Source organism: Papilio machaon, chromosome 19, assembly GCF_912999745.1.
Source record: "Papilio machaon chromosome 19, ilPapMach1.1, whole genome shotgun sequence".
Lineage (NCBI taxonomy): Eukaryota > Metazoa > Arthropoda > Insecta > Lepidoptera > Papilionidae > Papilio > Papilio machaon.
The window spans coordinates 954,599-1,216,605 of record NC_060004.1 but is presented as its reverse complement, the minus strand read 5'-3'; the positions used below and the strand labels follow the sequence as shown (position 1 = coordinate 1,216,605).

The following is a 262,007-nucleotide window of genomic DNA, read 5'->3' as shown; positions in this document are numbered from 1 at the left end:
GAAGGTTTACAGGCGATGGTAACCCTACAAGCCGCTGCATTAACACTGTCATACTGCGTGTACGCAACAAAAAATGACGTGAGCCGTCAAGTCTGGAGCGGTCTGGGGCCACAACAAGGATCAGTGGCGCGCAGCTCTGCTAAGCGGAAAGTTGTTGAATTGACTGCCGGCCACGTTACTTGAACGTAACCACCTTGATGCGTAGATCCCACCGGACAGGCCGCACCATCGACCGAGACATCCAAGCGTACTACAGCCTGCGCACTGGTTCGGAGCTGTGGGCGGTGAGCGTATGTGTCCCATATTTTGCTGTGCTCCAATGGGCCAGTAAATTCAACAATGACATATTATAATTATTATTTATGATAAGTGTTTTTTTATGTTAGGTACAATTAATGTTTCTGATAATATATACGTACTAAATCTTATGGGGTAGACAGGGATAGTAATTCAATTGTAACAATTGTAAAAAAATTTAAGTTCCTTAAGTTAAAAAATGATAACAATTCAGTAGGTACTCGTCATGCACACGGAACTGTAGATGTATTTTGTGATTTTTTTTTAAAATTAAAATTTTAGTAAACACTCAACGATAAGAAATACAAAATATGTAGACGTGACTTCTTCTATTTCTTCTATTTAGTGATGTTTATTTTACTTATATATTATAAAATCTTCTCGGCTTTGACCTTGAAAGATAGAAATTCCTAACAGTGTTTAGCTTGTCCTCTACCTATATTTCTTCCAATGCTTCTCAAGTCTCTTTCTACGTTTTGCTTAACCCTTATTTTGACTTTAATATGCTAAAACGAAATTTCTTATTGACGCCGGTCAACACAAAATACATCGTACTTTATCACTACTGTCTTACAATAACTGTTCAAAAAAAAAAACATATTTAAATATTATAATGGACGATTATTTTTAATAAATATGGTTTTTATTTATAGAATAAATATCAAACTTTCTCCCTCAATAATACATAACATATTCAAAGAATCATTCACAATAACGAGTTAAATAAATAGAGTAGGGTACTGTTTGTAGGTCCATGGATAGTTTTCTTCAAAAATTCTATTCAATTCGAGAAAAATAAGCGTGCTAGAGGTAAAATCGTTCACCGACGCTGCGCCCGCGCATCGTATGCGAAGGAGCAGCACAACATATAGCTGTACCGCTCGATCAGTGACGCCTACCGCGCGGCCCTGCCGCCCGACGATGTGAGTACCACGACTTATACTATTTGATACTTTGTCTAGCAATGTTTAATTAGTGACCCCAACTGTGATAGTTTTTTTTTTTTCATAACACCACTTTTAGATAGATAGATTGATAAGTAATATACATTTTACTAAAAAATATTTTTGCAACACTGAGGTGAAAAACGTTCAAGCACATTATAAAGTTACGACATTTTAATAAATAAATTTTTTCTCTTGATTTAAGGTTCCAAAGCCGGATTTCAAATTGAGTGTATACTTATCTGGTTAAGGTTGCGAATGTACTGGCTTCATCTTTAAGGTCCTTAAGAGACTAGCTCGTTGATACTATTTAAAACTTAATCTGTAAAATAATGAAATAAACTGTATGACAACTTTATTTCGAACAAATTGCAAACACACGAAAAAGGAATGTGTCCTTTACTCATATCCAATAGTAATTTTAATTCAGTGCGTAATCACACAAACACAATCTCATAGTCAGGTATTTATAAGAATGCCCTTGAGATTTGTATGGATGCAATTGACATTAACACAACCTCAGAACAAGCTTAAATTTAGCAGTGTTTACGATGTAATGTACGCACTTGATATTTTTATAGCATCCGTCGATGTTATTAATAAAACTCGTTCTTTTTTAAGCGAATAAAAAAATCACGTCGCTAAAAACATGTTTACTTTAGTCCATACAATTCTTATAAGAAATTATAGTATCGCAAGTTATATTAAATATGTAATACTCAACGAAAAAAAACACTGTTCAATTTGGTTACTTTTAATTATTTTTATTTAAAAAAAATCAATGTGAAAACTGCCAAAAAGCGTATAATGAACTCTACTTAAATATGATTCAACACGATCAAAATTCTATATATAACATGATGCCTTTTAAAATTGTCGAATAAACAATATTAATTGCCCATAGAGAGCTGCTTTGTTATAAACAAATTCATAAGAGAAGTAAACTAAAGAAAAAACATTGATAAGTACCAAAATCTTTATTATAACTATCATGAGTAACAAATTTCTTTTCACTATATCCTTTCGAATAAAGCTATCGAACTAAATCTAAACTAGCGCGGCGTACAGTCTAGACCTCTAATTGGCAAGCAAAAGACTTATAAATAGTTGTCCCTGAATCTGCTGTTGCCAAGCCAGCATGAATCGCATAGTTCGCCTGCGTGCCTAACTCTTTAGCGCATTGGACATTAAATCGCTGTGACACAATTCCAGTTATAGTTATGGACGTTACTTTTTATTCTTAATGTCTTATAATGTAATGAGCATGCTTTTTAATAACAAGTTTATTAATATTAACAAGCTAGATCTATAAATATTACTAATTTGCAATTTAAGGCTATTAATTAACCTGTAATTTTTTATCTACTTCATACTATTTCTCGTCCGTCGCCAGCCTTATACGCCAACGTTGGTAATTAAGTCCATATACAAGTATACGTACACGAAGCAATATTTTTTTACCTTCACAGCGCACTTTCAACGATAATTAGTGAAAGTGTGTTGCACGATGTTTTTTACTTTAATATGTGCTAATCAATTATGTTCAATGATTATTGATGTTCTTAATTGTTACACCTTTTTCATGTTGATCGCGAAGTTTTTGCTTTGGTTGAGAGCTATTGTTAACTTAATTAAAGATGATAAAAAATACGATTTTAAATCGTGACCGTACCCTTTTTACACAGCGACGAAAAGACAAAAAAAAAATTGAACAGCAAGTACCAAGATGGATCGCGTCGCAGTATATTGATCGAAATTCAAGTTCAGAACAAAAAGTGGATCGGCGGCGGCGCTCTCTGTCTAGCGCGCGCTCACACCCGCGCGTGCGAGCGGGATGGACGCCGTCGCCCGCGCCCACGGAGGAGGCCGGTACATTGAACTCGCCTAGGGTTCGAGGCTGCGCGCTCGAAATAATATCCGTCTCTTTCCGCCAGAAGCGAAACGTCGTAACGCGCGCCGAAATGGGAACGCGACGCGGCGCTCAAAAGAGCGGGCCGCTTGCGTGCGCGCGCCCGCTTTTTCGAAATGCAAAAGCGTGGCTATTTTCGAAACGGTTTTCGGTGTTCTCCGGCGAAGTGTTCGATAGACGATATAGAACGATTTTCGTTATTTAAAAAGCATGTAGTGCCGTGGATTTAGCTGTAAATGATTAGTTTTCTCCTCGGTTCTTCTGTAGTGAAAGCTCCGATGTGCCGGTGAGCGTGCAGTGCCGTGCTGTGGGCCCGTATCGGATTCTACGGATGTGCCCTGACGCCTCATTGTTTTCAGTTGGGCCTAAAGCAATGCCGGGCTATTACTTTCCCCTCGTACCTTTATCTGATAAAACCTCGATACACAGGGTGAGTTTTGCTTCGTGATTTATGAACATGTGCATTGATTTCTTATCCTAATTTAGTATCCGTATAAAATGCATACAATCTTTTGCAACTGTCTTTTAAAATTTGGTAATAAATCCCTCGACATTATTATCTTCTCCAGTTGATCTCATAATTTCAATATTAATTGGCCACTTAATTCAAACAAAAACATGAAATATAATAGTAGATCTTTAGGCACACGTGGCTGTCTATTTGTCTATCACATGAAATAAGTGCTGTTTCAACAAAAACACTTGCATTGATGAAGGGGAAAGAAAAAGAATGACCTATAAGATTTAGACAAGTGAATTCACAGACATACTGAAATAATCAGGTACCTGACTACTCATTGACCTCCCCCTTTATAACTTTGTCTACATTTTTCCACGTTGTTATAGAGACCGTCATTAAAAATACTTTTCTTTATGGACAATGTTCTTGTTGGATTATTTTCCCGGATGAAAATCTTTCCAAATATGTCTGACGACATTCCCCAAGTCAAAAGTATAATATGACTCACATTAAATTGTATAATGAAGTCAATTTAATGTCCGTTGTAAGAAAAAATAACAAAATCGTTTATCGACACACTAGGACATATAGTTGTTCTTCTCATTCTATTTGAAAAGAAGAGAGATAGCGATATGTAAGACATTCATCAGTAGTTCTAAGTTACAAAATTACGTACAAATACAGTGATGTAGAGTATGTAATATTAAGAATTAAAAAAAAACTTAAACAGAACTAAAAAAGAAAAACAAGCTGTTATTAAATTAATTAAAAAAGCTGAAAATTTAAAAAAAAGACCCTCAAGATGTTTCAAAGAAGCCCTAACTCGATGATGTGTCGTTTCGTTACGAAGCTCTATGGGCCACCTTCCAGCATCATGACCAGATCATTACCATATCATCATAATATTTAACAATCAGTAAATAGGAAGTGGCTTAAATTTAATTTGCAAGATTTGATGACAGGCATCGGGCAAAAGCTATGTAAAAATCTGATATAGTAAATTGTTGCATTAGAATTCCAATACCGTGACATTTGTGTAGTACATATAATCTATGTTTTCCCAAAGAGATTAAAAAAGTTAATTTAATACAAGGCCATCGCCAGCCAATGATCTAAGCTAGCTCAAGAGTCAGGAAGGTATAATAAAAAAATCATACTATAAAGGATATGTTTATCAACATGTGATCCAATTTTCAATGAAAAACTGACAAGTATAAAAAATATCATCATCCCAGTCATTACTTTAGACAACACAGAGATAACAGTATATTTAAAACAGAGAATTGATCTCAGAAACCTACTGTTAGTATTTCTAAGTAGTTTATATATCTATCTTGCATTTTTTTTTTATTCTCTAGGAGGTTCACTACGGACCTTACTCCCCCCCGCCCCTCCTAAATTTTCCTTGCCAAGTTCATGTATTAACAAAATTGTCACTGAAGTGGAATTGAATGATTATTGAATGTCAAGGTACGATGGATCTGTAAAATAAGTCATTTCATTAAATCCATGAATGAGCACAGATAAATTATCATACCTTTAATTTAAAGTTAGAAGAACTTGATAAAAAACTTGTAATTTTAACACAAATGGAAAAACGAAGTATTTCTCATAAGAAAACCCAATAAAGACTTGAAATAAGAATATTATCTTCATATTACGATTACTTTCGTACAGTAAATATGTATTATTATAAATTTTGAAATATCGATCGACAATATCAGTGGGTTTTCATTGTCAAATAACTTGTATATCAACAAATATAGCCATCGTTTTTATTCTGTTAAAAAAAACCGAGACATCTATGTTTTAATACAAGTAATTCCGCGTTTCGTCTGATGAGTGTGGTACCGGAGGCCTAATTTTAGTCCTCTTTCCCTTCCCTTTTCTTATTAGGAAAGAATGGGAAGGAGAAGTGGATTTGGCGGAAGAGGGGACGTATAGAAAGGAGAAATATCCTCTTTCAGTGCGTCCCTTTCTCAGTTAATTGAAGATAGGCAACGTATCTGCATTTGCGGATGTCTATTGGCAACGGTCGCCTCGCTATTTCGGCGAATACAGGTGGCCGTTTGCTCGTTTGCCACCTTATGATATAAAAAAAAGTTCACTATTCACATTGTTATCTCTGTCTACCCTGTTAATGGTGTGTCTAAGAGCTGAGTCATTTCTTCTTGTGAATACATTTATAAATTCAATCGTTCATATTTACAGCCTATGTGTTTTTCCAGACTATGTTTTACATATGTGTCAAATTTCATCAAAATCCGTTAAGCTGTTCTGTAGATACCTTCAAACAAACATCCATCCATATAAAAATTTATAATATTAGAATATGTAATGGATTTTATTCAAGTATACCTGAAATTTTATTTCCTTGGCCACTTTACTTATTATAACTTAAGTTACAAGTTTAATTGACTGCATGTTACATACTGTCAATGTTGGGTGGATATATAATTAAAAAAATTATAAAAATTTTCTATTATATAAGGAAGTTTATGAGTTTGCAAAATTGTACATAACGATGTGTTAAGTTTGATCATTTTAGTTTATTAAATCAATTTCTAAAATATGTCATTTACTTTAAAAAAGGTAACAATTTTTAATACTATTTATGACATTCGTACAGTTTTATTATTGTATCTATACATCTCTGAAGAAATCGTTACAAATATGTTCAGTGTTAAACAGCCAAATTGACTGTTAATTAGTATTTTGATTTAGCGTGAAATAATAATTTAATATAAAAAAAAAAACTATAAGTACAAGACTTTATATTTAAAAAACATAAATTTACTTTTCTCTTATGGCTTATAATTTCTAATCACTATAGATATTCGTAAGAGTGAAATTAATTTTTCCTGCATTTAACATAACCTGTTAATTCTATGTTTTTTTTTTTTCAAATTTAATTCCAAACAATTTTTTTTACTATTTGTTAATTTTTCTAAAACTGTCTACCGATTGTTATTTAATTATAATATAGGTTTTTATTACATAGGAAACCAACATTTAATTTTATTGATTTCTACATTTTGCAAAAATTCGCAAAAGATGTCGCTAATATCGACATTCTAAAAAAAGTTGCTATAACGCCATCTATCCTCTACTCTTGGAATCATTACAAGTAGAAATTGTATGAGTCATTATCATGATACCTAGGTCACGGCCGAAGCACTAACTAGAAAACAGGGAATCAAATTACTGTTATTTATTCACTTCAGTTAGTTACTCATAATTAGAACATTTACAAAAAATACTTTTTATCAAGTTTTTGAGTTTTTTAATATAAATCTGCAAACTCCCAAAAATATGGAAAAGACATGTAAATAACTGAGTTATAAGTTCTTTGTCACGACATATTCTTCGTAATGTTGATACTTTCAATATATATGTAGCTAACTTTTGCACGCGACTTCGTTCGCGTGTATTAAAAATAAAACAGGATTAAAAGTAGTACTATATGTTATATGAGGTTATGTTCTGTATATGTGTGCCAAATTTTAATAAGATATGTTGAACCATTCCAGATTTATCTAGTAAATACGTTAATCAAACGTATCCCACGGGAACCATATATGTTTTTAGGAACATAGGTAGTCTATGTGTTCTTCCAGACTGTGTTTTAAATCTATACCAAATTTTATTGAGATCCGTTGAGCCATTCTGGAGATACCTTCAAACAAACATCCATCCATCCAAATACTTTTGAAACCATAGACGTTACTCTTCACTATAGTCTAGTTAATCGTTGAGTTGTCCATTACATGAGTTTATATTTACCTAGAAACATCAATCAAAATAACTTTCAAAGAAAATTCTCTAATCTAGCCCAATTCGAATAACTAATTAACCTGAAAAAAAATTATTTTTTTCCAAAAATAATAAATTTCCTCTAGCTTTTCTTACTGTATCAAGTTTCTAGGCTGCTCAAGAAATATATACATATATGTCTAGACTTAGTCTTAGCCTTGACCGAGTGCCGAATTGAATGACGGCGAACTTGTCTCAATAAAAAAGCCAAGACTACGTACACCATGTTTAATCTTTTTCCCGGGATAATTATAGTTTTACAAATTAAACATATTCATTTTATCAAGTGCCTATTCTACTAGTGGAGGCAAGTCAGTTTGCGTTTTGGCTCAAAACAATTTATCGTCTCCTCGAATTATTTTTGTAGAGTCGATGAAGTTAAGCATTAATCATAATTAAATAAATAAATAAAAATGTATTTATTTCAAGTAAATCTTTACAATTAAGTCATGAGATACTTGTGTAGGGAATTAAATAAAGTTGAATAATCTATATATAAAAGAAAGTCGTGTTAGTTACACTATTTATAACTCAAGATCGGTCGAACTGATTTAGCTGAAAATTATTAAACTTATTTTCCTTCAGGAATTCCCATAATTTAATGAACAATCTCATTCTGAAATCTTTCAATCCAACAATCGTTTGCTCAACACACGAAGAAGCAAATCACAAACTAAAGGTACTTTATTTAAATAAATAGGAAAAAAATATAAATTCGTCTCAATCCAGTTCCCAAGCAATCAAGTTACGACAGGAAGTTACTTAAACGATGTAAAGGTTATCGATAATAACTTATTGATACTTAAACCAAGTTTACTGTTTACTTGAAAATCGTATTTTTCTACTTTTGAAAATAATATCATGTTCAAAACTAAATATTCTTAAAAGACCTTTCAATGATTTAATGCCGAACTAGAGTATGAAAAGACTTCCTTTCCCTTCAGTACACCTATGTCTCGTGTAAATGTCTCATATTCTAGATCAGTGATTGTCAAACTTATTTCTTTCACCGCCCCCTTTGAAAATCAATTATATTTCAGAGCGCCCCTAATTTTTATTCAGCCCTAAAACTTAAAAACCACAATTTCATTACTTTAATTAATTTCAATGCCCCCCATTTTTTGGGCCCCTTATCGCCCCCTCCTAGGTTTCAAACGCCACCAAGGGGGCGTTATCGCCCACTTTGGGAAACACTGTTCTAGATTGATCTCAAATACACACTATTTGTACTAACGATCGCCCGCGACTTCATCAGCGCAGGATGAAAAAAGGAAGTAGAATATAATATGCCTGCGTGCATCAGCTACTATCCCGTCAAAATCAATCCAGCCTTTCTGGAGATTACCCGGAACAAACCCGTTTTTGCGGCCGGAAAAAAATACAGACATAGAAAAATTTTAAAAATTGGTATTTCGTTATCGCAAATGTGTACGAAGTACGATTTTTTTCTCTTTAATACATACAGACACTCCTAGTTTTTTTACATATATATAGATGAGAAATATACACTTAGGTTTAAGTTACCATTACATGAATTTGTTATCTCTATTGTGTCAATTATAATGAGAGGGATGATGATATGTTTTTAACATTGATTTTGTTCTCAGAAACCAACGATGAGCTCGGTAACAAATATCTGTTTAAGTAACCATCAAATAACTGATTGCGGCAGTAAATCTTAAAATAGAGCGTACTTTATAATGATCTTCGTAGTGGTACATATTAATTTTGATGGTGTGCAGATCGCGAGTCGTTTGTGAGATGTGAGATGCGCAAAAGCAGCTGCGGGACTCAAACCCGGGACCGTCGTGTCAATGGCTCGCGGATTACATGCTTCCACTATCATGCGGAATACGTCACGATATACGAAGTTGAAAATTTTGAAACTGCGCAGATCTACTGGACGATTTAAGTAATTACACGATAATTTAAACACTATTAATATTTACCAATCAAATTATTTTTTTTAGGATGTTAGGTTCTAGGATGCACTTTTTGTGAATTATTAAAGGTGATCGAATTAGTAAAGAGGTCTCACAAAAACAAGGTCTTGGTATTCTCCGAACATATATATTTAAATTGAAATTAATCTTTTATTAATCTATACAATATATAAATTAATATACGAGTTAATAAATCAGTATATTGAGTGTGCAATGGAAACGAAGTCAATACACACACAGACGTGTCTGCGTAGCGCGGTAGCCGTCGGACCGGTCTCGCCGCACAAATTGCCAGCGCCAGCGCATCCCCCGTCCCCCGTACCGCTACCCGCTAGCCCCATACCCCGCTCACATCATTATGAACCTTCCCCGCGAACACAGCCTGCGCAACTTACGATAAATTGCCGCATCAATATTATTCTAAAATATAAATCCGAAAGTTTAGATCGATCAATGTTTGTTACCAGGTCCACAATGACTGTTTGAATCTGGATAAAGCAAAGTCGCAGGCGACAGCTAGTATCTGAAGCACTAAAGTTTTGTGAACTTTGTTTTTAAATGCCAGTTGCTTCAAGACAACGTTTTTAAAACAATAAACACAATGCCTTAACAAAATGTTAAAACAATTATTCTCAAAATTTTAGACCTCTATAGAGGTTTTTCTTGTAATTGGTTCTAATCTAGTTAAATGTGAACGATTGCATAATGTTATATTTAAATTTTTATCATTCATAACACTGTCCGTTTGAATTTAGCTAACTCATTCGAAATAATCTAGTTGAAATTATGAAAAGAAGTCCTTGTGTTTTTTTTATAATTTAGCACAGTCTAACAAATTGGAATTTATAACTAGAATAATGCTTTTACTCGTTTTACATAAAATTACTTGAAAATAAATGAAAAAGTAAATTAACGACACTCACAGTTCTGCCAACAGCAACAAAATAATTCTACTTATGTATGTACTCGTAGTAATATAATTTTAGAAACTTTTGATCTGTATTAATTGATAAGAACTGGATTTTTGCACAAATACACGAAAATATTCTAAAAGCTTAAACCACTTATTATGTATATATTTTCACAGTTTCAGTTACTCTATATCCAAATGAGTGCAATCTACAACTGATAAAGCTTTGGACAGCAAAAAGTTGGTAAACTAACGGTATTCACCAATTAGGTAAACCATTAGCACAAAAGTTACGAAAGCTTCACACAGGATGTGACAGTGTTAATATGTATACCACACTATACTTCATTTCCTACACCTCATTAACTAAATATGGTAACACAGTAAATTGGCACATATATGTAGATATGTTAACTTATATAGAATTGACTAAGGCCCTTCGTACACAAACAACTTAAATCTTCGACACCCAGCGATTTAAGTTGCTAAACGTACACAGTACAATATCGTAGAACATCATACACTGACACGCGTTGCTGACGTTTTATTCTCTCGTCGCTACAGCCTGTCGGTTATAACCTGTTTGTTAAGATCGTCGCGAAAAAGTTGCCGTGATTTTCAAGATGGCGGAGCAAATGTATACAGTTGACATGTCGCTATGCCTGTACGGACTAAATAGACGACTCGTGTCGACGATTCCGTGTTGTGTGTACGGAGCACGTGCAACGCGATACTCGCGTCGCAAGACAATTGTTCTTAAGATTTTCGTTGTCTTGTGTACGAAAGGGCTAACATTCACTTGTATTCTATTGACAATAACACACGTAAAAAAAAAAAATTCAGTCGAATTGATAACCTCCTTCTTTTTGAAGTCGGCTAAAAACCTAGCAATTTAATAGTCCATTTGCGATTCAATAAAAAATAAGTTACAAAATCCCATGTGTATCTAAGTTACATCATTAACATTACGATCGGTACTTACGTGATAAGTTATTACTTATACAAGTAACTATTTTTGAAAGACATAATAAAACTTAATAGTTACATTGAAAGTTTATCATAATCGTTTTGGATTACAGAATATTTTTATTAGTACTCTTCTTTTGTATGTTCAATCTATAAAATATTGGATAGACCACCAAAAAACTATCAAACAAAAACGTTAATTTCATGATTTCCCTCGTTCCTTTTGAGGGACGGGTACAAGTTTACATCGTTCAATTAATTTACTTAGTTTTTTTTTTCTGGGACAAATCTAGTAATTTAAATTACACCCACTTCCTGATAGTTTTATATGAAATTTGACAGACATCTAAATAAAAACAGTTTAATGTTTAAAATATTTTAAACGAATTTTTACTTTTAAATTTAACAAAATCGTTGATGTCTTTTGTAGGCTCGTTATTCAGTGATTATAACCTTGACCTTTCTCTTCCAAAATATTTGTACAAAAATTTATTTTTGTCTTCGTTTTCTTCAAAGTGACAAGGATGAAAATATACTTCTATGCAGTAGTTTTATCTTTTGAAACACATGATTATGTTGACGTCATAATAGTGACGTCATAAAACTTGATATTTTAATATTTGTATCACTAAAATTTCATCAGAATCTGTCCCGTGACTTATGAAATATTAAGGAATAAAATTTCTCACCTTGATTATTATTTACCCACAAGTATATAATAATCCACGATATAATGATACTTAGGTGTCCGCCCGTGACTCCGTACGCGCGGAATTAAAGAAAAACCTAATCTGTAGACTGTGTTCTTCCAGACTATGTCCTACATCTATGCGAAATTTCAGCAAGATCCATGCAGAGTTCTGGAGATAACTTTTTTTTACAAACATCTATACATCCGAACATTCGAATTTATAATATTAGGAATATTGTACGTGATATAGATTCTACAAAGTTTTAAAACTCGAATTTAGTGAGTAAACTTCAACGGATTCGATTTGTAATGTAATAATACGACATTAAATCATGTTCACGTTTATTAAGGCCGGACGTTCTAGTCCTAGACATCCGGTTTCCTTTGAGACTATGAACGATAAAAAACGCTCTGAACTCGCTTTTTCATTCATTTTTATTTTATAAATCCAGCAACTGCTTTTATTAACTAGCTATTAGCTAACAGCACGACTTCATCTGTAGAGTTTAATAATCTAGGGGAAAACTTGAGAAGTTTAGGGGATGAATTTTGTAAAAAGATTTCTTTATACCTCAACTAATAGAAATTTCTGTATGTATTCTTCCAGACTATGTTCTACATTCTTGCCAAATTTAAGCGAGATTCATGCAGCCGTTCTAGTTCTACCTTTCACAAACATCCATCCATTCATCCATCCAAACAATCGCATTTATATTAGTATAAGACAGCACATACTGTGCCAACCTTCCGTATGTAAAAACAGCGTGATGAAACTTTCACGGTATAAGCTAAAGGGGTAGACATAGATTACAAATTTCCGTGCGAGACGCGACGCGACCGCGAAGTCTTCGGATTAAACACTCGCCCTGAAGATGGACCCCCGATGGGTCCGAAACTAGTCGGTGCCGTCACCGGACGATCAAACGTGAGTTAAGCCGTTTCTTAATTAATTAATTATGACTTCTCACGAAAGTTTAAACAATTTAATTACAAATTTCCAATTGGTACCTGGCACACCTGTCTTGCATCTATCCATACATCTATGTATAAACTGGTCGGTTAGGGTAACCCTTACAGTTAGTTTTTGAATCCCGAACCACTCATATAGGAGAGTAGAAAAGAAGAAATATATTATCTTCTTTTTCATTGTCCTTAAAAAAATGAGACAGCAATAATTTTTGTACTTGTATCTTAGCAGTGGAAACTCACAGTTATACTAGTCTTTATTGAGATGATTAATTTTCTAAAACTTCCGTACTGAGTTCATTGCTCCCATTTTTAAAACGTTTTAACTTAACAGAAGAGCGTCGACTGTAATTTTGTCACCGTAATTTCGATTCGCTTTTATTATTAAAAGAGGAAATCAAACCGTCGAATTTCACTGTCGTGTAATTTGAATTAGTATATTAGTTTGTCATCCCTTTTATTCCTTTTTGATAAAAGCAAGACAACTAATAATACCTTAAGCGAAAACTTTGTACCGGATGAACAAAGTAATTGCAGAGAAGTGCAGTAAGCAATGTTTCTAAAAAAACCATTGATCGAATTTCAAATAACATGTCTCACGGCAGTGAAACTCTACGGTTACTTTTTGTGAACTTTTTTAATCTATAATCTAATGTTATTAAATTTAGAACGACAGAATTAGGTCCGTTCCGGCTGACGATACACTTTTTACTCATCGAATTGTCGTTGGGTCGAGCAATACTTTTTTTTCCATCTTTCGCTTAAATGTCGTGACTGGTGACGAGTTTGCAATCAAAATTTGATAAAGACAACACACACTCACTCCTGTAACCCAGAAGGGTAGGCAGAGATCACGGACTTCCATTTGGCATAGCCAAATGTACCTCCGCATTCTACTTTTCGCCATTTCTGGAGACGGAACGTGACGGGTGGCGAGTTGCGTCGCCGTCTTTTTCTCCCCGAAATTCACACATATCTTTAAAATTTTCTTTGGCTAATATGTACGGGATGCATCACGTTTTCCTTCAACGTAAGAACGTCGGATAAATGTACATATGTACATGAAGCCTATACCTAAATGTCAAATAGAATTATTATTTAAATAAAATGTCGATCAAATAACTAGTACAAATAAGAATTTAAAAATATATTGTACAATTTATAAGCAATTCTTGCTATGAAAAATACAACTCAAAGCTCAGTTTTCAGTCCTTATTTTTAATTTCTAACAAAAGTAAAAAGCAATAGTCCAACCATTAATCAACAATTCGTCAAGGACCGTCACCCGGAGTCCCCGAGCACTCACCCCCTGACCCCCCAAACCTCCGTCGCCTTGTAAATGATCATTACACCCAGGGGGTGAAAGTTGGGGACTTTCTATTGGCCCAAATCGCCCCTGTGAAAGTTAAATAGGGGTGGTTTGTTCTCTATATACATGATTGTAGATTATTTTGATAACAATACGACTGATGGCAGAGGGGGTTGCGACAAAGGTGTGGGTTCAAATAATGCCCGTATTCAAAAAAACTTTTACCTTGAAATATACCAGAAACCAGTTGAATTTACTAATAATACAGTCTAGTAATAGTTGTAGAATAAACTAGGGTCAGTAAAAAAAATAGTTGTAAGGGAAACCGTTTTAAAAATCACAATAGTCTGTTATACTTGTTAAGACTTGTTTATTCGTAACTTTGAGAAATCATACGCATTATTTAACGTTGTCAGAACATTTCTAAAGAGTTTTGTAAATAATAATAAAATAAAAACTTAATTCATTTTATTTATTTGATAAAGATTTCAGTATTTGAGGTACTTAAGTTGATAAAATCGTTGCTTTAGTCATAGTGACAATCTGAAAGCAGTGGCAAAGTATTTTATTAAGCATCCATTGGAACTAATCTTAAATGATCAAAATTTAAAATTATACTCAAGCGAAACTATTAATGGAAAATTAAATTCAGTAAAACCTAAAATGAATTACAGTAACTATGACATATTTTTTATATATATTTTTAATCATACTAATAATACTACGGATAATTTAGAAAAACTATTGAACGTTGAAAAGATCAAAGGCAAAAGGTCACGGAGACGATCACTTACTCGCTGATCCGATCAAGTACAGGCTATATTGGGAGTCAATATCTCGACTGCCCTAAAACAGAGTAGTATGGAGCCTGGTCGAGTCATGTGTAAACATTAAAATTTTATTTCTAAACAAAATATACAGATTGATATTTCAAAATATAAGTTCTAGCTTAATCCACATTTCGAGTGGGCCTAAAGTTACTTTGAAAGAAGGCTTGTTCGGTGCTATTTCGGGATGGATGGTCATTGGGTTCAGATGTTATATTCAATTCTGTTAATGTTGTGAAATAATATGTCAGTAGACCTGAGAGTTGACGACTGTGAGTGTGTTTTAATAATTAAATTTTACTCCTGTGTCTTCAGCAAAGCGTACGTAGTGTCAGTAAGTAAGCGTACTTTACGTCAAATAATAAAACTAAATGAAAAACATCGAACATGGAACACTCCGCTATCGCCTCTCACATAAAAGACTTCCTTCACATGACAATAATTGACATTTGCACAACTCACACCAAGCAATTTTAAACTTTAAACTATAAAAAAAATAGAGTTTAAAATCAAATAATTAAATCTCAAGACGAACATCTCAAGTACTTTAAATAATATTTAAGTTGTCAACTTTATTTCGTAAGGAATAAGGTTTATTTTCTTTCATTTTTTTTAATGGGACGAGATCAAATTTTGAATCTCGGTACGTTGCAAAAACCGCCACGCGTTCGGTCACCGAACTCGTTGCGTATGTGTGCGCGACTTGCTGATCTCTAGCTGTGTGTGTGCGTGCCAGACGTGTTGCGACGAGCGATTACCTTGCCTGTGTGCACTCCTACGCGATCTCTGCCCCTGTGTGCGTTTGTGTGCCGATTACTTTCGAACTCGTGTGCGAAATACACGTATAGCGTGTTCTAATATGAATCATATCGATTTTTTTTCCTTGCTTTCTCTATCTTGTGTGAATATTTTTTGTTTTTCTTTTATCTATACATATCATATTTAATTTAGTACCAAGAGTACCAATGTAAAATATACTTTTGTTAATAATTCTTATTCAATCAAATAAGAATTATAAAATTTCTACTTGGAAAATTTTAAAACTCTCCAAAATACGTGTTTAGTATATTTATTAAAATAACATGACTGATAAAAAAAAATAATTATCTGTAAAATTAAATAAAAATAAATTAACCTTAACTGAAATAAATACCATTCACTTTAGACAGGTTTTTAAGTGGCATTAATCCAAATTTAATCCATGTTTTTTCTTTTACAGTTACATCACCTACCAAACCACACAGCTTACTTCAATGGTTCTCCTCTCTTCACAAGGGTGAGTAGAAACCTAAAATTGGATTATAGTTTTAAATTCCTTTAAATGTTATCTGAAAGTAAGTAGTGAGTCCAATGCTATATTTTATAAAAACATGACGTACTTTATAAAAGAAACTATCCAACTAGGAATAAAATTCAATTAGAACTGATAAATGAATCAGCATGTATAGTATTTCTTAGTGCGCTAGTGTGCATCTGAGTTGTCTACGTGCGCGTTTGTGTGCGTCGTCTGGCTGTACATGTGTGTGTTTCAACATTCAAGTCCCGGGGAAAGACTATTATTATTGCTCTCTAAAAATTCTGACCAATTTTGAATTTTCAAAAATACTGACATACTACCGCACTCAGAGACGTTTTTAATTATTAAGGAAAGCGCTTGTATGTTAATTTCTGAACAGTGGACCAAGTAACCAATGATGACTTAAGTAACATTAAATGAGTTAAATCTCTGCATAATAATAATAATAAATTTTAATTGCTCACTGAATTCCACATCTTACTAATATTATAAATTCAAATGTTTGTTACAAAGTATCTCTGAAAAGGTTCAACGGATCTTGATGACATTTGGCATAGATGTAGAACATAGTCTGGAAGAACACATAGGCTACTAATGAAGTTTTATTTTTAATTAATTCCGCGAGGACGGAGTCGTGGGCGACAGCTAGTTTCTTATTAATATGTCATGTACATCACAAAATATGAACTACCGTGATATAAATTGATGCTTCTAAAATCAACCAAGGCATTCTGATGGGAGCCATCTTAAATTTGAAGTCCTGTGAAGTAAATCACAATTTTAAAGTAAATATTGAACTTATTTCTTAAAATAAGACAATAAATCGCCTACACAACAGGGTTGTGGGTTCGATGCCCGGGACGCACTGTCTCGACCTGAAGTAGACATGCAAAATGCCTCGTAAAAATTCAATTGTTAACAACAAAAATATCAGTCAGTCTACTGTAACTTCATAAATAATTCGTGTGAGTTATCTATATATATAAAAGAAAGTCGTGTTAGTTACACTATTTATAACTCAGGATCGGTCGAACTGATTTAGCTGAAAATTGATGGGCAGGTAGCTTAGAACCAGGAAACGGACATAGGATAATTTTTACCCCGTTTTCTATTTTTTATTCCGCGCGGACAGAGTCGCGGGTATAAGCTAGTTTGATATAATTCGTCATGACGCATATTTATTGAAGTGAATGAAATGAACGGAATGAATGGATCGATCCTTGTGAGTGACATTCCTTTGTCTTTTGCGGAGTCTTGACTCCTGAAGTAATAAAGAAGTTAAAACTACATGTCACTAAATAGTGTTATGAAAAATGTGAGATTGGGGTTGGTTCATAAATTGGTGTAGAAAAAATCGAAGCATGAATTTTAGATTTTTTTATGTATTTCTTAACATGATATTTTCCTTTCAAATAAGGTTAGGTTTTTTTCAAAGGGAACGAAAGAGATGTTAATATATCTTTATTCGAGAGTTTCAACAGTGAAAGCCCACGCTTAGTAATTCATACAGAGTTAGAATGACGTGATGAATGAAGTTAGACATATAGTTACAACTTGTCTGGATACAGACTACAAGCTATTTGTGCATCGTCTGATGAGTTAAATAACCTTTGTATATTTGCAAAGATTTGATTCTATTTGATGTATTATAAATTTTAAGCTGTTCGGTCATAGTGTAAGGTATTGTAACTCTGTCCGTCTGTATGTCTTTTTGTCTGTCTCTCTTCCACACTAAAACTACTGAACCGATATAAATAACAATTGGTACACAGTCTAGAGCCTGAGAAAGAACATAGGCTACTATTTTAATGGCTATTTTAACGCAAAAAAGGTTGTAAGGTATTGAAAGTGGGGATAGAAATTTGTATGGAAGTTTCGTCATTTTTACAGTTAGAAGCTTGAATTTTATTTTTTAGGCTGTAAATTTGATATAAATAAATATAACATTCAAAGTTTGTAAATTTTTACATTCAAGGATGCAAAATTACAATAGGGAACAGAGGATAAAAGTTTATATGGGTAAATGTAAGTTTTATGTTAATGTTTTGTAAGTTTAAAATGTAAAATGTAGTCTAAGTCATTAAAAATACCACCCTAAGACAGTATTTCAAAGTTGCGGGCACAGCTAGTTATCTATATTTTGTTTATCTAATAATTTTATAGAAATTTTCCCAGTATCGCTAATGAAATAGCACTTGACCACAATTCAATAATGTATTAAAAATTTGCACACCCTTTATTTGAGTTTGCAATATTAAGCTTTTAACCTTCTAGTTGATTAAACATCGCACTCACAGTTACTCTTAGCGATCAATTAACTGTAAATACGACTATTAATGTAATCTTTAAATATCATACTAAATCTCAAGGCGGTTACACTGAACATTTTTCTTTACGATCTGGATTAAGAAACTTTGCAGCGCGGATAAAATGTCTGCAAATACGGCTGCATCTTGCGGTCGTTAACCTTGCGGACAGGGTTGGCAACGTCTGATAAATTGTCTCAGAAATTTATTTTAATTTATTGGCATCATAACTTTAGATTTAGGGTATAAATATTATATGTTTTTAAAGTTTAAAAAGCAAATAATATAAATTGTATATTCTTTTGTACTATTCTTATAATTTAGTTGAGTTTTAAATAAATACCCCGAACTAACAATATAAGTCTCCATTCCAATCGGAATTCATTTCTTATTAGGAAAGGATGGGAAGGGAAAGTGGATTTGGAGGAAGAGGGGACGCATAGGAATGGAAAATATCCTATTTCTGTGCTTCCACTTCTCCGTTGATTAAAAGTAAGCAACGCATCTGCAATTGCAAATGTTTACGGGGGCAGTCGCTTCGCTGTATCGGCGAATTCAGGTGGCCAATTGCTTGTTTGGTACTTCTTGGTATAAAAAGTGTCATGTGTCAAAAATTATCTTAATATATCCTAATCCATCAAAAATCAAACCAACCAACCGAACCTGTCATACACAAATGGTTGGTGGTAGTACAATGAAATTCAGTTTTGCCTTTCAGTTAAGCAAGGTTGAAACCATGCAAGCCTCTGTGGCTTGCATTAGACCGTTCTAACTTTTGTTGTGGTCAAAGTTTAGTTTACTGTTGTCAACTTGCAAATATTTGGAAGTGAACCTCTGTCGGCAAAGTTTTGGTTAGTCTGTTCTTTATAATGTCACAGATTGTGACCTAAACCGTCTGTCTTTTTAATTAGTTTTACATACACGGGTTTAATAAATAAAACTCTGTCAAGAATTAACAACAAAAACATTTTTATATTACGAAATTTAGTTTAACACTAATATTTAAAATCGAGAACTTTAACAACTGAACCTAATTACTATACTTAAATGTAATCTTATAAGGGTAGATTATATTTTGAAAGAAAGAAATTGTCAATCACTAAAAACACCCTTAATACGAAGGGATAGGTGTTATATTATATTGTCGTTTGAAAAAAAAATTTCAGCAATCCAACTTCATAACTTTGAGTCAACAGTTAGCCACGAGCTATCGTGGGGTGAGGTTGTGTCTAGGGTAGTACAGTCGCGTTATTTACAAAGTTACGTATCACGTATTTGTTATTAATATAGGTGTTCTATAATTTTATAGTGTTTTAAATAAGTTAAAGTGTAGTGTACGTTATAAATAAAGATTTACTGATAAATAGAATGTGAGTATTGTTCTTATCTTACTAATATTATAAATACGAAAGTTTAGATGGATGTTTGTTTGAAGTTGCCCATAATCCTATTTTCTAAATTACATATTTATTATGATAAATTATTTTAATTATATTATTAACTAAGATTATTTATAGACTCCCACACCACTAGACAGGTCAATTATCTAACATCTTCAGCTACTCTTTTCGCAGAAAGTCTGAAAACAACGTCTGTTATTTTTGTTGAATAAATTTTGATTAAATCTTCTTAATGGATTCCAATAATATACACATAAATAAGCTTAAAGATATTTCAAGGTATACAAATTCAATGTTGTTAAAAATGTCCGTTCTCAGAGACGTCAATTATTTAGCGAAGTCTTTCTCAAACCAAATTTCCACTGAGGGTCTGTTTAATAAATCATTAATAGACTCTTCTCCACTCAGGGCCGTATAGAATCCAGGAGATTGTACTCGCGAAATTAAAAAAATCAAATAATAAATATAGCCTATGTTACTCAATGATAATGTGGCTTTCTAATGGTAAAAGAAATTTTGAAATGAGTTTAGTAGTTTTTGAGTTTATTCGTAACATACAAAAATATAAATATTTTCCCTTTATAATATTAGTAGGTATTTAAATGAGAAATGAACACTAAGGTCTCCCTTAGTGAGTAACTAATGACCATAATGGCAGTGTGGTAATCTGCCATTCTATTATATCTTACTAATATTATAAATGCGAATGTTTGGATGGATGGATGTGGATGTTTGATACAAGGTATCTCCAGAACGACTAAACGAATCTCAATAAAATTTGTTATAGATATAGAACATAGTCTGGAAGAACACATTTACATTAGTTAAGTTACATAGGCTACTTATTAAGTTATTTTAATCCACGCGGACGGAGTCGGGAGCGACTGCTAGTATCATATAAATGTGATAAAGTAGATTTTTAATTGTAAAGTTTAAATCCGTTGTATAACATAGCCAGTTTTTGTTTCAATGTTATGTTTTTTAATAATTATTTGAATTAAAATATGACAATAGTTAAAGTAAAATGTACCAAAAAAGTATACAAAAACATAAATTTTTTTTGCATCTCAAAGTCGACATTTGTCTTTAATTTTAAATAATATCATATGTTTTATTTTAAAATGGAACAGCTCATATAGTCGTATGGAATTTAATAATATAAAGAAACTTATTTTTAACAAATTATTGAAACAATTACTAGATTTAAACACTTTATTCAAAACTCAACTTGACCTAGGAACTTAAAACGTTGGCAAATGTAACAATATTAAGGAATTCACCCCTTTTTCTGTATAAATCAGGGATTCACAAAGTTGTCGATATCTTAAACTTAAAGCATTGCTAATTCTCACTCTGTCTTCTTCTATTGACCTGACTCAGAATGAAAAATAATAATACTAATAATTGATCTTAAAAGTAGGTAATTTGGCCGTGGGGTGGTCTAAGATAATAGTTTATTTTGGAAAAGGGTTACTTGTCCAAAACTCTTAGGGAGTCAATTTTATGTTTCAACATCTTAATAAAAAAGTGTCCAAATTTTTTTAAAGAATGATTTCAAAGAAATATGAGAGAAATATAAATAAATTTTCGTACCAGTGTTACGCACAAAAACAAGCGACGTAACATAACAGTTACGCACTGGGGGCCTAGCACGAAAATTTGCAAGAAAGAATTCGTAACATCATTGATATGAAATTAAACTATTTGTACAGTACCTCTATCGAGCGTAAAGTACAACGACAAATCTTTTCAATTACGTTACGAATTCTTTCTAGCTAATAATCGTGCTAGGCCCCAGGTATTAATTTTGCGTAGCAACAGCCGCTCGGATACATTGTACGAGCAAACGACGTAATTGTGGTACAGGTCGCGGACATCCTACGCGGCTGCAATCATTCAATCATACACACACACGTCGATCACGACCCTACTGTTTTATATGTAACATGTCTCCGGATATGTAAAAGTATCAAAAATACTTAATCCCAGTTTAATGGCTTGTAAGCCATAGTAATGTAAACATTTAGAACTTCTTAAAGTTTTATTTTCGAAGAAACCATTCCAAAATCTTACTCTAACTTATGAACCCTTTATTTTCCGAAATCGTACCGGAACTATCTCTCGGGTCCACGAGAGGTCTCTCAAGGAATCTGGACTAATTTGGAATACAATGACTTAGACCAAAGGTGACTGAAAATGATTACCAAATTTTTTGTATTAAACATAGTACATACAATAATGTATTCGGTCACTCTCTTAACAACAGAACATTGTTTTCTTATCGGTTAAATCTAATCTAAAGATAGAAAAAAATAAAGGAGATAAGCAAAAATGGTTCACGATCGAATTTTGATTTTGGCCATCACCCGTAAGAGAAACATTGCTCTTTGTGCATCATTTACATTAGGAGATTTTGCTTTATTTCGCGACAGATAAAAAGAGGTCATCCACCCAGCGGTCGCGGCCGTGACCCCCACTAAAGCTTCCCAAAACAGACGCCAAGACAAAGAATGTCCGGTTGCCCGTGTCGCAGACACCGTGTCCGGTTAAGTCATTCCGTAAAGCGGCCGGATTACTCAATCCGATACACTTCGTATCGGATATTGTGATTGTATATCCGTTTTATTTATAAATAAATAAAAACAGTAACAATCGAGATAAATAGGCAGATATGATTTTGTATATCATTTGAGTCAATGAATGTACTTCGACAGCGAAGATTTTTTTTTATGTTGTTCATCGAAATGTTGTAATCAGTTTACAATGTTTAAAATGTAATGTTCTACTGAAATGTTGCATATGTATATAGTCTTGTTAAAAATAGAAAAAAAACTAACAATGTTTTTTTTTATTAAGTAAACTTAATGATGGCATACCTATCTATTAGTTCTTCTTATTTTTTTTATAGCCACCAAATCTGACTAATAAGTTTACATGTTAAATATTTACTGATAATATTGTAAATTATCTAATAGTACATATTGTCTGCAACATAAAACATAATTGGCCAGGTAATGACTGAAGCCAACAAATTAATATGAGAGCGGCGTGCGTGGGGCACTTGTCAGTACGTTGGTACATTTTACATGCAAGGTTTGGATTGTCACATAACAACTTTATCTTGAGTTTTTACTACCGAAACAATTGTAATAACATATTGAATTATCAAGTTTATTAAGGAAAAATTATACTACAATATACTATTGATAATACTACTAATACTATTGATAATAGTATATTGTACTTATGTTCCATAATTATATTTTTCCTGTTCGTTTTCTTCTTCCAATTATTTATCTGTTGTCGGTTATCCTGGATGTCCTAGGTCATGGTTGCCTAAGGTTATGAATTGAGTTAAATAATGTTTTGATTAAGTTTTAGACAAAGTTGATATTAACTTATGCTAATATATGTCCTAATCTTACTTATATTATAAATGCGAATGTTTGGATGTATGGATGGATGTTTGTTTGAAGATATCTTCAGAACGGTTGCATGGATCTCGATGAAATTTGGCATGGATGTAGAACATATTCTGAAAGAACAAATCGGCTACTTATTACGTTTTTTTAATCCTGCGCAGACGAAGTCGCGGGAGACAACTTATATTGATATATAGAATAAAATTTCTGCCACAACCTCATTCATACATACACACTTATAATTTATATGTATTTAAAAGTTTGCATTAACTAATCCGTTGTCTGTGTGACACGATACGATGAAATTCCTTTAAAAATAATAATACTGTAATTCTTTTGTTAAAAAAATATATAGTGTAAAATGGGCAAATTTTAAAAAGTACGTTTTATCTAAAATTAGTTACTCTTTGTTACAAACACCCCTTCCAATCGTAACCCTAATCTGACATCGAATTCGATCCTAAATTAACAATGGTGATGAAAAAAAAATCAATAAAAATCGATAATCGCACGCCGGCGTGACACGGTGAAAATAATTGAAGGGTAGTAAAAAAATACCCCCAATTTGTATAAAAAATAAACTCGGTTTTAGTTAAAAGGATTTCGTACGCTATGAACATCTGGCAAGTCTCGTGTAACCCATACAAAACATGGTGACGAACGCTATCAACTTATAAGTCCTCACTCTCGCGTTTTAAACCTACCTATAAGTTAGGCCTATGCAAACCACGTTGACATACTGCGGGTTGAATGACTACGCATTGATTTATTTTGAATCTCTTCGCAGATTTCAAACAAATATTGTATAATATACATGGCCGGGAACTAACTATGGCCTATAGATAATATATCAATTCCTTAGTCCCTAAGCCACTGCCATTCTTCTGATCCTATTTGGCAATATAAAACAATATAATATTACTTTTAATACTAAGGACAATTTATTACAATATTGGAAAAATAATTAATACTGGCAGTTGTTTTTTTAATTTTCCACCGCTGCTACAGGAATCAGCTGCTGCGCTTACAAAAGAGGCTTTATACAACTGTACGCGAAAGGGATGGTACGCACAATAAGCTTTTTTACTAATATTTTAACAGCGCAAAATGTTGAGTTGATACGTTAGAATGTTATGGACATAACTAGCTACTCTTTCAATTATAATAGAAGCTTGTGTAATAAATCCTATGAGTTTAGTATAATTTTAAGTATAATAAAAACCCAAAGTAGATTTTTGGTTCTACTGGTGAAAGACAGTTAATTTTTAAGCTATAATGTATCAAGCAATTATTTTCAACACCATTCTGACATCTTAATATATGTGCACATCCCTAATTGGTCACCATGAATCTATATGATTCGCTTATTTTGGAACATTAGGGACCTAATTAAGTCCTTGATCGGATTGCTAACTCCATGTCCACGTAAGTTTGTTCAAAGTAAGATCCACGCAATTCTATCGTATAGTGTCAACAATAAAAAAACGTATAACCCTGTTTGACGTGCGCGACGATGCACAAAAGGCTCCGTATGTCGCACAACCGGCACTAGGGTACCACGGGTGGTACACGCGCTCTGCGGTCTAACTATGTCATTATTACGTACTATTAAATAAAAAAATCACCAACACCATAGCTTAGCAAATCAGTATATCCGGCAACAAGGCCGAAACGACTCGTAAAAATAGAAAAAAATAAATAGAAATAGTAAGAAGGTTAAAAGGAAAGTTAAGGAAGTATTACACTATTGTTTTAGATAGGAATTCAGTAAACCATGTTCCAAACTTAAGTTTGAAGTTCTTCGACTTGTTATAACTTACATTTTAAGACTTCATAATCCTAATTCGAATATAACTTTTTTATATTATAAGGCGGTACCGAGCAAACAGCCATCTGGATTCGCCGAAATAGCGAGGCGACCGCTACCCATAGACATTTAAAATCGCAGATGCGTTGCTTACCTTTAGTCAACGGAGGAGGTGACGCACAGAAAGAGGATATTTCCTCTCCATACGTCCCCTCCTCTACCAAATCTATTTCCCCTTCCCATCATTTCCTTATAAGAAAACGGTGGAAAGGAAACGTAGACTAAAATTAGAACTCCGGCACGCACGTGACTTCTGTCCTAACTCGTGACCTCCGTGACATGTCCTTCCTAATCAAATGTTTAAGCTAACCGTAGAATTCCACTGCCGTAACTCTTGTATAGATCTATAATCTCTTTTATTCTTTCTGACAAATCAGAGGCTACAGTATGAATTAATGCGAGTGTAACAGCAGTTAAATTCGACATTAATGTTTTAAGAGAAAAAGTTCCTTTTCATGGTGTCCCACTTCGGTTAAAAAAAAAACTTGAGAGGTGTCAAGGGACACCCGGATGGAACGAAGTTCCTTTCGATTAATTAGTGAAGGAACCAATGTTTATTCTATGAATAAAAAACTTAAGTCCTCACAAGAAGTACATTTTATTTCTATGAATTTTCGTTATATATTGTCACGTCGTTGCCATGGTGAAGTAGCGCTCATTCGTCGTTAACATACTTACTATAGCAAAAAGTGTCGTGACAACTTTTCGTAAGAATTTTTTCCGTCTAGCCCCCTTTCACAACGCGCGATAAGGAAATTCGTTCCAATAACAAAAAGTGCTGCTTCCACAGCACTTTTTCCACATAGGCACCTTCAAAAGCTTTAATAAAATATAAACATCTGCTGGAGTCATCTCCCACAACGACGGTTAAATACGCATAACTGATAACTTGATTGACATACTTTCATTGGAATGTCAATTGTCCAGTGTCTATATTTACGGAAGAAGTCTATATTTAGCTGTGCTTCCAGCAGGTGTACGCAAGGACGACGTGTCTGTATGTCTGTGCATTGCAATGTATGTACTTGTATGAAGCAAGTGCCGAGTGGCTGTGCAGAAGCTTCTCTGAACAGTCGACGTTCAGCGAGAGCTTGTTGCGACGCGAATCTTTACGTATGGTACAAGTTATAAGAGTCGAACGAGCTAGCTAATGGTTACAACTATCATGTTGTCAAATATTACGTAATTTCTGCACATTTTTTATCTTTAATTATCTCCAAAACATGTAATAATATGAATAACCTAGTTTCAAAAAGTTTGTCTTTTGTCATGAAATTGCAAGTTGCAAATGAATTACAAAAGATGATTTCTAAGCTCACTTAACAGAAGAACTTATACGTGTAGATATAAGCTAAAGAAAGGAAGGCGTTGCGATAGTAATTCCAAAATAGAAGAAAGAGTCCAAAAGATCCCTTTGTGTCTACAAACATAAAAGAAATTAAAAAATAAACTCGCTACCGCTTATAACAAATGCTATACGTTCACGGCGCCCGAGATCCGGTTTGGCAACAGGTCGGGGCTTTTTAAAAAAAACGTCTGGCGGCGGTCTGGTCGGCCGCGCGTCTGCACGGACCTAGCAAGGCCAAAGGCTTCCCAGAAGGGCAATTAGCTCAGCCTACAAGTAGCTCCAACCTGACAGACTCGTCCACACTTCCTTGAAGCATAGGTTACATGTTACACAAGATACACAAGATACTGAATGTTTATTTAAAATTACATACCTACGAATCAATTCTTATAAATATGATCTTTGTTTCAATTGCAAATTTTTTTTTTATTTTTCAATTTTTCTTGTTTTTAATTGAAATAACATTTTGCACTTTTAGCACTTCTGTTTCTGTACAAATACCATATTTTCTTCTGTGCATATTATAGTCATTAACTAATTCGACTTTGACACTTTAATAAACTGTTCAGAAATTATTCGTGACAATTTTTTAAATTATTCCTTCAGTATCCAATTTGCAGTCACTTTAATACATCTATAATAAACTGACATAATTTATTATATGTCGGTTATATAATATTACACGTGGGAAGATTAGATTAGTATTTACATATCGTATGTCGTAAGGTGACTGCATGCTGTGCTGTGTGACGTCACGCGATCAGTGGGGACACACCCGCTCGCCACCGGATGCCCCCCAGACATAATAACAGATAATACCGAACGTTCTCTTGTGGTCACACTGGTAGCGGATGAAAACGCGAACAACCACCGTCAAAACTAACGAAAACAATGTCGAGGGGTGAAAGGCTATTTGTTTTAAGCGACATTTTTTTGCGATATTGACTTATATATATATTCAGAATCAGGGATTTTTTCTGATTCTGAATATATATATACAAATCAATATCGCAAAAAATGACGCTTAAAACAAATAGCCTTTCACCCCTCGATGTATAAACAGGGTATACGGTCATCACAAAAATCATAGCCTAGTTTTTGTGATAACATATTGATGCTTAAATTTACTTACTTCTTTTGGGGTTCCATCGTGTTTCTAACTACTGACTAAATTACTAACGTACTTTTGTGTTTTTTCTTTAGTATTTTGTTTATTAGTTCACCACAAAATTAAGGTACAAACATTTGTATTTTTAAATTACAAAAAAAATGAAACTTATTTCTATTTCAAAATCGCTTTCCGCTATAACACGCGCCCCTCATCAACGGGCAATCGGCTATCGAGATACTGTATCTATTATCAAACGTAATTCAACCGAGAGATGTCACTGCGAATTCATTTATCTCAATGTTAGTTTATCTAAAGAGATCTCTTTTATGATGACTTTGGACCATAGAACCATGATGTGATCAAGGTTGCAGGAAACTAATAGATAACGACAGAACATTGGGCCTAGCACGAAAATTTGTGACAAATGCCATGGTATTGTCACCGACAAAATTTATATTAAAACTTTTGCAGCGCTCCGTATCGGGCGTAAAGTACTCTAAAAATTTTATACTAATTTTGACGTAATTGACGGTGACGATATGAAGGCGATTGTCACAATATTCGTGCTAGAACTACTGGTCTCTGGAGACCAGTTATGAATCTAAAGTGGGTGCTAACAGACTTAAAACAGTAGTTCTTTTGCGTGGTCCAATACAGAATTTGATTCTCACGATTGATGAGTAAAGAACGTCTACTGACTCTTATTTCAGAGAAAAATATTGATTTTTTCCTTTTAACATTTTCAGGTGCTGACAAAATCTGGTGCTACGGAGTTTTCTGCACGCGCAATAATTTCTTCTAGATTACACAGCAAAAGGTAAAACTAACATTAATATCGAATCAAAAGCTTTTTTCTTTGCATTTTTCTTTAATAAAAGTCTTTATTTGAAACACTCTACAATATACTAGCCGAGGTAAAGATTACCCTTCTTTATATCAGGCAAAATGATCAATCAAACAAAATAGTTATTGCAAAATTCCTCTGCCGAAACATTGCTATTAATAAAGCTTGTGTGTTATCAGTGTCTTTAAAAATATTAAGAATATGCTTTGAAACTAATGTTTCGTCAGTGAAAACCTACAACAAAGCTTCATTCGCCAGCCGCAACAACAAAAACAATTTATTCTATTTATAGAGAAGACAGAAGGACGACTTTATCTTTAAATGTCACTCCGTCAATTAAGATAACGACAAAGTGCAGTTCGCGTCTCCATGCAATTTAATATAATTGTTTAAACGTATAATAAACTACTGAATTATTTGTTTACGTACTTTATATCAGTTACAAACCGAATTACTCGACTCTAGAGAAAATAACAATATACAGTGTAAACTCTTTATAACGAAACTCAAGGAACTGAGCATTTTTGTCGTTATAGAGAGTTATTGTTATATGGAGTGAACAAAAAACAACCAAATTAACAAGATAACATAACATAAACAATAATACAGATAATAAATATTTACTGTCTACAAATTTGAACATATTTCTTCGTAATAGAGAATGGTGTATCGCTATAAAGAGTGTTTCAATATGTGGGTTTTAACGCAAACCAATCAAGTTGGGCTCATTTTAACGTTACAGGGATTTTATTGTTATAAAGGATAACGTTATAAAGAGTTTACACTGTATGTTAAGTCTTACTTGTCACTAGAAAAACTCTAATGTCTCAATTTTATAAATTGTAATAATCATAGAATTGATATGAATACAAAAGATAAAGATTAGAAGAAATTGCAGCTTTAATTCTAATGCCCAGACGAGTCAAGTATAGTGGCGGGCGCATAGCAACAGTCGATGTGATGCGTCTAGCCGCTTCCCCGCCGCCTGCGCCCTGAGACCCCCCGGCGTCAGGCAGGGGGCGCACCCCCCAGCTGTCTAGACACTTTCTAGACACCCCCAAAGCTCACCTGCTCGTTATTTCAACTATTCATAGAACCTTTCTTTATTAATAATTTGATTCACAGAAATTTTGCGTTCCTTTGATAAATACAAGGTCTTATAAAATTGGCTAAATATATATTTAATGGATAGGTGAAAGGTTCGATTTATAACAATAATGAGGACACTTGTTCAAATTTATGTAGGTTAATGCTCTGTGTCTTTTGAGATGATTCTTTGAACGATACTTCTTATATAATGTACATTATAAATTATATAAGTATTACCCAAAAAAGTAATGAAATTAAATGTAGATGGCTATAAAGGTAGAGGAAGACCAAATAAAGTAGGTATAGATGGATTGTGTGAAAGAGGATATACGTAAGGGGATAAATTCAGATATGACAGCTGATATAGATGTATGGAGGAGTACATACTATGCCGACCCTCCATAGGGATAAGGGCAGGTTGATGATGTCTTTATTCTACATGTTTAGGTTTTGTCTACTGAATGAAGTAGTTCATTGTCCTTTCTAATATATCCTTTTAATGTATCTCATTTTAACAAAGCACTAGTTAGTCTTTTCTTTTAGTAGTTAGTTTTAGTTATAGCTTTCAGGTAGTTTAGTATTACAAAATGCCGATTCAGTTTCGTATTCCATTAAACAAATTGATAATTCAACAAACAAACAATTTTTTTTTATAACTTTAACATCTTGTCTGTCTACATACGATCTACTAAAGAAGTTTAATTGTTATAGTGAGAAATTATTAAGAAAAGAAATCTTAAATATTTGATACAAATTGTCATTATCCTGACAACAGAATAAGATTAATTGACACAAATTATTAGATTACTTTTGAGATAAAGAGAAACGATCCTTTCAAGCAGACAATGTACCGTTACAAAGTTATCATGAAAAAAGTAAGCCCTACTAATATTTGCGAATAAAAAGCGCGTAAATAATAACGCGTCAGTTTTTTAGCAATAGCATTGTGCGCATTTTTTACGGCTTTTTCACCAGATTCCTGTAAACATGGCGGATCGAGCGCCATCTGCCGTGTTTCTCACGCACTCCACCGCCATCTTTGTTCTTTTTTTTTTAATTTTCGCGCCAAGGAAGTCGCCGTTGTACACCTGCTCTGATTTACTCCTAACTATTGTAAATACAGGTTAAAAATTGTTTTATTAATTGTAATGATTGTTAGCTGAACTTAAATAGTTGTTGCTTTGTTTATTGACTTGCAATACCTAAGATAAAATCAGTTTGAATCCAAAGGTAACATTAAGAAATGTTACATAAATAAAAATGTATTAAAAAAAATTACATAAATTTTATTTTAGGCGAAAGAATCTGACACCTCTGTCTTCATATTTTTTTGTACGAGTAACTAAATATATTTCTGGTATTCCTAAGTCACTTATTTAGATTATGAACGTCAATTTTTTAAATTTGGAATACAGATATTCTAAATTTAAACAGATCTTTGAGCTACTGGGAACATTTCTCACCCCACAATTGTTTGTTCCGGACCACTTTATCCGCGTAAAGTTTGTCAAGTCAAAGATCATGCCGAGGTGTTGAATTATAAAAAAAAAAACACAGGAAAATAATCAATAAATCTTATAACAATACACGACATATATCAATGGCTTAGTTATTTTTTGTTCGTTGTTTAGCACCCCTATGTTTTTGTCAAGTTTTGTCTCACCTAGCTGCCTTAATCTTTACGTTATTTTACTTTTTATGTTTTTAATCTGTTAACGGTCTACAATTAAGAACGTGAGAAAAAGACTGGCATGCTTTCTTTTAAAAAAAAAAAATTAAAGTCACGCTCGTTGCAGAATACTAGCAACATTGTAGAAATTAATGACGATCTCACCAGAGATCGAATGTTCTAAGTGCCTATTTCCACTTAGCTGCTAATCGCGCGCGATTTTTACAATGGCGCGGCTTAACTTGGTTATGCAAAATGAGACTTAAAGGAAATAAGCACTTAATCATTGTATAACGTGTCTAGAAAGTACATAAATAATCCTTTCAGTTTATACTTATATTTGTTAATTTGTTTTTTCCAGATAAGGCGTGACGAGTGTGTGGATTTTAACTGCGAGAAACGATTTTAAAGGGTTGATTAAGGGGTTGCTTATAAATGCAATGATGCAATATAAATATGACACCAACGGATACTGTGATCCATAATGAGTTCTGGTAAAAAACTCATTCTCAATTTATAATTAAGAATATTTGGTTGAAGTCTGAAAGTACAACAAGTAACAGATAAATTAAGAAGCAGGTTAGTATTGGAATGCGGATGGAACAAATTTAATGCCACACCTAGTGTCTTTAAGTTGTCAGTTAAGATGCCCCTTAGTGTCATACGGCCAACCTTATCGTTTAATGGTTACATAGCAGTCCTTTTGTGTGGATTTTTCATACTAAGTCTATACTTAAGGACTTTCTAACTTACCATTTAACCAAGAGTCGTAACATTTAGAAGAGTGCGGCAGTTATTGTCTCTTTAAGTAAACATAAGATGTCTCTGAGTGTGATTATTAAAAATAAATGAGTTTAGTTGCGCGAATAAAAGAAAGATTGCATGAATATTTCACAGATGAAAGGTGATTGATAGAAATTCAGGAAGGAAGGAATTTCATATCTATATCTATATATATAAAAGAAAGTCGTGTTAGTTACACTATTTATAACTCAAGAACGGCTGAATCGATTTGACTGAAAATTGGTGGGCAGTTAGCTTAGAACCAGGAAACGGACATAGGATAATTTTTACCCCGTTTTCTATTTTTTATTCCGCGCGGACGGAGTCGCGGGTACAAGCTATTTCATATAGAAGAACAGTATTATATACTTAAATATATAAGGTAATTTATTATTTCTTTCATGTTACTAGAACAGCACAATTTTTTTAATTCGCTACCGGACTAGTGTCTTTATCAGTTCGTTAACGGACTGGGCATACAATTTTTATTGACTGTACATTTTTTTTATTTGTTTATCTATGTTTTCTATTTCACAGTATGTACATACATCGTTTAAAAGCTCGACAGCTCCTAGTGTTTTTAGTTGTTTATTGTTTTGTTAACTCCTGTGTTACCTATTTTTGTTTCTTTTTCTTTGTGGCGATAGATCATACAATATTGGAGGGTTCTAATATTGTTAAATTTATCGTTTTTCTTTTAGCACCTTGCCCCCCTCAACTGGAACCCGTAGATCCGAACTTGTGCGCATTTGACGTTCCGGAGACGCCATCTTGCGATCGATCTGTCATTTTGTCAAAACAGCGTTTAAATTTTGGTTTTAATAATTTTTTTTGGTTATAGATTATATAGAATATTAAGTAAAACGTTTTTATGATAATCTGTGACGGGTCTTTCGCAGTTTGCGCGGCTTCACACAAGTTTGGTGATACGCGGGCGCAGTTTTGGCGGGAAATCGTCGCCTTCTTCGTTTTTTTTTTATTTTTCCATTTATTTGTTTGTAGTGTGCACATCTTTTTTGTTATTTTTTGTGTTATTTTTATTTTCTTTAGACTTATTTTTTTAGTTTGGGAATTCTTTCTTTTTACACTCGTTACATGATTGTTTAGTCATTTCTATAAAATAAATAAAAAACATTACATTTTTTTTATAATATAGCAAATTGAAGAAGTCACAATATTTTTTTTCTCTTTTTTATTTATATAAGTGGCTTTATATTATTCAAGAATATAAAATATGTACTACACTTTTTAATAAGGCTAGATTCCATAGTAACTAGAACTTCGTTAACAGTACATAACATTTTAAAGCTCGAAGAAACAATACTGATATCTTATTTTAAATATTTATTTGGGTCATTATCACTGTGAAGTCCATTTCACTAAATTATAACTTTTTTTTAAATTGATTAAACCAGCGCTTTATCATATCTACCTAGCTTCTATATTCTTCATAAATACCATAATCTTTTATTAATTAATAATGTATAGAACAATTTTTTCTAACAGTATTTTTTTTTAATTCCAAATTACTAGTAGAAATATCAAAAGGTAACAAATTAGCACAGTTTATTACTAAATAAAGATAAAAGGTATAAAGAGAAAGATTTAAATTTTAAATTGATAAAAATATAACAAACTAGACTGTCAAAAGATAAAAAGACATTTAAAGAGAGAGAGAATAGATTAAAAATTCACATAACCAATAACTTTTGTCATCAAACGGTTACAAAAAAGTAATAATAAAGTTCAAACAATATTATTTACAATAATAAAATTGTTACCTAGTATTTAGATGTATCAGTTATCCTGTCTATTAATACACAATATGTTGAACGTCTTAAGTAAAATAACTTTAACTTGAATTAATTCTCTATTTGTTATTTAATATAATTATTTATTAATAAATAATTGTAAATAACTTGAAGATAGAAGACAGAAGACATGAGAAGTGAAAGGTGGGGCGACAAAGCCGCCGGCGTGGTGAGGTAGTAGGTTGTATAGTACTGCATTACAACTATTAGGGGAGACTGTATAGCCTGCTAACTTTCCTGGCCGGCGGCCAAACGACTGAAAGAAAACAAAAAAGAAATACGAAGAAAGAAGACATCCAGATTATAAAAGACAAAGTTAGTTTTTAATCAAATCGGTTTCGTCTGTATTTATAAAATAAATCTCGATGTATCAATATGTATATTTCAAAATATATAGTGTCAAGGTATTATTTAAATCGTTTAGAATCAATATTGTTTTAAATATATGTTTATTTATTTTTAAATTAAAAGGTGGTTTGGTTAACGAGCATTCAGCCACTTGAATTCGCCAAATTGCGAAGTGACCGTTGCCAGAATTTCTGCAATTGCAGATACGTTGGCAACTTTTAATCAACAGATTATGGGACGCACAGAAAGAGGACATTTGCCCTCCCTATGAGTTGTCTGCAAAATCCATCTTGCGAGCTCTACCACTCTTAATTTACTACTAATTGTTTTGACGAAATAAATAATTACAAGACCAAAAACTTTTTCATTTTTTAAACCTTACACAACATACCCAATATATACTTATTAATACGTGGATATAATATACTAAGATATATACTAACATTATAAATGCGAATGTTTGGTTGTCACCAGCGATCAGATTGTGACTGACTGATCACCGGTCTGATTTATATTATGGATGATCACATATATATTAGAACACTAGCTTTTGTCTGCGACTCTGTCCACGCGGCATAAAAAAATAAAAAAATAAGTAGCCTATGTGTTCCTCCAGACTGTGTTCTACATCTGTGCCAAATTTCATTAAGATCCGTTGAGCCGTTTCGAAGATACCTTCGAACAAACATCCATCCATCTTAACATTCGCATTTATAATTAAGATATTATTAAAATTTTAATCACCAAGAGACTGACATATCTGTATCAGTAAATGTAAACAATTGAAAGCTCCACCCTACAATATAGTCGACTAGCGAATGCATTAAAAAACCGTTACAAAATATAATACTTTTTTATCCAAAAGAGTAAAACACCCTTCGTATTAACCCATACGTGAAAGAGTAAATTAAAAAAAAAGAACGACACATTTGAGTGGCCAAATACAATATCCAGTTGAGAATTAACGTAAAAAGCGTTATTTTACAACAAAAAATGTGCTTACGAACAAAAGGCGTTTGTAAGGGTGATGCTTTTGTCGCGAAATACTCCTTTTTTGTAATTTTTATCCAACCACCTGGTGTACGTCTGTTTGATTGGGGTTATCGATTTTTTAAAACATTTTTTTACGATATTTGACACCCATAGAAAGTGGGCGATATTGCTTATATAGCTGACTAGCTGCCGCCTGCAAATCCGTCCGCGCGGAAATGAAAAAAAAATACTGAAGCCTATATGTTCTTCCAGACTATGTTCTACATCTATGCCAAATTTCAGCGAGTTCCATACAGCCGTTCTACCAGTTCTGTAAGATTATAGAGTAGGGAAAGAAATCAAATTAGCCAGGAACTTACAGGGTTTATATGTGCCTTTTACTAAAAACTATTGTAAATAAAAAAAAATATTAGTTTATAAACTTAACTACACATTTAACGTAAAATTATTTCATGGTATTCTTATTGTTTATTTACGGAAGATGAAGATGGAGAGTTTACAAGAAAACAGGTAAACCATACTAATAATACAATGAGTTGCCAAACAAATGTTGAGCTGATAACACCGGTCAACACGATTTTTGGGTCTAACTTCTACATGTTAAATTTTGGTTTCTCCTACCACAAAAATAAGGAAAAAAAATTTTTTTCCGATTAAAGTTTGCTTTTGTGGAAACTAGGATAATTTATGCTGCCATCTTTTGTTGATGAAATGAATTAAATCATACTTATCGTCATAAATCAGATCAAAGCAAACTTTATGAACTAAATATGAATGTTTAAGTGTTTTTCAGTGTCTAGAATCAGAATTTAAGCAAGAGAACAGAAACCCAAAAAAAGAATTTTTTTGTTGACCTGTGTAATGTATAGTAGGATGAAATTAGAAAAGGAAATGGGGAAAACATCGCGTGACATCATTTGGACATAATACAAAACCTATGCCTACTTCACGACTGTTCAGACAAAGTTCTCCTCGGTCGAACTGAACTCGAGCTCTACTGCTAGTACTGTTCTGGTCCCAGTGTAATCTTCAGATAGTCTCGTGAGGGGACGTGTTAATGAAAGTATCTATAAAATCAAAATTAAAAATTAATCGTAGTTGGTGTTTAAAACGAAAAGGTAACTTATACTTTTGTATGAGATTTTCAATTTTTTTCTGCGCTCCAGTGCACTCAGCGCCATCTATTAAGGAAAAGATAGAATTTTACTCATTGAAAAACATGCCATCTTGTAACAAATAGAAACAATTCTTTTGTTCCAAAAAAACTAAAAAAATAATTATCAAAAATAATTGGTTTTATCATGAAATTAATTATTTTTAGCGTGTATTTCTTATTTTAATTGATTTACACTTAAATTGAAACATTACATAAACAGCTGACTAAAGATAAAACAACTATTTGCAGTGTGGCAATACTGACTGAGAGGCTCCTTCACTGTCATAGCTTGTAATATAAGCTTTAACGCAGTATAAAAAAGGATTAGAATACTCGCTATATTTGATACGGAAGTGGCATAAAAATAGGATTGCCACACCAACAATTCAAGTGACGTCACTCGAATGGATCCATGGAGCCTTAGTACATCTAAAATTACATAGGCTCAAGAAAAATATTGCACGAGGAACATCGTATATATTTTATTTAAAAAATAAACATTCATAAAGTGATATAAAAAGTATACGTGCAACAGAGGTGATTTTATATAAAGATCAAAGCGGGAAATAAAATTTTGAAGAGCGAGGGATTATTATCCAGTTGCTTTGGTTACTGAGATCCTATTATTTCGTGAGTATTCCGCATAATATTCCGTGATTATTAACAATCGATTAGTATTGCGACACGTTTCACGTGATCCGACGGCAAATTAAATTACTGTGTGTAGAATTCTGTCAAATTTTGTGTGTCATGCAAAAACGCTTTTGGATACGCTATTTTTAGCACAAGAAGCGTATTTTCGGTGTGTATATGGTGATTTTGCGGACTCCGCATCGGGTGAGTGGTGTGAAAGTGTTCAATTAAAATTGTTCGATGTCTGTATACTTCGAAATGACATGGCCTTGAATTTCCTTGTGTTGTACCATCTACTTATAATAAATATCAAATTTCAATAGTAATGTTCACGTGTGGATACATGACAAATAATCATTCTGCGGTACCTAAGCATCTGATACAAGTCTGAACTAGCATCAATTCAATAGAATTAAACCGTGACCTTGACATAGTAAAACTGTATAGCCTATGGTAAACAGCACAGAAAATTCTTTTGTGTAATGTTATGTGATTGCTCATTATTTCGAAATTATTCCAAATGTGAATGTGTTAGTTTGTTCTGTGCATGACAAATATTGTAGAAATCAAACTTGATAACCAATTTACTGTTTCAGTAACTTCGTAAACATAATATGTAATTAACATCCAAAAATTCGTAAATTTCTAACACCAAAATATGTATGTAATATGTATAAATCTGATAATTTTAAAAAAGAAGCCAGATTTTCTAAAATTAATAATAGTTAACCTATAAAAATAATGTGTACTTTGTAGTTAATCCATTAAAAACAACATGGCAAAGTTCAGAATATTTGTATTGTTGCATATCAAAAATTTGATGATTTAATTTCAAATTAAAAAAATTACATATTTAATCGGAATCAAACATAACATAGTGACAAGTTAAGTTTCCTCTACTGGAGATGTACTAAAACATATACCCATCTCAGTCATTCTATTTGAGAAAGCCGAGACAATATTATTGTTTTGTACAGATATTTGAGCATTAGAAATCCATACATTCAAGAAGTTTAGTGTGTCCAAATTTACTATGTATCTTTTAAATAGTCAAATACTCTACATATGTTTTTTTTTTAAATATGAGTTGAATGTTAACATTTTTGAAGTAAAAATAAAGGTCTATTTACACTATATCAAAATATATTTTGTTCTACTCTTACTAAAATTTTGAATGTAACACAATATAGAATGTAAGAAACAATAAAATGCCTCATCGTCAGCACTATATGTTAATATTGAGGGGCTCGGAGCCTACCCTAAGTCAGGTGTGACTATGCCTCAGTTAACCACGCTGGTCCAGTGTGGTTTGAGTACACACATATCTTTGAATTTCTTTGATAATATGTGCAGGTTTCACTGTTTCCCTTCACTGTATAATGTTAAAAAATATTTATAATTAATAATTGTGTACATCCTAAATCGGCCCCGGGTAGGGGACTGACTGCGGATATACAGAACAACTCGCACGGGAGGTGCACCGGCAATAATCAACGGTGCACCCCCAATGCGGAGCACGGGGAAATAAAACCACCTAATGCTGGTAACGGAAGAGATTTATTTGATGTGTATTTCGCCTTATATATGTTCTTAGATGCCTGACCAAGCATGAGCATTTACACGATCTTCATAGATGTGTGTGTGTTACGTGCGCCCCAATCTTTTAGACTTCCTGCTACATATCACGTATGCTCTACATATTTTTATCGTTGCTGTGGAATCTTCCGTTACTATGGGCAGGCTCTGCTCTAGCCATGGTCGTTGATACGAACATTCTGGGGAGTCTCCGGATTGCGAGGATGCGGGCTTCTTACAAGTAGACGTTGGTACAGGACAGCTCTGCTGGGTGGGTCGGGGCCCTGGTAGATTCGATATTTGATACGAACATTCTGGGGAGTCTCCGGATTGCAAGGATGCGGGCTTCTTACAAGTAGACGTTGGCACATGACCTCTGCTGGGTGGGCGCGGCGCGGGTAGATTCAATATTTGGTAGGAGCATTCTGGATAGCCAGCAGGCGGGCGACGATGCAGACAGCTTGCAGGTAGGCTGAGGCTCAGGACAGCTCTGGCGGGCGGGCGCGGCGCGGGTAGATTCAATATTTGGTAGGAGCATTCTGGATAGCCAGCAGGCGGGCGACGATGCAGACAGCTTGCAGGTAGGCTGAGGCTCAGGATAGCTCTGGCGGGCGGGCGCGGCGCTGGTAGATTCAATATTTGGTAGGAGCATTCTGGATAGCCAGCAGGTGGGCGACGATGCAGACAGCTTGCAGGTAGGCTGAGGCTCAGGACAGCTCTGGCGGGGTGCGGGGTGCGGGGATATAGCCTCAAGACGTGCGACGATAGAGACAACTTGCAGGTAGACGTCGGCTCACGACAGTTCTGGTGGGCGGAGCGGGGCGCGGGCAATTATATAGAAACTGTCTTACGACAGTCCTGCCGGCGGAGCGAAGCGCGAGGAGAAGGCGCGCGACGCAAGGCGAAAGGCGATGCTGCATATGATTCGTATATTCTCCGAAGTAGGCGTGTAGCGGCATTAATTTCTTTTTTTTTTTTTTTTCACGGGACTTCTTGTCGTGTGTTGACTTCGTGTTTGTAAAGCTTCCTTCTTCTATATGATGCTATTCTTTCTTTACTCATAACCCATATTAAATATTGTTAATTGTGAAAATCCGTGTGCCCGCTATATACAAGTATCTACATACTGTTTTGTGTTCCAACTAATAAAATCGATCTGACATTCATCAAGTATGATTGTTATTTTATTCTTGGTTTACTTTTTACTGGCGATACATTCTTTAACACTTATGTATTTTATTGCTCTCTACCGTTTAATTTCATACATCAATTCTCACATGTTTCAAGGCTTTGTTTCAGCTTTACTACTCCCAATTTCAAGTTTTCCAGTCTCGTTGATACTATTGTTTTATATCATAATGCCCGCAATGCTAACAACATCAGTTGTTTTGTTCAAAAAGTGATCTTGACTTGTTTTGGTTGTCTCATAATGTGCTCATTTCTCAACTGACTAAAGATGTCGTGTGATTTCCAGATCCGCCTCTCTTCTTTCGTTACTTCGTACAATTAACACATTCCTTATTGCTTTCCCAACTACATCTTCTCATCTTCAACTATGTATTTGTATAACACACTGTGTTTCTGCTGTGGTCACCTTGTTTGAAAACCTTACTTTTTTTTTTTTTTAATTACTTCCCATGTTGAATTAATTTATATCCTCTAACTTGACACTTAATCGGATCTATATACTCCTCGTTTCCCTTTTACGTATTACTTTTCTTGTACATAAATCTGTTGTATAATTTCTTCAATGTATAGTGTTTGTACATGTTACCTTTTGAAAACGGCCACATGTGGTCTGCTTACCAGTTTCATTTTTTTCCAAAATAATTCCTTTGTCATGGATTCACCACAAATATGTCTCTTATTTATTTAAGTAGTATAAGTATAGCTGTTTTTTTTTTTATATATATAAATTTTCATGACTTAATTACAAATTTTATTAATGCTACTGTTTTTCTTCTTCTTCATTTTCAATAACCTTCCGTTTAGTTTTTTTGTAAGTATTTCAATCTCAGCTTAGTTTGTCCAGGTGCCATTTTAAGGTTTCGTTTTATTGATCATATCAATCATACTCTTCAGTCGTACCGCAGGAGTACGCTAGATCTGGTAATATAAAACACAGCATTACAGGGTTCGTCATTTCATCCTGGAAGACGGTGATATTTCAAAAACTTAGTTCGTTATTCCTTGTGATTATTCGTGATTCATTGATTTATGGCCACATATTCAATAACATTATTCATATAGTGACACTGTCTTTTCCATAAAGTTAATCCTCTAATTGTTAGTGAAATATATGTTGTCCTATTATTTCTTTTCTTAATGTAGATCGCCATTGTAGAACTTGTGTCCTCTTCTTCTTTCTAATCTTTAACTGTGAGTATTTCAACATTCAAGCCCCATGGCTGTCTTTACATACTCCCGATGGGTAACATACATCAGTTCTCCTAGCGGCTGACCCGTCATTTTAATGTTAACTATACGCTTGGACCTTAATTTACGCTGTTATTCAATATTGTTTTACTTCTTTAACTTGAAGTATTCAATACTTTCTACTATTGACTTTGTTTCTGCTTGTGTGATAGTTTGTAAAAACTTTACTACTCTTCAGATACAAATATCTTCTCTTTTCTTCTATCCATGGTTCCACGCTGACCTTAAGCTTTTCTTATTTTTGATGATTGCATAGTCTCGTAACAAGAATTTTTGGTTCATTGTTAAGTATTACTCCACGATAATAGTTAATTTTCTTAACGTGTCTTGTAATTTAAGACTTTCCCGTTATATTTTAATTCATGACATTTCTATTGTATGACTATTTGTTTGTATTCATCATAGCATATTTCACAGTTATGATGATGATGATGATGATGTAATCCCGGCCGATATCGGCCACGGCGACTGTCTTCAGCTCCGGTTTTGACGTTGGTGTGCTCGCATGTGGCTTATGTAGCCAATTTTGTTTGCGAAAATCCTCGCACATTGCGGACATGAGAGCACAGTTATACGCTCCGAACAGCACGTCACACCATAGTTTGTTTTCTTGTCGCTTTGACAACTTCCTCAGACGGCGTCATGCCGCGTAATTTTGATTCTTTATTTTCTTTATACCCTATCTATTTATGGGTATGTTTAGGTTTAGATATTTACTCGTACTTCAAAACTTTGCTGGCTTCTTTCTTCTTTCTCACATGGACTATTCTATGTAATGAGCTTATACGTAAATGTTGAATCGTTTCTTATTTCGCCATCTCTCAAACGTTTGGTCATTGCAGTGCAAGACCTAGCAATCCCTTTTTTTTTTTTATTTGGTTTAGTATTTCTGTATCCGACTATGGCATTCGCAATTTAAAGTTCCCACATTGTTACATTTTGACTTTATATTTAGCTATATTTTCCGCCCGATTGAGTTACAAAACTTCTACCCATTTTCTTATATCGCGCTGGTTTCCAGACTTCCATTCTTCATCTCTAGCTTCTCGGTATCGCGTTCCCACGTTCAGGATAACGCAACTGATTCTGCATAATTGTTTTTTATTGACTCGATTTATCTCTTGCTCTTCTTAGATTGTGAATTTCACTATAACATTATGTTGTTATGCTTGGTCGCACCTTTTGTACCTTTTTTACACTATGTACATTTACCTATGCAACCTTTAAATTTTGTAATATTTCTCGCCGTTAACATATCTGACCCTTTGCTGCAATCTCGCCATAAGTTCTTCCTTGTAACGTCGTTATTTCCTGTACTTTGTTGACCCTGCCTTATTCTCTAGGCAGCGACCGTTCCTTGTTTGTACGACTATTTTCTTATTAATCTGTAGGACATTATAGTGTTTCTTAATATCCATTTAATGTCATATTTGTATTTCTACCTTTCTTGAATCTTTTTTACAATTATAACACGCATCCCATAGTCTATATTGTTTTTCTTTTCTTTTATTTTTAAGTTTTCACATTGTCTTTGGTTTTGATTGGTGCGATCATCGAAGAACTGTGGAGGCCGCTATAAATTGCAGGGTGAGGAAGATCTCTTCCCTGGCCTAAATTTACTGCTATTCTTTGTAATTTTCTTTGAGGGACCCGCTTCTTGGCGTTAGAATCTTGCGTTTATTTCAATTCCTGGTTCCTGCATCCTTGACTGACATATATTTATAAATATACATATATTTTTTGAATATCTTCTTGAATGTCCTCCCTTTTTATTTATTAACTTTTTATCCAACGTCTAGCTTTTTTATCTTTAACTGATTTGAACTCTAGGCTCTTGTTATATTTTTCCTCTGTAAGTCCGTGGCAATGCAGTTGCTACTTTTGTTCTTTTACGAGTCCGAAGTACGCTGCTTTTATTTTTCACATTTTTTTTACGAGTTCGTACCACTGCCATATTCACTTTTACTCCTCTGCTAGTTCTTTGCTCTTCCACAATGTTGATTTTATAATTTTATCCTTCTGCGCAGTATTGAAGCTGTATAATCTTCAATCTTATGAAGTCAGCAGTATCGCCGCTGTATAATCTTTAATCTTATGAAGTCTGTAGTATCGCCGCTGTATTATCTTCAATCTTCTGAAGTCTGCAGTATCGCCGCTGTATTATCTTCAATCTTCTGAAGTCTGCAGTATCGCCGCTGTATTATCTTCAATCTTATGAAGTCTGCAGTATCGCCGCTGTATTATCTTCAATCTTCTGAAGTCAGCAGTATCGCCGCTGTATTATCTTCAATATTCTGAAGTCTGAAGTATCGCCGCTGTATTATCTTCAATCTTCTGAAGTCAGCAGTATCGCCGCTGTATTATCTTCAATCTTCTGAAGTCTGCAGTATCGTCGCTGTATTATCTTCAATCTTCTGAAGTCAGCAGTATCGCCGCTGTATTATCTTTAATCTTATGAAGTCTGTAGTATCGCCGCTGTATTATCTTCAATATTCTGAAGTCTGCAGTATCGCCGCTGTATTATCTTCAATATTCTGAAGTCTGCAGTATCGCCGCTGTATTATCTTCAATCTTCTGAAGTCAGCAGTATCGCCGCTGTATAATCTTTAATATTCTGAAGTCCATAGTATCGCCGCTGTACAATCTTTAATATTATGTCTGTGAGAGCCTTTACAATTTCTATGGTTCAATCTTCAAATGATCTTACGCGAGTATCTAGAATCGCCGTAAGTTTAATAGTTATCAACGCTATTAGTGTGATCGCCGTTATTCAATGTTTGCTCCTGGCTCTGTCTAATAGCACTTTGTATTATATGTTTATTTGCGTGCGGGCACTCAGCTCCGCCGCTGTGAATTCACAGATCATCATTATGATTTTATTTGTGCGTACAAGCGCTAAGCTTTGTCGCTATGAGTACTAAGCTCATTATAAAAATTTATTTATAACTTTCTTTGTGCGTGCAAGCGCTAAGCTTTGCCGCTATGAGCACTAAGCTCGTTAACATTTTTATATATATTTTTCTTTGTGCATGCAAGCGCTAATTTTTTGCCCCTATGGGCTATGAGCACTAAGCTCATAATAACAATTGCTTCATAAATTTGTGCGTGCAAGCGCTAAGCTTTGCCGCTATAAGCACTAAGCTCGTAGTATCAATTTATTTAAAACTTTCAGATTTCCCGCTATTTGCCCTCAGCCACTAGACCTCTTATTTTTGCAATGTTTGTTTAATGTTCGAGCCGTAACTTCGCCGCTTTGAGCTCCAGGCCGTTTTTTTTATTTATATTTTTCTTTGTGCATGCAAGCGCTAATTTTTTGCCTCTATGGGCTATGAGCACTAAGCTCGTAATAACAATTTCTTCATAAATTTGAGCGTGCAAGCGCTAAGCTTTGCCGCAATGAGCACTAAGCTCGTAGTATCAATTTATTTAAAACTTTCAGATTTCCCGCTATTTGCCCTCAGCCATTAGACCTCTTATTTTTGCAATGTTTGTTTAATGTTCGAGCCGTAACTTCGCCGCTTTGAGCTCCAGGCCGTTTTTTTTTTTTATTTATATTTTTCTTTGTGCATGCAAGCGCTAATTTTTTGCCTCTATGGGCTATGAGCACTAAGCTCGTAATAACAATTTCTTCATAAATTTGAGCGTGCAAGCGCTAAGCTTTGCCGCAATGAGCACTAAGCTCGTAGTATCAATTTATTTAAAACTTTCAGATTTCCCGCTATTTGCCCTCAGCCATTAGACCTCTTATTTTTGCAATGTTTGTTTAATGTTCGAGCCGTAACTTCGCCGCTTTGAGCTCCAGGCCGTTTTTTTTATTTATATTTTTCTTTGTGCATGCAAGCGCTAATTTTTTGCCTCTATGGGCTATGAGCACTAAGCTCGTAATAACAATTTCTTCATAAATTTGAGCGTGCAAGCGCTAAGCTTTGCCGCAATGAGCACTAAGCTCGTAGTATCAATTTATTTAAAACTTTCAGATTTCCCGCTATTTGCCCTCAGCCATTAGACCTCTTATTTTTGCAATGTTTGTTTAATGTTCGAGCCGTAACTTCGCCGCTTTGAGCTCCAGGCCGTTTTTTTTTTTTTATTTATATTTTTCTTTGTGCATGCAAGCGCTAATTTTTTGCCTCTATGGGCTATGAGCACTAAGCTCGTAATAACAATTTCTTCATAAATTTGAGCGTGCAAGCGCTAAGCTTTGCCGCAATGAGCACTAAGCTCGTAGTATCAATTTATTTAAAACTTTCAGATTTCCCGCTATTTGCCCTCAGCCATTAGACCTCTTATTTTTTGCAATGCTTGTTTAATGTTCGAGCCGTAACTTCGCCGCTTTGAGCTCCAGGCCGTTTTTCTTTTTTTTTTTTTTTCTTCTTTTTTTTTTTTTTTGCTGACTCGTCTACAGCTCGGAATAGGTACGCCAATTTGGCTTTTGTCCGCGTCCGGACCATTTTTACTTATCAGTTGTATTTTTAAGACCACAACGCCTGCGTAGCTACGCCTGCCTACTTCGTCTTATTAGGTTTCCGTCTGTATTATTGCGCCTCGATCTGTTATCTGCGCCTTTTTTTTCATATTTACGTAACTATACACAAAAGATTATTTAACGTACCGGAATGACTATTATCGAGCGCGACACCTATATCTTAACGACATTTTTTTACTATTATAACCACATATTGTATATTGTTAATCGACCGTACTGTTTAATATGACCATGTCATGTAACGCATTTTTACGCGATGTTTTGACTGTATCGAATTTAAATCTACTATTTATACGAAAATGCGCTTTATAACTAATTAGTATGTAATATGTGCTCTGTTAACTTATTACGTTGCCTAAACTATGTTTGTATTGCTCTGTAAGCAATCGTAGTACGTTGACGTTTATCGTTGACTCCTACTTGGAGTACACACTTGTTAAAAAGGCTGCCGGTCTCCATTAAACCGATTGTTTATTTACTTTTTATCGTTTGCATTGTTATATCAGTCAGTCAGTCAGTCAGTCACTTTTTTCAGTAAGGATTACAATAAAGTTTTATTTCATAGCGTCCTCAACGCATACATAATTTTATAAACGTGTTTATACCCTTACGTGCTAAGAGCGTACTTACCAAAAGTACTTAGTAGCTAAGTGATTTTAAGTTACAAATCGCCCACTTATCTCTATATATTGAGAAAATATACTTACATGTGCTCAGGCTGTCTTCTACTTGAGGATGGATGTCTATATTGAGGATAGGTGAATTCTTATACAGGCTAGTAACGTCATACACATTATAAGTGTGATTTTCCTAAAATCCCTTGAGAAAAAAGGAAAAAAAATTACGTTTAGTTGTACATCTGCTACAATTTATAACCGTAAATCTATTCACACGAAACAGCATCAATTACTAACGATACAAACCCTACAACAATATTGAATTAGACTCATCATTATTACAAATGATTTTAACACTACAACATGTCCTTATGTCTCTGGTGGGCTCTCTTCTCTCGCTTTCTCTCTGCCTACGTCGTTACTGATGGGCTTACATATATTCAATAAACCAAAACGCCTGCAGAGCGATCCTCAATGAGAATAACGACTGCCAAAAACCTTACATCTCATACTTATAATGCATATTTTAACCCCTGGAAACACTTACTTAGCAACCAACGTTTGTTCACATTCCTGCAGTTATACAAATATTTATTAATAATATTATGAATATAACACATACAGTGACATGCATCTTACGAAGCACGTTTTAATACAGGTTAACCGAGCTAAGGAGCTAAGACAATGTTGATGCCGTAATCATTTTAAGTAAACAAAACCACTCTGTATTATTATTACTATTTTCATACTACACTTCAACTGTTGAACATTTTTAACACAATAAGCCCTTTTTCATGGTCTCCTTTGCATTATCATTTCCTCTTTTTTTTTTTTATTATTACCAAATACATATATACCAAACGAGGAGCCCTCTTTAATGAATTACATATATCGTTAAATCTAATACTCGTAGATACAATAGACCTATGTCACAAGACAAGCCAACTCAAGATAATTTGGAAATTATATTTGTAAAGGTAGACTGATATGTACTGTAACACTTCATATTAACATGTAAGCTGCGTGAGTATAAAATCCTTTATACCATACTAGTTATCGCCCGCGACAATGTCCGCGCGAACACCTTAATAGGAGTATGAAAGAATGGATAGCAGCCGATTATAAGACCTACTGAATATGCATATAACATTTACTAAATAAATCGGTCAAGCCGCTTTTGAGAAATATTGTAACTAACATTATGATTCTAGAATTTTATATATAAGATGATAAAATGATGATCATCACCGACTTTAAGGACGGCTGGTAACTAGTTTCTTTATGCATCAATTATTAATTCATACTCGGTGCATATTTAACTCAATTAACCGAGTATATTCTGAATAAACATTTCTCATTGGTTTTGAGTCATAAAATTGTCTTAATTTTTTTCCAGTTCAAAAACTAAGTGAAAACAACGGTTAAGATTGTCTTCTTCATAATCTTTTAGATGTGTGATTTCTTGTTTGCAAATTATAATTAAGTCCTTTAGTTAATGAAGTTGTAAATTGACATTAGTCAAGTGATACATAAGTGCAGGTATTAACATGAAAATTTGTTGCAGGTGTGTTCTAAAGATGCAAAGAAAACGACCACCAACAAGGATCAAAGCTATTACTTACTAAATCCAAAACTAAGCTAAGCAAACTATGTGATAACTGCATAGCCTAAGTCAAAAATACGTCCAAGATGCCTGTCGTCTCCCCATCACGGTATACATCCACCTCTTCCAACCTGACCGGCTCGTACCGGTCTACTCTGACCTCATCTTCTAGCTTAGACAAGCCATACTACAGGTCAACTAGTGGCACATATGTCACATCAACACTAAGAAGCTCTTATGGAGACAGAACTACAGAATATAAATCAAGATACTCAGATGTCGATGGAAAGACGGAAAGAAAGACCTCCTTGGTTGAGTATACTCGTAGTTCCCGAGCCCCCAGCGTCACTGATTCTGACAGCGGGATCTCGTCCAGATATAGAACGGATAGAAGCGAGTCCAGGTCAAGGGATATATCAACAACACGCAGTGAAAGCAGTAAAGTAGATACTTCTAGAAATTCAAAAAGGAATTTCATAAGTTCCGCTGCTCTGGCTATGTCAACCGCTGAGTTGTATAATAAGTACTCGCCTGCTAATTATATACCTTTAACTCAAAGGATCCAACAGCAGCAACAACAAAATCAGAGCAACTATGGAGAGATTGCGAGGTCCAAGTCTATATCCAATGATATTGGACGTCCACCCGCACCAGATTCCTACAGGGCTGCGCGAAGAGCTAGGAATTCAACTGCTGCGACTATTACTGAGGTAAATATTGTTATAATTACATATAAATGTATAGTTTTCACGTTGGCTGTCTGCGAAATTTAAACAAAAATGGTTGAGATTCATTAATTTGAACTTAATTCTAAATATTTTGTCGAAATCTTTTTATAATCTGTTACCATCAGTTGCCATTAGAACACGTATAATAAAGCTTCTCATCCGTCATATTCTATGTACGAAAAAGAGACAGCAATGTTTTTGTACAAGTCTTTCGTTAGTGGAAACTAACGGTAAACAATTTATGAAGAACACTGTATTTTATCTTGGTTGTTTGTTTTACTTTTTATTATTTGATTGTGTTTTATTTCACAACTAGCGGTCGACCGCGACTTCGTAAGCGCGGAATAATTAAAAAAGTAAAAAAAACTTTAGATACCCGGCACAGACGCGGATTTGCGGACAGACAGATAGTCGGATAATTTTTTTTTAAATTGGTTTTTCTTTCGAAATAAAGCCATCATGTTTGTGTGATTTTTTTTTTCGATATCACGTACAGACATTCTAATTTAATTAATTGTATAGATATATAGTATTTTGGAAATAGGTGATGAAAATGTAAACAATAGACTAAATCTTTTTTTTTTTCGTACATTTTTTATCTCAGCAAATAGACCGTGTAACAGCTTAATTTCTCTAATTTATTTATTTTATAATTTTATGCTGATTTTTTTTATATTATAAGGTGTCAAATGAGCAAGCGGCCAACTGAATTCGCCGAAATTGCAAAGCCACTGCTGTTCATAGACATACTCTATTACAGATGCGTTGCATTACCTTTAATTGACTGGGTAGGATACGCAAAGAAATAGTATATATCTTATATCAAATCCACCTTCCCTTCCCATCCTTTCCTTATAAGAAAAAGATGAGAAGGGAAAGAGGACTAAAATTAGACTTCCGGAACGCACACTTATCAGACGAAATACGGAATTACTTCCACTTGACGCCTGTCTTCTGTGTGGTCGTGGTATTGCACTATCGAGCCGGTCCATTAATTCAGATGTTGCTGAAGTCTACCAGTTTTATTAACAAAAAATAGTGTTTTTTTTTTCAATATACGATTAATAAGCTATAAGCAAGCTCTATCATGGTGGTAGATTTTATATCATCATCTACTACGCAGTAAACTCGATAACAGACACTTCTGAAGCCATTTACTGACATCAGTATAACAGACTATCAGTATAATAGACTATATTATGCCTACTATACCTACACTAACGTTTGAATGTACTTGATTATGTAAGAGCTAACCATCTGTTAAGTTTAAAAGTCTGTAGGAATAACGCCAAAGTCCTAATATTCGCATTTTAGGAATGATAAATAAAAAATGTTTTGAGGCATCGTAACTCTTGGTCCTAAGTACATCTCTGTGTATTCACCTACAGTATTCTTTAATCAGGCAAAAGTAAATCGTGTTGAACTAACAATAGGGTTCAAAACAATGTTAAAAAAGATTATGCTCCAACTATTTACTCTAAATAATTTTATTTCTACCTTAAAGGAGTAAACATGTAGTAAGCGTACTTAATTAAAATAATTTATATAAGCCTAAAATGATCTTACGTTCACTTTCAAAACGCACGACCGTGAAATAACTTTTAATTTTATCCGAATCCTAAACGTTCTAAATTACTGGAACAATTAAATTTGTGTATTCACTTTTAATTTTTGTTCACAATTGGACATAGTTTAACCAAAAAAATATATAGTTTACCGTGTTACGTACAGGTCAATGACTTGACAAGTTTACTGAAATAATAAGATTTCGCATAACAGAAATTGTTACTAATTAGTACGAGAAAAAATTCCATCAGAATTTAGTTGATCTAATTCAGGGATCCCCAAACTATTTTGGACAAGTGACCATTTTTCCAAAATGAACTTTTACCTCAGACCCCCATGACCAAATTACCTACTTTTAAGATCAACCCCCTTATTCATAATGGACAGCTAACTTAAAACAGCTGCTACAGAGTGTTATTTTTTATTCTGACTTAGGTCAATAGAAGAAGACAGAGTGAGAATTAGCAATGCTTTAAGTTAGCAGACTATTAATAGGGGTCGGTTTTTAAGACCTCGTCGACCCCTAAAATCAGTTTTTGTTTATGTCGACCCCTTGGGGGTCCCTGATCTAGTTGATCAGCATCGGGATGGTTTAGTCCGTCGTAATAGGTACTTAGAGTCGTTTGATGTTCACTTAGTATGCAGATTTAGTCACTGTCATATTACTAATTATGCCAGTAAGAGTTAAGTTGATTTTAATTAAAACAATGAATTTAAACAATTTTATATCAAACGAGGTCAACTGTTCCACTTTACCTCACCCAATATTCTTGGCAAGCACAAGTTATTTGCGTAGAAAGCTTTTGTAGGTGAAATATTGCACAAACAAGATTTAACGTAGGATTCCACTGTCTACATACCTTTACATTTTTTTTCTTTCTTGAAATCTCTTGTCTTTTTAAATTCTTCGTTAGAGAAAAGTTTAATGATTAATTTATAGATTATAATAAATATGATAAATCTAAATAAAATACACGCTATTACATTAAATTTTAATTAAATTTTATCATTAATTTTTTATCTTTTCATATTTTTTATTTAAAACTGATGTTATATTTGTGTAGATATATTTATCTTATCAATATTTCGCAGGCAGACAGCGTCGTGTGCGCGTGTGTGTGTGTGTGTGTCCGTTCATTAACAAGTACCGCACTAAGAAAGCCATATTTACTATCTTCAGCTTTCAATTGCCTCACTGAATACCGACTGAAAGCCTTTCCAATAACACAATGCAAACCTTATATCTGTAGTTTAAAGTTCATTTCGCAATAGCTGTTTTGTTTTGGTCTTTCCATCGGTATTGCCTAAGTAGTAACAAGTAGAGAAGGCAAGTTGGTCGCATGGTCCGAAGCCTCACCGTGGACTACGCGCCCGAGCATGTTGGAACTAACACACACAATCACATTGCGCATATACCGTGGGTTTCTGAGACCAAAATACAAGACAGGGATAAACGATATGTTTTTTACAAAAATTTTGCTCTCAGAAACCAACAGTTCGTCATTTATTTCATATATTATTATTATGGACTTTATTTTGTTGTTATCTAAATCTATCTTTAATATAAACAATCAACATAATGAAGTCCATGCGAATAAAATATTACTTTCAACAACGCCAGAAACCCGAAGGGAGAAGATCTTATAAAGAAAGCTCACCGACTCCCGGCTACAGCAAAAGGAATTCCATCTCCAATGGCGTCAGGGACAGTAACGGCAACGAGGTACCAACCGTCTCCGAGATCCGCAGGCGGTTCGACCCCAAGATGACGGTCACCAAACTACCCGCCAATGATTCAAGATTATCTGCTAAAACCTCTGTAGAACAATATCTGAGCCAACTGAAGGAATGTGAGAACGGTTCCGGTGGCTATACTAAGGCAGTGTCAAAGGAGGACCAGCCTGTACCCGTCCATTTGCCATACGTCGAAAAGAACGGAATAAGTCATAGGTGGGAAGTTGGCTCATCAAATTCTAGGTCGAATTCAAACTCTGATCTTACAATAAGCAAAACTATATCGGAGCCCGTGTCACTCGCTAAACCTAAAGCCGACAACACTAATATGTCAATTTCCTTTACGGCCAAATTGCCATCCGAAAGATTAGCTAGCATCAAAAGTCAATTAGATCCTAACAATCCTATTGGAAAGATATTAGAAAAATCAACAGTGATACAAGTAGCGAATGGTGATATAGACAACACAGAACGTAAAAAGCTACCTAGAAGTAGTCCTGAAGTAAAAGTTAAAGAATCTCTGAAGAACGATATAGAAAAACAAGTAAAAGCTCCGAAACACACTTCGAACTTTGCATCGTACATACAAATATCACAACCTGTCGCTTCGGGGACTTCTACACCGAAAATATCAAGACAATTAGATGTAAACAATATAATTAACGATGAACTAACTCAAGCTGAATTAACAATCAAACCGGAACCTAAGAAAAGTAAAGTCAATCTGAAATATATAGACTCGGAGCATGAGGACCGTTTGGCTTTAGAGGAAGTAGAATCTCCAAGTGGCACAGGTTTTGAGAACAAAACCTTTGAACACGAGAACTATTTGAAGAAACGATCCGAGAAAGAATTAGACGAGAAGGAACCAGAAGATGGTGTGAAGTCAATGGAAACGAGCACGGAGAGCACTATCAGTGAGCCGACAGAAGACTCCAGTCCGGAAACTCCGTCTTCTAGAAGACGAATCCTGGATATAAAGGACTACGAAGATATTAAAGCGGTAAGTAATCACTTTATTAATGGGAATAAAAGTATTTAGGAAATTATGTATGCAATTATCCAAAAACTCCTAAATGCACTTTTTATCCACAAAACTTTGTTATAATCTTTAAGTTATTGGCTCTTTATTAGCATCACGAAATTTTAGATTGAATCTCATAATAAATACCTCATTATCTGTTTCCTATTCTTGAATGTCTTACTATTCTAGCATTGTAAAAAAAAAGTTTTTTAATGATTCTACGAGCATTGATATGTGAATTCTGTAAATAAAAATTCGATAGAACTTTTCAAAAAAATATCGTGTTGGTCCTTCGAAGGAATCACCTAGTCGATTTCCAAACAATTTTAGACACCAAGAAAACTATATTTCAATAATTATTAGGGTTTTTAATTTATGTATGCTCCGTACCATGTCGGTGTAACAAAACTTAATTTCGTTCGCCGTCTAATAAAATATTTATCAAAGAACTAACAATTCTATTGTCAGGTTGGCGTCATACAAAGAACTTTTCGTTTAATACACGATATGTATTTTCCCTTATTCGTCATCAGTACAATTATGTCGGACTGGATAATATTTCTGAACTAGTTATAATTACCCTCCCAAACCGTACATTTTCTGGGATATAAAGTAGCTAATGCGTGAAATCCAATGTGTCTATCTATCTCTGTTCCAAATTTCATCCAGATCCTTTCAGTCGTTTTGGAGTTTTCTGGCCACAAACTTTCAAACGGTGTTTCTCAATCGGGCCAGTGGGTTTTTTTTTCCCGCTAGGCCAATCGCCCTACCAAGTAACCGATATAATTATAGTAAGAGATATTTACTATCAATTTCCTTAAATAATGCGTACGTGAATTGCAAAATAGGTTTAGGATTCAGTTTAAAAAAAGAATCTGCGGGTTCGTTGGCATTTTGCTATTGGGGTCATTTATTTGAGTGTGTACGTCCTCGTGTTTGTGTGCGGATGTTTCATTCGTATCTGTTCTCAGGTCATCTAGTTTTGATCTGTCGATCTTATTATAACTTCAATTACCGCATGGTTCTTCGATCAGCGTGCCACCCTTAACAGTATTGCCTGTTTGATGATCCAACAAATTCTATCTTTTAACGAGTTTTTTTTTTAATTAAGCTTGGACTAAACATCATAGAAATTATGTTTCTTTTGTATTATTTCAATAGTATAACTTAAATTATCAAGCGAGCTATTTATTTGTACACCGTTTCAGAAGGATCTGTTTCAATTTAGTAAAATTTTATCGATACATACCAAACAATAAGAGCATTTATACACCGATCGTCTACACCGGCGTCTCGTGTCCTCCTTCTGATAGAAAATCACAAACTATTAATATAACAGCGCGAAATGTAACGTCCAGAAATAAAACTAGGCGGGAAATTATCACAGTGCTATACCACGTTTTCTCGAAACAATATAAAAATGTCGCCATTTTGCTAAATAACGCGCGCCTTTTTTTTGACGTTTCGTTTTCCGTTTCACGTGAATATTTGAACGCATCATAGTTCAATACTTTAAGTTGTCTGCGTGTGATTTATATTCTAAAATATATATTACTTAAAAAGTCTGTTATTAGTGGCCGTTATTTTCTTTATTTACGATAATATAGTGCAATAAATTTTAATAATCTTTATTTAAAATTAAAACGTTGAAAACTTTTTTCGAATCAATACGCCGTGTGACACTGGCAGTTTGTATTAAATTTCGAAAATTTCATCCCTGTCATGTTCCGATCAGTTAAATATTTTTGATAATTTTGCAAGTTAATTTTTAAACGATTATTTATGTGGTTTTTGAATTGTTAGTTAATTTTAGGTGAGTTGGGTTTTTCAAACGTGTAAAGGAGTTGACATTATATAGTGTTACATTAGGTATATAAAACGGCGACTGAGACAAGGACCGACGGTATAAATACGCGGCCATATTTGGAAACAAACGGCTTGTTGGTCTGACTTGTTGATAGATGTGAGATCACTGTTGTTGTAACAGCCCTGACCTTACATATACCATTGACACATTATAGCATTCGGTAACGAGTCACTATGATTATCTTGATCCAGATTATCTTAAAAAACATTTATACTTCATGTTTTAGCTCTAAAAAGCTGATTGTAGTACTCATCAAGGTAAACTAGATTCTGGTTTAAAATTCAATGGCAGATTGTTTTTTTTTTTGTTGAGATTAACATTTGATATAATGTTCCTAACGTTGGTTGATAATTTTATCATATTTTGTTACCATTCCAGATTTATATCTGATAGTCTCTAGTTACTATATTGTGCAACCCTAAGAAAATAATATCTAATCAGTTGTATAGACCTGAAAGAACTAATTAGTGCTTTTTATATCATTGAGAGTTCGTATTATTGGCCAGTAGTTAAAATAAAGTTAAATTTTGTCAAGTAAGGATGTACAGAATACGTAATGCATACAAGCAGATATCGCTAGAAGCTAATGCTGAAATCATTATAGTCCGACAAACTTATCTGCATCGATGAGAGGCGCTGTAATCGCGAAAAATAAGTAAAACCTAGTCTATGTTTACTACCCAAGGTAATACAAGCACATAAGGCAAGACAAAATATTGATCAAAAGCAAATTACAATAGCTTATTAGTGCCTCGCTGTTATTGTAAAAAAGTGCCACTAGAATTACCATATCCTTTCTGTACTGTAGCTGCCTTAATGTTTTCTAACAGTATAAACAGCGATAACAGCGCCTCTCTCACCGGGCCAGATATGTCATATGTATTAATTCATTTTATAAATTTGAGCGAACTGTTAAAGTAACCTTGATGAAAGTTTGTTCTTGAAAATTTTATTCTGATAACGTATTAAAGAAGTCTCTCACTTCGCTTGTCTACCGACCATTGATAACTACGAGTACATTTTAGATAAATAATGTCTACGTGTACACGACTGCTTCAAGATAATCGTATAGTCTCGATTGTGAAATTTGGCAATAGGTTTTTGGCTAAGCACCTCCGATGGCGCCCAGTGCACATCCCGCCCTCGCGATGGCCGCCACGTGACGTCACGAGCGCGCGAAATGCTCTTCTCCGCGGGAATTACTTAACTCGGTCGCCATTTTTTTCGCAGTTTCCCGCTAATTTTTCTGTCAATAATTTTTTTTTCATCTTGCCAGCTTCTTTGCACGTATTGGTTGTATTAGAGTTTAATATTTCAAGTGGTTTTTTTTTTTTAATTTCACTAATATGACCTTGCACGCTCGAATGTAAAATATATCAGTGCGGTGACATTGCCAAGAGGTAATGGAAATTGAAAGTGAAGTCTTATTGTGATTGTAATAAGTATCAGCGTAGATTGAAGATAACGTATAAAGAAATTCAAGTTTTCCGAAGTTTTTGTGTTGTGACGTAAAATGTGATAAAGTTTGTTATATAACCTTTGATGGCCATCGTCAATGTTTAACGTCTGCTACTACAATATAAGTAATCTCTATCAGAAACATCATTAGATAATAATTGGTTTGTCTAATAAAATAAAACTTGAAAAATAATTAATAGCAAACTGTTTATACTTTATTTATTTTTTTGTAATGATCTCAACATTATTGGAAAAAAATTAAATTACAGATCGTTTTAAGAAACATAAATTACACTTTTTTTTCGAAAAATGAAATGACGTGCAAAAATTTTGTTTTACCGACATTTTGGCTACACGCGATAGCAACTTTTCCGAGGTCTTATTTGTTACTGTTATGTTAATTCTATTCAGACCGAGCCAAAACTTTAATCAATAAACGTCTCCAGTAACAAGATAGATAGATAATAACGTAAAAGTTATCATATTTCAGTATTTTATCTGAATTTGATTGTAGAATAAAATAAATAATTATCTTAGTTGACATTTTTAAATGGCCATTTTAACTACAAAGTAAAGAAAAAATAAAGAAGAAAAAACATATCAAGAAAGAGGAACAGACTATAAATTGTGCTTAGAAAATAAACATCAAATGAATACGTGTGTTATTTGAGCGGAAAAACATTTCTGATTTATCTTTGAAGAAAAAAGGAAGTTTGATTTGTTTGCATCAAAAGTTATCAGAGACATTTCAAGTGATATATTCATAGGAGCGAACACGACGTCCAACATTGCACATATCCAGCACTATAGATACGGGACTTGTTTGATCAGTTTATCGTGACCTGCCTGTAGTAAACTGATACTGTGTGGAAGAGGTCTTCGCGCGTCGGTTTATGCTGACATACTACGAGCTGGTGATCCTGGCATGCGTTACGACCAGCCTGTTGGCCGCCCTCGGCAATGAGGTGTGGCTGTCGGTACTTCGAGCCGCGCATGCCCCCGGCCGGCCGGAGCTATGCCCTCAATACCTACCAGGTCCTTGTCAAACTTATCTTATATAGGTTGTTAGTTGTGCGTCTATTGGTAGAATATTTATACAGGGGGTTTCAGTTGACTAAGTTATTTCAAATTTTTTGTTGGTATAAATTTAAACATCCTGTAGAAAATTTGTGTACATTATTGAGTCGCTAAAGATGACAAATAGTATACATTTAAATAACAAGTTATGGTAATATGAGGAATGAATGAACTTTATATATGAAGACGTTTAAACCAAATTCTATTTTAAAAATGGGATTAATCCCATGTTTTATGAACCTTAGGATGTCATAATGGATGTAAGTAACTTGTTAGTAAATAATTAATTATTACAAATTTTCAACAAAACAGTAATTATATGTTCGCGTAATTAACCCTTATGGATATTTTTTGGCATCATAAAATTGCCGCCGTATCATCACCCTGTATCGTTCAATCCATTACTGCATTATAGGTATTTTTCAATGCCCTTCACTATTTGCGGTTCTTTGAAGTCTAGATCTAGCCATAGTTAGACTTATAACAAGGTCATTGGTCTATATATGGGGTGGGGGTGTACACCCCCCTTTGATTCTAAAGCTGCCAACTTTTATTTATAAATAACGATTTTTATATTCAACCATTGCATAAATATTCCGAATCTTGTTAGTCATATAGCCACGGGCAAAAGACCTGTACGACAATGTTCTCAGCATTCATTTCGTCTCTGTTATTTTAAATTGAATGAAAAGATAAAAATACGTTTTGTTCAAGTTTTTGATAATGAAAACTTACGGTAAGCACTCTTTTAAACAACCTTTAAATAAAAAAAATAAGTAAGTTATTTTTTTAATACTGTATTGACTGAAACCCCCTCATCTCAAATAGATTAAAATTTATTTGTGTAATACATCTTTAGTAGTATCTTACACTTTAATATAATAAGTCAAGGTTTTAAGGCTAAATTATCAAGTTTTATCTCATATTATCCATGTAATTGTTTATGAAAATAATTGATTTGAAATATAATGATCGACGCACACTAGACCGCGGTGGCGTCGCTAGGCGCGCGGGCGAGCGACCGTGGCGCCCCCCACACCCACCTCTTGCCGCGGTGACGCAGAACCGAATGGTATCCCCCGCTCGAAACCTCTCACTGTTTAAGAATGAGGATTCGCACATTGTAACCAAATACTTCTAAATTCTAAACTTTTATTAAAATTTTATTGTAAGGTTCTGAAAAACAGAGATTTTTTTTACTATAGTTACATTATCGAATTGCGTAAACTTATGTTTGGATACTTTGTTATAAGTTTGTTCGACAGTGAGTGAATCGCCATTTAAACGTGACAGGAAATATTTGATGTTTATTCGTTTGGTGTGCGTTGCGCTTTATTCGGATTGATTGATCCTATTAAATTTACTATTCTCACATTTCTACGAGTCCCGATTTCAAAAGAAAAAAACCTTTTAAAACATAAAAATAAGTTAGAATTATGCATGTCTGTTACGTGGTCCTAAAGTCTAGATTTACCTAAAATTTTTTTGTTCGGTAAATATAAAATATTACAATTTTCGAGAGCCAATAACTTATAGGTTATGAATTATAAATGTTTGTATTAGTTTTGTATATGTTTTGCATGTTATATGTATTTTGTTTTGATTTAAAATCTATTTTTTTATCCTAACATAATAACAAGTTTTAGTTTTTATAGTTATTATTTGACAATCGATTTTTTTTTTCATTTTTTTTTATTTAACTTGTAACTATGGCACACTTAGTTTAAATAAATTAATTTGTCTGTTGTGTTGTGCTCTATGGGTTGTAGTTTATTTATGTGATGCCGGGTATTATTATATAGCGAATTGAGGGAGATCCATTATGATTGTTTTTAAAAATGTTTAAACATTATTGTGCAGTTACTGAAATTTCAAATATGTCTTCATTTGTTCGTTAGTACAATATTTTGTAATGTCGTGCACTGGCTTTGGATCTACTTCGTATTGTTTACTAATTGGTTTAGTAGTGGTATATAAATTTGTTTTAACATTTACAACTCTATAAGTATATCCTATAGAGTTGATAATTTTTTAACGGTCAATGCTACGGTGCCGAAACACATGAAAAATGTTATTCAAATGAGTTGCATCCGACTTTACTAGAAAAATATGTAGTTTTCAATGTGTTGACGATGATTAAATAAAACCATCGTGATATACCAATTTGACACGTTGCCATGGCAACTGATATATGTTTTCGTTGATGACGATTTGGAGAAACTAAACGGATAGCAAGGTAAAAATTTCTTAATATAAAAGGTTAAGGCATATTGTTGCTATATAGAAAGCTGGGGCAATAGTATCTATGCAAATACGGTGAGTGGTAGTTTTGAAAAGCCCGAAAAGACTATGAGCTTGAATTTGTTTCTTATTACAAAAGATTGTGTGTAGATTTATAGATGAGAGGTAGGACATGGCAAACATATTGTCATCTCAGTTGTTTTCAAGGAAAATGAGAGGGATTAACATATATTTTTTTTACAAAATTTTCACAGTTTTGAATATCGGAATCTGAATTGTTAACATTAGGATGTGCAGCATACTTGTTAGGTTAATGAGTCTTGAGTGATCTGAGCGTTGCTCAATGTGAGTGTTGCTTAGTTGCTCATTGTGAGTGTTGCTCAGGAATTGGCCGGCGGCAAGAGCGGGGCTAGCGGGCTCCGGCGTAGCAGCGAGCGCTCTGATTCGGCCGAGCCGAAGACTGAGCGCCAGTCCAGCCATACCAGCGGTGAGCATACACAAATATGAATAATATGAAAAATAATGTAAATCAATGAATTATCAATAAATTTTAAATAAATAAAATTTTCTCCTAAAGGGTGGTTGGTAGTACGTCTAAATATTAACTCCTAAAGCAAGTAGCATTTTAGTATGTGGATCAATTTAAAAAAAAACTTAATCGACTATTCTTCGGAAGGTCTATAACTATAATTGTGTGTTGAATGGATGTCGTAGGTCTGAACGGTCTTCGCAACATCGGCAACACGTGTTTCATGAACAGCGTGCTGCAATGCCTGTCTAATACGCGGCCTCTGCTCGAGTATGTGTCGGAGGAAAAGTACGGACAAGATATCAACACCACGCTATCTTGCATGAAGGGCGCTCTCATCAAAGGTACTGTACAAAACATATGCCCAAGAAAATCTAGTGCTAGGCTTTTTATAGTACTCGTAAATCAACAAAAACAGGTTGACATCAAGAGTTATAAAAATCAAGACTTGTCTCAAATTCTTTAAGATTGTGTTATTGTTTAAACATGAAACATTTTAAATTAAAAAAAAAAAAATTGTCCTACAGAAATAATGTGTTTTGCTTGAGAAAATTTTTAGTTATATCAACTTTTGCAAACTTTTTTTTTGATGTATGTATTTAGTCTATTAGACTTGAAGTTGTATTTATTTGGTGGGTTCGGTTCAGCGTTCGCGAGCGTGATAAAGGAGCTGTGGCGTAGCGGGGAGCGTGACGCTGTGGTCAATACGACCAGCCTCAAGTCGCAGGTGCAGCGCTTCGCCCCTCGCTTCATGGGATACAGCCAGCAAGACGCACAGGTATACACTGTGACAATGTCTGACACGTTGTCATTAATTGATCACTAATTGACAACCTTAGTGGAGATTTATGTTAAGTCCGTTCAGTCGTACTGTAATTACGTTGTAATAAACATTTATACAATCTGACATTCACAATCTATATATATAAAAGAAAGTCGTGTTAGTTACACTATTTATAAACAAGATCGGTCGAATTGATTTAGCTGAAAATTGGTGGGGAGGTAGCTTAGAACTAGGAGACGGTCATAGAAACTTTTTTTATCTTGTGTACATTTCTTTTACACCGTGCGGACGTAGTCGCGGGCGACAGCTAGTGAAGTAATATATTTAAATTCCAAATTTAAAAAAAAAAATCCTTTGAAAGAACTAATGAATTGTTGAAAATTTTAAACTCAGAAATTACATTGAGTCTCGACCTACAATTCCAGATTTTACATTCTATAATTTTTAAATGCTTTGTTTTTATTTGTAGGAGTTCTTACGTTACTTGCTGGAGGGCCTGCACGAGGATGTTAACAGAGTCACCATCAAACCCAAACCTATTCTCACCGAAATCGATGATAATCTCAGGTATGTTGATAGAATGCTTTGCAAACATTTTAAAATATTCAGCATCCTACTAAAAGACATCAAAACTTACGTTACTGTTTTTAATTGTTTTTTTTTTTGTTGTTTTCTTATACTTGTAGTTGTAATTATTTTGTAAGTGGTTTACTATGGAACATGTTCATAAGAACTAATGTCTTTATAAAAAAAAAAGAAAAAAATTAAATATTTAAAACAGTTTAAAATATTTTTATATAGTGCTCTCTGTCTTCTATTCATGGACAGGCTAAAAATTATGTTTTGTGTACCTATTCCATTTCCGCCATTTTGGCGCTGACAGTTGCGGTCTTTAACTGTGGTAAGAATCAGAACTAATAATAGGAAGAGAATTGTCATTTCAACAGACGAGTTTAAATCGGAACGAAGCAAAAGTAATTTCCAAGTTATAACTTATCCCTTTATAGAGATCAATAGTGATGTTATTTTTTTTTTTAATTATTAAGGCATTGGATATCGGTTTCCTTTAGCCTATGGTGATGGTTGTCAATTTATTGTTGCCATAGCAACGGTCCAGTAACAGTTTGTTCATTCCAGTGACAGTGCGAAGGCTGCGGAGGCGTGGTCTCGTTACCTGCGCATGGAGGACAGCCGTGTGGGTGATATCTTCGTTGGCCAGCTCAAGTCCACCCTGCGCTGCACCCACTGCAACCACGACAGCGTCACCTTCGACCCCTTCTGGGACCTCAGGTGAATACCACCCACCCCCCTTGATTACCACCCAGGCAATGTTCAATGCAATGTGGCACTAAACATATTAACATAAGTAAATGCTGAATAATCTTACTAATATTATAAAAGCGAATGTATAGATGGATGGATGGATGTTTGAAGGTATCTCCGGAACGGATCTTGATAAAATTTGGCACAGATGTAGAACATAGTCTGGAAGAACACAGGCATTTTTTAATTCCGCGCGGACAGAGATGCTTGCGACAGCTAGTATATTCTTAAAGTAGAATTCCACTGTATCTAAATTGGTATTAACATGTATCATACTCTTACTTTGTCTAAGTTAACAAAGGATGACAATATGCAATAGAAATGACACTACAGTAGAGTTCTACGGTCATGGTAACATAGTTTTTTGATTTCAAAGAAATACAAGCTTTACATCTTTATAATATTAATGCAATACAATTTTATTGGTAACTAGCTTTTACCCGCGACTCCGTCCGCGCGGAATAAAAAATAGAAAACGGGGTAAAAATTATCCTATGTCCTTTTCCTGGTTCTAAGCTACCTGCCCACCAATTTTCAGTCAAATCGATTCAGCCGTTCTCGAGTTATAAATAACACAACTTTCTTTTATATATATATAGATGTAAATTAAAGGTCATGAAAGTAAAAGTTAGTCGATCTTAGTACAATTAATTTGAAAAAAAGAATATAAAAATAAAAATCTTTTGTCTAAAAAATAATCCTCAAAACTAATAGAACTTTCTCGATTAACCATCTTTTTAATCTATTTTTAAATGACGTCAACGTAGACGTATTTGCTTCAGTGTATTTGCCTCGTGTTTTTTTTTTTTTAATGTATACGAAATGTTCGCCAGTCTGCCGATCCCGTCTCGTACGGGCAACCTGAAGCTGCAGCAGTGTCTGCAGCACTTCGTTCGTGAAGAAGAACTCGATGGCGACGAGAAACCGGTCAGTATGTGATACCTTCGATAGATGGCGTTGTAATTAATTATATTAAGTCTGTTTTTTTTTTAAATCTCTGATTAAATAAAAAAAAATACATATCTCGTTTGAATACAAGCGTACGTAATACATTTAACTAGGATTTATGGAACATACAAGCAAAATAATATGTAATTTAGTTTGATTCTAATGTGATCGGAATTAAAGAAAAATTTACCCTAAATTTTATAATTTTTTTTTTAATACATACATGTTGTATTTTGCAGACGTGTTCAAAATGCGGCGTGCGACGGAAGTGTCTCAAGTGGTTCACGGTGCAGAAGTTCCCGCAAGTTTTGGTGCTACATCTCAAAAGGTACAGTCATTTTTACTTTTTAATATAATTTATTTATATGAAAAGATGGGAACAAGCAAACTTTCACGTGAAATGGCGAGTGACCACTTTCCAAAGGCATTTGCAAATATTTATAGTTACGATTGCTTTGCCTACCTTTAATAGTCAGAGGATGTACTGAAAAAGTAATTTCTCTTCCCATATAGCTCCTCTCCGACGAGATCTATTTCCCCTTCCTATCCTTTCCATATTAGAAAATAGTCATTAGTTGAAATTCAACCATATTTCATAATAAAAGGGTACAAAGTTTTCTTTTCACGTATTAATATACTTTATTTGCAGGTTCTCGCCGACGGAGCGCTTTCGCGGCAAGTTGTCTGTGTGCGTGGAGTTCCCGCTGAACGGACTGGACATGTCGCCATTTGCCGCATGCCGCTCCGCACAGCCTGTGTACAACCTCTACGCTGTCAGCAACCACTCGGGTTAGTCTCACCTCAAACACACACACGAACACGTACACACGCACACGTACATGCACAGGCACGCACATGTACACAAACACGTACGCACACGTACACGCACGAATACGTACACACATGTACATGCACGCATCCGTACACGCACGCATACGTACGTGTACAAAAAAACCACGTCCAATGTCACATCTAAGAGCGTAAACTCGGTGTTGGCGTCTCACGAATGGTGAACAGTTTAAAATCACTCTTGTTACCTTCGTTCAGTGCTCAAAATGCAACACTACATGATAAAAAATCTACTAGTCTTCTAGTTATTTAAAAAAAAAAATGGGACCCATCTGCAAGCACTTCCTTTCGATTAAAATAATTTTTATCAAAATCAGACCACCAGGGGCGGAGACTCGCGGTAACACATAAAAAAAAAAAATCAGTCGAATTGATAACCTCCTTCTTTTTGAAGTCGGCTAAAAAAGCGTTGCGTTTTAAAAACGCCTTTATATGAACAGATACACAGAAATACATTTGTTCTGAGATCTTATACTTTTATCTAAAACTAGCTTTCACCCGCAACTCCGTCCGCGCGGAATAATAGAAAACGGGGTAAAAACTATGTCCGTTTCCTAGTTCTAAGCTACCTGCCCACCAATTTTCAGTCAAATCGATTCAGCCGTTCTTGAGTTATAAATAGTGTAACTAACACGACTTTCTTTTATATATATATATAGATATAGATTATTTAACTTTTTAATTGTTTTTTTTTAATCGTATATGCTATGTGACTTAAATATGGATATGACAATGTAGATATGCTATAATGTGACGGCATTTTGTGATACGTCCGGTGACGGCACCGACTAGTTTCGGACCCGTCGAGGATCCATCTTCACCGAAACTAGTCGGTGCTGTCACCGGACGTATCACACGTGAGTTGAACCGTTTTTAATTAATTATTATCTATATATATAAAAGAAAGTCGTGTTAGTTACACTATTTATAACTCAAGATCGGTCGAACTGATTTAGCTGAAAATTGATGGGGAGGTAGCTTAGAACTAGGAGACGGACTTCGGATTTTTTTTATTTTGTGTGCATTTTTTTTATTCCGTGCGGACGTATTCGCGGGTAAAAGCTAGTATTTTATGAAAGTTTAAACAATTTAAGTGAAACCTTTGTTTACAGGTACGACTTACTCAGGTCATTACACTGCGTACTGCAAACATCCATACAATGGTGAATGGCACGAGTACAACGACTCCAGGTACAAAATATTGATTAACTAGAATATTACCATCATTTTCATTTATAATCAGTCTAGTCCTAGTTTTTAGAGTCGGTATTGTATATTTCATAAATCTAGATTAGTCGTTAAATCTGTATTCACTGATTTGTATTTATTTTCATACACATCGACTATCTCTTTCATTCTGTATATAAAGAAAGATAACAATCCTTACTTTATAATATAAGCGAAAGTAAATGTCTGTTTGTCTCACTTTCATGCTAAAATTACTGAACTAATTTAAATGAAATTTAGTACACAGATAGTCTAGAACCTGAGAAAGGACATAGGCTATTTTTTAATGCGCAGAAATGATTCTAAGGGGTTGAAATAGGGGGATGGAAAGTTGCATCATAATATAGTCATTAAAGTTAGAAACTTGAATTTTATTTTTTAGTATTCATAGTTTGTAAAAATTTTACCCTGAGGGTGCAATTTATAATTTCAGGGTAACACCGATCAGCCCTCGCAACGTGGTATCACCAGAGGCTTACGTATTGTTCTACGAACTGCAGCGCTCGTAGCGCCCCCACATCCCCGTGACCTGCAACGCACACCACACACTTCTGACTATAGACACTTACCACTAGCTCTAGTAACCCTTGTTATACTAGTACTAGTAATTTAAATGAAGATAATGTGGGTATTACTTTCAAATAGAAGCAGTACTGCAATGTGTATTGGTTTACTGTCTTCGTGTGAAAGTATTATTGGTACTATTTGTGTTACTGTTACTAGTACTAGTTTAAAATATACTCTATAATTGTGCCAGTGAAAATGTGGTACACATGTTGAAAATTACAAATTTTGTATACAAAAAATGTATGGATATTTTTAATTGAATTTTTTTTTTCATACTAAAAATTTAATATTTAGTTTTTAAATTATAGAAATATTGTGTATTTTAGAAATTCTAGTTTGTTTTTTAAATTGGTAATTTGAAAATTTTGACAAAAATTGCAAATTTAGGTTTTTTTTTTTCAATATGCGTATCACATATATTTTAGATATATACGAAATCAGTGTTTAAATATGGACTCGTTATCACATTTCATTCAGTTTATATCGTCCAAAATAAATTTATATATATAATATAAATGATGGGTCCGGCTTTGTACCGAGCTTGAACAAAATATGCTATGACAATGATTATTATGAAATTTAATGTAATTTTTGTATCACAGAAATGCCTCTGCTAAATATAATTTATGTTTAAAGAACCGATACATTCATATCTATATATATAAAAGAAAGTCGTGTTAGTTACACTATTTATAACTCAAGAACGGCTGAATCGATTTGACTGAAAATTGGTGGGCAGGTAGCTTAGAACCAGGAAAAGGACATAGGATAATTTTTACCCCGTTTTCTATTTTTTATTCCGCGCGGACGGAGTCGCGGGTAAAAGCTATATTTACTAATTATAAATACGAATGTTTAAAAATCCCCAAACTATTTTGGACGTATGACCCCCGTTTCCAATATGAACCGTTACCACAGACCCCCCATGGCTAAATTACCTACTTTTAAGATCAATTATTGTTATTAATAATTATTAAAGACTTAGGTCAATAGAAGACAGAGTGAGAATTAGCAATGCTTTAAGTTCGATATCAACCCCCCAGGGGGTCGATATCGACCACTTTGGGAACCCCTGATTTAGAATGTTCCAGAACTGGTCAACGGATCTTGATGATTTTTTTTTATTTCGCACAGACGGAGTCGCGGGATATTCATATATTTTATCAAATTATAAATTAGTAGCAGTTACCCGAGACTTTGTGGGATTTAAAAAATATCTAGTAATATAACTTACCAATAGTGAAAGAATTGGTTTGGTTTAATAATTTCAAAGCTTATTCAATGAAAAACAAACAAATCTTTTCTTTTTTTAAATTCTTGTAACAATTATTTAAAATTTTAGAACATTATTGTTTACAGAAAAGAAATGTTCTAGTCCTTTACTTTTCAATCATGTTATAAAAAAGCAGTTATTAGCTTTTTCAGATGTCTATTAATTATTTATTATTTCAATTCCTTTTTCAAATCTGTTATTTTTAACATTTCTCTTCCAATTTATATATATTTTTTTTACTTTTGCCTAATACATTAAAAATAAAATGGTGATTCTCATTTATATTACATTAAGTCGGTTCTTTTAACGTAAATTATTATGAAAAAAAAAAATAGTGAAGAAATAACAAATCCTCTGTAGTCGAAATAAAAAATAAAAATATTTCTAAGGATTGAATACAAAAATCGGTCCTCTTGTACATATGCGTGTAAAGCTTATTTATTAATAAAAAAATATATTATCTGTTGTTGATTAAATCTAAGGTTTTTTTTTTCGTTTACAAATGGCTTAATGTTTGAAAATATAAGATCGAGGAAGAATTGTGACGTAACGGTTTTTGAACGATGGTGGTTTTTTTTTTTAATGTGAAACTAACCAGTTTTTTAATTTTTAACAATTTTTTTTTAATAAATTAATTATGTTTAAAGTAGATATTTATCTAAATTATTGCAATTTTTTTTTAATTTTACGTTACGTTTCATCACAAATTAATTTGGTTTTAAAACCTTTTAAAGTTGACATGTTTTTTATAATTCATCATTTAATCAAATTCTATAGTTGTTTTTTTTATTGAAATCTAAAAAATTTGGTCTAAATGAAAATTGGACTTAGATAATTTAATACTGGCATCTTTGCTTTTTTTACTTTAGACCTGGTATTACCAGTATCAAAATATAAAAAAGAAATTTTTTAAAGTTTCCAATTCTAGTCTCCGTCCTTTTTTGGGCCCAACATACGCAAATATTACAAAGTAAAAAAAAATTACTTTTTAATTCCCAAACTCGAAATTTTCTGCCATCAATAGATTTATTTGTCATTTTTTTTAATCTGTCAATTTTTTATATTATGGTGAATTATAAATAACGTATTACTGAAAGCATTTTTCATAATGTCCAAGTAAATTACTGAATAACTAACCAATAAATTAACTGACATATAAAAATTCCTGTCAAAATAGTTTGCGTTTCACAGCTTTTTTGAAGATTTTGAAACGTCAAATTTTACGAATTAGTTTCAAATAGCTTATTTAATACTTGGGACATTGTGAAACTGTTGTGCTTATAGAAATTGTATGGTTGTGTGTATGAATCGTAAATTGTAATTACATGGGATTCATCCAATAATCGTGGGTTTTCACTGTCTCGAAACATTGAGATTTCGTACTATTTCGGTCGACAGTAATACCATTGCAACCAAACAGATATAATTTATTTACAATATTACATCATTTTAGTTTAATATATATTTTATTTTACAAATAGTCTACTAGTCAAGTTACTTATACAAAAATTATGTAAAACATATATGTATAACCTAAAGATGGAGTGTCTACAAGTTTGACATCTAATCGAGAGTCAATTTATCAAATACAGTGAAACTTGGTTAAGTGGGACCTGGATAAGTGAGAAACCTCCATAACTGGAACTCATGCTGAGGTCCCAACACTTTGGCACTGAATTACCTCTGTTAGTGGGACGAGGTAAACCTCTATATCTGGGATTTGTTCTTTCGATTTATCATCATAGTTACCTCTATAACTGAGACAGCGAGTAAATTTTATATGCATAAACCTCTGTAACTGAGATAACATTGTTTGTTTACTCATTCTTATTCTACCCACAAATTCCACACGTAATTCCAAGTACGTAAGTACAAATTTTGAGCTTCAATTACCTTCAGTTTTAGTTTCTCTTTACTATCATACAGATGTTTATTTGATTAATGTCAAAACGAAAGCTACAATCGTTATCTCGTATAACTGAAATAACCTGTATTCTCACCTCTATTAATGGAACCCTCTGTAAATGGAACAGATATTTATTTATACCCGTATATCTGAGACACTGGGTAAGTGGAATACCTCTATAAGTGAAACGACATTGCAGGTCCCTTGATGTCTCACTTAACCAGGTTTCACTGTATCAGTTTGTATGACAACTTTAAGGTAACTTACCCAAAAAAAAAAAAAGCCTCAGGAAGCATTTTCGATTTTGGACTCCGAATTACGATATATATAGGTTATATATCTATGGTAAATAATATTACCTATGTATTTGCGTTTACGATTTCTATTATAGTAACCCCCTGTATTTGAAAATTGTACATCATTGGGGGCTCTAGTCATTTGAACATGATATATAAAAACCTTTGGAAAATGCTTGTTAAAATGTTTATGGTATATAAGTTGCATTTATAAAGAAAAATTACAAAGTCTTAAATGCAATAATTTTAGTTGAAAACTAAAGCAGAAGTAAATAGAGGTATTCTTTCTTCGACAGTACATTTTGGTTAAAAATCTCATGTTTAAATGAATAGAGTATATGTAGTAAAAAGTAAAAAAATAATAATTTGAATGTGAAGTCAGTCCGGACGCAACGCGTTCGCAATGGAGTCAGTGTTGCCGCTATAGAAAATAAATTGTGAGGTTAGTTAGGTATGCTTCGTTACCGCGTGATTGTTTTGTTTTTCCTTTTTTTATATATATTTATAAATATAATTTTATTGTTGTTGATCATCCGTTGGGGGCGCCTGCTTCGTGCGTCACCGTCTAAGCATTTCTAGCCTTATTAGTCGTAATTTTTAATTTTACTAACGCATCGTGTGATCATTTTTCGCTCCACATTTCGCGGCAGGTCGCAAATCGCGCCGGCGCCGCGATCGTCGACGGCGGCCCCGAGCTTCCGTCACTTTGACAGCTGTCAAACTGTCACATAGATTAGGGCGCGCCAGACCGTCGGGAGCCGCCGACATTGTGATGAACTAGGTGCCCCGAACTAGTTTTTTTTTGTTCATTAATTTATCACAAAGGAATCTTACTTAGCCAAAGATATTAATGCTAAATTGTTATCGAAATCATTGTATTATTAATATTAATTTATTATTTTATTTTAATTATAACTGTATTTTAAATACGATAAAACGGTTTGCGGGGATTTCCCTCAATAACTATTTATGTAAAATACGTAACAGATTTCTATTATAGAAATATATATTTAAAATGAGTAAATTATTAAATACGTGTTTTATTTTGATCGCCCTGTGTTGATTACGGCAAATGATTTAAACAAATTAAAATTAGAGGTATAGACATAGTTAATTACCCGGTAGACGTAAATAGAACAAAATTATAATAGCTCATATGACAGCTTCATGAGGCGGCAGCTGGACAGTGTTGGCATTTTCAGAATTTCAAAATTCTATTTTTTATTTTATTAAATAGGAACACTTAATTGTATATACAACAAGGTACAAATAACACATAGACAATAAAAACAGAGGAACATACAGATAACAAGCTTACACAGTATTCACAAGACAAGGTCATGTACGATCATATCACGCATTATGTTATGTTTAATTTGCTAGTGTTCGGATGTTTCAATTTAATAAATAATAGATCATGACTTCATCTTACTAACATTAAAAATGAGAATGTTTTGATGAATCAGAGTGGTTTAATATATCTCGGTGAAATTCGGCATAGATGTCATAGTCTGGAAGAACGCGTAGACTATTAATTATTTTTATTCATTCTGCGCCGACGAATTCGCAAGAAAAAGCTAGTGTTCAAATACTCGTCAACTAACTTTAGCTCAGTTTAGTGAAGTTACTTAGTCTATTTTTAACATGGCAATACCAGTTGTCTATGTTATTTATTGTCTACTTCACAGATGGCGCCGTACCCTATTATTTTACAATCAATAAAACTCATACGAAATAGCATCCCTTTGTGGATTACGAGATTCATGAATGAACAGCGATTGTATACCGTTATCTATTTTCAGCATTTACCATTCACATGAAGCATGAATGTATTCCGTAGTTAAAGTTAAATTAATCTTAATAACGTAGCGAGTTAGACGAAATTAATGAAATCATTCATTCTCAGAAGATAATATTTAGAGCCAACCGATGAGTATATAAAAATGTTCTTTTTTATACCGTAAAATGCTGGATTCCATATGACCTGGAAACCATTTCTATGGATCATTAACTTTGTTTCATTTAACAGTATCAAAAGAACCTTCTAACACCTCAGTGTTTAATGTCACAGATCGATGAATTTGATATTTGCCTACCTCGATTCCAAGTCATCAGCCTGCCATCTTCCTTACGGAGGGTTGGCACAGTATGTTTTTCTATACAACACTATCGGCTGTCTATCATCCATCCATACTTTCTCCGATGTGTTTTTACCTTTGTACAACAAAGAGCCAACAAGTTTCTCCCTTGCTAGAAGTTATTTGTATGTTTTTCGGATAATAAAAGCAATAAAAATGTAATCTAAAAAAATATAAGATTGTTTTCTTGTAAAAACTACAAATTTATAGAATATAGACAGTTTACAGTAAAATATTAGTTAGTAGTAAAATTCACTTTATTGGATGATTTATTTACTTGTTAAAATTAACAGTCAATATCTAGGCTAAAATAATATTAAACTTTCTCTAGCCTTAAAACTTTAAATCATAAATTAACAATCGTTATAAACGAATCTAATTAAATTTAGAACAAAACACTAACTTGTCATTGTAGAATATGTTTTTAAATAAAATTTAAACCTAAATTGTCTGAATGATTAAACTAGGTATTCCTTTATTTAAAAAACGAGGCGTCTACTTTGTCATTTTATTAGAAAACCTTACTTTTCCATTTCTCCACCCAAGGAAAAATCGATATTTTCGTCTGACGTACTCTCTCGACTCATTTGAAATTGCCGCGTGTGACGTCAAAGCTGATACCTGACGTCATTGCCCCTCTCCTCTCAGGCCATCTCACTCCAACGCAAGATAAACAATGGGGCGAGAGCGGACAGCGCTAGTCGCGTAAACGTTGTGAATCGGCTTCTTTTTTTTATACACGAACGATGTTCAACTTAAGCTATACGCATTGATAAGAGATATGGTGATAACGATGTTTGTCTGTGTCTCTTGGCGTTATATTACGTTAGAACTTTTCGTACTATAATTGTTTGTTAAAATACATCCTTAAAATGGTGAAGTGTTCGGTTTGGGAAATCTTAATTTTTTTATTTCTTAATGAAAACTCGAGGGCTGTAATTGAATGTCCCCATCGAATGACGTGAGCGACTGTGGCGCTACTGCGGCCGTCCGCCCGAACTAACGACAGTAGTCAAGAATCGGCCGTAGTGTACGTGAGGCCGAGCGGTGTGTTATCGCGAATTTTCACGAAAATGGCCAACGACATCAACTCAGAACTCAAAAACAAACACTTTCCAATAAACCAGTTAGTATGTGTCGGAAACTATCAGCTGGAAAAGACGATCGGAACGGGAAATTTCGCTGTAGTAAAGCTGGCCACACATGTAATAACGAAGACCAAGGTGGGTACTTGTCAGGTTCCGTCGCGTATTTCAGTGGTTATAGTGTTTTATTTGTGTGTTTTTTATCTTGATAAACGTGTTTCGCATTAATGCGAACGACGAGTTCTTCACCAGTGCTTTGTGGGTGTTTTTTCGTGCTGTGTTCCGGTTTTTATTCCAAACTTCTTTAAACACCGATGTCCAGGTTTGCCGTACTTTTAATAACTTGTTTCTTAAATCTGCACTGACGAAAAGTTGCAAACTTAAAAAAAAATAGTGTGAATCCGCCAAGTTATACAATGTACTATTTACTTTGATAATTAGTATTATTCAGCGACTCTTTAAATCGGTCGCATAATACCTTCAAAATTTCCCCCAAAGAACGAAATTGTGTTCGTTAACTTGTTCTTTTTCTCTAATTTTTTATCATAACATTTTCCCCAACGGCGGGAGTTATAAGATGACCTCCAAAATGTTTTTGCGACAATTATAGTCAATTGGCAAACTCACAATGTCCTCACATTCAATTATGGTGACTTGTTATTGGATGGTTAACTAAAGCGCATCTTGTCTACGCGTACTAAAGACCTCATAACTTCCGCTACGTAATAATACTAAACATACAGAGGCGATAACAATCGAAAGCATTGTTTTATCTCATTTACAACTTATTACATATAACGTTAAATGTCTTGGTAACCACAACATAATTTAAAAGTTCTGACATACTTCGATGATTTTTGGATTGAAAACATACTCGATTTAAACTTTTAAGAAAATAAAACTTGTTTTAACGTCCTTATTATGCTCACATTAAAATTTAATCTAATTAGAATCTCGTACGATATTTTCTTGTTTCGAATTATAAAAACAGTGATATGATAACTTAACCTAAGTTTTTATATGTTTGATATGTTGTGTATTAATAGAATAACACACTGTTTTATTCTATTTTACATTACCTACTACGAATTATTCAACACAAAAAATATATTTCCATTTTTCTAACAGGTCAACAACCAGTTAACAAAAAAAAACATCTTTTCTATGCCTTCTCATTAAATATAAACTTTTGAATTGAAATACCTCAATCTTAAATCTTGGTTTAAATTCTTTCTCTGTTTATAATTATTTTGAATGTAAAGTTTCTTTAACACACACCATGTCACTACAATTTTTAATATAAAAAATGAATTCACAAAATGAGTTAGTGGCACTGAAAGTATTAGCTTTAGTTGTTCCGTATATAAGCATTGTGTTTTAATAACATAATTTGCAATTGTAATTGTTTTAAAATTGTAATTTATGAGTATGGTGATGTAGTAAAATTATTTTTGGAAAAGGTACATGGATAAAATGTAAATGCATGAAATTGTTACCTGTAATCTTACATTATTTGTCTTACTTTATGTAGACAAAGATAACATGTAACCTATAGATACTTATTCCGAAGCATAAAAATGAAGTATGCAAATGGCCTCCAGAGGCATTTTTTGGGGCTAATTTCCTCAGTATCTTCATGAACAAAAAAAAATTACAATTTGCAAGAATTACTCTCGTTTAGATGTCACACTTGTATGATAAGTGTATCCTTGTATGATGGAGTGCCATCTATAGGTTATATCATAGATTTTCAACTATAAACATTAAAGTTTACAATCTATGCTAGATAAAAAAAAGAAAAAACTAATGAAAGAATTTATAAAGTTAAGTATAAGTTTTAACATTGGTAGATCCCGTAACAACGTTATTTGTTGGGTGCATGATGGGCCGGATCCACTGGTGCAATACCACAACCAAACAGAAGACAGACATAAAGTGGAAGCAATTCCGCGTTTCGTCTAACAAGTGTGCATGCCGAAGGCCTAACTTTGGTCCACATTTCCTTCCCACTCTTTTCTTATATGGAAAGGACGGGAAGGAGAAGTGGATTTGATGTGAGATGAACACACAAAAAGAGCATATATCCTCTTCCTATTCATTCCTCTGTCAATTAAAAGTGAGCAACACATCTGCAATTGCGGATGTCTATGGGCTATTATTTGTTATTCAGAAATTTAAATTATAAGTTGTACATTATTTATTTTACACTATTAGATAAATAATATGAAACAATAATAAATGATAATTACCATCTTTGATAATGTCCCTAATCTTCTAATAAACAAATAAAATTCAATATTTTTTGTATTGAAGTAAATAAGATTAGAACTATGTGCATATACTGATAAAGTAACATGTTTTTGCTCATGAAAATTCTTATTAAAGTGGTCATTCAATGTTCTTGCTTAAAGTGCAAACTTATGTTGCTCCTCACGGATGTGTAATCAAGTTAGCCATCTTGTTTTTTCTTATGTTTTCTATTTCTAAGTATATTAAGTAGACACACATTGATCCATCCATTAAGAGACTCTTTTCATCTGATGAGTGATCTTTGCAGTCAAAATTGGATAAGCAAGAGTCAATATTTTACTCACCTTTAGAGGTTTCTGTCTTTTCTTATTTATGGAGGTTGTTGGTAAGGCCGGACAATGACTCCGGCTCATCCAGTTCAACCATATTAGATATACTGTGTTATCACAATATAGGATTGTATATTAACTAAGAGAAATAAGTATGCAATTTGAAAGTTACTCATACTAATATTATAAATGCGAATGTTTCGATGGATGTTTGTTTGAAAGTATCTTCAGAACGTTTCAATGGATCTCAATGAAATTTGGCATAGATGGCATCATAGTCTGGATAAACATATAGGCTCCTAATTAAGTTTTTTAAACCGCTAGGATGGCTTCGGGGACCACAGCTAGAAATTCAATAAAATTAAAAACTTTATTCACTATTACAGAAAGAAAATGGATTATTATTGTGGAACAATAAAGTAATATTATGTGAGTACAGTATGCATGTAACTGATCACAGATTAAAAACCATATCTGATATGAGCAAGAACTATAAAGTTTTATGTTCACTCTTATTTCTAAGGGTGTGAGTTTTTTGTAACCTAATAGTGAGACATCTAAGAAGACACCGGAACAACATACAAATGCAATTTACTTTGAAATTTGCAAAATTTGTTTTATATACAGAATTACACAATTCTGACTGTTACATTTGTGTGTAGGTGTTGTTACTTGAGGATTTATTTAATAGTATTTGCTATTTACAGTGTAATGTTTTGTTTAAATAATGTCGATACAGTAAGACAGTAGCGCTGGCCTATGGACTGTTGTCAGTTATTGTTTACATTATGCCAGTTGTATGCCAAATTAACAGCCAAAAAAATAAGTTTCAAGCTTTCAACTTAGTCCTTTTTTGGGTTAAAAAGTAGCCTATGTACTTTCTCAGGCACTAGACTATCTGTGTGTCAAATTTAATTTATATAGGTTCAGTAGTTTTGGCGTAAAAGCGAGACAGAGTTACTATTGAATTTATTTATTTATTTAGTAAGGATTAAAAATTATTAACTGAAAACACTATAATCATGTAATCTTTTAGTTTTATGAATGCACAATGAAATGAACTAGGTTATATTGTTTAACAAAAAATAAATTGATGAGTCCTATGTATAAGGGCCAAAGTAACAAATTTAATAATTTTATGTTAAAAGCTACCTCTTAATTTAGTTAACAACATGAACTAAAACAATACACATTTATGTGTAAATGTTATTATTTTCTGAAGTAAAAGAGCCTACACCGCCTATTTTCCTATATGGTTGAAACTTTGTAGAGCCTCTCCTGAAAAGTTGAAAATTAGCACATTAGCCCTTATTCATAGGAGCCATCACATACTTAAAATAATTTCTTCTTATTGATGATCTGTAGAACCTATAAAACTCTCTCTAAATTTATATTTCCACAAATATTTCACAGTTCTATATAAAATATCAATGCTATTCAGACATATTTGTTTATTTTGAATCATTGGAGAAAATAATTATGAGAAATAATATTTTTGATGATGATGATAACATATTTATTATTATTGGCACATTTGTGATGAATCTTCAATGATCCAAATAGAATTCATCAAACGATATTTTAACGAATCGTGATTTTTATTCATACAAAAACAATATATAGTCTTCATAAAGAAATAAAAGCAATTAAGTTTGCCAAAACTTTTTTTCATCGCAGTAATGAATTGAGTTTTTTTCCTCGTTTAGTTTTTGTTTGTTTTTTTAATTCAAAGAGGGTATTTTTTATTTATGACTAATATTGTAATAGGTAGTTAAATTTTTATATGTATAAAGATATATGCATTTTTCCGTAGAAATTACTAAAATTAAATAAATATAGTCCTAAATATTTAATTCCACTTACAGATATTTTCAATATCGTAGTAGAAATACTAATATTCTATGATTCGTCTCATGAGTGAGGTCCTCAATACTTTTTTTATATACAACTTCAAACTTTCGTTGTTTTTACTGTTTGTAACAGAAGGGATTTTTACCACGATTAAGCTGTTTAAGGTAATAATCCTGTTGCTTACGAACAGCTTTTTTCCTAGTTGTATATGAATGGTCTTATAATATGAAAAGGATGGAAAGGAAAAGAGAATTACACAGAGGAGGTGATGATGAAGAAAAATTACTTGTATACGAGAATAAAACAAAGTGTGTGTATCTCTGCAATAGATACCTATAGAATCCTAAGTTGTTATTTACAATACAAAATGACGTTTAGAAAATGACTCTCGATTAAATATGGGTATGGGTTTTATATACATACTAGTTGTCGCCCGCGACTCCGTCCGCGCGCAGTTAAAAAAAACTTAAAAGCGGTATGAAAAATAGATGTTGGTCGATTCTCAGACCTACTCAATATGCTGACAAAATTTCATGAGAATCGGTCAAGCCGTTTCGGAGGAGAACGGGAACGAACATTGTGACACGAGAATTTTATATATACATACATATAAATCTATGCCGTAAACATTTCGTTATTTTCTATAGATGGAACGACGACAGATTGTCATGTAATGGTAATTCAAAGGCCTTTAAACAATTACTTAATGCGATTATGCGAGATGTGTTCATAAATTTAGTAAACTTGTAAATTTTGCATAGCAGCATGCATGTACGACGTGCAGGAAAACCGCAAGCATGTGCTTGCTATCCGCGGTTAGCTGATTGCGCCCGCGCAAACACCTCGTTCTTAAACATCGTACTGACCGCGGCCTTGACCTTATTGTGGTGCAAATTAAGCTCAAGATTTTTAGCCTATAAAATACGTAGCAATCGGTATTGATTTACGGTTTACGATCAAAATTGGCAATGTAGAAACTATTTTCACTACCTATATGTAGGTAAAATAGATGTTAATTTTTAATTGACCTTAATGTGAGATTTAAACCAGAGCCGTTATGTTCAAGACTAGAAGCTGTCTAGGGTTACCATTTTTTAATAAACTTACACTTAACAAAACGTCGGATAAAAAATTACGACGACCCATGATCCTTGATGGTGACTTGTTTCACACTACCCGAAGATATCAGATGATATGAACCCGCAGTTCGAATTTTCACCAGAAAATTGTGGTAGACCTACACACTTCGTATATATATATAAAAGAAAGTCGTGTTAGTTTATAACTCAAGATCGGTCGAACTGATTTACCTGAAAATTGATGGGGAGGTAGCTTAGAACTAGGAGACGGACAGAGGAACTTTTTTATCTTGTGTGCATTTTATTTATTCCGCGCGGACGGAGTCGCGGGTAAAAGCTAGTATCTAATAAAGATTAGACGTGAAGAAAGTGATCGAAATTTAGTATTTCCGATTATATGTAGTATTAAGATAAACATGCACACTAAATCATTGGAAAGTGAACCATTCTTAATTAATTAAGAAACTGCTTAACTCACGTGTGATCGTCCGGTGACGGCACCGACTAGTTTCGGACCCATCGGGTCGGCGCCGTCACCGGACGATCACACGTGAGTTAAGCCGTTTCTTAATTAATTATGAACCATTCTGTTATAATTGCATATAAAATATCTTTCGCCCAATAGGACAGACTGTCTTAGTATTTTTCACAGAATACCAAGTAAAAACACTAACGATTAAAATCGGAACCCAATAGTCTACCTCTACATTGAACTGAATATATATTTCTGAGTAGAAAAATGGATCAATCACCATGTAATTGGTATTTTTTTTAATTAGTTTAGGTTCAGTCGAAGGTTTAGATGGTCTTTTTTTCGAATTGAGAACAATCGTTGATCATGTATACTTCCTATCTACAATCACAATGTTCTAATCGTCCCGCTGCGCCGTCGCTATGATAACGTTACTGGTAAATGATAAGCTATTGATAAAATACAGCGAAATTTGTAGAGAGAGTTCGTCTGAATACATATTGCCATCTGTGACGAAACAGATACTATAATATATACAGATGAACCTGGATAAGCGAGTCTCATTGTCCGGATAGACGACCTTCATATGCTAAAAACTCGGATAGAGACCCGGACATCTCTGAGCGAGAAAAATATCGCGATCATTTCGACCCTCCCTTATCTAGGTGCGACTGTATAACACATGTTAGCTCTTCATACTTCCTCACTAAGGTGTTCTCAGATCCTACCCAATTTAAGAGTGACTGGCCATAGTCAACCACGGTGGACCAGTGTGGGTTGACTTCACACATATCTTTGAATTTCTTCGCCGATATGTGCAGGTTGCATCACCATGCTTAACCGTAAAAAATGAAAGGTACAGAAGATCTAAAACCGAAAAACACATTGGTACAAAGCGGGGATCGAACTTGGACGTTTTAGGGTACGGTCCGATCAAGCTCTTAACAACTGTGCCACCGACACTCTAATACAATTCAAGTAACGGCATTCGAATTCTTCATTAGGATAAATCATTGTAATTTGTTTGAAAGTAAAACTTTATTTTGTAGAAAAAATCTAGTCCAGTTTAAGAATCAATTAATAACTAATGCTTTATTTTTATTTGTCCTTGGAAAGAAAAAAATATGATCATATTATAACAAAAATTTATGCAATTTTAATGTTTTCCTTTCGAATAGGCTTTCGGTTTTCTTTATCAAAAAAAAACTCATGTTTTATAATATTTTTTTTAATGAACATTTTAATTTATTGTTCTCGCAGTGATGACGTCAATAACGAGGAAATTATGAATGTTATTGTTTGTGTCCAACTGATATAATATAAAACACCCTTTAAAGTAATTCAAAATGTTCGGTTATTTAATTGTTTTTACTTTAAAACATTTTTTGTTATGTATAATAACTTTTTTTTAAATTTTTAAAACGTCTAGTGTTGCCGACGTACCTAGCCGAGTACAAGCTAGTCCAGTAAAATTTATGCAGAACAAGAGAAGATATTTAAATTGTAGTGACACAGAACGTGTTAATGTCACGATCTTCCTCTTTCATGTAAAATTTTAATTAAAAACTATGGCTGATTAGTAAAAGACGAAAAAAAATTTAGAAACCATTCAATATTTTACGATTACGACTCACTGGTTGAAAAACAATGATATATACTTATGTTGCAACAAGAAAATACTCCTTTGCTTGAATGAACCCCAAATATGTAACAAGATGGAAAAATCAAACATCAAAAAAAGTTATAATACTATAAAGTTCGCCCAAATGAGCATTTACCTTTATTTCTAACTAGCTGTCGCCCGCGATTCCGTTTGCGCCGAATTAAAAAATAAAAACTTAATTAGTAGCCTATTTGTTCTTCCAGACTATGTTCTACATCTATGCCAATTCATCGATGTATAAACCTGTACCTGTTGACCTTGTAACAAACATCCATCCATCCAAGCATTAGCGTTAGCCGCGACTTCGTCCGGAATAATAATAATCTAGTAACAAATGTTATCAGTCGGTGATAGTGTTAACTTCACAACAGTGAACGAATTTTCAAATCGATTCAGTTTAAGAGCCTATTCAATGCAAACAAACAGACAATCAAATCTTTATTATATTATTATAGATATGGGGACGTAGAATAGCTTGGTAAAGAAGTTTATCCGGATTCTATGAACCGAGTGGATTAACATTTTAGCCCATACAAAATGTGAACAGAACGTAACTTTTCTGGTAATTTTTTTTGCATTGAAATTGACGAGGATTTTCTAAGGTTTCTGGCTCTCGATTTTCGAACGTTAAAGTTTGTTTGGATAATAGAAAGTAATAAGCTTGGGAGAATAAAGCTGAAGTTTAATATAACTGCAAATTACAAATTAAATTCTAATTGTGATTGTTTCCACTACCAAATAGCTTATATAAAACATAATCCCGCTAATTCCTTTCAAAAATAAAAGAGATGAGAACATTTTTTTGTGTATAAATATTTTAGCGATTAAAGCGGTAAGGGTGTCGGTGAAAATTGTATAATGAATACTGTTAAATTATATAATGAATAAAATGTGACTGCTAAATTATAAATTTCGTCAGATTATAATCGGACAGCCTAATATTTATACTTAACCTAAAATCTTACTATATATATATTTTAATATTATATAGGCGAGTGTTTGAATGAATGGATGTTTGTTAGAAGGTACCTGAAGAACGGCTCAACGAACGACCAAGGACACGTAGGCTACTTATTAAGTTTTTTTTTAAATTCCGCACGGATGGAGTAGCTGCCTAGTAGTCTTATATTTTATCTTTAACGTAACAATACCAGATTTTAACAATGATAGACGTCAGTAAAAACATCGGTTGAACCTAGACCGACCACGATTACACAGAAGAGAGGCGTGAAATAGACGTAATTTCCGTTCGTCTGATGAATGTCCGTTCTGGAGGCCTCTTGCCCTTCCCTTTCTTATAAGGAAAGGATGAGAAGGGTAAGTGGATTTGATATGCTCAGACGCATATGTTCTCTTTATGTGCGTCCCCTCCTCCATTGAATAAAGGTAGGCAACGCATATGTAATTGCGGATGTCTATGGGCAGCGGTCACGTCGCTATTTCGGCGAATTTAGTTGTCCGCTTGTTCGTTTTCCACCTTATAATATAAAAAAACAGATGAGAAGGTTGAATCGCTAATTTATTTATATTATTTTCAGTTAAAAATTACATGTTGCTCTTGATACGTGTAAAATTACCAATCTGCTGATAATAACCGGTTAACTGGAGTTTTAAATTTCTTACAACGAATTCCAAGGTGATATCTAAAAATAGACCGTGTGAATTTTATATTAATATAAGTTATAATGTTTAAAGACCCCTTATTGTAACACTAGCTGTCGACCGCGATTCTGTCCGCGCGAAATAAGAAAAATTAGTAGTCTATGTGTTCTATGTGCTACATCTATGCTAAATTTCAGCAAGATCCATGCAGTCGTTTCGGAGATGATACCTTGTTACAAATATCCATACATCTAAACTTTCACATTTATAATATTAATAAGAAAAAAGATTTGTATTTCGGGGATGTTAGCTTGTAAATACCCTAGTATGTATTTAAAATGTAAGGTTCTACAATTAAGTTCAACGAAGCCTACGCGGACTGGTTTTGCCAACGTAAGGGTGGGTTGTAGGGTTGTACGACGTATTGTTTAAACGCTCTTTAATTAAAAACATGTTTCTATGTCTGAGAAAGTAAATTGTTGGGGGCAGGTTGTAAAACATCATTTTTATTCCAAAATTAAAGCTTATTAGCTAGGAAATGGGAAAACTGACTATGTTATTTTATATCTATTTTATATTTTTTCGGTTATCTGACAACACCCATGGGGTGGGGGGTTGCTATATCTGGATAGTGTTAAAAACTATTATTGGCAATACCAATCTTATCTTACTAATATTATAAATGCAAATGTTTGGATGGATGGATGTTTATTTGAACGTATCTCCGGAACGGCTCAATGGATTTTTATGAAATTGTAGCACAGATGTAGAACATAGTCTGGAAGAACACATAGGCTGCATATTACGTTTTTTTTTTTAATTCCGCGCGGACGGAGTCGCGGGCGACAGCTAGTATTGCATAATTGTGAGTGAGTGCTATAGCAGTTATTTGCTATACTAAACATTGAAGCGTTAAAGCACGTCCCTATACAATCGGTAGGCACTAGAAAGAGTCGACGAACCTCCTTGAAGCGGCCTTGCGTTCATACTGGAAAAAAGATAGACTTTTTATCCCCGTCTTTTATTCGTTTTTTATATCTAGAAATGAAAGGCACTTAAACACTGTTTTACTGCGACTTTAGCCCACTACTTACTGATTTATAATAGATATTAACATTCTTCCACACTTTGCCTTTATCACTATGTCCGCGCGGAATAAAAAAACATAATAAGTAGCCTATGTGTTCTTCCATACTATGATCTACATCTATGCCAAATTTCATCTAGATCTGTTGAGCCCTTCTGGAGATACCTTCAAACAAACATCCATGCATCCATCCACACATTCGCATTTATAATATTGGTAAGAGTAAGAATTTCTGTAAGATTATTTTGTTTTCCGCCATCATAAAATCCCAAATAAAATGACATTGTTACATGGAAGCTTTAAACATAAACGCTATACAAAATATTTAATTCAATGGTTAACATTTACTAAGGATATACCGCACTCAGAATTATTAAGTGGTAACTGTAGATTTAATTATATAAATCTATGGCCTAGCGAAGAACATAAAGATCCTTACCTGGGGGCGCTTCAATCGCTTTTAATCACTTTATAATGTGCGCAAAAGAATTATTTCCATATTTTCCCGTAAAATGGCGAGGGTTTTTAAATTCCTGGTCAAGCTGTACACTATTGTTGAAGTAACAATTTTAAGCATTTTGAGTACGGCAGATAATCAATTGGTAGATCTTAAATCAGGGATTCCCAAAGGGGTCGATATCGACCCCCTGGGGTCGATATTGAACTTAAAGCATTGCTTATTCTCACTCTGTCTTCGTCTATTGACCTAAGTCAGAATGAAAAATAATAACAATGATTGATTTTAAAAGTAGATAATTTGGCCATAGGGGTCTGTGGAAACAATTCATTTTGGAAAAGGGGGTCACTTGTTCAAAATAGTTTGGGGATCCCTGTCTTAAATGTTGTGAATATTTACCACAAGTTTTTGTACCTTTAGTGCTTTATCTGAGTATGTTTACGAATAACTTATAAGGATGTGATTATTAAGCACGTCACGAGCTGCAGTAGCATAGATGAATTTTTATCAACCAATCAACACAATGCGTCTTAATTACGTAACAAGATCACAGATTGTGTACTCAATGTAACGAAGATGAAATTGAATTAAACAAAGAGACTTTTTTTTTTTATCGAGAGGGAAATCTTCATAATGATACCATGCCTTTTCGGAGCAAAAGCAGGGTTATTTCTGATTATGTCTGATTTCTATTACTAAAACTCCCTCGGTGGCCATCTTCAAGTGCGGCTGCGAGGGATCCGGGATATGTAATGGAACGCACCGGTACCAGGTGACTAGTTACTAACATAACGTAACTAAATACTGCTCGTTAATAGATTCCGAAACTGACGTGCATGTATAACAGAGGAATCTGCCGTTGTTACATCTTAAAAGCTGCATAGTTTGAACGTTATGTACTCACGGAGATGACGACACTAGACGACAATACATAGACGCAACTTTTCAATTGCGTCTATGTATAATTGCTTTTTTTTATAGTTCCACAACGATTTTATGGCAATCCGAAAAAATTGAACTAACAATATCATTTTGACCAATAAGGTGACATAATTTGCTAATGTATCAATTTAAGTAGTTTAAAATTACTACGAGAACTCAGTTCATATGTTGAAAATCAATTCTTCGAAGTTGCGATGTTGACAGATTTCGGAAGAAGTTAGGAAAATTTTGCTCCCAGTAAACCTGTAAGATACGAGAAAGGTGTTAGAACTCTGCCGAATGTAAGTCCGTGATCTGCGCTTACCGTCGGGTTATGTTGTGTTTTTGTTGTATTAGTTTATTTATACTATTAATGTTCAATCGTAATTTAGACTCCATTATTTTTCTTTGATATTTTAATATCATTGGTGACGTTGGTTGTGAGTTGCTTTTTTTTAAAAGATAAATTATGGATTTTAAAAGTGCAACCTTTTTGTAAAAAAGATTATTTGCAAAATAGTAAACTTGTTGAGTAATTGTTATTTATTAAATGTCATATAAATTGTCTTTATGCAAATAGAAAAAAAAAATCGTGATCATCGCTTGGGAAAGGCATCGGGAGTTTTTTTTTTTTTAAATAAAGAAGGGAATTGAAAAACACGTTTAATTTTTTTTGACAATAACAATTGACTGCAGAATTTAATTGTAGGTTTTGATTTCCGTGTTAATATCGCTGTGTTGTTTTTTAATAATGTGTGTGATGACATGTGTCCATAAAAGAGTTATAAGGACGTCTGAGGACACCAATCGGTGACAAGAGCAGTATTAACACAGGGTTAAGCTATCAAAAAATTATATTAATCTAGACATAATCGGATGAATCGAGAAATATGAAGATAATAAAAATAGACAAATTAAACCAGTGAACCTAAACCTATCTCCAGACGTATCGGTCTCTCCGTTCCACTGGATCGAGATGGGGGTAGAAGAGGGTGTGCACATGCATTTGCACGTACGCTTGTGCACCTATCTTCTGCGCAACTGACTGCTTCCGAATATGGACTCCGATTTGCAAAAAGTCGTTGAAGACAGTCGCCGTGGCCGACATATGCCGAGATTATTATTATAATTAAAGCAATGAATAAATTATATAATGTGAAAAACTAATCTGTTTTTTATAGACATGGTCTGTTCCAATATTTATAATCGTGTTATAACGAAATGTTATATTTTAAGCGGAGACTGTATAAATAGCTTTAAAATAAAACTAGTTCTTTCATATATCTGCATTAATTATAATGTTTTAAAATAGAAACGTCCGTTACTTTCAATTTGTGTGTTATTATTTATAGCACATAGAACAGTTATTTTATGTTGCATTGAAGTTTGTGTTCTATTCGCGACTAATATAAAAATAGTTGATTAAAAACCAAAAATCCGACTGACTTCGTGAATATTATTTAACTAGCTGTCGCCTGCGTATTCGTCCGCGCGGAATTAAAAAGGTGTAAAAATAGCCTATGTATTCTTTCAGACTATGTTCGACATCTGTGCCAAATTTCATCAAGATCCGTTGACCCGTTTCGGAGATACCTTCAAACATCCATCTATCTAAACATTCGCATTTATAATATTAGTAAAATTTCACAAATGAATGTGAAATAATTGTAACAGCCGCCATGAACATGTCTTTCCTCTACCTAATTTTGACGCTGAATTGGAATGAAAACTTACTATTATGTTATGCCAGTACCGTTACGGTTTTCTCCGCTGCAGTGTGACCGTACCTTTAATATGTCATCAAAATATGCAAAACTAATTTAATCCGTTATCTTTAATATAAATATTGCGGTTATTAAACCTCTAATCGACTTTTGATTTAGGAAAATATTTGCTCACTTCCGAAGATAATGATCAGGGATTTGCAAACTTTTTTTTTTCGTAGACGCCTTTTAAAATATTATTTGTCGGTGAACCTCTTGGTATCCTAACCTCATTAAGTCTTCCATTGACCACAGGACCAAATTATACAGATAACAGGCGATATTAAAACTTTTGAATGTTTTCCGCCATAACTCCCACTGCTGGGCATAGGCCTCCTCCAACGATCACAACGCAACTCGCATCCAGGATACTCCTGCAACTTTGACCGGATCATCGGTCCATCTTGTGGGAGGCTTGTCCACGACTTGTGTCTTGAAAATACAAATCCTTTGAAATTTTTTGCTTGTATAATATTCGTTATTATATTTCATAGCCAGCGTCAAGTTACTGGAGATTCTTATCATTCTTTATTTTAATGTAAAGCTGGGTATCCACTATGTTCGCGAACCTCTGGCGCTCCGCGCAACAGCTCCGCATAGTGAATACGTTTGCGAACTTGGAGCGCGTACGGTGCGCGCCCCGCGCTCAGTGTTCCAACGGGTAGCGGTAAATTGAGCGAACATAAAGGGACAATGTTCACAAGAGGACTGTGGAGCATGCATGTTCCTATGGAGATACGCGTACCCGTCTCCATCAGAGCGGTTACGGGAGCGCGGAGCAAAAGAGGTTCGCGAACGTAATGGATACCCACCTTAAGAAATTATCGAAGTGTGTTGTCCCATTTAGCACGTTGCTTGCCTTGTCATGATTGGAGGGACTATTTTTAGATTTTATTTTCGTACATACCATAAACGGATTATTTATTCCGCAGTTCACTTAATGGATACAATAAAAAAATAATAACGTGGTTCCGTAATTTAGGTTGTTATTTTTATTACGGGGATTTTTTTGTGATGTATCTTTAATCTTTGTAGTTGTTTAAAGGCGAAAGAAAGCAAGTGTTTTTTTTTGTCGTAATACTCTTACGTTCAGTGGGAAAATTATTAGTGAAATTGTTACTGAGCGATCCATGCTATGAAAAGAGTTACGTCTTTTGTAAAATATCATAAGAGGTGTAACTTTTTTCGTCATGATTCATGATAGATGTTCTGTCATTGCTTTACATGTAGTACGCAGGTGTGACTTTAAACTCAGCAGCACTAAACCCGGTCACACACGTTAAATTTTGCATGATAAGTTTAACCACACATAGCCTACAAGTAGACCCCATCGTGTGTGATAAAATTGTACCGAGTATTGTAATAAGGCTATGCGTGCAAGGTTAAAACGGTTAAGTAAATACTAACGTGTGATATATTTACAATATGGTTACGAAACTCCATCTCTCTTAATGCCTGTCCTATTAGTATAGTGCCATTCAAAATTAACGGTGGCTCGTAATTTCGAATGAATCGCTACTAAACACAATTTTAGGTATAAATGGGACGTTTTTACTGGTAATTCAGCAAAGAAAACAGTTATGTTGTCTTTAATACATCCGTGAATTTATATTTGAATATTGAATATGTTGAATGAACCCAAATATATTACTTGTGTATTTTAATCGATAATTACACCTCGGGCAAGGTTTACAGGTCAACTTGCCTTGTAATTTGAAAGGCTATTTTTAGCTTAATATTCGGATATATGCAAATAAACTTATGTTGAATGTATTTTAAAAAGTTATTTTTGTGCTTGTCATTCAAGACATTAAATATTTAATTTGAGAATTTTAATATATCTTACTTCTTACTAATACTATAAATGGGAATGTTTAGATGGATGGATGAATGTTTGAAGGTGTATCCGAAAGGTTCAAGGGATTTTGATAAAATTTGGCACAGATGTAGATCATAGTCTGGAAGAACACATAGGCTACTTATTATCTTTTTTTTAATTCCGCGCGGACGGACTCGCGGGCGATAGTTAGTTTATGCATATAAACTCAAATTTCTGAATTAAGGAGAACCACTAATTATAATTAGCCCAGATTTTTGTTTTTATACCGTGATCGTTTTTTTTGTGTTTTATGCGAAATGACAATCATCAGCTTCTAATATACCGAGATCCTATGGTCCCAAGACTTAAGTGATTACAACAAAGCTGGGACTTTGTCCGCAAAAAGCAAGAATATAGTTAGAAACTATGGTCAGTTCATACTTGGCCACAGTTCATAAATTTTGTTAACGGTGGCTTTAAAAGTTATGGTGTCCAAATTAGTGAAAGATTTTCGCTAAATATTAACTCATTTTAAAACTGTTGTAATGGAAACCTACGGTGAAGTTACCACATACTTAGCATCCATTGTACATCCAATTTGACATAATGTCTTTTCACGACACCGAAGCCGTAAAGTGGACCAAGCCGATTGGATGAACTAGGTCATAGACCACTCACTTCGCTCTTGTACTATACGATCCAAATATGAATATGACAAAATGGAGAATTTTAAACTAAAGGTATATCAAACATACAAGTCTTAAATTAAAGATCTTTATAACGGGAAAGCACTTTGGGTTTGTCTTATGTCCGTCCGCACGGAATTAAAAGAAAAACGTAATAAGTAGCCTATGTGTTCTTCCAGACCATCTATCCACCATCAGACCATCTACATCTGTACCAAATTTAATCAAGATCCGTTGAGCCGTTCCGGAGATACCTTCAAACTAACATCCAGCCATCCATCCATCTAGACATTCGCATTTATAATATTAGTAAGACTAAGTGAGTAAGGACGTAATAATAATTTTCCTTCAAATCCACATTTATGATTCTCTGATTTATATAATCAATTAATTATTAATACTTAACAAATTTAAAGGCAAAATAAGAAAGTAATGAACATTATTTGATTGATCTAAAAAATGTAAAAATTTAAAATTCATTGAGATCGTTTTCATTTGGGTCTGTTTTCTTAAAAAGTGAGTACTTTCATTAACCGCGGGTTTCTGAGACCAAAATCTCTTTCAAATATTGTGATCTCTTTGTAAAAATAATAACAACGATGGCGATATGTTTTACAAAGAGATTTTGGTTTTAAAAACCGATCGATCACTTTTCATCCAATACAAAATGTTGTAATTCTTTGGTGACATTCTTGATGACTAAATTCTATACATGTTATGAAAGATGAGTTGATCTAGTTTACATTTCAAACGAGTAACGTGATAATCCTCAGATTCTAAGTCACCATGAAGTTGTTACCTCATCCAGGAAGAGCGTAGGCGTCCCTCTATCTTATCCAATGAATCACTTCACTTATATATTAAATACTAGCTTTTACCCGCGACTGCATCCGCGCGGAATAAAAAAAATGCACACAAGATAAAAAAGTTCCTATGTCCGTCTCCTAGTTCTAAGCTACTTCCCCATCAATTTTCAGCTAAATCAGTTCGACTGATCTTGAGTTATAAATAGTGTAACTAACACGACTTTCTTTTATATATATAAGATTACTTTAATTGACGTTAGAATAGACCTAATAGACTAGTGGATAATGTACGTTACTGTCCTCTCAAAGAGTTGAATCACATTGTTGATCTATGAAGTGAGGTTAGGAAATGATAGGATGTAGATTAGCATAAGAGATCTAAAAAGGGGGTTGCGGTTGGCTGTAACAGTTTTAGCTCTACCAGGGCCTTGCGTGATATTTCTAAGGGGCCTTGCTTATGTGAGAGTATGTAAAACGCAGCCCTATGGTGCCCCTTTCTGTCCAGTGCCCTGGGAGTTCGCCCAACCGCGATTTACCCTAACCGGCCCAGGCGGTTGTGTTTCCCATATGTATTTTAATAGTTCAGTTAAGGTGAATTAAATAAAACAATATCGCCTTTCTATACTATTCAGGATACTTTGAATACCTTTGGCACAAAGCAATCACTATGTAAATAAACGGGATCGCGTTTCGAGATCAAGGACGGGCTCGAGATGGGTTTGTGAAGCGTTATCGGCCACGCGCCATCCGCTCCAAGGCCAGCGTTCGATTCTCAACAGAGATACGAAAAATCCTAAATAACATGCTAATCTTTTTTTTAATGTCCACGTTTGTTCGCAGAGAACAATTTTTTTATACGCTTTGTCCTGGTACAATTTGTGACATACATATCGTCCCATAAACTTCTACCCTCTAGAAACATAAGTCGTTTCCACATGTTCATAGAAGAACAAATGCAAAAACCTTTGTCAATCCGTTTCCTTCATGATGGTTGTGGTTGTAAACAAAACAATATCCTTATTCGATGTTGTATCGAGCGTCCGTCTGTCGGGGGCTTTATCGTGAGGCCGTGGGCCAAGGTCGGGCCCCGGTGCGCCACGCGCGGCCCTTATGCCAGGGACGTGTAGCAACCCTGGATGAATACAAGGCCTTCAATTAATTCAATAGTACATCTGACAAGGTTTTAAGGTACCTTTTCGGATACTTTTGTATGGCTAAGATGATTAGATCAAAGATTAATTTCTGTTGCAAAGGTGAATAATAGCGTTGAAATGAAGAATAGGGTGATGTTGGACTAGATTGGTCTTCTGAATTGGCAAGTACTATGGTATATAAATACTATGGTTAATAAAACTCGAGTTTCTGTATGTTATATCGAAAAAAAAATGTTATATTTAGTACACATGATGTACACGTGATTTTTTTTTATTTCTGTCTGTCTGTATCCGCAAAGCCGATTGTTCTGTGTAATCTCCGGAACGGCTGTTCCGATTTTAAAGGGACTTTGATAGGAAGGTACACGGGAATATTATAGGCTTTATTTTTAATTCTAATTTGACATACAACCTCTTATTATCAAATAAAACTTTATCTTTCTCATACGTAAAACAAAACGACTAGAAAGGTGACCGGTGTTTTAATAAGATGTAAGGAAATAATATAACTTATACAGGAAGATAAACATACGAAACATACTCAATTTTGACAGTTTTCCTTAAATTAACTTACTTATTGTGAGTCAATTTCTTATTTAAAAAGACAGGATTCAAGGTCAAAGTTCAAATATCTGGTATAAAATGTATAAAAAAACTTTGTTATGCAAACAGTTTTTCCCGATGGTATTGTATGGAACTGAGTTGAACTAAACTGACAACAGGGTTAACTGAGATCCTTATCATATTTTTTATCAGTAATACTCACGTTACATATAATATAGTGATATCTTTAAAGCATCCTGCAATGAGTCAGAGAGATATAAACTGTAAAGAAACCCGACTGACGACTGCAAAGTATAAAGACGTGAAGTAAACATAATTGTTGAGATTTTCATCTGATTAAGAAGTGATTTCCCTCTAACATTTTTTTTCTAAAACTATGTAAAGAAGTATAAAATCCAGCAAGATAACATATTTGTTTCTATTTAGCCTAATTATTTCTGTTAAGAGCACCTATAACTGACGATTATGTATGCGTAGAACGTAGATGCATGAATGTAGAAATGAGAGAGGTGTGCCAGAATCGCGCCAAATGGAGGTCCGTCGTGTCTGCCTACCCACCTGGATTACGGGCGTTAGTTATATAGTTGTTTGTGTGTATTGTAGCATTGTTTCCACGTAGTCGACTTGACCGATTTGAGATATTGCCAAGTTTTCTAAGAATTCATAACTCTTTTTCAATAAAGAACAAACTATTACAGTTTCCGAATACGGTAAGTAGGTATTTTACTCGACTTGTCGGGGGCACTGTCGAGCCCCCAGATTCTTAAATACAGAACGAGATTACTAGAACCTTAAAACGAACTAGTTTAAAAGTATTTATGTAAAAATTCTTTGGGAAAAGAAGAATTTGTATTCCATTTTTTTTCTTTTCTCAAAGAATGTTTATGCAAACAAAAATGATAGTTGAATAAAATAATATACATGCATATGTTGAGGATCTTTTTTTGCCCGACTACACAGGAGGGTAATGTTTTACCGGGCGTTTACTTACGTACATGAGTTATATTTTACTTTACAAAGTAAACTGTACATATTGTTTTATTGTCTTTGAGGTAATGCTTTGAGGTTTTTGAAGACCTATAGTATAGTAAGTAGGGCTATCAACTTTCCATAAATCTACACACTAATATATAGGGGGAAAAAACTACGACTAGTGACTATAACCTCTTGAAACTTATAGGAAAACGAAAAAAAAACTACGTCAGTCAAGAATTCTCCTTCTTCTTAGTTAATCTACTAGTCATTGGGTTACAGCTTGTTTACAGAAGACATTGTTGTCAAAAATGTAGCCCGGTTGGTGGCAACCCTAGTAGTATGCAGGGCGCGGAGTCGTACGGGGTCAAGGTCACTGCGACCTCGCACGACCCTGCGGCGACCCCGTATCACTTATCAACACTGGATGCTGCATACGAGAGCCACTCCAAGTTCTTTGCGATGTAACTCAAAGCATCTCCTAATGTGGTCGCTAGATAACACGTTCAATGCTGTTGATGTTCATGTATTAAGTCGGCACTGAAGGTGTTAAAACAATTTTTACTCGTAATTCATGTAAATTAGATATAGATGTATTTATCAACATAACACGCTCATAAGCCATTGGGGTAGGCAGAGATCATTGACCTCCATTTGGCGCCGTTCTGGCTCCTCCTCTCGCTTCTTTTACATTCATACAAATTTAGCAAAGGTGGGGTAGTGGAAGATCATCATGTTGTTTTGGAGTGTGCTTGGAACGAACGGCTTAGACGTAATTATTTTAAGGTGTTCGGGTATAATGTCGATCTTCTTGAGCCGTCTTCTGACGAGGCCAGGATGATGTTTAAGTTGACCGACATGTGTTTAAGAAACAATGTAGATAATTAGATGTAAGGTGTATTTATTGGAAGGCTTATGGGGCGGTTTGGTCGCATTGCGACAAAGCCTCTTAAATTACTAAATAAGAAAAATTAGAAAAGGTGATAATTTCTCCTAACAGTTAAATTTTGTGTTGTTAACTTGTAATTTCGATTTAGCCGGAAAATAATACATATCACTATTTTTTTTTTTTACTAGGAAATGTCATTTCGTTCACGGTCCAAAAAGTTTCGTATGATTCATTCGTCTTTTTATATTTTAACTCGTAAAGTGCTTGTTTGTCGACTCTTAATTCATTTGGGGGCTCCCGGATCAATTGCCATGCTTGGAACACGTGACTACACGCGTGTTTCAATTATACCAACGAACTAATTGCTGTACTTCGTATGAGCTATACGATTCGTTGTATGACTATATTCTAAACTTTGTAAACAAAAACACAACGAGCAGTATTAGGCATTTACTTAGGTATATATATGTATTAGCTGTCGCACGTGACTTCGTAGGGGAGGGATTAAAAAAACTTAGTAACCTATGTGTTCTGTGTATCTGGAGATATAACAAAGATCCATCCATCCATCTATACATTCGCATTTATTTTAGTAAGATGTATGGTCGAATTCAATGGAAATTATAAAAGACCTTGTTGCTTACACTTGATCTTAATTTCAGGCTTAAATTTAGTATATTCTGGTCAGTATATGTTCATATAATCTCGATTAAAAAATCGTACTATATTGACATAATGCTGAAAAGGACTGTGAGTAAATTACAAAAAAGATGGATTTTAACATCCGAACCCAATATCCGATCCGAGTGGTTTAATGTTTTATACAACAGTTACGACAGTGGAACTATAATATAATGAATGTGGTCGTATTCTAATTTGTTTATTTTCTTGTTTTCAGGTTGCCATAAAAATAATAGACAAAGCGAGATTAGATGAAGACAATTTGAAAAAGACATTTCGTGAGATTGCTATCATGAAGAGGATGAGACACCCGCATATTGTTAAATTATATCAGGTAAATATTACTATGAAGTCTATTTTCTTTACTTATCCTAAGTCTATTTTCTTTCCCTAATATGGGAATAATTTCTTATACGGATGTATCAAGTAATTCATCGGATTTAGCGTAGTACCTCCTCTCCTCTGTCAATTTAAGGTGGCAACACATCTGCAAATGTGGATGTCTATGGGCAACGATCATCTCGCTATTTTGGCGAAATTAGACTGCCTCTTGCTCGTTTGCCATCTTGTACTATAAAAATCAAGGACAAATCAAAAACTCGTATGTTCGTAAATTTTATATAACAAACTAGCTGTCGCTCGCGACTCCGTCCGCGCGCAGTTAAAAAAACTAAATGGGGTGGGGGGCGATTCTCAGACCTACTGAATGTGCTCACAAAATTTCATGAGAATCGGTCAAGCCGTTTCGGAGTTAACCACAAACACCGCGACACGAGAATTTTATATATTAGATTACAATAATTTTTACATATGTATATTAATACAGTTAATTAGCTGGATGCAATATCAGGTTAATTTATAAAAACATTTAACATTATGCAAATTATATAATTGTAAGATACCGTGGGGGACATCGAATTATGCAAAGATAAAAAGAAAAAAAAATGTTATACTCGTAATTTGCGTAAATTAAAATGCATTTTTATATATTTTAAGACGTAAAATCAGAAGTAATTTATCTTTACAGGTGATGGAAAGTGCACACACAATATACCTAGTCACAGAGTACGCCTCTAACGGGGAAATATTTGGTAAGGAGACCCTTAGTGAAGATTAATTGACAAATATATGTATCTGTCGTGGCGACCACAACCCCGTCTGCGCGGAATTAGAAAAAAAAACTTAATTAGTAATCTATGTGTTCTTCCAGACTGTGTTCTACATCTATACAAAATTTCATCGAGATCCATGCAGCTGTTCTGGAGATACCTTCTAATAAACATTCATCTATCCATCTAAACATTCGCAATTTTAGTAGATTTTGAATTCGCAATCCACTTTAGTACTTGAACGTCTTAAGAAGTTATGACTTGATATTTCCAGACCATTTGGTGTCAAAGGGCCGCATGCCGGAGTCGGAGGCGGCGCGCATCTTCGCGCAGATGGTGGCCGCGGTTGGGTACTGTCACTCGCGCGGCGTCGTACACCGCGATCTCAAAGCAGAGAATCTACTGCTGGATCGAGACATGAATATAAAGGTTTGGTACCATATCACATTGGATTTGAAAGATCCAAACTTCTTCTTAAACTGTATAATAATTGAAAATCAGATGGAATTTCTTACTAAATTAGCTTACCGACGTTTTTTTGGTAAAGATTTTGACAGCTTTGAGAGCTGAATAAAATTTATAGTCAAATTTATAAGCGATTTAGTTGGTTCTTCAACCAAAGTATGTAATCTTAGTGTTATGCATGCAGTTGGCAGATTTTGGGTTCAGCAACGAATACAGTGCGGGTGCAACATTAGCCACATGGTGCGGCAGTCCGCCGTACGCTGCGCCAGAACTCTTCGAAGGGCGACACTATAACGGCCCCAAAGTGGATATATGGGTATGTATGTAACCTTTACGTGTCTAGTTGCTATTTTTCTAATGAAATGTATAACTAGGTGGAAGTCTCACAACTCACGCCTTTAACAAAGAGGGGTAGGCAGAGATCACGGACCTCACATTGGAGTCCACTTTTCATCGTTTTGGGAGACGAAACGTGACGGGTGACGAGCTTCGTCACCATTTTTTTCTCCCAGGAATTTACACATATCTTTGGAATTTATTTTTGCTAATATTTGCAGGTTGCATCACGATGTTTCCCTTCATTGTTAGAACGTCGGATAAATGTACATATGTAAATCGAAAAACACATTGGTACATTACAGGATTCGAACCTAGGACCTGCAAAGTACAAGTCAAGTAACCCCTGAGACATCAGCGCTCTTACGCATGGAATTAATTTTAAAAACACTTAATTAATAGCATATGTGTTATTCCAGACTATGTTTTATATCTATGCCAAATTTCATCAAGATCCGTTGAGCTGTTCTGGAGATACCTTCTAACATACATCCATTTAAACATTCGCATTTATTATATTAGTAAGATTATGGCACGCCATAATAACGCTTGGGTTTTAACGGAAATTCTGTCCATTCTTTTCATCAATTTGTTTCTACTTCTACAACGTATGTGCACAGTCGTTAGGCGTAGTGCTGTATGTGATGGTTTGCGGCGCGCTGCCATTTGACGGCAGCACGCTCAGCGATCTGCGCAACGTCGTACTTAGCGGGAAGTTCCGGATACCATACTTTATGTCACAAGGTCAGTGCCACATCGCACAATCATCATCAGCTCACTATACGTCGCCACCGAGGGGCTCGGAGCCTACCCCAAGTTAGGGGTGACTAGCACATAGACAACTATGCTGACCAAGTGCGGGTTGACTTCACACATATCATTAAATTTCTTCTCAGATATGTGCAGCATCACGATGTTTTACCTTCACTATAAGAACATCGGATAGATGTTCATATGTAAATCTAAAACACATTGGTACATGGCGGGATTCAAATCCAGGACTTGCAGATTGGAAGTCAAGTGCTTAACCACTGAGCTACCGACGGTCTACTAACAATCAATTAAGTGCGACAGTTAATACCCTTCGCTATCTGTATCTTTAAAGAGTTCCCATCATTTACCTGTCCTCTATTGTTACTTAGAATCCTCACCAACGCTAGCAAGGGCAACCGTCAGAATCAATGGCGAGAAACAAATAGGCACAGAATACCACACTTTATAGCCTCTCCATTGATATAGTTCAGTGTTTCCCATTATTAGATCACAGAATGTTTGAGATTCGCGTGATTTAGTGTCTATAGGTAGTTTTAAATTGACATGTTTTCAGAATGTGAGCATCTGATCCGCCACATGCTGGTAGTGGATCCGGAGAAGAGGCTGTCACTGCGCGGAGTGGCGCGTCATCGCTGGCTGGCGGCGCACCAGCCCGGACCAGGACCTGGCGTGCCCGGTACTGACATACATTTGTGACATAACTAACTTTATATCTACCTTATATACTAAAAACTGTTGGTTTCTGAGACTAAAATCTTTGTATAAAACATACGTCATCGTTATCATCTGGCCTTTTCTCACTTACTTAGGGTTGGCACACAAGGTTTTATAAATCTTAAAGTTTTGACTTAAGTTTTTATAGCCGGTCCTGTCTGTTGACAACCCTACTTGGGAAGAATATCTTAAAATTAGTATTTTTAGCTAAATAATTCAAAATTACTTCTAAAAATACACCAGTAATAAAAATTAGTAATAAAAAATACGTCATCTCTGTCATTATCTTTGACGAAACAGAGATAACAATATGTTTTAAAGCGGGAATTTCCATAGGCGAAAACTGTGTTATGTACCTTTTTTTTAAATGGAAGAGAAAATGAGACAGAATAGATGGAAAATGGATGATTAATTTGTATTTTTTTTATCAATGTATTGTTACTACAGATGCGTCGGAAGGTGCATGTACATGTCACTCAGGGGGGGAGGAGGAGCCGGCGGCGGAGAGCGCGCACCACCACAAGCTGCTGGCGCACATGCAGGCGCTGCCGGGACTTACAGCTGACCTCGTGCTGCAGGTACACCACCACCACCCTCACCCCAACCCCTCTCCTCTCCCCACCATTACACTCATACGACGACATGACGTCACCTCCCATCATACACATATCAACTTAAATTAACTTTAACTAACTTAAACCATGTTCAGGGCCATTTTCATCAACTATCAATTAAACTTAAGTGTCCCTTAAAAAGCACTGTCATTATGGTAGGTTTATGAGACCAAAATCTCTGTATAAATCATCTCTGTCATTATCTTTGACAAAACAGATATAACAATATGTTTTAAATGCAGATTTTGAACTCGAAAACCCGCGGTTAGGAATAAATTTAAATTAAATTTTCACCAACTTTAGGAGTCACTTAAGCTTATAATTTTGCTTTAGATATAGAGAGACTATTAACCAAAGAGAAACCTATCTATGAATACTTTACTAGGTTGATAAAAACAGGCATAAGAGTGGTTGTTCACTCAGGGATACGCTTAGTGTAGATTTATTATGAGTAATCTTCTCTAAGGACTATTTAAGTAACTCTTGTATGTCAATAAGTTAAGAAATGTAAAAAAAAATTATCTTTATTTTCAGTCAGTGCAAGAGGAGCGTTTTGACCACATATCTGCGATCTACAACTTGCTACTTGACAAGCTGCGCCGGCGCACCACTCACAGGAACAGCATCCACAGAGGTCATCTCATTATATCTATCTTATATATAGTCTAGGTTACTTAGGTTAATGAATGGTGAAAGAATTTTAGAAATCAGTCCAGTATTTTTTTAGTCTTCTTTTCTCCGTCCGCACGGATATAAAATAAGGTTAGTATTTGTTCTTCCAGACTATGGTCTACATCTGTGCTAAATTTCAGCGAAATACGTTCTGGAGATATATAATTCGAATGTTTAGATGGATGGATGGATGTTTGAAGGTATCTCGAAAAAGCCTCTACGGATCTTGATATAAATTGGCATCGATTTAGAGCATAGCCTAGAAGAACACATAGGCTACTAATAAAGTTTTTTTTTAAATCTACCCAGACGGAGTCTTGGGCGATAGGTAGTTTATAATATTAGTGAAATATAGATTTATAATTAAAAAAAAAAGTATCATTAATGTTTACAGACTCACTGGATTCTAACAGAAGTCAGCCTTTGGATCTCACTAGCTGTAAGGTAAGATAACTACGAGTATTAAATCGACTTTGAAAAGAAGTAGGACCTTAATTCTGAAGATTTAGAACTCTTATTATTGGAACGAAGTTCCTTATCGCGCGTTGTTAAAGGGGGCTAGACGGAAAAAATTCTTACGAAAAGTTGTCACGACACTTTTTGCTATAGTAAGTATGTTAACGACGAATGAGCGCTACTTCACCATGGCAACGACGTGACAATATATATCGAAAATTCATAGAAATAAAATCTACTTCTTGTGAAGACTTAAGTTTTTTATTCATAGAATAAACATTGGTTCCTTCACTAATTAATAGAAAGGAACTTCGTTCCATCCGGGTGTCCCAACACACCTCTCAAGTTTTTTCTTTTATTTATAATAAGTTGTTAACCTTGGGATTGGAACTAAATCGCACAAAACTGTTTAAAAAAAATAAAGTTAAGTTAAATTAAATTAATTTTAAGGAAAGTAAAATTAATTTAATTAAACAAGTCTAAAGAAAACTTACTTAATTTATAATTATTGTATGAATGTTGCAATGCGTTCACGTATTGCAGAATACGGAGGATGAACAAATGGAGGCTGAGGAGTGCAGTTCTCAGGAGTGCCTCGTGTCCATACCCTGCGAGCCTGTCGACTACGTCATGGATAGAGACGATAACTTGGAGAAGGTGTGTACAGTCACGGAAGTTAATTTCCTACCCATTTTTTTTGTTCAACTTATGTGGTAAATAACTACTTTTATGATTGTTAGTATGACATTCAATACCTAAATATAAACCAACTAAAGTAAGATTATCAATTCCAGTCAGTGAAATGTTTTTTTTGTTGGAATTTTTTATTTCTGACCTGGATTCAGAGTCCTTTTGCCGTATACATCAATAAGACAACTTTATGCAAAAATCAACTAAAAAAGGAATCAAACATAAACTCCATAAACAATCAGTGAAATAACATTTCCAGTGTTGCAAGTTTTTAGTTCTAAATAAATAGTGATGTGGTAGAATCGAGTTTTTACAATTAAAAATTAGTCGAGATTACATTTTTTTATTCAATATCAAATTGCCTTTATCACTATTGTAGCGTGTCACCCCTTTTTTTTGTATCAGTGACAGTTGCACTTGTCATTTTACTGTCTGGAATTAATAATCGTACTTTAGACTATCTGAACCGGTGGGGGAGAGTCCAATTAAATTATATCAGATCGCTAGCGCCCCTCTGTCAACATCAAAAAATGTTGCATGACGTCCTTTGTACTCTAGCTATGATGACATTTATTTATTTTATATAATTGTCTATGTCTCTAAGTAGGTTTTATTTACTAGCTTTTACCCGCGCCTTCGTCCGCGCGGAATAAAAAAAATGCACACAAGATAAAAAAAGTTCCTATGTCCGTTTCCTAGTTCTAAGCTACCTGTCCACCAATTTTCAGTCAAATCGATTCAACCAATCTTGAGTTATAAATAGTGTAACTAACACGACTTTCTTTTATATATATAGATATATATTCTGACAGATCAAACCGCGATAGCAGCGCCTCTCATCGGTTCAGATATTCTTATACGAGTGCACGTTTAAAATTTATCTAGATGTACTAAATTAAATCTGGAATGTATTTTAATTAAATTTTACATAATCAATTTAATTAATAAAATAAAGATTAATAAATATAATTATTTCTAGTTCGGTGAGTGCGGTACGCCCGCAGCTGAGGAACGTCCAGCACCACCCCCGCCTTCAACGCGGCGACACACCGTCGGCCCCGGGGACTGCCGACATGCACAGGTAACAACATAATAACTAGAAATGTTTTCAAATATATTACCAGCACAATGTAATAGTTGTAGCGACGTAAAGGCATACGAGAAGTCACTGCGTGCAGATGACCTTGAGCCGGGAAGATATTTGAAAAGAAATATACTACTATAGTAAGAAATCAATATCAGAGTTTATTTTAATTAGTAGAGAAAGATTAATTAATTAAAAACGGCCTAATTTTAGTCCTCTTTCCCTTCCCACCCTTTTCTTATTAGGAAAGGACGGGAAAGGGAAGTGGATTTGGCGGAGGAGAGGATGCATAGGAAGGAGAAATATCCTCTTTCTGTGCGTCCTCTTCTCAGTTGATTAAAGGTAGACAGCGCATCTGCATTTGCGGATGTCTATAGGCAACGGTCGCCTCGCTATTGCGGCGAATCCAGGTGGCCGTTTGCTCGTTTGCCACCTTATGATATATATAAAAAAAAAAAAAAAACACGTGTGATCGTCTAATGACGGCACCGACTAGTTTCGGACCCGTCGGGGATCCATCTTCACTGAAGGGTCCGAAACTAGTCGGTGCCGTCATTAGACGTTTATACGTGAGTTAAGCCGTTTTATATTAATTATTATGTCTCAAGAAAGTTTAAACAATTTCGTATTTTTTTTTTGTTACATTGTGTGGTCAGCCCAGCGAGCTGTCAGGTTGTGGAGCGGCGTCCGCAGATCTACGTCCCGCCCCACTCTGTGTGTCCGCACATTTCAATGTATGTATTTAAAAGCAGTAAGACAATCAACAATAAAAAAAAAAGCAAAAATAATAGCCTATGTATCCTTCCAGACTATGTTCTACATCTAGGCCAAATTTCAGCGTAATCCGTTCAGCTATTCTAAAGATACGTAGTAACAAACATCCATACATATAAAATTTCGCATTTATAATGTTAAGTAAGATATTTTTGTATGAATACAAGTAGCTTACCTTCTGTAGATTAAAAGAAAGAACCGATTTCGACTGACTTTTTTTTTTAATTTAAAAATTTTACTAATATTATTAATGTGAATGTATAGATGGATGGATACTCATGGACAATGAAACTTGCTATAGATGTAGAACACAATCTGGAAGAAAACATATGCTACTAATTAAGTTTTTGGAACGAAGTTCCTTATCGCGCGTTGTGAAAGGGGGCTAGACGGAAAAAATTCTTACGAAAAGTTGTCACGACACTTTTTGCTATAGACGAATGAGCGCTACTTCACCATGGCAACGACGTGACAATATATAACGAAAATTCATAGAAATAAAATGTACTTCTTGTGAAGACTTAAGTTTTTTATTCATAGAATAAACATTGGTTCCTTCACTAATTAATAGAAAGGAACTTCGTTCCATCCGGGTGTCCCAACACACCTCTCAAGTTTTTTTTAAAATTTCAAACGGACAGAGTCGCGGGCGACATCTAGTAGTGTTATATTTTACAGCAACAAGCTTCACCGAACGTATCTTTACTACCGAATACGAACCTGGCGGCGAAGTTACCGGCGGTGCAGCATCAGCCACCGCGCTACTTCAGCGTCAAAGATCAGCATCTGCTGAAGCCACCGCACGCCATGCAGACACACGGTACATACAAACACATACATATATAACTTTATGTTTAAATGTGACGTCATCATCCATAGACTAAGATCCCTTTTTCATTAAGCGGTTAGAACGCAATTGACTATCTATGAAATAATTGTGGCAGGTCAGAGAATATTGACCTAAGATGTAATTTTAGTCATCTTTCCTTTTCCACCCTTTTCTGATAGGGAATGGATGAGAAGGGGGAATGGAATTGACGGAGGAATCTTTCTGTGCGTCCCCTCCTTCGTTAATTAGAGAAATGTTTGTATGAGATACTTGTTTGTATAGGATTTATATTTCATAATTTTAATTAAAATAATTAGTTTGAGGCATTAAAAATGATACCAGAAGACAGTATTTGACGCGGACGAAGTCGCGGGTACAGCTAGTTAAAGATGTGTTGTGTGCAGCGTCGTCGTTTGGTCGTCGTGCGTCGGATGGTGGTGCTCATGTACCACGTGGTGCAGAGCGCGCCTGCTGCCGCTCAGCACCCTCACACCATGTATGTACATACACACATACACACAAACACACAAACATACTGTTATATCTTAGTACTAACATTAAATTAAATATTCATCATCTTCATCATCTCCTTGACCTTGTCACACTTACGTACCACCAGGTTTCCGTCCTCCAAATCAATCTGTCTACCTCCATTGTCACCCCCTTCTTGATCATGTCACCTTTCACGCAATCCAACCATCTCTTCCTAAGCCTACCTCTACCAGTGTATACGTAACGTTCTCTTTGTCACATGCGATTCTTCCCTTCTCAACTAAATATTATCATTAACAAATAAAAAAACTTGTGAGCCGTCATGGGACGCCTGGCAGATGTGAAACATCGTGTGTGTACAAGTAATATGCATAAAATATTAAATATTATAATTAAATAAATTATAACAATAATAATGATAATGACGATGACGATGATGATCATCTTCAATGATAATGATGATAATGATAATAATAATAAAAATAATATTCAATATTATTAAACTAAACACATAAAATATATATATGTATATCTTAGTATAGCTTGGCGACCCGTCGCCACGGCAAGCGTCGCCACGCCAAAATTCGGTTTACAAGTGATCCTATAGATGTTTCACATCAAAAAAAAAAAACGCAATTTCCGCTATCAATCCATACATAAACATCGACAACGATATCTTAATCAGGTGGGCATAAGTTGAACTAAATTATAACAGCTCACAAGCGCCACTCTCAATGTCAAAGTGTCACAAGATACTTGTTGTACTGTCTTGTATTTTTGGAACGAAGTTCCTTATCGCGCGTTGTGAAAGGGGGCTAGACGGAAAAAATTCTTACGAAAAGTTGACACGACACTTTTTGCTATAGTAAGTATGTTAACGACGAATGAGCGCTACTTCACCATGGCAACGACGTGACAATATATAACGAAAATTCATAGAAATAAAATGTACTTCTTGTGAAGACTTAAGTTTTTTATTCATAGAATAAACATTGGTTCCTTCACTAATTAATTGAAAGGAACTTCGTTCCATCCGGGTGTCCCAACACACCTCTCAAGTTTTTTTTTTTATGCCATCTTCTGTGCTTAAATAGGTTTTATATATTTTATAGTAGAACCAAACGCGATAGCAGAGACTCTGTCACTGGACCAAATATCTTTGTTCGACTTTAGACACTTATATTAGATAAGAAACGTCTATCTGTCATTTCACAGAATATAAATCAAAATAAAATTATTTAATATACTTGTGGCTATTTAAAACTGTGTATTTAACTAGATTAAATAGACTTTCTTACTCAAGTCTTGGTGTACCAGGTATCAGACAGTGGAACACCAGCGCGGCAGGAAGACGCCGAGCATGCGGAGGAGCAGACCACTGACTCTGTATATAACACCAACTTGTCCAGGTAACATTTAACAAAGATTATCTATATATATAAAATAAGATCCTTTGACTTATATTTACTATTTCTTTTTTATCAAGGATAATGTAAGGGATGATAATAGCAGTGATATATCTGACTCGGTGGACATTAGTCGAATTAAATTATAATAGCCCACTAGCGCCACTTACTCAATGTCGAAAAATTATCAAAATATCTTTGTCTTGCATTTTTCTGTGCCTAAATATGTTTTCTGATAGAACTAATCTCGTCGACAGCACCTATTCCCAGGCTAGATTCTTTGACTTTTAACTGTCACATTTAGAAAGACAGGACATAAATTGAAAGATAACTTTCACCCGACTTATTTGGTAATGGTTTTTGGCGAAAAACCATTCCATTGTAATGTGAAGGTTTTTATATAGTAAATCTTTTTTTTTTATATATATATAAATTAAGACAATAATCAAAAACAATATGATGTATATTTGTATGTATTTGAATGTATGGTTGTTTTTTTTTTTTTTGTAGATACATGCAGAGTCGCGGCAGCAGTAAGAGACACACAATAGTGACTGCAGAGGACGCCGCCAACGTGGTCACCTCCACCTCCTGCATAGGACCTATGGTAACTATACATAAAATTGAATTGTCTATATGGAATATATAAAATATATATATATTTGAAGAATATGATATACTAGCTGTCGTCCACGACTCCGTCCGCGTGGAATTAAAAAAAAACTTAATAAGTAGCCTATGTGTTCTTCCAGATTATGTTATACATCTGTACCAAATTTCATCAAGATCTGTTGAGCCGTTCTGGAGATACCATCAAACAAACATCCATCCATACATCCAAACTTTCACATTTATAAGTAAGATGTCACTTTGGAAACAATTTCTATATTTCTCACTCTCTTTCTCTCTCTCTCTCTCTTTCTCTCTCTCTTACGTATCTAAATCAATAACTTTGTCAACAGACGAGCACCTCTCCGTCTTCAACAGCCAACATCAGAATGAGACGGACAGGTCTCCTCACAGTGACAGAGCGTCCGCCAGGTGAGTGAACAATATCTCTTGTTTACATTGAGTTTTCACTGTAGCAACACATGTATACAAACATGTTGTGTCTATTTCATTCCCTTTGAAGGAAAAAAGATAACTATATGTTTTTATATATTTGTTCAGTGGAAATGCCTTTAGTTTGTTAGAGTGTTGTGTAGTTGTTGTGAATAATTTATGTATACGATGTTTTTTTTTTGGTAATATTTTTTTAAATTATAGTAATACAAAAGTTGTTTTGTAGATGTAATAATTAATAGCTTGAATTTTTTTTTATAAAGTATTTCTTTTGTATTAACTGGAGTCTTTAAATTATTAAATTTGTACATTACAGTGTGGGTTTACATTTTTCCAGTCGTAATCCAGTGATAATTTCCGATCGCAGTACTGGAATGATGTAAACCGGCGACATGATTTAGAAGTATTTTTTTTAAGAACAAATTTATAATTTGAAGACTCGTGTTTCTCAGCTGGCATTTTTTTTTAAAATATTTAATAGACACAAGTTTTGACATTTTCCGTTGTATGCATTGAGTAGTGCATGTTGTTGTTTTTAATAATTTGCATTTTTTTTTAATTTGCTAATTTTTTATTTTTTTCTACCACAACCTTTTAGTTATAAGCCCAGAGCTGGTTATGGAAGTTGAGCGGCGAATGAACAGAAACTATTTACCACCTTCGATACAAGGTGGTTACCAGTACCAAAACCAATCAGGGTACCAAAGTCCACCCACCGGTACGAACCCAACGCAAACCGTACCGCAAACCCCAGCACAAGGTTCGATAACAGCTGGTACACCGAACTATTCGAACCAAAGCCAGAGCAACCAGAAAATGATACCTTCCTTAGAAACGATACCTCAAGGCAGTATGATAGGGAGGAAGGGGTCTATAGTATCTGGTACGCCCGTTACCAACCAAGTTACCTCCCCCTACACACCCCCAACTGGACCATTTTCCCCCAATCACGGCTCACTCGCACAAAATCAAAATACAATGATAACTGAAAAACCTCAGAACACTCAGAACTTCGATACAAATCAATTCAGCAATGACTACAATTTCAATAACTTTTTAAATAATTCCAATATGACGTCATCAAATTTCTCTAATAACAGTACACAGTTTACTTCAAATAACTTCGGTATAACAAGCGGTACACCAATGGCGAATTACCAAAATCAAAATGTCACAGGATCTATTACTAGCGGTACACCAATAGGAAATTACCAGAGTCAAAGTATGGGTTCGATTAGTGGTTGTGGACAAACGCAATCTATTAGTGGGTCGGGCATGTCTGGATCGATGAGCGGGTCGGGTATACCCGGGTCGGGCATTCCCAGTGGGTCTATAACGGCCGGCACGCCGTGCCAAGTGCAGCCGACGCCGGGCGCCGCGTATAATAGACAACGCAAATACTCCGGACCTCAAAGGGTCAAACTGCAAATGTTAGCTACTGTACAGGAAATGGGTAATTTTTTTTTTTAGTTTTTTTTTTGTTTTAAGTTTTTTTAGTAATTTTTGAACGCGAGATAGAGGTTTGTGATTTATTGATATAAAACTGTGTGCATGTGATTTTGCTATAATGTTTCGGCTCATTGTTTGCAATAGTTTTGTCTGTTTGTGTGTTTTACTATTTAACATGTTTTAGTCGTAATAATTAATATAACGGATTTCAAATGTTATATATTTTCAAATTGATTGAAGAGTTAGGTTTTTACACAGGAATTATTAATACTAATTGATCCTTAAAGCCGGATAAAATAGCTAGAGGATAAAATAATTTCACAATTGGTTTTATTTTCAGTATATTTCAGTGGGTTTTAATAATAAAAAAACACCAATTGAAATGTAATATTGGGTTTCAAAGATCATTAAAAGATATTTGTTTTACAACAAGTTGTTACATTTGACAGCGAGAGAGCACGCGGAACGTTACTCTCCAGTGCGGCGTGCGGAGAGCTCGCCCCCGCGCGCCGCACACGACCTCGCCTCCGCACGCCTCGAGTACCAGCAGCTGCAGGTACGTCTGCGGCCGCCTTTATCTCATTCCTTGACCTAAATGTTTATGTGTATTTTGAAATTATTTTATGATGTACATAGCGCGGCCTAGAACGGCGGAGTGGTGCGAGCGCGGCGGGCGCCTCCCCGCCCCGACCTGACAGTCGCCTCCACACCCCCAATACATCCGTACCTGGTAACATTACTGCTTATATACCTAATATATCTTCTAATGTCCTGTGATTAACAAAGAGTAGACCATTTTCGTGTGTAAATACATAAACAATAGAAACCATTTTCATTTACTATAACAGCGTCTAGTTTATACAATTTATATTTTAAATTTCTCGACACGTTTCGTTACTACATTTTGTTTTTATGAAATATTTGCGGAACAGGTTCCCCGCGGCACTGCGGCGCTCCGCCCCCGCTGGACCTGAGCGTGCTCAGCGTGGAGGCGGCGCGCGCCGTGCTGTGTGCTGCACGCGCACTGCCTGACCCCGGCGCTGCAGACCTGCCGCGTACTCTGCTCCTCACTCAGGTAACATCACAAATACATCACCTTACTTCTCATACATTAAAACAGAATATTGCAATAAGCTTTCAAATGTCTCACGAAATTATTATATTCCCAGGACCTGGCTCTGAAGATGGGCATCAACCTGCACAACCTGTGCTCGCCTCACGTCAACATATCTCAGGAGATAGTGCAGGCGCTGCACGCGCACGGGCTGGCGCTGCTGCCCGGCCACGTGTCCCCCGCCAGCCCCGGCTCCCCCCTCCACCAGATCACAGAGGGCCTCAGCTACCTGCACACCGGCTCCATCACACGCGGCACCCCCCAGCCCACCGCCACGCCGCTCGATCTGCGCAGCAACCTCGACGTGGACCCCGGCCAGTACCCCCAGCTGCACCCCATGGTCCACCCCCAGATACACATGGTCACCCACCGCTCCCTCAATAACTCCCCCATATCCAACCCCGGCTCCCCCCTCGACATGATACAGGAGGAGATCGGCAACGGGAGTCACAACGGTGACGCCAAAATGTTCACTCACGAAATGAGAAATATCCAGTTTCCGAGCTACGTGTCCAGTCATCCCCAGATCAGTTTGACCGACTGCCTGGGCTCGGAGATCACCTTGGTGGCCTCGTCCTCGGAGGACAGCGTCGACAGTTTGGAGAACGCCAAGTACCCTCTGCCGCAGTTCGTGATATCGGAGCCCTCCGATCTGGACGACCGACCCTCGATCACCAAAGGGATCGGCAGGAAGGTGAGTCAGGAGAACGAGCCGCCGCCGAGGGAGGTGCCCAAAGACCTAGAACTGCACCTGGATAAAGACACGGAGATGCAATCTCCCAAAGAGAGCGTGGACGAGACCAACAGGTTCCTCACGGAAGATCTAACGTACCTGAGGCGAGGAAGTGACAAATCGCTGGGCTTCAGCGACGACTCCCTCAGCAACGACTCAGCCAACGCGTCCCCAAACTGTGAGCAGAACGTCCAGTCGATATACTCGAATATTATATCTGTTAGTTCTGGATTTAGTGAAAACCGGGGAAGCTTCTCTGAACACAGGGAATCATTCTCCTTCTCGGATAGGGGAAGTTTCTCGGAGCGGGGGGACTTCGGACGATCTTCCTTCTCTGAACGGAGTGACTTCGGCAGGGGGAGCTTTTCGGAAAAGGGGGAAACTCCTCGGTCTTCTTTCTCCGCTCAAGGAGTACTCGGAGAGGTGAAAGAGTACAATGAAGACGTTTGTATGCCTCGTGATAGCAGTAGATACGGCTTTGATAAATACGAAGACCATCCTCGGCAGGAAGAGATTGAAAAACTTCAGCGGTCTACTATGGATTTACGTTTGACGGAGATCTGTAGGCCTGAGGAGCAAAGAATACCAATTTTACTAAGTCCACAGGAGATTTCTTGCTTTCAAGAGTATATAGAAGTCGCTCTATCTACAGTTTGTTCCCAACTTGATTCACATCGGATAGTGGAATTGCTAAAGGAGACTATAAATACGAGAGTTCCACCTCAGAACATTTTCATTGAAACTGGTGATCAGAAGGAGAAGCATGATGATACAGAAGCACTAACTGGTTTCCTAAATCTAGAATATTCCGGTGGGATCCAGATCGAACTGATCATATGTGAGAATAAAGCTAAAGAAAAGAAAGGATTAAAAATGAGACGGATTTCTGGTGATCAGAGAGAGTATGGCAAACTTTGCCAGCAATTGATCACCAGTTTGACTGTTTAACTGTTGACTGTGGGTTTCCACTGTTTTAATACTTGTATAGAAACATATGTCTTTGAATTTGACAGAGATATGTTTTGATACAAATATTATTGTGGAATTTCTTTTGAAATCTAAGTCCAAAATGTACAAGCAATTCTAATACTTAAGTGAAAAGTAAAAGAGTCTATATTCGTATAGAAAATTTTTAATGTCATCATTTTTATTCCATTATGTCGTTGAAATTTTTGATAATAATTATTTTTTAATTTGCATTTGCTAAAATATCATTTTGTTTGTGTATTTACTATATTTTAGCTGGGGAATATCAATTTTATATATATTTAGAAAATATATATAAATTTTTTAGTATTCATTAATCCGGTACGAATGAATATAAAACTCATAATTAAAAAAAAAAAACATTTAAAAATCACAACATGGCCGTTATATTATAATAATTTAATAAACACTTAAAATAAGTTAAAATCGACGTCATTTTAGAAAAAAAAAACATTTTACTGTCTTTTTTTATTTGAAACTTATGACGTCATAATTTTACGCGACTAAAAATTATCTAAAAACGTACAATAATAACATATTCCTAGCTTAAGTGACTGCAATTATTAAAAAAAAAACTTTCGCCATATTAAAACGTTGTACGATTTGTACAATTATAATTTTAAAAACAAGGGACTTCACTTTATACTGACATACTCAGAATTAATTGGTCACTAAGGAAGACCGTTAAGACTACTATGAGTATGGAAGTTTGTGGACATGTACAGCTTATTTACCAATGTTAATTATAATTAATTTGTATATTATGTTTATAAGTGCTCTAAAACATATACTATTTATTCCAAACTGTTTAATTTGTTTTTAAGTTTTTTTTTAGGCTTTGTAAATATATTTTTTTAACTCTAGATAAGTGTATTTAAGTTTATGTATATAATGAATTAAGTTTAAGTTAGATCGTGCCTTGACGGCAGGTCGTGAGGCGCCGGATGTATGAGTCGTATGGAATGTATGGACGCTTTCGCGCGGGCGCGTTGCGGTACATAATATAGCGATATAGTTCACATTAAAATTGTATGTATGTATAAAATAGGATATACACAGATGATATAACTTCAAAGATAAAATATTTGGAAACTTCCTTTTAAAGTTGGTTAAAAAAAATCTTTTATGCAGTAAAAATCGTGATTCTTTTATGGTATAGTAGTTTTCAGATATCTTAGAAGCTCAATTGATTTCAGATGACCTTGAGCCGCCAAGATATTTGAAAAGAACTATACAAAATTCTTTAAACACTTAGGTGTCATATCTTTAATTCATCATTACGATATTTAAAAATATACTTTTTTTTTAATTTTTGTATTCGAATTAAGCGAACGATTGAATTAAAAAAAACTAGAACTAGATTTTATCTTTCCTTACGCTGGTACGTATAGGAAAGTCTTTTTATATATCATACTGTGTATATGCTCCTTTATATTGTTTCCAACATGGAGTGTCAATGTTTGGACACTCGTATAGTCTGATAAAATTATATGACCCGGTGACCATAAGTGGTATTAAATTATAGGTATAAGAGGGCGCTGGTATCGCATTTCTGTCAGATAAAACCTAATTGTCCATAGAAAATTATTTTTAAAAAACTTGAGAGGTGTGTTGGGACACCCGGATGGAACGAAGTTCCTTTCTATTAATTAGTGAAGGAACCAATGTTTATTCTATGAATAAAAAACTTAAGTCTTCACAAGAAGTACATTTTATTTCTATGAATTTTCGTTATATATTGTGACGTCGTTGCCATGGTGAAGTAGCGATCATTCGTCGTTAACATACTTACTATAGTAAAAAGTGTCGTGACAACTTTTCGTAAGAATTTTTTCCGTCTAGCCCCCTTTCACAACGCGCGATAAGGAACTTCGTTCCAACAAAAATAAACAGTACAAAAAGAACTGAAAATAATCTTGTTACAATTTTTTGAGTTTGATATGAGGGCGTTAGTGTGCTAATGTAATTAACTTTATTACCAACGGTTTTATATAAATCCTTGTCGGTCTATAAATTTCTTGTCTTGTGTATTTTCTATGTTTATTTATGTTTTACATATTTTTTTGTCAGAATGACCACTATAGTAATGTCACCGGGCCAATTTTGTCTAACTATAGTTTGTCGATTCGCGTTTATATGCGCTTATTGTTGCGTTTTTTGTGTAAACTACATATTTGTATGACGGTGACTGATTGAAATTTATATTTTGTAAGATAAAAAAAATAAAAATCTTTCGTTAAACAAAACAATCGGTTATTTTTAATATGGCAACATTAAATATAGGTTTTTGATTTATTTATTCTTTTTACTTAAAAAAAAATTGGAAAAATAGTTATCTTGTTGTTGATTTCGTTAATTTTCAATTAAATCAATTTCAGCAAACAATATAATATTGTATATAACCGTTTAATTCCACTGCCGTAATAATATTAATATATATTTTTATCACTTTTCTTTGAATTCAAAGAGAATGGATGAGAATATGAGAAGAGAGAAGAGAAGAATATGAGACAATATTTATTAATAAAGGCGTAACAATAAATAGTATGAACTTTCAGTCTCCGTCACACAATTGTGAACTTTACGCAACTAACGCATAAGGTAGATAATCTACTGTATTGCCATAAGATCGCCGTGTTATCAGTTTAAAAAATATCTTTGTAAATAATATTTTAATAAATAATTCCAATTCCAATATGTTAATTGATTTTGTTTTATTGCATACTAGCTGTCGCACGCGACTTTGTCAGTGAGGTATTTAAAAAAAACTTAACGAAACCCTATGTGTTCTTCCCGACTATATTATATATCCATGACAAATTTCATCCAGATCTGTTGAAGCGTTTAACATTGGTAGACGCCAGCAACAACATCAGTTGCACGAATTGTCCTCGCTCAGTGAAATACCACAACCACACAGAAGACAGGCGTCAAGTGGAAGTAATTCCAAGTACAGTCTGATGAGTGTGGTGATTTAGTCCTCTTTCCCTTCCCATCCTATTTTTATAAGGAAAGGATAGGAAGGAGAAGCGGATTTGATGGAGGAGGAGATACATAGGAAGGTTAAATATTCTCTTTTTGTGCGTCTCCTTCGTCGATTGAGGGTAGCCAACGCATCTGCAATTGCGAATGTCTATGGGCAGCGGTCGCTTCGCCATTTCCGCGAATTCATGTGGCCGCTTGTTCGTTTACCATTTTGTAATATATAAAAAAAAGCGTTTTGGAGATACCTACAAATTTCCATCCATCCATCTAAATATTCGCATTTATATTATTAGTAATTAGTATTATTTAATTGCTTATAAAAATATTTAGCACATAAGAGCATTGAAATATCAAGAAATCTTTGAAAAATCAGACAACAATTTTGACTACATAATAAAGTTCAATATTAAAAACAAAAAAGTAATGAAATTGAATGTGGATGGCTATCAAGGTAGAGGAAGACCTAAGAAATTATGGTTTAAACGAGGTTTAAACCATAGGCTAAGCGCTATCTGCGCCCGGCCACCTCAAGCCCGGTGAAACTGTAAATGCCTCTTCAAGGCAAACAGTGACGACTCAGTCACAAAAAAAAGAAAATTATGGATGGATTGTGTGAAAGATGATAAACGTAAGAAGGTGGTAAATTCAAATATGACAGCTGATAGAGATGTATGGAGGAGTACATACTGTGCCGACCCTCCATAGGGATAAGGGCAGGTTGATGATGATTAAAAACACATCTGTCTAGCAACTTATATAATTGCTACACTATCTCGATCATCCCACCATTTTGTTGATTAATTTCTTTAATATTGCTTTTTGATAAATATACAATGAAATTTAAGTTGTGGGATCTCCAGCTACGGTTGTACTTTGTCCATCTCCTGAAATTGAAGAAAATATTTAATACGCTTTATAAATATATTCAAAATTAAACCCACTTAAAAAAAACAACAGTTTGCGTGTAAACAATAACACAACTAAATGAATAAAGCACTTTCCTATTATTCGTCTAAATAGTTTTGCCCTCTGGTGAAATAGCGTTAAGTTTGAATACAAACATGTTAGCGGCTCGGAACAACGTACGAGGCGCTCCGCAGAACACAATGAGTTTGTGTCTAATAACCCGAATAGTAATTGAGGTTAAATGTTTTGTCTTCAATTCCGACCTGTTCCAGTGTTGCCAGCATCAGATGCCGCGGAAGCAGCTGTTGTGCTTTCAGTCGACATCGGCTTCCATATTCTAAAATTATAATGAATATCGTCAGATCAATATGTGCTGTTAGTACTCGACTAAAAGAAATTCGCGAATCAAATAATACTAGTACATAGCGAGTATCGAACAATGGACCTGGGAGATTACAAGTTCAATGCTTGACCACTGCGCCATCGAACAAATAAACATCACCAAATATTTATAACTAGCTTTTACCCGCGACTCCGTCCGCGCGGAATAAAAAATAGAAAACGGGGTAAAAATTATCCTATGTCCGTTTCCTGGTTCTAAGCTACCTGCCCACCAATTTTCAGTCAAATCGATTCAGCCGTTCTTGAGTTATAAATAGTGTAACAAACACGACTTTCTTTTATATATATAGATAATTAGAGAAACTTACATGACCTTCTTAGATGTTGGTATGTACCTCGCCGCTATAGCTCTAGCTTCCAATATCTCTCTGTAACTCATAGCAAGGTTGTTAGTTGTAGTATTAAATATTACTTAAAATGTCTTTCAAGTTATATATTACAACTATGAAAAGTACTGTAGTAACATATAATTCAAGAACAGTAGGAATCTATTTAGAAAAATCACAAGAAATAAAAGCTCATTTGTGGCAGTATCTGATGTGATGAGCGGCGATAAAATGGAATTTATCATAACCGCCATCAGATGGCGCTATAAGTATGAACATTGTTAAAGAGACAATAAAAAAATACTTGAGCAATTTGACGCTGATCTGTGCGGAGGGCAAGCGCGCCTCCGTAGGATTGGAGACGACGATGATGGATTCATCCGTGATCTCCCCGGGGCCCCAAGACTCCTCCTCACCGTTGAACTCGTTTGACCCCACGTCGTAGTAAAAATCATTCGGATGATCCTAGCAACACTTGTGTTAGAACACTTTATATATACTTGTACTCCAAAAAAATATCGAGTTTTAAAGAAGTGGAATTACGATAACAATCTTTTTTTAAAACATGAAGAACATAATTCCATTTATTATAGACATAGATTCGATTAAGACTAAAAAAGATATGATTATTACAGTAGTTTTCAGATATCTTGGCTTAAATTAACTGTAACTTCGGACGAGTCATTGCACAGTTTTAGGATAGAAATGCGCGGCGTGCCGATGACTTTGGGCGCTCAATATATTTGAAAAGAAATATCTATAAAAATAATACTGAGAAGTTAATTATCGCCTGTGAGTTTAACAACTTACCAGCGCCAGACTTGGGAAAGCGAGAAATGTATCTGCGAACTTCATGAACCGTCTGCGCGGCATGGACCTGCGAAGATAGCCCAGCAGAGGCCGCGCAACGTCGCGCTGCAACAGCGATAGCAGCCGCAGAACGTTCTCCAAGTCCCAGCCCGCTGAGTCCCTGTAGCCCGCAGGGGCGTGGACGATAGACGCTGGGAGATGGTTAAAATGTAACAATACTTGCTTCAAAAAACTAACTATATATATCTTACTAATATAATGCGAAAGTTTAGATGGATGGATGTTTGTTAGAATCTAGGTAATGTTTACCCTTGACCTTGATCGGTGGCAATTCCTTTAGCTCATCGAAGAGCTTATTCTTGTGATAGTGCACCAAACGGTCCAGCCAGCCGCCGCGCTCAATGTTCACGCCCAAAGATGTCGACACGTACAGTAATACCAAACTGTACTGTCACAAAGAAAACTTCTTACTTGTACAATATAAATTAATCAAGCTATTAAATTATTGTCTGTAATATATAATAAGAAATTGTACAAACTTACAACAACCAACATTTCGGAGTTTGGAACTCAAAACATAGTTTAATTTTTTATTGCCATAAAAGGTTATTAAAAATCTTAATTACGTATGTGCTAAAATGTAATTAATTGTTTAAAGAGGTGTGAAATGGTTATTTTTCATAGTAATACAAAATATATATTAGTCTAACCTGGTTTTTAAAAAAAAAATATTCGGATGAATAATTCGCTTTCTCCAAATCATCAGAACGACGAAAAAAAAATCAAAAAAGCAACCGGTGCTGCCATCTATCAAGTTTTATAAGTACTTTTTTGTGTTTCACTGCAGATCTAACGACCGCAGAGTATTTGTTTACTATCCTTTTCCCCATCTATCTCTCAGTTTCCGAATCAACTAGAAATTTTGCAATTATCTGTCGCGGTTGGCAGTTTTTAGCAATTTAAACCTATATCTTATCATTAAACATTCTATTAGAATTGGAGGATATGGATGTGACGTGGCAGGGGATAGAAATAAAAGAAGGATTTTTCTTTTTGTTCTATTCCCTGTGCAAAAACGTTAGGCGTCCATAGTTTAGTATCTGTATTTTACATTTGTCACAATCTTACTTTAAAAGATGTTTTTCTTTTTAATAAATAAGACCATTTAATTTATCCTATCAATTTATTTAAATTTTAAGTACACATTGTTTTTTCACACAAACCTAAGACTCTATTATACATTTATTTATTTATATTTATAAAGTTCTATGTCTATCTATGATGCAGATTCATTGAAGCCATTGTGGATTATTGCTAGGATACTTACTTTACACTCAGTTATATTATCATGTAAAAGTTTTAAAATATGCTGGGAAACGAAATTAATACTCTATGATATGATGTATAAAATTTATTTTTATTTTGGTATATAAGCTCTTTCTATTTTAACATCATCAACAGGACAGTCATTTTTGTCACACTCCACTAAGCCTATACGTTTAACAACAGGCATACCGCCTTGCACTCTTCCGAATATTGTGTGCTTACCATCTAACCATTGTGTTGGAGCTAATGTTATGAAGAATTGAGACCCATTGGTACAAGGTCCAGCATTTGCCATAGATAAAATTCCTGCACCAGTATGTTTCAGATCATTCGTAATCTCATCATCGAACGTCGGACCATAGATCGATTGGCCACCTTTCCCCGTTCCCGTAGGATCTCCACCTTGTATCATAAAATCTCTTATAACTCTATGAAATTTCGTGTTATTGTAATAACCTCTTCGTACTAGTTCCATGAAGTTTCTGCACGTATTTGGTGAATGTTTCCAGTACATTTCGACTATTATTGTGCCCATTGTAGTCTCTAGGACCGCCACCGGTGGCTGCCAGGATTTATCGGGAATTCCGACATTAGAGTAACCCAACATTGCGTCTTGTAAAATCTGTGTCTTGTGGGGTAATTGCTGAAGTGTCTGTTATAACCTTGTATCAAATTTACTCATTAAAATATTCTTAGTACTAACTTATAAACACCTTTATTACAGCATCAAAACATAACCTATCACGTCACGCACTTTTGACATTTGTCATTGTCAAAGTATTTTGTAGGGTGTGAGTGTGACATAAAATCGATTTTGTTGATGTTGGGTCTTTTTTCGATTTGTACATTAAAAGCGAATTAAAATATTTTCCAGAATAAATGAACGAATAGAAATTTTAAAATGTACCAACAAAACAAATAAAGCGAATGATTGTCACTTTAGGTTTGAACAATTCCTTTGTGGTATATACGGGCGCAAATTTCATTCTATAACTTTTAAAGGAAAATATTCGTTATTGAAAAGCTCAAAGAATACTTACTTCAGATATGCTTGGGAATTGGGAAAGCCTTTATTGAATCTGCATAATTCATAAATTGGCGTCCAGGCATAATGTGGTGCAGGTGTTGAACTACGGTCTCTGCTTTTTGGCTTTGGCGTAACATAGAAGTTAGTCGCAATACTGATTCAACATACCAAGCGGCAGAGTCCACGTAACTGTCTGGCGCTCTTTCAATTGAGGCTAAAATGTTCTCATCATAATTTAATTCACAAAATGAGTATCTTACTTCAATTAAAACAAAACTGAAATACCTAAAAATATTCATTGTATAAATATAAAAAGCAGGGTAGTGTTTCCATCTTACCTCTAATGTGTACAGCAGGCACATTTAACTCGTCATGGAAATCTTTTTTATATCTGTGAGCCAGACAGCCCTTCAGTAGAAAATTAATACCGATCATGGAAACAGTGGTGCACAAATGTTATGATGTTCCTCTGTTTCATTAGGAAAATCATCACACATCTTCTTCTGTACCCGTAGGCTCTTAAATTTTCTAGATTTTAGTTCGAGGCATCGCATCGCCGTTGTTACTAGTGCAACAAACTGTTTGTTAGTTAATTCTTTGTTAGTAATACAAAAAAGCGAAACGAATAATAGGTATTTTGACCTTAAAAGTTCTAGATCTACTGTAATTCTAAAAATGTTAGCATCTCCCGAATTTTATTCGTTTTATTTATTTTATACACTTGCACTTACAACTATGAACATATTTTTTAAACAAGGAATAAATATGAAACATTTTACACCTTAAGCAAAATTAATTATGCGTGAAATTAAAATGTAATTAAAATTGCGACTTCCAAATAAACAGACATTTAGGAATAAAATATCCATAATCCTTTAAAAACAATGCCCATCTCCATTTTATGATGAACTTTATGAACAACGCTCTTTATGTTTTAAGTGGTTTATGTATTTCATATCCTATTTTTGCACTTCAATAAAATTCAACTATTCGTTCGTAACTGGACATCTCTAGTTAAATGTCAAATTGATTTTCTCTTCCTACAATATTAAAAAATTGACACTTGAATGACACTGACGTTAACTTAACTATATATCTGACTTGTGTTTAGAGGACGTGTCGATTAATGTGTAAAATAAAATTTAAATAATCTTAATAAATTATTCAAATTTCGACTTTTATGAGACATTATATAGTAGTGAAGTCGTGTAATTTAAATTGATTATTCTACAATCTTTGATATTATAACGAAACTTTTCATTCGATGCACCTTGATCGTAAACAAAGACGTTTTTTGTAATAATAACAATGAATGTGTTGGTTGTAACGTGTAAATGTGTATGAGGGGTGGAGTTTTGAACTTGTTAAGGATCTTAATGCGAGGGAAGTGCTTCAAGATGACCGGGGTGAGCAGAGATGCGCCGATCGGTATTCAATGTTTACAAAAACTTAGCGGTTGGCTATGTCCGCGGATGCAAATCAACAGGTTAAGATGGTGAGAAAATTATCTATTTACAATTTAAATATGCATTAGCCTTGTTCCTAATCGTAGCAATGTGTTATATGAGATTGAAATTACATGCCTATGCGTTTAGAGATCACACTGACGTAGTCTAAATGTTTGTAGACTAGACTAATCATCATCAGCACTATACGTCCCCATTGAGGGGCTCGGAGCCTAACCTAAGTAAGGGGTGACTAGGCCATAGTCAACCTTGCTAGCCAATGCGGGTTGACTTCACACATATCGTTGAATTTCTTCTCAGATATGTGCAGCATCACGATGTTTTCCTTCATCGTAAAAACGTCGGATAAATGTACATATGTAACTTGTAAATTGAAAAACACATTGGTACATGGCGGGTTAAACCAAGGACCTGCAGATTTCAAGTCAAGTGCTTAACCTCTGAGCCACCGACACTCTAGACTAGACTCACTTATGTTTTATTTGATAAATATAATTATTAAAACTTGTATGACATTAATATTTTGTTTAAACACGACATAATGCTGTTAGATGACTCATAACATATGCCATGTTTTGTTAACACAGCTTTATTACATGTTACAAAATACTTATCTTGTGTTCTCGTTTTTATTGCCTATAAATAATTATTATTTAATTTAATCTGCAACTTTGTATATTTTGCAACTGTATAAATTAAACTTGTATGAATTTTTAGATGGTATTTATTAAATGGCTAGCCGTTATCTGCGACTCCATCCGCGAGGAATTAAAAAATATCATAAAAAATAGACTATGTGTTCTTCCGGACCATGTTCTACATTTGTGTAAAATTTCATCAAGATCCATTGAGCCGTTCAGTAGATACTTTCAAACAAATATCCATCCATCCATTTTGTGCTTAATATTTGAGAAAAATTTTTGTAACCGTGATGTCGTATTTAAAATTAAATAATTGTAAAAAAATCAAACTAAAACCGACATCTATATATATAAAAAAAGTCGTTTTAGTAACACTATTTATAACTCAAGATCGGTCGAACTGATTTAGCTGAAAATTGATGGGGAGGTAGCTTAGAACTAGGAGACGGACATAGGAACTTTTTTATCTTGTGTGCATTTTTTATTCCGCGCGGACGGAGTCGCGGATAAAAACTAGTATTTAATAACAAAATTTTTTTTCGATAAAAGTGTGTTCAATTGATAAAAATAACAGTGAAAATTAATTTAATTAAATTGATTGATAAGATGCGTGTTGGCGGCAAGTCGTTATTTCCAGTATAGTAGATAATAATCAGCGTATGACGTCACATACGTATGTTTTAACATATCGTAATGTACTATGTTTATATTAGCTGATGAAAAATGTAACTCCGTTTAAATACAATGGTAAAGCTTTTAAAAAAGGTTTAAAAAATGCCTATTAATATTTAATTGAGGTAGACACATACAAAAACAGGAATCTTATAAAAAATCTTCTATCACACTATGTTCCTCTCTTTCTTGTAACGAATTTTGCTTGAATGTCGCGTCCTTGAAATGTTAAATTTAAGGTATGAAATTTTACCGTTTAAATATAAATTTTTCTAGACAAATCATGCAAAACATGCATGATAGGGTCCATAAATTTGAACGTTGGCATATTGTACTGACCTTTATCACGATCGACCTGAAACGAGTTGTGTTTATTCAAACCTATAACCTAAATCGTGATAATAACATACCAATTACATATATAATATAAACCGATGATTATGTAATTATAAATTAATGTATAATTAGAAAGATTTTACTATTTTTTTGCGCGATTCTTGCATAATCAGCTACTGGCTCGTTTGCCACTTACTGCTATATAAAAAAAAAACAATTCTGAAGGAGGCAATGGCATATGTCATCTCTCACGGTTGTCGAAGTCAATCCTTCACGCTCACTCACAGCGACAAATTACGCGTTATTAACGCGGAGATGGCGCGAAAGCGTGGCGAGACGCTGTCGGGTTTAATGACCTTAACACTGCTTCTATAGGTACCAAGCCGCAGTCCTATTGCTGACATACTTCACCTATATGACATACCATCTGACGCGCAAGCCTATATCGGTGGTAAAGAGCGTGCTGCATCAGAACTGCAGCGGACTGGTACCCCCGCCAGGCACTGACACGACAGACGACCAATGGTGTAATTGGCCGCCATTCAGTAAGTAGAAGTACTTGATCTTTTATCCCGTTCTTTCAATTATTATAGAAAAAGATATGAAAAGACATTAACGTAGAAGGTTTTATTTTGATCAGTAACTCGTGAGTATACACCTAAGTCTGTTTTTACACGGTAGATTGGTTCCAGAAGAAGCCGTGTAAAAAAAAAACCGTGTAAAAAAAGACATTGATCTTATACAAAAATGGGTGATTTGTTCCTAATCTCTAAAACCTATTAAAATTAGTGAAAAACAAGAATTTTTAAGAACAAGAATTCATGTTTATTTTATTAAATCAAATATAAATACAAAATATTTTTTGGCTTACCTTTTATCTTAATGCGTTAAAATTAAATTTAATGGAAAATCAAATTTGCCTGCAAAAAATTTCTTTACCAAACACGTCTTATTGCATTGACAGTTCACAAAATATTAACACGTTTCAATTGCTCTGACCAGTAAATTTTATTGTATGCACATAAAGGGAATTCCCCTAAATTAGTGCTATTCACATTTGCTTTGACCAGTAAAAATTGTTTGTACGCGCTAAAGGGGAATTCACTTAAATCTTTAAGCTAGTGTTCGCAAACTATCGATACTATCGATGGTTTCAGACTTTTTTCTTTCATAAATATTTTTTTGTGATATGAACATACTTCGCAAAAATTAAATTTGACAAAAAAAATTTAAGTACATAAAATTTCAAATCGTGCTAAATGGAATAAAATCGTGTAAAAAAATTAAAAATATTCAATTTTCAAACCGTGTTATATCAAAACCGTGTACAAAAAGACCGTGTAAAAACAGACTTAGGTGTAATAGGCAATCGTAAACATGGCCTTGGATAGTTCTTTTCGTTTGTTCAACATCTTCCGTTTAAATAAGGCCGTCCGACCTACTACTGATTACAAACCTGTGCAGGTCACCGGTTGCACATGAGCATCGAATCTCTGTGATCCCTACAGCAGTAGTGAATAGACCATAACAATCGCTTTCATTAGAAGATGACTCTACAAGATCTGTGAAACATGTGGAACGAAACATATTTTAAAAGTTGTTGCTTTGTCTTCTATGAATCTTTTTTAAAGCAATTAAGCGGCTATGTTGCCGAACTTTTTGTAGAGTAGCGGAAAAAGGGGCCAAGGTTTCCGGTACTTTATTCACTAAATTAAACGTAAAGCAGGAATTGACGGTAAACAACCTTATTGTTTTTATACAATTTATCTAAATGCCTATCATTTTGATGAAGTCCTATTTATTCTTTTGTTTGTTATCAAAACATGTAAAGTGTTTAATTGCTACACTTACTGCTTAATGTTTCTAATACCAATATTTAGTACTATGCGGCTCCCTTAGTGACGAATCTGAGTGTCTCAGTAAGACTATTATTATTTTTACAGACACCAATGACGCGAACACTCTACTCGGTGCATTAGACTCTGCTTTCCTATTTTCATATGCGGGGGCCATGTTTATTTCTGGTTTGTATACCTTTTTTATAATTTTATTAATTCATTTACCTACTTTAGATTGGTTCGTAATCAAAAACAACATCGAAGTAAAAGATGTTGCAAAAGATTAGAAATTTTATTAATATTTACTGCCAATAATATAATAAACTCCGTTCTAATGTTTTATATACAGGTATATTTTCCAACAAAATATTGATTGATACTAACACCATCTACAATAGTATACAATTAAGTAAACTATTTTGTTGAGTTTTAACAAAATCGCAGGCATGGTGGCGGAACGAGTGGACTTGCGATACTTCCTGTCTCTGGGCATGCTGGTTTCCGCCATCTTCTGCTACCTCTTCGGCCTCGGGAAGACCCTCAGCATTCACTCCATTTCATTCTATTTGTTGGTGCAGGTAATTTTCGAAAATCAAGGAAATCTGAAAGTTTTGTCATACAAAACTTTCTGAGTCATGAAACGTGTTTAATCACTACTCGTCCACTTTGTCCCTCACGTTACACTTATATTTTTTACGAGGTGTGCATTTTAATCCGTTTTGGACATTCTCTACTAAGATTTTTTATAAAATGTATACTTTACTATACCAGTTTGACCAAACGAGGTCACACGACCTCCGAATTATCCGGAAAAATATGAGCATCTATCACTAATTAAAAAATATGTTTATTTTTAAAGTAGGATTTTTAACCAGCATTCGATTGTGTGTAACACATGGTTTTAGGCAGGAGCTGGCATAGCACAAACAACAGGGTGGCCGGGAACCGTGGCCACTGTCGGCAAATGGTTCGGCAATAGTAAGAAAGGCTTAATATTCGGAATTTGGAACTCCCACACATCATTGGGTAACATATTAGGTAAGTGTCCCGCAAGGCTCGCTTCTGGGACCACTTTTATGTTATGTTTAAAAACTTCAAATACAGTATTGTTTTTTCATAGCTTTTTACTCAAAGTTCAGATTGTTCAGAATTTTTATTTTCAGATGTTTCTCGATAAATCGGGATTTAACTGTGGACAATTTAGCAAAGTTGAAGTTTACAGGTACAGTAATGGCGGCGGAATTCGTGGAAGCCGATTGGGCGTTGTCATTTATCTACCCTGCATTGGGCATGGGATTTGTGGGCATGCTGGTCTGGTTATTCTTACCATCGGAACCCAGACACGTTGGTTTGGTGATATCACCGCGGCCTGAGGTAACTACTTGAAGCAAGGCCTAAAAGGTGATGGGTATAGGGTGTTATATATTATTTATACGGTTTTTTTTTACAGTCCAGACAATCACGAAGGTCTGAAGATGAAGAGGAGCCATCTCAAGTTATTGTCGGAGATCAGGTAAGAATACACGATATAGAGGTTTTGGATTTTTTGTTTAAATAACAACATAAACTAACGATTGTAGTAAAAGTATCAATTTTATTCAGTTCTTCTTGAAATAATAATGGAAATGTATTTTTATATTTTTTACTTTGCAATTCTGATAAAACTTACTTTTTACGTATATTGAAAAATTGTCGAATCTATTGTTTTCTAAGTGTTTAAATTAATTAACCTAATAATGGTATGGAGGCAATAACACTGATAACACAATGCCGCACGGTAACCGCAACGTATACGCACCGAAACCGCACAATAACCGCACGTCACCTCCGCAGGCGGCGAGCTTACGTCCCAATCGCCATTCAGCAAATGCACCACCGGTAAGCCTACGATTTGCTAATCATAAGTAATTTTATAATTAATTATTAAAACTTGCATAAATTATGGCAGTGTAAGTTTATAGCAACACTGAGTCAATATGGCAACGAAATTAACCAATCAGAAAGCGCCACGCATGTGTCAATGCATGTTTCTTTCCGCTTTGTTTTGGCAACACTAATTAAGTTCGAAAAACTAAATCTAATGGACGAATGCATGCATATTGTTAATGTTTGTCAATAATTTAATATTTCATCTTTTACGTGGTTTGGAAAAAAAAGTAATTTACATATTGTTTGAAAATTATTTCTAGTTATTCAATTATTAATGATTTATGGTATAGTCTATGTTAGATTTATGACATATAGTGCGACAAACTTATCTGACCCGGTTCGAAAGAAACTGTTGTCGCGACTTGTGTTAAAAAATATTATATATAAAACATATTGAGACAAGAAAGCTACAGGATAAAAATCTTGTTGACTGTCAACCGGTTCTGATATCTTTGTCGTACTAAAGTTCAATATCCTAACATTATTGACTGTAGCCTCAGACTGACGAAGCAGATGAGAGCACTGCTCTACTGAGGAGACCTTCTCGGGAGGGTGATGAGAGTGCGGTGTCCCTCTCCCGTGCACTCGCCATTCCAGGAGTCCTCGAGTTCTCTCTCTCACTCTTCTTCGCGAAGCTCGTCAGTTACACTTTCCTTTATTGGCTGCCTCTCTACATCAATACTTCGAGTAAGAGTACAAATATGTTTTTAAATTACTGTGTTTTCTTTATATCTATATAATAATAATAATAAAATAGGAGTGTCTTTATGTAATGTTGAGAAAAAAAAAATATTTCGTACACATGATGTATTTGTGTTGTTGATAATGAAAATTCAATTTCATTAAATTTTTGTCTGCCTGTCGGTAAAGCCGCGTTTGTTCCGGGTAATCTCTGGAACGTCTGAACCGATTTTGACATGTAGGCAGGCATTTTATAGGTTACTTTTTTTAACTTCCCTAACGAAGTTGCAGGCGACCGCTAGTAATTAATATTTTATAATGGTTTAATTTATATTAATCTATGTGAATTACTCCTTACAAGAACTAGTTTTCATATTTATATCGACAACGGCTTTTAATCTGACTCGCTATGGAAAAGGATGGTTTAACTGTGCTCGCCTCGACTCTAGCTGTCGTTGAAATCGTGATTGTTTCTCTCATCTTGTAGCATCGTTAACACCGAAGCAGTCGGGCGAGCTGTCGACGGCATTCGATGTGGGTGGTGTGGTGGGCGCGGTGTTGGCCGGACTGCTGGCGGACTGCGTCGGCTGCCCCGCTCTCGTCTGTGCTGCATTCTACACCTTCTGTGCACCAGTTGTCAGTATACACGATTGCTCGGCCTATAGATTAATTTTGAGCAAAACGTATCCAATTTTCAATAAATCCCAAACACTGCCAGTGGTAAAAAGGAACAACTTTTTAGCAAACGAAAAAAACTGATGTTTGCCGCTTTAAAGGTCAAATAGGTACTTATTTTCACGGCCACTTATCGGGCATTAAAACGCTTTTTTATCGCGCATTGTTGCATTTTTGACAAGGGTGATTTTAAGTTGCCGCCAATAACGAGTTTTAACCCTTCAGGTGTTTGTACTTTTCACATATTTTATTCCAAAATAATATTGTTTTGTGGGTCAGTTGCTGGCGTACCAGCGATGGGGCGCGGTGTCTTACGGTCTGAACGTGGCTCTGCTGGTGCTGGGCGGTGTCCTCGTCAACGGACCCTACGCGCTCATCACCACCGCCGTCAGCGCAGATCTAGGTCAGACATATTCTACCCGCCCGTATCCTACCCTCTTGTCATAGTGTAACTTCGAATAGGCCATTTCCTTTCTTAAATCTAAAAACACATTGATACATGACGGGATTCGAACCCAGGACCTGTAGATTACAAGCTTTACTCCTGAAATTAGAATTTTTATATGAAAAGATGGCAAACAAGTAAATCCATCGTTGTCCATAGACAGACATAGAAAAGGGGACGCACAGAAAGAGGATGCCCTTCCTATGCCAGCCTATCTCTTCAGCCAAATCCCCTTGCCCTTCCCATCCTTTCCTAATAAGAAAAGGGGTAGGAAGGGAAAGAGGATTAAAATTATTCCTCCATCACCACACTCATCAGACTGTACTTGGAATTACTTCCACTTGACGCCTGTCTTCTGTGTGGTCGTGGTACTGCTCTGGTCTACCCGGCACATTCGGGCACCTAACAAATATTGTTGTTGCGGGATCATACCACTGTTATTTTATTAGGTTATGTTTTACAATAACAGTTTTGTTGCAGGTACTCACAGCAGCCTGGCGGGAGATTCTAAGGCGTTGGCCACAGTGACCGCCATCATTGACGGCACAGGCAGCATCGGTAAGATATAAAAACCATTAAAAAACTTTCATTTCTCACAATAATTCACACACTAATATTATACTAATTTTCATGATAAATTCTATTAAAGGTTAAACAATAATTATAGTTAAATATAGGTTATATAGTGATGATATAAGAAGAAAAAAAATAACATTGAAAATAAATTTTGTACTGAGTAAACTTAATCCAAAATTAAATAATTAATTACGTAACGCTAGGTCACTGTATTGGTGAAATGGCGCGGCGTTATTTTGTGAAGAAGCGATGTCAAAATTAACTTTATAAGCATCAGTAATATTATATCCACACTTCATTTATTTATAGGGAAATTTAGAAAAAAATGTGAATTTTATTATAACGTCACGAAAATTGAATGCACACCTTTAATATTGTTAGTATCTCACAAATCATCCTGTATATTTATTAGAAAAATACATTTACTTCGGAGACAATGAATGCGACTGTTACGGTTTCTTTTTTTTTTCCCGTAGTCCCCTGAGATGGGTATAAGTCAGAGACTTTTTTACAGCTTTCTAATTTTTAGCCGACTTCAAAAAGAAGGAGGTTATCAATTCGACTGAATGTTTTTTTTTTTATGTGTGACTGCGAATCTCCGCCCCTGGTAGTCCGATTTTGATAAAAAATATTTTAATTACACTGATTATTCTTTGCTCTTGGCGACTGTTACGTTACTCGAAGTCAATGAGTGGTCCCTAAGGGTTTCCTTAGTTAGTGTAAATGTCCAGGCGCGGCGATCGGGCCGATGCTAGCTGGTGTGGTGTCCTCCAGCGGCTCCTGGTCACATGTCTTCTATATGCTCATCTCCTGCGACCTGCTCGCACTCTGTCTACTACTCAGGTATAACTCATTTCAAATATCTTGGTGGCTAATAGTTGTAGATTCAGTCGTTAACAGCTTAACCTTTAGGTTGACAATAGAACTGACATACATATAAAATTTTGTCAAAAAGGAAACAAATAAAAATTGAGATCGTCGGATATTACGAATTTTAGGCGAGACTCTGTCAATTGAAAAATAACTCACTCCTCCATCAAATCCACCTCCCCTTCCCATACTTTCCTTATAAGATAAGAGTGGGAAGGGAAAAAGGACTAAAATGAGTCCTCCATCAGCACACTCATCAGACTGTACGTGGAATTACTTCCACTTGACGTCTGTCTTCTGTGAGATCGTGATATTTCACTGAGCGAGCTGATACATTCGGGTAACAGATGTTTTTGGCGTCTAATGTGCCAGGACTGTGCCAAAAAATACGCAAATTCTTACCATATTCATATTCCAGGATAGTGAAATCTGAAGTGGTTAAACTACGACAGGAGAGAAGATTGGCGTCTCCCAGAATTATAAGGATAGAATAATAAATCCAGTATTACCTTAGTAAATTGTACACCAGTATTTGGAAATTTTTCAAATTAAATGCCCTTTGGTGCTAATAAACATCTTATTTTCTTTCCAATAAATGTGTTCCTATATTTTTTATTCAATATAAAAGCTGTCAATATGTAATTTATATAATCTTTATATATATAAAAGAAAGTCGTGTTAGTTACACTATTTATAACTCAAGATAGGTCGAACTGATTTACCTGAAAATTGATGGGGAGGTAGCTTAGAACTAGGAGACGGACATAGGAACTTTTTTATCTTGTGTGCATTTTTTTTTATTCCGCGCAGACGATGTCGCGGGTAAAAGGTAATGATTAATAAAATGTTTATTTTACTCTACCAGAATAAAGATTTTAAAATCTTTATAAATAAAATTAACTCGTCTTACCATTGTTGCAAAGTAAAGAGATTCAAATATGATATTAGTTTTAGAACGGACATTACATTCTTAAAATGTTTTAAGAATAATTGCACATCATCGTCAATATGGCTTTCAGAAGTGTCAAAATAGACAAAGCTTTACCAGTAGTAGTTTTTTTGAGCGTGCAATTTGTTTCTTAATGTCTCGTCTATTGATAGGTATTTGTTCAAATGTCTTTTTTTACCAGTTAATTTGATTCTTATTAATAAAGTTATTTATTATAAATTTAACGCGAACCATTATTTTAAGATTTTTTTGTTATTGGCAATACTTCAATTAAATATGACTTCTTTTTGATTTAAAAAATGTCTTATTATTTGTATTTCACGATTAAATTATAGTAGAAATTTTTATTAGAAACCATTCCACGTCTGCATTTCTTTAAAAATATTTCCGATTTTATTTTAGTTTATTTAAAGACAATTTTCTTGTACAGTCAGCTTCATAAATATAGTGGCAGTCAAGATATCCAAATATATAGGAACACCTAAGGTGATCAATTATATAAGTACAACCAAAGTCATCAAATTAATTGAAGCATCCACTCTGCTCAAAAACATCGGAGCGTTCACATCGTCATATTTATGAGTACATTCAAAGTTCCCATAATTATAGTAACAGACAGAGCGTCAATAGTAACGAAGCATCGAAAGTATGCAAAAATATCGTAACATTAGACAAAATTGAACTCTATCTCTATTTACTTAAGATACACTTTGAAATATACTACATCTGTTAAATTTATTTGACGCTTTGTATTAACATAATAGGTTGTCCAATAAGTTCGTTCCGATTTTCAATAGGTATCTTAGAATAGACCCGAATATATTACAATTATTGAAAACATATGACATGTTTACATAACACATACATACTAAAAGAGGATAACTTCAGCCATATTTTGACAAATGGTAGGACACGATTCGTTCTTTTATATCAGTTTTATAAAAACTGATTGACTTAATTTTTGTCGAAATAAATAAGACGTTTTGCTATAAAATCGAACAAATATAATTTAAAAGACGTATGCCAAAACTTAAGGGCCTTTAAAATTTCCCTTAAAAATGGGCGCGAACTTATCGGACAACCCAACATTTTTCTTCTTATTATTATAATAACGCTTAAAATTTATAAATTTACGATACATGACAGATACCTAATCTATATATATATAAAAGAAAGTCGTGTTAGTTACACTGTTTATAACTCAAGTTCGGTCGAATTGATTTAGCTGAAAATTGATGGGGAGGTGGTAGCTTAGAACTAGGAGACGGACATAGGAACTCTTTATCTTGTGAGCATTTTTTTTATTCCGCGCGGACGAAGTCGCGGGTAAAAGCTAGTAAGTAATATCAAATTTTACTCTGTCACAGTATGTGCTAGTTTCAGTGTTTTACTATTTTGGCCGCAGTACGTAAGTTTAATGGTTCGAATCCCAGGCTTACAAGGTTTTTATTTTTCAATATTATCGATCACATATAGAGCTTGATTTTTTTAATGAAAAGGAAAAATCTGGTAATGTATTTAGAATATGTTTTTTTCTTAACAAAAACAATTTTAAATTTTTATTTTTGGGGTATTAAATATTTAAATAAAATTAATAACGGTTAGATTCGGCCATCTCGGGATAAAGCGAGTAGGCGTAGAGTGTTTTCACTTGTCATTACGGTCATTGAAATTGAATTCTACTCGTATATTCATATCCTTGAAATACACTTTGAAAGTATACAACTTCTGTTAAATTAATTGATAATTTGTATCAAAATATTTTTCTCTTACTGTTAGGTATCTTCAGGCCGGTTGCAGTAGAATTTTCCAAGCATAGATTTTTAGATTTTTAGTCCGCGCGGATTAAATGACGAAACTTACAATAACAAACGTGAACAATAAAAAAACATGCTAATGACGTCTCGGTTAAAAAAAAGGACAAGGAATATTGTGGTTCCTTAATTTTTAAAGATGTCGAATAGTAACCAATAATTGTTGCGATTTTATGTAACGCTTTAAATACAAAATTAAAAACCTTAAAAAATGTAAAAATAAGTTTGGGATTCGAATCGCCAAAACTGCGTATTACAGCGAGCAGTTAAGCCGTAAGGCCAAACTGGCATATATGGTGACAAATTAAAATTTGATATTGCTTATCTATCTCGTACCTATCTGTCATGCGGGACGTAAACTTGTAGTAAATAGCAAAAAAATGTTTTGATATAAAATGTCAAATGAATTTAACAGAAGTAGTATATTTCAAAGTGTATCTTAAGTAAATAGAGATAGAGTTCAATTTTGTCAAATGTTACGATATTTTTGCATACTTTCGATGCTTCGTTACTATTGACGCTCTGTCTGTTACTATAATTATGGGCACTTTGAATGTACTCATATATATGACGATGTGAACGCTTCGATCTTTTTGAGCAGAGTGGATGCTTCAATTAATTTGATGACTTTGGTTGTACTTATATAATTGATCACTTTAGGTGTTCCTATATATTTGGATATCTTGACTGCCACTATATTTATGAAGCTGACTGTACAGCTAATAAATAGAAAATGAGTTAAATTATTACATTAAAGAAAAAATATTGAATAACAATTTAACATCTTTATATACTTTGTATAATATAACTATGTAATTGTAGTTTTAATTTATTATTATCATTTTTGAAACCTTTTAAAACTGCCATTAATATAAAAATACTTATGTTATAATTATGCACAATACAATAATAATATAATTTATATTGTGCCGTCTCTATATCATTTATATGTCTACGCGCAAACGACGCAATAAAACTAGTAGCCTCATAAATATTATAATTAAATAAACATATGTGTTTTTTTTTATTTAAAACAAGATTTAAATCAATTGTTACTATGTATAATTTAATTCCAAAATTATATAAAAAATCGGAATAAAAAATTCCAAATCAAAAAATCGATTTTATTTTTAAAACGTAAATTCCGATACAGATAATGAAATGGTAGTGACAACGTATTTAATTCGGTCTAACCGCATGTACTTAGTTATGATCTATGTATTATATTTGTACAAAATGACTTGTATAGATTGAAATAAAATTAATATTAAATTATTATGTTTTTTTATTTATTAAAAAAGATACAAAAATAATCTTTAAATGTGACTGCAGGTAGTATGTTGTATATGTATTTATTAAAGGGAATGAAAGTAAATACAATGGAGTTCGAGGTTTCATTTATTATCTGTTAATTTCTGAGTCCAAAATCTCCATTTAAAATATACTAGCAGTAAAAAAGCGTAATAAGCAGCCTATGTGTTCTTCCAGACTTATGTTCTATATATGTGCCAAATTTCATCTAGATCCGTTGACCCGTTCCGGAGTTACCTTCATACAAACATCCATCTAAACATTCGCATCTATATATATATAAAAGAAAGTCGTGTTAGTTACACTATTTATAACTCAAGATCGAACTGATTTAGCTGAAAATTGATGGGGAGGTAGCTTAGAACTAGGAGACGGACATAGGAACTTTTTTATTTTGTGTGCATTTTTTTTATTCCGCGCGGACAAAGTCGCGGGTAAAAGCTAGTCTATAATATTAGTAAGATTATCATACAGAGATTTTGATCTCAGAAACACACGATATAACATATTAATAAAGGTATTGAAAAACAACGTGTAATTGAACTTTTAATCTTCGCTAAAAGGATAATTAGATAAATTAAAACAACAGTTAGAACATAAAACTTTATTAGCTTACATTAACAATGGTAAGGCATCAGAAAGGCTGGACGCTATTTGTACTATATTTTACACAATAAAATGCTCTTTTTAACATACCCAAAATTACATTAAAACATATTATAAATGAGGGGTAAATGATTCAAAGAAAAGCGACTAATATAGTTTGTAATGGCAACACTAACACATTGATGTAAGAAGGCTAAAGGACACCGATATCCAATGCCTTAATAAATAAATAAAAAAGGTATTATAAGATTCAAACTTTATGGTTGCTTGTAATTTATACATCGACACAAAGGCACGTCAAATGTCATCCATTACGATATTTGGCGTTGGTTTCTAAGACCTAAATCTCTATAGTCATCCCTGTCATTATCATTGACAAAGCTGAGATAACAATATGTTTTAAACGGACTTTTAGGGCTCAGAAACCCTCAATTATTTTGTAAAAATTGTATGATTAAAGTGCTATTAATAGCTAATATTTTATCGATAATTGAGAAAGTGTTTTTACAATAATTGTATTGAATTTACGAGGTTTAACTATGGTTGTCTATGGTTTAGAGTTTGGATTTTAATCCGAGAGCATGTCTCGTGATATCTAAAATTTGCATGCGCTAATTTCATGCTGCCATAAAGCTTCATCAAATAAATTTACATTAAATTGATAGGATTTTCTAAAATGTAAAAATAATGTTGGGTATATTAAAAAAAGCTAACATTAAGAAAGTAGTGTACGTGATATTCGCAAGTGGACCCGGCGCTGGCAAAAAGCATTCCCAAAACATAATATAACTTAAGCAAACATACAAATTAAATATATAACATATACATAGTACATATAACATTTAAAGATATATGTCAAATTATTTAATCTATTTATTGTCAATGTTGCCATATTATGACTGTTAGAGTACTGATTATCAAATTCATTGATACATATATATAAAATTTCCATGTCACAATGTTAGTTACCGCACTCCTCCGAAACGGCTTTACTGATTTTTACCAAATTTTATATACGTATTCAGTAGGTCTGAGAATCGGTTATTATCTATTTTTCATACCCCTATTAAGTATATACTAATTCCGCGCGGACGGAGTCGCGGACGACAGCTTGTAAAGCTATATAATTATGTGATATGTTAATAATTATTGTTCCAGTATATGTTTATATTGTGACTTGATTTTTGGGCTCTTAAAATAATAAATATGGGTCCTGCCCAAATTGGTGTCATTTTCTCCCAAATATCAAACCATAATCACAAATTTTGATTATTAAACCTACAATAACAGTATAGACGGATTTTTTTTTCCTTTATTACCTTATCGGAGTACAAATGAATGAATCTTGTGATGTTTCCAAATCAGATTAATAGGCCTTTAATTACTGCTTCAAATTTAAAGTATTATAATTCATTTATGGTTAGAAAGAAATAAATAATCTGTATTTAAAAAAGTTATTAGATAATAACTCTTAACAAATATCCAAACGCCTGAAGACAGTGAACGAGATGGATGCATAAAGAAGGTTATAGGTGCGACAGAGAAAGAGCATTTCTGTATTAACTTCAGACGTTTATATGAGTGTATGTACAATTGTCTAAATATATTTAATTTTAACTTAATAATGGTTAATTCTTGTGCCATTTTTCATAAATTTGAGGTCAAACAAAGAAGAAGATTAAACGAAGTCTAAATGTTTTCCAGGTTTTATTTTACGTTGGCAATATTGTTTTTTTTTTTACTGAGATTTATTCAATTTTTTCTCTCTTTTGTTCTAAAAAATCAATATTAAGTCGAACAAAAATTTATAAATAAAATTAATTACATATTTTAAACTTTTTTTTAAATCATCAAACGTTGTTACTAATGTTGCCGCTGTCAGACCGTGAAAAAGATAAAATGCAACTAGCAACACTGGGTCCGTGATATTTCAATGTCACTTCGCGTAAATTGTAAAGCATTATTTGGTCGGATTTGTTACACTTAATTACAGTCGCTTATAAAAAAAAAAACCTAAAAAAAATTGCAAAAAATTTCGTAAGTTTTAATGTGAAAGTATTAAGTATTATTTAAAATCTACACAAAACTTACTTTACAAGAGAAAAATTGTGCAACAAAAATATTCGTGTTATTTTTTATAAAAAATTTCAGCTGTCTCGCATTTTTTTTTAATTTCTATATATAAATGCATACAATTTGTACAAAATATGGCAAGATTTTTTTTGACATGACAAAAAAAATTTAAGACCATCAATGTTTTAGAAAATATAATTTCTTTTTCGAATTATAGTGATCAAAAATTTTTACTCCTTAAAAATTTTTTACAACGAACAAAAAATAACTTTCTCCTACACTTATTTCTAAAAAAAAAAATATAATACGAGACAGCATAAACTGTGTCAGGTGGTTAAGTACCAATTATTAAAAGTACTGTTCAATTCCAAGCAAAATTACACATTTACTAAACAAACTATATCTAGAATTCCTTAACAATTCACAGCTGAGAAGAAATACTAATCAACTTTAAATGAAAGAAAAAAAAATCACAAAAAATGTCGAATATATTTTTCATTTGCTATAAAATTTAATGGCTTTTTATGTATGGGACTATATTATCTCAATAAATTCTTCAGATACTGCCTTGTATGGATATATACATCCAAAATTATAACCAAGAAATTAGTATTTCTTAACAACAAATATCAACAGACAGACAACATATTATAAAGGTACTAAAAATAAATATATACATATAAGAAATGAGTATCACTTTGCTTATAAACATTAGAGCCTGCGTATTTAAAAAAATATATCAATTTCAAATGTATATTTTTTCTTATGGTCCTTCGAGCATGATACATAAAATTTTTAGCACCGATTTTTTTTATGGAATTAAAATTTTTCGTATTTTATAATTAAATGGTTCGTCCTTTTTTACGAATAAAAACGGAATCGTTATTAATTTTTAATGTTGGAGTGTTAAAGACTAATTTATTAAAAATATATGAATTATTATTAGTTATTCGTTTATTATCAACTAAAAATAAAATTTAATTACTACAAAAAAACACTGACCACCAAGAAAATCTTATTACGTGCATAAAAAAATTATGTGCAGAACTCTTAACTATGGCAACATTAATAAAACCTATACTTTTAAAACTAATGGACAGGACGTAAATTTAAAAAAACATCAACATGTCAACTTCAAGATTCAATAACTAAGTTATAATGAAATAATTCGACCCGTATTTAAAGTCCGTTACAAATAAAAAAATTACGATTTTGTTGAATCCTTTCATAAACAGTAAGGACTTGAATAATATTCAATAAGGCAATTCGTACAAAAGACAAAGTGAATCTTTGAAAACAAGCGATTTTAGTCGCTAGGCGACTTATTCAATATCATAGAGGTCCGCAAACTACACACGTCGCCGACATTTCTGTCATTTCAAAAGACAATCGCTCGCAACCTGTTTTTCAGAGTAAATCTATACAGATGACATATAGTCGTTATGTCTCTACTGACAGAATAGAAAATTCGCGTCGGCGATTCAATATAAGTTTCGACGATTTAAATTGCTGTGTACGAAGGGCTTGAAGTGTTTAAAAAAATGCATACTTTTTTTTCGAAAACAATTACGTATGCGAGTTATGAAGGACCAAAAAATCTGTCAATAACAGATTTATGGTTATATAAGATCTTTAAAGTATATTTGATGCTAAACTTAATCATTAACTTCGACCAGAGTTTCATTGGCGTTTATATCGCTATCAATAGCTGGTAAATTATCAATAACTGAACTCAAAGTTTCAACAACTGTATTACCGTTATCGTTAACAGCTATATTTGTATCACCGTTATCAATAACTGTTGCTACAGTTGATAAATTAGCGTTAGCATCAACACCTGAAGCTAAATCTTCATAACACGGTGGCATTTCAATATTATTTCTAGCTTCTTCATCAACGTTAGTATTATCTCTATCATTATTTAATCTTTCCCTACTTAAGTATTCCGGTGGTGGACCGTACAGTTTGTATCTCATAGCTTCAGTATACGGAGGTGGCCGGACTGAATCATCAGCAAGTACTGGATAATTCTCAAAATTAGCTCCTAAAAGTCTAATAGTACGTCCATTTAAAGTGTATGTTTCATTTGAATTTAGACGAACAAAATCTAGATCTTCTATATTAATTTCAGCAACATTAGGTGTGTCCGGTCTGGGTTCATTAGACGATCTGCGTCCAAATCTAGGTATACTAAGTTGGAACCTACCTAATTGGAGAGTGAGAGGTCTTTGAGCCTGATTGATGTGATGTATGACTCTTTCGAGGGTATTCCTGCGGAGAGCTCGACGTCTGAAGAATTCTACCGGTGTTGCCATGTAGTTAAGATCTGTGGCATCATCTAGACGTAAATGTGCTAGGTCACAGTAAGTGGGGCTGCGGTAGTCAGGCAGAGCGGGACGAGCACGAGACGGAGACGAGGTCAAGGAAGAAGAACGTACATCAGTCATCTCCACATCGCAACACTGAGTCGGTACCTGAAAGGTTACATTAAAATTAGCTAAATAAATGAATATTTCAGTCTTTTTTTAGCTATAATGAAATAACAAATTGACTGTTTCATATAGACATCAGAAATTACAGTTGCATTGATTGAAAGTGATGCACAGAAAGATAACATAATCCCTTACTGTGTCCCTCCTCTGTCAAATCCACTGCCTCTTCCCATCCTTTCCTTAATATGTAAGAAGAGAGGAGTAAAATTAGGCTTCTGGAACTCAAACTCATCAGAACGCAGAATTGTTTCTACTTGACACTTGAAGTTGAGTGATCGTGGTATTTTTTTATATTACAAGGTGGCAAACGAGCAAGCGGCCACATGAATTCGCTGAAATGGCGAAGCGACCGCTGACCATAGACATTCGCAATTACAGATGCGTTGTCTACGCTCAATTGACGAAGGAGACGGACAAAAAGAGAATATTTAACCTTCCTATGCATCTCCTCCATCAAATCCACATCCCCTTCCAATCCTTTCCTTATAAGAAAAGGGTGGGAAGGGAAAGAGGACTAAAACGAGTCCTCCATCACCACACTCATCAGACTGTACTTGGAATTACTTCCACTTGACGTCTGTCTTCTGTGAGGTGGTATTTCACTGGGCGAGGACAATTCGTACAACTGATGTTGCTGACTACCTGTCGATATCTTGAAGAGAATATAGCAGAGAGACGAGCGAGTCCGAAACCAGCTGCAGAAGAGTCCGGCTGTGATGCTGCACCATCCGGACACTCCTCACACGGAGACACTGCATCTGAGTTCTATAGAAAAGAAATTTATATTAATACAAGTTAATACAGTCAAAATCTGTTATAACGACATCGAAGGGACTACTCATATTGAGTCGTAAAAACCGATAGTTGTAACAACCGGTGACAGGTATTAATAGGAGAGATATGTATATAACATTCAGCCAGGACCTTTGATTTTGGTCAATTTAACCGGTATGTTGTTCTAAACGATGTCGCTATAAACGGTTTTGACTGTATATGCGAACGTATGCGTACGTAAATTGCGTGCGCGTACGCACTTGTACGTCTCTTGTAGGACTGACAGCGACCTCTCGCGACTGTTCCAATAATCTTGAAGCTTCATAACATGGAGGGAAACGTGCCGCCTGTAAATATATTAAACATAATTTGTTTTTTTTTTTTATAAAAAATAAAATTATTGCTCTATACATAAAGTTGCTTGATCCCTATTATTGTTTACTGAACTATAAAAAAATTAAAAAAAAACCTATATCCGTGCGCTTGCGTAAGTTGTTGAAGCATACGAATGTAAATCTGTGTTCGTTTTTAAAGCAGGTATTCGCAAAGTGGTCCCAAAGTGGTGGTTCAAAAAAAGATCTTAAAAGTAGGTAAATAGTTCATAGGGGGCAGGGGTAAAGATTAGTCCTGTGGTAACGGATCATTTTAGAAAAGGGGGGTCACGTGTCCAAAATTTGGGGATTTGATTTAAATGATTATCTTACTAATATAATAAATACGAATACTTGGATGTATGGATGGATGGTTGGAAGGTATTCAGAACGACTGCTAAAATTGATGAAATTTAACACAGATGTAGAACATAGTCTGGAAGAACACATAGACTATTTAATAAGTTCTTTTTTTAAATTACGCACGGACGAAGTCGCGGGCTACAGCTAGTACATAATAACTTATACCCTTTATAGCGACAGTTTTATACGATATTGAGAAGTGAATGTGTACGCATGTGTACGTGCGTGCGTACACGTGTACGTACCTGTGCGTACTGCACGTTGTAGTGGTGCGCAGTTGCGCGCTCTGCGTGCGCGTAGCTGCGCAGTGCGGCGCGCTTCATGTGCATCTTACAGATCGCAGACACCAGAAGTACCACCGCTATCATGAAGATCAGCGCACAAGCTGAGAACACAGAATACCCGACTGAGAGGAGGGCAATAAACTAAAGCCTACCTATAACTTAGGTAAAGTTTAATTCCCTCGTAATCATACTTCATACTAAAATTATAAACTAGCTTTTACCCGCGACTCCGTCCGCGCGGAATAAAAAAAAATGCACACAAGATAAAAAAGTTCCAATGTCCGTCTCCTAGTTCTAAGCTAACTCCCCATCAATTTTCAGCTAAATCAGTTCGACCGATCTTGAGTTATAAATAGTGTAACTAACACGACTTTCTTTTATATATATATATATATATATATGGATGGATGGATGTTTATTTGAAGGTATCTCCATAAAGGCTCAACGGATTTCAATGAAATTTGGCACAGATGTAGAACATAGTCTGGAAGAACACATAGACTACTTATTTTTTTTTAATTTCGCTCAGACGGAGTCATGGGCGACAGCTAGTATGAAATTCCGTTAAATGTCTTAATACAATGTCTGTGGGAATTTACACTTGGAAGATAAGTAACTTTTATTCAATACAGACCTGTAACAGTATAAATGGTAGACTGTATGAAGCTGTTCTCATCTGGCGCGTGATGGTCTTCGAACAGTGGTGGATATTCCATCTCCACGTAGCCTGAAAACACACAAGTTATTTTTTTTAACTTGGTAACAATTTTATCAAAAATATCCGACTCGATGAAGGACCAACTTTTTTATATCTAATATATAAAATTCTCGTGTCACAATGTTCGTTCCCGTACTCCTCCGAAACGGCTTAACTGATTCTCATGAAATTTTGTGAGCATATTCAGTAGCTCTGAGAATCGGACATCTATTTTTCATAACCTCCCCCCCCCCATTTAGTTTTTTTTTAACTGCGCGCGGACGGAGTCGCGGGCGACAGCTAGTTTACTGTATAAATGTATAAATATACTTTCTTTTTTACTCTGAATAGTAAAACTTACTACCACCATATTTAATTTTGCAGATTTCTATAGGCAATGGAATCTTTGTTATGTACATAATAGTGTCATATGTGATGACACACTTGGTCTCAACTTACTCTCAAGTCGTGAGTATCTGGGATGTTCGCTGCAGCAGTCGGGCTGCCGGCACAGCGGGTCTCCGCCCCGGCAGCACGCCGCCTCTGATATACACCGACCAGATGAACAATTCAATTTGTCGCTACCTATACAAAAAATAAAAAAAACGATAGAAAAAAAAATCCGTGCAGTTATACATTATAGAGTTTAGGAACTTGTTTATATACCGGCTGGATAGTGTAGGGAAAATAAATAATTCAGCGTTTTAGACTGAAATTCATCCATCCTTAAGCTTACCCACACTACTCCCTCCTAGTATTAGCCTAGTCTACCCTTATGTTGCTTACCACTACCATAATTCTTGACAGAAACACCTGTACAAAATATATTCAATTGGATTGATCCCTTTTAATATCTTCGCAAAAAAGCAAAGAAAGCAACATGTTTCTGTACAAATTTTACAGCAGTGTAAAGTGCCATATGTACTATTGGGGAATTTGTCGGTATTCCAACTTAAAAGTTGGTTGTTCGTTTTTTTTCTGTACAAAAAAAAGTTCTTTTATGATGTCGTTAGCGCAACTGTTTTTTTATGTATGAAGGGGCGGAATGCGTCTCGTTGCAAGAAACAAGACAATGCTTTCTGTAAGTGTAACACCGCTAAGAGTCATGACTGTACTTACGTGCACAGGGTCGTGCAGAGCAGAGCGCAGGCGCCTCATCTTCGGCGTGTAGACAGTCGCGCCACCCGTCGCATACATAGTTCGCCAGCACACATCGGGACTCGCATGCGAACGCACCGCGGGCGCACTTATTCGGTCCTTATAAAAAAACTCACATTTTACTATTATAAATTTATGGATGGATAGATGTTTGTTAGAAGATATCTGCAGAAAGACTGATCAGATCTCACTAAAATTTAGCATAGATGTAGAACATAGGCTACTAAGTTTTTTTGAATTTCACGTGGACGGAGTCACAGGCGACATCTTGAAGATTACATCCTAAGAATTTGCTGGAAATTAAGGATTTGTCTATGAACCCACCTCTAGGTTGCACAAGTACATATTTGGTGACACTGAAGGGTGGAGCTGAGCACATGTAGTGTCCACTGTCACTCATCTGGAGTCCCCGACGCTGCAGCTGGCTAGAGTTGCTCGCACCACTTGGCTCTATTGTGAACGGCCTACAACATGTTTACAAACTATATGTAAACAAGTATGAATATAAACACAGTACTAGAACAAGGACCATTAACAAAACTGGGCAAAAAGACCATAGATAAAAAGTTTTTTTTATCATGCACAATAGCAAAGACTGGCATGCAACCTGTCACAAATTAAAAAAAATAATGTAAAGATACTTCTAGTAATGTAAATTAATAGAGTACTTATTAAAGTCAATTTACAAACCTTTCATTAACAGTGCCATTTCCAACGTAATTCCATACGTAAACTCTAGGTGTGGTATCACCTCTCAGTTCACATATCAGTGTCAAATTATCCAACACCCTCTTCACCAGTATGTCAGTGTACTCCAAATCTCCGGGACTATACAGCATCAGAGCTGGTGGCGGTGACAATGGTTCTGTTATACCTGTTACAAAGTTAGCAAATGAAATTATTAATAATATTTAATCGTTGAATATTAAAAAATTATAAAAACAAACAACTTATTCACCAATAATGGTCTAAAAAATCCATAATAAAAATCATAGTTAAATGTTTTCAACTTGAAGATCTTTAATATTATAAGTTAAATGAAATACCTATACTTTTAAATTGACAGAAATATTAAATTTTTTAACTTATAATTAGTATGCAAAGTGAATATTGATTCTGGCGAATATTCAAACACGAGGCCTTCAAAGTTTAAAAGCATTGAATGCACTTGATACTGACAAGTCTCATTAATTTGCATTATTATTGAATTGTTTACTTCACTCATTGCATTACAATTGATTTAAATTCCTAACAGTTGCATTTAAACATTGTTTTTATTGTTAGTAACAGTCATCATCAGCTCACAATACGATCCCATTGAGGGGTTCAAAGCCTACCCTAACTTAGGGGTGACTAGGCCATAGTCAACCATGCTGGCCCAGTGCGGGTTGACTTCACACATATCATTTTTTTTTCTCAGACATGTGCAAGTTGCATCACAATGTTTTCTTTCACTGTGAGAATGTTGGATAAATGTACATATGTAAATCGAAAAACACATAGGTACATGGCGGGACTCGAACCCAGGTCCTGCAGATTGCAAGTCGAGTGCTTAGCCCCTTACATATTTTTAAATTATACATCAAATTATCAAATATTTATGAATAGTGACATTGCCTGAGATTTAAGTCATCTCCTTGGCCTTATCCCACTCATGCAGGGTAAGCCACACAAGGTTTTTATAAACCTTGATGTTTTGTTTGCAAAATTTAGGTTTTTAGTTAAACTATATTTCATATTGAACAAACTAAAAACCATAAACTTCTATTGCTAATCACTGATTATTCAATTTGCAAGACAAAATGCAGATGCAAAGTATTTTGTAAACAGACAGAGGTTGTATTGTTTTAATTTCACTTAACCTGAACACCTTGATTGTATATTTCCTTGTTACAAGTTTCATTGTTATAGTACATGCAATCATTTAATAAGTTTATTACATTTCAGCCTTCAATTAATTTTCCTACTTAAAACATATCCAGTGAAAACATCATCTGTTGTTTTGTATATCAATTGTGTTGTATGTAAATTTTAAATTGAGTATTTTCAGAATGTTCTTTCAATACAGTAACAATATTATGTACTCTTATAATTGGGAGTTTGTAAGTAGAGGATAGACCTTCTACACTAGACCTTAAAATGTTTAATTTTTTCTGTTGGAAAATACTATAAATTACTTATAGCTATGCAATTCCAATAAGGAAAAAGTATGCCCAAGTATTTTCCAATTGCACCCGACTCAAAACCAAGCTATCCGATAGGAATAAAAATATCACCAACAAAATATCTCAAATTACTTCCTATCAATTAATCAAATTGCTTATGTAGAGATTTGAAATTGTTTATAGTAGAGAGTTAAATTCATAAAATTAAATTTATATTGAAAAATTAATTTTATAGTTAATTATTTTGCAAATTGTTATGTTTAAATGGTAACATAGTAGGTTAATTTTTTTTAGGGTTATAACAGAAGTAAAAAAATTAATAACTGTAGTTTTAATAATATTTTTAAGGACAGTAGTACGAAAGTGAAAGGTTATCTAGGGAAACTATGCCGCCACCGTTATGTATCATAACAAACGCAAAAGGAATAACTGTAATCATATGAAAACCTAACTGTATAAATTTAAAGGCCATTTTGAGAACAACTAAAGTCAATGCATAACCCTACTGTAAATAAAATCAAGGTCTTTTGTGAGAATTACACAAAAAATGTAAAATTATATATTTATAACGAGGTTGTTGTAAAAGAGTAATAAACTTAGGTACAATTGTCACACTTACATGTCTGCGAGTTGATGAGAACAACGGTAAAACATAAAAACACATTATTAACAATTCCAAACATTTTTATTTATTTTTCATTTTCAATAAACTGACGTTAAACAATTAACGCCATTTTTGTTTCCATGATTGACAGTGACACGTTTCTCTTAACGCATAACAGCTCATTTTATTTCTCAACACTATAACTGTAAAAGTTATCGCATAAATCAAATTTACTTAACTCAACAATTTTTTTTTAGTTATTCGTGTGTTTTCGAAATTAAATGTGATACTTTTATAAAAATATTAAAAAACATTGCAGACGTTTCAAAGGTAAGATGGCGCCAATGTATCGCGTTGTTATATTCTGTTCCACTTGATTCGCCAGTGTTGAGTGTTTGATGTTGACTTTGACATGTTGTCATAATTTTTGATTTTGGCATTATAATAAAAATTTCTTATTATTTCTCGATTGTGTACAATATCAGTTATAATAAGTCATTGAAATGGATTTAAATAGACTTCCCAATGATAAAAAGCTGCAGTTGTGTAGATGGTATTTTAGAGGTACGGTTTTTATATCAGTTAACTAAGAAGATATCAGGAATCCTGTTAGTACTGCAATTTCATTTCATAATTGTTATTTTACAGTTGGTTGCCTCTTACTGCCATTCGCATGGGCTGTAAATGCTGTGTGGTTCTTCAACGAAGCTTTCGTAAAACCACCATTTGAAGAGCAAAAACAGATAAAAAAATGTAAGATTTAGTACCAAATTTTTATCTTAGGATGAAATTGGAGTAAAAATTTTAAATTTATACGATTTCAGACACGGATTTGTTAGATAACATTAATTTTCTCAATAAGTAATATATGTTGCCATTGAACAATCTTTTAAAACATTCTGATAATTACAGATGTACTGATAAGTGCAGTGGGGGCAGCAGTATGGGCCTGTGCCCTTATCGCTTGGGTGACCGTGTTCCAGATGAATAGAGTGTTATGGGGCGCTACTGGAGATATGCTCTCTTTTATTGTGCCTCTAGGACGAGCTTAGTATAATAATTAGACTATCTATCTATTTTAACTTCTAACTGACATAATAATTAGTAAAACAATGCTTGTAGTGATCCCTTGAATTATAAAAACTAAAGATACATTAACAATTCTTGTGCTAATACAATTTATTTATTAAAATTACTTTGCCAATCAAGTTAAATATTGAATGTATTAAATAAATACCCTAATATAAAAAATTATAATGTATAATTTGGTAAACAAAAAGAATTCTTATTTTATATAACAAATAGTGTAAAGTAACATAGTTTTTTTTATGTTAATAAACCAGTACTTGACAAACTTACTTGATGGTAAGTGTCTATGCTGGAAGGATGGTATGGTACACATTACCTTAGTTACTCTACTATTGAAGGCACCCATGTTATGGATGGAAACACTGACGCAGGCAACTTATTCCAAACCTTTTCATAGTGTTATAATAACTACATAGTCAAGTCTAATAAATAATGAGATAAGAGTATGTTTATAACTATTTCACTTTTAGCAGAAAAAAGAACTGTAATGAAAATTTGTATAGGGGTCATGGTCCAACTATATCAGTGTTTCTCAAAGTGAGCGATAACGCCCCCTTGATGCGTTTGAAACCTAGGAGGGGGCGATAAGGGGCCCAAAAAATGGGGGGCATTGAAATTAATTAAAGTAACGAAATTGTGGTTTTTAAGTTTTAGTTCTGAATAAAAATTAGGGGGCTCTGAAATATAATTGATTTTCAAAGGGGGCGGTGAATGAAATAAGTTTGACAATCACTGAAGTAAATACAGTCATATTTGGATAAGCGCGAAATCTTTATAAGCGAGAGTCATTGTCCGGTGCCCATAAACAACCTTTATAAGGAAGAAACTTGGCATAGACTAAGCGAGAAAATGATTATGGTCTCTTAGACTACTTCTTGTCTAGGTTCAACGGTATTGCCTGTTTAAGCTTGAACAAAGCTATTGTTATTCATGCAGAAGACTGTGTTAATTTATTTCCAATAGTTATTATTTAATTTTGAATTAAGCTATTGAATCAATTAATATATGACAAGTTTTGTAATAAAAATCAACTTTATTTCATTTTGTTTTTTTTTTCATTTTACAGTTTGCTGACATTTTATAAACTAACGAAGTTTACAATTGCTCAGTTTATTACAGGTAAATAACTGCAAATATATTGATTGCTCATGTCTGATGTGTGGGAGTCATTTCACTTGATAATCATACTAATATAAATGTGAAAGTTTAGATGGATGGATGTTTGTTTGAAGGTATCTCCAGAACGGCTCAACGTATCTTGATGAAATTTGACACAGATGTAGAACATAGTCTGAAATCTAAGTCTACTTATTAAGTTTTTTTTTAATTCCGCGCGAACGTACCTCGGGCAACAGCTAGTATGCTATAAAGTGACATATATAACTCAAGGATATAGCGTCCAAGTCAGTTAAAACGTCTTATAAAGAAAAGGATACGGTTTGTAAGGAGGAAGAGGTCGATACCTCCGGTGGTAACAATTGCCGGCTTTCTTTGGGCCGGATAAACGCCGGAGGGCGCATCCGACCGGGAAGCTAGCCCACAATGAAGTTTTATTACTGACGGCGCGGAGCCGTTTTGCATTTGTATCCTGTACAACTAACGCACGTCGACACTTCCTTAATAGTACGTTAATTATTTTTAATCTAGCCCCTAGTTTTAGTAATTACTTACATGTACACGCAGTATGTTGAGTTCATACAAACCTTATATAGATTTTTAATTATATTGAAAGGTGGCATGGAAGTATAAGGGCACCTGAATTCGCCGAAATAGCGAAGCAATTGCAGATGCGTTGCATTTGTCCATCAAGGAAGGAGTGATGCTCGGAAAAAGCATATTTCCCCTTATCGTGATCTTCTTATCCTCCGTCAAATACCATCTTCCTATCGTTTTATTATAATAAAAGGGTGGTAAAGGAACGTGGATTCAAATTATTTTGGCTGGCGAATGTGTGATCGTGAATTACACTGGCCGAACTATCATATTCTTACATCCAAGAAATATTGTTGTTGCTGGATCTATCACTGTCACAGAGAAAGATTTATGAACCTTAAGAGAAATGTGTTTAGGACTGTACCTAATTTTAACATAAAAAGAAATCTACATAACATTTTGCATTGTCTGCATTTAATACGTGCCATGTATGTATTAAAAGAAGAGGTGGCTCAGGGGTTAAACCCTTGACTTGTAATATGCAGGTCCCGAGTTCGAAACCCGACATATAGCAATGTCTTTTACAATTCTTGATTTTCATATATACATTTATCCGACGTTCTTACGGTGAATGAAAACATCGTCATGCAACCCGCACATTTCTGAGAAGCAAAGGTGGGCATTAACTCGTTAATCCGTTAATCGTTAATTAACGAAGTTAACATTTTCCTTAACGGATTAACTTTTAAGTTAAATTCAAAAAGTGTTAACGCTCTTGTTAACTTCCGTTAAATTTTACTTCCGTTAATTTAGTCCGTTAATTGTCACAATAGACACTTATTGACGTGTTGTCATTTTATTTAAATTATGCAACAGGCTACATTCGTAAGTTCGGCTATGTTCGGCGACCGTCGGCGAGTCGAATGGTGAACGGGAACGAGAGAGAACGAGAACGAGCGAGTGTGATGCATGTTATACAAATACAATACACCGAGCGGCCGGGATAGACGTGATCAAAAGAGTACCACAGAATCCTTGTTAGAAAATAGTGACGATTTAAACAAACTTACCTCTATCAAATATTGCGAAGTTTAGGCGTTAGACACCTTCAAAGTTTATTAATTTTTTCACATTTACACAAATATCTCGAAAAGTCTTTATTACATTTTATTCACTTTAAAACTGGTTTTCATTTATTTAACATCACTTTTTTTAGAACAAGACTTTGTTATAAAATCAACATAAGATTCGACACAACACTTTACTCTTAATACAATAATTGTTATACGTGAGACGCAAAATCTATTAAAAAAGATAAACTCTGCGTTGAATTGCAGTCAAAATAATCGAGTGTGCATTACTCTTCAACGTCGTACCTAAAATACAACTAAACTTTGTTGCAGACAAAATGTTTATTTTAATTTTGGAGTTTAAAGACAACAAAAAATATTAAAAAAAAATAGTTTATGGTTCATTTGAAAAAGCGTACAAATAGGATTATTTTGTCATTGCGTAGATAAGAAACAAACAATGAAAAAAAAAATTTAAACATTCGAAAGACGAAATGTGCACGCAATAAACGTTCCTCAAAAACAAAAGGGATTTAAGTGTTTATTACCGTCGTTTGTTTTTTTGGGGTTTCTTCATATTCTACGAAAAATAATTTTACATTTTAAAAATATGAACAAAGGATCAAATGGACAGCCGCACAGAGAATACGATAACGAACACGATGGATTTATGGCCCCAACCCTTCTAATGGTCGGGGATGCACGTGCGCTGCGCGAAGACAATAGCGAAGATAATTTGTTTGTTTACAAAAAAAGTATACGACAAAACGAGAAAGAATGAGGAAAAAGATAAAATAATTATGTTAGTGAAATAATGTTAAACTGTGTTATACTAAATTTAATATATGAAATTTCGCCACAAGTGACCTTTACAAAAAGACATCGATTATTTACGTATATCGAAAGTTTATTTTAAAATTAATCGAATGTCGTTGAAAATAATTCAAAACATATTCTTACTAATGAACTATAACGATTTTATAGGTGATAAGAAAGAGAGAAGACATCACCCGCGATCGGTTGTTTTCGTTATGTCGTGTAACTTGTGCTATATATTATACACTGAGAGTAATTTAACTTGATTTAACATATAACAATAGATCGGACGATAGATCATTAGATGATAGAAGTTATCGAAGGCATCTCAGTTGTATAGTTTGATGTGTTGAGATGTATCACTGGATTGGTTATATAATTTATTTATCAATGTTATAATAAGTTTCCTCTGATGTTAGAAGTTTTATTAATAAATCTATATTAATAAATAAAAAGTACGTAAAAAATTATAAGTCTGTTCGTGGGTCCTTAGCTAAAATAAAAAAAAAATATTACCAAATTATACATAAAATTAAATGTTCAGTTGTTGAAGTAAGAGCAAATGAATATCCGGGAGCAAATAGTAACAGATAAATGTAAATACTGCACAAAAGTTTTGATTGTTTTTTTTTTTTTATGAATATTATCACATGTCTTAACTGTTTAATAGAAAATTTGTGTTGTCTAAATTTAGTTAGCTATCTAATTCCGTGACGTCGGATTGTCGAAAAAAAATTGACTGAAAAAGTCAATTGTCCATCATTGTCAGTGTAGTATATAAGTGTGTGTAACTAGTGCATGCTATGTCATTATTATGGTACAGGCATTAGTACATCGCTCCTATTGTCTAAATTATATTTTAGTATATTATATAACTAAACTATTGAAAGTCTCGACAAAATCGGTCCATACGATTCGGAGATTATTCATATGACCATTTCCCGCTTGCGCCTTATACTCGTAATATAAACAAAAATTAACTTTAACTGTTAACTTTAACTTGCGTTAAATTTTCGTAAATTAAACGCTTTAACGATTAACGAAGTTAAATTTTTATTTAACGAATTAACGATTAACGAAGTTAACTTTTTGATTAACTGTGCCCACCTATGCTGAGAAGAAATTAAAAGATATGTGTGAAGTCAACGAACCCGCACTGGGCCAGCGTGATTGACTAAGGCCTTGTTACCTCCGACATAGGGTAGGCACCCAGCCCCTGAGTGGGAACGTATAGTACGTATAGCTGATGATGTATGTATGTGTTAAAATAAACTCTCAAATCGGTAGCGTTGAACGTGTAATGCATACTTTCGGACTGATTACCGTTTTTTGAGTCTTTCTTAGTTAAAAAAACTTTAAGAGAAAAAAATTACAAAGTGCTCGCGACTTTCAGGAACATGGAATCGAGAAGTTAAAAGTACTTTTATTGATTTGCCTTCAGTTTAGGTCTAAAAATCTAATATTGTTTTACGTGAAGAATTAAACTTGGAACTTAAACGATGCCTGATCTCTTCATTGATTAATTTTTATGAATAAATTAGCGCTTGACCTGAATTTAAGTGGTAATAAGGTTAAAAAAGTTCGATTATAATTCTCTCATTATTTACTTGATATATAAATTTCTCTCATTATTATCCTATTCATTAGGTTACGTATGATCGTATGAATGACTAGTTCTGTGATTCATAGGAAGTAACCGTCGGTCGACCTTGTGATATGCAATTGAAATGCAAAACAATCGCAATCGGAAATACTGAATTGGCGCGTCGCCATATCTTATCTGTTTAGAGAAAGTTTTTTTTAACGAATTGAATCTGTAATACGGCGACCTGATTTAATTGCTTTACGTCAAAATGTTCAACGCCACAAAAAAAACTCAATATCCTTGATAAATCCAACAAAACTGACCTTACTAAATAACGGACCTTATTTAGACCACCCTAATGTTGACATTTTTTGTTTTACCGAAATAAAAAAATGACATCCATTGGCAATTAACTCGGAACGGGTCGCTTGTTTCCGGCCGAAATATTTTTTCTGGCAACACTCTGGTATTCAGTTTTAGCTCATTATGATAGCGTTAAAATTAACATCTTCCATTAGTAGATAGTAAAAAAGAAAATTAATGAACACGATTGCTTTTAACTTCCATAAGCACTTGACTTAGCGACCCGCTCATTTGCCCATCATACTTAAAAAAAAACACAGAGCACAGACAAGTTGTTTTGTTTTAAAAACTGAGTGAGGAATCAAAAACCCTGAAGGGTGTGATCTTAATTTACTTTTTACAAATTAATTTAAGAAAATTGGATCGTTAAAATAATTATAAACCCAAATGTATTTAATACAGCAACAATGAATTATACTTTAATTCCTAAGAAACACTAAAAAGCTATCTTTAAGTAAACATATTATAATAATTTAATACTCGTAGTTAGTGTCTGCGCTTTCATAAAACAATCACTGCAAAACAATTATTAATTAAAACATATACCACTAACATCAGCGTTAACTGTTTAATTTGTTAAGCAATGATTAAGTTAAGGCAAATGTAAGTTTTAGATTTCAGGCCGCTTATAAAAAGTTATGTAAAAAGTTCACGAGCGTCTGTAGACGGCAGAATCGTTGCCACGTGCACGCCGCGCGCCTGTCGCTTGAAAAAGTAGCCAGGGGTAAGTAACCTTTAGGTAACATCAACATCAGTTAATTGTTCCTACTGAAGGACACGGAACTTTTTCTCAGATATGTATATGATAAATACACATATGTAAATCGAAAAACACATTGGTACATGGCGGGATTCGAACCCAGGAGTTGCAGATACAAGTACTTGAGTATCCCTGAGCCACCGATGTCTTTGGGTAACGTGTACTAAAAATTGAATGTGTTCAAAATAAAAGACTCTCTATCCTTAATCTTACACTAGTCTAGGTTACACAGATTATTCTAGCTGCTTTTACATAGCTCAGAATACAGCATCTTAGTCTCAAATTTGTCTCTGTTCATTGAAAAGGTATTAATAAAGTGTTCTCGTCTAATAATAATAAGTACAAACTAATTTAATCGATAAGAGATTGCTACAAAAAAGTTATGTTGAAAAAATTAAAATTTTACACCAAAATGTTGAGGATACATGTATTTTTTGCAATTGGCGGCAATCCCGTCAAAGTTTGACAGCTAACCTTAACGGATGTAACTAATTTCTCATTCTGCCTTCAGAAAAATAAGCTGTTTAGCCGGTTCCGGCTTGACGCAAGACTTTATCCAGAAATAGGATCAGTTTGAGGCCATTGTTGTACACATAAAGGCTTTTTCTTGTTGTCACATTTCTACCGTTTGCCGCCACTTCCGCTCAGTGACATTTGTTTTTTTTTTAAATACGTGCATCGATGCGGGTGTTTTTTTTTTTAAAGAAGGCAACTTATTTTATATTTATATTAATGAAATCTAAACGGCTATGACGGCTGATAGAGATGTATGGAGGAGTAGTACATACTGTGCCGACCCTACATAGGGATAAGGGCAGGTTGATGATGATGATGATGATGATTAATGAAATCTAAAATTGACTTACAGGGTAAAATTAGAAATTTGATCAAATTCGGTCATATTTTAATTTAAAGATTACTAGCACCTTAAAAAATAATAGCTACATTACTTTCCCTTGGTTGTACACATTAATACAAATATTCAAAAGCTTCCTTCGTCCTGACATCAATTAAGGGAACGTTATACAAAAAAATGTTTTATTATACATTTCCTCTGCGTTATTGAAGACGAGTCAAGACCAAAGCGATATTGTAAAGATGTTTACACACCACGTCCGGTAAACATAATGCGATGGCCGAAACATTATTGACGACATTGAAAAAAAAACACGGACTTTCCTGGATTAAAGTCACGTACATGTCCAGTGGGATACAAATACTTTTAAACGTTTACCTGACTGTTGTTTTATGTTTATAACCGTGAGACCTTAGCCTAGCTATGGGATCTCACGTTTAAGGAATAGTACCTATTTACCTAGCTATAGGTATGTTTTAAAATCTGCAGCCAAAAGATTGAAATAAAAACTTGAGAGGTGTCAAGGGACACCTGGATGGAACGAAGTTCCTTTCTATTTATTAGTGAAGGAACCAATGTTTATTCTATGAATAAAAAACTTAAGTCTTCACAAGAAGTACATTTTATTTCTATGAATTTTCGTTATATATTGTCACGTCGTTGCCATGGTGAAGTAGCGCTCATTCGTCGTTAACATACTTACTATAGCAAAAAGTGTCGTGACAACTTTTCGTAAGAATTTTTTCCGTCTAGCCCCCTTTCACAACGCGCGATAAGGAACTTCGTTCCAAAAAGTTGTTTAGTAACGTAGTATTTTTGACATTTTTATGTATTGCCCATTTTAAATTTAAATGACAGCTGCATGGTGGTGATAGTTAAAAGATTTATTATATGGTTTATTAAATAAGTTTTAAAGCATACTGACTAATTGGATTTGGATGTAGGTAATAGGGTCCGTACAACTTGAGAGAAGTAATTATAATTTAAAATACCAATGCTTGTCTTTATTTGTTATAGCTGTTGCCCACGACTCCATCCGCGAGGAATTAAAAAAAAACTTAATAAGTAGCCTCTATGTTCTTCCAGACTATGTTCTACTGAACCAAATTTCAGCGAGATCTGTTGAGCCGTTTCAGGCATACCTTCAAACAAACATCCATCCATCTAAACTTTCGCATTTATAATATTATTAACATATTATGTCACAGGAAGTCCAAACGATAATGCGTTTTAATTACCTACTTCCTACAGATAATACAAAACGATCAATTCTTATCTAAGATACAGTTAAAAATAAATCGATTGAGTGTTAAATTGTTCACTGAAAATGATAATCTACATATGTATATAAAAGAAAGTCGTGTTAGTTACACGATTTATAACTCAAGAACGGCTGAATCGATTTGACTGAAAATTGGTGGGCAGGTAGAACCAGGAAACGGACATAGGATAATTTTTACCCCGTTTTCTAATTTTTATTCCGCGCGGACGGAGTCGCGGGTAAAAGCTAGTATATAATATTAAAATATACAATTCAATTGTATAACTCTTTGCTTTCGTTATTTTATTGTCGTTAACTAACTGTTGTAATTGTTTAAAAACAACAATAAAGTTAAAAAGTCCCTCTGTCAAATTGTTTTTTTTTATTTACCAAAGGACACAAGCAACCTTGCCATAAATTCCAAGAATAGATACAATACAAATTAGCGCACCATATATTCAACAAAAGGTCGGAAAAAAGCCGGAAGACTGTTATAAAGAATCTGAGACGACAAAAGACGTTAATAGTAGCTTCGCAGACGGACGGACGCCGACACAAGTTTATTACATAAAGATGTCTGTCTGTCCGGAAGTGGTCCGGAAGCGTGCGGCAAACAGACCCCGGCTAGTTAAATACGATAGGCGTAAAAGTGCGTTTTTACAACATCCCGTCTTATTGTGAGGTAGCCGTAACATTTGAATGCATTCTCGTTTCCATTACAAAAATATAAACGTCACGTATATAACGTATATACGTCATAAAACATGCCCAATGATTATAAAATGGATCTCAATTTTTATCATCAAATAAATATTTCATTATTGAATGAATGACCCATAGATATAAAACCATCTAAGTCCTGGGTATCTATTATAGATTGACCATAGAGGTCGAGTCTGCAGCAGCAGTTAATCGTCTTAGTCCTACATCGATTAAAGGTAGGCAATGCATCTACAATTGCGGATGTCTATAGCAGCGGTCGCTTCGCTGTTTCGGCGTATTTATAATATAAAAAAAAACACAGAACATGGAGGTGAAGTAGAAGTAATTTAGCGTTTCGTCTGAGAACTGTTGTCTACTCTAATACTACTCCCCGTCCCATCCAATAAGTAATAATTAAAGAAAAAGTGAATATAGGTACCTAGAAAGGGGATGTATAAGAAAGGGATAAATTCCTTTTTCCGTACACCTCTATGCATTTAGTATGCAACGCATTTGCAACCATAATCACCACTTCGATATTTTAATCAAGTGACAGGTAGGTGTTTGTTAGTTTGGCACTTTCCAATACAAAAATATCTTTAAAAAGTACTTTTATAATACTGGTCGTAAAAACTATGTGTTGCCACAATTTAGTTCGCAGTTAACACTGGTTATTTAAAACTTATATACTCTGTTAAATCTTTTACGCACACTCAACGATGTGAAGATAGTCATAAACAAGAAGTATGATCATTATTTTAATATTTTATGTCTAACGGATATTGATAGAGGTTTGTTGACGCTGCTACAGTATTAACTTATAATTTTATGTTTCCGCGCCAAGCATTAATTATGAGCTAAAAGTGAGGCACTTAAAGCCTGAGAGTACAAATTAAATTATTAATAATAATAGTATATTAAATCTCTCTATGTTATTAATATTATAAATGCGAAAGTTTAGATGGCTCAACAGATTTTGATGAAATTTGGCGCAGATATAGAACATAGTCTGGAAGAACACATAGGCTACTTAGAAGTTTTTTTTTAATGCGTCGCGAGCATAATCGTCGTAATTACATATATATGTAAAATTATAAAATTATTCATTTAAATACAGTGGAATCTCTATAACTCGAACCTCGTTAAGTCGAAATCCTCAGTAAGTCGAAAAAAATTGCCATTCCCTTCCGCTGGACCCCTAAATACGCGGTATCTCGAATTATTTAGACTTTGTAACTCGAACAAAATGTTATTTCCCTACGAAGTATTGATAATACATATTTATACTCTATAACTCGAATTTCAAAAAGGAGACTCCGTAAGTCGTAGTTAGTAAAATATAATGACGTCTTACTTGGAGTTCTGCGCGGACGGAGTCGCGGGTAAAAGCTAGTATACTATAAAACTTAAGTTGAATTGTAATTCAAATTCGACTCTACAAATCGAAAAATACACTTAGAAATCGCGCCTCTGAAGTCGAAATTTCAGCAGTTAAGTCATATGTATCTCGAAGTTCTTGTTAAGTCGAAAACTCGTTAACTCGAATTATTTTGCATTTCCCCTGACATTCGAGTTATAGAGATTCCACTGTATTATATTTCTTTCTAATAACATAGTGAATATAACATTTAAGGGCTAATCAAACGAACTAATTAGATTTTTTTTGTATTACACTTGACCATAGACTCAATCGACTCAATGTAGCTTTTTGATGAGATCGAGCTCTAATTAATCGATCCAATAGGAAGCACCCATATCACATTATTGTTATATAAATTGTTATAAGTTATAAGGAATCAGTGAATATATCATAAACTAGCTGTTGCTCGTGACTTTGTCATCATGGAATTATAAATGTAGCTTAAAGTTACTTTCGCATACTTCCTACCTTCCCATAAAGGTCTCGTCAAAATCGGTCCGGTACATACAGACAGATAAAAATGTTTACAATTGGTATTTCATTGTAAGTAATGCAAATATGGGTGGACGTAATATATAATAGACGACATAACAGACATTCCAGGTCTCTCACTCTTTTAGATGTATATATCAACCAAATTTAAAAGCAACATTTTTTTAAATCGGCAGTTATTTTAATGAGGTACAATAAATCACTTAAATATCAGTTAAGAAAGATTAAAAAAACTAAATTTAGCTGTGACATAGAAAGGGCCGTCTGCTATTTTCTAAAATACATTCGCGCGGAAAACTGAAATAGCGCCGGATATGTATGTTCCTAATTGCCGCGCCATTCAAAATAAGACGATCAAGAAAACACCTTTTCAATTACCAACCTTATTTCCATTATTTAAAGTCTCTATTAAATTGGAATGTCAGTACTCTTACGTCGTTTAAATTACGCAAAGCTATACGGAAACGATTAGTTTCAGAACCACACGCTGACAGACAGGATGCGAGAAATTCATTATCGATTCTTAAAAACATTGTCTTCCGTCTCACTTCCTCTTACCTGTAACCTTACTCGTTAGAGAGAGATGTAGATTAACCATATCACCCGCATCCAACGACATTGCTTGCAAATCTCGATGTAAGGGTATAAATATCAACATTTGGAAGTAAAAATTAACTTTATACCAATGTTATAAAGTTCAATATTGTTTGACACAAATAGAAAAACATCTTTTCGATTCATGGAGTCCCTTTGAACGTCACATTTCCATTTCGTTCATCATTCATTCGACGTCAGCGTCGTAGAGCGGTCGATTCGTGAGTTTTATTAGAATCTAATATTTTCGTAGTAAAGTTTTGACATCTTAAATTATAATTTGTGTTTTTATTATTATCAAAATCGTGCATTTGTGCATTACTCTGTGGAATCTGGATTGTGTGAAGTCACCTTTAGGATTTTAATGGTAAGTAGAGCAAACATTATGTTTAAAACATATTTTAAAAATCATGTTTAATAAAATATGAGCAAATATTTAAAAAAGAAAACAGATTAAAATTAATGTAAATTTTAAAAGGCAACTGCACGTTCAACTTATTATTTATTTAAAGTTATCAAATAATAAGACTTTAGTTCAAAGAACCTAACGTTTTGTTTCATCAAAAATATTTTAAAAACTTAAGAATCTAAAAAATTCATATAAAAATAAGTTTAGTAACTCAGTATAATTACAAAAACTATTAAATAGAATATATTTTATTTTATTGTTTGTAAAATTGGAAAGGAAATGATTTTTTTTTAAATTATGTAACTACTAGAAATTTAAAAACATGTCGCTAGTACATGTATTTTATGCTAGCTGTCACCCGAGACTCCATCCGCGCGGAATTAGAAAAAAAATAATTAGTAGTCTGTGTGTGCTTTCAAACTACACACATCAAAAAAGTCTAAGCAACACATACTATTTCAAGTTATTAATCAATTATTTTATCATTTTTTACCAAGTAGGTAATACTTATGTAAACTTTTTTGATCTATAGGACATACTGGCTGGTTGTGAAAAAAAAATCGAGTATCATTTGTTTTTTTTTTCACAAATTCAAAAGCGAATGCATTTGTTCGAATTTTACAGCGTTTTCTTTGCTTATTAAATTTAGTATTCGGTATCAATTTTAAGATTCAAACAATAATTAAAAAAAGTTTTGAACAAATTTGAATTTTGAGACATTTTTTACGTTATGGAGCGACGTCATTTGAACGCAGATGAAATGCAGAGAGCTGTAGGGATGTTGCAAGCGGGAAGAACTCAATCTCAGGTATCTCGGTATTTTGGTATCAACAGAAGCGTTATTTGCCGTCTTCATCAGCGTTAAACTAACACGAGAGATCCTGCTGAGCAGCACCCAGGTCGAGGAAGGTGTACAACAACACGGAAAGATCGATACATACAACTGACTGAAAGACGCCAGCCGATGTTAACCGCCCGAGAGATAGGTTTGTGGCTACAAAATTCAAGTAGTGTTGTTGTTAGCTGCAAAACTGTGTGAAATCGATTGCATGAGTATGGCCTACGAGCACGACGGCCAATTAGGTGCCCACCGATACGTCACGGGAATCGCGCTCGTCGAAATGAATGGTTTAGGCAACACATTATATGGACCCGGAAACAATGGGATAAAATTTTATTTTGCGATGAGTCTCGATTTGGGTTCTAGCCTGATACTAGAAGGGTAAGAGTGTACCGTTGTCCTGGAAATACTGAAAGACTGAGGTGGCTTCAGGAAGTGCACCCATACAACGACTTAACAGTTATGGTATGGGCGGGTATTATGAAGAACATACGAACAGAGCTCGTTTTTGTAAATGGTAACATGAACGCTGTAAATTACGTTGAGGATGTTCTAAGACCTTATGTCCATCCATTCGCACAAGCGCTTGGCTTCGATTTCACCTTGATGCATGACAATGCGCGTTCGCATACAGCTTTGCACACACGGGAGTACTTGGCAAGGGAAAACTTCCTGGTATTGCCTTGGCCTGCACAATCGCCAGACCTCAACCCCATCGAGCATGCACGGGACATGCTCCAGAGACGTGTTTTAAATGACTTGGATGGAGTGACAACAACCCAACAACTGATGGACTTACTAAAATTTCATTGGGAGCAATTACCGTAGGATCACATTAACAGTCTCATCGATTCTATGAATAATCGGTGCCAGCAAGTTCTCCATAACCGAGGAGACCACACTTTGTCTTAATTTATGCAATTTTTGTACAACCATTTAATTTTACTTTAAGTTCAGTTGATTAGGCACCTTACTTTGTACTACGTAAAAACATTCCTTACTCGTAATTATTGGTTATTAAGATTATTAAAAAGTAAATGAAAAAAAAAATTGTTGTTTAATATTAAAAAAGCATTAATAAATAATAAAAGTACGAAAATACTAAGGATTTAATTCGAAAACACATTGTAAAATTGAAATTTATATGTGTTGCTTAGACTTTTTTGATGTGTATATGTTCTATATACATGCCAAATTTAATTCACAACAAACATCCATCAATCAATCCATCCAAAGTGTAGTTACTAAAATAGTTAAAAAGAGCGTTGATTTTATCAATTATTGATTTAAATATTTTTGAATTTTTACAAATATCTATTATGTATTAAAACTAAAATAGTTAAAAAGAGCGTTGATTTTATAAATTATTGATTTAAATATTTTTGAATTTTTACAAATATCTATTATGTATTATTTTACAAAACAATAATGATTAATAAGACGATAACAACCAATTTCCCTGTAATACCAACGTTCCGAAGTTTATGGATACAATACGCCTAAGAATTTTAATAGGAAACAGCCATAAAATATAAACAGTTGTTTATCCAAACTGTTATCTTGCAATGTGAAAATAACAAAGGAAATTGCGATCGCAAGTCTTTTGTGAGACTGTGGTTAGAATAATTACAGTCATTGTTTGCGGCGCCCGTTTCCCGCCATAGCACTGACAGCGTCTTTCCCGCGCTTTCTCGCATCCGTTGACGTCCGCGTCACAATGGCGGGAAGAGACTCATTTCATTTATTGGTCACAAATAATTCTGTTTTGTACAGCCCAGTACAGTCACATATGTCATCTAATATGGTTTCATTTTTATTTATTTGTTTGGTATATAATGTATTTTTTGTACACATAATCTGTATTTCCGCATTACATTCCAAAACACCAAATTTCGATTCGATTGACCGGTAAGTCGCGACTGTAAATTCACTCGATAATGGCTAGGCAAATATATTATAAAAACGTAAAACAAACGGCAGCGGAAGATGCTCAGACGCGATGCTCAAATATAAATAAGTATTTGCTGAGAATAATTGTCAGTTTTATGATTTCTCTTTTAGTAAATTAAAAAATATTATAAAATTGTGCAGGTACTCTACTATACTGATTCATCAAGATTTCACGTAGTGTGTAATTGGTAGATAGAGCGTCGGTGGCTCAGGGGTTAAGCACTTGACTTACAATCTGCATGTCCTGGGTTCGAAATCCGCCATGTACCAATGTGTTTTTCGATTTACATATGTACATTTATCCGACGTTCTTACGGTGAAGGAAAACATCGTGATGCAACCTGCACATATCTGAGAAGAAATTCAACCAACCCGCTCTGGGTTAGCGTGGTTGACTATGGCCTAGTCATCCCTAACTTGGGGTAGGCTCCGAGCCCCTCGGTGGGGACGTACAGTGAGCTGATGATGATGATGATGATGTAATTGGTAGATCGCACAGGATCTCATCAGTAAACAGTAGATCTTTGGTTAAATTGACCTCTCGTAATGGGTAAACAAATGAAAAACTGACCAGGAGGTTCACAGAACCTCTCAGGATCAGAAATATTTTTTATCTGTACGTTATAAGTAACGTATCGTAGTAAGAGAACATAAATTACATGCCTCTTATAAATTGATCGATTTATTTATAAAACCGTCACATCTCTGGTCTTAATAAAAAATATGTTTGTTGGTTGGTCTAAATAAAAAATATGAATCATTACCATTTGCTGTCTAGTTTTAGCTTAGTGTTTTCCTAAGTCATAAATTAACCGCCTCCAGTTCGCTTCCAGACGTTCGTAATTAACATCCGCCGCGCATTAAAATATCCAACATTCCCTATTTAATTAAACAATGAGGCATTTAAAGATGTTCAAGAGTCAATAATGGCGTATAATAAAAAACCGACAATGTGTTCCTTTTTTGAATGGGGCGGAAGTGTCGATTTCGATTATGGTACGTCCGTCCGTTTGGCGGGAAGATGGTGCGCGTGCTTCCGCTAAAATGATCAACTGTCATTTCGGCTAAAAAATTACTCTAGTTGTTTTTAACAGATTAGCTTTTCTAATACATATCCTTAATCAATTAATCATATTGATTGATAACAATAGTTTTTAAAAGTAAGTTAACGTTGAATCATCATTGTTAAGTTTAATTTATGTAGAAAATAATTTCCCAATCACGAAACTTAGAACGTAGTAAACTAGAAATATTTTGGAAAGTATATATAATGGACTAAATTAACATGATCCTATTCTCTCTATCGTACTTTTTACTAATATCATAAATGCGAATGTTTAGATAGATGGGTTTTTTGATTAATGTTTGTTCTCTCTCGATGAAATTTGGCATAATCTGGATGAAAACATAGGATACTTAGTGAGTTTTTTTTATTATCGTGCGGGCGACAGCTATTTATAAAAAACCTTTAGAGGTGTGTTGGGACACCCGGATGGAACGAAGTTCCTTTCGATTAAGTAGTGAAGGAACCAATGTTTATTCTATGAATAAAAAACTTAAGTCTTCACAAGAAGTACATTTCATTTCTATGAATTTTCGTTATATATTGTCACGTCGTTGCCATGGTGAAGTAGCGCTCATTCGTCGTTAACATACTTACTATAGCAAAAAGTGTCGTGACAACTTTTCGTAAGAATTTTTTCCGTCTAGCCCCCTTTCACAACGCGCGATAAGGAACTTCGTTCCAATAAATATGTTTGTAACTTGATCTATTATAGGGAATGGTAGTATTGAAACACAATCGTCAATTTATAATGTTGTATTGTAGTATTACACTTCTTTTAATCACGTTTAAACACTTATAGACGTAGTTCGGGTTTGAATTGCCGTAACTGCGGTTCGAAGCGAGCCGTTGTAACAACAAAAATAGTATTACATAAGCTCAGTAACAACTACGGTCACACAATAACCTTCCGTACAATGAATACGAAGCGCAGACGGAAATCCGTCGCAACAAATATCGGGAAATGAACACGAATGAAAAAAAATATTGAATAGTGTAGCTTACATTTACCCGCGGAAACCGATCGTTTATTCAAAATCCGCCATTATGCGCGCGACGGAAACCGGATGTGGGTCACGCGTCCGTACTAATGACGGATTAAAAATGGCGCGTGGGGCTATTATGTAATTATTTGGGAGGATGTTTTCTTTCCGTAGTTATAGTAATCAATTGAAAAACAAGGCGTATGCTACGTCTGCCTATGAAATTATGTATTTTTACTAAGGAGATTTTACTAAAGTACAGATTATTGAAAGTATAGTCATATTGCGGATTTTCTTACTACAACTTACGACCATAGCTTTCTGACCAATTGAACTATTCTGAATGTTTACAGACGTACCCCCCACATTGTGTGAGCAGCATGCCGACACAGATCCGTTGCGAGCGCGTGCCCCCCGCAGACGGCAGCTGGGGAGCCCTCGACCTCAGACTACTGCAGGAAGACGACTTACCTTTGGGTATGTTTAATAAATTAGTGTTATACTACTAGATCTATAGTTATGTTTCTGACTAGTATTAGTAATAATTTAGAACCCATTGGGCTTGGTTATTAATATCGGCGTTAAAGTATGACCATTAACCAAATAACTAATATAATCTTTTATCCGTCAGATCCCCGCACATGGGGCCGGGCGGAGGTCGGGGCGTGGGTATCCGCTCGCGGCGGTTTACCCGAACGCTTCCCCATGAACGGTAAGGCGCTCTGCCTTATGTCGCGCGACATGTTCGCCACCAGAGTACCTCGCACCGGACATCAGTTACATCAGGTAATTAAACTTACCTTTTATAAAACAACTAGCTTTTACCCGCGACTCCGTCCGCGCGGAATAAAAAATAGAAAACGGGGTAAAAATTATCCTATGTCCGTTTCCTGGTTCTAAGCTACCTGCCCACCAATTTTCAGTCAAATCGATTCAGCCGTTCTTTAGTTATAAATAGTGTAACTAACACGACTTTCTTTTATATATCGATAGATATAGATTAACTACACTCTTACACCGTTTATAATTACATTATATCAGCAGAACTTTATAAAGATTAGACTTATATCTGTGCCAGCTGTTTTGTTGGTACCAAATCGATCTATCTAAACTATCTATTAAATACTTCATTTTTATTTCAGGAATTTAGAAGAAGATTAGCCAAAGCATTAGCTCTACAAGAATTCATTGAAAAGATGTCAGCTAAATGAAATACTACAAATAAATCCTTATTGTTAGCAGAGTTAAAGTATGAATAGAAAAGAATGCATAACACGGACAAAATATATATATATAAAAGAAGATTGTAATATGTACAATTTTGTAATAGTTGCTGTATTGTCTTGGTGTTTTATATACATTTGGAGGAGCGTCATTGTCTCCCTACACTTATTAGTTATGTTCCTATTAATTTTGTAATTTTATTGTTTTTTTTAAAACTTCAATTATTTTTGTTTACGTGAAAAGACATTAGCTTGTAGTGAGATTAAAGTTAAATAACCAAATGTAGACATTTTTTTTGTATAATTATAAAACAATACAAAAAAGTTTAATAATTAATTCTTCATAAATAGTGTCAATAGTATGGATGTTCAATATTTTATTTTGGCGCCAATTATTGACAGTATTATAAAATGTAAATATTTATAAGTTTAGTGATTCTTTTTTTCTGTAAATCCTTTTTTACACCTGCGCGTTTGATATAATTATTGCTGTCAAATCAAATCATTGATCTTTGAATAGTTTTACATTTTCATGTGCTCGTATCTTTTTTATAGTCTAATAACCTTACGCTATGGGGACGTCTAGCGTTGCCAGGCGTCCAGATAAAGCCGGACATAGGTAGGCTTTTTACATTTCCCAAACGAGAGTGTACCTATTAATACTGAGACAAAATTCTAAATAATACGGGTTGTCCGACCTTTCTACCCAAATGTCCGGCCAAACTGGCTGGTCTGTCCGGCTAGTAGGTTTGACGACCTGGCAACCCTAGGGACGTAAAACTTAGTTATGATAGCTCACTAGCGACCTTTTGACAATCATTAAAGTGTCAAGTGCAAGATCGTTATCAATGTCTTTTGTCATTTTCTATGCTTGTATAGGTTTTTTAATATTTTCTGTCAAACTAAAGACGATAGCAGCGTCTTTCTCACCGGGCACAGATACCTTTTATATCTAGAAAATAATTATTTTAAATATGAATCTGTTAAGTATTTTGTGTGACTAAAAATATCTTATCTGTGTCAGTATTAAAGATACCATTTTGTATATATTAGAATTATCTGTATTATTTAGTTATTAACTGTCCACATAGTTTGCAAATAAACTAAACGTTAGTAACGCAACTTGATTGTTCTAATGTCTAGTCAGGACAGGGTGTAAATAAATTATAAATATAAATTGGTCTTTTATTTTTAACTAGCTTTTACCCGCGACTCCGTCCGCGCGGAATAAAAAATAGAAAACGGGGTAAAAATTATCCTATGTCCGTTTCCTGGTTCTAAGCTACCTGCCCGCCAATTTTCAGTCAAATCGATTCAGCCGTTCTTGAGTTATAAATAGTGTAACTAACACGACTTTCTTTTATATATATAGATTTAAATGAATAGAGAAGTGACGTAACACGAGTTTCAGGTAAAATTATTATTATTACTGAGTGTTGAAATAATTATATTTTACCTTAGAATGACCTTGGATTTTTGTACCAAATAAGTAACTCTTGTATAATTAATATTTTATTTTATACTTCATATCCTTAAATTACTTAATATCGGATAAATGAAATATTGGATAATTTAAAATATTATTTTATTTATCTCAGAACACCAATAGTTATTTTTTTATTAAAATTATTAGAAGATTTTTTTATTTCACTAATAATTCTTATTATTCGAGGTATGTTGGGGGAAAAAGCTTGTGTTAGGATATGGTTCACGGCAATAATTGATTCTGACCGCTAGATCTGTAATTCGAACCTCTAACAATTAGGATATTAGCGCTTGAATCAACTACAGTGTACAAAATATTTTTTTTTACCATATTGTAATTGTTAATTGTGATCAAAATGTAGGAAAATTAAACTAGTAATAAATTTGTAAAATATTTATTATTCATGTTCGGGCGGCCATGCGAGGTGGACTGCGGTGACATCGAGCGCGAGCAAGTCAGCGCGCGCGCCGAGCACGTGCGCGAGCGCGGGTCGCGTTCGCCCCAACTCGCCGTGCACCCACTCCTTTACGTACGTACCCGCTGACGTGCGCACGCGCAACAACAACAGCTGCGGGTAACCTGCGCATTGATTTAACACGTTCAGTGCTACAAACTCAGTTTGCCAGTTTAATTGAATAATTGTAGTGGCTTTGAAAGTGTTAATAATTTTTTTTTTATGTTAATTGATGTGAAACATCTATAGGATCACTTGTAAACCTAATCGTTGGCGTGGCGACGCTTGCCGTGGCGACGGGTCGCCAAGCTATACTGAGGTATATATATATATATATATATATATATATATATATATATATATATATATATATATATATATATGTATACCTTTATAAATATTTAATATTTTATGCATATTACTTGTACACAAACGATGTTTCACATCTGCCAGGCGTCCCATGACGGCTCACATATTTTTTTTAATGATAGAATAATGCGAATGTTTCTATGTATGTATGGATGTTTATTAGTAATTATTTCCACAACAGTTGCACGGATCTGGCTGAAATTCGGCATAGATAGTCTGAAAGAACACATAGACTACTAATTAAGTTTTTTTAGATGGATCGTTTTTAAAATGTTATATTACACACCCGGTACTTTACTAGCGTGGACTTCAATGATGTGTCGTGTCCTAGTGAGCAGAGGTCTCCTGTGCAGTACGCGAATTGGCGTTGCCTGGGATATCTCTATCCTGGCTTCATCACCTTCAGCCGTGTTACGATATGTATTGATACGTTCTATATCTACATCTGTCACTGTCACAGGTGTAACTGGATCTATCTGTATAGTCGAATTCAATGGAAAAATTATATTTAATAATGTCACTGGCTGACGATTTCATTTGTTGTCTATGGATTTATTTTGTAATGTTTCAGTTGTTTAAATACGAAATCTATGATTATCTTGCTAATATTATAAACTAGCTTTTACCCGCGACTCCGTCCGCGCGGAATAAAAAATAGAAAACGGGGTAAAAATTATCCTATGTCCGTTTCCCGGTTCTAAGCTACCTGACCACCAATTTTCAGTCAAATCGATTCAGCCGTTCTTGAGTTATAAATAGTGTAACTAACACGACTTTCTTTTATATGTATAAGATGTGAATGTTTAGAAAGATGGATGTTTGTTTGAAGGTATCTTAGGAACGGTTCAACGGATCTTGATGAAATTTGACACAGATGTAGAATATAGTCTGGAAGACTACATAGGCTACTAATAAAGTTTATTTTTAATTCCGCGCGGACGGAGCCGCGGGCGACTGTTAGCAGAATTATAAAGGTAAAATTTTTAAGATAGATTTTTTATCATTTCTTTTTTAATTATATATTATTAATAGTAAATTATTAATAAGTACAACCAAAGTTTCATATTATTTAATAGCAACTGATAAAAAAAAAAAACTTTTACTTTTGTCTGAACAAATAAAAGAAAAAAAATTATTAATTATAATATTTGCGACAATTATCTTATTATATTAAAAGTATAGACATTATGAGGTCTTAAGTTCGAAACCATAACAGCTTTGAAGCTTTAATCATATGTTCAAAGTATTTTAAAATACTGTGAAGGAAAACATCGTGATGCTGCACACATCTGAAAAGAAATTCAATGACATGTGTGAAGTTAACCCGCACTTGACCTGGTTGACTATGGCCTAGTCACCCTTAACTTAGTGTAGACTCTGAGACCCTTAGTGGGGACCTTTAGTGACCTGATGATGAGTTTCAAAATAAGCTAAGTAATAACTCACCTGATCAAATTCCGAATGCGTGAGTTTAATACAAATGGCTTCGTAAGTTTTCGTTTTAGTTTCTTCACCTTTCTTTAACAGTATCAGATCATCTCTGCACAGAAACAAGTGTTAATTTCTAATAAACAAAAGTCTTAGACCACTTTTCCACTAAGAGTCTAGTCGCGTGCGACTTTCATTTTTTATAACAGTAGTATAGTCGCATAACTATTCGCTTAGTGGAAAAGCATTTTAAATACAATCTGTAATTATAGACTTACTTAACAATAGGCACTAATTTTTTGACTATGACGTCACCGCCGCTGGCTATCAATTTGCAGGCCTTCTCTAGTTCCTCTGTCGTTAACTGCCTTTGGGGGTCTGTGATCTGTTTAATATAGATTCATATACAAGAAGAACAAGTAAAGACAAAACTAAGCAGTAGTATAGTTCTTTTCAAATATCTTGGCGGTCCAAAGTCACGCGCTGCGTAGTGCCCTTCTCTCACATCGCACTGCGGTCTAACACGCCTAACATTGTGTTCTGCACAGACTTGTGTAAAGTTAAGGTCAACCAAGATATCAGAAAACGACTACTATATAAGAGTTAATTGGGGTCATGACCCCAATTAACTCTTATATTACCATTAGTTATGTTTCTAAGTTCATGAACTTAGAAACATAACTAATCAAACAAAATCGGTACAGAACTTAAGGTAAAAATCTACTAGTTTTCTAGTTATTTAAAAAAAAAATCTAAAAAAAGGGACCCATCTGCAAGCACTTCCTTTCGGTTAAAATATTTTTTATCAAAATCGGACCACCAGGGGCGGAGTTCCGCAGTAAAACACATAAAAAAATACAGTCGAATTGATAACCTCCTTCTTTTTGAAGTCGGTTAAAAAGTATTCCTAACTATAGTTTGACTTTAGTTTTTATTCGCCTATCTATTACTTCCTAAATTTTCATAGTATGTAACATGATCAGTATCTGTGCATTATATTAAAATAAAGAAATTTAGATATGAAGTATTCGACGATGGATCACCTCAATAGCAAAAGGTCGACCTTGTCCGAGACAACGCACGTCGACGTCCTCGCGACCAGCTGCTATCAACTTCAGTCGTCTCTCCGCTTCCGCCTCTGACATACTATAATTAATACGCAGCCTTTAAACACCATTTCCACTATCCTAACCGCGCGACAATATTAAGCAACCTCTATTTCTATGGCAAATAAGTTAAATCCCATTTCCACTAAAGTGTTTAGCTGCGGGACTTGTATTTATATATCAGTCGCGCGACAAGACGCTCAGTGGAAAACATGTTTTATTCTGACTCAAAAAAACTTCTCATTTTTCTTAAGAATATCAATTAAATGTATTTAAAAATTTAATTTCCTTTAGACTTAGATCTTACCCATATAAATCAGCAATAGGCTGGAAGATAATCTCCTGAACAGACGAAGGCATCACTCTCCGTCCTGACAATATCCATGGAGTCTGCGGCAAATCTCGACTTAGCTTTATATATCTGTAAATAGTAACACTACATCGGTCGGTCAAGCTGATTAAGCTACATGAAGTCACGGACTTAAAGTAAGAATAGTTGGCACACAGAAAACAAAAATACTCTTATTCAGAACGTGCCAACTCAACATTACACTCCTAACATCGCGCAATAAGGTTTATGAACACCTTTGAAGATGATAAAAAATATGGATCTAACCAAAAAAACTTAGACAATGTTTCAATTATATGTTAACTTAAACATATGTCGACACTTTTATCATCCGCTGATATTAGACATTACCAGAAATCAAGATTGTTTAAATACGACTATGCGTAAGCTCCTGAAATGCGATCTCGACAAATAAATAACAAAGTTTTTTTATATATCAAAGCTTCCAAACGAGCAAACAGACAACCGAATTCGCCGAAATAGCGAAACAACGCAGATATTTTACCTACGGAGACGGGAACGTACAGAAAGAGGATATTTGCCCTTCCTATGCGTCCCCTCTTACGCCAAATCCAATCCTTTCCTAATAAGAAAAGGGTGGGAAGGGAAAGATGACTAAAATTAGGCCTCCGGCACCACACTCATCATACGTAACGCGGAATTGACACTTGACGTCTGTCTTCTGTGTGATCGTGGTACTGCTCTGGTCTACCCGGCACATTTGGGCACCTAACAAATATTGTTCTTGCGGGATTTACTACTCTTAAAGTATTCATACTGGAAGCAGTTTTATTCATAGATATTTAAAGGTAAAACAAGTCTTTTATAACCACATTAACAGTAACATCTATAATATCCACCGGCGGTCAAAAGGTTAAAACATGTTTAACTAAAGAGTATCAAAATGTATTTTTATGGAGTAATACAATATTAAATTATGATATAGTCCAGTCGCGGAGCACGAAGAATTTCGTACAATGACCTCTTTACCTAGTGACAGTGGTCATAAACATTTTTGTATTTAGTGCGGTTTACATGAATTATTTGAAGGAGAAAGAAAATTTACCAACTTAAAAAAACTTTAAATATAGTTATTATTATATAATATATAAACTATTATTATTATATAAATTATTTATTTAGATTTTATATTACAAGTAATAAAAATCTTAACAAGAAAAAAAAAATCTTAATAATCTTAATTCGGCATAAAAAAATAAAAAATCAGAATCCGATTCCTTTGTAACAGAGTAACTGCTTTCCGAAGACGTCTCGCCTGTCACATTTATTACAAAAGAATAAACCTTATAGTCTCCAGTAAAAGGTTTACAATCCCTCAGGACGGCGGCCATTGTATTTGTGCGAGCGAGACTAATTGTATTTACGCGGGAGTGACACAGACAGGTAATGACAGTTAAATGTACGAAATTTTTCGTGCTCCGCGACTGGACTTTAGAAAGAATTACTTAGATAGTTTACTAGTTAAATAATCAATACAACTTACCTTCCTCCAAGATACAAAGGTGAGTGAGTACAAACAACACTGACACATTTAACAGCAGTATCAACAGACGCCATACAACAGCTCTCGCTGGCCGCTTTAAGCGCTTCAACAGTAACGTTCTCTAGCGCTTGCTCCACTACACGTCTAGTGAACTCTGTAGCAAAGCGCCTGTGTTGCTGACGGCGTGACTCGAACAATGGCGCAGCTATTTTTTTAAGTATTTCTAATTCCTAATTGATTTAAATATAAATGTAATAATATATGTTTATTGTCACATTTAAATATAAAAAAATAAGCATGTTAAGTATAATATTAAATAACGGTAGAAGCAATAAAATATTTTGGAAAATCAAACTGTCTTATTTGGTTACAAAAAAAAATTGTTTTATATTTTGGGTTGACTTTAACGCGTGGTTTGTCTGTGGTTAAAATTAACATTACATTAATTAGTAGCCTACGTGTTCTTCCAGACTATGTTCTACACATATGAAAAACATCAAGATCCGTTGAGTTGTTCCGGAGATACCTTCCAACAACTACCATCCATCCATCCATCTAAAGTTTCGCATTTTAATATTAGTAAGATTTATTTTATTGTCCCGCAAGATGGACCGATGATCTGGTCAAGGTTGCGGGAGTACCCTGGATGCGGGTTGCACAGTATCGATCATTGTGGCAATCTTTGGGGGAGGCCTATGCCCAGCAGTGGGCGAAACGAGGCTGAATGGATGGATGGATAAATAGATAAATAAATAAATTATTACTAACAAACATTTAATTTTGAATATATCCAACCTGCTACTTAGTGTACCGATTTTTTATTATAATGTTTTGTGTGGATAATTACAAATCTAATTATTATTATTATTACCTGTAAATCATCTAAATAGTCATAATTGAATGTTATCAACAATGGCGATATTGCACCAGAGTCCAATTTCTTCTCAATGACGGGTGCTAATTTTGTACCGAAAGACCATTTCCATGCTTCTTTTAAAGGTGTCACAATATCTGAGGAAAGTTAATATTTTCAATTGATATGCATTAAACAAAATACACATTTATATATCGACGCTGGAAAGCATAAACGCTGTAATCCTTGAAATCGCGAATATGTTTTTCACACGTTAATAATTTCAACCATTATCAAAGGATAATGATTTTATTATAGGTTAGCACAAACTACACAACATTGCTAAATACCGCATGCTTGTAGGTGTATCAGCTCACGAGTTATCATTTTTTGTCTCTCCTGTAAAGTTCATACTTTCGGGGTTACAGCGTTTACGCTTTCCAGCGTCGATATGTAAATGTAATTTTTTACTGAAGTAAAAGGGCTTATGGTGCCTAATTTCCTATATACTATTCCTATAAACTTTAAGAGCCTTTCCTGAAAAGTTGTTAATTTGCACATTGGCCCTTACGTTATTCCTAAGAGCCATTGATACATGTCCTCTGAAGGGCTCGGGGCCTTTTTTTTTCTTTAAAAAAAAAATAAATAAAATAAAGGGCTCGGGGCCTACCCTAAGTTAAGGGTGACTAGGCCATAGCCAACCACATTAGCCCAGTGTGAATTGGTTGACCATAAAGAAGACTAGAAAGACTATAAATACTACAAAGCAGTTAAAGACTTATATAAATATACTTACTGCTATCATAATTAGGTATTTCATTTTCGAGACGCAACGCCATAGCTCTTTCACGAAGTATAGTTGCAATTGGTGACGACAATGCACATGCAAATGTATTACTTGTATATCTGTAAATGGAAAAATAATTCGAAAAATATAATCAAGAAATATTATTTAAAAAAAAATCATGTTAACAGTTGTTGTTACATAGTTGTAGTCTTGTATAGTTGTGATTAACTTTATTTCAACTATAAATGAAATAAAACACTATAAAAAAGTACAAAACACTACCATCTTAATATATAAAATTCTTGTGTCAAAGTTTTCGTTCCCGTACTTCTCCGAAACGGCTTGACCAATTCTCATGAAATTTTGTGAGCATATTCAGTAGGTCTGAGAATCGGCCAACATCTATTTTTCATTTTTTTTTAACTGCGCGCGGTCAGAGTCGCGGGCGACTGCTAGTTGTTCTATAATTTTTTATACAAAAAACCGTTATGTTAGTGATGAGCAGTCAGTGACTTCTTCCATGTGGAATTATAAGAAGGCTGGTAATAAATATAGCTTATGTCACACAGGGATAATGTAGCTAACCAATAGTGAAGGAATTTTTCAAATCAGTTCACTGCAAACAAACAAATCTTTTCTCTTCAATAATCTATCTATATATATATATAAAAGAAAGTCGTGTTAGTTACACTATTTATAACTCAAGATCGGTCGAACTGATTTAGCTGAAAATTGATGGGGAGGTAGCTTAGAACTAGGAGATGGACATAGGAACTTTTTTGTTTTGTGGGCATTTTTTTTATTCCGCGCGGACGGAGTCGCGGGTAAAATCTAGTATTAGTATAGATTATAGGAAGCAATTTTTAAACCTAAGTTATATTATTTATTTTTATTATAAAAATTACAAAAATAAAACACTCAAAACAAAAAAAAAATTACATCCTTACTTTTTCCTCTCCAGGACTTCTTTGACCATACTAAAGCTGTCGTCCCATGTTTCTTCCTGTAATATACCAAGGCATATCACACAAACACTTAGTTTTATCTTCTTAGCTGGCGGTGCACTGTCGGAGTCTGCTGTTGTCACTTTATTAGCATCATCAGGAGGCTGTTCATTTTCTAAAACTGCTGTCTTTTCTTCTTTATACTGAAAATTATAACAAATCTGTTACAGAATTAATATGAAAATATGTATAATAAGTGATAATCAAAGATGTCCTTAAGCATTGTAAGTTATGACTTCAAAACAAAATTGTGAAACATGTTCTACACACATATATCACTGAATCCCTAAATAAAACTTTGTTATGTTGTTATTTTACTGTTGTTATTAGACATTTGTACTCGTTTCAGTCAGTTCAAACATGTAAGTTTTTAAATAAAAGTACTTTTAAAGCTACTTCACCCTTTGAGCAGATTTCTTCACATCTTCGTAGACTGTAGAGCTTTTCAATCCCAAGTATCTCAAACTACACGAGTCGCAGCATCCTGCTTGTTTACAAACGTTGAAAATATTCTTATCATCCATTATGAATTCAAAAAAGTATAATATGTGTTAACATAACCAACAAAACACCGCAAGGTTTGTTTATTAAATTAAATGTCAACTTGACATTGATTTTGATACGTTTCACTACAAAGATACAAATTGTACATTTTTGAAATTCTTATATATACTTACGAATTACGATATGACTACAATTATTTACATTATTTTTGATTTCTAAATTTGTTACAAGCATTGTCAATCAACTTAATTTTATTTATTTTTCGATAACTTTCTCCAAAATTCATCGAAACGTTCCGTTTCACTGGAATTGCAAAAAATTGCTAGCTTTAAATAATATTCGATCAGCTGATTATATTAAATAAATATTGGGACACATTTAAAATATTCAATTTAAAATACCACCTAGGCGATGTAAATTGCGTAACTAAATGAAATACATAATACTATTTAAAGCGATCAGAAAAAATAATTATTTTAATATTGTTTTTTCCCTAGCCGTCAGCTGTCAAAATTGTATTTTTATGTAATTCAAAACAATATACATTTCCTTTCAAAATTAAACATAAAAAGTACCTCGGGCACCATATAGTAAAACATAAATAATGGGAACTGTTCACGCTAAGGTATTTGTTATACGATTTCTGATATTTGTATTATCAAGTTTAAGTTGAAGGTTTACTTCAAAAGTTAAGGTTAGAAATATTATTTTATGATTCCTCTTAGACTAAACCATGTAAAACGGAACTCTGGTTGTAAAGCCAAGACTAATAGAACTTTGCATTTCTTATTGGGATATAAGCAAATCATTTAAAATATAATTAAAGATCAAGAAGAAGAAGAATACGAAAGAAGATAAGTTTCATTTTAGAGAGAACCTCAGTGACAAGTATTTAGATAGTGGACAGTTATAAGAATTATTTACTCTTTTTTATGAGGTTATTATAACAAATTGTATTTTTTTAAATTTTCTTCGTAATTTCAGTCTAGACCAAGTGAAGCCTTTGGAGAGGTGGGGACAGAGCTTTTGGGTCTGGAAGATCCTATTGATTTTGAAGATGAGCCTGTCTCCAAGCCCAGTATACAGCTTAATGGAGTTCGGGTAAGAATACAAGCAAATATTATTACAACCTATATTAATAATAGGATTTAGGCCCTAAGCCTCTATTACTATGGGTATAAGATATAATTTCCAGTTAATAGATATTGTCTTGTGTAAATTTCAGGCCCGTGTAGACCGAGTACATGTGGACGGACTCAGTAGGACCAAAGATGATATTGTGCGCAGCGCAGTTGATGATCTATTCCACGCTACCGACTTTGAAGATGTTATACTACGGGCACATAAAGTGAGTTGTTATTTGAGTTTGAGTTGAGTAATCTATCTATCTATGTATCTATTCAGCCTTGTAATGCCCACTGCTGTGCATAGGCCTCCCCCAAAGATCGCCATGATGATCAGTCCTGTGCAACCCGCATCCAGGATAATAAATACAAATAAAACACTGCCAAAACTTTTTACCTTATAATACATATTATGAATTATTGTTTATTGTTTTAGAATTCATCTAAAATGTGTTTTCCCACTGTTACGGATTAGTTTAAATTTATCAGGTACGAAAAGCCCTGGATGCGACTGGCTGTTTCCGTGAGATCGGCGTATACATCGACGTATCCTCAGGACCGGGGGCAACTCCTGAAGGACTTGAGGTATCCATTGTTTTATAAATTGATGCCTAAACAATTATTAATTTATCACAATACTTGCGGAAGCTCATTCAGTCAGTCTAGACATACTTTATACACATACTTTCTAGTGATTGAATCCCATTAAATTCCAGCCAACCTTTTTGCTGCCAACCGTTTTGGCGATTACTGGAACAAATGCGAATTTGTAGACGGACAAACGAAATTTTTTTTTAATGAATTTTCATTAAAATCATTGCAAATACATCATGTTCTCAAATTTTTCTTTCTATACTACATATAGACAGGTCAATTTTTTTTAATTGTGTAGATAGAAAGATATTCTAGTACATATTGTACACTGTATTGAAGTTTTATCCTCTAAAGCACTATAAAATATCTGTAAATATTTATACTTGTAAAAATTTATTTTTCAGGTAACTTTTAATGTAAAAGAGCTATCGCGTATTGTAGGCGGTATAAATACGACTGTCAGCGAGAATGAAGGAAACTTGGTTATAGGTGAGTACATTTTTTATTAGATATAAGAAATATGAATACTGTAGTCTTCTAAGTTCCGTTAAATCAATATTTGATGTACTGTGTTCTAAGTTAATTAACTAAATTTTGAATGTGAGGAGTCACTGATCTTTATATTCTACTAGAAAGGCAACACTGATATGACTGACGTAACATTGTAACGACGTTCTATTGACGTGATTATAAAAAAAATGAAAAAAAAAAAATTATGCCCGCCTTTACAAAGTTCCGTTGGATTTTGATGAAATGTCAAATGTGACCTATTAAAATGGTCCACGTATAGGTATAAAGATGCCGAATGTAGCCGGTCGTGGAGAGCGCGTGCAGGCTGAGTACAGCCTGGGACATCGCAGCACCTCCAACTTTAGTGTGACCGCTGCTAAGCCATTCCCACGCAGTCAGCTTACACCTGTGTGAGTACAGTAGAGGATATATATTTCCTACCCTTAGGATATAACATACATTAGAGTGTCCGTGGCTCTGGGGTTAAACACTTGACTTGCAATTTGCAGGTCCTGGTTTCGTATCCCGTCATGTACCAATGTGTTTTTCTATTTACATATGTATATTTATCCGACGTTCTTATAGTGAAGGAAAACATCATGATGCTGCACATATCTGAGAAGAAATTCAATTATATTTGTGAAGTCAACCCACACTCGACCAGCGTGGTTGACTATGGCCTAGTCACCCCTAACTTGGGCTTACTTTAGGCTCCGAGCCCTTCAGAGGAGACTTATAGTGTGCCAAATTATGATAGTTTGAAATACGATATTCTATACTAAGTGGGAAGGGAAATTAATTCTTTAAATATACAAATTTTATGTTCAATAATAACCTTAGGGTTGTAATAGCATGCAGTTTCTGTTATTTATCAGTGTATCAGCGTCAGTATACCAGCAGAACCATGAGTATCCGTGGTCAGGGTATCGGCTGCTGGATCGTGGTCTTCTACTCGACCTCGCCTTCAACACCTCGCCCTCGGTGAGATCTTTTATTACGAAACATTTTTTGGTTAAAAGTGTGTTCGATTGAAAAAACATTCACAAATTAATTGTTATTTTTCGTTTTAAAATGTTGAAAAATCTAATTAATAAATATGTTGGGATAGTTTATTTTAAATCATATCTTACATATTTTATGTAAAAAAGGGAAAGTACATTTTATTTTTATTCAGACCAAACACAGCATTCAGTGGGAAGGTTTGGTGCGAGAGACGTCGGTGCTCAGCAAAACTACAAGCTTCAAAGTGCGCGAGAGTAGTGGTAGGTATATTATAAATGCGAAAGCTTGATGAATGGATGTTTGTTTGAAGGTATCTCTAGAACTGTTCAACGGACAGTCTTAAAGAATACATGGTCTACTTACTGAGTTTTTTTTTTAATATCGTGCGGATGGTGTCGCGGGCGATAGCTAGTTTAAGATATAAAAGAGGATGGCTGCAATTGCTCTGACGGTCCATTTGAGGATATCGTTTATCGTTTTTATCGTGTTTATCCCAGCAGTTACCTCGTACAACATTAGTGTGTCAGGTCCTCAGATGAAGTCAGTGCTGCGGCACATAGTGAGCATAGACCACCGCGACGAGGCCGTGTTCCCGACACGCGGCGGCTGGCTGCAGTTCAGCAGCGCGCTGGCGGGACTCGGCGGTGGAGTCGCACATGTCCGTACAGAGCTGCAGGCTGAGGCTAACGGCACGCTGCCATACGCTGACAATGTGGCGAGTACATCCACAACCTTACTTACAGAGTAGAGGAAGTCAAGTGGAAACGGGGTTTAACTGTTGTATAAATGTGTAGGTGCTGCAGGGTACGTGTGCGGCGGGTGTGCTGCACGACGTGTTCGGTACGGAGCTGGCGGACCGCTTCTTCCTGGGCGGGCCTGCCACACTGCGGGGCTTCGCACAGCGCGGCGTCGGGCCCCGCGCTGACGGCCTCGCGCTCGGCGGCACCGTATGTATACTGCCCTCTCTCTGAACAAACATATTTACTTGTTACAATATGTTATTCTATATAACTTTCTGCAGTTTATTTCTACATTAAATAAATAAGTCTGTATGTATGTGTAGATGTACTGGGCGACGGGCGTGCACATGTACGCTCCGCTGCCGTTTGTGTCGTCGCGCGGCGGTCTGGCAGATCTCTTCCGCTCCCATCTCTTCCTCAACGCAGGCTGTCTCGCGCATCCGGGTACCGTTTATTATCTGACTAGTTTGATTGAAAATTTGTCATATAAGCGTTCTGTGACAGAGACACGTTTGTGTTACAGAGGAGGGTGAGTCTGTGGTGTCAGCGCTGTCGGAGGTGCGTGTGGCGGGAGGCTGCGGCGTGGCGCTGCGCCTGGGCCGTGTGGCGCGCGTAGAGCTCAACTACTGCGTGCCGCTCAGAGCCGCCGCGACTGACTGCGCCGCGCCCGGACTGCAGCTCGGCGTCGCCGCTCACTTCCTCTAGCCCCGCCCACAGGTACGTCGCGACTGACTGCGCCGCGCCCGGACTGCAGCTCGGCGTCGCCGCTCACTTCCTCTAGCCCCGCCCACAGGTACGTCGCGACTGACTGCGCCGCGCCCGGACTGCAGCTCGGCGTCGCCGCTCACTTCCTCTAGCCCCGCCCACAGGTACGTCGCGACTGACTGCGCCGCGCCCGGACTGCAGCTCGGCGTCGCCGCTCACTTCCTCTAGCCCCGCCCACAGGTACGTCGCGACTGACTGCGCCGCGCCCGGACTGCAGCTCGGCGTCGCCGCTCACTTCCTCTAGCCCCGCCCACAGGTACGTCGCGACTGACTGCGCCGCGCCCGGACTGCAGCTCGGCGTCGCCGCTCACTTCCTCTAGCCCCGCCCACAGGTACGTCGCGACTGACTGCGCCGCGCCCGGACTGCAGCTCGGCGTCGCCGCTCACTTCCTCTAGCCCCGCCCACAGGTACGTCGCGACTGACTGCGCCGCGCCCGGACTGCAGCTCGGCGTCGCCGCTCACTTCCTCTAGCCCCGCCCACAGGTACGTCGCGACTGACTGCGCCGCGCCCGGACTGCAGCTCGGCGTCGCCGCTCACTTCCTCTAGCCCCGCCCACAGGTACGTCGCGACACTAGCGCCGCGCCCGGACTGCAGCTCGGCGTCGCCGCTCACTTCCTCTAGCCCCGCCCACAGGTACGTCGCGACTGACTGCGCCGCGCCCGGACTGCAGCTCGGCGTCGCCGCTCACTTCCTCTAGCCCCGCCCACAGGTACGTCGCGACTGACTGCGCCGCGCCCGGACTGCAGCTCGGCGTCGCCGCTCACTTCCTCTAGCCCCGCCCACAGGTACGTCGCGACTGACTGCGCCGCGCCCGGACTGCAGCTCGGCGTCGCCGCTCACTTCCTCTAGCCCCGCCCACAGGTACGTCGCGACTGACTGCGCCGCGCCCGGACTGCAGCTCGGCGTCGCCGCTCACTTCCTCTAGCCCCGCCCACAGGTACGTCGCGACTGACTGCGCCGCGCCCGGACTGCAGCTCGGCGTCGCCGCTCACTTCCTCTAGCCCCGCCCACAGGTACGTCGCGACTGACTGCGCCGCGCCCGGACTGCAGCTCGGCGTCGCCGCTCACTTCCTCTAGCCCCGCCCACAGGTACGTCGCGACTGACTGCGCCGCGCCCGGACTGCAGCTCGGCGTCGCCGCTCACTTCCTCTAGCCCCGCCCACAGGTACGTCGCGACTGACTGCGCCGCGCCCGGACTGCAGCTCGGCGTCGCCGCTCACTTCCTCTAGCCCCGCCCACAGGTACGTCGCGACACTAGCGCCGCGCCCGGACTGCAGCTCGGCGTCGCCGCTCACTTCCTCTAGCCCCGCCCACAGGTACGTCGCGACTGACTGCGCCGCGCCCGGACTGCAGCTCGGCGTCGCCGCTCACTTCCTCTAGCCCCGCCCACAGGTACGTCGCGACTGACTGCGCCGCGCCCGGACTGCAGCTCGGCGTCGCCGCTCACTTCCTCTAGCCCCGCCCACAGGTACGTCGCGACTGACTGCGCCGCGCCCGGACTGCAGCTCGGCGTCGCCGCTCACTTCCTCTAGCCCCGCCCACAGGTACGTCGCGACACTAGCGCCGCGCCCGGACTGCAGCTCGGCGTCGCCGCTCACTTCCTCTAGCCCCGCCCACAGGTACGTCGCGACTGACTGCGCCGCGCCCGGACTGCAGCTCGGCGTCGCCGCTCACTTCCTCTAGCCCCGCCCACAGGTACGTCGCGACACTAGCGCCGCGCCCGGACTGCAGCTCGGCGTCGCCGCTCACTTCCTCTAGCCCCGCCCACAGGTACGTCGCGACTGACTGCGCCGCGCCCGGACTGCAGCTCGGCGTCGCCGCTCACTTCCTCTAGCCCCGCCCACAGGTACGTCGCGACTGACTGCGCCGCGCCCGGACTGCAGCTCGGCGTCGCCGCTCACTTCCTCTAGCCCCGCCCACAGGTACGTCGCGACCCTAGCGCCGCGCCCGGACTGCAGCTCGGCGTCGCCGCTCACTTCCTCTAGCCCCGCCCACAGGTACGTCGCGACTGACTGCGCCGCGCCCGGACTGCAGCTCGGCGTCGCCGCTCACTTCCTCTAGCCCCGCCCACAGGTACGTCGCGACACTAGCGCCGCGCCCGGACTGCAGCTCGGCGTCGCCGCTCACTTCCTCTAGCCCCGCCCACAGGTACGTCGCGACACTAGCGCCGCGCCCGGACTGCAGCTCGGCGTCGCCGCTCACTTCCTCTAGCCCCGCCCACAGGTACGTCGCGACACTAGCGCCGCGCCCGGACTGCAGCTCGGCGTCGCCGCTCACTTCCTCTAGCCCCGCCCACAGGTACGTCGCGACTGACTGCGCCGCGCCCGGACTGCAGCTCGGCGTCGCCGCTCACTTCCTCTAGCCCCGCCCACAGGTACGTCGCGACTGACTGCGCCGCGCCCGGACTGCAGCTCGGCGTCGCCGCTCACTTCCTCTAGCCCCGCCCACAGGTACGTCGCGACTGACTGCGCCGCGCCCGGACTGCAGCTCGGCGTCGCCGCTCACTTCCTCTAGCCCCGCCCACAGGTACGTCGCGACTGACTGCGCCGCGCCCGGACTGCAGCTCGGCGTCGCCGCTCACTTCCTCTAGCCCCGCCCACAGGTACGTCGCGACTGACTGCGCCGCGCCCGGACTGCAGCTCGGCGTCGCCGCTCACTTCCTCTAGCCCCGCCCACAGGTACGTCGCGACTGACTGCGCCGCGCCCGGACTGCAGCTCGGCGTCGCCGCTCACTTCCTCTAGCCCCGCTCACAGGTACGTCGCGACTGACTGCGCCGCGCCCGGACTGCAGCTCGGCGTCGCCGCTTACTTCCTCTAGCCCCGCCCACAGGTACGTCGCGACACTAGCGCCGCGCCCGGACTGCAGCTCGGCGTCGCCGCTCACTTCCTCTAGCCCCGCCCACAGGTACGTCGCGACACTAGCGCCGCGCCCGGACTGCAGCTCGGCGTCGCCGCTCACTTCCTCTAGCCCCGCCCACAGGTACGTCGCGACTGACTGCGCCGCGCCCGGACTGCAGCTCGGCGTCGCCGCTCACTTCCTCTAGCCCCGCCCACAGGTACGTCGCGACACTAGCGCCGCGCCCGGACTGCAGCTCGGCGTCGCCGCTCACTTCCTCTAGCCCCGCCCACAGGTACGTCGCGACTGACTGCGCCGCGCCCGGACTGCAGCTCGGCGTCGCCGCTCACTTCCTCTAGCCCCGCCCACAGGTACGTCGCGACTGACTGCGCCGCGCCCGGACTGCAGCTCGGCGTCGCCGCTCACTTCCTCTAGCCCCGCCCACAGGTACGTCGCGACTGACTGCGCCGCGCCCGGACTGCAGCTCGGCGTCGCCGCTCACTTCCTCTAGCCCCGCCCACAGGTACGTCGCGACTGACTGCGCCGCGCCCGGACTGCAGCTCGGCGTCGCCGCTCACTTCCTCTACCCCCGCCCACAGGTACGCCGCGACACTTGCGCCGCGCCCGGACTGCAGCTCGGCGTCGCCGCTCACTTCCTCTAGCCCCGCCCACAGGTACGTCGCGACACTAGCGCCGCGCCCGGACTGCAGCTCGGCGTCGCCGCTCACTTCCTCTAGCCCCGCCCACAGGTACGTCGCGACACTAGCGCCGCGCCCGGACTGCAGCTCGGCGTCGCCGCTCACTTCCTCTAGCCCCGCCCACAGGTACGTCGCGACTGACTGCGCCGCGCCCGGACTGCAGCTCGGCGTCGCCGCTCACTTCCGCTAGCCCCGCCCACAGGTACGTCGCGTCACTAGCGCCGCGCCCGGACTGCAGCTCGGCGTCGCCGCTCACTTCCTCTAGCCCCGCCCACAGGTACGTCGCGACTGACTGCGCCGCGCCCGGACTGCAGCTCGGCGTCGCCGCTCACTTCCTCTAGCCCCGCCCACAGGTACGTCGCGACTGACTGCGCCGCGCCCGGACTGCAGCTCGGCGTCGCCGCTCACTTCCTCTAGCCCCGCCCACAGGTACGTCGCGACTGACTGCGCCGCGCCCGGACTGCAGCTCGGCGTCGCCGCTCACTTCCTCTAGCCCCGCCCACAGGTACGTCGCGACTGACTGCGCCGCGCCCGGACTGCAGCTCGGCGTCGCCGCTCACTTCCTCTAGCCCCGCCCACAGGTACGTCGCGACTGACTGCGCCGCGCCCGGACTGCAGCTCGGCGTCGCCGCTCACTTCCTCTAGCCCCGCCCACAGGTACGTCGCGACTGACTGCGCCGCGCCCGGACTGCAGCTCGGCGTCGCCGCTCACTTCCTCTAGCCCCGCCCACAGGTACGTCGCGACTGACTGCGCCGCGCCCGGACTGCAGCTCGGCGTCGCCGCTCACTTCCTCTAGCCCCGCCCACAGGTACGTCGCGACACTAGCGCCGCGCCCGGACTGCAGCTCGGCGTCGCCGCTCACTTCCTCTAGCCCCGCCCACAGGTACGTCGCGACTGACTGCGCCGCGCCCGGACTGCAGCTCGGCGTCGCCGCTCACTTCCTCTAGCCCCGCCCACAGGTACGTCGCGACTGACTGCGCCGCGCCCGGACTGCAGCTCGGCGTCGCCGCTCACTTCCTCTAGCCCCGCCCACAGGTACGTCGCGACTGACTGCGCCGCGCCCGGACTGCAGCTCGGCGTCGCCGCTCACTTCCTCTAGCCCCGCCCACAGGTACGTCGCGACACTAGCGCCGCGCCCGGACGAAGAATTAATGTGATATAATACAATATGGATTGAGTGAACATAAGTGTGCCAGTATTAAGTAAGAGGAGCAGCTGGATATTTGGTTCTTGTCATCTTTGTTTATACGTTTTATTCTATATTGTACTTTTATTTATACTGTAAATTTATTTACAGAGTACGTCACAAGTACCTCAAGGCTGGTGTGAATGCGGATGCGACGTTATTTCAATTAGCGTGTTCAGTTGATGTCTTGTAAATTATTAGTGTATGATAAATAAATAGTTGACATAATGTTGTTTCAGTTGTTGTATTTTAATAAATTGTTCTAATTCCTAACACTGTTTTATTAACCATTAGCTGTGGCCCGCGACTCCGTCCGCGCGGAATTTAAAAATAACATAAGTACCCTGTGTTCTTCCAGACTATGATTTACATATGTGCCAAATTTAATCGATATTTCTGAAGATACCTTTTAACAAACATCCATCCATCCAAACATTCGCATTTATAATATCAGTTAGATGACCTTGAACTATTTTGTTATTCTATTGAATTCCACTGTCAAAAGATTTGTATTTAAACGAACTCTAAAGAAAAAAATGAATAAAAATTGAAAATAACATGCTCAACTCATAATTTTAGGGATAAACAACGAGGTAACAATTTTTCGCTACTAAACGAAGGTAAACGGATATTGAAATGAAACAAATTGATTGTTGGTTTAATTTTTATTTTGTTAAAACTACACAGCCTTATTATTAAGCGAGTCAAACATGGTAACATTTTAAAAGAAGGTTTTATAAGCAGTTGTTATTTTTACACGGCAATGAAAATAATTTACGGTCCATAAACATCACGCCTGTGAACTAGAAAGGTAGATAGAGAAGGTAATATGTTGAATTGTCCTGTAACGTACTACACAGAAATTTTTAATCACATGCTGACTTATTCTACGTATATGTCTAAAAAACATCAATTTTAAATGTAACCACTATTTCTAGATATAATACAAAATCGACATCTTAACGACTTCGAAAATAAGTACTTTTTCTTTATTTCATTTTTTTTTTCAATTATAAATATTAAGACCAAATAACACAAAAACTTTATAAAGTACGTATTTTATGGAAATGAAAGGAATGTTTTTTTTTTAATTCTAAATACGCACCGCATTTCTAATCTATATACAGGCTGATCAAAAAACCAACACTTCCTAAGTTTATTTTAAACGCCAATATTCCATTGATGGCAACACCAAGGCACTTAGCACGCGTAATATCTTAGAATTTTTTTAGAAAATATTGTGCTTTGATAGGATATGCGTGTGTAAGTCACATTATTTTATAGCTCAAATAGATTTTGATGATAAATTAAACAAGCAACCATTTTTAAAACCTATTGTATTGAATTGGTTAGAGAATGTACCATCAAAATGTCAATCTTGTCGATTTTTGTCGCAAAAACAAGTATAACAAAAACATTAATGTTATTTTTATTTAATATTTTAAATATAAATTGTTAATAAATGTCAAAATTAGGAAGATTATTGTATTTAGAATTATAATTGCGTTTAATTAATTTTATTTACAGTATATAGCCACTTTAATATGTGGTAGCAATTTAAACATATATTTCTCTGTATTTATTATATTCTTTTAATTTCTTTCCAACTATTCTCGAAAGTAGGAAAACAGTCTGGATTTTTGTGTTTTTTTAATAACTTGTTATTGTTCAATTTTAGTACAAATTGAATACATTTCAGGTAAAAGTGAAGTGTTCAGAAATTTAGCCTCAAATTTTAGTTTTTTAATTAAATAACAGAAATATAATACAGTTAAGCTTTTCCAAGTCTTGTGCGTTAGAATTTAAACTTTAAAATGCTCATAAACTTAACTTATTTTTTTTTAATATCACGACCACTTTGTACAAATATAATAAGAGATTCAAAATGAAGCAATTATAAAATACACTTTGGTCGTTTTAACAAAGACATAGTGCGACAAGTTTATCTGACCCGGTGAGATACGCTGCTATCGTGGTTAGTTATGTCAAATTATAAACCCGACTTACAGTGGGTTTCTGAGACCAAAATCTCCATTTAAAACATATTGCTATCTCAGTTTTGTCAATGATAATGAGAGGGATGGCGATATGTTTTATACAGAGATTTAAGTCTCAGAAACCAATGGTTAGACATAGAAAATGACTATCTATTCCCCTTCAAATATAACCACTAAGGGTAAGAGATGTCCAAATATTCCTCTAGAATAGAAGAATATTGTGAATAATTTAATGTCAACTCAATGTCATCGATACTATTACATAGAAAAGTGTTATTTAAAAAAAAACGAAAATATATAAAAATAAACGATATTAAAAGTAATTCTTTAAAATAACTAATTTAAATATGACAATTCACGGCTCTGTTTGCATATGGAATAAATATCTATCTATATATATAAAAGAAAGTCGTGTTAGTTACACTATTTATAACTCAAGAACGGCTGAATCGATTTGACTGAAAATTGGTGGGCAGGTAGCTTAGAACCAGGAAACGGACATAGGATCATTTTTACCCCGTTTTCTATTTTTTATTCCGCGCGGACGGAGTCGCGGGTAAAAGCTAGTTTAATAATAATTATTGTCGACGCGATTGTACATAACTACAAAAGTTAAAATTTTCAAAGGAATACTTGGATATGTACTAACTATTGTAGTTATATCAGTAGGGAGAATAGATACACTTCAGTACGACAAGTATCTTGTGACATTAACAGTGAGGGGCGCTAGTGTGTTATTGTAATTATCTTGAGCCCAGGCCAGATAAATTTGTAGGACTATAATATTGAAAATTATAAGAAATTGATTATATTTTTTTACATATATAAAGTAAATATATCCTAGGAATACCTATTTCGGTATATATTCGAATATATTTATAATAAATGACTTATATATTTCGTAATGTCAGAAATTGTTAAATTGGTTTAAAATACACGATTTTATGTAATAATTATAAGTTTATTATATTATTATTATTAATATAATTTTATTCACTTTATGTATTGATGTATATAATATTAATAAATAAATGAAACAAATACATATTTGACGTGTTATTTACATAGATTTTTCACAGGATGTTACATTATCAGATATCACAGAAATCTTTCTATAATACATACATCCAATTTGATATAAATATTTGTTAACACTTACAAGTACTTGCACTTTATTATTTTCTTATTTATACTTCTTCGTTTTCAGTTTGAGACACGAAATTGGTCGCACATCGTCCGTCCCTCTCTCTCCCGTACAGTACACAGTCAGTTAGAGCGGGATAGCACTACCCTACACAGTGAGCGCGCTACAACCCTCTCATATGTCTACTTCACATATTTTCCTCTTCTGGGGGAAGCCGAATTTTTCCTTCTTTATCACTTCCTGCTTTAAACGAAGGTACGTCTCTACCCTGGATAGACCGTACTCCTGTAAAATTTAACAATTAATTTTTATTCTATATATATAAAAGAAAGTCGTGTTAGTTACACTATTTATAACTCAAGAACGGCTGAATCGATTTGACTGAAAATTGGTGGGCAGGTAGCTTAGAACTAGGAAACGGACATAGGATAATTTTTACCCCGTTTTCTATTTTTTATTCCGTAAAATTCGCGTCCGTAAATCCGTAAAATAAAGTCGCGGGTAAAAGCTAGTAATTAATAATTTTATATAATAAATGTAATATACTTTAAAAGAAAAATAGTGTAGAAAAAATAAATTTAAATATTCAGAAAGATTAGCATACTTTGTTTAATGAAGTTTTATATATTCGACCTCTTTGGTAACCAAATTATAATCCGAAAATCTGGCCGCTGAGAATATTTTACATTTAATTTAATTAAAAAAAAGATAAATGAATTAATAATCACTAGAGAAAAAAATAAATTGGCAGAGGATTCCCACATTAGTCATAATATTTTTTTCAGCTGCGCTGTTTTATAGAAAATCTATAGTTACCCAGTATCCGAAGGGTATCTGACTCTTGGATGCGTTGACGATGGACCACAGACTCCAGAAGAGGTGGCTGGCGAGAGCGAACGCCTCCACCTCGGTGAGGAGCTGGTTGATGTCGTCAATGGAAGGCTCCTTACTCTCAGAAGGGCTGGTGAAGTAATGCTTCAGGTACTCCTTGATGAATATCTCCTAGAAAATGTGATTGGAATGTTCTAGAAGGGAGTATTCAATATGTATTAGATTAAAATAAAACATGTTTACGAATTAAATTAATATTTTAAGTTATCAATGAGTTCGTTTTTTTTATGACACCACAAAATTTCGTCAAACATCGTTAAAAAATTCGTAAAAAATATTTTACTGATTATATGAAGTTATTCTTTTATCACTACAAGTTGCTGTGACGTCATTAGACTCAATGTCTTATGTTATCGTGAATGTGTAGTAATTTATATTACCAGATATCTTCTTCTTACCATATTTCAGTTATTTATATAAACAATCCATTAAATTAAATTAAAAACAAGTTTATTTTTGCTAAAAAATGTTCTATATTCAATGCTTGACGAAAAAAAAACAATTAATAATGCCTATGATTAATTCAGCCAGAATTAATGTAGACTAATGAAAAATTAACTATGGTAAAAAATACTATAATTACTGTCTAATAAAATTTATAAAAAAAAAATCGTTCAAGTAAAATATTTTCAAAAGGCTGAAAAATCAACGGCAATAAAATTTAAACATAAAAGTTGACTCTCTTTTGTAAAGTACTTTTACTCATACGAGAGCGGGCGGCGGCCATTTTGTGATTCCTATACAACCGTCGTCAAAAAGGCAAAGGTCGCGTCCGTTCAGCCCGCGGCTGACACAACTCGCTGTCTCCGCTAAAAATTAAGCATAAAAAAACAAACACAAGCTGCGTAATGGCGGGAACCCTTATGAATATCCAATAAAAAAAAAGCTTACTTAAAAAAAAACTTTTCCGTCATTCATTCGTACGTTCATCGAAAAAAAAAATATCAATTCATTATAAAATAATATGACCAAAATGACCTTTAAATTTACGATTATCTTAAAAAAAAATTAGAAATTAACCAGAATATGAGTTTAAAAACAAATTATGTGGTCACGACAAAGTTACTTAGAAAAGTCAAAAGTAGATTCGAACTTGAAGTTTTTTTTTGCAACTTGTGAAGAAAATTCATTTCTATACAAATTTATAAAAAAAAAATGATAAGACATTTCAGTAAACATGCATTACTTATATAATATTAAAAGAAAAAAAAAAAAGAAAAAAAAAATACAGTCGAACCTGGATATGTGAGAGTCAAAGGAACACATATTCTTCTCGCTCATAGAGGTTTTCTTTTTTTTTGGTTTCTCTCTAACCTGTATTTCTCGCTTATAGAAGTTGTCCTTCGAAACCAATAATTCTCGCTCATAAAACTTTCTCACGTATCCAGTTCTCGCTTATCAAGGTTCGACTGTAATCTTTAATTATCCGCACTTTTATGTAATGATTTTAACAAACCTCATCGGGCTTTTGTTGTATGATTCATTCACTTTGTCTGTAACTTCAAAAATATAATGAAACTGATGAAATTAGAGTGATATTGTAAATATATAAAAGAAAGTCGTGTTAGTTACACTATTTATAACTCAAGAACGGCTGAATCGATTTGACTGAAAATTGGTGGGCAGGTAGCTTAGAACCAGGAAACGGACATAGGATAATTTTTACCCCGTTTTCCATTTTTTATTCCGCGCGGACGGAGTCGCGGGTAAAAGCTAGTTGTAAATAAATTCAATGAAACCAACAACAAAAAAAAAACCTAGAATCATTAGAAATTGACCATAAACATTTTTTTTTCTGTATTACAAGATCACCCTATAAATACTAGGGCTGGTTGAAAAGAATCCGAAACGACAATTAAAAAAAAGAAATAACATTTTTTTTTACTAGAAACGTAATTTGCAGTCTTTTACGATCTCAATACATGTAATTTTGGGAAATAATAATTATTTGTTTAAAAAATATTCAGCTTTATAGTGAGACAGTTTTCATTTTCATGAAAGTGGAGAAAACGGAGGTTCGTGCCGTCATAAAGTTCTACGTTTTAAAAGGGAAATCGGCGACCCAGATTCAAACTAAGTTGAATAGTGTGTTAGGGGATTCTTCACCTTCATTAAGCACTATCCACTCTTGGGTGGCAGAATTCAAACGAGGACGAACGAGCTGCAATGACGCTCCCCGTAGCGGAAGACCAAATGAGGTAACTACCCCAGAAATGGTCAGTAAAATAAAAAATATTGTATTAGAAGACCGTCGATTAAAACTCAGGGAGATAGCCCAAATTGTGAACATCTCATCTGAACGCGTTTTGAACATATTACATGAGCATTTATCTATGAAAAAGGTTTGTGCCAGATGGGTGCCGCGGCTTTTGAACGACGAGCAAAAGAAACAAAGAGTGAATGTTTCAAAGGAGTGTTTGGAACTTTTTAGACGGAATCCCAATGAATTTCTTCGTCGATTTATAACAGTTGATGAGACCTGGATCCACCACTACACGCCGGAGACCAAAGAGCAGTCTAAACAGTGGACTAAAAGAGGCGAACCCGCACCAAAGAAGGCGAAGACGACATTATCGGCAGGCAAGGTTATGGCAACCGTATTTTGGGATGCTAGAGGTGTCATCTATGTGGATTACCTTGAAAAGGGGAAAACAATAAATGGCCCATACTATGCAAACTTGTTGCAAAAGTTGAGTGACGCAGTGAAACAAGAAAGACCCCACTTGAATAGGAAAAAAATATTGTTCCACCACGATAATGCACCGGTCCACACTGCAAAAGTTGCGATGGCAAAAATTAAAGAGTTACGCCTTGAATTACTGCCCCACCCGCCATATTCGCCAGATTTGGCCCCCTGCGACTTCCATCTGTTTCCAAATTTGAAAAAATGGCTAGGAGGACAGAAATTTTCGTCCAACACTGAAGTGATTGACGCCGTTAATGGCTATTTTGAAGGACTTGACAGTTTTTTTTTATAAAAATGGAATAATAGCCCTGGAGAAGCGTTGGTCTAAGTGTATTGAGCTAGGAGGAACATATGTAGAAAAATAAATTAAATTTATTCAAATATCTCTTTTTTCTCCTCTTCATTCCGGATACTTATCAATCAGCCCTCGTAAGTCATACAATAATGGTAATGTATGTTAAAGCCATCATTTATCCCATACACTTCAATAAATGGGATTAAGATTCAACTGACCTTTTGTTCTAGATTCGGCCAATTCTCCTGGTTCTCGTAATAGAAGGGAGGTTCAGGGTTCGTGTAATCATACGCCCATTCCTGGAGATGATTTGCGATATCGAAGCCTCTGTAAATAAAATATTAATCTAATATAAAAAATTCTCGTGTCACAGTTTTCGTCACCGTACTCCTCCGAAACGGCTTGACCGATTCTCATGAAATTTTGTGAGCATATTCAGTAGGTCTGAGAATCGGACAACATCTATTTTTCATAACCCCCCCCCATTTTTTTTTAACTGCGCGCGGACAGAGTAGCGGGCGACAGCTAGTATTATATATACACTTAAACCTAGACGGGCGAGAAACTTTTATAAGCGAGAGTCATTTTCTAATCCCGAAGAATTTTCAAAGCGAAAACTCGAGTACGAGAGATATCTTTTTAAATATATCGCGGTCTTTTAGACCAGGGATTCCTAAAGGGGTCAATATCGACCCCCCTGGGGTCGATATTGAACTTAAAACATTGCTATTTCTCACTCTGTCTTCTATTGACCTAAGTCAGAATGAATAATATTAATAATAATTGATCTTAAAAGTAGGTAATTTGGCCATGGGGGGGGGTCTGAGGTAACAGTTCATTTTGGAATAGGGGGTCACTTGTCCAAAATAGTTTGGGGATCCCTACTTTAGACTCTCGCTTATCTAAATTACGAAAAACTTGTTTAGTGTTGTTTACTAATAGAGTGAGTTGTTTTAAAATAAAGCATTTTGAAAAATATACATCGAGATCATTTAATAAAAATGAAAAATCCTGCTCGAAGGATCATAAAATTCTGTAAAGACATGTATAATAAAATTTAACTCACCTGTAGTTATAAGCACAGTACTCAAAGTCGATAAGCACTAGTTTAGGTTCCCCACTATCAGATATATGACTGGTAACACTGTCCGATGTGTTTGTATCTTCAAACTGTGCCAGTGGTTCTAATCTCGTATGATTGTTCTCTTTATCAGACTGTGGAGCATCCACGCTGTATGTCTGCACGTAGTCCGCTGATATATCATCCTCTGTGGTAGGCTGGATATCTTCTAGAAGAAGAATGTTACCTGCAAGAGATAATTTAACAACTGCACTGTCAATAAATGGTTAGTTAACGAGGAGTATGGCAGTGACTGGATGGGAAAGAGAGTGAAAGAGAGAAGAAGGGGGGGGAGGGGGAGAGAGCAAGATTCAGTTAAAAAAGCAAGTTTCTTCTCACCTTCTTGTAGATCGTTATGGCAGAAGACAACAGGAGATTCAATTGAGGCGATGAATTTCTTGAGCCACTCAATCTCGTTTTCAAAGTCCACTGTCTTCAAACGCTTTATTATCTCTTCTTCTTCTTCATTCTAACACAAAGAGATAATGATTATGATTAACCACAAGAGTTGTTTCACAAAATTAAATTTTTATAGCCAATATATGGCTAAGGGTCTAGATTGGAACCAGATATAGTTACTAACCTTTCCAATTGCATATTTCGTAAGCCTCTCACTTCTGACCGTCCTGAGCCATTTGGCCATCGTCTTCCACAACCAGTTGGGCTCCTTGGACAGCGGAACATCCATTGAATGTATGGCCGCCATCTTTTCTGCAATCTTCATTGATAATGCCGGCTCCGCTAACTCTCTTGTTAGAAGAGGACGCGCCTGGAAAATACACAAGTTTTGAAGTTAATTACTTCATTAGAGAAATTGAAAATTACAGCGTCATCTACGGGACAGTAATTTCAATATTTTATTAACTGGACTTGCGAAAGAGGGCGCTGCAATGCTGCTTGGTTTATGCTATTACAGTAGTAGAGCGTACAAAATCAGTACAAAATCAGTGCTGGCATATTAGCAAAATGTAAACCACTAACGAGTGAGCCAATACAGTCCGAGCCAGGCCAGCACTACTGGTCTTCACTGGCATAATGTAAACAGGGCATTATTTATATATTTACCGGTATATATTCTTCTATTCTGCCGCCAGAGAACACGCCATGCAATTTGGGTCCTAATCTTCTTTCCGACAGCAATGTGAAGATGACAGATTCCGTAACGATTGCGTCCATTGCGCGCTCACCGTGCACTTGACCGTAAATCCTTAATAAAACCTGATACAAAACGCTCAATGTATAACAAAGATAAAATTTAAAATATTTATATAAGATACATTTACTAGTCATCTAACTAATATTATAAATGCGAAAGTTTAAATGGATGGATGTTTATTAGAAGGTATCTCCGGAACAGCTCAACGGATCTTGATGAAATTTGTCACAGATGTAGAACATAGTCTGGAAGAACACATAGGCTACTTATTAAGTTTTTTAAAAAATTTATTAAAAAAAAGTTTATAAATCTTGATTTTTAATAAATACTACACTACTAGCGTGCGCACGCGATTCCGTCCGCGAGGAATTAAAGAAAAACTTAATAAGTAGCCTATGTGTTCTTCCAGACTATGTTCTACATCTGTGACAATTTTCAGCAAGATCCGTTGCGCCGTTCCGGAGATACCTTCTAACAAACATCCATTCATCTATCTAAACTTTAGATAGATGGATGGATGGATATTTGAAGGTATCTCCGAAACGGCTCCACGGATCTTGATTAAATTTAACATAGATGTAGAACATAGACTGGAAAAACACGTAGGCTACTTATTAAGTTTATTTTTGTAAATCTACACGGACGGAGTCGCGGGCTACAGTTATACATAAATAAGCTTATGATGCCTATTTCTTTCCACTATTAATTACTAATAACGTAAATATATTTGAATTTTCTATTGCATTGAGATATGTGCTGACGTTTGCATGACACCATACACGTGTTAGCAAGAGTTTATGATAAATACGTGACTTTGTATGGATTGCGTCGTGTATATTATCTTTGTTTTAGACATATTAACATGAAATTACTTTAATTAGTACTTAGAAAAGTAATTAGTATTAAAGAAAACACTGATCTTTATTGTTGGATGAATACTATAGTCCTGATATACATAAAGGTAGAGTACCTACAATAAAACCTGTTGTTACTTATGTCCATTGCATCGTCTTTACTTGTTCGTACACAAAAGTATAGAGAGATAATATAAAAATAGCTGTCGCCGGCCATTCCGTCCGCGCGGAATTAAAAAAAAACTTATTTAATAGCCTATGTGTTCTTCCAGACTGTGTGTCATTTATACCAAATTTCATTGAGCTCCATACAGGCATTCTGGAGATACCTTGTAATAAACATTCGCATTTATTATATTAATAAGATAATATACATGTAACGAAAATTTTTAAACTTAATTGCATACAGATAAGAAATAAATGTCTCCGAATATACAAACTAACCTTTGTTGGCTCCTCAATCGAGAAAGAACCCAATCTGCCCATGGACTTGCCGGGGAACTTTATGCCGGCTGCGTCTGGCTCCGCGTCCGGGGAGTTCTCGCGGCGCAGGTAGCCACCGAGCTTGGTGGCGTCATCGGGCAATGCCACGTAGTACAGGAAGTTTGATAAACCACCGCTGTTGACAAATAAATGTTGTAAGTTAAAAAAAACTATAATACTCGTGTACTAGACCTCTTTTCCATTAAGCAGAATATATGAACTACACTTTCGTTCGAAATGTAACACATAATTGAAATAAAAAGCAATCTTTCGTGTCTTTTCGTCGTTATCTTTTGTCTATCAATTGGTTTCTGAGACCAAAATATCTATATAAAACATATCGTCATCCCTGTCAATATCTTTGACTAAACAGAGATAATAATGTGTTTAAATGGGAATTTCGGTCTCAAAAACTCACGGTAAGTTTAATTTTAAAAGATAAAATTTTGCTAATACGAAAAATTGTCACTTTGTTTCCAATACAATCTATAGCCGGGGTTGCCAACATAAATCGCGACTATTGGTTCAGTAGATCATAACAAAGCAAAAAAATATAAATAAGTAAAAAATAACTTAGATGCTCATATGCAATACTCAGAATATAAATATGTATTAATCTATATATATAAAAGAAAGTCGTGTTAGTTACACTATTTATAACTCAAGATCTGTCGAACTGATTTAGCTGAAAATTTATGGGGAGGTAGCTTAGAACTAGGAGACGGACATAGGAACTTTTTTTATCTTGTGTGCATTTTTTTTATTCCGCGCGGACGGAGTCGCGGGTAAAACCTAGTTAAGTATAAATGACATCTTTATGATGGATTATAATAATTACTAAACTATACTATTTCATTTCAGATTTCAAGAAGATTATGTTACATCGCACACGGTTCCGAAAATAAAAAGTAGATCTTTGGACTAATCAAGTTGCCAACCGTGAATTTTATTAAACTGTTTTTTTTTTCTTTTCTTTTCAACTTTAAATACTATAAATAATAAGTAGCACTGGTTCTAGAGAACCATGAACAAGAAAAGTTGACTATACTAGGTGAAGGACAATCTTCTTCCTCGCTTCAAACAATTAATTCGTTCATTACCATTCATTCTTGTTTATAATATGACGTACATTACGATTATCTTATCGTTGGTAGTTTTCCAATGTCCCACATTCGACGTAGCAATATTACAAAATAGATTTATGATTTATAGCTATCGCCCGCGACTCCGTCCGCGCGTACTTTACCAGGCGTCCGGATAAAGCCGGACATAGGTAGGCTTTTTGATTGCGTATCCGGCCAAAATAAACAGTTTTCCGGCTTCTGTTAGGCTTTTTACATATCCCAAACGAGAGTGTACCTATTAATACTGAGACAAAATCCTAAATAATATAGGTATCCGAACTTTCTACCCAAATGTCCGGCCAAACTGGCTGGTCTGTCTGGTTAGTTTGGCGACCTGGCAACTCTACTTCCAAACTATGGTTCTACATCTATGTCCATCATTCATCGATATCCATTGATCCATCCAAATAGTCGTATTAACAATATTAATATTAGTAACATATCATTTATTCTTTTGATAAGAGAATAGGTACATAATATGCGACAATTGTTCGAGGTAAATACATTTTCCTTGTTCGTCACGTTTTTATTTAACAAGGTAAAATGTATGACTTTCATACAATACCTGTTTAACATAGCAGATCAGGGCCGGCTTTAGCATTTCTGGCGCCCTAGGCGAGATTTTTGCGGCGCCTCTTTTTTGCCTCACTGTTTGATTTGAAGAAGCATTTACAGTTTCACCGGGCTTGAGGTGGCCGGGCGCAGATGGCGCTTAGCCTCGTTTAAGAGTAACTAGGCTCGAGTGCTCCATCAGGAGCCTCGGCTCGGGCTGATACTTCGTTATTATTACCGTATTGGGATTATTACCAGGTTGGGAGATCCCAGGGGACACCGCAGGCGTTTATATCTGACTCTTGCGCCTGCGGCGCCCCCTTTTACCAGGCTACCTGGGGGTTCGCTCCACCTGGCCTTATCCTAACGCCGATAATGTAGCGGATTTTCCATTTAGTGCTTCGCAACGCAAATATACATCCTGTTCTCGGATTATGATTTTTTTTCTATATTACATAATCTAATTTTTCATTCAGTCTGACTAAATGACTTCAATATGTCTTAATACTATTGTCGCTGCAGTCGAATTCTCCGATAGTCGTAAGTTTCCACAGCCGAAAATACTATACAAAAATGTATTTAATTTAATTTTTTTCAAAAACAACAGTATTTTTTAGTTCGGCATTCACTCGATCGCAACAATAAATGCGATATAAAAAGATATATCGATTTCAGTTTTTGCGTTGTCAAGCAATTTTCAATGTTGTATTCATACAATAGGTAATCCGGAACTTAACGCTGCTTACCCAGTTTTTGTTATACTTCATAAAGTAAGGGTAAAAAATATAAATTTCATTTCAAACATTTCAAACAAAAGACACTGAATTCATTATCTAACATTAAAAATCGTTTTTAACGAAGATCTTAACGACTTTAGTAGCTTAGGTAAGAATACGACATTTAAAAAAAAGAATGCAACTTCACGAATATTTTAAGCGAGCTTAAGTGCAACAAAGTGCACTCAGAAAGGTGTGGGTTAGTGGTCATTACTTTTAACCTTGAACAAGGTTAAGCGTGCGAGATTTTAATTCTTCTCTAAGTATAAATTGGAGTTAAAATATAACTTAAGTATAGTAAAGTATAAAACCTCTTTTTTATAAAGGGTTAAAAGCAGAATAAAAAAGTTGCCTATAATATGGCTGCGTGCATCAGCTACCTTCCCGTCTATGTCCCATTAAAATCGATACAGCCGTTCCGGAGACTATATGGAACAAACGCGGCCTTGCAGACAGGTAGCAAAGTAGTCAAAACAATTGAATACAGGGTAAAGTTCCCCGCCGAAAAATATTCTAATTTTTTTCCTCTCATTTTCTTTGAAAAAGTAAACATGTTTTTGTACATGTGTGTTGGCAGTGAAAATTCACAGCGACAACTGAACGTTTGATTCGTGGTTACGTCGACGTGACGTCATTGAACAAAATAAGTCAAATAATCGCTCACTTTAAAAAAAAAAATCACCCACAGAATAAAGCAGCCAGCATTGAAGGTCAAGTCGGTGTTTACGTTTTTTATCCTACGGATTAAATTCAAACATTCTTTGTTAACTACGTAGTAAGTATTTCAGACGCATAATGCGACACAGATTATTATCTGTTTTCGAATAAACGCCTAAATTATATAAACATGGGAAATCCAAATACTGTACATAACAAGCAATATGATATTTAATTTATGCAGTTGTTTTTTGAATCGTGAGATTAAATTAAATGTTATTGTAACAAATGCCAACCTAACGATATAAAGTTATACTAGCTGTCGCCCGCGACTTTGTCCGCGCGGAATAAAAAATTTACCATAGCAGCGCCATCTATTGATTACTTACTCAACCCAGTCGAAAGGTATCGACATCTGTTAGAATCATTTGGAGTTAACAGATAATTGTGACTGTCAAATAATAACAGACAAATAATTAGCAATAAATTAAAATTGCGACTATAATTTGAGATTTAAACTATCCTATCTCTCAAGTTGGATCGAACTGCACATGGTGTGTGAATTTTATTATAATCGGTTAAGTGGTTTAGGAGTCCATTGAGGACAAACATTGTGACACGAGATTTATATATATTAAGATGAGTAAAAACGTTTTCATGTCAATATTTTGGTATAAACGAGTTTTGGTATAAACGGTAGAAATCAAAAGTTTCAGAATCGTAACAACATATAGATATTACATATTACATATAATATTACAAATGCGAATGTTTAAATCGATGGATGTTTGTTTAAAGATATCTCCTAACGGCTCAATGGATCTTGCTGAAAATTGGCACAGATGTAGAACATATTCTGAAAGAACACATAGGCTACTTATTAAGTTTTTTTTTAACCCGCGCAGACGGAGTCGCGGACGACAACTAGTTACTTATTCATGTAGATACAAATATGTATGCATATATAGTTGTTCGGTACTTATCATTGTAGTTGCGATAACATAGTACAAATGTCAGCGGCCTAAGAACCAGCTGAAACCAGTTCAGTGAATATGGAAATAAATTATCAAAGATAAACAAATTAAATAAAATATTGGATTAAACGAGAACCGGTTATGTATAACAGAAAAAAAACTTCATTAACTGGACCCTCTTAATCTAACTAATATAATAAATTTGATCCGAACCTTTGCTTGGATATTTGTTACAAGGTATCTCCATAACAGCGAAACGGATCTCGCTGAAATTTGGCATAGATGTAGAACATGGTGCCAAAGATTACACAGACAAATAAAGAATATTTTTGTTTTTCATTCATCGCGGACTGAGGCAAAAGCTAGCACTACCATAGTAACAAAATTGGGAGCGTTAAAACTTGACAGTTGAACTTAGACCAGACTGACGTCACAGCTGTTAAGTCTAGATCGCGAAATAATTTAACACTAATAAATATAAGTGAGTTGGCTTCATTGCTCGTGCAAAAGGTATGTGTTAAGCACTTTTTAATTAATATTTTATCATGGTCTGAATAATGCTTTGTGCTTGCTAGTGGTTTTTAGAGGCTGAACCTCTGTAAGTAAAGTTACGCTCAATAAATATTACGTAATAGTGCTGACGGAAACACTTCGTGTACATCAAAGGCAAAGAAAATGTCGTTTATATTCCAACGAATGCGGTACAAATGAGATGTGGCGTATAATACAATCCGAACTTAATGTCGGGTCACTTTTACACCGCCGCCAACTGCGCAAAAAAGGAGTACACTTCCGCGCGCTGTTTCCTCTACCTACAGTGGGCCTGACAACGTAGGCATTTGATGGCAACTATCCGCGCCGGCATAAATTTTGAATCTTGTAATACTCGTATGTTTTGTGACACGGCGTACTCTTGTTGATTAAACCTTTACAAGGCAACTTGTTTATCCACTTTGAGTGGGGACACGTTGCTGTTGTATGCTGTCTTTTAATTTGCTGTTTTCTTTGTAATATATCTGATGTTATTCAACGGGAATTTAATTCCGTGTAAAGTTTAACTCCTCATTAGTAAGCAATCTGAAGTGTTAATTGGGAGTAATAATAACTGATAATTAAAAAAGAACTTAAGTAGATACATTACTCTTCTTTTCGATTTTTCGAATACGTAATGGAATTTAAAGTGGCCAATTTGTTTGTAACAAATAAACTCAGAAATTACTGAAACGATTTCAAAAATTCTTTCACCATTACATAACTACATTATCCCTGTGTAATATAGTCTATGTTATGAAGACATGGTAGTCAAACTGGCTTCTTTTTGCCACACTTTTGTATCAAATTTGTGCTTTGTGTGTGTTTTGTTTTATATCCTTTGTGTGATAGTAAATATGTAGGAAGGAAAACATCGTGATGCAACCTGCACATATCTGAGAAGAAATTCAATGATATGTGTGAAGTCAACCAACCCGCACTGGGCCAGCGTGGTTGACTATGACCTAGTCACCCCTAACTTGGGGTAGGCTCCGAGCCCCTCGGTGGGGACGTATAGCGAGCTGATGATATATTTTCTTTCTTTCTTTCAACTGACCTGATACGCCTGAAGATCAGTTCCGAGGGCTTGACACTTTTCCAGGCGCCGTGTAAATAGTTCCTGCAGATCCTGCCCGCTACCTCACGCATCTCCTCCTCTGTACCGCACATTTGCAGTTTCTGCAACAAAATTGTGTATTTTATATATATTTGTATACTATCCGTCGCCCGCGACTCCGTCCGCGCGGAATAAAAAAACTTAATAAGTTATCTATATGTTCTTCCAGACTAAGTTCTAGATCGGTTCCAAAGTTCAACAAGATCCGTTGAGCCGTTCCGGAGATACATTTAAACAACCATCCATCCATTCAATCATTCGCATTTATAATATTAGTAAGATTTTATATATTAGAACAATAAAAAGTAAATGTACTAGTTTTTCATAACGTGACATAACTACATAAGAACATATATCGCGCTAATATTAGATAATTATAATTGTGTACTTAAATATACTTTTTTTACTAACTAAACTATATGACTTAAGCCTATTAAGTATTGGAATCAGCTATAAAATGACCTTCACGTGTATTCTTTATCCTTTTCGTTAGCATATTTTATTCGCAATATAACCATAAAAACACGACCTGATCTTTTGAACATTAAATTTCGTTGCGAGCGTATATTGATTCAAAATAACTTGGTCAGGGACACGGTATATTTATATAGCAACGTAGCCTTGTTTTTATTTTACATTTAAAACATTATAAGTAAAATTATGAAAAGATATAGCTTAGAGTATTACAGATAAAAAATATCTACCATATAAATCGCATCTCTTTCTATCATCTCTGTTGTCTCTATTTCGTTCCCTCTCTTATATAACCTTTCAGAAACTCCATCCATCTTCTTTAAGATCTCTAAACAGAACAATATATCATCTCTACATTCATATCAGAGTGCCATTTTCATTAAGCAGATGGTCACTCGACTTCGTACAATAGGCTGGCGATTACAGCCAGAGTCGCACGTCGAATTTATCATTAAAAAAATCATTCTTCACAATTTACGTCGCAAAAACTTCACAATAACGTATTTATACGTTACAATTTATCATACATGTAGGCCGATGTAGGGATTACTGTTGGTTTCGGAGACCAAAATATCTATATTAAACATATTGTCATCCCTGTCATTATCTTTGACAAAACAGAGATAATAGTTGTTTTAAACGAGGTTTTTTGTCTCAGAAACCGACTGTTATTAGTGTTATCATACCGCAACAAATGCTGACCTGCTTAGTCAATTGTTTTTGTTACCTTGCCTACTGGCAACATATCAATAATCTGACAAGGCCAGGTTATTGCCAGATAAGAATATTATTTTATTACTAGATAGTATTTTTATGATTGTAACTTAGCAACTGATCTTAACTGTTAAAAGATATGTAATGCGCGCAAAATAAACATTAGTAATTATTTATCAGTTAGGATGACTGAACAAAATAACCTACAATAATTTCATTGGAGAGATAATCAACATTAGCCAGCCCACTATACGCCCTCACTAAGGGGTTCGGAGCCTACCTCAAATCAAGGGTGACTAGGTCATAGACAACCACGCTGACCCAGTGCAGTCTTCGCACATATTTTTGAATTTCTACGCAGATATGTACAGGTTGCATCACGGGTAAATCTACATATGTCAATCGAGAAACACATAGATACATGGCGGGATTCGAACCTAGGACTTGCGAATTACAGATCAAGTGCTTAACCCCTAAGCTACCAACACTCCTAATAAATATATAAGCGATAAATTAATTCAAGATTTTTAACATATTGTTTTAAATCTGAATTATATTGAAAAAAGTGTTAAGATGGACAAAAATTATAACATTGAATCCTTGAAAGTTTTTTTACATTAAAGTATGAAGGAAGTCGTTGCTATCTCAAGGTAAAGAATTATAATCTTGAGTGGAAAGACGAACTTCATAAAGATATGACAACTTTTAAATATACAATTACTCACGTATGGTATTTTGATGTGAAACATCTATAGGATCACTTGTAAACCGAATCGTTGGCGTGGCGACGCTTGCCGTGGCGACGGGTCGCCACGCTATACTGAGGTATATATATACCTCAGTATAGCGTTATTATTATTATCATTATAATCATTATGATCATTATAATCATTACTATCATCGTTGTCATTATCATTTATTTAATTATAAAATTTAATATTTTATGCATATTACTTGTACACACACGATGTTTCACATCTGCCAGGCGTCCCATGACGGCTCACATTTTTTTTTAAAATTATTATACAGTTTATAAACCTAATAAACAATCATTGATATCAGGAAAAGAACGCAATAATAAAGTGCTTTGTTCACGGCTCATTTACTTCGCATATTTCCGATATGTCTCGGAAATATTGTTTATTTTTAAACTGCCGCCATATTCTAATTATACGCTATAATTTTTGTTTACAAAAAAGTAAAAAAAAAACATTCTTTAGTTATTTTTTAGTTATAACCTTACTTTTACCTTAAATTATTGTATTTAAAACGACTGTTATCGTGCTTAGCGGTAATAATCATAGCTGTTTTAATCGTAACTTCAAAGTCTATATGGTTACTGGTAAATCGCGAAATTCGCCCTTTTTTTATTTGTCTAGAGGCGATAAATATAAGCACATGTAACTAGAAAAAATTGAAAAAAGGGGAATTAAGTAATTTTATAACAATTAAATTCATTTTTAATAGACATAATGTGATATAGCATATTAAATGACGGTAACTTAGTTTAAAATTTAATTTGTGCCAAGTTACGATCACTTGAATTTTCGCTGTCGAAAATGTTGTATGATTTTTTTTTCTCGGTTATATCAAATAAAATGTTTTACTGCCAGTATTTCACCAATGGATTTTTTTTTAAATTTACACTAAAGATAGAACAATATAAATTAGATTGTTATTAAGATATTCAGCTTGTTTTTTATACGATAACTTATCAGTGCTTGTTGAATAAAGGATTATGAACAATATACAGCGAGATAAACATCTAAACGTGTATCGATTCAAGGCTAAATAAAACGTTAATTTTAAATAGAAGTTAAAAAAAATTTCGTACAAGTCAAAATTGTTTTTTCTCCGTAGTTTTTTTAAATTTAAAGCAAATACCATTTTTGTTCATTATTTAATTAAATAATTTTTCTTGATATTGTAAATAAAAATATTTAGTGTTTTAACAGAAAAAAAATTTTTTTTAACATTTTTTTCAAATAGGCAATGTTGTAACTTAGAAACAATCTTAATAAAATAAGTGTTTACTAAATTATCTTGGCATAATATTATACTTATCAAAAGCTAAATAAGTAATTGCTTAAGATAGTAGACGAGCTAAGTCATTCAAATTATTAAAGTAATCACGTCTTATCAGTAGGCTTTTCAATTGCCTGATAATTTTACATTACTAGCTGTAGCATGCGACACCGTCCGCGCAGGATTAATAAAAAAAAACTAAATTAGTAACCTATATATTCTTCCAGACTATTCTACATCTATGACAAATTTCAATGAAATCTGTGCAGCCTTTTTGCAGATACCTTTTAACAAACATCCATCCATCAATCCATACATTTGCATGTATATTAGTATAAGAGAGATAGGCAAACAAACAATTAAAAATTATGTTATCAATGCTCGCCTTGAACCTAAGCATATCCAAATCTTATCAAATAATATCTAATGCAAGTGTTAATTCAAGAGAAATGATAAATATAGATAACTAGCTTTTATCCGCGACTCCGTCCGCGGGGAATAAAAAATAGAAAACGGGGTAAAAATTATCCTATGTCCTTTTCCTGGTTCTAAGCTACCTGCCCACCAATTTTCAGTCAAATCGATTCAGCCGTCCTTGAGTTATAAATGGTGTAACTAACACAACTTTCTTTTATATATATAGATTTAACTGCGTTAGATCCGGATCAAAGAGTTATTTGATAATTTATTATCTGTAAGAATGCCTTCAATTAATACAAATTTTCCATTACCTATTAGATTAATAATGTTTATATACAAACTAGTTGTTACCTGTCTCTATATTTGGAGGTTTAGTTCTACATCTATGCCGAATTTCATCGAGATTCATTAAGCCATTCTGGAGATACCTTCTAATAAACATTCATCCACCTAAACCTTTACATCTATATATATAAAAGAAAGTCGTGTTAGTTACACTTTTTATAACTCAAGAACGGCTGAATCGATTTGACTGAAAATTGGTGGGCAGGTAGCTTAGAACCAGGAAAAGGACATAGGATTTTTTTTTACCCCGTTTTCTATTTTTTATTCCGCGCGGACGGAGTCGCGGGTAAAAGCTATTTTATAATATTAGTAAGATGGAAGATTTCAAAAATTTATATGCCAAATAAGGATAATATGTATGTCTACAGCAGTTTACTTTCCTTCGTACGTAATCAGACATATTGTCTTTCAGTCCTACTCTTACAAGACATAGTACCCGTCAGTTAATATAACATCACCATGTATAAAACTGAAATATTTTCCATGCAAAAAAAAAAAATTAATTGTATGTATGTTCTAGAAACATAACCATACAGTTCCATTAAAATGATTACTATAATTGTGTATGTATGTATTAATTAATGGTGTCTCTGATTGTAGTTTTTACGAGACTTGTCATTGCATTTTATTAATGTTTATTATTCATGATTGAGGTAAAATGATGTTAATTGATATGACCGACACAGACTTGTGTTTTTACCTACTTTTTATATCTTACAATTGGTATAGACCTGTGTTTCCCAAAGTGGACGATAACGCCCTCTTGGGGGCTTTTGAAACCTAGGAGAGGGCTATAAGGGGCCCAAAAAAATGGGGGGCATTGAAATTAATTAAAGTAATGAAATTGTGGTTTTTAAGTTTTAGGGCTGAATAAAGTTTAGGGGGCTCTGAAATATAATTGATTTTCAAAGGGGGCAGTGAAAGAAATAAGTTTGACAATCACTGGTATAGACTATCATAGGATATAAAATCCTTGTTGTTAGGTAAAGACAGCCATCTAAGTAAAATAAATACTTAAATGTTTAGATGGATGCATAGCATATATATACTCTTCCTATATATTCCCTCCTATGTCGATTAAAGGTAGTTATGTCTATGGGCAGTGTTCGCTTTATTTTGGCGTATTCAGGTGACTGTTTGCTCGTTTTGCCACCTTATGATATTAAAAAAAAATATGAATGGATGGATGTTTGAAGGTATCTCGGGAATGGCTCAACGGATCTTGATGACATTTGACATAGATATAGAGCATAGATTGGAAGAACACATAGACTACTAATAAAGCTTTTTTTTAAATCAAGCGTGGACGTTTTTCAATAAAAGTGTATAATGTATGTTGAAAAAGAGGCTGTTCCTCCAAACAGTTTATTTTTTTTTTGTAATATTCTTGCAATATGTTGTAATATATTACATTCAAAGTATTAGCCACATCTTAATTCAAATGTTGTCCTGTGTAGACTCTGCTTAGTTTTAGACTACCTGGATTTTCCTTAGAGTACCTGAGCAAGTTCCACTTACCCCGAGGAAGGGTTTCTCCTGGCACGAAAGTAATACATGAGTTAAGCACTTTTTTGCACATAGGATAAGCTTTTATTTAAATAATTTATAATGTCTGATGAAACCTTTAACAAATATATTAAACATTTCTTTATACATGGTCAAATAGATTTTGTTCACTTGTATGTATGTATTATTGGGCTCAGTTTTTTAATATGTCATACATTATTAAGAAAAAAAAAACATTGACCATTTTGTCTACATTTGTCAACTAGCTGTCGCCAGCAACTTTGTCCGCCTGGAATTAAAAATAACTTAATAAGTAGCCTATGTGTTCTTCCAGATTATTTGCTACATCTGTGCCAAAATTCAACAAGCAGTTCCGGAGATACCTTCAATCAAACATCCATCCATCCATTTCTTACCATATGGCCGGTCAGTACAATCTATATTAATATTATAAAAAGTAAAGATTTTTTGTTTACTTGTTTGCGTTAAATTGGCCCTATATTACATAACCATTTTTCTAAATTCTTTCACTGTCAGAAAGCTTCTTCATCCCTGGGTGACATAGGCTATATTTATTACTAGATACTTTTTTTTCATTCCATGTAAAGTTGCTGCAAACTAATCTTCAATTGAAAGAAAACAATATCCTGTTATATATAATCAAGTAATTGTTTAATAAAATAAAAACAAACATCATTATCAAGCTCATTAACATTATAATGTACCGTACAATACTGATTACATAATTAAGATATCATAAAACATACATAAACACCGATCAAAGTACTGAGTATATAAATCAATACATAACAATAGACATAAATAAGCAATTATTTAATAGTAAAAGCAAACAAGTAAGCAGTCACTAGATTTTGCTAAAATAATGTCTGCTCATAGTCTGCTATATTGCAGACTAATAGTTGGAAATTTTTTTTTTAATATCACAGCAAGGTACAAGATAAAAAGGTGTGAACTGCAATAGATGAATATAATATTAATAATATGTGTACTTTTGCAGGTTTTCATTAAATAAAAAGACTACAGATGAACATAGTGTTGTTTATGATATTAACACAACTACAATGTTATGAAACTGTTAGATTGTTAGAACTTTAAGAGATCGTTTGATATTTTTTTATAATAAGTAGTAATCCTGGTATTATATTATCAAATTCTGAAGGTGGTGTATTATTTAGGTATAGACTCTAAAGGGTCTAATCACCAAGACACTTAAGAGTTATTAAAAATAATGTTATTAATAAATATCAAAGGAAAAATACCCAAAAGCTGCTTCTACTGGACAGAATTAATCGATTGCAATAATTCCCAGCTTCCATTAATATCTTCTTAATTGTTGAAGACATTAAAATTTAGTAAAATTCACCGGTTATCACTTTCAATAAGGTAAGGTTATTTTCTGTCGAATTATTGATTTTACTTTGACATTGACATTTCAGTGTTGCCCGATTTTTTGTCTTTATGTCATTTAAAGTTTTAAAAATAATAATAACAAAGTTGTAAACAAAACCCTTTGTTTGTTCAATGCAAGTTAGAATTAGAATAAGTTCTAATCAAAATTCTAAACTAAATTTTGATTTAGCGTTGAAATTATAAATACATATTTAGATAAAACTTATAAACAAGTAATGTTCAAGCAAATTCATAATTAGCTTAATTAATTACATATTATATTGAAGAATTGAATAAAAACAGCTTTCATTTGGAATGGAAGTAGTTTTCTAAGATAAAACTAGAAGGAAGAAGAAAACAAAGAAAATACATATCGAAAGTTGAAAATGATATTATAGTCTTTGTATTATTTAGAGAAAATTGATTGAATCTATGTGCTCGTTATTCATAACGGAATATAAAATATGGTCAGTTATCTTCAAGATATACGTCATAGTGGTACGATGTTATGGCGAGAGAAAAAAAAAATTTTCTTGGATTATAAAAATGTTATAGCTACTATGAATCAAAAATCAAATTACCTTGGCCATGGCAGAATAATTCTTTTCTTTACAGTCAAGGAAACTAATATTTTAAGTTATTAAGACAATTGCGAAATTCACTGAGTTTTTAACATACACTAAACGTCTGCACTGCGTAGGCTAAAAATATAAACTGGCGAGTTGGCGGTGGCGAGCGAGCGAGATGTCTGTTGTATAGAAATTCGATAGGGCGACATTACACATCGTCATAAGCGCGAACGAGAAGGAATGATTCTTTTTTACTCGAAGCGTGCGGAAATTAACGAAAAGCGAAAAGCAACCCTCGTCGGTGCTTGTCGGACAACATGATTCACATGTATTATACGACTAATCTATAGAGACGCATTTCATCAATCAAAGGAAGTTATTCAACACAACGTTTAAAAGCAGTTACATATTCTTTCATAAGAAAACAGTAAACAACGTGAATCATTATTATTTGGTCTGTACATCCGAATGGGAATAAATAATTATTAATTCCGGTGATAGATTATTCACAATCAAAACATGTTTTGATGTTAATTGATAAATATTATTGTGCTAGTAAGTTTCATAAAAGTAAATATTGTTATCTGCATTTTGCATTCATATTCCTTCATTAATGTCTGTGCCATAAAAAAAATTAACAGTCTAAAAATCATCGATTTTCCAGCCAAGGTTGTCGGAAGCCGTACTTTAAACAGCGTACACCATGTTTACAAAACATCGTACGTCTATTATAAACGTGATATGCGTATTAATTCTGAGTCTAGTATAAAATGCATAATACAGATAATTACTATAACACATTAGAGATTACTCCTTTTTGCCTTTTAACTACACTCAAACTCCGCACTCGGAGTTGTATAAATGGCCTCTTTAAGTAGATTTAGTAAGAAAAATATACACTTATTGACCAATTAAAATGTTTTGGGATCGATTATTGATTTTGACTGTGTCTATCTCTTTGCATTACAAGATATCAAGATAGGATTAAAGATATCCTATAAATGTATAAATTTGGAGCACAAAAGAAGGGGCGGGGTGGGGGGAAGGCCTCCGTAGGCCTTTTGTTGGTAAATTCCCTCAGTGTTTTACATTACATGACATTTCGAAAATCTAGTCTCGATTAGAGTTCAAACTTGTATGCATATATTAGTATTTTATCTATGCTTGTATGTAACACTCCATCTATGGATTACATATATCTATGGTTAAGAGATACCTACAGTCTTTTTCAATGTAAACATTATTGCAAAAAGACTGTATATTTATTTGTGTTCAAGGACACTCTAACAAAATACCCGGATCCATAAAAAGTTAGTAAAAAAGTTACTATAATAGAGTAATGGAAAAAACGTTAAAGACAACAATACGTCTATTTACAATTTTTTGCATAGCAACATTGTTGTGCAGATTAAATAGATGTGGTATTAGAAAAACTTCAATTTGATAGATAGGATAGGTAGATTTTGTTTATTGCTCAATTTACTTTTTACCACTTTTTTCTTTGTGAAAAAATTGTTAGGGTCAGCTAAACAGGTAGTTATTTATATATATTACTAGCTGTTGCCCACAACTTCTTACGAGAGGAATTACAAAAAATCTAGTAATAAAGCCTATGTTAGTCATTTTTTATATCTACTTTTCTAGGGATTGTTATAGGTCGTGGTCATTGATGCGCATAATATTATTTGAAATAAGTTGGATTCATATATTTATAACCTACTAGCTTTTTCCCGCGACTCCGTCCGCGCGGAATAAAAAATAAAATAGAAAACGGGATAAAAATTATCCTATGTCCGTTTCCTGGTTCTAAGCTACCTGCCGACCAATTTTCAGTCAAATCGATTCAGCCGTTCTTGAGTTATAAATGGTGTAACTAACACGACTTTCTTTTATATATATAGATATATAAGCACAAAAGTGACGCGAAAATTAAATTTTGAAAATCAACTAAGGATAAGACGTCAAAACGGTAAACTGGTATAAAACACTCAATCCATAGTTAGGTTCTTGAAAGGTTTTATATCTATGGTTATGTTCCTAATAAATCTTTGATCTAGAACACAACTTTATAATAATAATAAAGTCAACTAACAATTATAACTGTAACGTACAATAATGTCAACAGATAATTACGAACAAACGTATCAAAACAATACCATTGAGATACTAATCTAATCTAGACTATTTACTTCGTCTGTTTGTACGTTTATTTCTATTTAATAACCGTGTTTAAAATTACAAAGATAAATCGAATACAGTTTTAAAGGTATAGGTATAGTTTTTTCTATAATCAAAATTTAGGCAGCGGAACGCATGGTAAGAGATATTTTAGGTAACTTACCCACACTCGCAGACCTTTCTCCGCCTTTGCCAATTTATCTTTGGAGCCAGTCGGGCAATTACAGAAGTTCATTCTGTCGAGGAATATTTGCATTTTATCACGCATATCGTCGAAGGCCGTGTGGAACCTTAAAAAAATGAACTATTTAAAGTAACAATAAATGAAGAAAAGGACTTCAACTGATTAGAGCTATCTTTTTCGGGGCATGAATGCGATTTGAATGAAAGCGGTCTAACCATTATTTGATACTGACCCGTGAGGGATACGCTGACCGGAGATTGGTCGATCTGAGTTTCGCCGTTCAGAGCTGCGTCGTTTAGGGCTGCGCCGACATGGGATGTTCTGATCAGCGCTGAGTCGGCCAGGGCTGCGTCCACCAGGGCTGCTCTGATCACTGCGTCGACTTGAGCTTTGTCGTCTGCAGCCAAATCGAACAGGACTTTGAAAGTTATAGCTGTGCAGTTCAGGCTTACTTTGATCGTGGCTTCGCTGTCGAGAGCCGAGTTGTTCAGAGTTGCGCCGTTTAGATCTACGCCGGCTACGACTACGATCCGGACTGCGCTGGTCAAAGCTACGCCGAGAAGAACTGCGTCGTCTAGAATTGCTCCGTTCAGAGCTGCTTTGTCTAAAATTGCGCCGTTCAGGGCTGCGCCGATTATTGCTGCGCTGATTAGGGCTGCGCTTGTCAGAGATGCGCTGAATAGAGCTGCGCCTTGTCCTGGATTTTGTTTCTAGTGTTTGAGGTAGCTCGACCCAACGATACCCCGCCATTTTTCAATAACCGTCAATTTATCTGAAAAAAATTTTTGCAAATACATCGCTTGTAAAATATGACTTCTTTATTCCTTCTTTCTGACGCTGCGGGAGGATAAGTTACATTATGCCTGATAATGCGAGGACTGAGTGTGAGGTTATTTTATGAACCAACTGGCACGTCCTGTATGGATAAATTTTACCTGATAGGAAAGAAAGTTCTTCTATAAAAGTACGCAATGTTGCTATGTAGTAGTTTCTTAACGAAGATCTTAATTCATATCATGCGTGGTCATAGTGATCTCTCCTGATCGACTAGACTAATTGAACTGTACACTTGTTTATTTATATTTTTTAATGTAGTCAACTTATGAATTATATTTTGTTTCATTAATTATAAACAAATCAAGTATGGTTAAAAAGAATTTTGAGGCTTTTTGACTATCTCCTTGTCAATATTTAGATCAGAAACCAGTTTTAAATATTGACAAGAAGATTTCAAAGTGTTTTTAACAAAATAAAATTGACAATATTGTGATTTTTTATTGTCAACTTGTCAATCAATTTTTTATCTTTTATTTTTTAGATCAGTCCTAGAGAGTTCTTAAAAAAAAGAAAACCTAACTGCTAATTACTCGCTAATAATAATAATTGATCACATCATGGTTTTTATATTCCTTCAACAATATATTTAAAGTCAGTATAGTCGTTTTGGTAAAGTTGTAAATGTTGAACGGAAAAACGGAATAGAAGATTAAACTGCAGAAAACTGGAGAAATTTTACAAATATTGTAATAGTGACATCTAGCGGGCTATTTAGAATTTTTCCTGGTTTAAGATTTTTCTAATAGATGGCGCTTTAGTAAAATAACTGTCATACTAATGATGAGAAAATTGTAAAAGATGGAGATATGCCATCATTGACTATAAGTACTTGGTACTTTTTAAAATGTACAATTCTCTCATACTTAATGTATTTATAACCTTAACGGTTTAGCCTGCGTAAACCAAAAAAAAAAAAACAAATAAATATTAAGAGGTTCAGAAATACACTCTTTAATGATATACACTAATGCATGTATACTAAACTTTACAATGAAATATGTACACAAATCATCAGGAATAAAATACCTAAATGACGGTGAAAACCGTATTTTAATCTTAAGTGGCTTAGTAGAACATTTAAGGCAAACAAAGGTAACGAAAAGCGACTTTGGTTTATTAGATTTATTAATATTAATATAGGATAACGTTCCTCCTGCATTTAACTTCGTTGACTGTATTTGGGAATGCAGTCTCAGTATTTAAAAAAAAAAGCATCCAAAAGGTCAGGAGTCAGCGATTTTAAATACAACTGTGAACAAATTCACAACATTCTCCTTTGATATTCTAATAAGATGTGGTTTAAGGTCTTTATTTCTCTAAGAATTTACAAAATTCACTGTCAGAAACAAATTATAATAAACATTTCAAATTACACCAGTAGTCTAAGTGAATAAGATAATTTAGTGTTGTTTTTAAAAATATTATCTCTGTAAAACTAAAATGTTAATTTGTATTTGTATGATAATCGTTGCAATGGATATCCATCCTACAATAACGTTATCCTAGATTCTTTGTTGTTTAAATGTAGTTAGAATATTTTTATCAACTCAAATTGCACAAATTGCGCGAGGGAAAAGAAATAATACAAATTACTTATAAAAAATCATTTTATTTCAATCGTTTAATACTAATTACAACAATTAGAATTATAGAGCAACAAGGATATCTGACCCGGTGGTTGTAAGTCAAACTAAATTATGACAGTTCACTAGCGACACTCTGTCAATGTCAATAAGTGTCACAAGACCCTCATTAGAGTAGTGTCTCGCATTTTTTTCTTAATGAACTAAAATAGTAGCGCTTCTGTCATCGGGTCAGATATCTTTGTTTGATTATAACATCAATACGTTATCATATTGATTGTATACTTATCATAGTCATATATACGAGTCATATATACGATACTATAATACATAAAAAAATCTTACATTAACACTTTTAAAACTATGACCAATCGTATTAGAGAGTCGACCATGTTGGTGTATACAGTGACCAAAATGGTCAAAAGTCTAATTTCATTTGAATCACGAAAAATCTTTTGCATTTATTTTGCTTAAAAATGTAAAAGTTCACAATTAATATTGTACATTGGTAAAAAAATTAAGTGGCAGTTTTGATTTTTAAAAAGTAATTTCGTCAAAGTAAATTTAATAAAAATGCCAACAATGTATAAATCAGGCTGTAAAAATTAAATAAATCCTACCTATTTACACATTTTAATATTTATAAATAAAAATTACAAAAAAGTTCAGTTTTTACCTCACAGATTCCGAATTTAGTGTGACCAGCATTAAAAATATGGTAACTTTTTTAGGAACTGGGGTGAAATTTGTACTGTTTTTTGCCGATGTATATTTTAATTGTTTTCAAATATAAGAAGTTTTTTTTTATATGGCACGTGAAGTCCATTTTGTTACCAATATTTTACAAGGAGATTTAATTTGGTTGTTTTATTTTTTGCCGTTTTCTAAGCATTTGCATTCGGCGTTGTGTTTGTGCTGCAGGCCAACTACTTCGGAGAAAGATGGGTTGAAAGTAACCCCTGGAGCGATGTACTGTGGGTTTGTACCACTGCCGGATGTCTCGTAAGTGATGATTTGAGGTTTGGTCGTATAAGTTACGATCTTAGGTTTGGTCGTGTAAGTAAAAATTTTAGGTTTGGTCGTATACGTGACTATTTTGGGTTTAGTCGTGTAAGTGAAGATTTCGGGTTTGGTCGTAAAGGTGACGATTTCTGGCTTAGTCGTGTAGGTAACGATTTCGGGTTTCGTCGTGTATGTGTAAATTTTCGGTTCAGTTTGGTAAAACTTCTTCTCTGAGTATGTTGCGCTGAAGGTGTTTGAAATTGGTCCCTTAATGTCGGTGCCGAGGTTCAAGCTTCCAGACGTGAAGTCAGTGGAGCCCTCGTCAAATTTGCCGAAGTGGCTAAGTGATCCCTGGCCAGCGCCGAACTGACTAAAGTTGGTAGTCAATTGACCCTGCCCGAATAGCTTGGCGAATTCTTCTGCGCTGACTTCCTTGTGATTTACGCCGACTTGGCCGCCACCGAATTGTGTCTGACCGATGCCGAATTGAGTTTTACCGCCGCCAAGTTGAGTTTGGCCAATGCCGAATTGAGTCTTGCTAATGCCAAATTGTGTTTGGCCGGTACTGAATTGAGCTTGACTGGAACCGAATTGTCCTGCACCGATTTCTGCTTGACCTTTAGCTCCTTGTTCGACACCATTTTGCGTGGTTTGTCCTTGTCCGATGATGCCGTAGCCATTGCTGCCTTTAGTGATGGTTCCCTTAACTCCGGTGGTGTACTGGGTGTCCTTCGTGCCTGAGGTCACTGTGTACTTAGTCTGTGTGACCTTGGTACCGACGCCGTACTGTGTGTAGCGAACGCTCTCTGTTAGTCCAATGGCCCACTCGTACCATTCAATGTCAAATTTGTAGAATGCAGCCAATTGATTGCCAGTTTGACAACCTGGAAGTTACAATTTTAGTTTTAAATGGATTTCGTTCATATCGAAGTTTGGTATACAATAAATGAAGCCAAGAGTAATTTGCAACTTGTAGCTTTTGCTATTGTTGTACGCGTTATGAATTCTCACCTGAGTCCCAGGAGTAGATACCATGCATCACGTAGTGACCATCGCCGTTCGTGCAGGCGAGGGCACTGCCAATGTCCACCTGCAAATTAAAAATTATAATTTTACACAATTCCGATTTTGACGGGACTTTAACGGTTTTATAGACTACTTTTTGTTTTTCCATTTAGGGCTGATGAATTTTCGACCGTTAGATTCCAAATCAAATAGTAACATTAAAAATAATATTTGTTTATGTATTTTGCTTGCAACTGTAGGAATTTCGTGTTGTTTCCACTCACCTTGCAGATGTTGTTCAATGGGTTAGTGGGCTGTCCGCAGGCGCAGCTGTCACGGTCGTAGTTGTCCAGCAAGTGTGGGTAGTCCTGTTGTAATCTGCTCTCGCACTGATCAGGCTGGATTAGTGACACATTCACGCTGTGCATGATGCTGCCAGCCAGGTGAGCTTTAAATAATAGAAAGAATTACATGAATAAAATACAGAAAACACAATTTATTAATCCCGACTATCGTAACCGGATTTTTGAATATGGTTTCGTATAAATTTAGCATATAAATTTAGAATTCAGCAGACACTATTATATCCTATCATAACTTTGACCTCTTTTAGTTAGTAAAAAAGTAGTCAAATGATATCCATGTATGTATTTAAACAGCGCTGCTTTTAAGCATATTTACATAAGAATACATCTAGACTAGCATGGCAGTTCTCAAAAACCTTTAGTTAGAATATTTTTTCTAAAACTACGTTGATCAGAAAATAGGACATGTAAATAGGTCCGGGAATCCTGTATAAAAAAGATTTGTCTTCTCTTTGTTTTAGATGTAGAACAGATCTTTTATTTTTAAGTTTTATGTTTCAACAGTTTTGTGCAGGCGTTTCGCGAGGGGAAACTCACGGTCAAAAAAAATTATATGAATCTATTTAATACAACATTCCGCAAACCAGTGTCACATCGCAATTACATAACAAGTTTCCAATCGGTGTATTAATTTAACCGGTTTACGATGCACATCGTCTTTAATCTCACTTCAATGAATTTTTAAGTCGATAATCGCTGTACAGGGACATACATGCCTGTAAACCTTTTTGGTGTCTATTTAGGGGAAATGTTTTTAAAGTTATCTTGTCTTTGGGTTTATTTAAATAACCCAAAAAAACAGTTTCAACGTAGATAGCTACTCTTTCGCCCAAGAGCCTTAATTGAATAGCTGCTTGCAAAAATGCGAAGATTTAATTCCTATCATCAAATTTGTCATACGCTAAATAATTTTTTCGCTAACTTTCGCCGATACGCTAGACTCAGAACAACAGAGATACTTTTGTGTGCAATCCAATTAGGAGACTCGCATATTTGACACTTCCTTACAAAAATCTTGTTAATTTTATTACATTGACGGTTTGTATTGGCGTCAATTTGTATTTCTCCTTGTTGAGTAACTTCTTGTTTTTTTTTGTTTTATTCTGATATATTGATTCTTATTAAAATGTTCTTCTTCTTCTTGAGGTGCTTCTCTGACTACTAAAGGTTGGCGGTCAGTTCTCTATTCTTCTTATTCGTACTCTTCATTACTGAAGGTCGTGCTCATCTTGAAGTGCCTTCACTGATGTGTCGACGAGCTGCTTCCACACCGCTCTGTCCGCAGCCTGTCTCATGGCGGTCGGAATGTTGAGCCCCAAAATTGTCTGGACTTGGTCAGACCAACGGATAGGCGATCGTCCCCTTGCTCTTTTACCCTCGACTTTCCCTACCACAAACAGTTTGTCCAGATTGTCTGGTTGTCTCCGGGCAATATGACCAAAGTAACTGAGGACTCGCCGGTAGCAGGTAGTGGATAGGCGAGTGCTAATCTTTAGTTGACGGAGAATGGATTTGTTGGTTCTTTTTGCTGTCCATGGTATGCGCAACATTCTCCGCCAACACCACATTTCAAAAGCATCGATTTTCTCAGTTCTCTATATTTCTGTTTATTCCTTGAGAGGCGAAACAGTTGGGCGGCATTAAAATGTTACAGGAATTAATTTCTGGTCATCAGTTATGCAATTTGAATTTTCATTTTAAAAACTTTATAAACTTACAACCTTAGCCAGTAATACAAAAATGGCTCAGGTAATTAATTGTCGGTTCAATTATTATAAAAAATACTTAAATAATAAAATCACTGTTATGTTTTGCAAACCATACACAATGACAGCATTGTCACTTAACAACAATAAAATTATGACATATTGTTAAACTTACCTTGCAATACTACTTTGCCCCATCCAGTCACGATACATTCTCCACCGCCATTGTAGAAAGCATTGGTGGATTCTTTAGAATCGGGCAAGCATATCGGTTGAATGTTGTTCGCTAGACGCAAGTTTTCACTGAGGTAAAGAATAGCTACATCATCTTTGAGACTTCCAGATTTGTATCCTGGATGGAAAATGATCGTTTTCACTTGCACGATCTGGAAAGGCAGAGGTTCGTCGTCGATTCCAAGCTTCCATTCGCCGCCTTTGACAAGAACGTTCTTGGCGTCCAATCTGGAAAAAATTCTTAATTTATTTCCTGGCAATAAATTATTATGAATAATGATACAGAAGTAAAATATATAAAGCTGGTGTAGAAATTACTGTAGATATAAATAGGTATGAAATGTGACTTGAGAAGTTTTCAATCCAAATGGCATCCTCAGGAATAAAATTGAATAAAAAAGTTATGTTACACGTGACACAAAGAGTGCCTTATCTACGACTAAAATAACACATCGCTTCTCTGACTGCTTCAAACCAAGATCATATCATCAAGATTTGAGCTCTGAACATAACATTAGAGTTATGATGAGAGGGATCGTAACCAAGCGCTGGATAATAATAAAGAATTCTTACCCATCAACACAAGAAGCAGATGTCAATACAACGTCAGGCCTGGAGATAACACCACCGCAGAGCAGACTTTTGTTGGACTGCAGCAGCACCATCGCCTGCCAGGGGATCTCCGCAAAGTCTACCTCCAGATTGTTGTGGTTTCCGTACGGACTTTGGCCCTGGATAAATATAATAAATACATTCGTGGTATCTTCTACTTGAGCCTTTGCTATTGGAGCTTAGCAGCCAGTTTCCTATGTTAATTTTTGTCTTTTGCTGGCTGGAATAGTTGGGCGATACTCAAAAATTAGTTTCATTAAGACATAAATCTATCGATTCGCTTATGACATGGATCTTAAAGAAAAGTTAGGCTTTCAAGAATGTCCTATTGATAATCATAACATCTACTATACTTTTTCTCTCTATTGTTACTACATTTATAACTGTTAACCGATTCATATGAGAAAAACATGTTGTTTTGGAATTTTCTTTATCCCAGGTAAGGAGTTTTCTGTTTTTACTTAAGCGATAATTTACAATTTGAGAGAGTAAAACTATTGTCATTTAAGGGAAACTCATATCCGACAACTTCATTTCGTCAATTTAAAAAGAGGGCGATTTTTTTCCAGACTGGCAAACAAAAAAGAAATTATAATAAACAAGGACTTTAAAAAGTACGGGTAAGTTATGTTACTTATGTTTGAAATATTTAACCATAAAGTATTCGGTATAGAGTTTATTGGTCATAAAATAATTTTCTATCTATATTCCTAATTTACATAATGAAATTAAATATTGATTAAAATCTACATCTATACCGATGGTTATTTATGAGCCGTTTGCCAAACTTCTGTCCACGGATTGAGAATAATTAACAACTAGTTTTTTCTATTTTCAAACAAGATATCTTTAATGTGTAATCGTAAAAGTCTATAATTTGAATTTTTGTTATTGCTGTGTTTATGGCATTTACAACGGACTTTAAGTGAAAATAATTTAAATTTCGATATCCACGCATTGACTTTGAACCATAACCTCTGATATCATGATGAAATATTATTTATCGATTTCGTATATTTTCTTATTTGATTAAATTTTTCAATGCTATTAGATATTTCATGTCATTGCCTGTTTCATCAATTCCTCTATATCTTTGGGCGAAATCAATATTCGGTCTCTTCTCTTTTTTGCTTCTCCTACTTTCTATATTATTTTCTGATCGATGTGAAGGATTGTACCTATATATAGATTATATAAAGACCAACACTAGTAATCTTCTTTAATAATGAAATAATCTACAATAATGTCTGATTTATTATATTACTTACGTGTTTAACACCACACTGTCCAGCACCGTCGTACCGCTGGAGGTAAATCCTGTTAGCGGCGGCGCTGAACTCATTTTCAGAAGCCGAGCCCACGCCCTGTCGGATGCCCACACCTTGTTGAATACCCACTCCCTGTCGGATACCCACGCCGCCTCCTTGCACGAAGCCCACGCCTCCACCCTGGACAACGGTCTGGCCTACTCCTTGCTCAATGTACTGCCCTTGTCCGTTCTCAATATTGGTGCCTTGAGAGACCAGGCCGAATTTGTTGCTTTGACCCTTGCCTTGGCTGATGATAGCGCCCTGATAATGATAATGAGATTTTTGAGAAATAAATAAAGTCAGAGGCCAAATTATGTTTTCATTTAGTATGGTAGTTGTTAAAGTACCAACTTTACAAACAACCAAGTTTGTCTATGTTTTTATGAATTTGCAACTCTTTTTGAGTTTTTTAACCTTGTATATTTACTCTGTTACATTTCGAGTACTTAAGTAATAATAGATTTTATAATATTATTAATTTATGAAGATTTTCGTCTTATTTTATTATTATGTAGAGCGTAATAAATACCTGGCCTTGCTTGATTCCAAATCCCTGACCAATGGTGCTGATCTGACCTTGTCCTGTGGTGACAAATATTGTGTTAAAATAATAAATCTGAGTAAAAAGTTCTCAAACTTAATATAACCTACGCAATGGAAAGAACACAAATTCGAATGGGATAAATAATTTATTGTTCATACAATAATTTTTGATAGTCTATTAAGCATCTGTTTTTGTAGTGGGTCATGTGAGAAGCATCTGTCCTGCACCGACTACGGCTTTACCTTTTGCCCCTTGTTCAACACCGATTTGTGTGTTCTGTCCTTGTCCTATGGTGCCATAGCCCTTGACTCCGGTGGTGTACTGGGTGTCCTTCGTGCCTGAGGTCACTGTGTACTTAGTCTGTGTGACCTTGGTACCGACGCCGTACTGGGAGTAGCGAACGCTCTCTGTTAGTCCGATGGCCCACTCGTACCATTCAATGTCGAATTTGTAGAACGCAGCCAATTGATTGCCAGTCTGACAACCTGGAAGTTACAATTTCAGTTATAAATGAACTTCGTTCATAACGTAGTTTGGGATGTAATAAATGAAGCCGAAAGTTTGTTGCAACTTGTAGCTGTTGCTGTTGTATGTGTTATGAATTCTTACCTGAATCCCAGGAGTAGATACCCTGCATAACGTAGTAACCATCGCCGGTCGTACAGGCGAGAGCGCTGCCGATATCCACCTGCAAATTAACATTTATAAATATACTAGCTATCGTCCGCGACTCCGTCCGCGCGGAATTTAAAAAAACTTAATAAGTTGTCTATGTGTTCTTCTAGACTATGTTCTACAACTGTGCTAAATTTCATCAAGATTCGTTGATCCATTCCGGAGATACCTTCAAACAAACATTCATCCATCCATCCATCTAAACATTCGCATTTATAATATTACTATGATTTATAGTTACTGAACTACTAAATCTATATATATAAAAGAAAGTTGTGTTAGTTACACTATTTATAACTCAAGAACGGCTGAATCGATTTGACTGAAAATTGGTGGGCAGGTAGCTTAGAACCAGGAATAGGACATAGGATAATTTTTACCCCGTTTTCTTTCTTTTTTTTTTTATTCCGCGCGGACGGAGTCGCGGGTAAAAGCTAGTAATAGATAAGTAAGAGTTACCAACTAAATTTAGATATTGACAACAATAAAATTCAAATAAAACAGTGACAATTGAAATAACTATAAATTTGTTTATTGTTGCTTGCAACTGTAAGAATTTCGTGTTGTTTCCACTCACCTTGCAGATGTTGTTCAATGGGTTAGTGGGTTGTCCGCAAGCGCAGCTGTCACGGTCGTAGTTGTCCAGCAAGTGTGGGTAGTCCTGTTGCAATCTGCTCTCACACTGATCAGCCTGGATTAGTGACACATTCACGCTGTGCATGATACTGCCAGCCAGGTGAGCTGGAAATAATTATAAAACATTAATTAAGAACGAAAAGAAAAATAAAGGAAACACTGTCTATGTCACTTCATAGAATTGGAGCGTCTTTAGTAATATCAAAAAAAAAGTAACAACAAGTCGGTATATGGGTTATTTATTGAAATCACAGTCACGGGCAACTGGCGAACACTAGTTTCTATAAAAAAAATCAGGCGATTACAATGGAACTAACATATGTATAGGCAAAAACATTATCCTCTAGAGCCAGTCGGGCATAATTTTTTTTAATAAGTGTAGAGAAATATGATTCAAAATGATTTATTAGATTCCTATCCAGGCTATCGTAACCCATTTAGGTATTCCGTTTCATATAAATTAGCATATAATAGTGTCTGCTAACTTATATTATAACTTTGACCTTTTTAAGCTAGAAAAAAAAACTAGTCAAATGATATCCACGGATTCAAATAGAACTGGTTTTGAGCAAATTTACATAAGAATACATCGCCGGCTAGCACGGCATTTTGGGAAAAACTTTAGGTGAGAATATTTATTTTAAAACTACGTTGACCATAAAAAAGTTAGGACATAAACTGGTCCTGAAATTCACTATAAAAAAGTTTTTTATCCGGGCGTTTCGCAAGCGGAAACTCACGATCAGAAAAATAAATCTGTTGAATATTACAACATTCCATAAACCGGTGTCATATCGCGATGTCATAACAAGTGGTATTTATTGATATAAAAGTCATAAGTAACTCGACATGTCTAAAACATGCTTAGTTATCAAAGACAGGGTTACATGTATGTTGTAAATAAGTTTTCAATCTATTCGTTTAGTAGTTACATAGAATGGTATTGATTTATTTGGATCGTGTATAAGACCAGTTAAAAGGTTACTGTTGTGTCGTAGAATGTCCCAGAATACGTCTGAATTTGTGCGACCCAAAATCACAAGTGTGAATTAAAAATGTATACTAAAATTAAAATAAACTTTAATACTCGTCATTTTTGCAATAATTTAATGTACTTTGGATTTATATTTATGTATTATATATATTGTGATATGCACTTAAATACTTATATTAGAATCATTGTCCTTACTGTTAAGTAACTTAAAGCCTGTTGCCAGCTTTTTAACTTCTAATGTTACTTACCGTTGGTTTCTGAAACCAAAGCTCTGCATAAAACATATCGTCACCTCTATCTTTGGTACAACAGAGATAACGATATGTTATAAATAGAGATTTTCTTCTCAGAAACCCACGGTTAACTTATTGATAGTAAACAGTAGCATATGTTTACTTATGACTTTATTGAAATATACAGCTTTGTAAGATTGTATACGATAGTGTTAAAAATACTGTTTACTATAAATATAATGGTTGCATTTAACTGAAAAAGTCCAATAAAAACTTAATACATTAACTAGAAAAGAATTTTCCTGGTCATAATAAGTAATTTTGAGTAAAAGTTAAGAACTCTGTAACCCCGTCCGCGCGGAATGAAAAATAAATCGTAATAAGTAGACTATTTGTTCTTCCAGACTATGTTCTACATCTGTGCCAAATTTCATCAAGATGCCGTTCTGGAGATACCTTGTAACAAACATCCATCCATCTAAACATTCGCAATTATAATATTAGTAAGATTTATTATACATTCGTTTATTTTATTTCTCAAACCGAGCAAAGTCAGGGCGATAATGTTAATAAGTGCTTATAAATACACGTAATTCTTTCGTGTTTACGTTAGTTCGTGTTTCGTGAAGGACCACACATAACACGGTAATGTTTACTTAGTAATTCCCACATTGGTACGACATTTTTTTATGCTTAAGGTTGAATGTAAGAAAACTGTGACATATGTATGAAATATTATTAAAAGATTTTTGTAAAAATATTTATTTTTAAATTAAAAAGTAAGATCAAAACATAAAAGTCTAACCGCGGATTAATGTGATCTAAATTTCTGTACAAAACATCGTCATCCCTGTCATTATCTTTGACAAAACAGAGATAACGATATCTTTTAAACGGAGATTTCGGTCTCAGAAATCCACGGTAAAAAACAGGCCTAAACTATGAAAACCATAGACAGATTTTCAATTACATTTTAGGTTAAACATATGTAAACTTTTTTATCGATCACTGATATTAGACATTACCAGAAATTATGATTATTGAAATATGCTTAAGCATAGGCTTCCTTGATTAACAAATACCAACAAAGCACTTATTCCGGAAGCAATTTTGGTTAAGAGTAAAACGTATTTTAAACACGTTGATGCCCGTAATAACAATCATCGGCGGTCAAAGGGTTAAACACGTGTTTAACTAAATAGTGTCTATGTTTTTTCCCTCCAATTGCCATCCCCCGAGATAAAAATATTTTGGTAGGGTCGTTTCAGAAGTGTTTAAACGGTTAAGGGTTAATGTACGCATACCATAAACATTTAAGTAACACTTAGAAGTGACCACAGTAACCTGGTTCAAAAGTCGGTTAAACATGATTGTCAATTTTACGTAACACACACGTGATGTTACACGGACAGACAGCTTGACAGTGGATGATGGGTGTGCAGCGGTCGAAGTCGGGATAACAAACCCGTTTACGGTACTGTCAGCAAAAATAGTTGCAAAATTATTTTTTTTTAATTCTAATTTTTAAATTTAAATTTCCTGATAACAGTCTAACATATAACCGTTCGTCTAACTATCGCACTCATAGTTATTTAATAGTTACTCAAACAGTCTTTTACTGTCTTATCCTAAGTTTACACTAGGTGTTTTGGGGACCAATTAATGACCGTGAGTCTGATACATTCGTTTTTAAATTAATTCAAATGTATTGTATTATAGATACGAAAAAGTTACATAACATGTATATTCGAAAACCAGACACATGTCAATTAAAAAATAAATTTTCTAACCTTGAAAATGCGCGCGTTGACAATGACCGGTCGCTCGTAAATATTACGCATTTAAGTCATCTTTTTCTATTAAGCTCATAGACAAAGATCATTAGATTTTCTGAGTTTGAATTTTGTATGCTTGTGACAAATAGTCTTAGAGTAAACTTCTTTATATCCGGGTAGAAATTATCATAAAGTTGTTTCACATTTAACATTTTATGAAGTTAATATTAAAAGATATGAATACGTTAATTTGAGAGTTTATTTAACTACTCCTATTAGAAGAGCATTATTTAAGTAAGTAAAAAACTGGTTATAAAAAATAAGCCACACAAAAACTTTTTTTAACGAATCACTAACTACTACTAACTTTTGTTTTTAAATCATTTTAGTGTTTTTAACAGTTATTGTATCTGCAAATATAATGAAAATGTATTATTAATTGCCAATTCTGTATACATTTGAATATACTTTAGTGATTTTGATTTATCTATTCTTTAAATAAAATATTAGATTAATTTGACCTTGTAGCGCCAAAATAATAATTCAATATGGCCGCCTTGTATTGATACGTCAAATAATTATAATTCAATGTTAGGTATTATCTATGATAGAACAAATACATTTTGTTAACAAAGGAATGTTTATTTTAAGCTCTCGAAGTTATATTTAACTTAAATATTATTAATTTAACAATGACCTAGTAATTGACGTAATTAAATTTTTAGGTTATTTGCTTTTAAATTTTAATAAATATTATATTTAATTAAAGACAGTTAAAACTTTAAATGCACCAGGAAACAAGATTCTGGGCAAAATTTATAATTAAAAAAAATTCCGCGTAAGTTTTTGTGGGCTGTTAAAATTATCAATTTTGTATGTAAACGCTACATCAATTAGAAACGGTTATGACTGGTTGTGAGAGACCGGTTGATTATTATTACGAATAATTTATTTGCTGGAAAAGAATTTAATTTCGTAATATAAAAATATAACTAATAATATAATTTACATTCTTTAATACTTATAACTTTCAATGCCTCAAATGTTTTATTTTGGGTTAACTTGCGTCATAAATCTGCATTATGAAATATGTTATATTAAAGTTTTTTTTTTCATAAAAGTTACTGGATAGTTATTTATGTTATTTATGGCGGAATCGAAGTAATTAAAAATTCCAAAAATCTTTCTGGAATTCCTTCATTATTTCGCAATTTACATGCTATCGCTACCGCTCCGACAATGACCCCAAAATGGCGGACACTTACGAGTACACTTTCCATTTTCCATATTTTGTGTTTACGAGTTTTCGCCGGCCCAATCGGCATTTTATTAATTCAACCGGTTTACGATGCACATCGTCTTTAATCTCACTTCAAAGATTTTTTTAAAAAATCGATAAAAGTTTTATAGTACCAATATCTGCGAACTTTTTTGATCATCTCTATTAAGGGTAAATCTTTTTAAAATTATCTTGTCTTTGTGTGATAGCTACTCTATGGCCTAGGACCTCTCCTGGACCTAGGTCTTTATTCTAGAACCATGCCCCTTGCCCTGACTAACTTGTATCAATACAAATTTTCGTTCGATTGTTTATCACATAAAGCCTTTGATTCTGGGGTCAGCCATTTAACATTTAGCGAATATTTTCACTGGGTCACGGTTATAGATGTCAACTGTTCATTGAAAAAATATATAAAACACCAGTTTATGAGCGTAAAACTAATATTCATATTTCTAATTCAGAAACGCCAATGAGTCTTATATAACGGCCATGAAACGTTATCTTAAAATGAATTGAATTATTATACAACGTTTTATTTTAACGCTATTCCATAACTCGTCTTCATTTAAACATCCCTGTGTTTTTATAGTTGACTATATTTGAATAGCCCGATAAAGATTAACTTCCTATCATCAAATTTGTCATACGCTGAACAAATGTTCGCAATCTTTCACTTACACGCAACACGCAGAACAGTGAAACTTTTGTGCGCAATCCAATTAGGAGACTCGCATATTTGACACTTCGTTATAAACATCTTGTTTATTTTATTACATTGACGGTTTGTATTGGCGTCAATTTGTATTTCTCCTTGTTGAGTAACTTCTTTTTATTTTATAAAGTGGTAAACGATCAAGCGGCCACCTGAATTCACCGAAATAGCGAAGCGATCGCTGCCCAAAGACATCCGCATTGACGGACGAGGAGAGGTACAGAAAGAGAGTTATTTCCCTTCCTTTGCATTCGATCCGATGTAAGAGGTCCATCAAATCCACTTCCCCTTTTTCTTCTAAGAAAATAACGGGAAGGGAAAGAGGACTATAATAAGGCCTTCGGAACGCAACAACGCGGTAACGTGGTCGAGGTATTGCACGGATCGAGTCGGCCCATTCGTGCAACAGATGTTGTTGTTAGTAGCGTCTACCACTGTTAACACTGTTCTTGTTTCTTTGATTATGTTAGTGAAATCAGTTATGCAATTTTTTTTTAAATTGGTTAAATTCAATTTTAAACTTTGTAAACTTAAAACCTTAGTCAATTATAATACAAAACTAACTCAAGAAATTATTGGTCTATAAAATTATGCACAGATAAAACATACCTAAATCATAAAATCCAATCCTAATATCACCGTTATGTTTTGCAAACCATACATAATGACATAACATTGTCACTTAACAGCAATAAAATTATGACAGATAAAAAACTTACATTGCAGTACAACTTTGCCCCATCCGGTCACAATACATTCTCCACCGCCATTGTAGAAAGCATTGATGGAGTCTTTAGAATTAGGCATGCATATCGGTTGAATGTTGTTCGCTAGACGCAAGTTTTCACTGAGGTAAAGAATAGCTACATCGTCTTTGAGACTTCCAGATTTGTATCCTGGGTGGAAAATGATCGTTTTCACTTGCACGATCTGGAAAGGCAGAGGTTCGTCGTCGATACCAAGTTTCCATTCGCCGCCTTTGACTAGAACGTTCTTGGCGTCCAATCTGGAAAAAATCTCTTATTATTTTCTGACAAAACAATTTATAATTAAATTACTATAGATATGAAAACAGGTATGAAATGTGACTGTATAAGTTTTCAATCCAAACAGCATCCTCAGAAATAAAACTAAATAAAAGAACAATTTTTTATTATACTTGACCCAAAGGTTGTCGTCGTTCGATTTGGTCTCTGAACATAACATTAGGATCAAGTGTATGTATCACCATTTAACATCAGATGGAATCGTAATCATCGCTGGATAATAATAAAGAAAACTTCTTACCCGTCAACACAAGAAGCAGATGTCAATACAACGTCAGGCCTGGAGATAACACCGCCGCAGAGCAGACTCTTGTTGGACTGCAGCAGTACCATCGCCTGCCAGGGGATCTCCGCAAAGTCTACCTCCAGATTGTTGTGGTTTCCGTACGGTCTTTGGCCCTGGATAAATATAATAAATATAATCATGGCATCTTCTACTTGAACCATTGCTATCGGAGCTTAGCAGCCAGTTTCCTATGTTAATTTTTGTCTTTTGCTGGCTGGAATAGTTGCGCGATACTCTAAATTAGTGTCATTAAGACATAAATCTAATGGTTCGCTTAGAAAAGTTAGGCTTTCAAGAATGCGCTATTGATGAACATACCATCTACTATTCTTTTCTATATTTCTGTCTCTTTCTATCATTACCTCATTTATAACAGTTAATCGATTCATATGAGAAAAACATGTAGTGTTGGAATTTTTGTTGAAGCTATATTGTTAGCTTTTTAGTAGATTATTTAATTAAGTTAGATGTCGAGAGAAAATAAAATTTTATGGGCCTAATTTTTCCACTCAGTGATAACACATTAAAATAATAATATGCCTTAATTATTCATTTAAAAAAAAGCTATATATTGATATGACGTTAATGTGTTTGTGTGTCTTATCTAAATTTAAGACAAGTTCAGAAAAACAACAATATTTTTGTAACATTATAATTTTTTATTACACCCGTACTAAAAAAATATTAAGTCTAAAACCAACCAACTAAGGTTTATAAATGCTAAACTTGAATAATAAAACAAATAAACTTAAGATTGAATGATATTTAAGTATTCCAGACTTTATCTATCTCTGTTCCAAATTTGACCTTAACTGACGTATTAAAAATATCTTATTCCAAAATATTAAACTTCGACTTTTTATGGTAATTTAAATTTTAAATTGTAATTCAAGTTTTTGGATATTTGATAAAAGCCATCGCTCAATTAATACTTCGACTAGAATAATATAAAAATGTCTTCACAAAATATATTTCAATATTCGTATCGTGTTGCTGCTGGCTATATACGGAATTGAGACATTTTCTGTATAATTAGAGCATTTATAATTAATTGATGTCATATTTTCTTGTTTTAAAGTGAAATAAACTTTATATAAGTTCATTGATCTCAAAGCATAGCATTAATATAAAAACTCACGCGTAAAAAAATCGTGGAAAAATATGGAATTAAATCATAAAAGATAATAATTGAAGTGGTCACAGACAATAAAATTTATATTCTTGTTTAAGTATCGGAAAATTATATCTGAGATTTAGTAAATTTAGAAAAAGAAAAGGTAAATATTTTTACAAAACAAACTGGGAAACAAAAGAGAAATTAAAATAAACATGGATTTTAGATTTTGTTTCGATTTCAGTTTTATATTTCAAATATTAAATTGTAAACCCCTATTTGGCAATAGCTTTTATTGGTCGTAAAATATTTCTCTGTTCACATTCCTAATTTACATAATTTAATTAAATATTTATTAACCGTGTTATCTATACCGATGATTATTTATGAGCCGTTTGCCAAACTTCCACAGATTATAAACAGAATTAAAAATAATTGACAACTTGTTTTTTTTTCAAACATTTCGTTAGTGTTTTTAATCTATGTAATTGATTGTTTATGACCGTAATAATGGATTTAAAAAATTAAAAATGCTTGAATTGATAAGCTAAAAGATAAGTTAAAATTGATAGGTGTTGCAAGTTTTCATAGTTCAGATTCATCTATCTTCCGTCATCTTAGTCGTCAGTTTTTAAACAAGTCACATTTCATATAATCTATCTCCGTCCTAGATGTTCGACAGTCCCAATAATAAATAAGTCGTTACTTTTTTCGAGAACCTATCTTATTAAAACATTATAAAAAAATACAAAAATATTAGAATATCATATGTACTGGTATTGAAAATATAATGAAATGTCAAATTTAAGTGAAAATAATTTAAAATTCGATATTCACGGATTGACTTTGAACCATAACCTCTGATATCATGATGAAATCATTCGTCGATTTCGTAATTTTTCGTATTAAATTCGACTTTTTCAATGCTATTAGATATTTCATGTCATCATCTGTTTAAATAATTCCTCTCTAACTTTGTCCGAAATTAATATTTGGTCGGTCTGATCGAGCTTATATCAACTTTAACAATCCAACATTCAATTTAACTTACATGTTTAACACCACACTGTCCAGCACCGTCGTACCGCTGGAGGTAAATTCTGTTAGAAGAGGCGCTGTACTCATTCTCAGTAGTCAAGCCCACGCCTTGTCGGATGCCGACGCCGCCGCCTTGCACAAGGCCTACGCCTCCACCCTGAACAACAGCTTGGCCCACTCCTTGTTCAGTGTATTGCCCTTGTCCGTTCTCAAGCTTGATGCCTTGCGAGACAAAGCCGAATTTGTTGCGTTGACCTTTGCCTTGGTTTCTGATGGCGCCCTGATGGTGATAATAAGATTTTTGAGAATAAATCAAGCCGTAGTTCAAGTTGAAAGTTTATCTATGTTTTGTAACTCTTTTTGAGTTCTTTTACTTTGTATTTTTAACTTGTCCAATTTGAGGACTTATTAATATCTATGTATATATATATTTTATTACGTAGTACTAAATAAATACCTGTCCTTGCTCGATTCCATTTCCTTGACCAACGATGCTGATCTGACCTTGTCCTGTGGTGACAAATATTGTATTAAAATAAAAGATCTAAGTGAATTGTAGGTTCTAAAACCACATGTAACATACACAATGGAGAGAACATGAATTCAAATAGGATAAAAAATTCTGAGTTTATACAATAATTTTTGAAACTTTAAAAACATTTGTTTTTTGCCTATTGAGTTTTTAAGGTTTTAAATTATAATTAACAGAATTAGTACTTTATCGTATATATACATTGTCTGCTTTTCTTTCAAAGATTATAATAAAAATAATTTGTGGAATTCTCTTTCCAGTACTTGTTTAGTTGTATCATGATTTCTCCAGAAGGTAAATACAATGACTTTAAAACCCTGTAAATACTTAATCTATGATTTGTTATTATCAAAAACTAATTGTTACAAGTTATTTATTATTTTAAGTAGTCACATTTATGTTAAACACAAAAAGCGTTTTGTAATTTCAATTTGAAAATGTTGATTAGAAATTTATTAACAATTTAAAACATGCAACACATAATGAAAACGAAAACAAAAATTAAATTATTAGTCACAAAATTAATTATCTATAATCCAGTTGAAATGCTAATAGAATCCCAACAATAAAAAAATACGAAACGAATGGATATTTGTCTAATTATTGTTAAGAATTTTATTGTTATGTATTATTTATATAATTATACTTTTTTAAAAATTATATTTAAATAGATAAAAATGTAATTGACCCTTCGTAAACAAAGCAATGTAAATTTTCGAAACGTTGCGATATTAGTCGATAAGCGACTCACTCAATGTCATAGAAGTTTGTACACAGCTCACGACACAGACATTTCTATTTGTAAGTGCCAAGATCGTCGTGAGAAAAGTCACTACAATTTTCATGCTGACGGAGTATATCTAAACAGTTGATATTTAGTCACTTTGCCTTTACTAATCAAATATACGATTCGCGTCGACAATTCAACGTTGTGTGTACAAAGCGAACGCAACTCGGTGTAAAATTTTTGTTGAGATGAGAATCTATTAGCATTTTTATGAGATTATAGTTGTAGCCGGTTAGTAAGGATTACCTTGACCAATAACTTGTCGTTGACTGTATTGTCCGACTCCAGTTTGTGTGTATTGCCCTACTCCATTCTGAGTGTATTGGCCTACTCCATTCTGTGTATATTGTCCTACGCCATTTTGAGTATATTGACCAGTTTCAGTCTGGCCGTATTGACCCACACCGCCCTGACCACCTTGTCCGATTCCAGCTTGACCGTATTGGCCAACGTTAGTTTGCCCTACGCCAGCCTGTCCAGCTAATCCGAAACCAGCTTGGCCAATGCCGACTTGTCCTGTCTGTCCTACACCAACTTGCCCCCTTTGTCCTACTCCAAATTGACCAACTTGACCCACTCCAACATTACCGATCTGTCCAACGCTAGTTTGGCCGATTTGTCCAAAGCCTGTTTGGCCAATTTGTCCAACACTGCCTTGACCTAATTGATCAATACCAGCTTGACCATTTTGCCCAATTCCGTTTTGTCCAAGTCCAACTTGTCCAGTCTGTCCAATACCAGCTTGACCAATAACTCCAACACCTGTTTGGCCTCTTTGTCCAATTCCAATTTGAGTGCCCTGTCCGAAGCCAACCTGACCTCTTTGTCCGAAGCCGACTTGTCCGATTTGTCCTACGCCTACTTGTCCCCTTTGTCCAATGCCAGCTTGTCCTATTTGTCCTACGCCAACTTGTCCCCTTTGTCCAATGCCGCCTTGTCCAATTTGTCCTACTCCAACTTGTCCTCTTTGTCCAATGCCGCCTTGTCCAATTTGTCCGACTCCAGCTTGTCCTCTTTGTCCTATGCTGCCTTGTCCAACTTGTCCTCTTTGTCCTGAGCCTCCTTGTCCAATTTGTCCTACTCCAACTTGTCCTCTTTGTCCTGAGCCTCCTTGTCCAATTTGTCCTACTCCAACTTGTCCTCTTTGTCCAATGCCACCTTGACCAATTTGTCCTACTCCAACTTGTCCTCTCTGTCCAATGCCACCTTGTCCAATTTGTCCTACTCCAACTTGTCCTCTTTGTCCAATGCCACCTTGTCCAATTTGTCCTACTCCAACTTGTCCTCTTTGTCCAATGCCACCTTGTCCGATTTGTCCTACTCCAACTTGTCCTCTTTGTCCAATGCCACCTTGTCCAATTTGTCCTACTCCAACTTGTCCTCTTTGTCCTAGAGCGCCTTGTCCAAAGCTCCCTTGTCCAATTTGTCCTACTCCAACTTGACCTGTTTGGCCAATACCAGCTTGGCCGATTTGTCCAATCTCAGTTTGACCAACTTGGCCGATGCCAGTTTGTCCGACTTGTCCAATGCCCACCTGGCCTCTTTGTCCAATACCAACTTGAGTTCCTTGTCCAATTCCAACTTGTCCCCTTTGTCCCACTCCTACTTGTCCTATTTGTCCGATGCCACCTTGTCCTCTTTGTCCAAAACTTACTTGCCCTACTCCGACTTGGCCTCTCTGCCCAATTCCAGCTTGTCCGCCGAGTCCAACACCGACCTGACCGGTCTGTCCAGAACCAACCTGACCAGTTTGACCAATACCAGCCTGACCAATTAACCCAAATCCAGTTTGGCCAATTTGTCCCTGACCAGTTTGACCTATACCTGTTTGACCGTATTGTCCAATACCGGTTTGAGTTACTTGACCATTACCACCCTGACCGTATTGACCCACACCACCTTTAGCGTATTGCCCTTGACCGAATTGTGGCACTTGGTTATAGCTCGGTGTGAATTGCACACCCTGACCTGGGGTTGTTCCAAAAGTAGGAGTAGTTGGTTTTGGGGTCCTGCAAAAATAAAATTAAAAATTAGCACTAATTTTACACATTATAATCGGAAATCCCATCTAGCTGTAAAGTAAATAATTATTACAAAATGAGGTTATGATTTTTAAGTTCAATCTTTACACTCTCAGTATACCAAAAAATAAATTTAACGAGAAAGGGAAAGTTTGTTCCAAGTATTTTCATAAAATCTTGGCCTAGGCATTCATATTTTACTTCACCACGTTACCTGAAATTGTTTAGAATAGTGCTTCCAGTAACGTCAGGTCTGCCAGTGACCTGGTTTCGAATCGTACTGGAGCTATCGCGGTTATCAGGCACGTATTTGCCGTCGTTTCCTCCGAATACACCGGGCACCCACTTGCCGAGCTGGTTGGTCGGCCAGGGGTCAGTGTAGAAGGGGTCACGGCAGCATTTGCCGATGCGACCAGTCGCCAAGTCTTTACAGTCCTGATCAAAATACACGATAGTTTTGAAAAAAAAAACATAAAAACGAGTAGCAAATTATTGTTATAGCACATCGCTTTAATTTCAATATACATTGTACTTACAGTAAGTGGTACTCTGTAAGCATTTTGATCTCTTGATAGGATAATCGTAGTGTTGGAGATGATTCCATCAGCTGTGCAGAACTCGATGGGGGTACATTTTAAAGCGGCAGCACATCCGGCAGGGATTTCACCTGGTTATCGAAACATAAGCGTTATACATAGAGTCTGTTTCACAATGTCCAAGTAAAGTGCAAAATAACTAATTAACAAATTAAATGCATTACCTGTACGTATTATTATATAATTTGAATGCATATTTTGCACCAATTAAAGAGATATAAAAAAGCATTGTGAAAATAACAAAATATCATACGTAATGCACAAAGGAGAAAAAATTCATCACCAATTGTCTTGTGTGATTAAGTGTCAACAAAAAAAAATCATCTAATTAGTCGTTAAATTAAAGATTCATTTTTATTACTTGTTTCACAACACAAAAACGATGTTCCTCCTTGACAAAGATCAGTCAAATAACTTTAACCACCAAATAACTTATATCTGTATCGTATCTGACGGAAGATCCAACATATATTTTACTAGGAACTTTTTTTAACACCGAAAAGTGTGAAAGCCAACTGATGACTTATGAGATGACTTTATTCGTCAGATAAGTTGCAAGTAGCAGCATTCAGGATTTCACTCGGATGTTGTGAATCAGGCCTTTAGTTTTTATGAGATGATTGAGTAAGAATTTACAATAAGTTAAAATGTATAAAACTTACTCAGAACTGGTACAGTCGGCTGACGAGTCGTTGAAGGAAATCTTGATTCATCCAGAATAATTCCACCCTCATTATAGTCAGGGCTGGGCACGAAGGTTTCCCTGTTGATGGTCTGTTCACCCACTGGTGGTAAGTATCCGGGGGCAGAGGTGGAAGACACAGGTGGTAGGTACGTTGGTCTGCTTACAGGGCGTGGGGTTGTTACTGGACGTACTGGGGTGTAAGGACGGGGGGTTGTGACTGGACGGGGAAGGATTGGGCGGGGTGTGGAAACTGGGCGGGGGGTTGTGAACGAAGGAGTTGATGGGAACACAGTGGAACTGACGACGTTGGTGCCGCTGTTTGTGTTGTCGACGGGAGGTAGGTAAGGAATGCCAGGCTTGAGGCCGGTGCCGACTGCGCCGGGTCTGAACACGTTTGTGTTCGCGCTCTGAGAAGTGAAGGTGTCAGTTTCAAGGACGTTGCCTTGGCCTGACACTGGACGCAGAGTGGAGCCAGTAAATCCAGTGGGGGAATTTGTTGGGCCAAAAGCGCCGGTAGAACTAATTGGGATGCCGGTTGAACCGAAGTTGGTGCCGAAAGTAGCTTGGTTGGCGTCGTAACTGGAAGCTCCGTTGGATGCGGTTTGGATCCCAAAGCCTTGATTGCTTGTGCTCTGCGTGTTGATGGCGGCGGTGTTGAGCAGTCCAGAACCTTGGATCTCAGTATCGGCGGTAGCGAAGCCAGCACCAAGTGGGGTCTGGGGTACTCCGGATAAAGAGGCGTCCACTCTGCAGCAGACTTCGGTTCTTATGTCGCAGTACTGCTTCTGTAACAAAATCAGTAAGTAATTTACAGTCTAATTTTGAATGTTTTATAAGTTTAAAAAGAAGACATTTTTAATTCCTTAAATAGTTGTGTTTCAATTTGTTTTTTTTATGCCCTGTTATATATATATGCGTAAACCATCAATCATTTATTGTACTTAGAGCCAACTAATGACAGTAGAAAAATTACAAACATAAAAAAAACTCCAGCGTTGTGATGACATAAACGTAAGCTAGCTAATGCTTTGTAATTTTTTTCTATATGTTTTTTAATCGACAATTGATGCAAATGTAAATGACATTTTTGCAACATTTTTGTAATGTCACTTTGGTAAGAAATATAATTAACTAGCTGTCACTGGCGACTCCGTCCGCGAATTAAAAAAAAAACTTAATTAGTAGTCTATGTGTCCTTCCAGACTATGATCATACAACTATGCCAAATTTCATCGAAATTCGTTGAGGCGTTCTGGAGATACCTTCAAACAAACATCCATCCATCCATCTAAACGTTCGCATTTATAATATTAGTATGATTATGAGAATCATACTCGTACTTAAAAATATTTGAAATATTTATTTCCTAACAAGACTGTTGAATTATATTGAATACTAGTTTTTACCCGCGACTCCGTCCGCGCGGAATAAAAAATAGAAAACGGGGTAAAAATTATCCTATGTCCGTTTCCTGGTTCTAAGCTACCTGCCCACCAATTTTCAGTCAAATCGATTCAGCTGTTCTTGAGTTATAAATAGTGTAACTAACACGACTTTCTTTTATATATATAGATTTTAAATGAGAGATACGTCTGTATATTTTTTTGTATAATATCATAGTATGAAATATATAAAACGTTGGAATCATTACGGCATATGATTTATATTAATATGATTATATTATTATTCAAGAGATGTAACTATTTGGCGACCAAGATAGAGTTATAATTATTTTAGAGTGACATTCTCATCTACGATAGCACTGAGACACGCGTTACTCGAGGCAGCTCCCTGTTGGCTTAAGTCGGCCCTTTTGCCTCGGGTCAACCACTACTCATCACTCAAACGAAGTTGCGTATGCGTACATTAACGTACACAAGTGCTAACAAGCAAAATAGTTTTTTGTTATCTCTGTAATACTCTCTGAAAAACTAACTCTTATTTTTATTTTCAGTTGATTCGAAAGTAATAACCCACGTAAAGATAGTCGTTTTTACAGTCAAAATAGGAAAGCGACTGTCGCCGATAGATTTGCAGTTGCATTGCTTACCTTCAATCGACAGAGGAGGGGACACACAGAAAGAGGATTAACCTCTCTCATCTTCTCACTTCACTCATTCCTATGTGTCTTATCCTCTGCCAAATCCAATTCACTTTCTTTATTATTTTTTAGAAAAGGCTTGGAAGGAATTGTCTAGATTAGTGCCTGCGGCACGAACACTCATCAGAGAAATGTGAATTCATTTCACGTTTGTCTTCTGTTTAGTCGGTGTATTTATAGGTCAAGCAGTGCAAAAGATGTCATTGAAGACTCTAACATACCTAGTTGTTAAAATATTTTTTTTAAACATTGTAGTTAAGTATTCTTGTAAAGGTGATCGGTTCTTAATAACCGATCATTACATCGTTACCCGGTCAAAGCGCTAATATGACAGTAAAATAAAATATTTCATCCTCATACGAAGTAAAAACGATTATCATTTTATTTAGAAATCTGTTTCTTACGAGAATAAATTTAAAAAAAAGGTTTATTCGTAATAATATTTCGTGCGCGTCTGTACCAAAAGTCAACAAGCTTCGATGTAACAGAAAAATGTATGTCATCATACGACCTCTTCATATTGGTTTTCTGTAAAGTAAACTTTAACGCTGGCCGTTTAATATTACGTTCGAATACTTCGACTCAATTGCGACATCGTTTATCTGTTTATCCCCTTTACTGATACGTCGTAAAGTTTTGTATTATTGAGAGGTTGCGGAAGAATTGACGTTTTTTACGTTATTAATTTTTCACTTAAATAACCCGAGGCTTCATTAATTTAAAGTTCGAATAAGTATTCCAAATTTAAATTTACGATATTAAAAAGATTTATCTACTTGTCCAGTATTAAAAAAGTTTTAACTTTTTTAATTAAATGCATTCTTATTAAAAAAAAAAAATTATAAAAATAAATAGCATTTTTCGCCAATTTACATGAATCGTAAAATAAACTGATATATTAACACTGCCTTTAAATCAATGAAAATTAACTTTAAATACAAAACGCAGAAATTAAATAACACAAAATATCCGTTGTCCCCAATTTTATGTTTAATTTCTAACTGTCAAGTTGCCTTACAAACATTCATTCATCACTACAAGGTGATTACAAGTGATGAATGTTGTCTGTCAGTTGTACATAGACAGCTGTATACATAATGTATTTTTAAATAAAACGTAAAACGAATGAGGCATTAATTATTTTGTATTTTAGGATTTAAATTTAAACATTTGAATTGTATTATAAAATTGATGCGAAATAAGTACGATTAAATACGAGTAATTGTCAATTATTAATAACTAGCTTTTACCCGCGACTCCGTCCGTGCGGAATAAAAAAATAGAAAACGGGGTAAAAATTATCCTATGTCCGTTTCCTGGTTCTAAGCTACCTGCCCACCAATTTTCAGTCAAATCGATTCAGCCGTTCTCGAGTTATAAATAGTGTAACTAACACGACTTTCTTTTATATATAACTAGCTTTTACCCGCGACTCCGTCCGCGCGGAATAAAAAATAAAAAACGGGGTAAAAATTATCCTATGTCCGTTTCCTGGTTCTAAGCTACCTGCCCACCAATTTTCAGTCAAATCGATTTAACCGTTCTTGAGTTATAAATAGTGTAACTAACACGACTTTCTTTTATATATATAGATATTATTTTTGGTTATATTTTATTAAATCTATGTAAATGAAAAATCAAAATAAAAAAAAAATTATAAGATTGCCCGAGTCTAAGCAGAGTTTCTTTTACATATGATTGGTAAAAAAATATATTAATATGTCGAGTCCGCAGCAGTGGTTGATGCACGAATGGCTCGTTCAACTAGTGCAGTACCAAAATAACAGAAGTCAGGCATGAAGTGGAAGTAATTCCGGTCTGATAAGTGGGAGTATGGGAGGCCCTAATTTAGACCCTTATCACACATTTATAATAAGATGAAGATATAAAGGGAGGTTGAATCGACAGGGGAGAGAATGGATAAAAAAAAATCGTAATATTTTTGCAGCCCGATGTGTTGCAGATTTCTATGGGATGCTACACTCGAATAAACAATTCCTTAATACGAAGTTAAAACTCAATATAATACTAAATTTACAAACCCGTCGAGTATTTTGTTTACATATAAATATATTTGATTTTACATTTTGCATTGATTATAAATTTGTAATGTTTGTACAAGGTATGTGACATAGATAACAAAAAGAGGTAAATGTTTGTGACTCTGTGAATTACCACAGACAACACATTCGTATGAAAACATATTGACATCTCTTCGTTGTTTAGAAAAAGCGACGTCAATTTCTTTTTCTAAAAGTGTGCTAGCAGTAAAAAGTAATGGTTTGTACACTATTGTATTATATTGCATTGTTTAAATAAACAAAGGTCTTAGCGAAATACGAACTAAGCATATATAGTTAGTTAGGCATCTAGTTAGTGGATCCAAAACGGCTACATCTCAATGAAATTTGACACAAATGTATGCTATAGTCTGGAAGAACACATAGGCTACTAATAATTTCGCGCGGTCGGAATCGCAGGCGATAGCAATTCGACAGTACAAATGCAACTATAACTCTTGAATTTGATGATAATTTTAAAATTTAAATTATGTAAATACATTCATTAATATATCATGAAATATGACAACACTAAATAGACTTAATAAATTGTTTTATAAATTTATTGCAACACCAACAGATTGATCTAAATTGATATAAATGTTTAAAATGACAAAATGCATTTATCTATTTGGATAACGCAACAATATTTTGTTATTTATATGATAATTTTACACACGAGGTCAGATTAGAACAAATTGATTTTATTGCCTAGGCAGATCTAGACAAATATATGACCGTGACTAGTAGATAATATTTCATATCATAAATATACGAAATAGATAAAATATGGAATTGCAAGTTAGTTATAACATGTTTAAAAATACCACTGTGATACTATTCATTTTTTTTGTTATCGGGGGAAATCTTCGTAAGATACACTGCCTTTTGAGGGAACGACAGGGTTTATGTGGGATTCGTTTGTTATCATTTAACAATATAATATACTAGCTGTCGCCCGCGACTCCATCCGCGCCGAATAAAAAAAAATAATTCGTGGCCTATGTGTTCTTCCGGATTATGTTCTATATCTGTGCCAAATTTCGTTAATATCCGTTCTGGATATACATTCAAACATACATCCATCCATCTAAACTTTCGCATTTATAATATTAATAAGATTTACATAAAAATAAATCAAAAATAACCTATTTTTTATGTTTATAGTTTCATGTATTTTTATTTTTTCGATTTTGGTAAATTTTAATAGTATAATTAGTCGTGTAACAACAATAATTGATCGGACTAGAGTTCAAAAGTAGCGGGTGGCCCGGTTTATTTGCTGTCTAGTGTATATACAAATATTATAATTATTTTTTTTTCAAGATAAATGAAAGTTATAAGATGAAAGGGAATCCGCGTTTAGATTTGCTTTAAAAACTTATCAAGAATTAACTAATATTGAAAAAATACAATATATACGTAATTGGCATTTACATTTATATAAACATTTTTATTTTATTCAACTTGATTACAATTTCTAGAAATCGATTATTTTATAAAATTATGGGAATTTAAAAATGTATATATGAATCTTTAATTAAATATACATTGATATAACCATGAGATGGGTGAGTTTTATTTCTAGGAAGTTATAACGGAGATGCATTGTTCTTGTTGATCTTGAGAATTATTTTACTGTGATGTCATGTAATTAGATAGTAAAAAAAACTAGTTATTAATGATCGTGCTATTAAGGAAACCGTTACAGTTATTACATGAACGTTTTATTACATCAATATTTCTGTGTAATTAATTCTATCTTACTAATATTATAAACTAGCTTTTACCCGCGACTCCGTCCGCGCGGAATAAAAAATAGAAAACGGGGTAAAAATTATCCTATGTCCGTTTCCTGGTTCTAAGCTACCTACCCATCAATTTTCAGTCAAATCGATTCAGCCGTTCTTGAGTTATAAATAGTGTAACTAACACGACTTTCTTTTATATATATATAGTATAGATATAGATGCGAATGTTTAGATGAATAGACGTTTGAAGGTATCTTCAGAAAGGTTCATCGGATCTTGATGGCACGAATTTTGGCACAAATGTTGAACATAGTTTGGAAGAACACATAGTTTACTTAATTAAATTATTATTAATTCTGCGCGGAGAGACTCGCAGGCGAGAGCTAGTAAATTATAAAGTAAATTAAGAGTAAAGACTGACGAAGAATCTAATCAATTTGGTGGACGATAACTAGTGCTTCGACCTTACTTAGTGTGGTATAAGGAAAAGTGGTTGTTGATTTTAAAAACAAAATTATGCTCGACTAGATCCAATACTCTTTAAAATCGGTTATAGGCGCTATCTGAAGGAAAAAAATTACGCGGACGCTCACCAAAAAGATTGACGGACCAAGTTAAGTAGAAGTCGACAACTTAATTTTACGTCGTAAAGAACGCACTGAACAGCGGCAGGTAGAGGCATATCATCCGCTCCAGATGCAATCCTACATATGATGACCACGCACATCAGAAATGAGGAACCGACTTAGAGAGAGAGAGAGAGATTGGATCTTAGTATGTTGTTACCCAGGATTTCCACTGCCGAAAAACGTGTACAAAAATATACAAAAACATAAATCTAGTTACGAAAATATTTAATTATCAGTCCTGTAACTTGTCCCACGCCATTGTTCATGGAGGATGTTTAATTTTTTTTACCATTGATACAATAGGCTACATTTAGAAACAAAGCAATTAGTTCGTAGCTCCGTCTATTCCAATTAAATTGTCAAAGAAATATTGATTGCTTCCAAAAATTCGTGAAACAAATTGTGTAATAAAGAGTCCATACTTTTTCTACTTAATTAACGGCCTGTCTAATGCAAAATATATTTTTAAATCTTTCCATTTCATTGGTAGTACATAGAGCTTCGTACATTTAAAGATTTGTCTGTCTCACAGGTACAATAAACTAGCATCGTCCGCGTAGAATAAAAAAAAACTGTACGTGATAATCCAGATTATAATTGAATATGTTCCAAATTTAAGCCATATTCTTTAAGCCGTTCTGGAATTAGAAAGTATCAAACATCTTTACTCCAACCAAGATTTCATATAAGTATATTGTATTAACACTAGTCGTGTAATATTTTTAGTAATAAACAGAGAAATTTGTCAGCAATTCATATGCATATATTTTGCATCTGAAACGTAGGTATTCATATGCAAATCTGGTAAGTGCCGGCTGTTGGACGACAACACGATGTTAACAGCCGGTTACGTAGTGTAAATACAAGTTGGGAAGATCTGTTAAAGGTATTGTTTCCCAAAATAAGTAGAAATAATCGTGAGGTTTCACTAAAACATCCGTAAAATTAGGTTTAAATCATTTTTTTAAAAAAGAATGTGAGAGTAGACAATTTATACAATTATTAAAATTTAAATGTATTCGTAAACATGATGTATTACGCAAATACGTTTATACCGAAAAATTAATTTTTATACTTTTAGCTGTAATGTCTATTAGCGTTTGTCCCGCGTAATCTCTGAACTGGTTAGATCAATTTTGACGGGATTTCAAATGGAAGGTTAGTGGGGGGGTAACTTGAGCTATTTCTTTTTAATTTTACGCTGACAAAGTCGCTGATGTTTGACTTTTTTGATTATTTTGTTCAAATTGCGAGATAAATTGCAGTGATATTATAAAAATAAATGCTACTAATATGCTTTAATATTATAGGTATCGGCAGGCCTGTCGCAAGATGGACCGATGATCTGGTCAAGGTTGCGGAAGTATCCTGGTTGTGGATTGCACAGGACCGATCATCGTGGCTATATTTGGGGGACGCCTTTGCCCAGCAGTATGTGTTACAAGGGTGATTCTTTGTATTTAATAGTCTCCGAATCTTCTGATCCGATTTGAAAAATTCTTTCCCTGTTGGGTAGCTACACTATCTCCGGATGACACATGCTATATTTAATACTAGATTTGTTTTTAATTTCGCGCGGACGAAGTCACATGTTACTGCGTGTGACTTTCTTATGTCAAAAAAAATGTTTTGCCAGAAATATTTTGTAATTTATGAGATACAGTGCAAGTTACGGTTTGAACTAGTTGTCGCCCGCGACTCCGTCCGCGCGCAGTTAAAAAAAAACTTAATAGGGGTATGAAAAATAGATGTTGGCCGATTCTCAGACCCACTCAATATGCTCACAAAATTTCATGATAATCGGTCAAGCCGTTTCGGAGGAGTACGGGAACGAAAACTGTGATACGAGAATTTTATATATTAGATAAAGGTTTATATTGTTGTTGTCAAGTTGTTTAAAGATTTACAAACCTGTTAAACAAGCTAATACAACGCTTATGAATTTGAAGGTTATTTTTTTTTGACTAAATCTAGATTTAGATAAAAGTATTCTGTAATGGAAATGGTGTATGGAGATGGTTAATTTTTCTTTTTTAAATGTCAAGGACAGACTATACACACGTCTAGACTAGGATGTTTTATTCTATAATTTGTATTCTGGTATACGTTCTACGATAGTGAATTAGCATAGGTTATGTTTAACATACAAGTTTGAATGCTGTATACGTTTCGGATATATTTTATTTATTTTGTATAAAAAAATAGAATTCAATAAATATTTTATGATGCTTTTTATTTCAATATCAAGATTAGATTTTTAAATATTGTTAAGATAACGATTTTTAATGCAATAGGCTTGAAAATTAGTACACAAATGGCTTTAAGTTTAAATTCCACTTTTTAGAGTCTTACGAAATTTAGTAGTTATGAATTCTCAAGATGGTTTAGATAAGAAGATTGTCTGGTTGTAGGTCTAACACTTTTAGTAAATTCGCCTTCAAATTGTATGTATTTTGTGAAACAAAACCTTTTCTATAGTGCTGAAGGTAAAAGATAAGTAAGCTGTTTTTAAAAACTATGTCTTTTCGGTCATTAACACTCATAAAGGGAAAAGTTTTCTATTTGACTGTCTTTGTAATGAATAAACTCAAAAACTATTTAAAAAAAAGGAAAGATTTCAAAAATTCTTTCACTATTAGAATGCTACATTATCCCCGAGTAACATAGGCACAGCATTTAATCTTTCTAATATTATAAATGCGAATGTTTAGATGGATGTATGTTTGTTAGAAGGTATCTCTGGAACAACTCAACAGATCTTGATGAAATTTCATACAGATATAGAACACAGTCTGGAAGAACACATAGGCTACTTATGAAGTTTTTTTTTAATTTCGCGCGGATGGAGTGACGGGCAACAGCTAGTCTTATAAAAGACAAAAACTTTTTTGTTCTTCCGTTAATATTATTTATTTCCATGTCTGGCTTGAAAGAATAAATAACAACGTTTAGTGTGTCATATTCTTTAAGATATGAATCACAATTTTTATTAACCTTTAAAGGTGAACTTCGTGAAGGAAAATCTATGACCGAAAATTATAGTTTCAAATCGACCATAATTGGAATATACCCTATTAATATAAGAGATTTATAGGCAAAGTTATTTAAATAAATGTAAAAAAAGTGTGTAAAAAATTGTGTGTTACATTAAAGAGATAAACTCCGTAACTATCAAACTATCTATATATATAAAAGAAAGTCGTGTTAGTTACACTATTTATAACTCAAGAACGGCTGAATCGATTTGACTGAAAATTGGTGGGCAGGTAGCTTAGAACCAGGAAACGGACATAGGATAATTTTTACCCCGTTTTCTATTTTTTATTCCGCGCAGACGGAGTCGCGGGTAAAAGCTAGTAATGTACATAGTATTTGGTCGATTCAAGTAATTTTTGGTTTTTATTTATTGTTTTTTTTATATACGCCAAAATGGCGAAGCGACCGCTGCCCGACATCCGCATTTGCAGATGCATAGTTGACGAAGAATTAGACGCACAGAAAGAGATAATTTCCCCTTCCTATGCGTCCCCTTTCTTACAAGAAAAGGTTGGGAAGTAAAAAGCGGTAAAATTGTTACACGGTGCGCATCATCATGCATGTAAAACCGAGGGGCACAATAAGTCTTGTATTAAGTGTGTTAGTTTGACCTTAACCATTTCCACTGCTGAAACATGTGTAAAAGAGTATATTGTTATTTCTGTTATTATTAGATAAAAAATAGTCATCAGTTATCCTTGAACTTGCAACTAGTTTTAGAGCAATGTGTCTCGACTTATAACGAACACACACGTCTGGTTTGTGACGCGTCGGAAAATACATCTATTGTTGTTAACCGAGGTATGATTGTTTCACGAATTCCGGTTGAGAAACCCAAAAATAAAATATGTACATAAATAATACGTTATTATGAATAACAAATTATTTTTTTTGTCAAACATCTTATTGCGTTCTTAAATAGTCTTATGTTATCTAAAGATGCTGTACATTGCTATAAAAATGTCAGTAAAAGATTTCAACCATCTTTTTGTATGCGAATATTCTTAGCTTGACCTCTTAATTAGTTCTATTATGTATATATTTCGACATATATTAGTTGCATGTCGCACGATAATCACAACTCCGGTCCATTGTTATATCTTCGTAACGTCTATTACAAAACGATGGACATTTCTCGCGATAGCCATCTTTGTATCGATTGTATTGAAACACGTTAAGAAGTAATCTTACTTAATATAAATGCGAAAGTTTACATGGATGTTTATTGACTATATAACTCCGGAACAGCTGAACAAATTTGGATGATATTTGGAACATAAAAGAAGCTGGAGTAGTACATATAAAAAAAAACTTGAGAGGTGTCAAGGGACACCCGGATGGAACGAAGTTCCTTTCGATTAATTAGTGAAGGAACCAATGTTTATTCTATGAATAAAAAACTTAAGTCTTCAAATTACATTTTATTTCTATGAATTTTCGTTTTATATTGTCACGTCGTTGCCATGGTGAAGTAGCGCTCATTCGTCGTTAACATACTTACTATAGCAAAAAGTGTCGTGACAACTTTTCGTAAGAATTTTTTCCGTCTAGCCCCCTTTCACAACGCGCGATAAGGAACTTCGTTCCAAAAAGTACATTAATCTTGTAATAGGATGATAATCAGCAATGAAATAATCAGTTATTTTTTTAATTGCACGTAAACGAAATGGCGCAAATAATTATTATTTTATAAGTGACGAATTAAAGATGGTGCATTTTATAGATGACCTTTTCACGGTTGATTATGACATTTGTAAAGTCGAGACGCGTGACCTTTTATATTGAAATGTATTTATTTGTTTTTTTTATAAGTGTTACACCATAAATGTTTAGGAATACAAGGTCGGTTGACCACACGTGACGCGTAGCTATTGGAAATTTTTATGGGAAAAAAAGACAAGAATTGAATTAAAGTTGCAATACTCAAAAAAAGAATTACATAAATTTAGTTGGTATTGAATTTTTGGGGCGAAAACGTATCAATTTTAAATCTGTATTGTGAACTTTAATATCTATACGAGTAAATAAAATACCATCTAACAATGAAGAGTTAATTCTCACGAGAAATCATTGTTATGAGGAAGTATTTTGTACAACTATAGTTTTTGTTAAAGTGAAGTCAAAATAATTGTTATGGTCGTTCAATTAACACAGACAAAATACTTGAACATTTTACTAAAATCATCAATTCCACATACATGTTATTCTGTTGGCAATTCATTCACACGACAGTTAGTCTTTACTAAAATAAGTTTTTAAGAAATTATATAAATTCTTACCTTGGTTAGTGGTATAACGCTGGTGACACCATTGCTACACTGAGATCGCAGCACGCAGGCGTAGCCCTGGCCGAGGCAGGACTGCTGGAGCCCCTCACCAACCTGACCTTGAAGGTTCACGTTGGAGCCACCCGCGAATATATCATCATTGATTGTCTGCTGCGTCTGATCGAAGTCGAATACGCTTGGTTTCTGTGCACTTTGAATAAGGTTGATGTTTGAACCAGTGCTGGTCGCGAATGGACTAGGAGATGAACCAACGTAACCAGATCCGCTACCAAAAGAAGCGGTGGAACTCGCACCGAAAGCGCCACCAGCCTGAGATGCGAATCCTTTACCGACTGTAAAACCAGATTGTGCCAAGTTGATGTTGCCGTTTAAGAACGGATTATTTACAACGTCAAGTTCTCCTTCCTTAGTCACTTGGAAAGAGGATGACGAAGCATCGTAATTCGATTGTCCACCGGCAAAGCCGCTTGCACCCGGGTTCAAGAAAATATTCTTCGAAAGGTCAACACCACCGGCTCCTGTGGCACCTCCACTAGTGCTGGTATAACTTGAGCTGGTTTTGTAGCTCGCCGAGTTGATGTTTTTGAAGGGAGAGTTGGCGCCCATCCACCAGAGAGGTTCACCAGAGATTTTCCCATTGAGGAGATTGCTACCGAACGTTGATCCGGCTTTGAAATTATTGTCGCCACCGAAAGCGTTTAGGTTGCCGAACTTGTTGGTGACTTGTCCGTCTTGGACCTTAATACCGGCGCAGCCTTTGCTGCTCGAGCAGCCTTCAAAAGACTGTTGGGTGTGGACCTCTCCGCCGGGCAGGGTCTGTAGTGCCGCGATGAGGTCTTTCGGTGACTTAAGGTCTAAGCTGACGGTAGACGAGCATTTCGAGCAGCGTTCTTTTCTGGCTTGAGGCTTAGACTCTTCAGCCTCAACGACGGGCTCTTTGCTTTGTGGCAATTCTTTAACCTCCTCGATATTTTCGGGGTGTGCTAGTGTGGGGAGGATTAGGCAGAGAGCCACCACTGTACTTAGTAGTGGCTTCATTATTCTGAAACAAAAAAAAAACAATACTTTATTTTCTAATTAATTAACAACAGTTATGGATAATTGTTTTGTGAGGAATCACCAAATTCACAACATCTTTAATATTTTCATTACTAAACTATATTTAATGCCTTCTGCCTCTGTGGAGAAGGTAAATTAAAGCTCTCAAAGAAATACGTTTGATAAATTTTACAGATGTTCGTTATACTAACATAGGTTAAAGGTGTACATTAATAACAATTTAAAGCTAACGCAAGAGTCACCAGACCAGAATAACAAAAAAATAGAAGAAAAACACTCTAATATTATGCAAATTTGATCACCAATAGTTCAAGGTTGTAATCGAACGAGCAAAACGTTTTGCACCTGTTTCAAAATCCTTTTACAAATGAATTCTATAATATAAATTAAACATTTGATTTATTATATTTCTTCTGTAGTAATAATTGATGAAATTTCTTAAGTCGTACGATGTTAATATGGATGACATTTAAACATATTGAAAGTATAGAATTAATCTAAATTAGACTTTAATAAATAACGTAATTGCATGTTTTAAATTAATGAAATCTAGAGAATTTTCATTTAAGATTATATTCGCAATTTTTAATTAAAAAATGGCAATTCGTTTAGTAGTTGTTTTATACAAGTTTAAGCAAGACGTGTTTAAGAATATAAAAAAAAAATATCAACGCTCTCGAAACAGGTAAAGATTATTCTCTTGTTGCCATACCGTAATAATTATTTTATTTACATTAAAAATATAAAACAAAATTAACCTTTTTCACGAAATTATATTCAACAAACCAGATATCAAATCAACATTGACCCATTGACACTGGTATATTAGAAAAAAAAACAAAATTGAGTGACTAATGTGATAATAATTTATGAATCTATTTGATTAAAAGTTTTATAAAATAAGTGGCAAAGAATAAATTAATCTATTCACTTGAATTCTAATAAAATTTTATATACGTTAATAAATAAAAAGTATAATAATATAAAAAGTATTAAGTAAGTTAATTATTGCTTTTTACGGAAATTATTCGTGAATAACATTGTATCAATATTTTTACAACTTTAAAGAGATATTTAAATAGGAAATTGTTTTTCAAATCACATTAATAAAAGCTAAGTATACCTTAAAATATTTCTTTCAATACAGCACTAGAACGGAGGTTAACTTAATAAATAACTAGATGACTCCGTCTCCGTGGAACTAAAAAAAAAACTTAATACGTAACCTATGTGTTCTTCCAGACTATGTTCTACATATGTGCCAAATTTCATCTAGATCAGTTGAGCCGTTACAAGATACCTTCAAACAAACATCCATCCATCTAAACATTCGCATTTATAATATTAGTGTGATATATTTTAACATAATAGGTAAATTAATTTCAGAATATTTGGTTGGTCGTGTGGTTTTACCAGTTTCTAATTTTATTTTCAAACACAAACTTATTTTAAAGCGATACATTTTAAGGTCGTTTTTATTTTGTTATCAATTAATAAAAAATGAAATCGTTTTATAATCAAAAACTTTTTAATAGAATGAATTTAATTATATCCTTTCATAGTCGCAGTTTTAGTATTAAAAGTTTGAATAATAAAATTAAATTAATGAATAAATGTAAATATTACAAAAATATTTGTTTTTCATAGAAAATATAGCATTTAATTAATAATATTACAATTAAAATAATAATTTATTTAATAATATTTATAATTTATTTATAATATTTTATCACGTAATTGAAATCGGACTCACTTCCCCTTGACCTGAAATTTGGTACTCATTTTTAGTTTTGATGACAATTACAATATTTTGGGAATAAACCCTTTTCTATTTTTATTATTTTTTTTAAATTAACTTAAGTAATAATGTTAGTAAATATTTAATTTAAAATTAACTAAACGTCCAACTGGTTCAATTAAAATCCGTGTGTTTCCGTACTGCTGCTTAAAAGAAATTTTTTTTTTAAAGTTTCATTAATTTCTATGGGTTCTGTAATTTTTGAGTTTATGAGTTTCAAGAATACTCCTCTTTATAAGTGTAGAATACATTCAAAGTTTTGCAATTTTTACTTCGACTGTACTCAACAATCCTATCACATAAGAGATATGCGAATAGAGGAAAGTGAAGCGTTAATAAAATATTTTTGAGATTTTTTTTCATAAAGTACACAACCTCTGTCGGTATTCTTAGCAGCCAACTATTTTTTATTCTAACTTGTAACAATTTATTCTTTTTTTATTATTATATCTTATGGCATTGACATTTTCGTTAGATCGAAATTAATTTCATCAAGCAATTACTTAGTCATCGAACAAACCTTTTTTGTTAAAGGTCGTTTAAAAAATAATAGTTTAAAAAATAAATACATTTATCGATAATTACTCCTTCACAACACTAGCCTTGTATAGCCTAACGTTATATCTATTCGTTGTTCAATTTTTGCTGGGTTTCGATTTACATCGAAAGAAAATAAGCTTACTAAGAAATGAGATGGAAAATCATATTTATATTGGAAAACAATGCCCTTGTAAAACAATAAACAAGTATTGCATTGTACAAATATTAAATTCTAACAACATTCTAAGTCGCAATGCACTTCTTACCTTTCAGCCTAAACACCTAGGTATTTCTAGGTTCTTACGTAAACACTAAGACAAACAAACCAATGTCAAAGTAGCAAAGAGTCGAGAGCTCATAAGACCCTCTTATAAACAGCTATTTGCAGAGTGTACTCGCACAATTTTTAAGTATACATAGAAATATGTATTTTAAATGTATCCTTGGTTTCTGAGATCAAAAACCCTTTATAAAACATAATGTTGTCTCTGTTATATACAAAGATAATGACAGGGATGACGATATGTTTTAGATAAGGAGTTGGGTCTCAAAAACTAACCATTAGTTATCTAATTACGACTGGTAATTTTTTACTCTAATATATTTAAAGTCACGCTGTAAATGTTGGGTGCTTTTAATTTTATAAAAAACATAACCTAAGGGATAAAATAATAATGCTAACTTCATCCCTATTCTGAAATAATGGATCATACAATATAGGCCTTTAAGTGGAATGCCACCAACACTATATTTGTACCATTTCATCATTTTAAAAACTAGGGATGTCTATAATTATCGATGTTTTTATGCCCAGGGTATTATCGAAAAGACTGACATAATTTTTATGTTTTACGAAAACTAATTGTTACTAAAAAAAATTAACAATAATGGATAGCTAAATCACGATTACGCATTTGAATACTTGATTCGTGCGAACCATTAAATAAATTCGAGTGAGAAACAAACAGTTGAATGTAAACGTTTGGCGCCCACTCGTGCCTATCGCTTTATGTCATCGCTTTCGTTACACAACCTTGCTGAGCCCACGCCTTAACTCGACTCGTTCTGATGTTATTTAAACGCTTTAATATGGGGTTATTAGCAGACAATCTCGTATGCGTGATATGAACTTAGTAACAAGTATTTTGAGGTTGGTTTGAGAACATCTAGTGTAAATATTATCGAAATATAATATGAAGTTTAGCTAAGATAGAGAAGTGACCACCAGTTAAAAGGTTGCAGACGCGTTCTCTTTATTTCCCTGTTTATGTAACTTATTGCGCTACTGCTGAAGTTTATTCGGAGAAAAAAATCAAACAAAGGAAACTTTTTCAATCATTTCTTCGACGCTAAATAAATTAAGATGAAATATCAATTATAAAGCAAATATGTAGTGTTTAAAATCTGAAATATAATAATCTACAAGTTCTGCATGACTTTGTGGTTAATTTGAATTAAATAATAGTTTAGACAATGTGGGCTGTTAAAATAATAAATGTCAAAATGGCGCTTGCCGCCTACAAGTTGGCGCCAAAATGTGACAGGTTAGTTATGAATCATAACCTCATCTTAATTTAATTTTAAACAAATATTTTGGACTAGCTTTTACCTGCGACTCCGGTCTACTAATAAAAAAAACTCAATTAGTAGCCTATATGTTCGTTCAGACTACATTCTACTTCAATGCCGAATTTTAGATCCATTGAGCCGTTCTGGAGATACCTTCTAACATCCATCCATCAAATAATTCGCATTTATAATAGTAGTAAGATGAATTGAAGTCGAAGAAAGAAACTGTTTCTATAATTATAGTTCTGCATTTTATTACATTTGTGCTAGCATTTAAATTAATAATATTTTTCTTTGAACAAGATCCAGCTATAGCAAGCCTTAGACGCTATTAAAACTCGAAACCATTTGTGGGCGGGAACCTCTTTAATATGACATCCTTATCAGTCATCAATTACGTCACGTGACATATGTCATGTTAAACACATGTCAAAGTCATTATTGTGCAGTTATCAATGTCAATGCTACAGGTTCTAATCTGAGTTAGTCACATTTATTAATCTATATTTAGACACTAGCTTTTAAATGATATTATTGCGGTTTGCAGTTGTATAACAACCGCATCCTTTTGCGGTCACAAATTTGATGCTAAGGTTATATTAAATTGTCTTTCGATTTTCTTTACTATATTATATTACGGTTGGATTATTCAACATATCAAATTTCACTTTATTTTATGTCATAATTTTATTTTATAATCTTTGTTAAATAAAAAAAAAACAAAATAAGTCAACATGACAAATTAAAACACGATCAAAGGGAGTATTTTAAAATATGTAGATTATTAAAAAAAAACTTAAATAGATGTAATGTTTGCGCAAATAATAAAAGGATTTATTATCCAAGTGGCTGAATGTCTAAATACCATTGCCTCAGACGTACTTTATTTAGAGAAAACTAGCTTTTACCCGCGACTCCGTCCGCGCGGAATAAAAAATAGAAAACGGGGTAAAAATTATCCTATGTCCGTTTCCTGGTTCTAAGCTATCTGCCCACAAATTTTCAGTCAAATAGATTCAGCCGTTCTTGAGTTATAAATAGTGTAACTAACAAGCTTTCTTTTATATATATATAGACTAGCTTTTTCCCGCGACTCCGTCCGCGCAGAATAAAAAAAAAAGAAAACGGGGTAAAAATTATCCTATGTCCTATTCCTGGTTCTAAGCTACCTGCCCACCAATTTTCAGTCAAATCGATTCAGCCGTTCTTGAGTTATTATGTAACTAACACAACTTTCTTTTATATATATAGATTGTATAGTATGAGGTAACCTGAAATCACTAATATAGCGTAGTGACCGCTGGACTGTTCATATATAAGTTTTAAATTAAATATTAAGATTGCAGTTGCGTCGCTTACCTTTAATAGACTTGTAATATTGGAATGTAAAGTAAGTCATCTTCATTGACCCCAAAAGTTCAAATACGTTACAGTTGCCACTTAGAAGGACCACAACTTTCAAATGTCGTAAATACGGGGCAATTTCGTAAAGTTTATGGTAATATATAACCTGTCAACAGTTTCGACCCCCGGGTCGATGACGGTCGTTAGTCAAACATCTCAGTCTGACGCAAGTGCTTTTCGATCAATTTTACTTAATTCTAGTTAATACAAGATATTTCGCGTTCATCCGATTTTTATAAATTGACTTTGAAAGATCTGTCATAATGTTATGTACTGAATTGGAATTTATTGAAGTTTTAAATCTTGTTTCCACTAGCCTTAGGTTTCTACATACAAAATATTTTTGCAGAAATATAACCTCTCATTCTCTTTTCAAAAAATATGTCTTTGTAGTTATAGCGATGGAAACATGCAATAAATAAAATAAATTTAAGATTTTTTGATGTCTCGGAATGTGTTTGAAACCTATTTTTTTATATAATCATACGGGAGAAAGTTATTGAACTTTCAGATTCAACAATATCTTCACAGACCACCCATATTGTGAACAACATGATTTTCAGTTACGGCAATATGATTAAAGTAAAAAATAAATAACAGAAATACGTCAATTTATATTTTTTACAACAGATTTTATTGTTAATTATACACGATTTTGTTATTTACGACTATGTTGAATATCCTTTTTAGGGATTTGCTTATTTACATAAATAACACATAACAACATATATACGGATTATCGTTGAAAAATGTTTTTTTTTTTAATTAAAGAGCGTTTATAATTGTGTTAGCTTCTGCCATAAATCAATTAGGAGTATTTAATAGTTTTTCTTGTTTCAATTCAAAGAATAAATACTTTTCCCATAAACAAATAGTATTTTTTTTAATAAATACACGATAAATAATTCTGGTAGAAAATCTTTTCTAACATAATGTGATAAGGTCTTGTATGTATATACTGGAAAGATAATTTGGTAAAATTAAATTACTTTCAAAATAAATTCGCTATAATCATACTACTTTAATAAAAGCAATAGATTAGATGGATGGATGAATGTTTATTACAAGGTATCTCCAAAACGGCTCAACGGATCTTGATGAAATTTAGCATAGATATAGAGCACATAGGCTATTAATTTTTTTTTTTAAATTTTATTTGATAATTAAATATTTTAGGTCATATAAAGATTATAAAGTGACCATAGAATTTCACTGGTTCGACACACACACATCTATATATATAAAAGAAAGTCGTGTTAGTTACACCATTTATAACTCAAGAACGGCTGAATCGATTTGACTGAAAATTGGTGGGCAGGTAGCTTAGAACCAGGAAACGGACATAGGATAATTTTTACCCCGTTTTCTTATTTTTTTTTCCGCGCGGACGGAGTCGCGGGAAAAAGCTAGTTAATACATAAAAGTCTCTACTTTGTCTAAGTGAATGTACACAAGTGTCACAACAGAGGAATTCTACGGTAATATTTTTTTCATCGATATAAACTTGTATGAACGCACGTCACTACAAATCCGGTTACTGTGTCCTTTCGTAATGTTTTGAAAGTTCACACTTTTATGTTCTTTTAGCATCTGCCAATTTGTTCGCTTCCAAACGTTTGAATTAAGGATTTTAGGACATACGCATATGTTATATAACATGGGAGAGAATGAATAACTTTTAACACTAAATTCAATAAAAAGAGAGTTTGTTTTTTAAATGATAGGTGTGACATGTTGAGAAAGATTGCGTGATTCAGAATTGTGAATTAACTTTTAAAAGTAGAAAAAAAAATAGTACTATAGATTTTTAATTGATAAATAAAAACATAATATAATATGACCATCCTCATATCTCTTCTCATAAGTAAAGATTTTAAAAGCGTTCTGTGTAGACGTTAAATCAGCTCTGAACCGGATCAAAAGTTCCGTTGAGCTGCAACTCATCAACTAAATTGCCAGCTCACGGCTAATCGCGAAGCACTACTTGAAGTGAACAAAATGAAATGAACAAACCAATTACTCTGCAAATGACTATATTATAATAAATAACAAATAATTAAGAAACAGAAAGAACAAGGGTAATCGACAGCCAAACGTCAAGAAGACAAAAATATAATGTGATTGTCAATAAAAGAAAACTACATCGGCTATCAAAAAAGCAAAGAGGTCCGCAACACTACTAATATTAACTATTTAAGCTGATAAGTTAAAAGATAGATAGAAAGGTAAGACACAAATTGAGTTGAGCTCAACGAGCGAACCGGTTCCCTGATCTGCTGCACACATATGAAACGTGAGCTGATTTGCATGTCATCAATTTTAGCTGACTTACCCATAACTAATTCAACGTCGCTTGGAGAAAAGGATTAAGGATTCTAACTTTGAAAATTGTACATGTAATTGTCAACGCAATATCAAGGGATATCTTACACGTATACATCTGTGAATTTAAAAAAAAAACTGGAGCAAGGCCGTGAAACATACCTATTATTTGGCTACCCTAAAAGTCACGTGACCTCGGTTGTTAATGTTTACGTCTGATAATGGTCTATTTTAATTAGGAATAACTGTCACAATAGCGCAGTTAAGACAGAACAATCAAATTGTGGGAGTCATTACTGGTTGGAAGTTAATTTTACATCTGCATATAATTTTGAATATTTAGTAATATGTATAAAAGCACACAGTAATGCATATCCCTTAGTTTACAGTAAACGGAGATTTAATTGATCCGTTTGTTTTACATTCATGAACGAACGAATTCATTAAAATGTATTTGTAATTTGAAAGCTTGCAATTTTAAAATGAACTGTAGATTTTCACTTTTATCAAGATTTGTCATAAAATAGACATAACCAGTTTTAAAACAAATGTTTCGGCAGTGGGATTTCACGGATGTACAAATTTAACTAAATAGTCGATCGTCATATCGTCATTGTTCTAAAAATAACACAAAATGTATGTAGTTAATGTTATAAAAGTGAATAAATTTTATTACATCGTAAAATCTTTGCTTGTATATTGTTTATAGAATCAATTGAATTGCGTTTTACAGACAAGACAAACATATATCTGGTTCCACTGTTGAAACTCATTACAAATATATAACCATCCTTGTTATATTCTTTAACAAAGACAAAGATAACAATGTTTTGTGCAGAAGTCTCGTCAGTGGAAATGATTGAATCATGGTACTGTGTAAATTCCAGTGCATACTAAATGCGTATTTTATTGCATTGTATGCTAAGTTAATATACGTTTTTGGTAGCTCGTACCAAAGTCACATCCCACAAAGTGTTTATATCAATTGGTTTGAAATCGAAGTAATTATTTAAATTATCTACTGGGTTTTCTACAAGTTTATAAAGTATTTAATTGCGTTATTTTTATTATTTATGAAAAAAAATGGACTTACATAGTTATTTGTTTTAAATCATGTTTCGGTCTGGCTGGCTTTTATGTAATAAACGAAATTAAATATAATTATAATATGAACTAATACATGTACTAATTTATTATTATCATTATTCTGATAAAGTGACCAAGAATAATAATTATTTGTGAATAACCTAAATAAAAAAAAACACACGTAATCTAATGATAACTAACACTTATAAAAACATCTAAGTTGCTAAGTAGCGAATAAGTATTGCATAATTTAACAGCTGTACAATATGCAGCCTTCTAGAAAGTAATTATCAAGTTATCATAACCGGATATTGACGCGATTAGAACCTTTATAAGGAGGTAACTGAGTCAACGACAACAGATACTTTGCATAGGTTCACCTACGTAAGAATTCATGCTATTAATTCCTATAAGTGAATTCTTTTCTAGAACGATCAGTCATTATAGGTTATTGCTTAGTTATTATTTGATCGATTCAAACCAAATATGGATAATATTGATCCATATGAAGGGTCAGTGTATGTACTCTCCCATACATTTATCAGCTGTCATATCTGAATTGAATACCTTCTTACGCATACATCTAATATTATATATAAAATTCTCGTGTCACGGGGTTCGAACTTGAACTCCTCCGAAACGGCTTGACCGATTCTCATGAAATTTTGTGAGCATATTCAGTAGGTCTGAGAATCGGCCAACATCTATTTTTATAACCCCCCCCCCTCCATTTTTTTTTTATTTAACTGCGCGTGGACTTAGTCGCGGGCGACAGCTTGTCTCTTTTATAAAACAGAGATAACGCTATGTTTGTTACTATACAGATGTGCAATGGAAGCTTACGGTTACACGGTACTATGTTGGTCATTGTTCGACAAGTTTTCGACCATCTGTCACGTTGGTCATTTGCATATCCTCAGTGGACGGAGACGTCCGGGTGACGTCACGTGTATTGATGTTGTAATGGTCGGTTGGAATTTATGTTGAATAACCTGGTAGTTTACGATCATGTTATACAATGGCACGGATACTGAAAACTGGGATTGTAAGCTAGAACCTAAATTGAAATATTAAAACTGAAATTTTGCGATGATTACGTCGAAGTAAAACATCGTGACTCCACAAATCTGAGTGGAAATTCAAAGGTATATGTAAGATTAACCAATCCGTATTGGGCTCGTGTACTAAGGTCAAAATACTTTAGGTTAGACTCCATTCTCCACATTTATGAGCTGTTCCTGACCGTTTAATTAAAGAAAGGAAAGAATTGAGGAGAAATTGAACTGGGATTTTTAACATTTGTTAAAAAATTGAAATAATGTAGTGAAAAAAAAAAGAAGCTCCTTGTGGAATATAAAAGATTTTGCATTGTAAAAGGTATCTTCGATTATATCTTATCTAAATATTTAAAAGAAAGTCGTGTTAGTTACACTATTTATAACTCAAGATCGGTCGAACTGATTTAGCTGAAAATTGATGGGGAGGTAGCTTAGAACTAGGAGACGGACATAGGAACTTTTTTATCTTGTGTGCATTTTTTTTATTCCGTGCGGACGGAGTCGCGGGTAAAAGCTAGTGTTCTTTAAAAAGTAAAAGCTTTAATACATTATCAAGGTTATGAAACTTTTTGTAATTGTAGTCTAAATATCTAAATCAGACATTTGCTTGATTTTTAATATTTTTTTTTTCAAAATTTTAGTTTTTGTCGTAATCAATTTTTGTAAGTTTTCAGTAAAAACAACTCATGTAATTTATTTAAATATAGTGTTGTTAATAATGAAAAGAAAGGAAGTTCAATACTAGTTCAAAATTGTTTATAGAAACTGGACGATTACTTTTTTCTATAAACACTACCAATTGTAGTTTTGTAGTTTATTTGGAAAATAAAACTAGTAATTAACGTAAACAATCTAGGTTGTGGATTAATGACTTTTTTACGGTAAATAACGTTGATCATAACTTAACATATAATGTTGTTTATTGCACAATATATCTGCATAATATAGGATAGTATAAATAAATGGTATTAAACGATAGTTTATTGTCGGGAAGTTTATAATTATCAAGCGTTTTCATTCAACTTTATACAATAATAGCCTTTTTATATTTTATAACATACTAGCTTTTACCCGCGACTGCGTCCGCGCGGAATAAAAAATTGAAAACGGGGTAAAAATTATCCTATGTCCTGGTCCTAAGCTACCTGCCCACCAATTTTCAGTCAAATCGATTCAGCCGTTCTTGAGTTATAAAAAGTGTAACTAACACGACTTTCTTTTATATATATAGATATAGACATAGATAATAAAGATGTGAAGTATTAAAAATTGCATTTATTATATGTAATTTTCAGCTATAAATTAAAAAAACGTTTATATTTAACCTCTGATATACCTTTGGAATGTCTATCGTCAATACATAAGTCAAACGTTGCAATAAAAACCTTGGTTATTTTGTAATACAACTATTTGTTTATTTATATTTTATCAACATTTTTAAAGTAAATAATTGACCTTTCACGTAGTAAAGATTTACACCTAAGCACATATGTGTTACACAATGACCTTCCGAAGATGACTACACGAAAATACCGAATAAAATGGTTAATCAAATCATAGCTTGAATTTCAATATTTTTTTTTAATTATCTCTAATATTTACTGAGATATTTCACACTGATGGATGGAGTTAAATGATCAAACCACTTTTTTTAATTTAAAAATAACAATATATTGTAATGCAAAGATGAATTAGTAATTTAAAATATTTTAAATTGTAGAGTCAATTTAAAAATATGTAACGAAGGTTCGGTGGTAGGTATTAAGACCCCTTTCCACTCTGCTGTCACTGTTAAGCTGGAAGTTAAGTAGGATTTAAGTTATTACAATGACAGATGATGATAATTAACGTCAATCAATGTTGAAAATGACTTATTGATTGTAGCTACGATTGACAATGGATTGCATAATGTAATGATTATTCAAAAGTTTGACACAAGATGGCAATTTATAAATTACGTTAAAGAAAATATTATTTATGATGGTCAATAGGTGGCACTAATGATACAATAAAATCTAGTCCTAAGAGATTTAAAAAATCAATATTAACTTAATTATTGCAGTAGCTTCTTATTAATAAATAATGTTCTAAAAATTATTTATTACATAAATTAAATGTTATTTATATATTATATATTTGTTATTAATATATATATATATATTATAAATAGGAATTTATTGCAACGAAATAACGTATTGTTAACAAGTGAAACGTTGTTATAATTTTGGCTCCAACTACGAGTTTTTTTCAAACTAAAGACATCAACGAACACCCAAAACTTTATCGCAACTAAGTTATTAGTTCTTTTTGTTTGATACATAATCCTTTGGATTAAAATATGTAATTTTTTCAAATTTATTATGTTTCTAAATATAAACTTTGAAAATAAATTATACCGATTTATCAAAATACAATTATAATTAAATAATAACTTAACTATTTACAAAGTAGACATTTAAAAAAATATTAAAAACGATTGATAAATAATTTCCAATAATAAAACATTTAATTTTAAATTGCCACATAACAACACTATAAAAAATAAAATAAAAAATAAACTCACAATTAAATCGTAAAAAAAACTGTCTCCGTAACCTCCGACCACTCCACAATGTAAAGCACAACACACTGAAACCGTCTCTGAATTGGTGTCAATATTTAAAACATCGGATGACACAACGTCTCTCCGGTCAGTAACAAGTCACTTTGTTACCGCCGGTCTTCTCGCACGCTTTTATACAAAGGTTTATGAAACGCACAGACTGACCTTTTGCGGTGACGTCTTTATCTCACACTATGCACTTCGAGATAATGGCGCGAATTTCACTTGATAACAATTATGTTGCTTAGACTAACAATTGAACCGATTCGATATATTTTACAAACAAAATTAGGATAGCAACTATAGCAATGGACCAATTTTATTGTCACCTTAATATAATTAGACTGAATTCTAGCAAACTTTAGTTTACTTAATTTACTTATATTTTCTGTATTTTTATTTGTATTAAATTTTGATTAACTACAGTCAAATAGTGAAAAGGAATCTGTAACCATTTTGTTTTTTTTATATTGTAAAGTGGCAAATGATCAAACGGTCACATGGATTCGCCGAAATAGCTAAGCGACCGCTGCCCATTAACATCTGCAATTGACGGAGGATGGGACGCACAGAAAGAGGATGTTTCCCTTCATATGCGTCGCTTCCTCCTGTTTTTTTCTTTTGTTTCAAAGCTAGTATCTTAACACACAAGATTACGTGATAATTGTTATTTTTAAAATCATATACATATATAAAATTAACGTGTCACAATGTTCGTTCCCGTACTCCTCCGAAACGGCTTGACCGATTCTCATGATATTTTGTGAGCATATTCAGTAGGTCTGAGAATCGGTCAACATCTATTTTTCATACCGCTATTAAGTTTTTTTAACTGCGCGCGGACGGAGTCGCGGGCGACAGCTAGTTATCTTATAAAGATTTCCATTTCAAGTGTTAACAAACATGCCTTTAACATAGTATTAAGTGATGTTAACTCGGTCATAGAATTTCTAACATTTTTATTACACTTATGTCTCACAAAATGTGTTGGAAATGCGTTAGAACTTTTAAATGACTCATCAGATTTTGCCTTTAATGAAACAATTGTATCCGTAATCCGGTTCGTAATGAAATTACAATGTAGATTGTAATTCAAACATAAGGTTGCCGAAATATGCTCAGTATTCTTAAGTACTTATTAATTTAGAATACCATATGGTGAAGGCTATGACTAGGGAAAAATATTTAATAATAATATTTGACTTTTTATGTAATCGCATTTTAATATCGTAATTAAAGGCAAAGATGTCCGTTTGAAAAAACGGAATGAACAAAATTCTATCAAAATTATAAAAGGTACTATCTGTATTATTTTTATTAATGACCTTCAATTTTAAATATACTCAACTCAGTCTTTTTCACAAACTATTTACTATAGTAAAATACATAATATAATCTATATCTATCTTCTATATATATAAAAGAAAGTCGTGTTAGTTGCACTATTTATAACTGAAGGTCGGTCGAACTGATTTAGCTGAAAATTCATGGGTATGTAGTTGAGAACTAGGAGACGGAAATAGGAACTTTTTTATGTTGTTTGCATTTTTTTTATTCCGCGCGGACGAAGTCGCGGGTAAAAGCTAGTTTTAAATAAAAAAGAGTTACAAAATAATTCCCCAAGTGGTAGTTATTTTAATTAAGTTATTTTAATTTAGTTATATTTGTTAAACTATTCGCAGGTGGCGATTATGTTTTTGGGTTCATGTAATTCATATTAAAATTACATTAAAAAACAAAACTTGTTTTTTTAAAACTCAAAAATATATGTATATTTTTTTAATAAAACTAGTTATAAAATTTAAATGAATCCGCGTACTTTATGACGTCAATTTCTTCGTTTCTTATTAAATAAATATAAATTATTAAAATGTTTTTTAATAACATCGATTTGTTATTGATAGCTATGACATTATATCTCAAAACTTAATTGGATTTGTCATATCGTGAATTAATTTGTTATTTAAACTCCTTTGTACACAAGGAAACGTAAATCTTTGAAATCAATGTACCTAGTAACTTAGCGTCGCAAGTATCGCATTTCGCGCGCTCCGTATGCTTGTTGTTGAATCGTGGACGAGAGTCGTCTATTCTCACAACGATTTTAACAGATTTCAAGCGACTGGTTTTGGCGACTAAAGAAATGTCGCCAACGCATGCCTTTATATCAATCTCTATAACATTGCGTAAGTCTCAGCGACTAAAATCGCTGGGTATCGAAGATTTACGTTATTTGTGCGAAGAGCCTTAGCGTTGTTTATAACGGTTCAACTACACTTGAATTAATACATATTGTTGTCTCTATTTTGAAAGAGAATAAACTGGATGGCAACATTTCTCAATACGAAAATAACTACAGTGGAGTACTACGGTTATGTTGTTAATATTGCGAAAATCTATTTTAAAGATAGCAGTAACTCAACTTATCTGCTCCAATAGCTTCAAATATGTTCTGGCTGAAAATCTATACATATATATAAAAGAAAGTCGTGTTAGTTACACTATTTATAACTCAAGAACGGCTGAATCGATTTGACTGAAAATTGGTGGGCAGGTAGCTTAGAACCAGGAAACGGACATAGGATAATTTTTACCCCGTTTTCTATTTTTTATTCCGCGCGGACGGAGTCGCGGGTAAAAGCTAGTTTACAATAAACGGTAGATTTTTGAGATAAAAGTTTATTAGGTGTTGACTAGCAAATTTGTTTTCTTTTCATCATTACAAACAAGGAAAAAGAAATCAAAAGTTAAAAGCAATTTGCATCTTTATTACTTTTAATTTATCATTAATTTCATTGTAATAGTATTTAATGGGATATCACCCTTAATTGTAATTTTTGTAAACTTCAATAAAAAATAAACATGCGTACTTTTAAATGATTCACAAATACTTTGGGTTTTTTAATCTGGACACCTTCGAATCCGGAATCGACGGTCGTAAATAGTAACTCTCATCGTTTTATGTACCCGTGGTCCTTGGATGAGGTATTAAGGATTTCCTCTGCTAGTTCGTATATTTATAGACGAAATGACCCTTCTTGACCGGCGCAATTTATTCTCACTGCACCGGAAGATGAGTCGGGATGTGCAATATAATTTTATACCTCTTAAGTTTATTAAGTTTTCAGAAATTAAAAGTAATAAATAGTTCCCACCCTTTTCTTATTAAGAAAGGATGGGAAGGGGTAGTGGATTTAGCGGAGGAGGGAATGCATAGGAATAGGATATATCCTTTTTCTGTGCGTCCCCTCCTCTTTCGATAAAAGGTAGATAACGCATCTGTAATTGCGGATGTCTATGGGCAGCGATGGCTTTGCTTTTTAGGTGTATTCAGGTGACCGTTTGCTCGTTTGCCACCTTATGATATAAAAAAAAAACTTGAGAGGTGTCAAGGGACACCTGGATGGAACGAAGTTCCTTTCGATTAATTAGTGAAGGAACCAATGTTTATTCTATGAATAAAAAACTTAAGTCTTCACAAGAAGTACATTTTATTCTATGAATTTTCGTCATATATTGTCACGTCGTTGCCATGGTGAAGTAGCGCTCATTCGTCGTTAACATACTTACTATAGCAAAAAGTGTCGTGACAACTTTTCGTAAGAATTTTTTCCGTCTAGCCCCCTTTCACAACGCGCGATAAGGAATTTCGTTCCAAAAATTTCGTTAGCCGTATAACGACCGAGTTATCCACTAATTAAACCGCACCTTTATCCTTACATATCGGTGACGTATCTTTGTTACAATTTATATATATAAAAGAAAGTCGTGTTAGTTACACTATTTATAACTCAAGAACGGCTGAATCGATTTGACTGAAAATTGGTGGGCAGGTAGCTTAGAACCAGGAAACGGACATAGGATAATTTTTACCCCGTTTTCTATTTTTTATTCCGCGCGGACGGAGTCGCGGGTAAAAGCTAGTCATAACATAAATAAATATGTGATTAGTTGTGAATGCACTTTATTAGATATGCTCCGGATATCAGTCATATGTTTGTAATTGACGACCATAAATTGTTAAATTGTAATATTTATTTATTACTAGCTGTCGCCCGCGACTCCGTCCGCCCGGAATAAAAAAAAATAGAAAACGGGGTAAAAATTATCCTATGTCCGTTTCCTGGTTCTAAGCTACCTGCCCGCCAATTTTCAGTCAAATCGATTCAGCCGTTCTTGAGTTATAAATAGTGTAACTAACACGACTTTCTTTTATATATATAGATAACTAGCTTTTACCCGCGACTCCGTCCGCGCGGAATAAAAAATAGAAAACGGGGTAAAAATTATCCTATGTCCGTTTCCTGGTTCTAAGCTACCTGCCCACCAAATTTCAGTCAAATCGATTCAGCCGTTCTTGAGTTATAAATAGTGTAACTAACACGACTTTCTTTTATATATATAGATTGACAATCGACCAGGAAGTTATTGATCAGATAAATGCCTAGCATATCTAAACCTTACAAATATGATTGGATTATATTCAACATGTTATGTACTGACATTCTCGGGGTACACCTATCTCGCCTTTAGTATATCTTACTATGTCTAAAGCAGTTGTTATTAAAATCAATGAGTAATACATCCTCTTCGTCGCAAGGTCTGATGACAACAAGAACCTACTTTTATGTAATTGTCAACAGACATATGGCTAAAATTGTTACACTAGTCGCCTCTAAGGAAAAACCCCGCATCTTTTGAATCCAACATAAATATGATTTGTGACTAAGGCTTATTGTTTATCTAATCTTGTGTTTATTTCATAGTTAAATTGAACATTAAAAACGGATGTTGATACATCTTCGGAATTCGAAAAAAATATGACATGGCATATTTTTCGTGTTGATGACAATCTTGTATGTTCCATTTATCGAGGTTCTGTCTGATATTTAGGCTACATAAGTATAGAATACTAGCTTTTACCCGCGACTCCGTCCGCGCGGAATAAAAAATAGAAAACGGGGTAAAAATTATCCTATGTCCGTTTCCTGGTTCTAAGCTTCCTCCCCATCAATTTTCAGCTAAATCAGTTCGACTGATCTTGAGTTATAAATAGTGTAACTAACACGACTTTCTTTTATATATATAGATATATAGATAACAAAGCATGAAGTTACAGTCTTATTTTGTGACATTTACAGAGGAGGTTATTCTATTTAGTTTGTTTTTTTTTTCAGACTGTTCTTATTTGTTTCTAAGTACCTAATGTTTTGCAAGAAACTAAAACAGTTCTTTATATACTATATAACTTATAAACTTTTTATGTATAATAATTTTATATGACATGGATAGTTCCTTCCTTAGTTATTCTCTCTAATTATTTTTCTCAGAATTGCCTTCGTTGTGTTACCAAGTTAGTATACTGTATGTACTAGTATTAATGATTGTTGTAGTTGAGCTATGTGGTCCGCCCACATCGATAAAGGTCCGGGTTCGAAGGCGCCTAGCGATGATGGGTTATTTCGAAGTTAAGGTTCAACTACACTGGCATATTATGTATATCCTTCGGAAATTTTTATTAGCATTTGTCTTTAATTCTACGAATGAATATTTTTGAAAAATGTACCGTCTGAATTTTGATCCATACATTTTGATGTTAACGATGGATTTACTTTTTAACCGATTTCGTATGTGGCATCAAAATTGGTCATATTAAA

General features: G+C 34.7%; 14 protein-coding genes across 19 annotated transcripts; 6 read left to right on the top strand and 8 right to left on the bottom strand.

Annotated features, from left to right (window-relative positions):
* The first annotated feature begins 36,993 nt into the window (after positions 1 to 36,993).
* On the top strand, positions 36,994 to 65,785 carry LOC106708275 (ubiquitin carboxyl-terminal hydrolase 4). 2 transcript variants are annotated; one of them, XM_045682341.1, is made up of 13 exons: positions 36,994 to 37,109; positions 47,788 to 48,536; positions 51,742 to 52,857; positions 59,906 to 60,008; positions 60,236 to 60,394; positions 60,698 to 60,828; positions 61,304 to 61,401; positions 61,972 to 62,124; positions 62,991 to 63,084; positions 63,345 to 63,433; positions 63,755 to 63,894; positions 65,067 to 65,145; positions 65,615 to 65,785. In XM_045682341.1, the coding sequence occupies exons 2-13, from the start codon at positions 47,913 to 47,915 to the stop codon at positions 65,688 to 65,690; spliced, it is 2,862 nt and encodes a 953-aa protein (XP_045538297.1). In that variant the 5' UTR covers positions 36,994 to 37,109; positions 47,788 to 47,912; the 3' UTR covers positions 65,691 to 65,785. The 2 variants fall into 2 exon arrangements, with proteins under 2 accessions (XP_045538297.1, XP_045538299.1); XM_045682343.1 differs by lacking the exon at positions 36,994 to 37,109 and adding an exon at positions 37,184 to 37,316.
* A 6,309-nt stretch (positions 65,786 to 72,094) lies between these two features.
* Positions 72,095 to 109,358, top strand: LOC106708276. Its single transcript, XM_045682448.1, has 23 exons — positions 72,095 to 72,584; positions 93,709 to 93,825; positions 94,519 to 94,582; positions 94,875 to 95,029; positions 95,250 to 95,381; positions 96,022 to 96,145; positions 96,729 to 96,851; positions 97,337 to 97,467; positions 98,038 to 98,137; positions 98,570 to 98,619; positions 99,175 to 99,288; positions 100,301 to 100,402; positions 101,062 to 101,139; positions 101,858 to 101,999; positions 102,413 to 102,504; positions 103,818 to 103,909; positions 104,417 to 104,513; positions 104,869 to 104,947; positions 105,567 to 106,421; positions 106,867 to 106,973; positions 107,054 to 107,147; positions 107,350 to 107,492; positions 107,587 to 109,358. The coding sequence occupies exons 1-23, from the start codon at positions 72,435 to 72,437 to the stop codon at positions 109,210 to 109,212; spliced, it is 4,767 nt and encodes a 1,588-aa protein (XP_045538404.1). The 5' UTR covers positions 72,095 to 72,434; the 3' UTR covers positions 109,213 to 109,358.
* Positions 109,359 to 113,034: 3,676 nt separating this feature from the next.
* Positions 113,035 to 115,235, bottom strand: LOC106708277. Its single transcript, XM_014499756.2, has 7 exons — positions 115,224 to 115,235; positions 114,990 to 115,128; positions 114,681 to 114,871; positions 114,175 to 114,335; positions 113,853 to 113,912; positions 113,406 to 113,479; positions 113,035 to 113,120 (listed from the first exon to the last, which is right to left on the bottom strand). The coding sequence occupies exons 1-7, from the start codon at positions 115,233 to 115,235 to the stop codon at positions 113,077 to 113,079; spliced, it is 681 nt and encodes a 226-aa protein (XP_014355242.2). The 3' UTR covers positions 113,035 to 113,076.
* Positions 115,236 to 116,084: 849 nt separating this feature from the next.
* LOC106708310 (peptidyl-prolyl cis-trans isomerase-like 1) lies at positions 116,085 to 116,766 on the bottom strand. Its single transcript, XM_014499794.2, has one exon. It carries the CDS (start codon positions 116,611 to 116,613, stop codon positions 116,098 to 116,100), a length of 516 nt encoding a protein of 171 aa, XP_014355280.1. The 5' UTR covers positions 116,614 to 116,766; the 3' UTR covers positions 116,085 to 116,097.
* A 1,436-nt stretch (positions 116,767 to 118,202) lies between these two features.
* On the top strand, positions 118,203 to 127,740 carry LOC106708292 (glucose-6-phosphate exchanger SLC37A2). Of its 3 annotated transcripts, none has more exons than XM_014499773.2 (14): positions 118,203 to 118,528; positions 120,524 to 120,693; positions 122,092 to 122,172; positions 122,431 to 122,564; positions 122,892 to 123,024; positions 123,209 to 123,360; positions 123,437 to 123,499; positions 123,820 to 123,864; positions 124,410 to 124,602; positions 125,084 to 125,232; positions 125,551 to 125,674; positions 126,197 to 126,274; positions 127,024 to 127,135; positions 127,581 to 127,740. In XM_014499773.2, the coding sequence occupies exons 1-14, from the start codon at positions 118,368 to 118,370 to the stop codon at positions 127,654 to 127,656; spliced, it is 1,671 nt and encodes a 556-aa protein (XP_014355259.2). In that variant the 5' UTR covers positions 118,203 to 118,367; the 3' UTR covers positions 127,657 to 127,740. The 3 variants fall into 3 exon arrangements, with proteins under 3 accessions (XP_014355259.2, XP_014355258.2, XP_014355260.2); XM_014499772.2 differs by having other exon boundaries at positions 123,787 to 123,864; XM_014499774.2 differs by lacking the exon at positions 123,820 to 123,864.
* A 7,652-nt stretch (positions 127,741 to 135,392) lies between these two features.
* On the bottom strand, positions 135,393 to 142,958 carry LOC106708279. The gene is made up of 10 exons (XM_045682512.1): positions 142,839 to 142,958; positions 140,745 to 140,928; positions 140,379 to 140,518; positions 140,016 to 140,153; positions 139,356 to 139,481; positions 138,834 to 138,926; positions 138,161 to 138,300; positions 137,442 to 137,528; positions 137,050 to 137,172; positions 135,393 to 136,389 (listed from the first exon to the last, which is right to left on the bottom strand). Exons 1-10 carry the CDS (start codon positions 142,900 to 142,902, stop codon positions 135,571 to 135,573), a joined length of 1,914 nt encoding a protein of 637 aa, XP_045538468.1. The 5' UTR covers positions 142,903 to 142,958; the 3' UTR covers positions 135,393 to 135,570.
* Positions 142,959 to 143,253: 295 nt separating this feature from the next.
* LOC106710916 (gamma-secretase subunit pen-2) lies at positions 143,254 to 143,961 on the top strand. The gene is made up of 3 exons (XM_014503104.2): positions 143,254 to 143,387; positions 143,472 to 143,576; positions 143,736 to 143,961. The coding sequence occupies exons 1-3, from the start codon at positions 143,327 to 143,329 to the stop codon at positions 143,873 to 143,875; spliced, it is 306 nt and encodes a 101-aa protein (XP_014358590.2). The 5' UTR covers positions 143,254 to 143,326; the 3' UTR covers positions 143,876 to 143,961.
* Positions 143,962 to 155,676: 11,715 nt separating this feature from the next.
* On the top strand, positions 155,677 to 162,003 carry LOC106708329 (ets DNA-binding protein pokkuri). The gene is made up of 4 exons (XM_045682540.1): positions 155,677 to 155,851; positions 161,084 to 161,207; positions 161,362 to 161,516; positions 161,873 to 162,003. Exons 1-4 carry the CDS (start codon positions 155,849 to 155,851, stop codon positions 161,939 to 161,941), a joined length of 351 nt encoding a protein of 116 aa, XP_045538496.1. The 5' UTR covers positions 155,677 to 155,848; the 3' UTR covers positions 161,942 to 162,003.
* A 1,833-nt stretch (positions 162,004 to 163,836) lies between these two features.
* On the bottom strand, positions 163,837 to 171,871 carry LOC106708280 (putative tRNA pseudouridine synthase Pus10). Its single transcript, XM_045682529.1, has 11 exons — positions 171,695 to 171,871; positions 171,237 to 171,436; positions 170,299 to 170,408; positions 169,521 to 169,660; positions 168,650 to 168,879; positions 167,104 to 167,217; positions 166,734 to 166,836; positions 165,969 to 166,075; positions 165,709 to 165,802; positions 164,549 to 164,738; positions 163,837 to 164,018 (listed from the first exon to the last, which is right to left on the bottom strand). Exons 1-11 carry the CDS (start codon positions 171,815 to 171,817, stop codon positions 163,837 to 163,839), a joined length of 1,593 nt encoding a protein of 530 aa, XP_045538485.1. The 5' UTR covers positions 171,818 to 171,871.
* Positions 171,872 to 172,346: 475 nt separating this feature from the next.
* Positions 172,347 to 179,276, top strand: LOC106708352 (sorting and assembly machinery component 50 homolog A). The gene is made up of 12 exons (XM_045682514.1): positions 172,347 to 172,422; positions 172,782 to 172,898; positions 173,023 to 173,145; positions 173,411 to 173,506; positions 173,920 to 174,004; positions 174,306 to 174,435; positions 174,901 to 175,006; positions 175,200 to 175,287; positions 175,555 to 175,742; positions 175,822 to 175,974; positions 176,091 to 176,211; positions 176,291 to 179,276. The coding sequence occupies exons 1-12, from the start codon at positions 172,402 to 172,404 to the stop codon at positions 176,470 to 176,472; spliced, it is 1,410 nt and encodes a 469-aa protein (XP_045538470.1). The 5' UTR covers positions 172,347 to 172,401; the 3' UTR covers positions 176,473 to 179,276.
* A 5,034-nt stretch (positions 179,277 to 184,310) lies between these two features.
* LOC106708286 (choline/ethanolamine kinase) lies at positions 184,311 to 205,254 on the bottom strand. 3 transcript variants are annotated; one of them, XM_014499766.2, is made up of 10 exons: positions 205,088 to 205,254; positions 197,553 to 197,674; positions 191,843 to 192,017; positions 190,454 to 190,606; positions 189,972 to 190,157; positions 189,728 to 189,857; positions 189,335 to 189,575; positions 188,487 to 188,595; positions 185,213 to 185,398; positions 184,311 to 184,681 (listed from the first exon to the last, which is right to left on the bottom strand). In XM_014499766.2, exons 1-10 carry the CDS (start codon positions 205,094 to 205,096, stop codon positions 184,571 to 184,573), a joined length of 1,422 nt encoding a protein of 473 aa, XP_014355252.2. In that variant the 5' UTR covers positions 205,097 to 205,254; the 3' UTR covers positions 184,311 to 184,570. The 3 variants fall into 3 exon arrangements, with proteins under 3 accessions (XP_014355252.2, XP_045538303.1, XP_045538304.1); XM_045682347.1 differs by lacking the exon at positions 205,088 to 205,254 and adding an exon at positions 204,377 to 204,515; XM_045682348.1 differs by lacking the exons at positions 184,311 to 184,681; positions 185,213 to 185,398; positions 205,088 to 205,254 and adding exons at positions 186,616 to 186,780; positions 204,377 to 204,517.
* A 1,850-nt stretch (positions 205,255 to 207,104) lies between these two features.
* Positions 207,105 to 208,463, bottom strand: LOC123722085 (uncharacterized protein DDB_G0287625-like). Its single transcript, XM_045682583.1, has 4 exons — positions 208,373 to 208,463; positions 207,670 to 208,209; positions 207,417 to 207,543; positions 207,105 to 207,128 (listed from the first exon to the last, which is right to left on the bottom strand). The coding sequence occupies exons 2-4, from the start codon at positions 208,185 to 208,187 to the stop codon at positions 207,105 to 207,107; spliced, it is 669 nt and encodes a 222-aa protein (XP_045538539.1). The 5' UTR covers positions 208,188 to 208,209; positions 208,373 to 208,463.
* A 2,070-nt stretch (positions 208,464 to 210,533) lies between these two features.
* Positions 210,534 to 214,902, bottom strand: LOC123722084. Its single transcript, XM_045682570.1, has 5 exons — positions 214,743 to 214,902; positions 214,111 to 214,397; positions 212,149 to 212,312; positions 211,871 to 211,949; positions 210,534 to 211,743 (listed from the first exon to the last, which is right to left on the bottom strand). The coding sequence occupies exons 1-5, from the start codon at positions 214,832 to 214,834 to the stop codon at positions 210,725 to 210,727; spliced, it is 1,641 nt and encodes a 546-aa protein (XP_045538526.1). The 5' UTR covers positions 214,835 to 214,902; the 3' UTR covers positions 210,534 to 210,724.
* Positions 214,903 to 215,997: 1,095 nt separating this feature from the next.
* Positions 215,998 to 256,463, bottom strand: LOC106708339. The gene is made up of 15 exons (XM_045682569.1): positions 256,312 to 256,463; positions 242,904 to 243,954; positions 231,025 to 231,832; positions 230,303 to 230,433; positions 229,981 to 230,201; positions 229,714 to 229,754; positions 226,884 to 226,936; positions 226,440 to 226,706; positions 224,230 to 224,387; positions 223,662 to 223,948; positions 217,888 to 218,051; positions 217,245 to 217,323; positions 216,878 to 217,120; positions 216,621 to 216,673; positions 215,998 to 216,352 (listed from the first exon to the last, which is right to left on the bottom strand). Exons 2-15 carry the CDS (start codon positions 243,948 to 243,950, stop codon positions 216,017 to 216,019), a joined length of 3,888 nt encoding a protein of 1,295 aa, XP_045538525.1. The 5' UTR covers positions 243,951 to 243,954; positions 256,312 to 256,463; the 3' UTR covers positions 215,998 to 216,016.
* Positions 256,464 to 262,007: the final 5,544 nt, after the last annotated feature.

What these genes read in the sequence shown, in the direction of transcription:
- LOC106708310 (XM_014499794.2), bottom strand. Translation starts at nt 116,613, where the DNA reads ATGTTGGGTTACTCTAATGTCGGAATTCCCGATAAATCCTGGCAGCCA.
- LOC106708292 (XM_014499772.2), top strand. Translation starts at nt 118,368, where the DNA reads ATGTGTATGAGGGGTGGAGTTTTGAACTTGTTAAGGATCTTAATGCGA. An exon ending in CAAATCAACAGGTTAAGATG is followed by an intron (nt 118,529 to 120,523) that starts GTGAGAAAATTA and finishes CTGCTTCTATAG; the next exon opens with GTACCAAGCCGCAGTCCTAT. An exon ending in GTGTAATTGGCCGCCATTCA is followed by an intron (nt 120,694 to 122,091) that starts GTAAGTAGAAGT and finishes TTATTTTTACAG; the next exon opens with ACACCAATGACGCGAACACT.
- LOC106708339 (XM_045682569.1), bottom strand. Translation starts at nt 243,950, where the DNA reads ATGAAGCCACTACTAAGTACAGTGGTGGCTCTCTGCCTAATCCTCCCC. An exon ending in ATGGAATCGAGCAAGGACAG is followed by an intron (nt 226,707 to 226,883) that starts GTATTTATTTAG and finishes TATCACCATCAG; the next exon opens with GGCGCCATCAGAAACCAAGG. An exon ending in TTGGAATCAAGCAAGGCCAG is followed by an intron (nt 216,353 to 216,620) that starts GTATTTATTACG and finishes TATCATTATCAG; the next exon opens with GGCGCTATCATCAGCCAAGG.
- LOC106708352 (XM_045682514.1), top strand. Translation starts at nt 172,402, where the DNA reads ATGGGAACTGTTCACGCTAAG. An exon ending in CGCAGTCAGCTTACACCTGT is followed by an intron (nt 174,436 to 174,900) that starts GTGAGTACAGTA and finishes GTTATTTATCAG; the next exon opens with TGTATCAGCGTCAGTATACC. An exon ending in AGGCTGTCTCGCGCATCCGG is followed by an intron (nt 176,212 to 176,290) that starts GTACCGTTTATT and finishes TTTGTGTTACAG; the next exon opens with AGGAGGGTGAGTCTGTGGTG.
- LOC106710916 (XM_014503104.2), top strand. Translation starts at nt 143,327, where the DNA reads ATGGATTTAAATAGACTTCCCAATGATAAAAAGCTGCAGTTGTGTAGA. An exon ending in GTGTAGATGGTATTTTAGAG is followed by an intron (nt 143,388 to 143,471) that starts GTACGGTTTTTA and finishes GTTATTTTACAG; the next exon opens with TTGGTTGCCTCTTACTGCCA. An exon ending in GCAAAAACAGATAAAAAAAT is followed by an intron (nt 143,577 to 143,735) that starts GTAAGATTTAGT and finishes TGATAATTACAG; the next exon opens with ATGTACTGATAAGTGCAGTG.
- LOC106708275 (XM_045682341.1), top strand. Translation starts at nt 47,913, where the DNA reads ATGCCTGTCGTCTCCCCATCACGGTATACATCCACCTCTTCCAACCTG. An exon ending in GAAATCGATGATAATCTCAG is followed by an intron (nt 61,402 to 61,971) that starts GTATGTTGATAG and finishes TGTTCATTCCAG; the next exon opens with TGACAGTGCGAAGGCTGCGG. An exon ending in CACGAGTACAACGACTCCAG is followed by an intron (nt 65,146 to 65,614) that starts GTACAAAATATT and finishes TTATAATTTCAG; the next exon opens with GGTAACACCGATCAGCCCTC.
- LOC106708329 (XM_045682540.1), top strand. An exon ending in GGAAGACGACTTACCTTTGG is followed by an intron (nt 161,208 to 161,361) that starts GTATGTTTAATA and finishes TTTATCCGTCAG; the next exon opens with ATCCCCGCACATGGGGCCGG. An exon ending in CCGGACATCAGTTACATCAG is followed by an intron (nt 161,517 to 161,872) that starts GTAATTAAACTT and finishes TTTTTATTTCAG; the next exon opens with GAATTTAGAAGAAGATTAGC.
- LOC106708279 (XM_045682512.1), bottom strand. Translation starts at nt 142,902, where the DNA reads ATGTTTGGAATTGTTAATAATGTGTTTTTATGTTTTACCGTTGTTCTC. An exon ending in TCTCATCAACTCGCAGACAT is followed by an intron (nt 140,929 to 142,838) that starts GTAAGTGTGACA and finishes ACTTTGTAACAG; the next exon opens with GTATAACAGAACCATTGTCA. An exon ending in TGTACTTGTGCAACCTAGAG is followed by an intron (nt 140,154 to 140,378) that starts GTGGGTTCATAG and finishes TTTTTTTATAAG; the next exon opens with GACCGAATAAGTGCGCCCGC.
- LOC106708276 (XM_045682448.1), top strand. Translation starts at nt 72,435, where the DNA reads ATGGCCAACGACATCAACTCAGAACTCAAAAACAAACACTTTCCAATA. An exon ending in GCCCCAAAGTGGATATATGG is followed by an intron (nt 95,382 to 96,021) that starts GTATGTATGTAA and finishes GTATGTGCACAG; the next exon opens with TCGTTAGGCGTAGTGCTGTA. An exon ending in TGGATCTCACTAGCTGTAAG is followed by an intron (nt 98,620 to 99,174) that starts GTAAGATAACTA and finishes CACGTATTGCAG; the next exon opens with AATACGGAGGATGAACAAAT.
- LOC106708277 (XM_014499756.2), bottom strand. An exon ending in ATCAGCGTCAAATTGCTCAA is followed by an intron (nt 113,913 to 114,174) that starts GTATTTTTTTAT and finishes TATGAGTTACAG; the next exon opens with AGAGATATTGGAAGCTAGAG. An exon ending in CCAACATCTAAGAAGGTCAT is followed by an intron (nt 113,480 to 113,852) that starts GTAAGTTTCTCT and finishes TTATAATTTTAG; the next exon opens with AATATGGAAGCCGATGTCGA.
- LOC106708280 (XM_045682529.1), bottom strand. Translation starts at nt 171,817, where the DNA reads ATGGATGATAAGAATATTTTCAACGTTTGTAAACAAGCAGGATGCTGC. An exon ending in TGAAGAAATCTGCTCAAAGG is followed by an intron (nt 171,437 to 171,694) that starts GTGAAGTAGCTT and finishes TATAATTTTCAG; the next exon opens with TATAAAGAAGAAAAGACAGC. An exon ending in GAAGTCCTGGAGAGGAAAAA is followed by an intron (nt 170,409 to 171,236) that starts GTAAGGATGTAA and finishes TTCCATTTACAG; the next exon opens with ATATACAAGTAATACATTTG.
- LOC123722084 (XM_045682570.1), bottom strand. Translation starts at nt 214,834, where the DNA reads ATGGTGCTGCTGCAGTCCAACAAAAGTCTGCTCTGCGGTGGTGTTATC. An exon ending in TCTGCTTCTTGTGTTGATGG is followed by an intron (nt 214,398 to 214,742) that starts GTAAGAATTCTT and finishes AATTTTTTCCAG; the next exon opens with ATTGGACGCCAAGAACGTTC. An exon ending in TATCTACTCCTGGGACTCAG is followed by an intron (nt 211,744 to 211,870) that starts GTGAGAATTCAT and finishes TGTAACTTCCAG; the next exon opens with GTTGTCAAACTGGCAATCAA.
- LOC123722085 (XM_045682583.1), bottom strand. Translation starts at nt 208,187, where the DNA reads ATGGCGGGGTATCGTTGGGTCGAGCTACCTCAAACACTAGAAACAAAA. An exon ending in GGTCAGCGTATCCCTCACGG is followed by an intron (nt 207,544 to 207,669) that starts GTCAGTATCAAA and finishes CATTTTTTTAAG; the next exon opens with GTTCCACACGGCCTTCGACG. An exon ending in AGAAAGGTCTGCGAGTGTGG is followed by an intron (nt 207,129 to 207,416) that starts GTAAGTTACCTA and finishes GTTGTGTTCTAG; the next exon opens with ATCAAAGATTTATTAGGAAC.
- LOC106708286 (XM_045682347.1), bottom strand. Translation starts at nt 204,460, where the DNA reads ATGTCTTCAACAATTAAGAAGATATTAATGGAAGCTGGGAATTATTGC. An exon ending in CTGATCTTCAGGCGTATCAG is followed by an intron (nt 192,018 to 197,552) that starts GTCAGTTGAAAG and finishes ATTTGTCAACAG; the next exon opens with CGGTGGTTTATCAAACTTCC. An exon ending in CGATTGAGGAGCCAACAAAG is followed by an intron (nt 190,607 to 191,842) that starts GTTAGTTTGTAT and finishes GTTTTGTATCAG; the next exon opens with GTTTTATTAAGGATTTACGG.